We start from the raw sequence: 288,358 nt of genomic DNA on the forward strand, positions 1-288,358 counted from the left end.
CAAATCTTACGGATTTCAGAGATTCAAAATAGTTCTAGCACTCTATAGAAGTCTTATGAAAACCAATAAATTCCTACAAAAATCCTAATCAATTTGGGGGAATTCTCAAGACAATGCTACAAAATTCAAAGCAACTGTACGAGGCCAAGGAAATGTTTTCACACTCCATTTTCAAACATCCTGGTTGATGGAAACCATTTCATTCTATGATTAAGTACTTGGTGATAGCGCATTTTGTCACTAATGGGGTGATGGATTGAAAGCTAAGTATTACTTTTGTAAAGTTTCATTCAATATTAAGCATAAAAGGTAATATTTTCTATTTTAGCTTTATGTAGTACGATAGTACGTACGTTAAACGAAGCGAAGGTGTACATTAGACCGGCAACAATTTTGATTTTTTTTTCGGAACACTGCTAATTCGAATGGTAATTGGTAATGCTAATCATATGCAAAATATGAGCTTTTTCCGAAAGCTGTAGTTCACCCACAAGAGGTTTCAAGTTTCTATAGTAATATATATATGGAAAATCGGAAATAAAAACCTAAATTCCAATAAAAAATTCACCGTAACACAGTAGTTTATTTTATAACGAATAGCTTTGTTGAATATTGCATATTGATTGGAGGTTCCCCTAAAAAGTTATTTAACTTTGAAGACCAACCATTTTATTTGAAATTTCCTATTCTAAGCATGTGCGACAAAGAGAGGCAACATATAACTATATATGAGAATATCTTTTTACTGGAAAATCGGATCAATTCGCAGCCTTCGGCAATGTTAATCCTTAGACCTTAAGCTATATATCTGCAGATTTTGGGATGCACAAGATGATACTGGCATTTTGTACTGAATTTATTGTTTTAATTGCCTATTTTTTAAAGGGTAAAGACACGACAAATTTGTCCTTCGTGTCGTTTAAGATTGGCCTTGATCCAGTACTGAAACAGATAGCACTTACTCCGTCTACTTGGCCCGAGGGCCTGCTGTTTCGAGAATTCATTGACATGTCAATAAAACCCAATCGTGAACCCGGACTAAACCAACTCCAAACTCCAAGCGGATGTAATCATACTGAGAATTTGGAAAGCCCAATGGTAACTAAGTAGCTGATGGAAAATAGTACACGTTACATCGCCGATTTCCGAATTCCTTTCTTGCACAACTTGCCACCGTTACGAAGAAGCATTGTTCCGCCGTCATCGCCGAGACTGCACCAACGAATTCACGCTGCGCTGCCATCACCGGGACAGTCGTGCTACCAGCCAGGGACCAGCTTAGTCGTCCCGGCCCTGCGTTCGGAGGTCGTCAGGGGGTCTTCCCAACTCCCTTCTCATGCGAGTATTTTGCTTTAAATGACGATCCGTTTCCTGAAAACCTTCTGGTTACCAGCTTGCCAACGGGTACATCACGTCCTTGCAATTTGTCGGGACGTTTTGCACATGGCGTCGATGGTTTGCGGTTGTATTACCAAAACGTCAGAGGGCTCAGGACGAAAATCGAGGATTTGTACTTGGCTGCTCTTGACGGCAACTACGATATTTTCGTTCTAACGGAAACTTGGCTTGATGATCGTATTACATCGATGCAGCTCTTCGGGGATTCTTACGCGGTTTATCGTGCGGATCGAGGTGTTCGTAACAGTATCCATGGTCGCGGCGGGGGAGTTTTAATTGCTGTTTCTTCCGCAATTGCCTCCTGTGAGTTTGGTGTGGATAGTTCATCAAGCATTGAAGCAGTTTGGGCGAAGATTACTACGCAAACGAAGAACTACTTTATTGGAGCTGTTTACATTCCTCCAGAAAAACGACTTGATTGTTCTATTACGCAGTTCCACCTAGACTCCATAGAGCGCGCTTCTTCTCAGGCAGATACAAACGATGTGATGATAGTCCTTGGCGATTTCAACCAACTAGGACTCATGTGGGTTTCTTCTGGACGAGGGTACGCTTACCCTAACCCGTTATCCTCGGCAACAAATCCTGCCAGCCGCTTACTTCTGGACGGGATGGCTTTCATGGACTAAGTCAAGTAAGCACGGTTTCCAACCATCAATCTCGTTTTCTTGACCTTGTCTTCGTTAATGAGAATGCTTTGCCTGAGTGTTCTGTGAGTGAAGCTTCCAGTGTGATCATTCCTTTGGATAACTATCATCCCGCTTTGGAAATATCCATTTCCACCATTAGTTCACCACTATATGAAGAAGCTTTAGCTGTGAATCGTCGTAATTTTCGCAAAACTGATCTAGTAGCTCTACGCCGCTCACTGTTGCTGATTGACTGGAGTGTACTACTTGATCAAGTGGATGTAGATGTTGCAGTTGATCTCTATAATCGGTTACTCCTTGATTGTGTTGAAAAATCTGTTCCAAATTATCAACCTCCCAGGAAGCCTCCCTGGTCGAATGCAATGCTTCGGAATCTGAAACGCATCCGTGCCAAAGCTCTACGTGCGTACACAAATCGACGATGCCCTATTCTCAAGCGCTTTTTCGCAATAGCCAGTAATGAGTACTGCTGTTATAATAAATTGTTGTTCAAAGGATATGTGAACCACATCCAAAAAAACTTACGACGAAATCCGAAGGGCTTCTGGACTTTTGTTAATACGAAGAGGAAGGAAATGGGTCTTCCGTCTAGGATGGTCTACAATGGCGAAGTAGCGACTACGACGGCGACAAAGTGTTCCCTATTTGCCAGTTACTTCTCGAGTGTCTTCACTACTGATGCGCCAACTGCCATCGAGCTCGACAACGCGTCCCGTGATGTTCCCGTTGGTGCGGTGGATATGGATGTATTCACCATTTCAGAACAATCGGTTCTCTGTGCAATGCAAAAAACGAAATCGTCGTATGCTCCAGGACTAAGTGCAATGCCTTCAGCTGTTCTGAAAAAATGTTCGGATATTTTAGCGATTCCACTGACGCACCTTTTCAATGTGTCACTTCAGCAGCAAAAATTCCCCGATGATTGGAAGTGTTCAGTCATGTTTCCGGTACACAAGAAAGGTGACAAAAGCAACATCGAGAACTGCCGGGGAATCACTTTGCTGAGAGTCGAGCCAAAAAATTTCGAATCGCTTATCAACGAGGTGCTGCTCTCTGCTAGTAAACATTACATAAGCACTTGTCAGCACGGATTCTTTCCCGGTCGATCGGTGGAGGGAACCTGGTCTCCTTCACATCCTTTTGTACGGAACAAATGTCCAAACAACTGCAGGTGGACACGATCTACACAGATCTTAAGGCTGCTTTTCACTGTTAACCATGAGATACTGCTAACGAAGCTTGATAAACTTGGATGCACTGGCCGATTCTGCCGTTGGCTTCGATCATACCTTGTTCACCGTAAAGTCGTTGTGCAAATTGGTGACAATGAATCTGAGTCCTTTTCCAACTATTCTGGAGTTCCTCAAGGTAGTACACTTGGTCCGCTACTGTTTTCACTGTTCGTGAATGATGTGGCTTTCGTCTTAATGCGTGGAGGGAAACTGTTCTTCGCCGACGACTTGAAAATATTTCTAATTATAAGGAAAGAAGCCGATTGCCGTGAGCTACAGTATCTCGTTGATACCTTTTATAGTTGGTGTAAAAGAAACATGATGGTTCTTAGTGTTGCTAAATGCTTTGTTATCAGCTTTCATCGAACGAGGAACATGTTTACTTTCAACTACAACATCGCTGGAACTCAGCTGCAACGCGTTGATCATGTAAAAGATTTGGGCGTCATCCTTGATGAAAGGCTAACGTACACCCATCACTTCTCAGCGATCATTGACAAAGCTAATCGTCTACTAGGTTTTATATTCAAAATATCCAACGAATTCCGGGACACTTTGTGCTTCAAAGCGTTGTATTGTTCGCTGGTGCGCTCACAGTTGGAATTCGCAAACGTCGTCTGGTGCCCCTACCATGCAACTTGGAGCCAAAGAATTGAAGCCGTCCAGCGTAGATTCATAAGATATGCGTTACGTCAATTGCCTTGGAATGATCCGCTGAACTTGCCGCCATACGAAGACCGTTGTCGATTACTAGGACTGCACACTTTAGAAGAACGTAGACACGCGTCGCAAGCTACCTTCGTATCTAAGCTTCTTCTCGCCGAATATGATGTTCCCGATCTCCTATCACAAATTAACCTCTACGCACCAACCCGTGTCCTTCGCCCTCGAACACTGCTGCAGACTGAAATACGTAACACTAATTACGCTGCCAACAGCCCGATACTAGCAATGGTCCGTCGCTTCAGCCATTTTAACGACATCTTCGACTTCGTTATTAGTTCTGCACAGTTTAGAAATCGTTTGTTATCATTTTAAGTTAATTATTTGTAATTTAGTTCATTAAGACTCATTGTCAGATGAGCGTAAATTGTTAAATACATACATTTTTCATATATTTTCACATACAAACTTGAAAACTCTTGTGAGTGAATTATAGTTTTCGAAAAAAGCTCATATTTGACAAGTAGTATGTGAAGCCAATTTCCGTTTGATTTAACAGTGTTCCGAAAAAAGTCAAAATTGTTGCCGGTCTAGTGTACATACTATCGAGGTATAGGGTAAAGACTTAATTTTCGCCCCATTAGGGAGGGTGCCACACTATTCTATTAATTACGCAGTCTACAGTCGATGAAATGCACATAAATTGGCATCAGTATCCTTGCTTCGTTCCCAAGAACCAATTTAATTTCAAAAATGTCCTGAGAATGGGGAAATATTTATGTTTGAGCGCCACGAAAACTCGAATCGAATGCTTCTATTTTCGCACTACCATATGGGCCAAAGCGTTGAACAAAGATGGCAGACGCTGCTCTAACTAACGGCTTCAAATGGGTAGGGCGATAATAGAAATAGGGCGAAAATAGTCTCCACACCCTATCTGTACATGGTTGCAATTTTTTCCGCTAAAATAATATATAAAAAATCAAATACTTCAAAATTGTATTATCCTAGTTTTAAGATATTAAAATGCAAACAAACAATAAAAAAATTGGTACCTAAAACTAACGCATTCGTGCCTACCAAATAAACAAACAAATTTAAAAAATCATTTTCATCCATCATGAAATCAACTATATAACTGCTAACTGCTGTTCAAGAAGGGATTTTTGTGACGTTATAATTATCCTCTACATGTCAATTTTTGCACAACCTCCAGAAGACCTGTAGTACTGGCCAGATACATATTTACAATCAAATTTTTGGGATAAGATCCAAATATAAAATCTGCTCGATTCATAAACAACATAATACAACAAATATACATATGACTTTGAACGATTTATCAGATACAACTAAATTACGGAATATTGTTGTGAAATTCCTTTCGTAACGGATGTGGTAATACTGTCGGTCGTATTACACCACGCAGGATTTTTTTTTCATTAAATTAGAAAAATCTTCGTAGAAATGGAACGGAAAAAATTGAACAGTTTAAAACCATGAAAACAGTAAGAGTAAGAACCAAAGAACAATAGATCTGGCATATTTCATTTATACCAAATCACTTTATAAGCGTTAACATGAACTAGATATATCTTTACAAAGTATGATAAAAATATATCATTTAACGCAAAATCCTCAATTACTGAATATTTTTTATGATAGAAGGATTATGCATTCCAAACATTGAAAATTACATTAAGGGATATAAAAATATTTTTATGACGCGATTTTACTATATAATTATAGAATCGTGCGCTTGTCCAAGTCTCCCCAGGTTACCCTATACTTCGATCCTTATCTCTGCCAATTTTAAACCACCGTGAAATTCTTGTACAAGAACCCAAAAACTAAAATTAAGTAAACCTGAAGCACAACCCTTCGAAATGGCCACCAGCAGTTGTCAGGTACAGCTATTAAAAGCGAATTACGATTTCACTAAGTACTTATCGGCTGCAGCTGCCAACGTGTACCTAACCAAGCACGAAAGTGCTTCCATTCTTGAAGCCGCCATCATCATCTGGCCGCTTTTGTATCATGCCGAACTAGAGCAAATTACTAATGAATTTCATCAGCTTGAGAGGGATCTTGAGGCCGACCGGAGGAGAAAGTTATGACTTCTAGACGCCATTGGCATTGCCGCAGACCCCTCAATATTTCGGTAAAAAGTGCCGCCTTTCCGCAAGTACTTGATAGCGAGGTTCGTCGGCGCACCACCCGGAATGGCGACCGGCCGCCGCGCGCGTGAGTTTCTCTAATGTTGTAATCATTACATATGTAAAACTTCTCGACCAGATACTTATGAGCGATTTGTTCGTAAGATTAGCCACTTGAGACACCGCCCGCGGTATATTTGTTGAACATAAATCCTTTTCAAGCTCCTCCTGCGGAGGTACATGAGTGCTTGCTGCTACGGCAATGCTATCAATTTTGAAGATAGCCAAGTTGTGCAGGTGGTCTCTGACTAATGGGCAGATGGGTACGCACACTCGCGATGGCAGTTTCGGTGGCTTCTTTTGCCTACAAAAAAGTGGTTTCTCTTGAACAGGGGGAAATTTATTGGCTAATTTCTATTATCTGGTCGTTTGATTTTATGGGTGCGTTTTAAGGAGCCAAAACGGGTGCCTTTTCTTCCGACAGTGCCAGGGACAAAACGTTTTAATCAATTAACCACTCTACGTGTAGGGCATATGCTGGCCTCTGGGTTTCGTGGGTGAAAAGAGAATCGAGACAATTTAGGTATCATTGTGAAAAGAGGCGCTTCGGGGACAGTTTACAGCGATCTAGATTAACAAAAAACAAACACAGACCGCTTCTCAGTAGCAGCAGCAGAAACAGGTGCAAGTTGCGAGTGGCTTGTTTTCATAACGACTGTGTTCGATGCGAGACGGAGGTCGGGTAACCTTCAATAGGTATGATTTATGATTTTAAAAGATGGTGAAGCTGATTTGATGTTGCTCAACTGATTTTTGTCAAATTCTCAAAACTGCACAAAATCACATGTATTCTGCCAGTTTTCCGTTGAATCTGTAATCCTCATCTCGATAAATCGACACTTTACAGAAGGAATTCTACAGCTGAATTTTAGAATTTTATGACCCGCTATATATTTATCTATGCAATATAGCGACGCATGGGCCGTCACTCGAACAGAAATATGGTGCAGTGGGGTTGAGTGACGAAGATCGAAGAGAATTGATAAAATTGAACGAAAACTGCGCACAACAATCAAGTGGCGGTGGTATCAAGAGGCGCCTTCGTGCGCGTTGACAACCATTTATAATCCTACCGCAGAGCAGTAGTTTGTACTCCTGTCGTCCTCTTGGAGAAGTAGCTTTGTTTTATGGTTATGATTGCGGGCCCTTGAAAAGTTTCAGCTGCTTTGTATATCTTAATTAAAGTTACATCCGAGAAGATGGTTGTAAACGCTTACGATTGTACGGGCATGTGGCTTTTTGGGAGCTGCCACAACTAATTGGCATGGTTTGACGAGGGAAAAGCCAGCGGTTTTATATTAGGTGTTATCCACGGGAGACTGATTCGATGCCTCCTAGGGTGAGAGCATCTGAGCTCTCTACGAGGACCAGTTGTCGCTATCCAATCGTTTACATTTATTTTACAAGTTCAAGCTTGTAAAATTAATGTAAACGAAGACTGGTCGTATCGGAGTTTGTTTCAAACCAGCTTTATTAAAAATCATTGCTAGGCTATCCAAATCTTTTCTTACATGTGAGACAATTGGTGTTTAGATAGGTTTCAAAGTATTTGTATTTACAAAGCAAATTCATGATGCGTTCAGAACCATAGTCGTTAACGGATTTTTAATTTCGAATTTTTGACGTCGGACTTTTTTGATGTCGAATTCCAACGTCAAAATTTCGAGACGTCTTCACAAGCGTGTGTATATTTTTCAAATTGGTTTCTTGGATCCTTACGGCGTATAACTTCATCAACTAACATTTTTCATCTGAATAGCTTGATCGTGTTTTGCGAAATGCTCAAAAATAAAACAATTTTTTTAATCTCGACGTCGAATCCATATATCGAATTCCAAAGTCAAAATCCAATGTCAAAACCTGACATCAAAATTCCTACAACGGTTTTCCAACGTCGAAATTTTTCAATTGAAATTTCGACGTCAAATTTTCGACTCGATGTCGAATTCACTACGTCGGATTTTCGATATCGGAAATCCGACCTCGGATTTCCAACTTCCGAATTATCGGATTTACCACGGATATTTGACGTCGGATTTCCGACGTCGGATTTTCAATGTCAGAATTTCGATGTTCGATACGCGGGGTTCTCAATGTAGGATTTTCATTGTTGTTGTCCGACGTCGTATTTCTGTCATTAGAATTTGGAATTCCGACGGAAATCTGAAGTTGGATTTCCGACATTAGAATGCCGACATCGGAATTTCGACATCGGATTCTCGAATCTTCGCGGGTTTCCGAATTAGAAATTCCGACAGTTGATTTCCGACATTAGAACCCGATCAAAATTAAATAACAAGATTATAACACAATAAAATTTTCGTAACAGATTGTGTTATACATTTGGTCTCGTTAGTAGTTAAAATAACAGAAAATTATAACAAGTAACACTGCGAGATATAGTTTGGAAATCTTTTTGTTTTGTGTTTCTGATCGGGAATGTCGTCGTCGAATTTTCAACATCACTTTTTCGTCGGATTTGTGACCTCGATGTTGGATTTTTGACACCGGATTGTCGACATCGGATTTACGGCATCGGCATCGAATTTACGACGTCGGATATTCGAAACCGATGTTCTCAATCCCTGAATCCCGACGTTTATTTTGGATTTTGGAGTCGGATTCTGGCGAGAGATCTTCGACGTGAGATTTCCGGATATGCGATGCCAACTGACGTCGGATTTCCGACGTCGGTTTTGCGACGTCGGTTTTGCGACGTCGGATTTCAATATCAATTTTACGATGTCAAATTTCTGATGTCGGATTTTCAACGTCCGAATTCCGAACATCGATCTTTGATTTCGGATTTCTGATGTCGGATTAGAGACAACGTATTTTTGACGTCGGATTTACGATGTCGGATTTTCTAAGTCAAATTTCCGTCGTTGGAATTCTGACAATGGAATTGCGATATAGGAATTCCGACATCGGTATTTCTCGTTAGATTTTAAAGTCGGATTTTCGACACCGGATTGACGACGTCCGATTTTTGAATTCGGATTTCGAACACCGGATGTTTGACATCAGATGTACGACGTTGGATTTTCAATGTCGGCTTTCCATCCTCGACTTTGGGTTTGAGATGTTGGATTTTCGAAGTCGGATTTTCGATGTCGAATTTTCACTGACGGTTTTCCGGCGTAAGAATTTCGAAGTTGGATGTTCGACGTCGGTTTTTCCACGTCGGGTTTTCGACGTCAGATTTGCGACATCGGCTTTTCGCTTCTGGGATTCTGACGTCGGTATTTCGAAGTTTCAATGACGGAATTCTGACGTTGGATTTTCGACTTCGGATTTCAGATGTCTTCAAGGTCAGATTTTCGACGTCAAATTTCCGGATTTTCGAAGTCAAATTTCGGACATCAGATTTTAGACGTCGAGCTAACTACGTCGGAATTTCGAATTCGGATTTCCGTTGTCGGAATTCTGACATCGAACTTGTGATATAGGAATTCCGACATGGGAATTGCGGTGGCGGAAATTCGATTTTCGCTTTTTAACTTCGAATTTCCGACGTTGGAATTTTGACGTCGGTTTTCCACACCGGATTTCCAATAACGGATTCTCGTCGCCTTTTTTCGTTTGTCGGAATCCAGCAAGGTTGCCTACAACGGAATTCTGACGTCGGATTTTCGACATCGTATTTACAATGTCAGATTTCTGATGCCGGATTTCCGACATTGCACAGTGTTCCAGAATGCAAATTTAGCAGGAATTTTGAGATTTTACTAAGACTGTACAACTTACCCTTAATAATACTATGTTCATACTACAGAGTTAAAACACGTTATAATAATTAGCAACAAGAAAAATGTCATCAAAATAGCGTTAAAACACGTTTTAACTCGTAGTGTGAACGTAGTATAAGTCTTTGGAGATGTTTTCGTAGTTTGTGATCCTCTTCTTTTTGTTAAAACAACAGTTTGAGTGGTTCTAATTTTATCAAGATCAAAAAATTAACTTTTTAGTCATTCTAGCTAGAGCCAAATGACCTTAAACGAAGTTGTAGAACGACAAATTTTGGAAAAATTTGCTGAAGCTCTATTTGGCATACTTTTATTATGCAGGAAAATTTAAAATCGAAAGTTAGGGTGTTTCTTAGTGATTCTTAGAAAAACTGTTTTATTCAAATAACTTTTGCAGTATTCATTTAAAACCGAAGTAGTCTTCGGACAACTTTAGGATTGTTTTAACGCAAATAATTTGTTTCATTACAACACATATCTAACTATTTTAGTTGAAAAGTTATGAGCACTTTTTCGACAAAAATGGGGTTTTTCGGCATAACAATATCATTCATTGGGGCAAACAAAAGATAACTCAACCATAAACCATAAAAAAGGTTTTTCAACCATAAAAACGATTTTAATCCACCTAACAGTGTGAAATCTCAAAGGTCAAGTTAATGGAAAAGCGGAATGTTCCATAAAATAGGCATACAAACAAATTATTACTAATGCTCTGTTAGTAAAATATCTAAATTCTTCAATCAATGCATTGTGTAGGGAAAACTGAATTTTCCTAAAGGGGTTATATATGTTGTGCTGAGGCAAAAATTCGAAAAATAAATGTTTGAATGGATTTGAAGTTCATACTCTCAATAGCGTTTACTCAAATTTCCAACGCGGCTGAGAATTAAGCACCGAAATTTCAGCTCTTGATATCTCGCTACGTCTGAAGTGCATGCGTGCATAGTTCAAACTTTACTTCGATATCGAAATTTTTTTTAAAATGACTTTCCAGTAGTATCTTTGATCTGAATTATTAACCCTAATCCCAATGCGAAAGAACAATTAAAAACTCTCGAAACCCGTTAGGGAAAATCATCATCATTACTAGAATTTTCTTTATCACGAAACTTTACGATAACCTTTGGTCACTTATATTAAAAATTTTCAAGTGCTTTATAATTTTCACAATCTTATTAGGGAAAGTTTTTTAACCTTCCGGCAGTCGCGCTAGTGCACTGAGTGCACGCTGCTCTGAAAATCTAGCTAATCTAGAAATCGTCGTAGGACGCCATAAGTGCGAATTCCAGAGGGTTAAGCAGCTTTTGTAATATTGTGTAGGAGAAGCTGAAAATTTCTGAATTTTCTCTATCAGCAACATATAAACCCTTAAATATACCAATTAATTTAGGATACCCTTTTAACATAAACTATCGCACATATGGGAATAGGTTCACCGAATTTTTGAAGAAGTCGATAAAATAACCCCTTTAAAACTATCTAAAAATTGGTGTAGTTCGATGCAATTGAAAGAAAATATTCTCAGAAAATTGGATGTACTGTGAATAATAAATACAATAAAGACCCGTTTTTATCATCTGCATAGTGTATTTTAGGCTGACAATATGGAGACAGTGACTAAATCGCGACATTTTTTTCTTCTTCATAATACACTGAAGCTGTTAAAATATTCTTCCTTCCCTTGATGTGGTCTAATAACTATTTCTGATTATTTAATATAGCGCAAAGATTAAAAAAAAATATTTTTTTATTTTGGTATATTTGCATCTTTAAGATAAGGAAAACATGGTCAAGAAAGGATTAACTCAAATTCAGCCTTGTTTGTCTGCTAGAGCCCATCAAACATATTTTCATATGAGGCTGGTAAAATTGGGGGCTGATCAAATCGGGTCTTCAATGTATTATAATAGATAGGCAGTATTCGAAGAAGTCTCTTGTGGACGAGTGTAGAACGACTTTGTTTCTACTTACTTGGAGTCAGCGTCGTAGTCAGAAATTCGGTTTGGTGGGGATTTGGTGAAAATCAAACTTACTGTTCAAATGGCATTATTACTAAACCGCCATCTTTGAAGTTTTAAAATTATGGAGAATCAGTTTTGAGGATAAAAAAGTCAATGTTTGAAATTCATTGGAGTTCACAGATATTATGTATGATACACTGAAATTTTATGTTTATGTACCATTTTTTTGCTCTAGTTGTTTGTAGTGCCAATGAAGGGCAAAACGTAGAGTTTTTTTATACTTTGAGAGTTTTTAATACCTCTTCGACAGCTTTGGTGACTTTGAAAAGCGCCATTTTTTAATAGTATTTAAAAAAGTAAGGAAATGGCAAGATTAAAAATGTAGTAATTACAAAAATTAAAAATATCTAAACGGCGATCAACGACAAAAAAGCAATAGGAAAACTAAATATTAAAAGAATGTACAAAAGAGCTAAAAGCAACAAAATCAACCAAATAAACAAATTAATGTCAATTGTCAAAAAATGTTTAATCGGAAAAACCAAAACAAAACTTATAAAAAATTGATAAAGGAAACAGGAAACTAGAAAAACATATGGCGAAGATTAAAAAAGTCGAACATTATTGAACAAATGGTGAAAATAATGAAAAATCGATAGGAAAGTAGGAAATTTTTTTAGAATCAATGAAAATGAAAAAAAACTACTAAAAAGAATTCAAACAGGATATATAAAAAATGCATAGAACTGAAAATCTCGATAAATCAAGAATAATAAAATTTATTTAACATTAAAAACAAGACATATTTAAAGCAATAGAAAAAAATAAAAAAACATTAAGAATGCATAAAACTTGAGGAGTATAACGTATAGGAAAATGATCAACAGAAAAAGTACTTTCTAAATAGGTTAAATTGAAAATATGAAGAAATAACAATAACGAATTAAATCTTAAGAAAAAGGCATGACAAAAAAAATATTAAATGAACAATGGGAAAAAATATCACTACGATGAACGGAAAGCTAAAAACTAGAAAATGAGGAAGAAAATAGGAGAAAGGTAAAACATTAAACAATAATACAAATTGGAATGAATTTGAATAAGTAAAATTGCTTTTAGAAATGCAAAAAATATGAAAAAAAGGAAATAGAAAAAGGCTATGAAAAGATTAAATGCAGTAAATAGACAAATTTTAAAAATTAGATGGAATGACAAATGAAACAAATAAAAAAGCAGGGTATTATAATATGAAACAATAAGAAAAAAAGAATGCAGAATTTTCTCGAAAAATTGCGAATAAAATTCAATAACAAAGAAAAAACTATAAATTAAAGTAAGTGATAGTGATGGCAATAGAAAAAAAAGCAAAAGTAAGGAACGTAAAAAGATGGATAAAATAAAAGTATGCAAATAGATAAAAAAGGCAGAATCTTACAATTGTAGAAATACAAATAGAATCCACAACTTGTAAAAATAAATTTTAACAAAATATAAAAAAAAATCCATGTAGGAATAAAAAAATGAGAAACATGGATCAAATTTCAAATAATGGTTTTGGTTGGATTTTACGCTATGCTGGATTCGAAAACATTCATAATCCTATAAAAACATGAATTATTCTTTTATTTTTGTTGGTGTGTTAGCATACCTTAAAGTATTTTACAAGAATGTTGTAACTGATTTCTAGGAAATAGTTCAAAAATAAAAATAAAATCGTTACGTTTCAGGAAGCGACGTTCAAAATCTCACGCTCACTCCTCCAAAACGAAAAGATTTTGTATGCGGATTTAACTTGCAACATTAGTTAGCTAATCTTGCTAACTAGTTGATTTAGTTTGGTAGCAGAGTTAAATTTTCTCTTCGAAATCAATCAAACACAATTTAGTAATTTAGTTGAACAAACTATTAATACTGTACGTGTCACGAAAGAGGTTTGTTGTGTACGCAATTTGCTGTTATAATGAAAATGTTGATAAAAGACCGTATTTGAAAAAAATGTAAAACATACATATTTTTTTCCATCCCTGGTCTCTTTGCTAGAGGGAATTGGTAGTCTAAAATCGCCGAAAAAAGTTACGTCATTTGAGTATGACTCCTTTACAAAAATGTTTTTATGTATCATCTCGTATCTGAATATGATTTTTTAAAAATTTTGTATCAATGAATTGTCGTTCATTGATACAAACAAATATATTAAATTTCAAATTTAAATTTTTGGATTAATTTAGAATTCTTTTGGTATATCGAGAGTTTTTGATGACTCATTTGGCCAATGGAGCTCTCAAATAGAGGTAGGGTTACCGCCTTTAGTGGTAGTTTTACCAGCCGAATTTTACTGAGCAGGGGATAGAATTCAAGAGACACATGGGTATGCGTTGAAATCAATTAGAATTTAGAATTAAAGTGATCTCAACTCGACAGAATTTTGGAGCGCTTTCATTGCTTTTTATTGTATAAAACGCTTAAAAACAAATAAATATGCACTGTTTTATTTCCTTTGTAGCTCGTAGCACTAGGAGGAAAAATATCTTATTTTCTTCACATTCACCGCAGAGTGTAATGTTTTGGTAAAGCACACCACCTTTTTGTGCCGTTCACATTTAGTTGTATGTTTTACATTTCTTATAAAAGAAATGTATAGAATTCGCTCAAACCTTCAAGATTTTTTCCGAGGCCCGGAGGGCCGAGTCTTATATACCAATCGACTCAGCTCGACGAATTGGGACAATGTCTGTGTGTGTGTGTGTGTCTGTGTGTGTGTATGTAACGGACAAATTCTCATTCGTGTTTCTCAGCAATGGCTGAACCGATCTTATCCAAACCAATTTTAAATGAAAGAACTAAAAAACAGTATGAACGCTATTAATTTGTTTTTGATTCTGATATTTAGTTTCCAAGATATGAATGTTTAAATGCGTAAAAATGGCGTTTTTTGCAGTTTTTTTAAATTATCTGCCGAAATTGACAATATAGATTAACAATTTATATGTTTTTAGACAGCTTTAACGAATACCTTTCGAACAAGCTATAGATTGTTGAAATCGGACTATTATCAAAAGAGATATTTAACATTAAATGCGGACGAAAGATTTTTATCATTTCCCATTGCCAGAAATATGACCAAAAACATGTAATCTATTATTAACGCCAAAACGGCTTATTTTAGGTCAATAGTATCTTCGGAGAATATAATGGAGGCAATATGCCCTTTCTTTTGGTATTGTGCTTTTGCTGATTAATCCCCCTATGAGTGAGATATTTTCACAAATTTTCTTGGAAGTGATTATATCGAAATGATGTCTTCAGCAAATTTGTAGCTCTTACTTTTTCGAATAACTTTACTGAAGACTTCAAATATCTATTTTGAATACTTTAAAAGTTATGGCCTATTTATTGTTCAATATAGTAATAATCCATTGAAATAAGCCAAACATTATTACGATAAAACGTATTTTGTATTTCATTTTACTATCTACAACCGCTAGAAATAATCACCGAACACTTCCAAGTTGTCTGTAAAGAACTTGATAACTTATCAGTGCAAAAATGTTCATTTGTGCGAACCTTCTGACTACAATTTTTCTAACTTATGACCATCGGATCGATCTGAAACATATCGGAAAATGAAAAGCGAAATAAATAACTCCATGCAACTGCGTAGCCAAGAGAAGGTTTTGGGGTTTAACACCATGCAACTCCCCCCACACAAAAAATGGATTGAAGTTGAAAATTTATTGATGCAGACTGATTTAATTCAATGTAACAATAACAATTATCTGATCCGTACATTGATAACCTGTTGTTGTAAACATCATGAGGACTTTTGATAAATTGTCGGAATGGGGTCCTGATATGTAACTGATCTCTTGGTCTTGATTTCACAGTTGTCTAATAGCATCAATATCAAATTCCTGTCTGAAAACATTCCAATAGAAAATTCCAGAGTTCTGTAATCAATCATAATCCTCAGATTTCTTTTCAAATTGAGCTCGCTTTTGTAGAGATGTACTGTAATAAGGGTCTTTATTTAATAGGAAGCGAAGTTAAAATTGATTTAATGTCTATGAAACATTTGCTAAAAATGTTTTTGCCTTTCTCATTCACTCTAAAATTCGTCAATCTAATCCCGACCGGGAGGGCCGAGTGTCATATGCTAATCGGCTCAGTTCGTCGAGATAGGAAAATGTATGTGTGTGTACGTGTGTATGTGGAAAAAATATGACCTCTGTTAATCAGAGATGGCTGGATCGATTTGCACAAAGTTAGTCTCAAATGAAAGGTACAACCTTCCCATCGGCTGCAATTGATTTTTTTTATTGATTGGACTTCCGGTTCCGGAGTTAGGAGTTGAAGAGTGCAATCACACAGCAAATTCCCATATAAACTGAAATGAAAAATTTTCAAAATCAAATTTGTATTTTTGATGCCAAATGACTTTATAATGCATGAACCATTGAGATTTGATATAAACTGGAAAAAAAATGTTTGAACAAAATTGATTTTTTTAGACTTTTTTGCCTTTCTCGTATAGAAAGGTTATGCAATCACTCTAAAAATCGTCAATCATACCGGCCCGGAGGGAGTATGCAGTGAGGGGTTGCTGTTTTAAAATTAAAACTAGTTTAAAATTTCTTAACAAGTTGAAAATTTTCGGCAGGACCCGGACCTCCCGGATCTTACTATGTGATACTGAAACATCGCTTGAAACCAGCGGCGGTCAAGCGATGTTTCAGTATCACATAGTATCTCAAGATCGTGGCTGTCGATCCGTTGTACGTATGTGCAAATCGTACTGAACATGTAATATTCATTTCCACCATTGTATTGAACATAACCAGCCATGGAATCGTAGTCTGGACAAATGAGAAAAGCACAATTGCACCACTAGGTGGATTAAAACAGGTTTTTATTTTGGGAATGCGTCGAGTTGAGACGAAAACGTAATATGATTAATAACGAGGATAACACTTTCCGAATGTAGAGAGAAATTTATGAAAAATGACGATTTCCATTCGACTCTAGCAGGTCCTGGTCGATTTTGATGAGAATTTGATTTTTGTTGTATGACCAATTATATGTTTAGGTCAAATGTTCCAAAACAATAATTTAAGGTCAAGATAGCATCATTTTGAAACCGCCAATTTCGGAGGTTTAGTATCTTCGAAGAGTTTTACAAACGAACAGCGCATCATTTGATAAAGTAATTTTGACGGTATATCGTCCAAGAAGTATTTATGGTGAATTTTCTCAGGTTAATATTCATGACTACAATAAAGTCTCAACAAATTTGCTAAAGACACATAATTTTAAAACATCAAAAATTACGGTTTCGGAATTATGTCGTTTGGACAGTAAGATCGATTTTCACCAAACTCCCACAAATTGTAAAATTGGTATTGTAAAAAAACGTAAGGGCGATACTTCAATGCTGATAGGTGGGACCGAAAAATTAACCAACGCCAAAGGGACTATATTCTATATATACTATCATTTTGTCAATTTCAATAGCAAACACAAATTTTAATTTAATAATTTCAAATACTTTATGAAGTTTTGGGTTTCGATCATTGAATCATGCAATCTAGGATGTAAAAAACACAATAGTTCTTAAATAGGAAATAAAACCAAGTCTGGAAATATTCACTGTTGATTTTCTTTGAATGGTATCACTGCTACTATCGCTTTTTTCAAGAAAAAGCGTTGATTTCTTAGTTCTCAGTCGCGTTGTAAATTTGAGTAAAGTATAAACTTCAAATCGATTGAAAAAATCGATTTTTTTGGCTCAGTACAATATACATAACCCCTTTAGGAAAATTCAGTTTTCCCACCACAATGCATTTATTGAGGAATTTAGATATTTTATTAACAGAGCATTAGCAATAATTCGTTTGTATGTCTATTTTATGGCCCATTTTTTCGCTTTCCCATTGCTTTGGTTTGCAATTTCTAGCACTGATGTTGTCCTATGCTGATTTGAGCGATTCTCTGAGTCCTGCCACTATCCCATGTTGTATGTGTTATCAAAAACATCGCGAAGCATCAACTTCTAAATGTTCTCAAACGATATAATATCCGAAGAGAGTGATAAGAGTTATAAGAAATGTCTCATCACACTGTTAGGTGGATTAAAAGCGTTTTTTCATTTGTTAACAGTTTTGTTGGTTTAGTTGGATGTTGTAACTGATGTTGCTTTCTCGGATATTCACAAAGAATCCAAAAGCACCAACCACTCTCGCTGTGAAGGACAACCCGAGCGAGCTTTGCTCTGCTCCTCAGTAAACAAACACGGGGTGTGAAATCACACTTCAGTTTCTTTCGAGAATCTTTGTGAAGCGATGGTTCAATGGGGTAAAGTAAACCCAAATGGCACTTTTAAAATAATATTTGTCAACGCCAAGAGGGGCCCTCCTTAACAATTAAGGCCTGCAACCCGAGGATGATGTTTATGAGGACTGGGTGCTGAGCGATTCCTGGTAAAAAAGGGCAACGGAAAATTGCAAAATAATCCAATGGATTCTTCCGGGCGAATTCGGATTTACCTGAACGAAGGCACGGAATTCGCCCCCAAAACCGGTGTGGCAACCCTTCTTTCAGTAATTACTTTTGATATTAATCCAGCGCTTTCGAAGATTGGAAAATAAATAAAAAAAAACGATTTCAAATTGGCGAAATTTGAAGACAACCTCATGACTTCTAATCAAACCATTTAATTGTTTAACCCTTAAAAGTCTGATCATATTTTTGTTTCGATTATAGACATTTCACTCTTAAGGTCATTCGCTTCTTCATTCAGGTTAGGAATTTTCCTATAGCAAATCTCTATTCCTGTGTGCGGGGTTGGGATTCGAACCCAGGTGAGCTGCGTACATGACATTCAATGTACAAATTCCGCTATGTCCGCTCGAGTCTGATCTTGCTTTGATGCGAGAATTAGGTTGGTATAAACAAAGTTGATATCAAATATGCAGTAGTTTAGAATTTTCGCTATTCTAGTCACCTCATACACAAGATGTTGAATTTTTAATTGTATTCTCAAATAAATTTTTGTCGACAAAGTATTTGTCAAAATTTTAGTTTCTGTTAAAAATCCGGGCCCCCTTCAAAACTCCGGGCCCGGTGGGAAACACCCCGGTCCCCCCCTCTCGGCGGCCCTGGACATAATACTAACTGTTCAATTAAGATTGAATAAAATTCACAATACTAGATAGGCGTGTTGTCCAATCAGAATCTTTCTTGTACGAATTAAACCCAATTAGTTGTCAGAATGGAATGCTTTAGCCTAATATGACTTACGTCTTTACAGCTGGCCCATTCAAGTAAATTAGAATATTTTTACTAAAGCGATCAACTTTACAACATTTTAACTCCTAAACTAATCAAAATCCAATTAAATTAACGCACGATTTCATCATCAATCCGGAGGCGCCATATTGCTAGCGCTGCGTAAGTTTTTTTTCTTCTTCTCTGTAGAAGCCCGTCTAGGTGCAGCAGGCGCAGTTGACGAACGCAGGCGCATCCAATACCTATATATGCGCAATGCGCATATTGCAGAGCGTTTCAAATTTCACGCCATTTCGATTCCTGCCCGAAGCGACCGACGTGATGAAACAAAACACGCAACAAAAAGGGTTCCATGGCACGTTGGCCGGTCCAGTGGATCAGAGGCGGCACTATGTCAGAGTGTAGGTTAAAATATATCTCTCGTGAATGGTGTGTGAAACGGAAAGCGGTGGAAAAGTAGGCGTCACTCAGCTGGACCAATCAGCGGCGGCGAACGAAGCAGTGGCGATACAGCGGACTTACTTCGTGTCGTGTTTTGCACCCGGGTGTACGATTGCGCTGGCGGTGGGTGTGTGGGTGAAAGCGATCTTGTTTTCTCTATTCTGCTTTCCACAGGTTTCATTTGACGATACGTTTTGATCCGTCCCTTCGTCAGGCGGTTTCGGTCACTGGAACCTGTACGGCCGCAGGCTGTATGTTGACCAGGTTGTTTGTACCTTTTCACGTTGCTCCTTGCGCTTTCTATCATCGGGTTTTCTACCTCTTTTTTGCAGTTTTCGCGAGCGTCGTGTCGTCGTGGTGGTTCAGCACAGAGCGCGAGTATGGTTTTGTACAGGGATGGCCAGTGAGTGAGGCTATTTTATTGGCGCAGCAGTTGTGAGGCGGTTTTTTCACTGGTTAGACGCGTGTTTGCAAAAGGGTGAATAAATTCGCGAGCGAAATAAACAAACAATAAAAAAACACACATCGTAGCTCGGGCGGGTGGTCTCGCGACGGCAATCACGGCGGCGTGGGTGTGTGAGAACAACAACAACAGCAGCGGCAACGGCGGCAGAAGCAAAACCGGCAACGGCAATTGTAGCAATGCAATCGATGGTGTGAATAATAGCGATTGCATGTGAGCTGTTAACATGACAAATGAATATTTCTGAATTTTTAAATGAATCAAGATTCCTTTATGTCGTGAGGCGAATGAATTATCCCCATGCATGGTTGGGCGTGTGCTTATAGTAAAATCGGTACGACCTGTATGGCGTTAATTGGTGATATAGATAAGAATAAAGTGGAGTTGACTTACGTCAAGTGTGCGATACTATCGTGGATTATTTGTACGGACCGTAGCTGCTGGGATAACAATGACTGACATGATTGACCTGAGAATGCATCAGCACATTGCGCATGAGATCTACCGGCAGCAGATGATGCAAAGGATTCCAGGTAATGTAACTGATTTGGGGTGGTAAAAGTTGTGAAAAGTTTGGAGATCTGCCGAGATTTTTTTTTAAAGACTGAAGCGTTTTTTGTTATAGGAACGCTGAATAATCAACGAACATAAACAAACCTTATTTTAATTTTACTGTACACATTCGCTAACAAATATTCATGAAATTTTGTCAGAAAATCCATTTTTATTCAATGCGGTCTTATACTACCCATTACAAATAGAATTGACATGCTTCTGACCTATTTTCCTCTGTCTAGGACAACTTGTAATGTACATCTAGCAAGATGCAAATGAATGCAAAGTTTTTCAAATTTCTTTATGGGTCCAAAATATTCAATTTAAAATTCACTAGCGATCACTACTACAAGGCGTATACTGCCTGAAGTAAAAACTGGGAAGAACATGGAAACCCGAAATATCAGAACATCGAAATTTCAATAAATGAGTTCATTGTTTTCTGTTCGCGGGAAAATATTGAAGAAAATTTTTCCGAATAAAAGATATCTAAAATTTTTAATCTCGAGTGCAGTGAAGTTTTGGAAATCGTTTGAGATCACTTGATAATTTCTAAAATTTACTAATCATGAGTAGAACAATTTATTGATGTCAAAGTTTGAATTAAAGCCAATTGATATCAAAATAGTTTGAAAAGATGAGCTTATGGTCCAAGTGATTGGTGCCATGACACAAAGTTTTAAAGCCCTTTTGCCTATGATTGAAAATCAGTCCTATATGGATAGCAAATCCCATATAAAATGGGACAAATATGTGACCATGGGCAGTTTTACCATTACCAAGACTACTATTCAGAGATGCCAGATTTGTCTTCATTTTGAAGGCATTTGAAATGTTGTGAAGACGTATTTTTCATTTTGAAGACAAATTTATTCGAATGTCTGACTGATTTCTGGCAGAGTTCTGGCTCAAAATCAATAATCGATTCAGAATCCTGGCCGTTGAAGACAAATGAAGACATTTATTGTAAATGTGAAGGCATTAGTAAAAGATACCTGGTATCCCTGCTACTATTTTAAAGAATATAAGAAATCATTCTGATTGCCCGTTTTTGGCATCCAAATCATAACACCAGTTTACAAATTTCAAAAAAGTGTAGTTTATTCAACATGCTTTCTATCATGTTTTCGTAATTTTCTTATGAAACGTAGGATGTGGAGCTTTTTTGGCCCTGTTATTATTATCGCCCTACCCATTTGAAGCCATTAGTTAGAGAAGCGACTGCCATCTTTGTTCAACGCATTAGCTCAAATGGTAGTGCGACAATTCCCGATCAGAATGAAATAACAAGATAATAACATGCAATTTTCGTAACATATTGTGTTATAAATAAGGTCTCGTTAGTAGTTAAAATAACGGAAATTTATAACTAGTAACAACGCGAATTAGAGTTTTGAAATCTTTTTGTTATGAGTTTCTGATCGGGTTGGAGCATTCGATTGTTGTGCTCAAACTGAAGTACAGTAGGATTCCGTTTTTGGCAACAATTTTATCTGTTTCAGTTGTCAAAACCGGAACCGTGCCAAAAATAGAACCTTAATTTTAAACTTTGGATTTTCAATTTACGATTTCAAAAATGTTTCAAATGTTTGTAGAATGGAATGAGATGAAAGAAAAAATAAGAAAATTTCTATTTTATTCATATTTTTATCAAATTCATTCGTCGTCCAGTAGAATTCTCGCAATCTTAGCGCCCTTCTCGAGTGCAATGCCCCTCATTACGGAAGTGTAAAGTCTCAAACAATTCACTGCATGGTAATAATAAATAAGTTTATTAATTCTCCATAAGTAACCAATCGTTGATATTTCAAATGGAATTGGTAGATTGAAAATCGAATTGTAATGCTTGAAGATATTTAGGTTTGAAGAAAATCATTTTTGTTGTAAAAATCACTTGCAACTGTCCAAACAAAAGGAATTGAAACATCAATGCTACGGTAAAACTGTGCTCCAAGGAAAGTTCCAAAAATCCAAATGTATTTGCGAGAAATTAACACATCAAAAGATAACTATACCGTTTATTCAAAACGTAATATCTAACAAATGTAAACAAACTGAGTTTATTATGCCAAATAAAAGTTAAGCATTGACTCTTTATCGTCCACAAATAATAGAGAAAAATGATAACTCTTTGTATGTTAATTTAATCTCAAGTCAAAATGTCACATAGCTTTGCTAATATATTGTAGATGTGATGTTTTGCGTTGTGATGTTTCTCCAAGTCGACTGCAGTTAGCATGTTTTTCCAATGCCAAACCTCATATCTACACTCTCGGTTGCAATACAGCACATGAAATATATCACAACTACAAGCCCGTCTCTCTAAACGTCACAGTAAAATGTACCATCTACAAACGGTGTTGCCAAGACCACATATGTAAAAGAGCATAATAGCAAAAGTGATCGGTATAATGTAATAAAATAATAGTTATCAATTATCTCCCTATTATCTTCGCGAAAAACATGTAATATGCTTATACGATCCTGCAATGAGTAAATGCAGAGGTGATAGTAGAATTAATAGCCTTCTGTGTGCTTTAATGCAAGGAAATTTTTGCACGCAATTTTCTCCGTTTGACGTTTCTGTTAGATATGCTGTAATGAAAAAACGCTCTAGATAAAATAAGCAACCCGATGTCTCAAGAGCCACCCTATCACAAATCTTTAAAAAATCACAGAAAATTAACCATTATAAATAGCCGTGTTTATCCACCAAACTTGCTTCAATTTATTTGTGTTATTATACATATTGTAGGGCTTTGCGCAGAAATGTCAAACATCTAAACAGTCGATATTTTGAACAACCTAACCACAAGCACCACCCTAATTCCATTTATTTGAAAAAAATCGCCAAAAAACTAACAAATTGGCCGAAGACATAAGGGAACGAGTAAAGGCGTTGTAACCTAGGCTCATTAGCCAGAACAGGTTTAAATTGCTCTGTCCCATCTCAGGAAGTTAGGATCAAAGGAGTGACATTAACCTTCTTAGCCAAGTAACGATTTATCAAACCCCCTTTCAACTGAAACGGTTGGTATGGTTGCATGTAGGGTTTCAAAACTATTTTTCCTTGAAAACGGTGAGATCAAGAAACACGAAAAGTCTTTTTTCATAAAGATAGGTGTTTCCCTTGCAGTGCTAGAAGTTGCTCAATTTTCACCTTCCAGTGCTCAATACATTTCACCCAAAAATACTTACAATAGTCCAATTGCATGGAAAACGTCACCAAAGACAGTCTGAATTGATAAGTTTTATCACTTTTCAAAAATAATTGCACCATAACGAAGATATATGAAAAATTAATTTTCCGGAGTCGACTTAAACTGTCCCTGGCAGCACTGTTCCATCGGAATTCTATCAGACTAATTGCAATAACTTCACTTGTTGAGCTGATCCTTGTAATTGTTAATGCTCAAATGAAAGGCAATAGTCACATTTATTAGCCTATTATGTTTTTGCGAGTAAATCTTGCCTCAATCAAAAGTTATAGCTGTTTAAAAACGTTGTTGTCCACAAACAACATGGGCATGAATGGGTTAATATTAACAAGAAAAAAATGTAGACGAACGTCTGGAATTTTCCAGGATCCCTACATGTATTGGTTGTGTATGTGTAGACTAGACTAAACTATACAAATTTGCCAAAAACAAATAACTCTCAAAGTTACTAAGATTCTTTTGAAAATTTTCTCCAGAACTAGTCTTATTATGCAGTGTAGCGCATTCCTCTGTACTTGACTCTTAGAATTTACTTTTTTATGAAAATTGATTCCGTCAGACACTAGTTACACTGTTACCAATTATATTGTCCATAAATAATACATTTCTATACTCATTGTTATCTTTAAATACAACACGTATAGTGTAAATTATAGTTAACCCTTAAATGCAACTGTTTTAAAACAACATTACGAAAAACATCTCAAAATTATCCTAGTAATGTATTGAAACTATGAGACAATTTTCACAAAATTTGAAAACAAAAAGATTTGCGCCGTTGAGGGTTAACATGACTCCCCCGTTTGGAAATAAAGTCAAATGTGATATCAATTGGTACAAAAATATCTATTGCAGATTTTTAAAAGACTTATTATGTACAACAAGAATGCTGCCAAAAACGGAACCCGCATTTATTACCAAAATCAGAGTGTGCCAAAAAGTGAACATGCCAAAATCGGAACGTACCAAAAACGCAATCTTTCTGTATTTTATCTTTCTCAGGACATTCTTGTTATTATATTTGTTGTTTGGAACGAAGCAAGGATACTGATGCCACTTTATGCGCATTCCGTTGATCGTAGGCTACGTAATTAATAGAATTGTTCGGTTACCTCCCTATTGGGGCCAAAATTAGGTCTTTACCCCCCCCCCCCCCCCCAAATATATGGCAAAAAATATTTTCCCACTTCGTTACACATATCATTACTTACGCTTTGCCGATTTTGATCAAGCAGAATTTATGGAAACATTTTCCTTTGCAACTTTCCCGGAGACACACAGGCGATATTTCTTTTCATTTAAAAGTTGGATTTGTATAGCCTACTGTCTTCAAATTCTTAAAAAAGGAATATAACCAAAAGATGGCGCTTTTTTGAACACTTAAATATTGTAGAACATGTCAATTCGCAAATACCGATACTTTCAGCTCCATCTAATTAAGTTCCTCGAAATCATGTTTTGAACCTCTGTGCGCTGCCATCTTGGCTATAGCTAACGAGCATGATGATACAGTCCAAGAAACCAGTATGTATTATAACGTAGCTTTATAACCCTTTAGATCTGCATAAAGGGTAGTCTTTAAGAACCGTTGATCTCTATATATACCGATGTAATGATAGAACATGCAAAATATTATGCAATTGAAGTGCAGGGATTGACAGCCCGTTTTCTGCACTACTATCGCTACTTGTAGAGCACCAATGTGGAACCGGCCAAATTGAAAGCCTGTTGTCGGTATTAGTCATGCTTTCAGTAAGCTTGCATTGGCTGTCATTTCTCGCTATGATTTTGCAATGCATTTTTATTGTTTCCTTTTCAGTGGATAAAAACGGTAGAAAATTAACGCTTCGAACTGTAATTGATACTCTTCTAATAATAAAAAATGAATATTTTAATCATAATGGAATTTGGTTTTCATACGATATCAGTAATGTGTTTTGAAAATTACCTTTGGCGAGTCTCTAACCAAGGCACTTTGCATCGTCATTTACAGTATGTACGCTCCTAGGCTATATTGGATATGTTCGGACGCAATAAAATATGTCGAATATTATTCTAAAGAAGAGATACATATCGTATAAATCCACAGCATTATATTGGGACAGTATTTGCTCGTTACGATTATTTAAAGCATATATGCTTTAAAGTGCCACAAGACGTTTGTCCTTTATATCAGCGTTTCATACGTAGGGGAACTGGGGGTAAGACGGACATATTAAGGATAGATTGAAAAATAACATAGTAAGAGAATGTTTATGTCATCATTTAATTCTCTATGTTGTAGCTCCATATGTTGGCTTTCGAGTGCCCAGAGGGATTGTGTTACAAAAATCAACAAGTATCATTTTTTAAAGAACTGAAAAACGAAGAAATATCTTCACTTTTTCCAGACTGCGGGTGAAACGGACATATGGTGGGGGTAAGACGGACATGTTGCAGAAAGGATGATCACAATACAAAATATTAAAATTTACTGTTTCTAGCGAAGGTTTTGAATGGATTGTAGTTCTTTTTAATATATACGTTCAACTCGAAGTGAAATTAACGTTTTGGGGTTCGATTTAGAGTTGAAGCAAGTGGTGTATTTTCTAATATCGTTTATGCCGTTGTCATAAAGAGAGCTATATAATCAGTTCAAATGATCAGTCAGAATCAGAATACGAAACTGAAAGGATATATATTAAATGCGTAATTGGAAACATCAGTTTCTCGATTATACACAGCCATAGTATGGGACCTGCACAAAATCATGTACCATTTCCAGGTTCTAGGAATTCGGTACTTAGTCTCGGTCACATTAACGCACATCCTGCAGTCTACTGCATGTGAGACTTCAGTTAGATGGTTCTCCACGTTTGATTGCTAGAATTTCGTTTTTACACGCGAGACATTCATATAAGGACGAATCAATAGAATCAATCAAGAATGTTCATCTTGCCCCACCAGTACACATATTTTTTCAACGTTTGTACTCATTCACGCATAAATAAACTTACCTGTTATTTTCCATGAAGATGACACTTAAGAGTTACTTTATCGAAATAATGGAAAAAATCAGCGAATGAATTGATTTTTTCGTCGATAAACCTTAAAATCGGAAACTTGAAAATTACATCCGCACGAAACTGCACTACTGATTATCAATATTTGCTTAAATTGTGCATGTTTAGCAGTATTCAAGGCCTACTAAGTGTTTCATAATTCAAGGTTACTCATAATGATAGGGTACACATACAATACAATTGAAGTTTTAATGTTATATCCCTAAAATAACCATGTGTCCGTCTTACCCCACCTGTCCGTCATACCCACAGTTCCCCTATATACAGTAGGGTGTCCCAAAATAACATCATGTTAAAAAGTCATCGGGCTCACTTTTTAAATGAAAGGAAAAGGTATTAGGACCTTTTTTCTTCTTCGGAGTGAATTTACTAAAACGCTCCCGAATGGCCACCATTTGAATTTTGATTTTTTGAAAAATGGAGCGATTTTGGGTAAAATTTCAAATTTAGTGTTGAAGTGCTTCTGAACTGTCTTATATGTATTCAGTATTTTTTTAATTTTTCTGGAGACCCAAATGGAGAAGTTTCATTAGTTAGTTTGCACAAATTTTGGATTTTCTTCAAAACTGGGTATGCACAAAATTTAAAAAGTATAGAAAACATTTCAGATAGTTGAGCCGAATATAGCTACGGCAAATGAGGTATGAGTTATTAAAGTTTTTGTTGGATAACCATTTGACATTTTGTGCTATTTATCAAAAATAACACTGTTCTATGAAATAAAACAATTTAAGTGAGCTTAGTCCGCATTTCGTTTTTTTGGAAAATTGAGGAAAAATTATGAAAAAATATTGTTTTTTTTTTCATTTGCCTCTAGTACAGAATCAGAATCCATTTTTATGAGCATTTGACAAGTATTTTTTTAAAAAACATTTAGTATATTAGTATATTAATAACCTAGCGAGGTTGAAAATCAAACAAGTATGTCGAGTTAGCGGTAAGTTATGGTGTATATTTGAATGCTGAGTTGTTTGGCATATTCAGATTTTGTATATAAGGTCTCATTTCTATGTTAGGTATCTTAGAGTGAAGAAAAATAGAGAAGAGTGAGGTAACCTTTACGGTTTAGATCACACAATTCCGATATAGTCAATTTCGAATTCCAAAAGAATACAGCGAATCTTCTGATACAGTAGTTTGTGTGAATAACCCTCCTAGCAGTAATTATGACGAATTAACTCTTTAAAAAAGAATTAGAGACTTGGCGTCAGTAGCAAAGTTATCATTATTTTTATATTTGATGGCACAAAAAATCATCTATTGCTCACGATCCTAACGTACTGAAAACATACGGTAAACGCCATTTTTCATCTTTGTCCTTTTATTTTCCGAAAAGCAATATGTGTTCTGAGCACATTTGAATTATTTTATTTTTTGGAACAGTATTATTTTTTATTAAGGGACCCTTCATAAATTAAGTAACGCGTTTGGGGGGGGGCGGTGGTTGGTCCAAGAAGTTGTGACATGTTGTGACATATGGGGGAGGGGAGTAAGCTAGACCGTTACGTAACATGTTTTTACTGAACAAAAAAAAAATTTCGTATAATTTGTTACGTAATAGGGGAGAGGGGATAGAGAAATTTGTGACAATTTGTTACATGGGGGACGGGGGGAGTCAATTTTGGACCATTTTTGCGTTACGTAATTTATGAATCGTCCCTAATTGCTAAAAATGTCAAAGGTTGTATAACAAAAACTTAAATAACTCATACCCCATTTGCCGTAGCTATACACTTTTTTCAACAAAATTACGCCCCTGTATTTGGCTCAACCATTTGAAGTGTTTTTTATACTTTTAAAAAAATTTAGATGCCTAGTTTTGAAGAAAAACTAATGGAAAACACCAAAAATTGCACTTTTTACAAAGTTTCAATGGCTCTGCTGCTCTTATAATCCAAAATTTATACAAACTAACTCACCGAACTTCTCCATTTAGATCTCCAAAAAAATAAAAAATAAATGCTGAAAAAAATCCATGACAATTCAGGAGCCCTTCAGCTGGCATAAATATGAAATTTTACCCAAAATCGGCCCATTTAAAAAAATCAAAATTCTCCACCAGTAGGGAGCGTTTTAGCAAATTCACTCCGAAGAAGAAAGTGGTCCTAATACCGGAACCTTTCGCTTAAGAAGTGAGCCCGATGACTTTTTTAAGATGATGTTATTTTGGGACACCCTAATATACAGGGTGTTTGATTCATGGTTGGGAATTTCCTGAGGGCAACAGTGGAGAGCATTCAATACACCAAATAGTGCCACGAAATTTACCAGTTACCTATTTCAGCTTGTATTTACCGAAACCAACAATCAGATTCACCGTCTCTCTCATGCATTAACTTTCCAACTGACTCATGCAGAATCGAATGCTTGAGTGCAGAGGAAATATGAATTCCTTCAGGCATCAGGTTTAATGGCATAAGTAGGCATCTTTTACATTTTCGAGCATAAGTGAACTGCGTAATCTATATCTGGTGCATTTTATCTCAATATTCCCTCTCAGAGCTAGCATAGAAACAAAATTCAGTTTGCTTCTGCAACCGAACATGTCCGAGCCTGAATGCGCTGTGTCTGTAGAACGTATCACGAGGGAAACGAAGCAAACATTTCTTTCATCGAGGTGGGCATGAATTGAATTCCGTTTCTCTTCAAGTTCACGCAGGGATGTCAATTTTTTAAAGCTCTTACACTTAACCTGATCAAAATTATTTTGAAGGATTTTTTTTACAAACATTCATATTGGATCAATTTTGTCAACAAAAACCTAAAGAAAAAATCAACATTTTGAATTTGATTGCATGATGGAGCACTTATCAATAAAAAAAAATTTCCAACGATAATTTTATATGTACATGTTTTGCCTTTCTCATACAGAAAGGTTATGCAATCACTCTAAAAATCGCCATTCTAATCATATGTCATATGCCATTCGACTCAGTTCGTCGAGATCGGAAAATGTATGTGTGTGTATGTGAAAAAATGTCACCTATGTTTCTCAGAGATGGCTGGACCGATTTACACAAACTTAGTTCCAAATGAAAGGTACAACCTTCCCATCGGCTGCTTATGATTTTTGTTGTTGATTGGACTTTTCGTTCCGGAGTTACGGGTTGAAGAGTGCGACAACACAGCAAACTCCAATATAAACTGAAATGAAAAATTCTCAAAGGGGGGAGTAAGGAAAAAATTCAAAATCGAATTGGTATTTTTGATGTCAAATGACTTGAAATGCATGAAATGTTGAGATTCGATGTAACATCGAAAAAATTTTTTTTGACGAAAATTGACTTTTTTGACTTAGGCACATTTTTGCCTTTCTCATATAGAAAGGTTATGCAATCACTCTAAAAATCGTCATCCTAATCTCGGCCATTTTTTTGGCTTACATAGGCTTAGGTAGGAGTATGCAGTGAGGGGTTGCTACTTTAAAATTATAACTAGTTTAAAATTTCTTAACAAGTTGAAAATTGGCGGCAGGGTCCGGACCCCTCGGATTTTCTTCCTTGATTCGCCGCTGGTTTTAAGCGATGTTTCAGTGTTGACACATAGTATCTCAAAATCGTGGCTGTCGATCCATTGTATGTACTATGTGCAAATCGTACTGAATATGTAATATACATTTCCATCATTGTATTGAACATAATGAATCGTAGTATAGACAAATGAGAAAGGCACAATTGCACCACTAGGTGGATTAAAACAGGTTTTTAAATATCATAATAATTGATAGATATAACTAGGGGGAACTGGGCCAATTCGGACCTAGTAAGGGTTTTTGAGCTATAGAAGTGGAATGTGTCCAGCGATTCACAAATAAATATTTTCCTGATAGCCTGAATTGCGCACATGAAAGGTTCGAATTATCCCAACCCTGTTCCGATTCTGACCACCCATTTCTTATCGATTTTTTGCAATAGAATTGAATTCCTATTTTGGCCTAAATTACTCCTGTTTGATTTTCACTAAATTATGAATTGTAAAATGAAAAGTTCTATTTGATATATAAAACTTTGTAGTAAATATACAATAAAAAGTAAGAGCTGGGCCAAATTACCTAAAAATGGGATAGGAGCTATTACGTCCAAATTTGTCAACCGATTTGCAAAAATTTATGTTTTCCTGAAAGCTGGACCGACTGCGCGCACTTTTCTCTCAAACGGTTGTTCACGATATCGTGTATCCGATACTATATGCCGCAAAAGATCCGATTTAGACCAACCCATATTCTGTTATTCACACACCGATTAAACGAACACAGTTGATAGTCTCGCCCAAAACAAGATATTAAATAAATGATATTATCCGGCAGATTCAAAATCACGATAATGCACTTGATTTAATTGTTGTTGTCAATAAAAATTCTGTTTTTCGGCTTACACATTTTCAAAAAAGCGCTCCGAAACAACATTCGCCCCTAGCATTTTCGCACACGAAAACTGAGAACCGCAAAATTTTGTGAGATAGAATAGAGCTACATGACAGCCATGAAAATGATATATACGCTTTTCATAATATTACCAGAGCTGAGAAACATCCGGGGGTCCGAATTGGCCAGCGCACTACAGCGGTCCGAATTGGCCCACTTCCCCCTATAGAATGTAATTTTAAAAGCTATTTTAAATCAAAATGCATTTAACAAAAATTTTCCATAATGCGATAGAAGTCGAGAGATTTGGAATTTTGCTCCATCAAAAACAATTATTTGGTGAAATAATGCTCTTTCACAAAGTTATTCGCGTTTCTCCTTCATAAACTATCAACAATCAAATGTTTATCGTTTTAAACACGTTAAAAAAACTTGTTTAGAGTATTTGGATCATGGAGAAGCTTTTATTAGAAATGGACGGCGCCGGTGGTAAGCGTGACAGCCACTCATTCACTCCAGTTGGCCTGGATTCAATTCCAGCCGAGGTCGTTGAGATTTTTCTGAGGTGACAAAATCTCTGGTCACGTCTTCTTTCAGAAGGGAAGTAAAGCCGTTGGTCCCCTGTCCATAAGATGATGGATCGATATTCTAGTCCAGATAGTAGAGTCACCTCTCTGACGTCGGTAAAGAAGAAGTAATATCCAATTTCTATACTTAGGGGAGACTGAGGAGACTTGATCCCCGGGGAGACTTGATCCCATCATTGTAACTCAAAGGCGGATCAGAATACTTTAATCGAATATACTATAAAGTTGCGTAGTTTTATCTAAACATAAATTTCATTAACACAGAAAAAAGAAATTGGACTTTTGTGTAACCGAATTTTTACCGATTTAAAAAAAAGTCTCAGAAGAACTGAAGAAGATTTATTTTTCAAATTTTCAAACTTTTATAAAGTTGATAAAATCACCCACTACATACTCTACTTTTGCCTACAGAATTACAGGAGAATGTCAATTATATGAATACGTTATGATTGAGCTGATTCTTTTGTTCAACTATATTTTTACTAAAGTTTGCTGAAATAGATGCTATGGGTTCACTTGATCCCTTTAAATTCGTGGAGATTTGATCCCCTTCGCCATACTTCATACACACCACTGAAAATAACCAAATTCACACCAGAACAATTGAAGTCATTGTTGTCATAAAAAAATGTCAAAAAAACGCTTCATCGTAAAGAAACATAACTGTAATTGTTTACTACAGTATACGTAGCAACCATTCATCCCACATTTGACGTTCCTCAACCGTAATAAAGACAGCTTTCAAATAATTGCACGGAGATTTGGGGAATTCGTAAAAAAAATCAGGTGAGAGATGCGTAATATGTAGTAACAAAAATAACAATATCTAATCATAACAATTTAATCAATACTACAATCCATTTATAAAATTGAATGGGGTAATGTACCCGTTTTTGCCCTATTAAGAAGGGTACCACATTATTACGACAATAATTTTATTATTTCAGCTTCTTTGATTTGTTATTAAGGTCCATTTTTTATTTCGATTATAGAGGTTTTAACGTTAAGGTCATTCGCCTCTTATTAAGAGCCAATATAATAACAAAATGGTCTTGAGAATGGTGAAAATCTTCTGTTTGAGCGCAGCAAAATCTCTAATCGAGTACCCCCATTATCGCAATACCATTTGAGTCAATGCGTTGAGCAAAGATGGCAGACGCTGCTCTAACCAAAGGCTTCAGATGGGTAGGATGATAGTAGAAACAGGGCAAAAATAGGCTTATTACCCTACATGCTCTTTTAAACACGTTTTCATATAGGAATCAAGTGTCCCCAAATTAGGAATCGAGTCTCCACTAATCTAAGAATTTTCCATTTTTTTGTTGTTTTCCAGAAATGCTCATAGCTCATGTCCAGTATAATATTTCCATGTAATTTTTGTATGATTATTAGTCATCCGTAGAAACAATATAAAACTACAAAAAAATACATAGTTTTTTATCATTACACGGAGTTGGACTGAAAAATAAAAAAGGGGATCAAGTCTCCTCAGTCTCCCCTACTAATAAATATCCTCCTCCTTGTGGAATGCGCAGTAGTATATACGGCCTCTAGCAAAAGCAAGTATCGGGATAAACATTCCTTCCCTTTCCTTCCGCGATCTACGTTTGGGCCTGGACGGCGCCGGTATTGATCAATAAACACGTAAACACGCTGCTCCCTAGCATAATTATCTACTGATTCACTGTGCAACTTCAGCTAGTCCAGATCGATAACGGAGTAGCAGTCAGGGGTGGTCGCACCAGCTCAAGCTCAAGCTCATGGAGAAACTTTTATTAGAAATGTTATTCTAACAACAAATGTTAACATATTATCGTAATTTATACTTTTTGGAGTCAAAAATAAATAATTTCTCGTTGAATATGATTTTAAATACTATTTCAAATCAAAATGCCCACAACAAAAAAATAAAAAATGTAGTTGTTTTCTAGATATTTTTATTATCTGTTTTAACAAAAAAACAATTATTTTTGTGTTTTATTACGATCTTTTCATAAGTTATTCGCGTTTTTCTTATAACAACGATAGGTTTTTCAAAATGCTCATGATATTTTCTGTAGCTTTTCCTTTGACATCAAGTCGATAATTTAAACCATTTAGAACAACCCAAATATAATTGAATCATTGAGTCTGATGTTTTAACTAAATTGTTGAATCATATTTTTTACTTGTTTTCGTGTAGCTTTTAAATGGTTTAAACAATATCGCCTTAATGTCAAAAGGTTAGAGATTTTTCCAAAAGAAATCTCTCTAGCCCGAAAAGAGGCGAATGACCCTAAGATTAAAACCTCTATAATCAAAATAAAAAAATAATGTCAAAAACAATTTTTATGAGCATTTTGAAAAACCTTTTCTTGTTGATAGAGAAATGCTATTAACTTGTTACTAATTGCTTTGTTAAAACAAGAATTTAGATATCTCGAAAACTACTACATTTTTTAATTTTTTTGTTATGATAATTTCGATATGAAATGGTACATAAAATCATATTTAGTAAGAAAATTGTATTTTGGACTGTAAATAGTATGAATTATAAACATATGTTAAAAGTTGTTTGGAATTTTTTTTCTCCGTGCTCGAAATTCACCAAAAAGTTTCACTATGCTATATTTGTATTTTGTTTATTTGTATTTTAACCATTAGGTCATTCGCCCAAATTATGCTATATTTCTCTTTAGTGGAGGACAATTTTGGTAAAAAAATCCATAAACAATTTACTTATAGGTTTTGTGGTAAAGATGGGTTCAAACAATTTTTTCCTAATGGAGGAAAATAGTCTTTACCAACATTGTCCTCCATATAGCCTGCTAAGGCAAACCAAATGTTTCGATTTCATTTTTTCTCATCAGCTTAACCCTCAAAAAGGCAAGCTAAAATTGTGACTTCCAGAAGCATCGCTCCTAAGACCCAATGACGTAAAACACCTCTTTTTTGTCGAAGAAGAGAATCGAAAGCCCGAAAACGCCTGATCATTTGTATTACAAGTTCATTGAAACTAGAGAACTGTAACTAGCTGGGCCTGTGAAACCCCTTACCTTTTTGAGGGTTAAAGGGTTTTCTTGCGGGGTATTACGCTTGACTAGGGATTTGCTCAGGAACACAAATTGTGTCTCCGTTTTTTTTTTGAGCTAGCGTCAATCCGTTAACTAAGTTAGTGTCGGATTCTAATGAGACGAAGTCGAAACGCTAGTTCCATAACTAACTAAAACGTTTTCTTACGTCTTTAAAACGATAAATATTTGATTGTTGATAGTTTTCGATTAAATCTACACAGAAAAAATATTTTGTGATTTTAAATTTATTTTCATGCACATATTTGGAGCATGAATATAAATTTAAAATTAAGTTCTAACACAAATACACACAACTTGTCGTGCTTTTTTCAGCGATATTTATTGTAATTTTACACGTTGATTAGAAATTACAGTTTTATTAACCGGCAAACCAATGCTCTTAAATGTATTTTTAATCCCATATTGCTGTAAAATAAATGACATCTAATATTACACGCACGAAAATTTAAAATCATATGCTTTCTGATGGTCTCATTGAGTGCATCGAATTCCACTTAATTTTCAATCAAATTTTTGTTTTGCATGTTTACATTCGTATTGATTTACATGTCGTTTGAATTTCATTATTTTTTGGTGTGCATATATCACGAATACTATCGCTGTTAGGAAAAAATGAATATATTTTGATTTGAAATGGCGCTTTAAATTATATTTTGTATTAATATTACAAATTGATCTGTCAATTAATATTAAATTTAAAGAATCATGTATAAAGTTATCGTTAGAGAAACTTTTTTACTGATAAGTTCTCCATCATGAAATTACATTCAAAAGATAACTTTTCTCTTTAGATTCTTGTTGACAAAGTTTAACATATTATTAAAAAAGGATTTCTTAGCAATTTAAACTTTTAACATATTTTTTTTTGTTTTTGTGATAAATGACACAGAATTTTTTCCAGTGAATATTTTTATTCGTGCAGGAGTGTTATTTCCCTGTAACTCGTTCTCAGATAGTTTTGCTGTAAAAAACAGTAATCGAACAATTTTTCTTCGAAAATTTGACATGTCCATACATCCTTTTAAAAAATTGCTCTTGAGTCAAAATGATTTCGTTGACTATATTTATTAAGTAGACATATGAATGTAAATTTTTATCAATAACAAAAAGAATGAGCAAATGAACTCCGCTAGCAGATTGGAAATTGTTTATTTTATGATTTCATTAGAGAGGTTCAAATTTCAACTTAGAAAAATCTGTTTCAACTTGCCCTGGTATAACTTTATGCAAGGTATCACTGTCTTGGGTGCCTACGTCTTTGCAGTAATGTAGAATTGGGTTGTTGTCGTTACAAATCACACCAATGAAAAAGCTAATGTGGGATTTTGAATAGCTTAATATTGGCCAAAGTATGCGTATGCTATTGTAATAACAAAACATACCTGCAAGCGGTAAAATCTAGTGTTTGTGATTGTTATTCATTCCAGGTAATTTTTAATAGATTGTCGGCATGACACTGATTTTAGGTTTACAGACCAACATCAATCGGAAATAGTTGGTTCGGTCTCTATGACGGTACGATGGGAGTATCTCTAGCCAGGTAATTTGACGTTAGCTAACGGAAAGCAATGATATTCCCGTTCAAAATCATCAACTTCTTGTGTGGTTTTGTCAGCTTTTCGCCGCAATCAATGACGAACGAAACGACAGATGAGCAACGCATCCTCAATCGACGGACGAAGAAGAGGAGCTTCCCACATCATCACTGAACGAGCATGGGATCCTGTTTGTTTTAGGAAATTAGTTCCACCTCAATCTTTCATCTGTTGGTTTTTCGATGTTGGGCCCCTTTTTTGACGATGATGATCCTCGCCGCAGGGGATGATTAATGGCTGATGGGTTCGGTAAAAATTTGGAAATTGGTTCTCTATGCGCATACTGCATATGGTTGATCTATTCCTTGTACCATAAGGGATGATTTGGTGGGATGAGGACGGTCAGGGATCAGTAGATTAAACAAACAGCCATGGGGTGTGGAATAATTAATTTTGTTTTTCGAAAGGAATGCGGGACGAAAGGTGATGATCATGGGAGCGTTGGGTGTCTAGAGAGAATTTTAACAGGTTGAAATGTCAATTCTGATGTGTCTGAACAAATTTTCCCGGCTGAAGATCTTGATCAAATTGACTGAGTGACGCCAAGATTCGTATTGATGCGGGTTTCAGTTTGATTTTCCTTGTTTTATGATTAATTTCACATGTTCTGATGTGATTGATGAGATTTTTATTCAGATTTAGCATGAAATGCATACACAGAAAAACAATGGTCAGTCAGCCGTTACGTAACTGCTAATAGCGCCAATGGACCAAACAATTTGGCACATTAACATCAGGTCGACGATTTTCTCCTCTCGTGTCGTGAGTCGGGGCGACGTTCGCAACCATGTGCCAAAAACTAACAAACCATTAGAGGTACATTTTGGCACTTCATTACTCTCATCACACTGCCCACACCGCAGGAACAACAAACCCAACAACTCGCAGCTAGAATGTCAAGCGTGGCTTTCAATTTCCCGTAGATAATTAAAAGAAACATCTCATTTCCTCCCGTCACTCATTACGGCGAGAAAAGAGTTGACGAAATGTGTTACACACTTACGCTCGGGAAGAAAGATGCCAGGCAGCGAAACAATTGGCAAAAGCATGACGACAACAAAAAAGCTCCAAAAAACACGTTCAGCTAATGTTGCAAACGTGAGTAATTACAGCAGAAAAAGCGGTTTTTAAAACTATGGTCGCATAATTAACAACCCAAGCTGACCGGGGTCGTCTCGTGTTGGGGCAGTCCACGTTTTCTTTCTCCCGTTTGTGTGTTCGGTTGACGATACCGTTGTTGACCGATTGTAACGCTACCGGTTGGTCGCCGTAATCGCTTCAGCATTTACTTCGAGTGTAATCTTCTGAGAAATGGGTCAGTATTTGACCGTCTTTGCCACGTGCACGTGAGCGAAAAATTACATGGTTTGCCTGTTTGGGATTGGTGTTTGATGATTTTTAGTAGGTATTTGAAAATCTGCGCGGTAGACTAAAACTTCATTGGCTATAAAGACAAATCGTCGCTGTTGTGCTATCTCAGAACAAGCGCCATTTTGCACATTTCGAGAAAAACAATTTTAAAAGTTTGAGATTGAATATACCATAGATTAAAGATCTTATAAATGGTATAAACAATCCATAGAAGACAATTGATGCTTCTATCTATTCTGTATTAATATCTCAAATATTTCGAAGATCGGTTGACTATGTTGTGAGTTTTTACTATAAATGTAAACAAAAAGCGCACTCTCACGTGTCATAGGTGTGCATTGATGACAAAATTTGTATGACGTGTCATAATCGTGCATAGAAAATTTTCCATGGAAAAAAATCATCAATCATTACCTTTTATTCATATCTTCATTTAGTCTATAAGTAATCAGTGAGATGCATTTGGAAGGAAATGAGTTAGGGAATCTAGAAAAAATATTTATTTTTGCTTAGAGTGTTGCCAAATATGCTATATTTTCAGTTAAAAACTAAATTTGCATTTTTCTTACAATTCGAGCATTTTTGTTTTGAAAATGATTATGCCATTGTGTTTCTCAGATAGTTTTACATATAAAAATATCTTATACATCAAGATAATTTGAGCCAATCTCCAGACACAGTCATTTGAAGCAAAAAATTAAAAATTTCTCAGCACGTTTCTCGCTATATCTCTGCAACCAAGCAGAATGTCGAAATTCTGTAAACACAACTTTGTTGAGATTTTTTAAACAAGTAATGTGGCATATCTAACTCAGTTTACCCCAAATGTCGTTTGTCATAAGATAGCACAACAGTAACGAAATACTGCTGGTCGGCGTTATTTAAGAATGGTTGTCAATTTTACTCTTTTTTAGATCAAACAACTTGAGCATGTCAAAGCTGATCCGAGCAAATATGTGTATGTCTGGATCATTTATGTATAAATAACTGAATGTATCTCAGGGGACATACACAAATTGCATAGCCAATAATCGACGATGATTTTTGCAACCCGTTCCCGTCGTAGCCTTTTGTTACAAAATTCGAACTACCCCTTTGAAAATAGTAAATTTGTACACTCTATTGATAATAAAATTAAACCTTTTGTATACTATTCTCAAATATGTGTTCTTATTTTTGTATGACGCTTGAAAAAATCAATGTTAGCAATCGGGCGGTGTATAAAAATCATCCTTTTCATTGAAAAAACATCTTTTTGGAAAGTTTGTTTTGCATTTGTTAGTTCGTGGTACATGGTGAGAAGGTCCTTTTAGTTCACTACCGATGATTCTAACAAATTGAATTCAACTTGCAAGCGTTTTCGATTTTTTCTTGGGGCTACACCGGTGTAGTGCAAAAAAAGAGATAGTACTGATTATACCCAAGTTTGAATGAGTGTAGCACCGACTTCACCAGTGTAGTGTACTGTCTAAAACGAAAACGACATAAGGTAAACAACCTATAGGTTAAGTATTTCATTATGGCCGAACAAATGAAATTATTTAATACCCTCCTCAAGGTTGAGGGGTTTGACGGTATTGCAAACATCATCAGGCATATTGCGTGCATCAGCGCTAAAGAACAACTGCTTTAAGATGGTTATTGCATTACAAAAAATACTACTGATTTCTCTACAAAGCATTAATAAGAACTATAGCTGTATTTACCTAGAATAAGCAAATATTATATTTGAGCACACGAAGCTTACAGGTTTTATTTTGGAATTCATGGATTTTGGACAATACAAAAAAGAGATGTTTCAATAAATTAATTTTTTCTAAACTAGCCGGAATTTTATCTACTATAGGACTGTTCACTACTCGAAAGGAAATCCCCTGATTACTGTTGCAATTTACGTAAATTTTGTTAAATATAACCAGAGATGAAAAAATTGACATCCCTGCGTGAACTTGAAAGAGAACCGAAATTCAATTCCTGCCCGCCGCGATGAATGAAATGTTTGGTTCGTTTCCCTCATCATTTATTCTCCCGACATAATGCATTCGGGTTCGCATATGTTCGGTTTCAGAAGCAAACTGAATTTTGTTTCTATGCTAGCTCTGAGAGGGATTATTGAGCGAAAATGGACTAGACATAGATTACGCAGCTCACTAATGCTCGAACTGTCCACATAATGACAAGCTTTGGTTGGTGAAGGAATTTGTATTTCCTCAAACATTCGATTCTGCATGAACTCAAACATTCGATTCTGCATGAAATTTAGAATTTGGAAAGTTAATGAATGAACGAGACGTTGAATCTGAATGTCAGTTTCGATAATCAGAAATAGTTAACCGATTTTGAAATTTCGAAGCACTGAATGTAACATTGATGACACTACTAGAATTACTCGAAACTATAAATATGGGTGAGCTAAATATTTTTAGCATCACGCTTGCTTCTGACAAATCAAAGAAAACACTTCGCACTTGCTTCTCCTGTACCGAAGAGACTTTCTTTCAGATTTCTATGTTTTGCAAAATTTTTTGTCAGCGGCAGTTTTCGTGATGCGAAGATGCTTGCAGTTACACTTTCTAAGTCAATTCAAACAATCTGTTCAGTAATTGGTTCGTTTTTAATTAGCTCAAGTTTTTCAAAATCATAATCAAGATTGGAAGAGATGCATGACTTCTTGAAGAAAGCTGTAATGCTTTTTGATTACAGGTTTGTTTTACCAAAATTTAGGAAACAATTTCAATCAACATTGTTCCACCTAACGTTGAATGTTGTGCGGATAACGAAGACGTAATGTGTTTTCGAAAATGCCGTTTTATTCAAACCGAATTGAGAGGATCAGAGCGAAATGCCGAAAGTGCTCGTTCTGATTGCACAGAAAAAATAGAAGAGGTGCTCTTGAGGCTTCTTAGATTAGCTGATTCTTTTTTCCTCCTCCGTGATTTCTGATTATCTCTCATTTTAGTCCAAAACGAATAAAAAACAGATCGTGAGACTGCTATATACTGAAGACATAATATCGAAATTGTTGGACTAATAGATTCAACCAGTCACAACATTTTAGTCGCAACAGTGTAGCGAACTCGCATGAACGGAACGAATTCCTCGCATGAAAGTGAAATTAAGTAAGAAAATGATGATGCGTTAAAATGACGCGAAAGCAAAAACTGTCGCCTCAGCTATATCGTTCTCAGTAAATTATTTTTTTTGCATAGTACGCTTGAATGTGATGGCTAGTATTTATGCTAAGAGTACAGAGTGCCCAGATCTAACACAGTAATTCAAATTGGGTACAATTCAAAAACCTGTCATTTAAATTTAAAATAGAGTTGCCAATATCGAGTATTACATCTGAGTTTTGTTAAACGGGACAATCACTTGCGATGATGCGTTCACTTTTGGAGCGTTTTAGTACTCAGCCGTCCATTAAACTTCTTATACTATTTTTTTAAATAATTCATAAGTGAACTCGGTTCAATGCTTTAGCCAATCGAAACAGTGGTTCTGTTATCTAGTTATCTCTATTTCCAACAATAAAAATAATAAAATGAATTTTACTGGTTGTCCAACAGATCTCTCGCAAGCTCTTAACAATTGCACGTAGATACCTGTTTACGAAGCAGGGAAATATTTTTTCCTCACCAACTGCGTATAGGGGGTCGTTCATATCTATCTCGCTATTGAACACTTCCGTGTCATAATCGTGATTGCTGCCTTTATGTTCGCAAACATGCTTGCTTGTTGCCTTTATGATTGTGAATCTCCTCAATGATTGTGCTGGCTGTAGATTTTGAGATATTGACGAACCTTTTTCCGTTGTCAATATTACCTGAACATGTGCCACATATTTGGTAATTGTTTGTGTTCAGCGGTAAATAAATCGTAGTGGTACGTTCTTTCACAGAACTGGAACGTACTAATTTGCCTTTGATATGTGCAAAGACTACTATGTGTAATTGTACTATCGCATTATGTTTTGTACTGCATTTCTCCCATATGTGATATGCATTTGCAAGTAAGCGGTATCCTATCTTGTAACCGAACATTGATTCTCTCACCGTCTATTTATATGAAGATCTTAATTACAGCATTATCACACACAACCATTAAAATTTAATGGCTTTAAATCATTTAAAATCAATGATTTCGCCTGATCTAATATGTTGAACGCTATGAGCGCAGAATACCTGAGGTGGTAGAACTCAATAAAGGTGGATATCGTAAGTGTAGCCTCCATTTTCACCTTCAGAAAATATTCCTCATCACAAATACTCGGTCTTATGCGAATCACCACTAATCACAGCATTTGGCCGGTGCACCACTTCTTGCTTCTGCGACTCACTCATCTCCATAGATTACTAGGGCATAGTATAGTAGAAGTTTCCTTTGTTCTTCGGACAAGGGACACAATATAAAAGCAACTTTATTTGTCGTTCGCTTCACAATTTTACAATAATCGGATGAAAAATGAATTTTTAACATGTTGAAGCAAGTGATGCCGAGGATTTCTGTTCAATTCAATTCATTAAATTTGTTAGTACCATATAACTTCAAATGGCGATATCTCAAGAAGTACACGGCCGATTGCAATTATTTGAAGTTCTTTGGAAAGTATAATGAATATGCTAAACTATAGATGTGATTTTTTTGCGTAGAAATGATTAACGTCTGTTCTGCACCAAGAAAATTGAATTAAGAAATTCAATTTATTTATAGCGTAGTTTCAAGATATACAGGACTCATCTTGCGCATTTTTGCGCCGAAGTTACTATATCTATGTTTTTGAAAATATCCATATGGAGACGCCCTGTAGCTCATAAGTCTCCTTACAAACTGGTTGCCTAAACAACATAATATTACTGAAAAATTGGTGATTTTTACTAGTTTCGTCAACCATTTCTGCTATTCGATGTGATTGGCTACTGTAATTAACGTATATATTAACCCTTTAACGAACAAAACACTTTCAAATGTGTTTACATCAAAGAAGTCGAAAAATAGAAATATGAATTTTCAAAACTGATAGCAGAAATGGATTCAGCGACCCATAATTAGTTAAAACCCCAATTTTTAGGCACATAGACCAATTTTTATAATTTTGTCACAACTTTGTATGAACTGGTGCCACTGTGCGGCTGGGACAGAAGCATAAACCACTCTGAATTTCGTGACCATTGATTTTGGTTGTTGGAAACAGAAATCTTCTAACTTTATCTCAAACCAAACGAGCTACAAGCTAAAGTCGCTGATAATAATGTTTTTGAAATTTATTTTAAAAACTTTTCGGGGGGGAGGGCTTTAGCCCCCTAGCCCTCCTCTAGCTATGTGCCTGGGTTATGCAATCATTCTGAAAACCGTCAACGGAGGGCCGAGTGTCATATCCCATTCGACTCAGTTCGTCGAGATCGGAAAAACGTCTGTATGTATGTGCGTATGTGTCAAAAATGTCACTCATTTTTCTCAGAGATGGCTGGACCGATTTGCTCAAACTTAGTCTCAAATGAAAGGTGAAACCTTCCCATCGGCTGCTATTGAATTTCGTATCGATCGGAATTCTTGTTCCGGAATTATGGGTTTAAGAGTGCGGCCACGCAGAAATTTCCTATATAAAAATTAAAAATAGATTTTTTATTTTTGATATCAAATGTAGTTAAGATGCATGAAACTCGAAAAAAAATGACGAAAATTCACTTTTTTTGGATTTTGGCACATTTTTGCCTTTCTCATATATCACTCTGAAAACTGTCAACCTAATCCCGACCTAATTTTTTTGACTGGGATAAGGTTTCTTGATTTTAACAGGGGCGTAGTTGAGGGTATACGGATAATGGTTACACCCCTCTACTGTTTACTCCCATCTCTTAAAATTCCCCTTAAATCACCCCTCAGACCACTACTCCATCCAGCCCTCTCTCAACTCCATCATCCCTAAACCACCACTATATCACAAAGCATACCAAATTAAGCTGCGGAGTCGTTCGTTCGTGGGATTTTCGCACTCCTTACACATCCACCTCCACTGCTTATGCAACTAGAAAAACAAATGTGTTCACAAAGATCTCCTCGATATTACTAGTATTCGAGAGGATATAGAAAATTGACCTTTGCACTGGTAGGGGGATAGATGTCAAATTCTTCCAAAAACCTTTCTTTTATCTAATTTTAGTTCATATTAAGGGATAATTGCAGCAATAGCAGCAGTAAATAATTTTGGCCAGTATTCGGCCCCAGTTACTCCTCTGTGCATCGTTAAAAGTTTTATGAATTCTCCGGGTAATCTGATGTCGATCAGCAGTTTTCGATTAGGTTGCAAGCAGTAGAATATTATTTCTAGTGGCGTTCAGTTTCCTAGAGGGGCACCTAGTAGTAAAATGTGGACATTTGGACATATTGTCGAAAAATCCCTTACAAATTTCAAGGGCGTTGGTCTGGTATCTAGACTTGCTCGATTTGGCACAAAGGTGGACCAGACACTCCTGGTGGGACTACGAATCGGTGGGCCATTCAAATTTTTAAACCTAATTTTTTTCGGTAGTATAATCATAATTTTTTTAATCAATCATATACTTAATAATTATTCTACATTTTTAGGAAACAGCTATAATTGAAAAGGGTTTCAAAAGGCATACATTTTTGAATGTTCAAATTTTCAAATCAAAATTTAACAACAAAATCCAACATTTTGGAAAAGCGGAGATCTTAAGAATCTTGAATCGTCCTTTAAATTCCATTCAGTTAAGGGGTTATATACAAAGTTGGAAATTTCAGCCCGATCCGAGCACTAGATTTCAAATTACAGTTGTTTGCAGCGCGCTGGTTCTTCCACGAACTAAGTTGCGTTGCGTTGCGTTGCGTTGCGTTGTGACGATGATTTTGGCGGATTGCACACTGACTTCATCATGTTTGACTGCTGATTATCTAATAAGAGTTGCTTAGGAAGTGGTAAGTAGGAATTCATACCAATCCGACCCATATTAAAACCTCAACAGCATGATAGCCATCATTGCCGGCCGCCCCCATCTCCATCGTTCACGGGGAAGGATAAAGGATAAGGTAGACAGGAAGTGTTGATGCTCCACCTACTTAACGGAAGGACGACGATTCATCAGACTCTTCCATAGGTGTCGCGGAGTTGGTGGTTTGGAAGGGTATCAGGTCTAGGATTCGCTCCAAGCAAACGATGCGACCTGTAAAGCATATTTTATTAGGTAGTTGTTTAGTTAGTCTTCGAGTGCACGATCACTCGAAAAAGAGATGATCTTGTTTAGTTTTTGGTTATTTTTAAACTCTGGGCAGCCGGCTACCGAGAGTATACTATGTTCCCTAAACAAAAACAATTTGAACTCCACACAGCCGATCGTGGGAGTATTGCCTGGAAAAGCTAATCTTATCTGCGTAATGGGCCGGATCACTATTTATTGCAACAGTATTTGGACAGAACTCGCTACTTCTTCTCTACGATATATTTATTGGCTTGAAAACTACCAAGTGACAGCATATTATACTGGCAAAAATAGCGCGAGATGTTATAAATCAAGGAAAGTATTTCTTATTTTCCATATCGGATTGTTTGTGGAATACAAGTATACGAGCGATAATACCGAACACTGAAGGGAAATATAAAGGATTGTTAATCTGATGCACGGGCTTGTTAGCAATAACGGAGCTTTAAATTAGGTTCATAAAAACAGACGCGGCGAATTTTCAATACGTATTGAGCCGTGTTCATAGATACTAGTCAGATTAGTCGTATTGGGGCTAATTTCCGATCAACTATTCATTTTTACGGCAATGTTTTCTCGACTAGATCTGTTCGCACCCTCTCATTCTGTTCGCACCCTCTCATTCTGCGGTCTAAGGACCAAATGTCATCAATAGACTTAAACTTGTAAGAATTTTGCTATCCCACCGTTTGACTACCAGAATGGATGGGAGAACAGTAATACTAGCAAATACCGACTACCATAAGAGCGGTGCAAATTTGAACGAGTGACGTAGAGTACTGCACTGAAAAAAGGACCAGGAGTGCGATTTTACGAAGTTTTAGCTTCCGATGGCCCTACATTTTCTGACAAAGTGAAGTTCTTGAATGTTGAGATTTTTATTACTGTTTAGAAAAGCAAAAGTATCATAAAGCTAGTGTCGGGCCTTCATGAGACCTCAAGAAGTCACTTTTGGAGGTATTCGTAAATGTAGATTTGTCGGTAGACGGTTCCAAATATAATAGAAAAATACCTAATTTAACACAACTACAGATCACTTGCAACATAAAAAGCTTTTTGTGAAATTCGACAGCTCCATCTTAGGCCAATTCAATAAATTTCTTAAAAACGGTTTTTAAGCCAAAGCTTTGGAAGTTAAACCTTGGCGTGGAAGTGCCGGTATATTAATATATTCTGTTACTTAGTGTAGAATTAGATTTCGTCATTTACGGCTAATATACAACCGCCAGAAGAAACTTAAAACGTTGGTACACAATCAAGAAAGGCGAATCAGAAAAGGTATATGTCAGTGATTCACTAAATACAGACTGGAAAGAGGGTAATATGGAAAACCTTAAGGTCCGTCCAGATTAAGTCTTCGGTACGGAACAAAACCTCGGCCTAGGAACTCCTAGCATGTTGTTAGTCGCCTCTTACGACATGGGAGCAGTTCCCAGAGGTTCTATTCTTGGTTGAAATAGTGCAAAAAGATTTCAGCCCGCCGGACACCACACGGCTTCTGGTTCTTCCACGAACTAAGTTGACAAAAAACTTTAAACGCAATTATCTCGGAATGAAGTTTTTTGAAAAGTACCGTTGTGGCGAACGTGATATCTCAAAAACTATTCATCCGATTTCTATAATTTTTTTGACTGTTTGTATTTACATACTCGGTTACTTGAATGGTTCCTTTTTCATCAAAATTTTTTTGATTCTTTACAATGGATTTTTGTTTAAAATTTTGTACATCACAAAACTCATTTTTTTTTGTTTCTTGTAAGAATTTTTTTTATCGGGAAACCGTTCAAGTACACCACGATATGCTTGGGGTCATAACTCAGACAACCTTGAATATTTTTTTTAATTCAGCTTGTTTTTTTATCTTCGATAGTGCTACCAACGAACTGTCTATCGCCTTTTCAATTAAAATTTGATTTAAACTTTAAAAAAAATCACTAACTTAGCGCACATTTTCGCCACAGCTATGTATATAACCCCTTAATTCAAATTTAACATCAATTCAGATACTAACACTGCGACTATATTCATCGCTTGTGATTTAATTTTCCGTTGGAGGCCGTCATACAGTGGAAAAACCACCTATAGTTATTTATAGGGTGCTAATTTCAATCAGCATCGTATCAGGACGGGATCCCATTTTCCAGGGCCACCTCTAACTCCTGGCACTGGGGAGACCACCAAGGTGAACCAACGAGATCCAAATCGGAACACTGATGCTTCGGGGAGCGATGTTGCTGATGATGATGATGATGGCACGTTCTTTTGTTTCATTGTTTGTACAAGCTTACCTCGTTGACTGACAAACAACCGCGCATGACACTCTTCACGCTGGACCCCCGTGTCTACAGTTACAGGGCAGGAGGAACGGTACAGCGGACGGCGCGTTTTTTCGGACCCGCAACCGATGTGTCGTCCCGAAATGGGGTCTGTTTGCGTGTGGCAGCTGCCATTGGTTGTGCGCCCCGGCCGCGTTCGGAGTCAGCGATGAGGATGATGATTTTGTGTTTTCAATTATGTTTATTTTTTTACATTTCAACAAATTATGCTTTTTTGAGCTTGTTGGCGTTTTGTTTCTTTGTTTCAGATGTTTTTCTGATCGTTTCGTTTTCGTCTCGACTTTTCTATGTGAGGTTTTGTGATACAAAATAACAAGATCGTTAGAGCGATAGGGATATTTGACAAGTTGATGAACTTTAGAGTGAAGCCTTCGTGAGCCTCTGGGTTCTTCTTGGGTGGCTTTCTACATTTAATATTGACTAAAAAACAACCTGCAATATCAAGATATATTTTTGATGATACGAGAAATGCCCAACCAGCGACTCTTACTTTTCACTCCTCCCGATCGAGCACCCATTCATACCTTTGTAAGGTTGTTTTCAATCAATCTGACGATAATGCGAACATGTTCGCGGACGACCAAATTTCGGCCTCATCGCTGTCGCCGCTTTTCTGACCCATCACCTCTTTACTAAGGAGTTTCGCGGGTCCCGACTACCCGTTCGACCAGAAGATGAATGATTAATGAGATTAGGGCGTGCCAAGACGACCAAGTATCTCAGCATTCGGGTTTTTTATCATTGCTGGTCGGATCTGTTGCCTTTTTTCGTCAAAATTCACGACTCCAGTCGTGACGGCTTTTCGTAAGCGATATCACTCTCTCTCTCTTCTTACTACGGGAGGCAGAACTATATCACTCACTCATGCGCCAAATCCCTCCGAAGTGTTTCTTATGATACAAGCTTGATTCCGAAGAAGTGTAGAACTTCTTTTTCGCACGTTATTTTAGAACTTTCCACAACGAAAACGGTAAAATCTCTTGCTTCTATGAACGAGCCACCAAATAAACGAGAAGCCCATCACAAGAATCTGAATATGAATGTGGCGCCAGTGCCGAGCGTCCTATAACGAGAACGAATTAATGATATAGTTTTCGGTTTTGCTTTTATCCCCCAAAGCGTTCACGTTTGATTCCGCAGTCCTGGGATGCCAGTTTTTTTTTATTTGCGCCATGTGATGAGAAAAGTAGGTCTTCAGTTGTTTTTGGTTATACATTTACATACATACATCGTTTATCCCTTAAATGCATGAATTTCGTTTTTCTTTGGTACTCAATTTTTCTGAATGGATACGATGTATACCTCTTGTTGAGGCTTTATATAATAAAATTCGGTATGATGCTAAATGGCATACCGTTTAAGGGTTATTATGTGAAATTGTGAAATCGGCATAAACAAAACTTTTGCTCGAACGAGACATCACGTTTGATGACTCGTTCGATTGAAACACAAAGTGTGTTCCCAGTTTAGAGATTTAGCGTCAAGCCGATGATAAGTTAGTGTCTGTTTCTGATGAGACGAAGTCGAAACGCACCCATGACTTTGCTAACTTTTAGTATTTAGATTTTCAGTGTTAATGCTCTGGAATTGTCATGTATATACGATATTACTTGAGTCTGTTGAAGCAGAAGTCCAAAATTCCGCAATGAAATTGTAATAATTCAATGTAAAGGGCGAACACGAAATTATTGCGACACATTCAACAGGGCATAACTTTTTTACCATTGGATAAAAATCAACCAAATTTTGCACACTTTCTCATTGATGTGTATTGTTTACATGCTGTCAAACTCGAAGTCGTGTTTTTCGATTCAACGAAAATGGAGGTGAACCAACGCGAGTCGAGAGAACAAATTCTTTCCAAACACCTGGAATTTCCTAACCTGTTGCACCGGCAGTTCGGAAAAATGTTGAACATTCACCATTCAACCGTCTCCAGAGTGTTGAAGCGGTTCCTGGAGCGGTTGATGTTGGACCACGGCAAAGGAGCTGGAAGAAAACCGGGACCGGAAAACAAAAAGACGGAGGGAAAGGTGAAGCGGATGATTAAAGCAAATCCCAACGTCTCAAGCCGTGATTTGGCTAAAAAGATCGGCATGTCGCAGAGCTACGTCCAGAATGCAAAGAAGAGCGATGGACTACATACATACAAGGTACAGATCTTCCCAAACCGCGATGAGCGGCAACAATCGACGGCTAAAACTCGGGCACGAAAGCTCTACGAGAAGATGCTGACAAAATATGGCTGCTGTGTGATGGACGACGAAACGTGTATAAAAGCCGATTTTGTTTTTCACCGGCAAGAGCAAGTTCTATGTGGACGACAAATTTAAGAAGAAGAAAATGTCGAAGTTCGCCTCCAAATATCTCATTTGGCAGGCCATCTGCTCTTGTGGACTGAGGAGTGAGCCTTTCGTGACAAAGGGCACAGTAAATGGCGAGATCTACAAATCTCAGTGCCTCGAGAAGCGCCTTTTGCCGTTCTTGCTGCAGCACGACGAAGCTCCGCTATTTTGGCTAGATTTGGCATCATGTCACTATTCTAAAAGTGTCCTGGAGTGGTATGAGGCCAATTCTGTCCATTTTGTTCCAAAGGACATGAATCCGCCAAACTGTTCGGAGCTGCGCCCGGTGGAGCAGTACTGGGAAATGATGAAGCGGGAACTTCGGAAGAGCAAGAAGACAGTCAAAGACGAGAAGGACATGTTAAGAAAATGGAAAAAACTGAGAAACTGGTACCGGATGACACTGTAAAGACTTTGATGGAGGGCATCAAGCGAAAACTGCGTTCAATTTTACACTCAAGGCTCCATCGATTAACTTTTCTTTTGATTTTTGAAGTAAATATATGTATAAAACTACCCTAAAATTTTGGCTTAATTTTAAACATTATAAGAAAATTGGCATGACATTTTCGGTGTCGCAATAATTTCGTGTTCGCCCTTTAATGACAACATTTTTGAATTAGAATATTTCTAACATTTCAATACTGGGGTCCCGTTTCAAAAATTTCTGCTGAGAAATTTTTCCAGTTTTTAAATGCGAGTAACTTTTTTTCTACTGAACGAAACCGCAATATTTTCACACTATTTGATCGTAAATATATGCACATGTTTTTTATTCAGTTTCACAAGAACTACTATAAATAAAGCAAAAACGGATTCTTAGAGAATCTTTCGAAAACGACTTAGGAAAATTCGCAAGCCTTTTTCAGGCAGAGCCGTCGAAAAAGAGCATCTAAGCGTTTCATCACATACGGAAATGTTATTTATACAGGTTACGCGTGCTCGTTTGGTGTCAGTCAGGCATAGTAATTCTCTCTCACTCACGCGAGAAGCGTCTTACCCGATGTCCAACTTTTCCGAGATAAGATGAGTCGAAAAATTTTCCGTCTTCACAAATAGCGTGAGAATAATTTTCCGGATAATATTTTAATCTCGTGAAAATCAATGAAAGTGTCAAAATATATACTTAATTTCAAAGAAAAGCGGCAAAGAAGTACGTTTTTTCGTGTTTTAGAATAGCGATAGCAAGGCAGCGAGCGCAAAAAGGATACCGTGATAAACTCATTCGCTCATTTTCCGGTGGTTTTATTTATTCGGAGAAATAACACGTTGTATCCGGAAAAGTTGTGTGAGTGCCAACAACTTTTCGTGTGAAAATGTGAGTTTTTACTGTCGAAGTAGCAAATTATCCGGACGCATTTACTCATATAAGCGATAAATGCAATGCCTGGTGTCAGTCGATGCTCACTCTTCAAACGAACAACATATTCACTGTACTGTCCAGACGGTACAATAAGCTCAAGGCGCTATTTGTTTCTTGGTAACGTTGGAATAAGCACAAACTCGCACCGAAGTGACTCAATCAAAATAGGTAATTTGCAAATGGAGGTGCCGCGTATCCGTTTTAAGGGGGGCGTCTGGGGTAGCGGATAAAAAAATCGATGTTTTTTGTTCGCTTATTTGTTACACACCAAAAAATACTGAAATTTAAACGACGTGTAAATCAATACGAATGTAAACATACAACGATTGAATCAAAAATTTGATTGAAAATTACGTTAAAATCAATTGGAGCATCTAACAGCATACAATTTTATACTTTCGTTCGTGTAATATTACATGTCATTCATTTTACAGCAGTATTCGAGTAAAAATACATAAGAAGCGCATTGGTTTTCCGTTTAATTGTCAATAATGAAAATGCATGATATGTGCAGACAGTCGATCAACCACGTAGAACTGAATAAAAAGAATTTTCTCCCAGTATTTTGAAGAAAAGTGAGAAAATTTTACTTCGAATTATGGTCACGGTTTTTTGCTATGTCGGTTTTTATGCTATGCCATTGTCATTTTTCGAAATTCAAACTGTTTTATATTTTGTTGGTTGATTGGGTAAATACAACCCAAGTTTCAAAAATCTCATAACATTTCCTATTTCGGACAATTTCATCAAGAGTTATCATGTTCGCTGTGGCGCTCCTCGACGTGGAAATGTTTGGACATCTATTTTTGGGACGCTGGTATATGTGGTTCTACGTGACTGAAAATATTTTTTTTCGTGCATAATGCATGTATAATCTTAACATTACACAAGGGGTCCATTGTTTCCATGTCTTCATGAAACAAAATTACTTTCGGTTTGAGCACTTTACGCCAGACGCCCCCCTTAATCCTTCGTTGCTCGCATATTAAACGAGCAACATAATGGCTATATCGTTCGTGTACATGCATGGTTTCGATTCGCACGGCGTGGTGGGGAGCGCACGATAAATTGCACACGGTTTAACTGTGTGCGAGGTAACGCTGCCGCTACCGAAATACATAGCGTTTTCATCTACGGGTGGCATTGACTCGCACATGGATAAAAAATTGTTCCCCAAAGTAGTGAAGAAAGTGCCATGAATTCTGGAACAATAACTTTCTACGGTACGAAAACAGGACAATTAGCAAAAATCATGCGTTTTATAATTATGTTCAATTTCTCTTCAGTAACACACACATAACACTTTTATTAGTAGAAATATTTGTGGAATATTTGTGAACTTCAATTCCGCCAAGTCATTACGAATATTACCAATTTTCTGTACAAGAACTAGTTCACAACATTATGAACATTATTCATAAAACCAAAAATTCAATCACGAAGTTGTTCATAGATTTAGGAATCAAAATATTCTGAATATTCGGAATTTCTTTCGCGAATTCATTCAATCCTCGTGAACTAATTCATGATTTCTAATAAATTGTACTCGTGAAATAGTTCACAAAATCATGAAATAATATCCCTGTATTCGTGAACTGGTTCATGATTCCCACTATAATAGTTACGACTGGCCATGCGTGCCCGGAAAATAAATCACAAAATTATAAAATATTCATGTATACGTGAACTGGTTCATGAATCCTAGCATAATGGTCACAACTTACCATTCGTGCTCGTGAAATAGTTCACAAAATCATGAAATATTTTTGATGCATTGGTGAACTGGTTCATGACACCTAGTATAATAGTCACGGCTAATAATTTGCAATCGTGAAATAATTCACGAGTTCATAAAATATTAATTATTATTAGTGAACTGCTTTATGATTCCTAGTACAATAGTCACGTCTGACCATTCGTGCTCGTCAATGGTTCACAAAAGCATGGAATATTATTCATGGATTCGTGAACTAGTTCATTCCAAGTACATGATTTACGATCTATTTTGTGTGTTGTGAACTTCAGTCATGGTGTCCACCAAGTTAATTACTTAATTAATTCTCAGTACGGGAACTAGTTCACAACTTTATGAACATTATTCATAAAACCATAGGTTGACTCGTGATTTTTTCATAGATATAGAAACATTAGTTCACAAAATCAAAATATTCTGGCTATTTTTTCGTGAACTGTTTCACGAAATTTGGAATTTTCTTCATGAATTCATTAAATCCTCGGGTACTAATTCATGATCCCCAATATATTATTCACGATCCAATATTCGTGCTCGTGAAATGGTTCACAAATCATCAAATATAGTCCATATATTCGTGAACTGGTTCATGATTCCTAATATGTTACCTACGCTCCAATATCCGTGCTCGTGAAATAGTTCACGAAATCATGAGATATTATTCATGTATTCGTGAACCGGTTTATGGTACCTAATATAATAGTCACAAAATACCATTTGAAATAGGTCACGAAATCATAAAATATTGTTCATGTAATATCCGTGCTCATGAAATAGTTCACGAATGCATGAATAATATTTCATGATTTGATGAAACTATTTCACAAGCACGGATATTGGAGCGTAACTAATATTCATGGTTCATTATCCCTAATATATTAGGTACGATCTAATATCCGTGCAGGTGAAATAGTTCACGAAATCATGAAATATTCATATATTCGTGAACTGGTTCATGATACCTAGTATAATAGTTACAACTTATCATTTATTTACTATAAAATATAATTTTTCATGGTTCATATTCTGAATGAATAGCTTACCACTGGCATACTTCACACGAACTGATTGGTGACTCCAAAAACAGTACCGTCACTGTAGCCGAGCTGGGAGGAAAGTTAATTGAATAAAGCAAATTACGTTTATTAATTTTTTCTAATCATCCGACTCACCTGTGCTTACCCAATTTTTCTATTTTTCTATCATTTCGACTAATTTCCATGATTACCTCTGGACGGCTGCTGCTGATGTCGGTGCTGCTGCGATTTCATTGGATTGGCTTCGTACTGATTGTGCGCTGATTGATGTTCTTCGACTTCAACGTTTGAATTGATGTCGATTGCATGGCTAATGCTCGCGCATTATTTCGATAATCACCACGATGATGATGATGATGATGATGATGCTGCAGATCCTTTCCCATCGATGCTGCCGGTTCCGGTGCCGCCGATGCATGCGATGGCCCTACCGCCAAGGTACTCGCTGCCTGGCGTGGAAATCAAGCTGCAGAACAAGGACCTTTGGCGGGAGTTTCACAAGATCGGCACCGAAATGATCATCACCAAGTGTGGAAGGTAAGTGTTGCAATTTATGTATTAGCTACGTCGTCATTCATACACTCTTCAAATGAGCATCTGTGAGCATTGAATCGACAAGCAAACCGACAGGTATATCCATATGTTCCGAAAAAATAACTAAACAGAACTCGGCGTTTTCAACCTGAGACACCGGGAAGGGAGAAAACTTATGTCCATCACTTTCCCGATAAAAATGACCACCTCCGGTTGCTGCACTAAAAAGATCCTTTTCTTACACATATAAAAAGCCAGCGTAGTACGACAGCATCCGTAAGATCCTAGGAAAACATAAGTCGTGTGTTTACGATCCCGAATAAACACCTCGCGCTTCTCTGTATGTGCGGTTACTTGAAAAATCGCTCTGGCGCCAGCCTGAGACCGCATGCTGTTCCGGGGTTTTTGAAATTCTAGTCGGGATGTTTACTCTCATGCTTTGTTTAGTCGTTTGCGGAGATTATTCTTGTTTTGTGTTTTTGTGCGCTCGAAAGTCACATCAAAGCCATCAGCTCGAGAGTACCAGCAGTTAACCCTGATCTTATCATTTTGCAGTCACAAAGTCAAGTGCCTTAATTCATTGGGAAGCATGATTCAGCTGATTTTCGATCACATTAAGTTTGCCGGCTGACCATTTTCTGTGATTCGAACCAACAACAACAACTCACAAAAAATTGACGTGACTCCTGAAGGTATCAGCATGATCGCCAAAAAACATTCATAAAATTTGATTTATTCATTTATCGCTTGAACCGTAAACAATAAGCATTTATTCACGAACAAAAAGTAGAATCGCTCTGTATGTTTAGAATTTTATCGAACTTTATACGTCAAGTAGTTGGGTAATACTATGTTTGACTGGATGAAAAAACAATATTATTTAGAAGGAGTTTTTGCGGCCTTGGTTTGACGGTTCAGAGGGTAAGCCGTTGGCCTCATAAGCCAAACATTGTATGTTTAAGTACCAGCCAGGATGGATTCTGAGTTGCTAATAGGATTGTAGTAGAAGCCTTGTACAAGTTCCGCAATGCAACGTAGCACCAAGGCTTTGCTATACTTTAAGGATTTTTCCTAGGACATTTCCAAGAAACAGTTCAAATTTATAGTTAAAATAAGTCAATGGCATCGGTTACACTTTGTATGCACGATAAAGGTTTTTTGCTCATAAGCCAGTTTATAACAATATTTACTTAAAAATCAGTGTTATTATTCGATTGCTTTGTACTGCTTTGCTCATTATAACGTTATCCCCGTTATGATTACTTGTGAAAACTTCTCACCCAAAATGTGCATTTGATCGGTTACGTAATTCACATTGTAAAGTAAAAAAGTGGTTCAACGGCATGTAAAATTAAAAACCACTGTGCCACTACATTATTTTGGATGCTCGTACATGTCAGGATAAGGAGACCAAAATTTACATGAGTTTTTTAAAGTGTCTGTAACTCTGGATAGTTACATGCTGAAATTGTATAATAGTATAATAGTATAATAGTATAATTGATAAAAGAAAATAAACCAGGGGAGCATAGAACAACAGTTTGGTTACTGGCCAGTTAGACAAGTATCGCGGGTAGTTACATGTTTGATATATAGTAATTTCGGGAAAGATTCCGCGTCAGGAGATATGCCGAACTCTCTATATCTCGTATATGGGGTCACTTTTGTAGAGTAATATATTATTATGAAATTGTCTTTCGAAGAAATACAACACTGGAGATGTAAAATAATTCTTATTATTAACTCACGAAGATTTTATTAATGATTATGTGCGTCCAGTTGCATCACGGAGCGCCGAAAATTTTTCAGTATCACATTAAAATTTCGTTTTTTTTAAATTATTCGATTTTTTTGGTAAATCATGTTTCGGTTGAATAGCTGGGACTTTTAGACAGCATTCTGATCATGAGTTCAGTCATCCATAATTTCAGAGGAAAATGTCGTCGTGCGGCATCTCTCCCCTACAATTGGGATAGATGCTGCATCAAAATTGCGGGTAAGATGCCGCACATGATGGCGGAGATTCCATAGCTAAAATATATTTTTTCAACTCGAAATGTGATTAAATGATCATTAGGTTCTTAATAAAGAAAATTTTTGAGCTATGGATTCTGCAATGCATTGCAATGGATCGACAGCCACGATTTTAAGATACTATGTGTCGACACTGAAACATCGCTTGAAACCAGCGGCTAATCAAGGAGGGCGATCCGTTAAGAAATTTTAAACCAGCTATAGTTTAAAGTAGCAACCCCTTACTGCATACTTGACTTTGGATTAGGTTGACGATTTTTAGAGCGATTGCATAACCTTTCTATATGAGAAACGCAAAAATGTGCCAAAGTCAAAAAAGTTAATTTTCGTCAAAAAGTTTTTTTCGAGTTTACATCAAATCTCAACGTTTCATGAATTTTAAAGTCATTTGGCATCCAAAATACAAATTCGATTTTGAAATTTTCCCTTACTCCCCCCTTTGAGAATTTTCCATTTCAGTGTATATGAAAATTTGCTGTGTGGTCGCACTCTTCAACCCATAACTCCGGAACCAGAAGTCAAATCAACAAAAAATTCAGTAGCAGGATGGGAAGGTTGTGCCTTTCATTTGAGACTAGGTTTGTGCAAATCGGTCTAGCCATCTCTGAGAAACAGTGGTGACATTTTTTTCACTTACTCACATACATACACACAGACATTTTTCGATCTCGACGAACTGAGTCGAATGGCATATGAAATTCGATCCTCCGGGCCGGGATTAGGTTGACGATTTTTAGCGCGATTGCATAACCTTTCTATATGAGAAAGGCAAAAATGTTTCTAGGAACCCCCTTAAGAAAAGTGAATGTGCTAGCCGATTGATAGGTGTAATTAAACTTCATGAAACTCAGATGAAGACACCTAATCACAAAAAGATCAACGTGAGCTAAAAATACTTTTGTGTACCATTTTTCAGTTTGTGACCACGGTGCGGCGTCTCACCCGCACATACGGCATCTCTACCGCAATGACCTTTCTTTTTAAACATGTTCGTGAAAATTTGATGAATTTTTTTCATGACAAAAACTATTTCACAGTATTTTAGAAACTTGTTGCAATTGATAAAAATGATTTCATCAATATTGTTTAATGGTTTACTTTGATGCAGGATCGATTTTTAGAAATGAGCGGCATCTCTCTCTCCAAATTACCCTACATCGGAGGGATCCTGATTATATTTTTTTTATTAAAGGGTGTCCCATATCAAATTGCATTACAGAATAAACGTTGTAGAAAACAACCCATTGGGTATTTTCTCTTGAATATTTGGGGAGAAGTGGTTTATAGTGTATTGTTTACACTGTATTTTACGAAAATTGGAAAAAATGGCGTCACCCGCCCGAAAATCAACGTCGCGAAATAATTTTGCGCAAGTATATATTTTTCTCTCTCAACTCTCTCATCGGGACATCGGAAAAGAACTCGAAGTCGTGCAGTCAACGGTGAGTCGTCTGATTAAACGTTACTACCAAACTCTGAGCATCGAACGGAAGGAGAAATGCGGTCAGAATGGATGTTATGTTAGTGATCACGATCACAAACGTGTATTGAAAGCTTTTAATCAGAATCCCAATGCTTCGTTCAAGGATGTGGCCAAAAAGTTGAGTCTGTCCAAAGCTTTCGTTCAGAGAGTCAAGGACCGGGAGCACAAAGTGCAGAAGACACTAAATCGTACGGTGGGAAAGTTACGAGCCCGGAAACTACACACTCAGATGCTGAAGAAGCCTCATTGTCTCATCATGGATGATGAGACTTGCATCAAGGCGGACTTCCGGCAGCTTCTGGGGCTACTGTTCTTCACCGCCTAGCACAAGTTTGATGTCTCGGAGGAGTTGTGGCAATAAATACACGATTCGGCAAGCGATCTGCTGATGTGATAAACGCCGTTCGTGACTACCGAAACTAAACAGGGAGATCTACCTCAATGCGTGTCTACAGAACCGTCTGTTTTCTATGTTAAAGCAATACGAGGGTCCTACGATCTTCTGGCTGGATCTAGTTTCGTGCCACTATTCAAATGCTGGAGTGGTACGAAGCCAACGGAGTCACTTTCGTATCGAAGATGTTGTACAGAACCTAATAAGTGGAGTTAAGCGTAAGGTGCGAGCGTACGGTTATGGTATTGAAGTTGAATGAAATAAATGCCAAAGGCGTACCAATTGGTTATATTTTGTCTGAAAGTTTGAAAAGGATCGGTCCACTGATGTAATTTGATATAGGACACCTTTTATTTCAACTATCAACGAGATCTAAATTTGAACAAAATTTATTACGAAAAATTATCACAACAAAACTATTACGATGGGTGCATTTAATTCCATTTCTTTAAATTTTGTTCAATACGACCGAGTTTTTGTGATGAGGAATACCTTCTAAAAGTAAAAATGCGGAAGTCTTGTGGTTGAGCGTGACAACGTGGAAATTTAGATTCCCGTATATATTGAAAATGATTGTATAGATGTACGGCTACATGACCTATCACCTCGTACCCCTTCTGAGCCAATCGCAAAATACATGTACGGAGAAGTTGAATCCGTTATACCTGATACTTGGAGAAACTTCTTCCCGGGCTGTGCTGCTCCTGTTCTGCTGCTGCTGCTATAGACGACTGCTAAACTAATGATGAAAGTTTGAACAGGCCTTATGTATTATAATCGTTGCAAGGTTTAATGTCGTATAAAAGGTGTGGCTAACAATGAAATGAAATGCTAGCATGTGCGGGTCGAATAGTACTGGCCAATTATGGCACAGATCATGATTGATTTCTGAAAATCATTTTTTTATTTATGTAAGTTATAGGACGAACTGGGCCAATTCGGACCTAGTAAGAGTTATTGATCTATGGAATGGAACCTTGTCAACCGATTTGCGAAAACTTTTACTCTTTTCTCACCGATTAAGCGAACACTATTAAAAGCTCTACCAAAAACAAAATATCAGATCATAACTCTCCGAGCTCTCGATCGAAGCAGTTCGTTTTCTGGTGCCGTGCATAAAGTGAATAAGAATAAATATTGTCAGTGAAGGTCAACCATTGTTTGAGGCAATTTTAGTTCGCCGGTGCCCTGGCTGGTGAAGTGAATACCAGAATAGCCGGAAGTATTTTTTTCTCTTTCATTTCCCTTTCCCCGATCGGTCTCTACTTCTTCCCTTTCCCATGAATATAAGTTTCATCTCTCGTTTACACCACGTGTTATCCTCGTGCCTAAATGGCCGAGAGCGAAGTAACATTGGATGGGAATGATATTCCCATGGATTTACCGGATAAACCCGAAATGACTCCCTACCCTGATTCCCCCAGTCCTCTCCGTATTAAAACATACCCAGCCAGTTTAAATGGACCCTGGGTGGTGTATTTCCGGCCCAACACGAAATCGCCCAATATTCTAGAAATCTCACGGGAGCTGACTGCTAACTACCCGTCCGTAGCTCAGATAACACGTGTTCGAGCTAATAAGATACGCGTTATAGTAAATGACCTCGACCAGGCAAACCAGATTGCTCGCAGCGAGCGTTTTACGAAGCAATTCAGGGTGTATGTGCCTTGTAGGGCAGTGGAGATCGATGGGGTCGTCGCCGAACCGGGTCTGAAGTGCGAAGACCTGTTGAAGTACGGGGTTGGCTGCTTTAAGGACCCTTTACTTCAACAGCTGAAGATTCTGGAATGCAAGCAATTGTATTCCGCAAAAACTGAAGATGATAAGACAACTTATTCTCCGTCAGTCTCGATTCGGGTGACTTTCTCCGGGTCTGCTCTTCCCAACTATGTCCTCCTGGATAAGTTTCGCCTACCTGTTCGCATGTTTGTACCGCGGGTAATGAACTGAAGCAATTGCAAGCAACTGGGACACACAGCCACTTATTGTGGCAATAAAAAACGGTGCGGCAAATGCGAGGGAGAGCATGAGGATGACGCTTGCGGTGGAGAAACTGAAAAGTGTATTTACTGCGGGGGCCTTCCGCATGATCTTAAATCATGCCCCGCGTACAAACAGCGCGGGGATAAAATTAAGCGCTCCCTTAAGGAACGCTCGAAGCGCTCTTTGCAGAAATTCTTAAGAATGCTTCGCCATCTGTCCCTTCCGAAAATTCCTTTGCTCTTTTGGCTGCCGTTGAGGAAGAATCTGACGACCCACAAGAGGGAACATCATTGGTTAAGCCAGGGGAATCCAGGAAGAGGAGAAATCTAGCCTCCCCTAGATTGCCTCGTTAGGGTGCCAAGGTGTCGTCCACTCAGAGTGCGCCAACTACAATCAATAAATCCAACGGAAGTGATGCACTAAAACCGAAGCAATTTGCTCCAGAACTTGGAAATTTTAATTCTAACAAGGAGTATCCACCACTTCCAGGGACACCAAAAATCCCAAGTGTCCCCTTTTTTCAAACAGATACTCAGTCCAGTAGCGGACTAATGAAATTTTCTGACATAGTGGACTTAATTTTCACAGCTTTCAATGTTACTGATCCTCTTAAAAGCCTTCTGATACGTTTTCTCCCTATAGTGCAAACATTTTTGAAGCAGTTGACTACTAAATGGCCCCTCCTTGCAACGATCGTATCCTTCGATGGCTAAGTCACCGAACGAGGTCACTGTTCTACAGTGGAACAGCAGAATTATCCTCCCGAAAATCGATTCCTTTAAATTTTTACTAAATAGTTTAAAATGAGATGCTTTCGCATTATGTGAAACTTGGTTAACTTCCGATATAAATCTCAACTTCCACGACTTTAATATAATTCATCTGGTTCGAGAAAACCCCTATAGAGGAGTACTTTTGGGGATTAAAAAGTGCTATTCTTTCAACCGAATTAACCTCCCTTCGACACCAGGCATTGAAATTGTCACTTGTCAAGTTATAATCAAAGACCTTTGAATTGCTTCCATCTACATTCCTCCTAGAGCCTCGGTAGGGCATCGAACGCTTTGTAATATCACGGAATCTCTACCGGCACCGCGGCTAGTTCTGGGAGACTTTAACTCGCACGGTACGGTATGGGGCTGTCTTTATGATGATAATAGATTAACATTAATCCAAGATATTTGCGACAATTTCAACTTGACCATCTTAAACACGGGAGAAATGACGATTTATCGCATTGCTCGACATCGCTACAGTTAGATTGCAGGTGGAAGGTGATCCCTGATCCCCACGGTAGCGATCATTCGCCTATCGTGATTTCAATTGTTAACGGTTCAAGACCATCGGAAACAATCAATGTCTCGTATGACCTCACACGGAACATTGATTGGAAGAGTTACGCGACCGCGATATCCGTTAAAATCGAATCCACTCAAGAACTTCCTCCGGAGGAAGAGTACAGGTTTTTGGCTGGCTTGATTCTCGACAGTGCGAATCAAGCTCAGACTAAACCAGTATCCAGCGCGAATACCCATGGACGGTCTCCCACCCTGTGGTAGGATAAAGAGTGCTCAGAGCTGTACGCGGAAAAGTCCACTGCATATAAGGCCTTCCGGGAAGACGGGTTACCAGTAGCTATCAACAGTACGCGTCGTTAGAAAGGCGAATGAAGAGTCTAATGAAAGCCAAAAAACGAAGTTATTGGCGCCGATTCGTCGACGGGTTAACGAGAGAAACAGCGATGAGCACTTTTTGGGGTACGGCTCGACGTTAGCGTAACCGAAACAGTACCCACGAGAACGTGGAATATTCAAACCGTTGGATATTTGCTTTCGCCAAGAAGATCTGTCCGGACTCTGTCCCGGTACAGAAAACGTACCGCGCCACGTCTCCTTACGATACCGCGAACGAAACACCGTTTTCGATGGTGAAGTTCTCACTTGCTTTCTTGTCATGCAACAATAACGCCCCAGGGTTAGACAGAATCAAATTCAACTTGCTGAAGAATCTGCCTGACACTGCAAAAAGGCGCTTGCTGAACTTATTTAACAAGTTTCTTGAGGGTAACATTGTCCCTCATGACTGGAGGCAAGTGAAGGTCATCGCCATTCAAAAACCAGGAAAACCAGCCTGCGACCACAACTCGTATCGACCGATTGCAATGCTGTCCTGTATTCGGAAGTTGTTCGAGAAAATGATCTTGTTTCGCCGCGACAATTGGGTTGAAGCAAATGGCTTACTGTCAGATACACAATTTGGCTTCCGCAAAGGCAAAGGGACGAACGATTGCCTTGCGTTGCTTTCTACAGAAATCCAAATGGCCTATGCTAAAAAAGAGTAGATGGCATCAGTCTTCTTGGATATTAAGGGGGCTTTTGACTCAGTGTCTATCAACATTACGTCAGAGAAGCTGCACCAGCATGGTCTTTCACCAATTTTAAATAACTTTTGCTAAACCTGTTGTCTGAAAAGCACATGCACTTTTCGCATGGCAATTTAACAACATCGCTATTTAGCTACATGGGTCTTCCCCAGGGCTCATGTCTAAGTCCCCTACTCTACAATTTTTACGTGAATGACATTGACGATTGTCTTGCCAATTCATGCACGCTAAGGCAACTTGCAGACGACGGGGTGGTCTCTGTTACAGGGCCCAAAGCTGCCGACTTGCAAGGACCATTACAAAATACCTTGGACAATTTGTCTGCTTGGGCTCTTCAGCTGGGTATTGAGTTCTCCACGGAGAAAACTGAGTTGGTTGTCTTTTCTGGGAAGCGTGAGTCGGCGCAACTCCAGCTTCTATTAATAGGTGCAACGATCAATCAGGTTTTCACATTTAAATATCTCGGGGTCTGGTTCGACTCTAAAGGTACCTGGGGATGTCACATTAGGTATCTGAAACAGAAATGCCAACAAAGGATCATTTTCTCCGAACAATAACTGAAACATGGTGGGGTGCTCACCCAGGAGACCTGATCAGGTTATACCAAACAACGATATTGTCGGTGATGGAGTACGGGTGTTTCTGTTTCCGCTCCGCTGCGAACATACACTTCATCAAACTGGAGAGAATCCAATATCGTTGCTTGCGCATTGCCTTGGGTTGCATGCACTCGACCCATACGATGAGTCTCGAAGTGCTGGTGGGCGTTCTTCCGCTAAAAATCGATTTTGGGAACTCTCTTATCGATTGCTCATCCGATGCGACATTCTGAACCCGTTGGTGATTGAAAACTTCGAGAGGCTCGTCGAGCCTAATTCTCAAACCCGATTTATGGCCTTGTACTTCGACTACATGGCACAGAGCATTAATCCTTCTCCATATACTCCCAACCGTGTTCGTTTCCTAGATACTTCTGATTCTACTGTATTCTTCGACACATCCATTAAGGAAGAGATTCGTGGAATCCCGGACCATATACGCCCGCAAGTGATCCCCAATATATTTTATAATAAATTCCGAGAAGTCGACTGTGACAAAATGTTCTACACTGACGGATCAAATCTCGATGGGTCCACTGGCTTCGGTATCTTCAACAATACTATCACCGCTTCATTCAAGCTCAATGATCCCGTTTCAGTTTACGTCGCAGAGTTAGCTGCAATTCAGTACACCCTTGGGATCATCGACACTCTGCCCACAGATCACTACTTCATCATTTCGGACAGCCTCAGCTCTATCGAGGCTCTGTGTTCGATGAAGCCCAAAAAGCAATTCCCATATTTCCTGGGGAAGATACGGGAGTCCTTGTGTACGTTATCTGAAAAATCTTATCAGATTACCTTTGTTTCGGTCCCCTCTCATTGCTCTATCCCGGGCAATGAAAATGCCGACTCATTAGCAAAGGTGGGCGCATTAAATGGTGACATATACGAAAGACCAATCTGTTTCAACGAATTTTTTTGTATTTGTCGTCACAGGACACTCAACAGTTGGCAAACCTCATGGAGCAATGGTGAACTTGGACGATGGCTACATTCCATTATCCCAAAGGTATCAACGAAGCCTTGGTTCAGGGGGATGGATGTGGCTCGATATTTTATTCGTGTAATGTCCCGACTTATGTCCAACCACTACACCTTAGACGCGCATTTGCGGCGTATTGGGCTTGCAGAGAGTACCCAGCCAGCCTTTTGATGGTATATCCAAGTTGCAGCTGAATAATACGTATTTATATCCCACTAAAAAAAGTCGCACAAAATGCAGAAAATCGGCATATGCATACCAAACTGGAGGCGATATGCGTAAATAGCAATTGAAATTGACGATTTATAATAATAATATACACGTTAGGCGCGATAATTTCTAGTATGAAAGCGATTCTAGAGAATGTATTTACGATTGGATATGCGAAACAATCTCACATTATATGCGATAGCCATAACTAGTATACGATTCCGGAACACGATATACGATTAACTCTCATTCGTCGGTAAAGGAGATCAAAAAGGAACAGGCATTCATCTCAAAAAAACGAATATCGGTTGTGAACCGGAGCCAAAAACCCAACCCCTAGAGGTCTCTCTTCCCCCTCTCATGTTAAGGTGGGATTCGAACTTACGACATTTGGATTGTAGGACAGGACTTACTACACAGAACTATTTTAATTGTTATAAGTGCGACAATATTTCGTAATCATATCTTATCTTCAAGTGGAGAAGCCCTATTCCGATAAACCTTCGCCACATATGCAGCAATCTCATTTTAAAGATATGAGAAAAGTCGTAAGTAATTTCGCGAAATCGGGTTTCTTATATGTTGTGATATATTAAGTCGTATCTAACTTTTTGAAGTCATTGTGATGTATATCGAAGTCGTAGATATGTTTATGTTGCTTATTGATTATTCCTACACATAGGAACGACCACAATGACTTTATAAAATTATTAATCCGACATTGGTCGAAGTAAAATACGATCAAATGTGAGCAAAAATACGATTTTTACTGATTTAAATATTTGTAGCTATATGAATATAAGTTGTCAGTGCTCTACGACCAACTTCAATCGAACACGATTTAACTAGAACATCAATACGATTTTGAATAAAATTTCTGCAGACTAAAATCGACTGTCATAACGATTTTGACTCTTTGTAGACATCTTTACGAGTCTTTTTCTACATTGTTATACGATTGATGGTTTGCTGGGTAGTCTGTGCGCTTGTGACGAGGGCTATCACGACATCGAGCACGTTGTCTGGGTATGCGCCGGGTACTTGGACGCCAGGTCTCAGTTAAAGGATTCCCTTCGGGCCCGAGGTAGACCACCCAAAGTCCCAGTCCGAGATATGCTGGCAAATCGTGATTTTCCCTATATGTCCCTTATTTATACTTTCATAAAAACGATAAATATCCCAATTTAGCCCCTCTCTTTTTATTTCTCGTTTTTGGAAGTTTCCTCCTGCCTTGTGGAACCGATCAGCTCCAGACTGCCACTATGTAACCGCCGTCGCCCTTACCACTACGGAAACTGAAGCGAGAGCGACTCGAGGTCCGATGACTTTTGAAGGATTCTCCGCGGGTCCGAAGAATACCATCCGCCAATCCGACCTACTAGACTGAGGCGCTAATTTGTTTCACTGATCTCCCGTTTGTCCGAAAGTTGCAAGTTTTGCTCTTTTCTCCCGGTCACCATCTACGCCTCCTCTCCCCTGTCCTTGATACAACTGCTTCTACACCGATTTTGGAAATAAGCCCCCCCTCTGAATATCTTGACCAAGCATAAGTCTCCGCTAAAAAAACAAATTTGAATTCCTTTTTCCTAGTTTTAAGATAGTTGTAATTTTACCTCTTTGTTAAAATTATTGTCCCCCATCTTGTAAATAGAATTGTATCCCTTGTTTAAAAACACCGGTGAAATTTTTCATAAATATTTGTTTCCCCTTTGTGTACCAAACTATATTGTTAGTTTTAAGATAAATGTAAATTTTTCGTAAAAAAATATTACTATTGAATTCCTTGTTTTAAAATTTTTCATAAAAAAAAAATCTTTTGCCCCCTCTCTTGTATATAGAATCTTATTTCTAGCCTTTAGATAGCTGTAAAATTTTTCTCTTTTATAAAAAAAAATATATCAACATTGTAACCTCCTAGTTTTAAAATATCCAAAATGTAAAAACAAAGGAATTTGGCACCGCCAAGTTAACGCATTTGTGCCTATCAAATAAACGAAATGAATAAAAAAAATATCAGATGAAAAATTCAAAAGTTGGAATCAATTTAATACTGACGCAAATAAAATCTTAGCTAAACTAAAGACTAAAGACTAAACCAGTATCCAGCGCGAATACCCATGGACGGTCTCCCACCCTGTGGTAGGATAAAGAGTGCTCAGAGCTGTACGCGGAAAAGTCCACTGCATATAAGGCCTTCCGGGAAGACGGGTTACCAGTAGCTATCAACAGTACGCGTCGTTAGAAAGGCGAATGAAGAGTCTAATGAAAGCCAAAAAACGAAGTTATTGGCGCCGATTCGTCGACGGGTTAACGAGAGAAACAGCGATGAGCACTTTTTGGGGTACGGCTCGACGTTAGCGTAACCGAAACAGTACCCACGAGAACGTGGAATATTCAAACCGTTGGATATTTGCTTTCGCCAAGAAGATCTGTCCGGACTCTGTCCCGGTACAGAAAACGTACCGCGCCACGTCTCCTTACGATACCGCGAACGAAACACCGTTTTCGATGGTGAAGTTCTCACTTGCTTTCTTGTCATGCAACAATAACGCCCCAGGGTTAGACAGAATCAAATTCAACTTGCTGAAGAATCTGCCTGACACTGCAAAAAGGCGCTTGCTGAACTTATTTAACAAGTTTCTTGAGGGTAACATTGTCCCTCATGACTGGAGGCAAGTGAAGGTCATCGCCATTCAAAAACCAGGAAAACCAGCCTGCGACCACAACTCGTATCGACCGATTGCAATGCTGTCCTGTATTCGGAAGTTGTTCGAGAAAATGATCTTGTTTCGCCGCGACAATTGGGTTGAAGCAAATGGCTTACTGTCAGATACACAATTTGGCTTCCGCAAAGGCAAAGGGACGAACGATTGCCTTGCGTTGCTTTCTACAGAAATCCAAATGGCCTATGCTAAAAAAGAGTAGATGGCATCAGTCTTCTTGGATATTAAGGGGGCTTTTGACTCAGTGTCTATCAACATTACGTCAGAGAAGCTGCACCAGCATGGTCTTTCACCAATTTTAAATAACTTTTGCTAAACCTGTTGTCTGAAAAGCACATGCACTTTTCGCATGGCAATTTAACAACATCGCTATTTAGCTACATGGGTCTTCCCCAGGGCTCATGTCTAAGTCCCCTACTCTACAATTTTTACGTGAATGACATTGACGATTGTCTTGCCAATTCATGCACGCTAAGGCAACTTGCAGACGACGGGGTGGTCTCTGTTACAGGGCCCAAAGCTACCGACTTGCAAGGACCATTACAAAATACCTTGGACAATTTGTCTGCTTGGGCTCTTCAGCTATATCAACATTGTAACCTCCTAGTTTTAAAATATCCAAAATGTAAAAACAAAGGAATTTGGCACCGCCAAGTTAACGCATTTGTGCCTATCAAATAAACGAAATGAATAAAAAAAATATCAGATGAAAAATTCAAAAGTTGGAATCAATTTAATACTGACGCAAATAAAATCTTAGCTACATAGCTAATAAACTTTACGTTAGGCCGCTCCAAAACATCATGTTTCTTTGGTTCACAAACGTGATGACGGATAAATTCTGTGAATTATCAGAAATTAAAGTGTCGATATTTTCGGGAAAATCGTCAATTTATCGAAAAAGTCAACAGAATCGATAGAGTTGACAACTGAAATATTGATTCAATATATACGAAACGTTGCGAAGTGTAGCCCCTGTCAAACTTGACATCTTCACTAGCATTTGTCAAATTATACACAAATTATACACAAATACCTAACTTGCAAAGGGAGAAAACAGTACAGTGAAATATACACCTCAAGTCACGGAGTAAATCTACTGATATATTTTAATTAGTTTTGGAAAAGCCCTACTCCCTTGGATACGCCATCGACTTAGGTATGATGTTTCTTTTGAAAAATCTGGTTTACCGGTACAGTTTGGAAGCATCATCTCCCTCTAGCTTTTATCTCTACATCGAAGCTTCTTGTTTCCATCCAGGTGGCTCCTCTGCATATACGCAAAGATCGAATTTAGTTTCTTGTTATTTGGTAGCCTTCAGCCGATTGACTTCCTGGCCGACCCGTAGTGACGCAGAGCCCCAGTCTTAGGCACCCATTAAACCCAGCAGCAGCTTATTTGTATCTCACCGAGGCTATCAAAACATTTAATGCATAGCACATTATAAATGGAAATATTTCTTCCAATAATTACAGGTTTTCAAGTTATAAATAATCTCATCACACGCCGTCTAGTGTTTCTCCGGCTGGTTTATGAAAAGCCAATAATGCTGGGTTATTTTCATGCTTGTTTTTGTTGGGAATGGATATGCACTCACGGTACCACACACACTCTGCTCGGCCCGGGGCTTTTGACTTCGAGAGTTTATTCCCAATAGCTTTAAAGCCTTTACAAATATTCATTCAATCGTGGTCCATTATGTAGTTTTCAGCATTTCGCGCGCGCTGTACTCGAAACTCTTTTACATTGTCCGAATCTCCGCTGCAGATCATTGGCCACCGTTTTTCCAACACATACGGTTCAACTGTTAGGCTTCAACAGCCCTCAATTAATCCAATTTCAATTGATCCTAAACGCGCGCCTGCCCGCCCCATGCTGCAGCAACACGCAGAAGCGGCTGGAGAAGATGAGCCAACTGCTGTACCGTGCTCTCGTAATTGATCCATTATGAATTTATAGCCACAGTACGGTAAGTGCGCTCAATGACTGGCAAGTCGGATTGGAACGTGTTTTTTGGTCAACTACTCAGGGTCTCTAGCGGTCTTGAGATGCGCAGGCGAAAATTGTTGATTGTTGTTGTTTCTGGGTCTAGGTCTAACAGTTTTAGATCCTTGGTGTAATTGATACGCGACCCCTTGCATTTCCCCTTAGCGAAGACTGCCAAGCTAGTGCTAGATATGATGGTGGGAAATACGAAATTGCCAGTCGGATTCGGCTCACCGATATCAGGAAATCAAAAACCCGGAAAAATAAACACGAGCCTCAAGGGATGATGGAGTGGAAAACAAAAAACCAAAACTCATTCGCAAATAAACACATCCCGGAGCGATAGGGAGGGAAAAATAAACCACATTTTTGGATTTTAGAGGAAACCGTTGATTTATTCTTCGCGCTGGCAAACTGCTTGACAGCTTGCGCAGGGACCCGTGAAAAAGGGAAGAGAAAATATGACAATGACAAACAAACAAGCTAACATGTAAACAGACTGTTTGCGTTCGTCAAGAAAAATCGGATATTTTTCGGTGCGGTTCGCCAAATCTGTGTGGAACAACGCATTCCGACGGAGTGTGACTGAAGGCAAATACAGTTGGCGCCTTATGGCGTTAGTGGAAATAACGTCGCCGTTTCGATGGCGGATTTCTTTCGCGCCAAAACGATACTGCTTTATCGGGTTCCAATTCCGTTCATATTTTGGCGTTTTTGTAAGTAACTATACGTGGTCAACAAGTGCGAGATTGAGATAAATGACAGAATCAATTAAAAAAGCTTAACTTTGATGTAACGGAATATATCAATCGACCCTGTGAAAAATTTTCGCATTCCAGCAGGTTCCAGAACACTATACCGCCAGTCGACCCGCAGTAACCTGGCTGTATTACTAGAACCTTGATTTTTACATTTGCCGAAACCACAGCACGTTAACTGTGAGTCTTTCTTTCCAAAGAAATCCGATATTGCTTTTTAATGCTACATCCATAAATGTTCCGTTACTAGCGACTGACGAGCATTGGTGCTGAACGCAGCTACTTGCTAACCAACAAGGCGTTTCACATTACCAGCCACTTGTCACTTTGCTACAATTTCACTCGAGTCCCAAAACCTGTCCGCTGTGCGACCCATCCCATCCATCTTCCGTCCCGAATCTGTGCAGTGTACCCATCAGCAGACCCATGTCACTTTTAAATTGGTGCGATGGATGCTGCGAGTGTCACTTGAAATTCGACAAACAAAACAGGGAAAACACATGTCCAAGATCCAGTCCATTCAGTGGCGCCAGTTGTCAATTTTCCTGTCGATGTCTGCTCGTCTTAAAATGCAGTGTTGCAGCGGTTCCCCGGCTATACGCCAACGTAGAACAATGTTGGGAAAATTGAAAAACTAACCTCCGGTGGCCTTACCGGGTACAAGTTGCTACTGTAAGTCTCGCAACGTTAGCTGTGCGGCGATGACAACGACGACGGCGCACAACGACGATGGTGAAATTGATACCTCCAATTTGGCCACAATCCCGTACATGGCTCGAGAACGTGACTAACAGAAGGGACTATGGCATATCAGGTGGCCAAAAAAAATCGACATGCTTTGATCTTCGTTTCTAGGTGATTAGTTCATAGTTAACAATGGAGCTTTAGCTGCTGTAGTTACTGATACAAAGTCCAATTTTATGGGAAACTTTTTTTCCATACTTATGAAATATTGCAATTGATGATTACGTAAAAATATAAAAAAGACAGTGCAGCGAGCTTGTTTGCAAAGTGTTAGAATCCAAAAGCTATTCGTACCCAGTTTCTCGCACGGCGGCAATTTTTTTCGAAGTTAAATTAAATAAGTTCTCTGAACTATCAAAAAAAGTGAGAAAAAAATAAAAAAAATCGTGTGAAGTCGTGCCCCAAATGGGTTCCGAGCCACTTCATATTATACAATACTTACAACAATATAATGAAACCCTTCAACAAACACGAAAGATCGGAGCAAACATTTATGACCGACGGCAGGTACGAAAACCGGCCATAGTGAAATGTGTGGTGCCCCTGTCTGTGTCGATCGATAGGTTCAACCGGGAGCCAGCCAACCGATCAAGTTGATGATGGTCAGCCGGTCAGATCTCGAAACTGGACGTAGGCAGTTACTTATCTCGATAGCCGAGGATTTCCACATCAAAAAACACATCGGGTTTGGATGATGATGAATAAGTTACACCGCGGTGCGGGGTTGTCTCTGATTTCCTCGGGACATCTGGACAATTGAGAGAAGTTGTTTGTAACAAAAAAATGTGACTCGATGTAAGTACTGATTGAGAGTGTGTGAAATTAAAAACAAATTTGTCATTCAATTACTGAGCGTCTACCGAGTCGGATTGCCTTTTCTGTACCTGTTTGAGTAAGAGTGGAAAAAATGAAAAATGGTAGAAAAACGGTGCTAGGAAGCTTCCCGCTGCTCAGATGCACCTCTATCAGATGAATGAATATGGAACTATAAGACGGTGAGCAATGGGTTTTGCAGTGTTTTTGCTGTTCATACCACCAGCAATTTATTAGCTTGTAAATATGAAATAACTGCTATCGATTAGACTGTCTTTTTGTTTTGAAAATGTTGTTTTTCAGAACAGAATGATTTAAGCGATAATTCGAAGGATAATTTTAAATTACTTTTAGAAAACTTTAAGAAGTTGTTTTGCTGTTGCAGCCGTACAAAACATAACTTTGGCAGTAAAAAAAACCTGTTTTAATCCATCTAGTGGTGCAATTGTGCCTTTCTCATTTGTCCAAACTACGACTCCATAGCTGGTTATATTCAGTACAATGGTGGAAATGTATATTATATTGTCATTCCACGCGAAGTGATCAAAAAAAGATGCAAACTTGAAATCGACCTTCACGGATTTGAACAAAATTTGGAGGAATTGTTCATCTAGGGCCAATATATAAAAACCCAAATTTTTGTGTCAATTGAACCAACCCTCGGGTCATGGGAGCACCCCCCGTTTTGGCAAATTGCCAACACCCTTGATTTTCTTTTGATCATATCTCCGGTTCTATTTAATCTAGAATCAAACCACAAGATGGCTTTTAAAGAAAATTGTTCAAGGAGACTATAAAAAATATTATTTTTTGCCGACAGTGTTGCCAAGTATGCAATTTTTTCAGTTAAATATTAAAAGTTAATTTTTCTCAAAATACGTAAAGAAAATCTTCAAACTGTCATAAAAATCGACCCTGATCTGCTAGAAGCAAACCAAATACGTAGTTTTTCATCATTTCTCGTCTACTTCACGAAAAATTATGTTTGAACTCAGAATACTCAAGTTGGTTTTTTAGTGTTGTGCGCTTGCGATTTGATATGGGAAATTGCGGTTTTTTCTCTTCAAAACGGTGTATCTCAGGATGCGCTCATATTATATTGAGATGAGAAGTGTTTTTTATGTAAAAATGTCTGAGGAACGCGATGGCATTAAAATTTTCAAAATTAAAATATACGTATTTTGAGAAAAATTAACTTTTAATATTTAACTGAAAAAATTGCATACTTGGCAACACTGTCGGCAAAAAATAATATTTTTTATAGACTCCTTGAACAATTTTCTTCAAAAGCCATCCTGTGGTTTGATTCTAGAGTAAATAGAACCGGAGATATGATCAAAAGAAAAAATCAAGGGTTTTGACAATTTGCCAAAACGGGGGGTGCTCCCATGACCCGAGGGGTGGTTCAATTGTCACAAAAATTTGGGTTTTTATATATTGGCCCTAGATGAACAATTCCTCTAAATTTTGTTCAAATCCGTGGAGGTCGATTACACGTGCCTTGATCACTTCGCATGGAATGGCCCATATTCAGTACGATTTGCACATAGTACATACAATGGATCGACAGCCACGATTTTTAGATACTATGTGTCGACACTGAAACATCGCTCGAAACCTGCGGATCAAGGAGGAAGATCTGTTAGGAAATTTTAAATTAGTTTTAATTTTAAACTAGCAACCCCCTTGCTGCATACTCCTTGACGATTTTTAGAGCGATTGTATAACCTTTCTATAGGAGAAAGGCAAAACTATTCCCCAAGAAACAATTAACAGTGGCATGACAAACTGCGAAAACTGCATTAAGGGGTTGCATACTTTTTTTGCGAGAAAAAATTGAAGAAAATTAGAATTTTTTGAAGGTGATGATTTTACTGCATCAAAGTTTCAGATTTTTGATAGTACGTTTAACAGAGACAAAACCAAGCATAAGTTTATAATAATATATTGACAATTAGCGCAGTTATGGCTTTTTTCCCGAAGACCTTTTTCAGGATGCTTGCTGTGATCACGATGGAATCCAGCAGATCAGCTGAAATCTTAAAACTCAAAAAAAAATCTCATTAGTATAATATTTTATCATGCTGAAACGTTCTTCCTAAATATTGTTTTGAGTTCAAAAAGTTGTATTAAACAATTTTTTCTTCCAATAAAAAATGCAAAGGCGACTCACAGCGGGTCTTCGAACAAATATGCGGCCAAAACCAAAAATGTTGTTGGGGTCACATATAAGGAAAAATAGAAAAAAAAATATTACTTTAACCACCTATCAGACATGACAATCGAGATCACCAAAGTGTTTAATTTAACGGGCTTTTCAAACGTTTGATTACCATTTTTAAAACTTTCCGTGCTCACCACAAGTAGCGCGCACCGTATGATATGATTGACAAAAATACCCAAACGAACACCATTCAGCGTCCGCGTTATTGTTATTGTGCCAAATGAACTATGTTAGAAACAAACAGGAATAAACTGGTGCTCTATAATTGATTTCAGGAACCGTTCGTCTTGTAATGAAGATTTTAATGTGCTTTCTGTATGAGAAAAAAACGAGGGTACACTTTAGAGGAGCAAGGTGTGCAGGAAGCAGTGGTCATCAAAATGTACCGCAAAGACAATGATTTTGGCAGAGTTCATACGTTTCAAATGGAATTGTGTGGAAACCTTCTCTTCAATTTCAATTAATTAAAAAAGTACTTTCCACTATCTTCAGCAACTAACTTGTAAGGAACAGTCCACATTACTGCACGGATCGTATTGTCATAATAGCTTTCTGTGTTAAAGATAATCCTCTTTAGACAATATGAACCACCCATTGCTCAGTTTCTTCATATAGTGCATTTGTTCGTAAAGAAGCCTCTACATTTCCTTGAATTAATTCATTTCGGAATATAAATTTAACCCTAGAACGGTTTTGTGGGGTACATTTGTACCCTACAGCTATTTGCAATCCCTATTATTCAGTTACGGTTTATTTTGACTGCAAGCAATCTTTATCATAAATCAATTTGATTATTAAACTTCCATTAAAGCAGGCGGAACCTATTTGTTTCATTTGACCAACTTAACAGTGCCCGCTTAAGGTTATCTGGGGTATAAATGTACCCCACAAAACCGTTTACGTTAGTGTTTTGTCATGTGTAAATAATTCGGGAAATTTATTATATCTTTTTTAAAAGCAAAATATCGATACATATTGAGCGAGAAACTTGTGTAAAATTGTATAAGCTTCAACATTGCTGAACGATAGAATCTGTTATTTTATATAATAAAGCTACTATAGCAAAGCAATTAGAAAATGCGCTCGGATCGTTATCGTAATTTTTGCTTTTGCGAATGAATGAGGAAAAACACATTCGTGAATATGACTTGTAAGTAAAATGCACCATGCACCAATCGATTCGTCGTCTTCTGTAGCCCAGGCTCCGGAACATATTTCCCTTGTATACACGTACAATGTACCGGCTCTATCAGTCCTTTCAATGCCTTGCTGTGTTATCTCCGTTACTGCATATTGCTGTATTGTTACTGTTTTTGCCTTTCTCATATAGAAAGGTTATGCAATCACGCTGAAAAACGTCAACCTAATCCCGGCCCGGAGGGCCGAGTGTCATATCCCATTCGATTCAGTTCGTCGAGATCGGAAAAAGTCTGTATGTGTGTGTGTGTGTATGTATGTGTGTGTATGTGTGTGTATGTGTGTGTGTATGTATGTATGTATGTGTGTATGTAGTAGCATTTTTCTCAGAGATGGCTGGACCGATTTGCCCAAACTTAGTCTCAAATGAAAGGTGCAACCTTCCCATCGGCTGCTATTGAATTTTGGATCGATCGGAATTCTGGTTCCGGAATTAAGGGTTTCAGATTGCGGCCACACAGAAATTTCTCATATAAACTATAGGAAAAATTAAAAATAGAATTTTTATTTTTGATGCTAAATGTGTTCAAGGTGCATGAAACGTCGAGATTTGATGCAAACTCGAAAAAAAATTTGACGACGATTCACTTTTTTGGATTTTGGCACATTTTTGCCTTTCTCATATAGAAAGGTTATGCAATCACTCTGAAAAACGTCAACCTAATCCCGGCCTAATTTTTTTTTTTTCGACTCGCATAAGGTTTCTGGATTTTAATAGGGGCATAGTTGATAGTTTACGGAGAGAGGTTACCCCCCCCCCCTCTACTGTTCACTCCCCTTCTTTAAAAATCTCTTTAAATCACCCCTCAGACCACCACCCCTTCCAGCCCTCATACCCCTCCCTTTCAACCCCGTCATCTTTAAACCACCACTATATCACAAACCATACCAATTTAAGCTGGGGAGTCGTTCGTTCATGGGACTTTCGCCCTCCTCACATACCCACCCCCGCATGACAAAATGAGTTAGCAAGCAGATAACATTGAACTAATGCTGATTAGGCTAATGGAGTATGATATTTTTTTGTTTCAAGTGTTCCAACGTCGACACGTAGCTCATCAAGTTCGTGGCTGGCATGCCATTGTGTATAAGTGCAAAGTGTACTAAGAATGTAATGGACATTTCCACAATTATGTTGAACATAAAAAGCTTCCGTGCCATAGTTTAGAGAAATGAGAAAGGCACAATTGCACCGCTAGGTGGATTAAAACAGGTTTTTTATTGGCATTTGGTGTTCACAAGAGCATCGAAATAAATACACTTTTTAACTGGTTTTTGAATAATTTACTACTTGTTCGAAAGGAAATTTAACAATTTTACCAACGCCGCATAAATGGTCAAAATCGGTTCGAAACCGGAGTTATAGCAGTATTAGGGAAAAAAGGGAATCTTGACGTATTGTAAAGATTCGTTCTATAAAAACCTGTATTAATCCACCTAGCGGTGCAATTGTGCCTTTCTCAACCATAAACACGAGAATTTATTAGTTGCTTATATTTATAAAAAGCTTTCAAATGCATACATTACAATTTTATTATACATGACTTGACAACTACATACAAGAAAAGAAATCATTTTTTGAGTTCTAAAATTTTGCAAAAGAAAAAACAGTCACGGTAATATTGAATTGAAAAAAGGTGGGAAATCGGTTAAGTCCCAAAAAGTCGATTTTCATAAAAAAAATGTTTTTGAGATAACATAAAATCTCGACGTTTCATGCATTTTAAAGATGTTTGGCATCATAAATTTCGATTTCTGAAATTCTTTGAAAAAAATTGTGAGTTCCGGCTTATATGGGAATTTCATATGTGACCGGACGGTTAAGTCTATATTTCCGGAAACATATAAGCGATCCGTGCGAAATTTTAAAGACATCTGTGGGGACAATATAGCTATCAATTTGGGTTTAAGTTTGAGAAAATCGGCCTAACCATTTCCGAGAAACTGATATGAGTTTGCTAGTTTTGAAAGATGGCCGCTTTTCCCGGGCACTTCCGGAACCGTCTATGGTGGTCAATGTAGTCAACGAAAGTTTGGTTGGCCGTCGGTGACCTAGAACTGCAAATTTAAGTTGTTTGAGAGACATTTTAGCGAAATTTTTACCTTTTTTGCTTTCATCGGAGTATCGGTTTGAATCACAATTTGCTATGTGATCACACGCCACAATCCGTAACTCCGGAACCGGAAGTCGGTTCGGGATAAAATTTAATAGCCATTTACGGGGACGCAACATCTTTCATTTGAGACTAAGTTTAGTTGATTCTGTCTAGCCATCTCCGAGAAACCGATGTGACTGTTATTCTGAATTTGGATACTTCCGCCAGGGCTTTCGCCGGGGCCTCCGGAACCGATGATGGTGGCCAATGTGAGCAAAAAGACTTAGAATGGGTGTTAGTGACCTAGTATTACAAATCGAAGTAGTTGTGGTCACATTTTGGAAAAATTTTCACCATTATACATTTATTGCAGAATTTATTAAAATCGACATTTTCTGCGTAATCGTGCTCACCACCCTGTAATTCCGGAACCGGAAGTCGGATCCATCAGAAATTATATGGCAGCCTATGGGAACGTTGTATCTTTCATTTGAAACTAAGTTTGTCAAAATCGGTTCCGCCATCTCTGAGAAAAATGAGTGACATTTTTGGTCACATACACACACAGACACACATACATACATATACACATACATACATACATACATACATACACACGCACAGACATTTGCCGAACTCGACGAACTGAATCGAATGGTATATGTCACTCGGCCTTCCGGGCCTCCGTTAAAAAGTCGGTTTTCAGAGCAATTGCAATACTTTTCTATTGAGAAAGGCAAAGATGCAATATTACGTGATAAAACACGAAAAAACCAATTGTTACTAGGGCAGTGTTGTCTGGTAGGTCTGGACTTTAACTGAAACTACGACTCATTGAGATCGAGAGTTATAGCGCTTAGAAGCGCGCTACATCTACCAAGAGCAGATGCAACTTGAAATTTTAAATTCGATTATCTCGAAATATTTTTTTTTTATTTTTTTTTGCGAAGATGGCTTTTCCGTAATCACGATTGCCAAAAAACTACTCAACTGCTTATCTCCCTTTATTTTGACTTGTTCGTAAATATTTTTTTTGTACCTCAACGATTCCTTTTTTATGCACAAATTTTTGCGTCATTGATACATTTTTTAATACAATTTTTAGAGCTTAAAACATCGGTTTATTTAAGAAAAACGTTCCTGTATGCAAGAAAAAACTACTATTTATTCAACTAATCCTTAAGGAACGAGAAATACTTCTATACTAATGGATTTTTTTTAATTTCGGGATTTTAGTTGAACTGTTGAACATCGTGATCACCGCAAGCCTTTTAAAATAATAAAGGTTTCGGGGAAAAGCCGTAATTCCGCCAATTATCAATATATTTTTATAGACTAATGTAACACAGGAACCAGAACTCCGATTCAATGGAAATTTAATAGCATTCGATAGGGATGTTCTAGCTTTCATTTGAGACTAATTTTGTGAAAATCGAGTCATACATTTCTGAGAAGCAGATGTTAATTCAATTCAGGAACTTAGCCACATTTCCGAAGCTTCTGCTTCCGCCCAAGATGTCGAATGTGGTCAACGTGGATTTGATTAAGCATCCGTGAGCTGAAACATTAAATCAAAACATTTTCTAACACATTTTATGAAGTTTTGCATCTTTTAGATACCATGCTGATTCCGTTCTATATGGGAATTTCATGCGTGACCCCACTCTTCAATCTGTAACTCTGGAACCGGAAGTGGGAATTAATTGAAATGCAACAGCAGCCTACGGGAATTGCACCTTTCATTTGAGACTAAGTTTGAAAAAATCGGTTCAGCCATCTCTGAGTAACCAATGTGCTTATTTTTGGTCACATACATACAAACACATGCGCACACACATACGCATAGACAGACATTTGCGTAACTCGACGAACTGAGTCGAATGGTATAAGAGACTCAGCCCTCCAGGTCTCGGTTAAAAAGTCGGTTTTCAGAGTGATTACATAGCCTTTCTATAGGAGAAAGGCAAAAAAGGTATTTTTTATCAGACCACCTTATATTTAAACAAAAACTGACTTAAGGAATTATACAAACTTGTAGCGAAAAAGTGAGCTAAAGGATTAATCGGTGTTAAAAAGTTATAAATTAACGAAAAAAGATAAATTCCGTCAAATTAATAATTTGGATGAAATCAATAAAATGAATAACTGATAAAAATAGTCAGATGATTATAATGAACAAAACTGAATAAAATGTATGAACTGGAAAAAATGAATAGAATGCATAAAATTAAAACAACCAATAGAATAACTATGCTATATTTCACCTTAACGAGGAAAATTGGGTAAACACCAAAATTTCTCACCAGGGCGATTTTTTTTGTAAAACCAGTCTTTGTACTTGAAGTGCAATAGAATAAGTTAAATGAATGATATGAATAAAATGTTGTCGTTTTTTAGTTGATATTTTTCGGTGAAATCTATTTAAAAAACACAGTTTACCGTTAACGTTTCAGCCTACTTTTTTATTTCCTTTCAGCCATCCTCAGAACTTTACAATAAGAAAAACAAAATAAAAATAGCGATAAAATTTAAAAAAATACATTTGAATTTGAAATTATCTTACTTCTTGCCCAAGCGCGTCTTGCCACCGCTGGGGGAAAATCAAATTTAAACTAATTCTACATGTACTTCTCTCACTGTTGGCGTCTCTCTTCTTTCTCACCAGTGCCATTGCGCGTCGATCGTAGCTTATTAAGAAGACCGTTGTATGTGCAGGCGAAGCTGGCGGCGTCCCGTTGAAGGTTTACCGCTCTTTGCTCTCTCAGCTTAATATGAAGAACCTCCGCTGTTAACCTGTTGGACTCGTGGTTAATTCTCTCCAATATTCTCGTTTCGTTGAAGTTAAAGTGGTGTCCACATCAGTGCAGTAAAATTTCATTTCATTCAATCGAAACTGAATGAACGCAGTCAATCAGTCGTCTACGGTAGCATTCATATTCATTTAACGCATCAGATGCTGTTGATCTGAAGGTCGGTTCATAGCTCTTCACTCACCGTCGCTTTCAAATGAGTCGCAATTCATAGTCAACCTCCTTCGTTTGATCCTCTCAAATGAATAGATCCGCTTTCAATTTACCCAGTGAGCACCAGTCAAATGAGATCCAGGTAAGCCTAAGACAAGAAGAGACAACTGGCTTCGTGTTTTTGGTTATCTTGCCTTTCTTGTGCCAGATGACAGATGAGTGTAAGCAGCTATCGAGGTTGGCAGTGCAGCCAATTTCTTTGTCATATTTAGATATGTTACTATAATACACATAATAATGACCGTTTTATTAACACACATTTCGCCAACATTTATCTGGAACTAATCAATCCAACATTTTTATCACATACTTCTTGTTTCTAGCAAATTTGGCCAGCATAACAGCCTATTCATCAGAATCAAATTTGCAACAAAAATATAATAGAGATGAACGTACTACCAAATACGTTTTTCATTGCAACCAGTTCCAACAAGCTGTTATTACTAGATTCATTATATTCTGTCTGAAATCTGCGAATTTAAGAAATTTTGAAAAATAATTATGCAATATGCTATAATTATTGTACGAAGCTGTCAAAGTCATTGCTAAAATCAAATATGTAATTCAGCAATTTTCTTTGCACCTCTACCAATATTTTCCTGTTCCGATGACAAGGTGAAGGGGTAAAACACTTCCACACTGGTTCTATAGGAACACATTACGAGCACAGTCTACAGACACGAGAATAGTCGATGTTCTCTATCAGAAAAAATTCGAAAAGATTTTGCTCGACATGAATGCTATAAACAAGTCATATCGATGGTGGGTTTATTGAAGTAACCAAAAGTCGCCATATTGGATCGATTGCAAAATGTCCTCAATCATCAGTTTACGTCAACTACTGACCAGGACTACTTGTACTTGCAAAAGCGATGTAGACATATATTGATTATGGTTTCGCTTTAGTGGTTACCGAAAAACCGCCATCTTTGTTTTCATGATGGTCTAAATTCATAAATTCCGGTGTTTTATGACTATTTTAAATGATACCCATATTGATAGTTGTTTTCACTGTTTCTTGGTAACCAAAGGCCGTCATCTTGGATTTCAAATAGGCCTCACCTCTTTTTAAATGGTATCCATGTTGCCCTCATCTCTGATTTTAAAATGACTTTAACCATCGAGCTTGAACTTGAGCTTGACTTTATACGACCACCCCTGGCTGCCACCCGTTATCGATCTGGACTAGCTGAAGTTGCACAGGGAATCAGAAGGTAATTATGCTTGGGATTAGGAAAACATCTTTCAATGTGCAACTCTTGGTAATCCTAAAGTGTTTATTGATCAAAACCGGCATCGGCCAGGCCCGAAAGTAGATCGCAGAAGGAACGTTCGTCCGGCCTACAGCAAGTGCTTTTGCTAGAGGCCGTATATACTACTGCGTACTCCACAAGTATCACGGAAGGAGGACATTTGTTAGTAACTAGATATCGACCCATCAACTCATGGACCGCAAACCAACGGCCTTACATCCCTTCCGAAGGAAGAATTTTCAGAAAAATCTCTACGACCTCGGCTGGGATTGAACCCAGACCAACTGGGATGGGTGGCTGTCACGCTTACCACTCAACCAACTGCGCTTTCGTTTAAAATGACTTTAACCATCGATTTCCGTTATCTATCATCTTGGACCTTTAACGAGTTCGACCTTTTACTCTTAAGACAAGACAAGGCAACTAGTAATACGATTTCTGTATATTTCTGTATTTTGATAGTACGGCCATCTCTATATAAATTTTAGTGGCAAATTTGATTCTGATAAATAGGCTGTTATGCTGGCCAAATTTGCTAGAAACATGTAGTATGTGATAAAAATGTTGGATTGATTAGTTCCATTTTGGAAAATTAAGAGTTAATAAAACGGTCATTATTATGTGCTATAATAAGCAATATATCTAAATATGACAAAGAAATTGGCTGCACTGCCAACCTCGCTAGCTGCATACAGTCATCTGTCAACAATCATTCAGCAGGATAAAAGAAAGGTGAGAAACTAAAAATACAGAGACAACTGCTCCAAGATAAGGAGAAAGAAAGGGTCGGTACATTTGTCATTTTTGAGTGAATTTGTTTAAACTTGTAAAATTAAGCATGCCCACCGGGCCGCTGGTAGTAAACATAATCATCCGGACGAGCCTCCCGGTTCTTTGGCGAGCGGTGAAAAGAGAGAAAAGGCCGGGTTTTACATTTTTATCTCGAAACTACTGATAAAAAATAGTTATTACCAAATCAAAACAATACTCGAAAAAATGACAACCTCACTCATACAGAGAAAAAATGTTCCTACCTGTATCCGTCTTGAGTTGTCTCGTCTTATCATAGCCTTTACCCTATATGTATTTATTATCTTGGTCGGAGTTATTTTCATCTCAGTGAGTGTTCATTCATATTCATTTGTGAGTGGTTCATTGGAATGGTTCACTTCCATTAACTGAGACCATGCTAATGTGAGGTAGGTTTTCAATAGAAACTAAACAGGCAAAAACGTCAAATGACCAGAACCTGTTATTCAATTGACAGTGAACTCTGAGCGACTCAAACGAAGACGGCAGCAGAACTCAACTGATATAGTGGTGGTATGCTTACAGTGAAAGGCTCGCAGTTTCAATTGAAACGAATATTTTCGTTTGAAATTGATATTTTACCGCACTGGTCCACATTCTCTTGTGTGTTGTGTTAGGCCGGTTATCGATGTGCTAGTGCGTATAGAGTTTTTATGCTGGCTAATGCGTGGAGTGCCCATGGGATCCCCCCTCTCTCCCGTCGTTGCTAACATTGTTATGGAAAAATTAGAGGGAGAGGCCCTCGAGGGATTGAAGCAAAAGGGAATATCGCTGATAGTGTACCGACGGTATGTAGATGATTGCTTTCTTGTGGGTAAAGAAAATGAGATAGAAACTGTCATCGAAGAATTTAACGAGCAACATACTAGCATTAAATTCACGGTAGAAAAAGAAAGCAACGAATCGATTCGCTTTTTAGATCTACTATTATCCAGAAACGGGGAAAAAATCGACAAAAAATGGCTCCCGAAACAGAAAACAGGACGGTATTTGGACTACACATCGGAGAGCCCATACACCCACAAGAAGAACACCGCAATTGCACTTATGGACCGAGCACTAAAACTCACGGATGCGAACAAAAGGGAAGAGAGCATAACAGAGGCATCTAACATACTACGCGCCAACAACTATCCGGAACACATCATAAAAAGTGTGCTTAAACAGCGGGTAGACATACTCTACAACACCCTACAAACCAGGAGCGCAGACGAGCAAACAGCAAAATATATATCCATTCCATATATCCCCTGCTTGAGCGAGAAAATCGGCAAGGTATTGCGCAAGAATGACTTAAATGCAGCATACAAACCAAATGACAAAATAAAAAACACGATCTTCACGATGCTGAAAGATAAAATACCAAAAATGCAGCAAACAAATGTAGTCTACAGCATTCCATGCGGCGGATGCACCAATAAAGAGTACATCGGGCAAACTTCCCAAACCCTAGAGAAACGCATTAGCCAGCATAAAAACTCTATACGCACTAGCACATCGATAACCGGCCTAACACAACACACAAGAGAATGTGGACACCACTTTAACTTCAACGAAACGAGAATATTGGAGAGAATTAACCACGAGTCCAACAGGTTAACAGCGGAGGTTCTTCATATTAAGCTGAGAGAGCAAAGAGCGGTAAACCTTCAACGGGACGCCGCCAGCTTCGCCTGCACATACAACGGTCTTCTTAATAAGCTACGATCGACGCGCAATGGCACTGGTGAGAAAGAAGAGAGACGCCAACAGTGAGAGAAGTACATGTAGAATTAGTTTAAATTTGATTTTCCCCCAGCGGTGGCAAGACGCGCTTGGGCAAGAAGTAAGATAATTTCAAATTCAAATGTATTTTTTTAAATTTTATCGCTATTTTTATTTTGTTTTTCTTATTGTAAAGTTCTGAGGATGGCTGAAAGGAAATAAAAAAGTAGGCTGAAACGTTAACGGTAAACTGTGTTTTTTAAATAGATTTCACCGAAAAATATCAACTAAAAAACGACAACATTCATGAACGGTGACTGAAACCTTGAAACATATGAATAAAATGCATGGAAAGAATAAACTGATCAGGGTGAGCTCAAAGAATGAAACGAATGAAATAAATAAAATGAACTCAAATGAACAAAATTAATAAAAGAAAGCTGAACTAAATAATAATTTAAATGCAATAATCATATATTTAAAGTTAGTCAAATAGTCAAAATTAATAAAATAAACAAGACAAATAAAATCCATAAAATGAAGAAATTTAAAAAAAATTAAAAAAAATATTTGTATAAAGTAAATGAATAAAACAAATTGTATGAATATGAGAACCACTCTTTCAGAAAGTTTTGAAATGTTTGTTAAACTCCCATCATTTGAAAAATGGCTTATTAATGTACAATTGACTTTCTGACGTTTCCATTCTTTTTGTTTTCACTTTTTCGATTTCGTTCTTTTCTTGACGGCGTCGTTTGAGATTATCTGGTGTTCTTACTTTATTGATGGACCTTAGTTAGTTATTAGGAACCTGGAATATCCAATTTGTTTTGGAATTCAAAGATGACTAATTGATCACCGATTTCTGAAAACAAGATTTTCGCGCAAAATAGAATTCTTCCAGTATTTTAAGGGAGGGCTCCTTAAAATTCGACTAGTTTCGCCAAATTTTAGAAAAATGTTGTTAAATTAAAATTAAAATATTAAACTCCCTATAAAGGTACTAAAAGTTTGGTGTAGTTCTATATAATAGAATTTTTTTTCAAAGAATAGGAAGTACTTGGAATGTACGATACAGAGAATAATAAATATTATAATAAATAGGAAAATTCGAAGAAGCTTCTTATGAATGAGTGCAGAACGACTTTGTTTCTACTTACTTAAAATCAGTGGCGTAGCTGTCAAAATGACAAAATTCCGAATCCGTCATCTTAGAAGTTTTAAAGCTTGGAAGAAGTTGTCCAGCATAAAACAGTGCATGTTCTGACATAATAATTTTATTATTTAATTCTTCTTAAAGTAACTGTGGAGAATTAATTAATGTATTCAAAAATATAGTAACAGACGACGTGCCTTCAGCAATTTATTTAAATTGGTATTAAAAACAACTTTGTTGAGTTGAAATTAGATACTATAGTTTTTTTATTTGTTTATTTGTATAAGTTTTGATAGTTCAAATTTGTTGAAAATGATTATTGTTCTGTGTTTGTTATGTAGTTGGTAGAATTGTGTAAAATAGTTGAATTACTTCAATAAGATCCTAGAGGTCCGTTGGAAGAAAATATCATAAATAAATAAATATGTAGGGAGCATATCGAGCTATAATCTAGTTTTTTTGAATAATTTTTATTGTGAGCTTCACAAACTCAAGCTTTGCATAAAATGAGAATTTTATTGAGCATGAACATGACCGTATAATTCGTAGTTGCTCCGTGATTGACCAGAACAAGCGAAATTGCACAGAGAATGTGGGAGTAGCCTGAAAGTAGCCAGTAACGGTGCCGTTCACGTCCTTACAGTCATAGGGGAAGGAAAGGAGTGTTTGTGTAACAGAAGTTGTTATGGACACCGTGTATACCTGAGCATCTTCACGTTAGCCACGGGAAAGAGTTTTTCTTAGTAGGATGGGGTAAAGAGTTACACAAATCTGGATTTTGAGTGATACGATTTATGCAACTCTGTTATCATGTGTTTATTGCTCTGGGCAGCCGGCTGCCGAGGATTCATGATAGATTTATCGTTTGTTGAATTAATTTTGAAATGCTCGGTTTGTAAAAAAGGCAACTTCAGCTCCGGATAGTTGACAGTTTGGAGTGTTACGTATGTTTAATTGAATCCAACGGCAGGTGGACGATTTTATTATTCCTTGTTCCTTCATTCCGGCGAAGCACGGTATGCCAAAAACAATAGAATATAATGAAAAGAGATTACTTTTAGTGTCTCGAGACATTTGTCGATAAAACTATGTAATTAGAGGTTTCCTAATACACGCATTATTATCGTTTATAAATTATTATTAATGACAATTACGTATTGGCTTCTTTCTCGGCGGACGATCGATTCTTAAGTTATAATTATTCGCCCGCATTGTTGTGCTATCTAAGGCACACTTTAAACGGTATAAAATAAGCTATACTGAAATACCTGAAGCGACTAACTTTGTATGTCGGATATATAACCGATGACACGTGCGCGATTCTTTTTTACGCTAATTACTAGAACAAGATTGAAAACATGAAGAATGGAAAGAAACAAACTTGCGTCAATAATCAAGCTACAATATTTTTATACTCATGAAGAGATATGGTTAACATGATAATAATGTAGTGCATGTACTAATCCGAAGCATATACAATTACCCTATACAATAAACATAATACCCTGATTTAATGGACTAAAAGTAAACAAATGAACATTTGTTCTTTGTGCTGGTAAAAACTGCCGAGAATTGATAACTGGTTTTGAATTCTTCTTGCGAATTGTCAATTCTCAATCCTCATACATAATTCAAAAGTCATCATTCACTCAGACAAGAGCATGCGTATTCTCCACGCGCATTAAACACCCAGTGAATTGGTTTCCTAGTTGGTCAAATAAGCGCTAAACAAACAAAGAAATTAATTTGCTCAGTCTAATGAAATGTCAGCTCGATTGGCATCAACCGGCGGATACGTGTTCCCTTGCAATGCCATAAAATCAAAGAACATTTAAAATTACATGCGACAAAATATGTGCAATTCAGAATATAGGGGGAAGTGAGCCAATTCGGACCGCTGGCCAATTCGGACCCGCAACTGTTTCTCAACTATGGTAATATTATTAAAAGAGTTCATATCATTTTCATGGCTGCCATGAAGCTCTGTTCTATCTCACAAAATTTTGCGGTTCTCAATTTTCGTGTGCGTGCGCTAGGGGCAAAACCGGGGAAAATCGTTTGAGAGGAAAGTGTGCGCAGTCGGTCGAGCTTTCAGGAAAACAAAAGTTTTCGTAAATCGGCTGACAGATTTCGACGTTATAGCTCATAACCTATCTTTAGGTAATTTGGCCCAGCTTTTACTTTTTATTGTATATTTACTATAAAGTTTTATATATCAAAGAGAACTTTTCATTTCACAATTCGAATTTTAGTGAAAATTAAATTGGGGTAACTTAGGCCAACATAGGAATTCATTTCTATTGCAGACAATCGATAAGTGGTCCGAATTGGAACAGGATTGTGGTAATTCGGACCTTTCATGTGCTTTTGCGCAGAACCGTTTATACACAATACGGTAAAAGATCGGAAAAAAGTCACCTTAGAAAGAAATGTGCGCGATTGATCAGAAGAAAAGAAAAATATGTATTTGTGAATTGGTTGACACGGTTCCAGTTCTATAGCTCATAAACCATGCCACCCTAAGACTCTTCCTACTTTGAGCCGAGTAAGCTTATAATTAAGTTTACATGAGAAAAATCATCAAAATATAGGAAGAAAAAACATGGTTCTAGATTCTGCCACCAGGCGGAATTGTACACGTAAGATGATCTTAGTAGATCCAGAAAAGTTTTTGGTAAGTGATTCCATCTTACGCAAAACTCCTAAAAAATCAAAATCCTGGGCATCCAAAGTTAGAGTTACTAGCGATGAAAATAATAAACCATCACTTCACAGAGAAGATTCGCGTTTCATTCTAAGATTTCCATAAAGAGACAAATTGTAATGGTAATTGGAAAGATTGCAGGACATTTAAAGGCAAGAAATAAAGATATGGTGTAGAGCTTGCAAAATATGACTCGTACTGTAAACGTTAATATGGGGTAATCTGACATTCATAGTTGCATGGCGTTGTTTGAGGATGAAGAGTGCTTTAGCTATGGAGCAATAATGAAGTATAGCAGCTTTACCGATCACCATTTACACGTTGTTTAGACCAGAAAAATCTTCGTACTCCGTGATATGTCAAGGCGGTTTTCGTAATCTAACCGAGGCGTTTCTTGTGTCTTAAATTTTTTTTAATGGTTTGAACTGTACTTTTTTCATATGTTCAAACTGCACTTGTTGACACCGAGGCATTCTATTTCAATATTTGCTATTTTAGAGGGCTATCAGTAAAGCTTCATATTTTTTTTTCAACGGAATCTAAGCATTTTGTACAACTTTTGCCGAGATTTGAACAGCAGAGTACTCGGTAAATTCATTGTTCGCTGAGATTACAATTATTTGCTGAGATTCGAGAAATATTTTGCTGAAGATCATCAAACAAATGGCACTTTTTCGAGATATCAGTATAAACATTTACTGATTACTCAGGTGTGCGGGAAATGTCCGAGTTCAACTAAGAATGTACAATGCGAACTAAATATATTTATTGTTGATTTTGACCGTTGTTCGCTTGTATTACCATTAAATTTTAAGTAGGGGAGTGTGGCGAGTTATGAACATAGTTTTGTTTTCGGGGCATAACTACCATAAACATTAGTCGATTTTCTAAATTTGACCTGGTATTTGTAAATGACACCTTAATGCAGGCTGAAGCAATTTAAAGTAATCGTCATATTCTTTGAGATATGGCAGAATGCGTGAAATGCGTGGAGTCGGCATTTTTTAGTTTGGTGGGGAGTTGTGAACCCTATCGCAAAAAGAAAATCGCGAGAAGAAATTAAATATTTTTGTGGTTTATATTTTTAGGGCTACAGAAGATAAATTTGAAAATATTTCTAAAACAATGATGGGAAAAGTGATATAATTCGCTATGCGCAAGCCACCTGAATTCGCGGTTGCGGCACGGGGATTGTAGAAACAGCGAGAACTACTCTCCACCGTCCCCTACTTTTCTTAAAAGCCTAAAACTAAAATATGTCAAAAACGATGTGATGTACAGCATTCCCTATGTGACGAAGCTGGACAGAGTCGACATCCATCTTCAAAAACGCTTTTAATCCACCTAACAGTGTGATGAGACATTTCTTATAACTCTTATCACTCTCTTCGGATATTATATCGTTTGATAACATTTAGAACTTGATGCTTCGCGATGTTTTTGATAACACATACTACATGGGATAGTGGCAGGACTCAGAGAATCGCTCAAATCAGCATAGGACAACATCAGTGCTAGAAATCTCAAATCAAATCAATGGGAAGCGAAAAAATGGCCCATAAAATAGACATAGCTACGAATTATTGTTAATGCTCTGTTAATAAAATATCTAAATTGTGGTGGGAAAACTGAATTTTCTTAAAGGGGTTATATATTGTACTGAGCCAAAAAAATCGCATTTTTTTAATCGATTTGAAGTTTATACTTTACTCAAATCACCAACGCGACTGAGAACTAAGAAATCAAGGCTTTTTCTTGAAAAGGGCGATACTAGCAGTGACACCATTCAAAGAAAATCAACAGTGAATATTTCCAGACTTTTATTTCCTATTTAAGAACTATTGTGTTTTTTACATCCTAGATTGCATGATTCAGTGATCGAAACCCCAAACTTCATAAAGTATTTGAAATTATTAAATTAAAATTTGTTTTTGCTATTGAAATTTACAAAATGATGGTATCGCCCCTTTGGCGATTGTTTACTTTTTCGGTCCCACCTATCAGCATTGAAGTATCGTTCTTACGTTTTTTTACAATAACTACCGTTATACACCACCGATTTCGTCCGGGTTTTTTTTTCAATAGCGATCATTGTTACTATTTACAGCTGGTATCAGCTTAATAATCCTAAAAAAATACGAAAATGACAGTTTCGCTTATAAACTGCTAGCAAAAAAAGTATCGCCCTGTTTGTTTGCATGGAGCGTGGAGGGCGAAACTTTAAATAAACAAACAAAAATACAGTTTCGCCCGTTGTATTTTTTGCTGTAGTTTAAGAAAGCTATATCGTAGAATCAAAATTTTAGGTTAATTGGTTGCGTTTCAAAGCCCTCATTCGCATGTATGAAAAAAGCCTTATGTTTACATTTGTAAGTATCGCCATTTTCACAAAAAAGGGTTGAAATGAAATCGCAGCTCCGGATATCACGCTATCTCTGAAGTGCATGCGTGCATAGTTCCAAATTTTACTTCGACATCGACTTTTTCTAAAGGTGACTTCCCAGTAGTATCCTTGATTTGAATTATTATCGCTAATCCTAATGCCAAAGAACAAATAAAAACCTCTCGAAAACGAACCGTTTGGGAAAATCATCATCATTACTGGAATTTTCATTTTCACGAAACTTTTCGATAACTTTCCGTCACTTGCGTTAATGCACTGGGTGCACAGTGCTCTGAAAATCTAGCGAAATCGTCTTAGGGCACCAGCGGGTCTAATTCAGAGCTATCTGCGCAGCGAGTAAAGTAAAGAATACCAAAAATTAATTTCTATTCCATAATTTTCAGTTCAGCAATTCGAGAGATCGTGCTCACCGCAAGCCATGAAAAATAGACTACGTTGTGAAGCGATGGTCACTATTTATTAAAAAATCACGGTTAAATAAAAAATAAAATTATTAAAAAATTTTCAAATAGTTTATAATTTTCACAAACTTATTAAGAAAAATTGTTTAATAATCTTTCGTAATATTGTGTAAGAAAAAAGCTGAAAATTTCAGTATTTTCTCTATCTGCAACATATTAACCCTTAAGTATACCAATTAATTGGTATACGAATTGGAATAGGTTCGCCAAATTTTGGAAGAAGTTTTAAAAAAACCCCTTGAAAATTACCTAAAAATTGTTGTAGTTCGATACAATAAAAAATCCCCATAAATGAAATGTACCTATTAATGTGAAACACAGTGAATAATACATACAATAAAGACCCATTTTTATCAGTCTCATGGCGTATTTTAGGCTGACAAAATGGGGACATTGACTAAAGCGGGCAATTTTTTTTTTCTTTATAATAAACTAAAGCTGTTAAAATATTCTTCCCGTCCCTTGATGTAGTCTGATAACTATTTCTGATTATGATGAACTTTTTATTTTTGCATATTTCCATCTTCATGATAAGGAAAACATGCTCAAGAAAGGATTTATTCGAATTCAGTTTTGTTCGTCCGCTAGAGCCCATCAAACATATGTTCATATTTGGCTGATAAAATCAGGGTTGCAATGTATTATAATAGATATTCAGCATTCGAAGAAGTTTCTTGTGAACGAGTGTAGAACGACTTTGTTTCTACTTACTTGAAGTCAGCGGCGTAGCCAGAAATTCGGTTTGGTGGGGGTTTGGTGAAAATCGATCATACTGTCCAAACGGCATAATTCCGAAACCGTAATTTTTGAAGTTTTAAAATTATGCAGAATTAATTTTTCAGAAAATAGTAACAGAGTTCGTGTCTAGCGAATTTGTTGAGACTTTATTGTAGTCATGAATATTAACCTGAGAAAAATCACCATAAATACTTCTTGGACGATATACCGTCAAAATTATTTTATCAAATGATGCGCTGTTTAACGTTTGTAAAACTCATCGAAGATACTAAACCTCCGAAGTTGGCGGTTTCAAAATAATGCTATCTTGACCTTAAATTACTGATTTTAAACATTTGACCTATACATATAATTGGTCATACAACAAAAATCAAATGCTCATCAAAATCGATCAGAACCTGCTAGAATCGAATGGACATCGTTATTTTTCATAAATTTCTCTCTACATTCGGAAAGTGTTATCCTCGTTATTAATCATATTACGTTTTCGTCTCAACTCGGCGCATTCCCAAAAAAACCTGTCTTAATCCACCTAGTGGTGCAATTGTGCTTGTCTCATTTGTCCAGACTACGATTCCATGGCTGGTTATGTTCAATACAATGGTGGAAATGAATATTACATGTTCAGTACGATTTGCACATACATACAATGGATCGACAGCCACGATCTTGAGATACTATGTGACACTGAAACATCGCTTGAAACCAGCGGCGGATCATGGAGAAAGGTCCGGGAGGTCCAGATCCGGCCGAAAATTTTCAACTTGTTAAGAAATTTTAAACTAGTTTTAATTTTAAAGTAGCAACCCCTCACTGCATACTCCCTCCGGGCCGGTATTGACGATTTTTAGAGTGATTGCATAACCTTTCTATATGAGAAAGACAAAAATGTACCAAAGTCCAAAAAAAGTCAATTTTTGTCAAACATCTCAATGTTTCATGCATTTTAAAGTCATTTGGTATCAAAAATACAAATTTGATTTTGAAAATTTTTCATTTCAGTTTATATGGGAATTTGCTGTGTGATTGCACTCTTCAACTCGTAACTCCGGAACCGGAAGTCCAATCAATAAAAAATTCAATAGCAGCCGATGGGAAGGTTGTTCATTTGAGACTAACTTTGTGCAAATCGGTCCAGCCATCTCTGAGAAACAGAGGTCACATTTTTTTCACATACACACATACATACACACACAGACATTTTCCGATCTCGACGAACTCAGTCGATTGGCATATGACACTCGGCCCTCCGGGTCTGGATTAGATTGACGAATTTTAGAGTGAATGAGAAAGGCAAGAACATTTTTAGCAAATGTTGAAAGTTATGCATTTTTTTTGGTGAGCAGTTCTATGTTTCATATACATTAAATCAATTTTAACTTCTCTTCCTATTAAATAAAGACCCTTATTACAGTACATCTCTACAAAAACGAGATCAATTTGAAAATAAATCTGAGGACTATGATTGATTGCAGAACTCTGTAATTTTCTATTGGAATGTTTTCAGGCAGGAATTTGATATTGATGCTATTAGACGACTGTGAAATCAAGATCAGTTACATATCAGGACCCCATTTCGACAATTTATCAAAAGTCCTCATGATGTTTACAACAACAGGCTATCAATCTACGGATCAGATAATTGTTATTGTAATATTGAATTAAATCAGTCTGCATCAATAAATTTTCAACTTCAATCCAATATTTTTTTTGGGTGTGGTGGGGGGGGAGGGTGGGGTGCGTTGTATGGTGTTAAACCCCAAAACCTTCTCTGGGCTACGCCATTGCTTGGAGTTATTTATTTCGCTTTTCATTTTCCGATATGTTTCAGATCGATCCGATGGTCATGAATTAGAAAAATTGCAGTCAGAAGGTTCGCACAAATGAACATTTTTGCACTGATAAGTTATCAAGTTCCTTCCAGACAACTTGGAAGTGTTCGGTGATTATTTCTAGCGGTTGTAGATAGAAAAATGAAATACAAAATTCGTTTTATCGAAATAATGTTTGGCTTATTTCAATGGATTATTACTATATTGAACAATAAATAGGCGACAAAGAGTAATCCACAAACAACAAGCCATAACTTTTAAAGTATTCAAAATAGATATTTAAAGTTTTCAGTAAAGTTATTCGCAAAAGTAGGAGCTACAAATTTGTAGAAGGCATCATTTCGATATAATCACTTCCAAGAAAATTTGTGAAAATATCTCACTCATAGGGGAATCAATCAGCAAAAGCACAATACCAAAAGAAAGGGCATATTTCCTCCATTAAATTCTCCGAAGATACTATTGACCTAAAATAAGCCGTTTTGGCGTTAATAATAGATTACATGTTTTTGGTCATATTTCTGGCAATGGGAAATGATAAAAATCTTTCGTCCGCATTTAATGTTAAATATCTCTTTTGATAATAGTCCGATTTCAACAATCTATAGCTTGTTCGAAAGGTATTCGTTAAAGCTGTCTAAAAACATATAAATTGTAAATCTATATTGTCAATTTCGGTAGATAATTCAAAAAAACTGCAAAAAACGCCATTTTTACACATTCAAACATTCATATCTTGGAAACTAAACATCAGAATCAAAAACAAATTAATAGCGTTCATACTATTTTTTAGTTCTTTCATTTAAAATTGGTTTGGATAAGATCGGTTCAGCCATTGCTGAGAAACACGAATGAGAATTTGTCCGTTACATACACACACACACACACAGACACACACACACACAGACATTGTCCCAAATCGTCGAGCTGAGTCGATTGGTATATAAGACTCGGCCCTCCGGGCCTCGGAAAAAATCTTGAAAGTTTGAGCGAATTCTATACATTTCTTTTATAAGAAATGTAAAAAGGTAGATATTCACTTCCAACGAACATTCCACTTCAGTCTCTACGCATCGCTCGATCGAGATAGAAGTGTTTTGTTTTCGGTCTGTTGGAAAAAGAACAGTGCAGTAATCCGCGTTCAAGGTTATTTTGCCATTCTCTGCCTCTTCGAGGTTTGGACTTTTATTCTTTTGTGCGTGTGTTAACCGTTAGGCCACATTCCTCAACCTTTTGTTCGTAAAGCGAGGATTGAACAATAACCAGCTATTTAAGCTGGACTGGTGCGTCGTGGGAAACGAGTATACAGATAAGTGAAATCTACCTTTTTGATACATTTACGACTTTTTCCCGTCTGCGCGGGTGCTGACCCCGTGCATTGACGGTGTCGATGGCTTCCTCCCCGGATGGCCAAATGGAGATCGAGTCGACTCCTAAGGCTCTCCCCCGACCCAAACAATATCCAGAGCTCTCGACCGGTCCCTTTGTGGTCTTCTTTCGGCCCAAAACAAAATCGCTGAATCTATTACAGATTTCAAAAGACCTGACGGAACGGTTCTCGGCTGTGATCGAAATAAAAAAGGTCCGCTCAGACAGGCTGAGGGTCGTGCTGACTAACTCAAAGCAGGCAAACGATATTGCTTGCTGCGAGCACTTTACGAAGGACTATCACGTGTATATTCCAGTTGTGAAAGTACAGTCTGAAGGCGTTGTCACCGATGACAGTTTGACATGCGAGGATCTGCTGCAGTACGGGGTTGGCCGTTTCAGAGACCGCTTACTTCAGCCAGTGAAAATACTCGAGTGCAAGCGTTTGCACTCAGTAGTAGTTGCGGGGGATGGTTCAAAAACGTACCCCCAATCAAACTCTTATCGGTTGACCTTCGCTGGTACCGCTTTGCCAAATTACGTCCTCTTGCACAAGGTTCGTCTGCCTGTGCGTCTGTTTGTGCCGCGGGTCATGAATTGCACAAAGTGTAAACAATTGGGTCACACAGCCACCCATTGTAGCAATAAGGCCCGCTGTGGAAAATGCGGGGAGAATCATCTAGATGATTCGTGCAGTAAGAATGCTGAGAAGTGTCCTTACTGTGCAGAGAATCTGCATGATATCTCGGCATGTCCCGCGTACAAACTACGCGGGGATAAACTAAAACGTTCCCTTGCTGGACGATCCGAACGTTCTTTTGCAGAAATGCTAAAGAAAGCTACACCACCAACCTCAACAAACATCTATGCTCACTTGCCTCCTAACGAGGGCGAGGCTGATGACCCACAAGAGGGAACATCTACTAGGGCGCCTAGAAGTTATAGGAAGAGGAGGAACATTTCCTCTCCTAAAGTTCGTTGTAAAGGCCAGAAGGTATCCCTTGACGGGACTCAGAAAGTCACATCTATTGGAAGTGTTGCAACCAAACCGAAGCAATTAGCTCCTGGTCTCGGAGGATTAAACTCAGAGAAGGAGTTCCCAGCACTTCCCGGAACATCAAAAATCCCAAGTGTTCCTCTGTTTCAGTTCGAGAATAATCGCGGCACTGGAATTATCAAACTCTCGGACATTGTGGACTGGATAATAAAAACTTTCAATATAACTGATCCTATTAAAAGTCTTATGTTAGCTTTTCTCCCTACAGTAAGAACATTTTTGAAGCAGTTGACTGCTAAATGGCCCCTCCTTTCAGCGATTGTATCCCTCGATGGCTAACTCATCGAACGAGGTCACGGATTTGATCACTGTTCTACAGTGGAATTGCAGAAGTATCATCCCGAAAATCGATTCCTTCAAAATTTTAATAAATAATTTGAGTTGCGATGCATTTGCATTATGTGAAACTTGGTTAACTTCCGACATAGATCTCAACTTCCACGACTTTAATATTATTCGCCTGGATCGAGACACCCCCTATGGAGGAGTGCTTTTGGGGATCAAAAAGCGCTATTCCTTCTACAGAATTAACCTTCCCTCGATAACAGGTATTGAAGTTGTCGCTTGTCAAGTAACAACCAAAGGCAAAGATCTTTGCATAGCTTCCATATATATTCCCCCCAACACCGCGATTGGGCATCGCCGGCTACATGACATCATAGAATCCCTGCCTGCACCGCGACTAGTTTTAGGCGACTTTAACTCTCACGGTACGGAATGGGGTTGCCTTTATGATGATAACCGTTCCTCTTTAATTCACAATATTTGCGACAGCTTCAACATGACAATTCTAAACACGGGTGAAATGACACGGATTCCTCCCCCACCAGCGCGCCCAAGCGCGTTAGATTTATCCCTTTGCTCGACCTCGCTAAAGTTAGAATGCGCGTGGAAGGTAATCCCTGATCCCCACGGTAGCGACCATCTGCCGATCGTAGTCTCAATCAATAACGGCTCAAGGCCATTGGAAACAATCAATATTTCGTATGACCTCACACGAAATATCGATTGGAAGAGCTATGCTGCCGCGATATCCGACAACATCGAATCTACTCAAGAACTTTCTCCGGAGGAAGAGTACAGCTTTTTGGCTGGCTTGATTCTCGACAGCGCGAATCAAGCTCAGACTAAGCCAGTACCCGGCGCGAACATACAAAAACGTTCTCCCAATCCCTGGTGGGATAAAGAGTGCTCAGACGTGTACGCAGAGAAGGCCGCCGCGTTTAAGACCTTCCGGAACGACGGGTTACCCTCTAGTTTTCGACAGTACGCGACGTTAGACAAGCGAATGAAGAGTTTGATGAAAGCCAAAAAACGCGGTTATTGGCGCCGGTTCGTCAACGGATTAACGAGAGAAACATCGATGAGCACTCTTTGGGGAACAGCCCGACGTATGCGAAATGCGCCAAGAAGGTTTGTCCGGATTCCGCCCCGGCACAGAAGATCTACCGCGCCGCGTCCCGTCACGATAACGCGAACGAAACACCTTTTTCGATGGTGGAGTTCTCACTTGCTCTCTTGTCGTGTAACAATAAAGCTCCAGGGCCAGACAGAATCAAATTCAACTTGTTGAAGAATCTGCCAGACTCTGCCAAGAGACGCTTGTTGAACTTATTTAATAAGTTTCTTGAGGCTAACATTGTCCCACACGATTGGAGGCAAGTGAAGGTCATCGCCATCCAAAAACCAGGAAAACCAGCCTCCGACCACAATTCGTATCGACCGATCGCAATGCTATCTTGTATCCGGAAGTTGTTCGAGAAAATGATCCTATCCCGCCTCGACAATTGGGTCGAAGCAAATGGCTTACTGTCAGATACACAATTTGGCTTTCGCAAAGGCAAAGGGACGAATGATTGTCTTGCATTGCTCTCAACCGAAATTCAAATGGCCTATGCTAGTAAAGAGCAGATGGCATCAGTGTTCCTAGATATAAAGGGGGCTTTTGATTCAGTTTCTATCAACATTCTTTCAGAGAAGCTGCACCAGCATGGTCTTTCAGCGACTTTAAACAACTTTTTACTAAACTTGTTGTCGGAAAAGCACATGCATTTCTCGCATGGTGACTTATCGACATCACGATTTAGCTACATGGGCCTTCCCCAGGGCTCATGTCTAAGCCCCCTGTTATACAATTTCTACGTCAACGACATTGATGAATGTCTTGACAATTCCTGCACGTTAAGACAACTTGCAGATGATGGCGTGGTGTCTGTTACGGGACCCAAAGCTGTCGATCTACAAGGACCATTACAGAATACCTTGGACAATTTGTCTGCATGGGCTATTAAGCTGGGTATCGAATTCTCCACGGAGAAAACTGAGCTAGTTGTATTTTCAAGGAAGCGTGAACCAGCACAACTCCAGCTTCTATTAATGGGTCAAACTATCGCTCAGGTCTTCACAGTAAAATATCTAGGGGTCTGGTTCGACTCGAAAGGTACTTGGGGATGCCATATTCGGTATCTGAAACAGAAATGCCAGCAAAGGATCAACTTTCTTCGTACAATAACCGGAACGTGGTGGGGTGCCCACCCAGGAGACCTAATTAGGTTGTATCAAACAACGATACTGTCGGTACTGGAATACGGATGCTTCTGCTTTCGATCCGCCGCGAACATACATTTCATCAAACTCGAAAGAATTCAGTATCGTTGTTTGCGTATCGCCTTAGGGTGCATGCAGTCGACCCATACGATGAGTCTCGAAGTCCTGTCGGGCGTTCTCCCGCTGAAAAATCGATTTTGGGAACTCTCATATCGATTGCTCATTCGATGCGATATCTTGAACCCGTTGGTGATTGAAAATTTCGAAAGGCTTGTTGAGCTCAATTCTCAGACCCGTTTTATGTCCCTGTACTTTGACTACATGGCGCAAAATATTAATCCTTCTTCTTACAATCCCAACCGTGTGCATTTCATAAATACTTCTGAATCTACTGTTTTCTTCGACACATCCATGAAAGATGAGATTATTGGAATTCCGGACCATATACGCCCACAAGTGGTTCCAAATATTTTTTATAATAAATTCCGAGAAGTCGACTGTTCTAAGATGTTTTATACTGACGGATCAAACCTCGAAGGGTCCACTGGCTTCGGTATTTTCAATCAAAAGTTCACCGCCTCCTACAAACTCAGTGACCCTGCTTCAGTTTACGCCGCAGAACTAGCTGCTATTCAGTATACCCTTGGAGTCATTGACACATTACCCGCAGACCATTACTTCATCGTCTCGGATAGTCTGAGTTCTATTGACGCTATTCGCTCGATGAAACATGGAAAGCATTCCTCGTATTTTTTGGGGAAAATACGGGAGCTACTGAGTGCTTTATCTGATAAATCTTTCCAGATTACCTTGGTGTGGGTCCCTTCTCATTGCTCCATTCCGGGCAATGAGAAGGCGGACTCCTTAGCTAAGGTGGGTGCCATTGAAGGTGACGTTTTTGAAAGACCAATTTGCTTCCACGAATTTTTCAGTATTACTCATCAGAGAACCCTCGAAAGTTGGCAAACCTCGTGGAGCAATGGGGAGCTAGGAAGGTGGCTACATTCGATAGTCCCTAAGGTATCGACGAAACCTTGGTTCAAGGGGATGGATGTGGGTCGTGACTTCATTCGTGTGATGTCCCGACTCATGGCGAACCATTACACGCTGGATGCACATCTCCGACGTATTGGGCTCGTGGAGAGTGGTATCTGCGCTTGTGGCGACGATTATCACGATATAGAGCACATAGTCTGGGCGTGCACCGAGTACAGTTCCGCCAGGTCTCGGCTTATGGACACCCTCCGGGCCCGAGGAAGACCACCCAACGTCCCGGTTCGAGATGTGTTGGCAAGCCGCGATGTCCTCTATATGTCCCTTATATACACCTTCATAAAAACCATCAATATCCAACTTTAACTGCCCCTTTTTCCTTATCATTCTCAGAAGCGCTCTCTTCCACCTGTACCATACACCCACGATGGTTTGATGCGACTCCAAGGCGACACAAAACATCCCTGTCGAATGAGCCAACAAACACGGGACCTAAAGCACGAACATCACACGCACAACTCGAAATGTAGCCGATCAACATCTGAGCCGCACTACGAAATCGTCTGGAGAAACCCCTGCCATCTCGAGAACGACCACCCGACGTCCCAGTACATGATTCTTCCTGATGAAGACCACCCTGATTCTGTAATCCATCCGTTGATCTCCCGAAGTCTGAAACTGAAATAATGTTCTCCCCCTGCCATGTTTGTCCACCCTACTTCCCCTGACTCTTATACACAGAAGTAACACCCCTTCCCCACCCCCCCAAATATCTTCATGAAGCATTTAGCTCTTCTTGCCTTTTCTAGTTTTAACTATTATATTATATGATCTCGTTGAAAATGCCCAACTCTACTACCACATAAAATAACTCTAATTAATGTCTCCGAATCTTTACAAAATTTAATCACGCCCTCTAATTATTTCTACTTTTAAGATAGTCGTAAAAATTTTCCCCCTTAGTTAAACATTATTTGCTCCAATAATCTCATTGCTAAAAATGTCAAACCGTATTGCCATAAAAACTAAATGACCCCTCTAATCTTACGAAAATTATACTACCCCCTTGTGTATATGTATAGCTATAAATTAGCCTTAGTTTAATTTCAAAAATCAATATGTAAGCCCCTAGTTTTAAGTAATTTATAATGTAAAACAAAACAAAATTGGCACCTTTAAGCTAACGCAAACCTGCCTTATCAAATAAACGAATTGAAAAAAAAAAAAACATTCCACTTTGCGGAATATTGCATCTCCGCTGTAGTATTTGATATAACTGCTCCTTGCAGGCCCGTGCGCAAGGGGAGGGTTTTAGGGGTTCCCATGAGGATTTTGAATTACTTTTAAAAATTTATTAACTTCCTGTTCAGGGATAAAATTATCAGCGAACCATGTCATTCGAGTTCGGTCACTCTACTCGTCAAAAAAACCAAGGAAGAAACCTCGCGAAGGTGGCTGGAAAGAGATGTAAGTTATATTGATCGGCATCTCTGGGCTGGCTCACGTTTCGGCCTGTTTCGATATTAGGGTTAGTTGTGAGTAGATCAGTTACACAGCAAAGGTGTGTGGTGGTCATGGGGCTAGCAACCGGATCAAAGGGAAAAGCATAATGTCAGTGAAATACTGTCGCTGAGAAATTCTCAGCAGCAGCTAGCAAATAAATAGGAACGAGTAGCGCCAAGAAGGATACGAAATCATGCGAAAGTGATGTAAATCATTATGGTCGACACTTCCCGATCGCTATTTCGTGAATTGAACGCTTTACGAAAACCGTGACCAAGTTCCTGAAATTGTGAATATGAAGCCTCTTATCCATGAAACTATTTATGTTCCCACAAAACTTGTTTGCCCCGACTATATACATGCCGTTACCTTCGAATGTTTGGTTGAATTACTGTTGTTCGCTAGACATGTTTAGTTTTGGTTATGAGTCTTGTTCGTAATTTGGTAATACACAGCTGACAGTTAAGCGATTTTGATGGTTTCAGGAGTTGATCCCCGGGTTTTGTGATTTCTTATCACGTTACCGTGCTATTTTTTCATTAGTTTACTATCCGATTTTTATGTCAGTGTAGCGGTATCTACGTTCATGATTTCAGGATCTTAGTCGCGATTTTCGTAATTTATATTCTCGTTATCGTGATGTTTCAGTGATAAGTAAAAAGATTCATGTTCATAATTTGATTATTTTAATCACGAGTAATGTGATTTATGTCAATGATTGCAGGAATTTTGTCATGGTTTTCATAATTTCTGCTCATGGTGTCGTGATATTTTAGTTACGAGTAGGGATTCATGTCTTATTTATGTTCATGATTTCAGAATTCAGATTACTTCAATCATATTTGAGAGCTTTGTGAACTATTTCACAAGCACAAATGGTAACTTGTGACTATTATACTAGATAAAATGAATCAGCTCACGACATGAATAACATTTTATAATTTTGTGATTTATTTCATGGGTACGCATGGATAGTCGTAACTATTATATTAGGAACGAGTTCACGAATACATGAAAAATATTCCTTGATTTTGTAAATTATATCAGGAGCTATTCGTGCTTTGAATCGTCACTAATATTAAGCATCATGAATTAGTTCACAAGGATTGAGTGTATTCATGAATAAAATTCCGAGTTTCGCGAAATAGATAACGAGAAAATATCCACAATGTATCGATTTTGCGAACTAATGTACCTAAATCTATGAATAACATCATGAGTCAACTGAGATTAATGATCATAAATAGTTCACGTATAGAAAATCGATTTGGTAATGACATGGAAGATCACAAAACAAAAACAAATATTTCCACTAATAAAAGTGTTATGAGGGTGTTACTGAAGCGAAATTGAACATAATCATAAAACACATGATTTTTGTTCATAGCCCTGTTTTCGTAACGTAACAAGGATGGCAAGATACAAGAGGTTTAAGTTTAGTCGGTAGGATTAACTACTTCAAACCAATCAGACACTACCACTAGGCAATTCCATTCCTTCTTGATAATAGACATTTACCCAATTTGTTGATCTAAGCCGATTGGTACACAATACCCGGCCTTCGAGGTCTCATAAAAAATCTTCAAAGTTTAACCTTTCTTTTATAAGAAACGTAGAAAAATCAAAACCCTCCCCATGAGCATTTTCTGCGCACGGGCCTGGCTCCTAGAAAATGAATCCGTAGAAAATGAACGAAATACTACATTTTAAACAATAATAATAATAATCTTCCTACTACACGTTGCGTGTCCAGGGGTGGCATTACGCATCTCGATTCGATCAAAATTCTATCGACTCGACCTTGTTTCGCATTATGTATTTCGAACAGAGCTCGAAAGTGAATTTTCGTTCGAGTTAGCTCGAAGAAGTACTAGATTATCGAGAAGTGTTGGCATTATGGAACCATAACAATCGAACTCGAAAGCGACTCGAGTCGAACGTATTTGCTCGATAGTTTTATTGCTGTCGACTGTCGTTCGAGATTATGATTTGTGTTTTTATTTCGGAATACTCAGAGGATATAAAATTACCAAAATGTGTAAAAAGCTCCCACGTACTTTGAGTTTCTTTATGTTATATCTATTTTCACCATCAAGAAAAAGTAATACTAATTATTGATAATAAATTATATTACATCAAGTAATAATAAAAAGTGTTGGAACAAAGTGAAGACATCTTGACTTGTCTAATCGCTATTTAATAGATGTATAGAATCACAATCATTCTTGATTTCAAAGTGGTGATTTAAACAATTTTATATTCTAATTGTTTCTGCCTAAGCTCGACCCTCTTTAACAGAAGACAAAGGTTAAGCCCGTACGATATTAAGCCTGTTCTAATGACCCTGCCACTTCTAGTTTTCCGATCTGTTTACTTCACATCCTTGCTCTCACTTGAGTACTATGGCTCTAAGTTTCAGTAATCTCTAGCTAATTGAATGTCGTTAAAATGTAAAAAACTAATTGATGCATTTGTTTCCGACTATACCTCAATTGTTTTCAATATCACAATATAGCCTTGAATTCAATGCCATAATGTACGTTTTATACACCAACAGAATTAGTTGTTATATCGTCATTTGTATTAAATGCATGAAAATGCAGAATATTATCTTATATAGCAAAGAAATTTGAATAAAATTGAATTACTAACAAATTTGAATGCATCAACTGATTGAAATTATGCCATCTGCAATTTCTGGAAAAACTTCATTTTGATTGTGTTCTCCCTATCCAATATCGTATATACAGGTCTGGCGAAGATAGCACTTTGGTATTCGTAAGATGAATCTTACATGAGTGGTGTGAGTGATCACAGTATAAATCGACTTGTTTTCGTCATAGCGGTCGTTCCGCTCCCATTGAATCGTGTGACCGCTATGACGTCGACCCGTTGTGCTTCTGGATTGTTTACATATTTTTGGTTGCCAACACTAGCAAACCTTGTGTTCTGCCACACCTATATATACCTCATTGCTCCCTATCTCTGTGTGCTATAACAGAATAATTAACTTACAAGTACACTAACAACCCCGCAAACACGAAAACGCATTTTTGTCTTGACTATTTCAACTAAAAATGGCTATTTTAACGAATTTTAAGCTTTTAAATTTTTGCGTCATCAATTGCTGAAAAAAATTGTTACTTTTGAAAGCTATCAGTTTCCTGAAAAAAACCCAGAAAACCAAAATTTCAATGCAATGCTCGCTATGATTATTTTCTAAAAGATTTGAGAAAAAACGGTTCCGAAGTTGTGTTGTTTTAAACAATTATTTAGATATTAAATATGGTCTTTAATCTAAGAATAATTGTGAATAACTCATTCTGCAGATAATACATTCCACCATGTGACTGAGGTCCGAATAAGACACACTACCAGCTAGGCATTTTGATGTTTCTGTGCATCAACTTAAACAGCGAGATATATTAAAAATTTGTGGTAAGAAGTTCAAGAATACAGTTATATCAAACTGAAATAATGCCCAAGCATTGAAAAAGGTGGTGAGGGAGAATGACGTGAACAAATTATGAACATACTTAGGTCAATTTATTTACCACTATCACTATTTATATTCTGTGAATTTGACGCTCATCGAAAAAAAACAAAACAAACAGCAATTTTGTTTACACTGAAAAAAATTCTTAGGTGGAATTAAAATTATCATACGATATGAAGAAAATCATTACACGTTTTTGTAATCGCAAATTTGCATTGTAAATAGTTCGTGTCGTCTAATGGCATCTTGATGAACGAAAAGTTGAGTAGTTTTACATATTTAATGTACGGGTTATTCCAAGTCAAATTTACAACCACAATTTTAATTCCTACCAAATTTTTTTCTTGCATTCTTAGCACAAAATAATTCACATCTATTTTTTGTTTTGGCTGAATACGATAGATTTTTTTCAAGTTATGAGTTTGGACCATTTTTCAACCACTGATAACTCGGAAACTCTTAGTTGTACGAAAAATTTATGAATAATAAAAAGAATGAATGAATTCACCAATAAAAATCTGATATAGTTTTTTTGTTATTTATGTTATGAATTCTGTAAATGATAGAAACATATCGAAAAAACAAGCTTGGACTAATAAGTTTTTTATTCAATGAAAATATTTATAATTATATTGAGAACCTTATTACTTTACGAGATATTTCAATTAAAGCTGGCCCATAACATGGCGTTTGATGTAAAATTGCCCTTTTTAACGATATATTTGTAATTTCTCGCAAAACATTTTGAGATCCACTGCAAAAATTTTACACAATATTGATGATGATACATGATTTTTATTATTTGAAGAAAAAATAAGCAAAAAATTTGATCCAACTTTTAAAAAAAATCTCAATTTTTCCGGCAAGCTCATGCGAAACTGCAACTTTTTATATTTAATATTTTTTCCATGCATCAAATACTTTACGAGCTATCAGCGATTGAAAATTGTTCAATTTTTCTAACTTCAAAAGTTGAAAGCTCATACCTTGAAGTAAATATTATATTCAGCCATAACAAAAATACCTGTCAAATATTTTTAGCTGAAGAATGCAAGAAAGAAATTCGGAATGAACTAAAATTTTATTTGTAAATATGACGTTGATTGGCCCGTACGGTGCATAAAAGTTATCATCGATGTCTAAAACATTTTTCGTCAATGAAACGAAATGATTCGTACTTTTATCAATTGTTTTATATAGTATAAATATTTTTGGAAAGGGTAAATTTATTTTTCGCACATAAAAGGAAAAAAAATCGTATTTCCGTATTACATCGGATCTTTTTGGATCTATGTTTGACAATATCTATTCTATTTCAAAGAGCTCACCCCTATTGTGTACTAGAAAAAAATGTTAGATTTGCGAAACTTATCCAAATATATTTCGATAACAAGCAACCAAAAACAAATTAAAACAATTCCTATATTTTACCAAAGTTGGTTTTATGAAACTTATTCGTAGCAGAATTAAAAATATTTTTTCTCAGTGTATACTCTTATTTGACAGTTTGCGCTCGAACAGGCAGTCGAAATCTAGTACCGCAATCTAACAAGCTCGAACGCTTGGTCGAATGTGATACGTAATGCCGCAAATTAATCGAAACGACTTCAAAACGTTTCGAATCGAGTCACTCGAATCGAGATGCGGAATGCTACCCCAGGTTTATTCCCATTCGAGGTCATTGGATTTTTTAAGATGACTTGACTTTGATCTCTTGATTTTAACTGGGGTTTTGATTTTAACATCGGGGAACCTGGGGCTATTAAGAACGTTGGTGTAATTCAGACCTCTCAATTTCTCAGAAAATTGCAAGACTTTTTGACTATCGTACATATTCGTGGAAGCGCCATTCTGAAATATAAATTCTGACAGATGAATCTCATTCTGCAGTTTTACATTTCTTATAAAAGAAATGTATAGAATTCGCTCAAACTTTCAAGATTTTTTCCGAGGCCCGGAGGGCCGAGTCTTATATACCAATCGACTCAGCTCGACGATTTGGGACAATGTCTGTGTGTGTGTGTGTGTGTCTGTGTGTGTGTGTATGTAACGGACAAATTCTCATTCGTGTTTCTCAGCAATGGCTGAACCGATCGTATCCAAACCAATTTTAAATGAAAGAACTAAAAAACAGTATGAACGCTATTAATTTGTTTTTGATTCTGATGTTTAGTTTCTAAGATATGAATGTTTGAATGTGTAAAAATGGCGTTTTTTGCAGTTTTTTTGAATTATCTGCCGAAATTGACAACATAGTTTAACAATTTATAGGTTTTTAGACAGCGTTAACGAATACCTTTCGAACAAGCTATAGATTGTTGAAATCGGACTATTATCAAAAGAGATATTTAACATTAAAGGCGGACGAAAGATTTTTATCATTTCCCATTGCCAGAAATATGACCAAAAACATGTAATCTATTATTAACGCCAAAACGGCTTATTTTAGGTCAATAGTATCTTCGGAGAATTTAATGGAGGTAATATGCCCTTTCTTTCGGTATTGTGCTTTTGCTGATTAATCCCCCTATGAGTGAGATATTTTCACAAATTTTCTTGGAAGTGATTATATCGAAATGATGTCTTCAGCAAATTTGTAGCTCTTACTTTTGTGAATAACTATACTGAAGACCTTAAATATCTATTTTGAATACTTTAAAAGTTATGGCTTGTTGTTTGTTGAATACTCTTTGTTGCCTATTTATTGTTCAATATAGTAATAATCCATTGAAATAAGCTAAACATTATTTCGATAAAACGAATTTTGTATTTCATTTTACTATCTACAACCGTTAGAGATAATCACTGAACACTTCCAAGTTGTCTGAAAGGAACTTGATAACTTATCAGTACAAAAATGTTCATTTGTGCAAACCTTCTGACTACAATTTTTCTAACTTATAACCATCGGATCGATCTGAAACATATCGGAAAATGAAACGCGAAATAAATAGCTCCAAGCAACGGCTTAGCCAAGAGAAGGTTTTGGGGTTTAACACCATATAACCCCCCCCCCCCCCATCACACCCAAAAAAAATATTGGATTGAAGTTGAAAATTTATTGATGCAGACTGATTTAATTAAATATTACAATAACAATTATCTGATCCGTAGATTGATAACCTGTTGTTGTAAACGTCATGAGGACTTTTGATAAATTGTCGGAATGGGGTCCTGATATGTAACTGATCTATTGGTCTTGATTTCACAGTTGTCTAATTGCATCAATATCAAATTCCTGCCTGAAAACATTGGAAAATTCCAGAGTTCTGTAATCAATCATTATCCTCAGATTTATTTTCAAATTGAGCTCGTTTTTGTAGAAATGTACTGTAATAAGGGTCTTTATTTAATAGGAAGCGAAGTTAAAATTGATTTAATGTCTATGAAACATAGAACTGCTCACCAAAAAAATGCATAACTTTCAACATTTGCTAAAAATGTTTTTGCCTTTCTCATTCACTCTAAAATTCGTCAATCTAATCCCGACCCGGAGGGCCGAGTGTCATATGCCAAGCGACTGAGTTCGTCGAGATCGGAAAATGTCTGTGTGTGTATGTATGTGTGTATGTGGAAAAAAATGTGACCTCTGTTAATCAGAGATGGCTGGATCGATTTGCACAAAGTTAGTCTCAAATGAAAGGTACAACCTTCCCATCGGCTGCAATTGATTTTTTTATTGATTGGACTTCCGGAGTTGCGAGTTAAAGAATGCAATCACACAGCAAATTCCCATATAAACTAAAATGAAAAAAAATCAAAATCAAATTTGTATTTTTGATGCCAAATGACTTTATAATGCATGAAACATCGAGATTTGATGTAAACTCGAAAAAAACAATGTTTGACAAAAATTGATTTTTTTGGACTTTGGTACATTTTTGCCTTTCTCATATAGAAAGGTTATGCAATCACTCTAAAAATCGTCAATCATACCGGCCCGGAGGGAGTATGCAGTGAGGGGTTGCTACACCCAAAACGTACCCGGTAAGATTCGCTTACATTAATGCAATAAATACGAGCGAAAATTGCAAGCGTTCTGGTAATGTGCGAAAATTGCAAGAAGCTTTCTTGCATGTAATGCAAGAAACCGAAAAAAACGAATTTTGCCTATGTATTAGCGATGTATGTGTATTGGTGACCAATATGCGTTAGAAAAAAAGACTGTTGGAATTGAAAAATGAACCCCGCACAAACAGATCGCTAAGCAATCCTTTATTCACCCAACCATACTGCCAGATAGTAAAAAGTGGTTAAAAGTCATATATAAACACTTGGATGATTTCACAATTAATGAAAAAAGTAAAACAAGCAGCCAGATTTGAACTCAGGCCTTTCCGCATCATAGCGCTAACTATAAGCACTGATCTGTCCTTACACATAAGAACAGGACGTTAAAACTCTTACAGTTGTCACATTCGAAATTTGATGCCGTCTCGTGTGTAATGAATAAACCACAAAACTGCGTTTGATGATGTTGGTGAGGAATGAATAAAAAGTAGACGGAAAATAAAAACTCGCCGTGCGTTGCTATACCAACCAGCATAGGCATGTAAATGTGGTGGTAATCCTTTGACAGTGTGTTGAAGAAACGTATGTCCGTATAGCGAGAGATGAAGTGATTTTATATGCTTGCAACAATTGCAAGCGGCTTTAACTGCAAAATTGCAAGCGATGCTAACATTATTTGCAAGTGATTGTCGCTTGCAATAATTGCAAGAGATTTTTGTTTTGGGTGTACTTTAAAATTAAAACTGGTTTAAAATTTCTTAACAAGTTGAAAATTTTCGGCAGGACCCGGACCTCCCGGATCTTACTATGTGATACTGAAACATCGCTTGAAACCAGCGGCGGTCAAGCGATGTTTCAGTATCACATAGTATCTCAAGGTCGTGGCTGTCGATCCATTGTATGTATGTGCATATCGTACTGAACATGTAATATTCATTTCCACCATTGTATTGAACATAACCAGCCATGGAATCGTAGTCTGGACAAATGAGAAAAGCACAATTGCACCACTAGGTGGATTAAGACAGGTTTTTTGGGGAATGCGTCGAGTTGAGACGAAAACGTAATATGATTAATAACGAGGATAACACTTTCCTAATGTAGAGAGAAATTTATGAAAAATGACGATTTCCATTCTATTCTAGCAGGTTCTGATCGATTTTGATGAGCATTTGATTTTTGTTGTATGACCAATTATATGTATAGGTCAAATGTTCAAAAACAGTAATTTAAGGTCAAGATAACATCATTTTGAAACCGCCAATTTCGGAGGTTTAGTATCTTCGATGAGTTTTACAAACGTTAAACAGCGCATCATTTGATAAAATAATTTTGACGGCATATCGTCCAAGAAATATTTATGGTGAATTTTCTCAGGTTAATATTCATGACTACAATAAAGTCTCAACAAATTCGCTAAAGACACGAACTCTGTTACTATTTTCTGAAAAATTAATTCTGCATAATTTTAAAAACGTAAGGGCGATATTTCAATGCTGATAGGTGGGACCGAAAAAGTAAACAATCGCCAAAGGGGCGATACTATCATTTTGTCAATTTCAATAGCAAACACAAATTTTAATTTAATAATTTCAAATACTTCATGAAGTTTTGGGTTTCGATAGGATGTAAAAAACACAATAGTTCTTAAATAGGAAATAAAATCAAGTCTGGAAATATTCACTGTTGATTTTCTTTGAATGGTGTCACTGCTAGTATCGCTTTTTTAAGAAAAAGCGTTGATTTCTTAGTTCTCGGTCGCGTTGGAAATTTGAGTAAAGTATAAACTTCAAATCGATTAAAAAAAAATTCGATTTTTTTGGCTCAGTACAATATAGGAAAATTCAGTTTTCCCACCACAATGCATTGATTGAGGAATTTAGATATTTTATTAACAGAGCATTAGCAATAATTCGTTTGTATGTCTATTTTATGGGCCATTTTTTCGCTTTCCCATTGATTTGGTTTGAGATTTCTAGCACTGATGTTGTCCTATGCTGATTTGAGCGATTCTCTAAGTCCTGCCACTATCCCATGTAGTATGTGTTATCAAAAACATCGCGAAGCATCAATTTCTAAATGTTCTCAAATGATATAATATCCGAAGAGAGTGATAAGAGTTATAAGAAATGTCTCATCACACTGTTAGGTGGATTAAAAGCGTTTTTTAGAAAGGAGATACAACGTGTTTTGGAACGTTGGAGGTTCCTGGTTGAAGGTTGCGGCTGCGCACATGATTGCACACACCGCAGCAAAGAAAATGCATGATGCGCTAATCGAGAGCTGTGACTACCCAGACTAATTTTTTAACACTATTTATTTTTTGTTTGTTTCTTGATGGGTTACATACCTTTTTGTGAGAAAAAAAAATGTCATGAAAGTTTGAATTTACTTAAAGGCACAAAGCAATGATTTCATTACATCAAACTTATAGTATTTTGGTAGTACATTTTTTAGTGAAAAAACAAGTATATGTTTATAAAAATATAATGATGTTATGGAATTATGGCTTTTTCCTCCAAACCCTTTTTGATTTGAGAGGTTTGTGGTGGTCACGATTGAAGACCAATAGATCAACTAAAATCCCAAAGCTCAGAAAATTACATTAGTATATGAGCTGTCCTCGTACCTTAACGATTTGTTGAATAAATCATATTGTTAGCTGGATTTTTATATAGAAAAGAATATCAAAACCAAGAAAAATACTACTAATTTTCCTTGGTTTTGACATTCTTTTCTATATAAAAATCCAGATAACAAATTTTCTATTGTCATTAGAACCTGTTATAACATGTTAAGATACGTGTAAAGAACAACCTTTGATGATATGTGGACATGTCGTCGCTGTTGTGCTATCTTATGACAAACGCCATTTTGGGGTAAACTGAGTTAGATATGCCACATTACTTGTCTGAAAAATCTCTACAAAGTGGCGTTTACAGAATTTTGACAATCTACTTGGTTACTTAGATATAGCGAGAAACGCGCTGTGAAATTTTTAATTTTGTACTTCAAATGACTGTGTCTAGGGGTTGGCTCAAATTATCTTGATGTAAAAGATGTTTTTATATGTAAAACTATCTGAGAAACACAATGGCATAATTATTTTCAAAACAAAAATGCACGAATTGTGAGAAAAATGCAATTTAAGTTTTAAAGTGGAAATGTAGCATATTTGGCAACACTGTAACCAAAAATAACTATTTTTTCTAGATTCCCTCACTCATTTCCTTTAAAATGCATCTCATCGATTGGTCATAGACCAAATGAAGCCAAAGATATGAATAAAAGTTAATAATTGCTGATTTTTTCTATGGAAAATTTTCCATGCACGATTATGACACGCTATACAAATTTTGTCATCAATACACATCTATGACACGTGTGAGTGCGACTTTTGTTTACATTTATAGTGAAAACTCGCAACATAGTCAACCGATCTTCGTAACGTTTGAGAGATTAATACAGAATAGATAGAAGGATCAATTGCCTTCTTTGAATTGTTTGTACAATTTATAAGTTTCAAGTTATTCAATCTCAAACTTTAAAAATCGTTTTTCTCGAAATGTGCTAAATGGCGCTTGTCATAAGATAGCACAACAGCGACGATGTAGGGCCTATAAAATCAGAGTGTAAGTGATCCCATGGAAACATAGGAAAAACACGATTTTTGTTTGGAGACACCTCTAAATCATGTCCAAATTAAGTCATTTTTGGCGAAAGTTCTTAAATTCACTCCTAGATCAAAAAACTGAGCTGACCCATGTATATTTCAAAACTTTTTCAAAATGTGGAGAGGTATACTGGTTATGCTCAAAATAAGTTAAAACTTGTTAAGAGGTACTGGCATATTGATGGAACAATTCCAAAATAAAATTGGAACAATAAACGACACTCATTTCAAATTTCGGACATTTTTTTCGAATACAGGCTTCAGGATGGATTGATATCCAGCTTCAGTACGGGGCCTCCAAAACTCTGGGTCCTCTGACCCAGTGTGCTCATGCGTAAAGACGGCACTCCCTGTTTCCCTCGAATATGATCATCGATCACCTCTCGAAAAATTCTTAACCATGAACCAAACACCCTGTATGGTGAGAATAGGCTCTGCTGCACCTTTCGACACTCATTGAGGAGTACTATATCCCCTTCTAGTCATCCCTTGCGCACCCCAGTACATATTCATTAGGATTGCAATTCTTATTACTAGCTCAGTTGAGTTTGAAAATTATGTCTTCCACGTGAAATAGGAACGTGCACGCTACGTCAATGCTAGGCAGCCCATGGTGAGCGGAGTAAACTGATATGATGAAGCATTTTCCGGTTGATGTGCAATATACATTGTGTGGTGTGAAAGTACTCGTCGCACAAACTCGTTCTGCTTGAAACGAATCGTTTGTTCTATAGTAGTGATTAGAAGCGCTTCGGTTCGTCACAACTGTTGCCTTCAGTCGGGAAACTTCCGCTGGAAAATCAATAAAAACGAACAAGACTTTGCCGGCATGGAATTATATTCTCAGGTGTCTCGACGCTAGCGACCAGGTCGTATATCGTCAGATTGCAAACAGTGTTGAGCTTTTTCACATTCATTAATATTGTTAATGGGAGATCGCAAGATGACTTCATGCGAGTAAAAATGCTAAAAAAATGACAGTCCAGCGAGCTTGTTTGCATTGTGCTAAAATTCGAACCAAGTTTCTTGTACTGGGTGGTTTCAAAGATTTTCTAAATCCATGTAAACAAGCTCTCTGAACTGTCAGAAAGGTGAGATTATACACATTCATGTAATGTTCTATATAAACCAAAAAAAAGGAAGTTTTTAGTACAACTGAACTCATGTCAAAATAGTTCATTAATATCAAAAAATCTTCTGTTCTCACGGCTCTTTCAATCCAAATCATTTGGCCCGCAAAAAACTCGTTCTCAAAGCAATCATCAAGAATAGATAAACTGGCCGAATAACAAGCATCAATCAGCGCCAATCGGCACTCGTTCTCAGGCAAACACAAGCTTCCCAAATTTTGGGAAACGGGGAAGTTTTATACCGCAAATTGGCCGATAAGGGACCGTAATTGGAAAATAGCAGAAATAAGTGAATGATAAATAGAACAATCTACCCTGATTTTCCTGCTTATCCTATCCTACCTCATTTATACCACCCCACCCTCCACGGCGGAATGCCGACCATTTCCTTCTAGCTGAGATGGGAACAAACGACGGCGGCCGCGATCAAGTTCCGCTTCCCCCTCGCTTTCTGAACGGTGCCGACAGATTCGGAGAGGTAAAATAGACTCGAACAGATTAACTAGTTGCTGCTAGTTAATCCGTAACCGCTTCCAGACTGGTTGCTGGCTGAGTTTAATATGACGGGGAAGCATACTTTTGTAAATTTTGTTTTGGTTTGACTGCCTTGTTGGCGAATAATTGGACAGCTGGTACTCCGAAAACATAACTGCAAAGTTTCAATTGATTCATTTCGGAGTGTTCGGGGGTGGCATGCCCACTAGTACAAACAGTCAACTATCTCTGGTACTGGCCTGCTTTTGTTCTATGCCATACCTCTGTGGCATGCCGCAACGGTAGCATTATGCAATGTCGACCAGCTTGACCGGCACCCGGCTTAGCACGGGGAAATACGTTGAGCATTGTTACGAACTTTTCGCTCCGCTTGGGGACCCGATAGGCCCCTCGAACAAATTGGCCTCGGAGAGTGGTGGCAAGGAGGTAATAATTTGGGGTAGGCCACAAGGCCCAAATCTTCACGGGTAGCGTAGGCAGATTGAGACTTGAACGGCTGTTCGCAACAGTCTGTGGCTTGGAGAAACAACCAAACGTATTATCTACATTATTTCGAAGATATAATTGCTCATTAAAAAGTGTTGAAAATTACATACAATCAACACATTCGAATTACAATTACCGGTGATGATTTGATTAGAAGTAAATAATTTTCAGCTTAAAGCTGCTGGGGAAAACAACGGTGCTGCGGGATGGGATGGGATGAGATTGGGTGGGAAGGACCCCTTCATTGATCATTGCCACGGCGAAGAGAGGCAAACGCAATGATTCGGGCTAATACGTGGTAAAACAATCAACTCAATCAGAGATCTGGTATTAACTTAACTGATTTGTGGAATGTCTATTACGCCTCGCAGCTCAAATGAGTACGTGTTTGCCATACTGCTGTCGATCCGATGGATGGATACAGAGTCGAAGGCAAACAAATCAGTCGAAATTATTGGATATTTTGTTTTATTCTCACTTTTTTCCACCTCTGAACAGACACAGGCGTTTCTTACGCGTACACATTATTCGGCTAACAAGCTCCGATTTGGTATTGTTGCTCGTTTGTTTTCCCTGCTCGTTGTCCGATTTGGGTGATTTTTGACAATCATCTATTATTTTACAGGATAATTACCGAGCAGCGGTGATGTGCACGGGGCAGAGCAGAACGAGGCAATAATTCTGAAAATTGAAAAATTAAAAATAAACTCTTCCATTGCCTTCGGCATACCACACGGACCGTGGTGAGTTCGAGCTTCTCGAGCGAGCGTGAAGCACCGCAGGGACAAGGGGAAGGTCCGGCCAAAACCTTGGAGTTCCTTCCATCGTGCGAGGCAGTACGGACAGGCCTCGGTGGGCATCCGGTAGGCGCCAGCTCAGTAATAATATTTCGTCTTCGAGTCGCATCGTACTTCTCCATCATCACCCTCATCACCCAACCACACCCGGTTAGACAGCAAGTCCAAGGTGGAACGCGTTTTCATTGATATTTATCGTTTCACAGTTTGGTTTCTTTTGTTTTAACTGCGGTTGGTTCCCGCGGGTACCACCACCCGTGATTCCTCGTGGAACTTTTCGGCGGGCTGGACGTGGGATTCCGGTGGGTTCGGATGAGGATTGAAATAAATCAAATGAATAAAATATTAATTTTCTACGTTCGCTTCTGGAGTGACGGGGATGATCGCGTGATTGGTGAAGCAAGGCGTGCAGGTTCGTCATCGAGTAGAAGTCTCCGGTGCTAACGATTGACGCCAGCTTGTTGATGCTGTCTGATTATCGGTTTCTACTGCTAGACGAGGGCGTGTAATATTTTTCGTTGATATGTGGAGGCATTTTTTCAGCTTAAATATGCAGTTCATGTGAAATGCTTTGTCCTCCTGTAAAATTTCGATTCACTGCAACTCAACTTTAGAAGTGATTTTTAGATTTTACTACTACTGAATGTTTCTAAAACACCTGTAACGGAAAACGTGTTCTATTCTCAAGGAGCCAACCGGATCTCAAAAGTTCAATCAGCTAATACCACAATTAGTAGCGACTGGTTTAAATGACACGTTATCACGTTGATCGGAGATTTGTGTCTTGCCGTGATTTATTCGTTCGTTATTTCCCCGATAGGAAGGGGAAGTGGTGAGGGATAAGTAAAATCACGACACAGAGGACATAAATAATATGAAAGTATACTTCACTCCCAAGGAAATAAAAGACACTTATCGATGAGAGGATATATCAACACCCGTGAGGGGATATTGCGATAACAGAACGATAACATCTCCGAAGAGATATTGTCATTCAAACTCGGCTTAAACCGATTTAGGTTCATAAACTTTCGCCGTGACTTTTTGGAAGCGATAGCTCAGTTTATAACCCTTTTTCGACAGAAATTCCAGAGACCGAGAAAATACGACCTCTGTAATCGGTTCTCAGGACTTCCCAGCAAACTGTCTGCGAACAAGGATTATAGAAATCTAGCCTCATCAAAACATCAGATCTCTTCATACCTTGGTATTCCACGGAATATAAAGGAGTATCTTATTCTGGTGAAGGCTATGTGGTTCGACAATAAAACGGAAGTCCCCTGCCCTCCCACCTATCTCCTCCAATTTCTATTTCAGCCAGGTACAACTTTGTTCGTTATTTGGAGAGAACTAAACAATACCATACCTTAAAACAAACCCACTGAAACTGGGGATGATAGAGTTAGGAGCGATTTAAAACAGACATGCGTGAAGATCTTTCAACAGACCATCCTTCAGCCCAATCGAAATGTGACCTTCCTCCAACCTTGCTTGTACTGGATTGAAACTCGAAGACTATACAATGCGTCGAAGCATTGTTCGAAAGTGCACTTCTGCCACAGTCAGTATTCACACCTGATGTTGGAGGAAGAAACTCAATTTTCGATTCACCGAAAATCTGAAAAGAAATGGAACTGTTCTGCCCGCCGCAACGGAAGGGGAATTTACATTCTAGACGAATTTCGCGCCAACTCGCACAAATGTTAAAAGCACCCTCCCAGATTTTAATGAAACTTTCTGTACATGAGAACTTTGTCGCAAAAAGCCACATTCCATACTTCGTTTTTCCAAAAATGATCTAGACTGTCTTTTGAACAGGGTCAACCTTTTTTTATCAATTTTTTTTCAAATGGCTATAGTCTAAAAATGACAAATCCTACAAAAAAAATGTTCTAGGAGTGATTTTCAAAAAATTAGTAAAATTTTTGAATAAAAATATTAAAAAAATTCTTCATCGACTCCTACACTGAAAAAAATCGATTTAAAAAATTTAATGTCGATTTACGATAAAACTCCGTCTTTGATTAGGATAAAATTTCGTTCAAAGATAGGTAATTAAGTTCCCTACCTACCGTTAAAAATTCCAGTTGGGCCCTTTCAAGGAAAAAAGTTATTTGAAAAAACTTTCCCTCGTCCAATCAAATTTTTTTCAGTGTATTTTTATCGATAACAATGAAAGTCACAATCATCTCAGAATCCAATTTCCCAACTGCTAGTGACAAAAAGTATCAGTAACAAATTTAGTATAGCATCTCGGACTGGACTGTAACAAGGCCGAAGGGATTCGTTTAGGGGAGACTTGTTACTAGAACACTTAGCGCACGACCAGACAACATGTTTAATATCACGATAACCGCCACCACAAGCGCAGAGACCACTCTCCACGACCCCAATACACCGGAGATGAGCATTCTACGTATAATAATTGTACATGACCCAAAATATCACCCGAATGAAGTCATGACCCGCATCCGTTCTCTTGGAGCAAGGTTTGTTGATTCCTTTGAGATTCCTGAACTTCCATCGCTCCTCGAAATTTTCCAATTTTCGAGCGTCCTCTGAAAAGAAATATTTAAAAACTCGTTGAAGCTACGCGATCTTTCACAAATATCACCTTCTAATGCCTAAATGTCCACCTTCTCATTATCATTTTATTCCAAGTGTCCGCCTTCTCATTACCCGGAATGGAGCACTGCGAAAAAACTCAAGCTCAGTTTTTGCAACCTGCCGAGACGGTTGTGCCTCCAGGTGGAAGGTTTTGTTCTCGAGAGAGCGACGGAGTGCGAGATGCTGTATGCGTTTTTGTGGGAGAGAGAGACCAGTTTGTTAAGTGTGAGTCGACAGTTGATACGTCGGAGGCGTGGTCAACGGCATCCTCGACAAGTGGTGTTTTGACAGCAAACCGCGGGTAGACGAATTTGCCTACCGCGGTGGCAGAAATCGACAGTGATCGTGCCTGTACACACAGAAAAAATATATTGTATTGGTGTCGTCGGGCAATTCTAATCGACGAGAGGGGAAGCGTCACAGGTAGACCCTTTTGCTCTATTTCTCTACCGCAGAAGTGGTACGACGAATAAGGAAAACAAGTGGCACCGAAAAGTGCCGCATAGACAGTGGGATTTTCGCAGCAAGCCACAGGTAGCCACATTTGTCTACCGCGGTGGTGGAAACGGAGAGAGCGCGCTTGTGGTGGTGATACCGACGAGCAGCTTAACCGGAGAGAGTTTTGAAGTGTTGCAGGTAGGCTTACTTCTCTACTGAAGAAGCAACGCGACGAAGAAGGACGGCAAGTGTCACATTGTCAAACAACGGGCACCGAGTTTACAACGTAACACATGAGGTGTGTTCTACCGGTGTCTTCGTCACCTAAGAGATAGCAGATAACAGGTATATTTTTCATTCCTTTTTGTGATAGTTTTTCTTGCTAGGTAAAATGGATGACGAGATGGGAGAACGAGTAACAGACCCTCCCCCTAAGCCTTCTGCTGAAAATGTAAACCCGATTAGAATTAAAATTTACCCAGAGTCGTCAACGGGACCATGGATTGTATTTATTAGGCTATTATTAGGCGCTAAATGTCATTCAAATTTTGAAAGATTTGACTTCGCGATTCTCGGATGTAAAAGAGATCGTCAAAGTTAATAAAGATAAAATACGCATTGTCGTTGGTAGTCTCAAACAAGCCAATGCAATTGCTTCTTGCGAGCTTTTTACGCGTGAATATAGAGCGTATATTCCTTCAAAGGAAATTGAAATTGATGGGGTCATCACAGAATCGAGTTTGACTGTTGATGACTTAATTAAGCATGGGGTTGGTCGTTTCAAAGACACCATACTTAAAGACGTAAAGATACTTGAATGCAAGCAATTGCATTCAGTATCACACGAACGAGATAAAAAAGTTTATCGACTGTCTGACTCGTTTCGAGTGACTTTCGCCGGGTCTGCGCTGCCCAACTATGTCATTATCGATATGATTCGTCTCCCTGTTCGCCTTTTTATCCCTCGTGTAATGAATTGCCTTAATTGTAAACAGCTTGGCCACACAGCCACTTACTGTTCCAATAAGACACGGTATGGCAAATGTGGGGGTTCTCATCAAGAGGATACATGCAATGAAAATTCAGAAAAATGTGTAATGTGCGGAGAAAACTCGCATGAGCTCCCTGCATGCCCCATTTATAAATTGCGCGAGGATAAAATTAAACGATCCTTGAAGGAGAGGTCTTTTTTCGAATCGTTGGATATTTAATTTTGCTAAGAAAATTTGTCCAGATTCTGCTCCTGTGCAGAAAATCATTCGCGATGCTCCCACAAGTAACGATTTCATAGATTCGCCTTTGACAATGATGGAATTTTCAATTGCACTCCTCTCATGCAACAATAATGCTCCGGGACTAGACAGGATTAAATTCAACTTGGTGAAGAATCTGCCTGACCTAGCAAAAATACGCTTGTTGAATTTATTCAACAAGTTTCTTGAGCAGAATATTGTCCCGCGTGACTGGAGACAAGTGAGAGTTATCGCCATTCCAAAACCGGGAAAACCAGCCTCCGATCATAACTCGTATCGACCGATTGCAATGCTATCCTGCATCAGGAAATTGTTGGAAAAAAATATCCTACGACGTCTCGCCAACTGGTTTGAGGCGAACGGCTTGCTCTCAGATACCCAGTTTGGTTTTCGGAGAGGAAAGGGAACGAATGATTGTCTGGCGCTACTTTATCAGAAATCCAACTCGCTTACGCAAAAAAGAACAAATGGCGTATGTGTTCTTAGACATTAAAGGAGCATTCGACTCTGTTTCCATTGATGTTCTCTCAGAGAAACTACATCAATGTGGTCTTTCTTTTATTTATTTATTAACAGATTAAGGCCGAAGTGGTCTGTGCCGTATACAAAAGATTCCTCCATTCCACTCGGGCCATGGCCGCGCGTCGCCAGCCACGCAGTCTGCGAAGGGTCCGCAAATCGTCTTCCACCTGGTCGATCCATCGTGCTGCGCCACGTCTTCTTGTACCGGTCGGATTGCAATTGAGAACCGTTTTCACCGGGCTATTGTCCGACATTCTGGCTACGTGCCCGGCCCACCGTAGTCGTCCGATTTTCGCGGTATGACAGATGGGCGGCTCCCCCAACAGCTGATGCAACTCATGGTTCATTCGCCGTCTCCATGTGCCGTCTTCCATCTGCACTCCACCGTAGATGGTACGCAGCACTTTCCGTTCGAAGACACCAAGTGCGCGTTGGTCCTCCGCGAGCATGGTCCAGGTCTCGTGCCCGTAGAGAACTACCGGTCTAATCAGCGTCTTGTAGATGGTGCACTTCGTACGACGTCGAACTCTGTTCGACCGAAGTGTCTTGCGGAGGCCAAAGTAAGCACGATTTCCTGCCACGATGCGTCTACGAATCTCTCTGCTGGTATCATTGTCGGCGGTCACCAGTGAGCCCAAGTACACGAACTCTTCAACCACCTCGATTTCGTCGCCACCGATGCAAACTCGAAGCGGGCGGTTCTCATTCTCTTCTCGTGAACCTCTTCCTATCATGTACTTTGTCTTCGACGTGTTGATGGCAAGTCCGACGCGCTTGGCTTCTCTTTTCAGTCTGATGTAGGCTTCCTCCATCTTCTCAAAGTTTCGTGCAATAATATCAACGTCATCGGCGAAGCCAAGTAGCTGAACGGACTTTGTGAAAATCGTACCACTCGTGTCGATCCCTGCTCTTCTTATTACACCTTCCAGCGCGATGTTGAATAACAGACACGAGAGACCACGTGGTCTTTCACCGATATTAAATAATTATTTATACAATTTATTGTCAGAAAAGCACATGCATTTTTCATATGGCGAATTGGCGACACTCAGAATAAGTTACATGGGCCTCCCAAAAGGCTCTTGTCTAAGCCCCCTTCTCTATAATTTTTACGTGAATGACATTGATAATTGTATTGTCAGCCCATGCATTCTAAGACAACTTGCAGATGATGGTGTGGTTTCTGCCACAGGACCAAATACTATAAATTTACAACAACCATTGCAAGATAGCTTGGATAATTTATCAAGTTGGGCTTTAAAGCTGGGCATCGATTTCTCTACGGAGAAAACAGAGTTGGTCGTTTTCTCAAGGAAGCGTGATCCAGCTCAGCCTCAGCTTCAGTTGGTTGGTAGAATGATAGCCCAAGTCCTGACTTTTAAATACCTTGGAATTTGGTTCGATTCTAAAGGCACATGGGGAGGCCACATTAGGTATCTAGTAACAAAATGCCAACAAAGGATAAATTTTCTGCGAACAATAACTGGATCATGATGGGGTTCTCATCCAAGTGACATGATAAGATTGTATCAAACAACAATACTTCCAGCAATGGAATATGGGTGCATCTGTTTCCGTTCAGCTGCGAACACTCACATTATTAAACTGGAACGGATACCAGTATCGTTGTTTACAAATCGCCTTAGGTTGCATGCAGTCGACCCATACGATGAGTCTTGAAGTACTAGCGGGAGTTCTTCCTTTAAAAGACCGATTCTGGGATCTCTCCTCTCGTTTACTTATTCGATGTGAGGTTATGAACCCACTGCTAATTGAAAATTTTGAAAGACTTGTCGAGCTTCAACCCCAAACCAGATTCATGACAGTGTATTTGAATCACATGTCACAAGAAATAACGCCTGCTAGGTATGTTCCCACATACGTCAATATACTAGATACTCCTGAATCCACTTTATTCTTCGACACGTCCATGCAAGCAGAGATTCGTGGAATTTCGGATCATCTACGCTCGCGGGAGATCCCTAAAATATTCACAAGTAAATATCAACACATAGACTGTCTTAAAAAAATTTTTCACTGATGTGTCACAAATCAGTGGGACCATTGGTTTCGGTATTTTCAACAATAATTTTTCAATTTCTCTCAAACTTGCAGAACCCGCCTCTGTTTATATAGCGGAACTAGCAGCAGTTCACTATAGTTTGCAAATAATTAATACTTTACCCCCGAACCATTACTTTATCCTCACTGATATTCTCAGCACAATTGCAGCTCTACGCTCAAAGAGGATCACGATCCATTCTTTTTGGGGAAGATACGAGAATCTCTGAGTAACCTAACAAGAAAATGTTATAAATTTACCCTAGTGTGGCTCCCCGCCCATTGCTCTATTGCGGGCAATGAGAAAGCTGATAATTTAGCCAAGATTGGTGCACTAGATGGTGAAATATATGAAAGATCCCCCACTTGCTAGTTGGCAAACATCTTGGGACAATGGAGATATGGGACGATGGCTACACTCAATTATCCCTAAAGTATCAACGAAGGCATGGTTCAAAGGATTGGATGTGAGTCGGGACTTCATACGTGTGATGTCTAGGCTCATGTCCAATCATTATACTTTAGAAGCGCATCTCCGTCGTATTGGGCTCGCTGAGGGTAATCATTGTGCTTGTGGAGAGGGTTACCACGACATTGAGCATGTTGTTTGGTCCTGCACTGAATATCGTGAAGCCAGACCACAATTAGTAGATTCTTTACAAGTCCGAGGAAGACCAATCCATGTTCCTGTTAGAGACATCCTGGCGTATCGCGATCCTCTATACATAGAACTTATCTATCATTTTCTAAAAACAGCGTCTGTCAAAATTTAATTAAATTCATCTCCTCATACTCTTTAATTATGAGGATTAATTTAAATTTAATTAAATTCATCTCCGCATACTCTCATCTAAGGCTAATCATTCACCAATTAAAGTGTCCTAGAATATTCAGTTTTTAAGTTTAGACAGTAACAGAAAAAAAGTTAATAAATACACCCGAAAATACTAGATCATTATGAAATACAACAATGTAAGGAAAAAAGCAAACAATAAAGTGATTTCAGTGTTAGTTTTAGACAAATTACTAGTATAGTTAAGATTAGTCTTAAGGATTTTTGTAACGTGCTATGTAAAAAAAGAAACTGGCGTAAAAAGCTTTTGCAAATGCCGTGTCAAATAAACGTATGAAAAAAAAATCTTCTGCAACGCCTGTGCTATCAGAATATATTAGCTTAAATGGCACGTTCCCCTTATGTAGTCGGGGATTTGTGCCTTGCTACTCTACTGAGTATACATAAGTAGCTTTAAAAGTTACTTTGATATGTTTCTTTTAAAAGAAGGATTAACATATTAACAATTATTTTTTTTAGTGGTGCAGCGATGCTATACATCGACCTTACCCCCACTCCGCACACCAGTCCTTTTGCTACTAATTCATCAATCGCTCTTGAGCTCGAAGTTGTTAGAACGCAGGTATATCTTTCTCCGCAGTCATCGATACGTTTTCTAGCTCACCTTCCCACTCCAAATCGCGGTCGGCGCCACCGTTCCTGACCACATAAATCAACAAAAGCCCTACGCTAACAAGCCGCGATACGGGGATCGGATAATATGATTCGAGACGGTTATTTTCCGGATCAGCCTCTGAGGGGGATCGTCTCGTGGTAAAACAGTAGATACGTACAACAAAGTATAGCTGCTGGTGTAGTTGGCTGCCTTTAGCGTTCCAGCAATCCGATCACCTCGGTTCTCCTTATAATATCCCACACGTGTTCTCCGATGCAATAACCGTGAAATTGATCATTTTTCTGGTCGGTTTGCTTCCCTCGGTCGCTTCGGCTTGGTGTTGGGTAGCCAGATATTCGATGCCTAACGATCCGTCTCAGATTAGATGCGCGGTTGTAATCGCACCATGCTGATTGTCGAATTTTGTGCCGGTCAGCTACCCAAAAACTGGTCACCGTTTTGCGGGCCTTAAATATGTGCTAATGAAGCACTCGCCACTGATTTCGTGATACATTTTTTTCGCACCGCGACCGAGCTCAATCTTGTCCGAAACTAATATAATCACGACGGAATTGATGACTCAGGAATTACAAGTTTGGGATTCAGGCCCCGGCAGAATGGTTAGCGGCTCAATTCCGAGCGGGTTGTTAACGTTCGAAGAGAGGGTAGGCAAGGGGAAGCAGTAGTGTGGTTGGATCCAACAAAGAGCCAAATCATCATAATCATCATCGTTGGCAGCTCGAGCTCGAGCGGAAAGGAAAAAACTTCCTCTACAAAAGGCGAATGAGAAAATGTGATTTTAACACCTCGCGGGTAATTAAATTTTTTGATATATGAAGACTCGCCACTTTTTATGGGAGCGTTGAGAGCTGTCCGCACGGTGGAGGTGATTTAGTTCGGTAGACCGCAGACAAAATTTATGAATACATGGCTGGTGTGTGACGGGTGCCATCAATGCTGTTATGGTCCATTGTGTTGGGGTGCTAATTGCGAAATGAATTATTTATATCGCGTGTAGTTTTTCGAAGCGAAGGCTCAATTATATGATTATTATGTGTTTATTGTTGTGTAGATGTTTGAAATGTGTAAAACGCTGAAAGAACTTTAATCCCACAGATAGACTGGCAGGCAGATTTGCAATCCTATCGTCTTTATCATTAATGGTTCTGTTTCTCAATAAAAGTACCTGTTTTTTAAACGACAACATATTCAAACACATTAACGAGAAAAATCGTTCCAAGTTAACGCACTGAGAGCTCGTTGTGACTGTGAGTTACCTACTAGGCTTTCAATAAATAGTGACCATTTCATGCTTTCATCAGCGACTCCGTACACATTCAATACCATTGGAATAGCACAAAATAAACCACCATAATATTGGGGGCAGTTTCAGTCTAAATTGAATACAGCAGGTAAACCATGCTCGCAAAAAATATCCGTTCATAATTTACTGTTCACAATAGCTATGAAATTTATACTGAAAATCACGATGTTGTCATAGAAAAATTGATTAAATCATGAAACCTTCTACTTTCTCATCTTGTCCAAACCGGAAGCTAAAATTCGCTATAATCTGTACAAACAACACAGTGGCTTTTTAGGGCTGTGTCCAATGGAAAATAGACAGAGAATTAATTTTTTAAACATAGACGAATTTCGCGCCAACTCGAACAAATGTTGGTGGCACCCTCTCAGATTTTAATGAAACTTTCTGTACATGAGAACTTTGTCACAAAAAGCCACTTTACATACTTTGTTTTCGATAAAAATACACTGAACAAAAAAATTCAGTTTGGACAAGGAAAAGTTTTTTCAAATAACTTTTTTTCCTTGAAAGTGCCCAACTTGAATTTTTGACGGTAGGTAGTGAACATAATTACCTATCTTGCAACAAAATTTCATCCAAATCAAAAATGATGTTTTTAGTCAATCGACTTTAAATTTTTAAAATCGATTTTTTGAGTGTAGGAGTCAATGAAGAATTTTTTCAATATTTTTATTCGAAAAATTTTGTGAAAACCACTCCTACAACATTTTTTGTAGGATTTTTTTTAATTTTATTTTTTTATTTCGATTATAGAGGTTTTAACCTTGAGGTCATTCGCCTCTTCGGGTTAGAAAAATCTCTTATGAAAAATTTCTAACCCTATGTGTGGGGTCGGGACTCGAACACAGGTGCGCTGCGTACAAGGCAATCGATTTACCAATTACGCTACGCTCACCCCCTTTTTTGTAGGATTTGTCATTTTTAGACTATAGCCATTTGAAAAAAAAAATTGGTAGAAAACGGTTTGGCCCTTTTCAAAAGACAGTCTAGATCATTTTTGGAAAAACAAAATATGCAAAGTGGCTTTTTGTGACAAAGTCTTCATGTACAGAAAGTTTCATTAGAATCTGAGAGGGTGATGCCAACTCTGAATACGATTTGGCGCGAAATATGTCCATACTGAGAAAGTAAGCAGGAATCAAACTGCGATCTCCCAGTCTTTAGTTTCTGAATATCCTTGTAATAAGAGAAGAAAAATCCTTGGCTTTTCAAATTTATAGGAGACCTACCAATACAGAAAGAGTTATACCAAATTCTTCAAACCATTCTTATCAGTATAAAATGGCAGCGTTCCATCACATGGTTCATAGAATACTTAGCTTACTACTCAGCGAAGAAGCAAAAATTTCTATGCTATATTTCACCCTAAGGAGGAAAATTTGGTAAAAACCAAAATTTCTCACTAGGGTGAAAATTTGTTGGTAAAAACCAGTCTTTGTACAGGAGGGCACAAATCCTTATTTCATACTATGTTGCGTTTCGGCTTCGCCTCATCAGAAACCGACACTAACACATTGTCGGAATAGATTAGCGCCGGCTTGACGCAAATCCCTTAAAACTAAAACACACTATGTGTTTCAATCAAACGACTGATCAAACGTGATGTCCCGTTCGAGCAGAAGTTCTGTTTATGCCGATGAGACACAAGTGAAGCCGAAACTTGTCTTGGCTTAGCAGGCCTATGCGAAAGCACTATGCTATATTTCACCCTAAGGAGGAAAATTTGGTAAAAACCAAAATTTCTCACTAGGGTGAAAATTTGTTGGTAAAAACCAGTCTTTGTACAGGAGGGCACAAATCCTTATTTCATACTATGTTGCGTTTCGGCCGGCGCCAATCTATTCCGACAATGTGTTAGTGTCGGTTTCTGATGAGGCGAAGCCGAAACGCAACATAGTATGAGCAAAAATTTATTTTCAAAATTGGCAGGCTCAACGGGTATCCGGAATTAACTATCCAATCAATAACACTGCGAATCAAAATAAACAAAAAAATTGGAAGCAGAGCGAAAAAAAATAAATAGCAAAAGTTTGGGGTCCAAGGAAACCCCTGGTGAAGAAATTTTTGAAAAAAAATGGAACGGGGCTTCACAGATTAAAACTAACGTTTGTATGGAGCCGTAGGTTGGTTCTACAGGGCAGATATCAATGAAAATGGTCATCTAGAATTATCGCATAAAATTTTTTTACATCGAAAAAGGAATCTATGCAATCTTTTAGCCCAATCGGGCATCATTAAGGGGATGCGGCGTTTGAATATTGATTTCATAATATTGGAAAAAATCCAAAGGGGGAATGAAACGTTGAAAATCGAAATTTTTGCGAAATATGCCTAAAAATAACATGAAACATCACCATCTAGTATCAAAACAGACGAAAACTGCGAAAAACAAATTAAATTTTTTTTAGTTCCAAGGACTTCAAAAAATTTCCCAACGAACTGGACTTGGGAGCAGAACAAATAAAAAGATGGCAGAGATTTAGGGTTCCAACTAAATCAATGTGAAAAGATTTTTGAAAAAAATTGAAACGGGACTTTGGTTTAAACTGTAAAGTCACGCTCCAATTTTAATCCAATTGGAATCCTAAATCGCCGCCATCTTTTTATTTGCTCTGCTCCCAAGCTTAGTTCGTTAGGAAAATTTTTGGAAATCATAAGGCGTTACAATTAAACTTTTGATTCTCGCATATTTTTTCAAATATTTCAAATAGTTCTTGGAATTAAATTTGGTTTTTACCGGTTTTCGTTTATTTTGACACTGAATGCTGATGTTTCATGCTATTTTAGACATATTTCGACAAAAATTTCGATTTTCAACATTTCCCTTTGGATTTTTTTTCAATATTATGAAATCAATATTCAAACGCCGCACCACTTTAATGATGTCTGGTTGAGCTAAAAATTGCATAGATTCATTTTATGTAAGACATTATGCGAAAGTTTAAGATGACCATTTTCATTGATATCATCCCTCTTGAACACCCCTAGTTCTCCATACAAACTTTAGTTTTAAACTGTGAAGCCCCGTTCCAATTTTTTTCAAAAATTTCTTTACCAGGGCTTTCCTGGAAACCCAAAGTTTTGTCTTTTTTTTCGTTCTGCTCTCCGATCTTGTGTCGAACAGTGCAATCGATGACATGCACGTGGGGTTCTTTACGCTAATTACTAGAACAAAATTAGAGACAATAAGAACAAAAAAAAAACGAATTTGATTGCAGCAAATACAAGAAATAAAGAAAGAACTTCTGGTTTTTTTTATCTTCTACATCAATAGTCAAGCTCAGGAAAAAATATGGCTAACATGACAATCAATAACATAGAGTGCATGTACTACTCCAAAGTATATGGAAGTGCTGAACACAATGAGAGCAATTAATATTATTGATAGATAATTTAATGTACTAATAGCAAACCTATGAATATGACAATTTTTATTCTTCGTGCTGATATGACTACCAAAAATTGGTAACTTGTTTTCGATTCTTTTTGTGAATTGTTAATTCCCAACCCTCATACATGGTTCAACAGTCATCATTCCACTCAGACAAGACCATGCGTGTTTCCCAGGCACATTAAATTCACAGTGTATTAGTTCTCTAGTTAGCTGACCATCGCCTAGGTCGGATTTGACATTTTACCATTGCGAAAAAGACCATGGGGTGATATGTCGCAAAGAACGTCCAGGTGGTGCCCAAGTACATGAACCCCAGTAGAAAAATATTGGGTAATCTTCTAGCGGAATAGATGCGCTCTGTAGCGAGAAAAGTGAGGCTGTATCAAACTTGATGCAAGGAGTCAAACGAAAGACTCGATGATAAAAAGAAAGCTCGAGTGAATGTTTTTGCCTTTCTCATATAGAAAGGTCATGCAATCACTCTAAAAATAGTCAGACTAATCCCGGCCCGGAAGGCCATGTGTCATATCTCATTCGATTCAGTTCGTCGAGATAGGAAAATGTCTGTGTGTGTATGTATGTATATGTGTGTGTGCGTATGTGTATATGTGGAAAAAATGTCACCTCTGTTTCTCAGAAATGGCTGGACCGATTTGCACAAACTTAGTCTCAAATGAAAGGTACAACCTTCCCATCGCTGCTATTGAATTTTTTATTGATTGGACTTCCGGTTCCAGAGTTACGGGTTGAAGAGTGCGTTTACACAGCAAATTCCCATACAAACTAAAATGAAAAATTCTCAAAGAGGAGTAAGGGAAAATTACAAAATCGAATTTGTATTTTTGATGCCAAATGACTTCAAAATGCATAAAACGTTGAGATTTGATGAAATTTGTTTGACAAAAATTGACTTTTTTGGACTTTGGCACAATTTTGCCTTTTTCATATAGAAAGGTTATGCAATCACTCTAAAAATCGTGAACCTAATCCCGGCCAAGGGCCAATTTTTTTTGACCTACAAAGGCTTAGGTAGAAGTATGCAATAAGGGATTGCTACTTTAAAATAAAAACTAGTTTAAAATTTCTTAGCAAGTTGAAAATTTTCGGCAGGGTCCGGACCCTCCGGGTCTTTCGCCTTGAACCGCCGCTGGTTTCAAGCGATGTTTCAGTGTCGACAGTTAGTATCTCAAGATCTTGGCTGTCGATCCATTGTATGTATGTGCAAATTGTACTGAATATATAATATAAATTTCCATTATTGTATTGAACATAACCAGCCATGGAATCATAGTTTGGACCAATGGGAAAGGCACAATTGCACCACTAGGTGGATTAAAACATGTTTTTTCGTTATTCTGTATGAATTTAGTTTGCAAAACAAATATGATTTGATTTTTTAACAAAAAGTTTGACCAATTTACACACATTCTTGTTCGACAATTTTTTATCTTAACACCTTTTAGCTTGACGCCGTTTTTAGGGGCACTCACTTGTATAAATATCACCGTTCATGGAGTTTGGTCACGAATGATTCACTACGTTCACCACAAGTGCATATAGCCTACCAACTCAGGTACTTCAAAGCAAATTTTGGCAGTTTCTTCTCATTGAAACGGTCATCCAAAGTAAGGTTGTCCTTACCCGTGAAATATTACAGTCCCGGCAGCTTCCCGGTACCGGCAACTGATCGTTTTTTGCCCCTGTGGACGAAACTTAGCGAAGTATCAATTTTTTTTGGTACAGTCCGGCATTGAAATGTTCACATTCCGCTCGGAATGAACAATCAGCACACTGTCGTTGATGTACGCGTTGTTCCCGGTTTTCGTCCAGTTCCAGATTTGTGGTTCACTATTATCCGTTTTTGAAATCTTTGGAGGACCTTTGAGACCGTCGAATGATGTATATCCATCAGTTTTCTTTTGACACGATGCGACAACCCAAGATTTTACATGCAAGTCAACAAAATGCTTTCACGAACCGATTGCTGATTTTACTTCATCTTGACTAGAGTCTGTATACAATATAGAATCCCGTACAGAGGAATGCGCAACACTGCGTAGAATACAGACTATTTATTTTTTTCTGGCAACCGGAGTATTTGCTGTAACTTTGAATGACTTTGATCAAATCACAAAATAAATTCATACTAAATGACAAATTAAGCAACTTTATCGTGGCAAACGGAACATCCCAGCGAAAACCATCTCAAGCATTACTTCATCTGATTTATTTATTGAATGCTATTTAATCAATGAATAACGTGTTTCAATTTATTCCAAGAATTTGAGTCAACGCAGGACTAAGGTTATTTTTTTCAGTTTATTTCAAGAATAACGTACAACTGTTCTTCAATTTAAAGATAACTTGCTTTCTTTATCATAGTTCATATCTAAAATTCCTTCATCTTATAAGTTGGACGATATAAAATGGTTAATGAACTTAACCGAAGGCATCCGTAAATCAAATAAATCAAATCAGATCAGATCAAAAAGAGTATAATGAACAGATGGAAGAAAAAGTAAACCAGGTGGTACCAGATATAGTCTTGGTCTAAAATGTCTTTCTTTTTCAGGTGGATCTTGTGGAGTTGGAGTATTCTAAACATTTTTGACGATAGCGTGTTCGATAACTCAGAACGTAATCTAGTGTACCATATTGCAGGATACATTCTTAAGAGAGCTGGATGTTGCTGGCTCGAATCAAAACTTTTCGAAAGTAAACAAAGTTCATTTCATATCGTCAAACTGGCGCCCAGGTCGTGAAATCGTTAGAATTCATCGGGGTGCTGGAGCGACTAGTTAGAGTCGGTTGTGTTACTGGTGCCGAAAAACGAATTAGAACCAGCTAGAATTCCGGCTCCTTTACGGTTGAACTTTACTGGGTTCCGATAACCATCCGATACCCCTCAGTAACCTCTGTTTAAGGGGTACCATTTTGACGCATAACCGAGGCCTAGGAACCGAAGCGGCGCAAAGCCGCCGGGCGATGTAGTCATCGACCCGCCGTCGGAAGCAAGCGAACCTGTGATCCACTCGTTTGCCCGGCTTACTCAAACATAGGAGCTATCCCTAGTTTAAGTCCGACTAAACGGTAGCGAAGTCGGACAGCACGTACAAAAGCGATGTGAGATAGCGACATTAGGTGGTGGAAACAAAATAAAATTGGCAACTCTAGCAAAATGTAAACACAAATGAACACTTTGGATGAACCTATCATCAATTGACATTTCGACGAGTTTTGATTCGAGCCAATAATATAGGCCCCTTCAAAGTGTCCCGAAAAACTATACTGTTTGTAAGGCATGCTTTACATCATGTATTAGTACGACCCCATTTTAAAATAATTTACAAAGTATATTACAGTCTTGATTCGCTGGTTGGGCCACAGCTTCTGTCCAACTAACGAAATTGATTCGATAATTGGACCGGCTGACAAATGTCAAAAACTCTCCAAGGAAGACATTAGTAGTATAAAAGATTGTCAGATGGATTGTCAAAGTAAATTTGACATGAGATTTTGGCGTTCAGATGCTTTTTAGTTGGACAATGGTTAACTAGCGGAGGTCCAACTAAAAAGCGGTCCAGTTAAAGAGTGTCCAACCAGCGAATCACGACTGTATATTTAAAGATTTTAGTGGGGATGCCCCTAGGTGCTCTAGGATCACTCTAAGTATGTAAAACAAATTTGCATCACATTAAAGAAATGCATTAATTTCCATTTTTGCAACAACTTTGCACTCCCTCACAGAAAAGTTTGTTTAACAAACGTCCTACGCTGATCCACTTTGTTCGACGTTTTGCTGAAAGTAGGGAAAGTTTTTTGTAGGGTTTTGACGTCTTACACGCAAAGCAAAACACATTATGAATTTCTATTTTGATGGAAAGAAATGCATTTAATTTCGCTGATCTGCCCCTAGGGAAGGACTTTTGTATGTAACAGAAGTTGTTTATTTGTTTTTTATCGCGCTGGAGAGAATATTTCGAGACGTCACGAGTCTCGTCACTTGTAATGACAACGTTTCATCAAACCTGACAACACTCATGAAATCACTTACCATAAATAGGGTTCGTCGCGGTTGCGGTAATTACCGCAAAAGCGCGGTATTTACCGCACCCGCACCGCAAAATCTGCGGTGCGGTAAGACACTTTTTCCCGCAGATGCGGTGCGGAAAAGAACTTTTACCGCGCGGTTTTACCGCAACCGCACCGCAAAAAAATAATTGATAAAGTGATAATTTTGGTTATTCTAAAATGATAAACATACTGCTATTACTATTAGCTATTAAGAAAATCTAGCTGCGTACGAATTTTTTTGACGCCATTATTTTTACGTCATATTTTGGATACTAGTTATGTTATACTTCTAAGTAAAACTTCACAAACTAACCATTTCAAATACATAAAATGCAAGATCCAAATTGAGACAAAATTTTTAGATCATTTAAAAACATTAAATTTTTACTCTTAAATCCAATTCACTTCTCCCGATTTCTGTGGGAAATCGTTGAAAAATGAATAAAATCCGATATCAATTTTTCAACTGTGAATTTTGATTAATTTAAAGAAATTAAAGATAAACTAATTATGCTGGGACTTAAACACAACCCAAAGAATATAATTATCTTCATCAAACCAAAAGAATTTGGAGTAATTGGCAATAAAGGATACAAATGTATGAAAGCGTCCAAAATAAGTAGAGGTCCAAATTAGGATGATTATTCTATCATTCGTTCATCAACATCGTATTTCTATCTTCTTTGATTGCTGTGTAAATTCAATGTGAATTTTTCTGCAGTCAATTTTATTGGACTCTTTCTCAAAAAGTATGCTACATAACATTTTTTCGCGTACTTCCATTCAAATTTACGATAGTTTTCTACCAAATTAAGTCCTAATATTTTTCAGTTAACCCTCCAGCACTCGCGCGAATGGTTCCCCGAATGAGCAGCCGCTGGTGCTGAAAGAAGATTTCGCTAGAGTTTCGGAAGGTGTTTCACAAAATACAACGGCGCCTGTGCTGGAGGGTTAAGACTATTTTGTAGCTTTTTTGAAACTATTTTTGCCAAATACCACATCGTCTGACTCCCGTCCACTTTAATTGAAGTTTTTGCCATTGGCTCTTTGGAAAAATATTATAGGAAAATACATTAAATGCTAGAACTTTCTAGAACTAGCCTTTAGAAAATTACACTTCATATATTTTTAAAGGGAGAAAATATATGTTTCTTAAAAAATGCGGAAGTTAGAGTTTTGGGTTATTTGGCCATAAAACCCCCTATTTTTAATAACGTTTCTGCTGTATGTTACAAATCATACATTTTTTGCAGTTTTTCTAATGTTCAATAATTCTGTACCGGTTGAGACCGGACTCCTGACTAGATGTAATGTATAGAGCAATTTTTTTTGTCAGATGTGGCGTCGTTCTTATTGATGAAATATAATGTTTTTATTTCACTGTATTGGAATATATGCGCTACTATATAGAAGTACTGGTATTTCGACTTTAACTTTTTTTGTTTAAATTCCTTTCAGAATGAAAGGTAGTTTTTACTACGTAAATGCGAAAATCACCCATTTAATTTTCATATGTCAAATACATTGAAAATATGACAATTTAAAGAAAAAAATACTTCATTTCTTATTACATTTTTAATACATTTTTATTACATTTTTTCAATTAACTGAAGGGTTGCTAAAATAAAAGTTTTCCTATTACTGCAGTAGAACGTTTTTGAATGTATACACGGTGTCTTTTTTAACAACTTTATGCAAAATATTCAGCATCTCTGAAACTTCAGGATATGAAAGATGGGCTTTCCCCTTTCATTTGAAACCAACATCAAAATAATCTGTCGGGGGTTTAGAGCAACTTTTTTTTGAAGTTTTTTTCGTGAAAACATAGATTTTACAATAGAACTAGTTCATATTTCTATCCCTAGATGGTGCTTTAGACATTCGAACAACACTAAAAGTGAGAATATGATAGATATTTTAATTGTTTACAACCTTGTTAACAACTAAAAACCGATTTGAAATTATCCGGAAAAGTTGTTTAAGATTTTAACGAAGTCTAAGTCTAAGTTAGTTTCACAGAAACCCTAGTGGTTTGTAAGTCAATTCTCATGCACTTTTTTTCATTTGCCAAATACCTGTGTTTAATTGAACAGTGCATTCAGCGGAATTTGAGAGCTTGGAAAGTCTCATCTTTTAGCTGTAAATTGTAATTCCAGATTCCACCTGATATAGGGCACCATTAATATTGTTGGGATGAAAAGTCGTAGATAAGTGTTGACCAAACTAGTATGATATTAATATTCTTTTCCAAGATGGTGAGTGATTCCTCCCGCAGAAACAACTTTTTCAACTTTTTGTATGCCTTCTTTTTTATTTTTTCGATTGTTCTCGGGGATGACTGATAACTATTCTTGCATGAACCTCCTACTTTGTTAGCATCTTCGTATAAAATTCAATTGTCCTGAACTTCAACCTTTATATTTGAACAAACTCAATGAAACTTTTAACACCATTGCAATATTTCGCGAATTTCATTGAAATGCTTGGTTAAAAACGCTGATTATCCCTTTCAAAATTAACTCAATGTGACAAACAGTGAACAAAAAACTTTTAGTTTTTGGATCAAGATAATTTTTTTTTTGGGATATATTCGTGGATTTGTATGTATATAAGGTTTTTCTTGTACTCAAATCATATTTTGTTTTCAAAAGTAATACATTTCGCATAATCTAGGATCATTTGATTAACGATTTCTCGCATAATTGATAGGAAATGGTCGTAAAATCCAACTGCAACAATATACTTTGCGGAAAAAATTTGAATGAATCGTTTCACGCTAACCACTAATTTGGACAGTTACTTCTGTGGTTTGCGTTCAATTATAAACTGTGTGTCCCAACATTTCGTCTTGAACAGAATTATAATAGCTGACTTAAACGATCATAACCTAAATTATGCGATGTATGGTCCTTTCTAAAACATAAATGTAAGCAAACCCTTGTAACCAAGCAATACCTTCCGATGAATGGTAGTTCCTTCGAACCTATCGGGAAAGATTACAAACTTGAACCAAAAGCATAAATAGTTTTCTGTCTGTCAAACATACTAATTTTCAGAAGGTCAATAGGAATTGTCAACGAAGAAGTTGTAATGAATCCCGTCAAATATTTTCATGTCACTAAACCCAATTATTTTTTGGTAGTGAAATAAGTGCAAGAAAATATATTTCCAAACCACTAGGTCTCATGTTAAACTATCTTAGATATAACTTCGTTAAAATCTTAAACAATTTTTACGGGTGATTTCAGATTAATTTTTAGTTGTCAGCAAACTTGTAGATAATTAAATTTTCTATCAAATTCTCACATTTAGTGTTTTTCGAATGTCTACAGCACCATCTAGGGACAGAAATATGAACTAGTTCGAGTAGTAAAACCAATATTGTTACGAAAAAAACTTCAAAAAAAAGTTGCTCTGGACCCCCCGACGGATAATTTTGATCTTAGTTTCAAATGAAAGGGGAAAGTCCATTCTTTCATATTCCGAAGTTACAGAGATGCTGAATTTTTTTGCATAAAGTTGTTCTAATAAATACACCGTGTATAATGCTTGCCTTAAAATGTACGGAATTTTATTAATAAAAATGCAAAAGTTGATTTTTTCTTAAACATTACATTCTGAGGAGTCTCTTAAAGTTAAATTTCGTGTAAATAAGAATAACATTTTATTATATATGGTTATACAAATGAACAATTTTCAACACAATTTTTAAAAATATAAAAAATTTACCGCATTACCGCGCGGTGCGGTGCGGTAAATAAAGTGCGGTTGCAGTTAGCGGTGCGGTTTTGATATTTTTTTGCGGTTGCGGTGCGGACAATCCATTTACCGCCCACATCCGCACCGCGACGAACCCTTACCATAAATATCTTTGAAGAAGAATGTCATAATATTCGCAATTAGATAATAGAGCGTTTTGTAACGTTCCGTTTGTGAATTTATCAACTATACAAAAAGGGAAAATAAGCCTGATAGTCGTTCAATGGCACTGTAGAGGTTCGGTGAATCAATTGCTACCAGTTATACATTATAATCATTCATCACGTTCTTGTTAACTTGCTGATTTTTGTAAGCAATATTAGAAATAAGAAAAGGTAAATATATAAACCAATAGTTTTTCACTCCTATTATTGCAACATTTTTCCTGCCAATAACAATACTCACCTTGCGAGCACGCATGAGGGCATAGCTAAAGAAGTATGTTTGTTTACTTTGCACGATAGGTAGCCGGTGACATGTTCGATTGGTAGATTTGGCTTCATTCTGTGCGAGCCTTTATATAAGTAAACAACGCCTTTGATCTTGATCGAAATGAAATCTCACTGACAAGTGTAAACAGACTTAGCGGATATAAACAATACACTCTTAAGAGAAACTGGTCAACATTTGGTTAATTTCGGTCCAGTATGAAAAAAATTTACGCAGATTTCAAATGGGGTTTTCGATTGATTGACACCGGTGTAGTGGAGTGCACTGGAACTGCATCATTTTTGCACTTTCTAGCAGAAGTGCAGAAAACTGGATATGTCTCATTGACACTTCTGCTAGAAAGTGCAAAACCAGTTCACTCCAATACACCGGTGCACATCAATCGAAAATCCCAAAAGTGTCGCAATAATTATCGACTCACCCCTTATTATTATTTTTTATTTTGATAATAGAGGATTTCTTAAGAAAAATCTCTAACCCTATGTGCGGTGTTGAGAATCGAACCCAGGTGAGCTGCGTACAAGGCAGTCGATTTACCAACTACGCTATGCCCGCCCCACCCCTTATTATTTTTATGCAAACATAGTTTTCAAACTGAAAATTTCTCAGTTACTGGGTAGTGGTTAGTAGCAGTTCGGTTACGTAGGCCTTTTTAATTTTGTCAGAGTTCTTTCCCATATTGTAATACTTTCTTTGAGAACAGAAAAAATAGTTGGATAACATAACGAATAAATAAGAGGTCTGCAAATTTAATGGCTTTCTAAACCGGTTTCTGAAAACATTGCACCTTTCGACAGGGTACGGTTTTTATTAAGTTCTAAACATACAAAATGCACATAGACACAAAATCAATTTCACGGTTCGTGAAGCATCTAACAACCACTCGCCATCATTGTAAACGCCATTAAAATGCTGAAGCGCCACCTTAAATCGAATGTATGCATGTATAACAAGTACCCGTGCGTGCCGTTAATATCGATATGCAGCGTGTTGGTATGTGTACCGAACATGATGCAATTTTATGCTGATCGAGCGAGCGAGCCAGCGACCGACCACATAATGAGCCACCTCACACATGGTGTCCGAAAATTTGCCCATCTTTCGGTCCCTCACATTGACGACTGGCTGCTGGCAGAAGGGGAAAATTGGCCAACCCAAAAGTTCAAGTGAACAAACAGAAAGCAATGGAAAAGGTTGCGAATGGGCCCAGAAAATGGAGAGAAAACACCAATGTACTACATCACTGAAAATTTGTGAAAACGTATCATTAAAATTGATTTGTAGCGATGAAATAATAATTTAGGAAAGGCCCCAGAAATTATACACGGGCTCGGTGAGGTCCGTTTCGTCTTTCTCTCTCTCTGCCCTGTGAATGGCGAGCATTGAGCCGGGAAGGATTTTTTTCCTCTGTCCACATGGTGTCCGTCGGCTTCACAGGCAGGCGTCCAGTCTGTCCGTCAGTGGTGGTTTTGTTGGTTTTTCTCCTGATTCTGCGGGGTTCGGAGATGTTCACAAATTATGTTGCGTTTTATTGGCATTTTAAGCTTACGGCTTGTTGGTTAAAACTGTCTTCCAGCGCTAATTTCAGTGTGTTACCTTACGATTGCCGAGACTATGGAGTGACGTGGAAAGTATTGTGATATGACAAAGTATGAAAATTTGACACCGACATTCCCAAGCTCTTCAAATTCGACGCTAACTAGTTTAGTAATTAGTACCTTTCAAGACAGTCTCTCTAAAAAGACACGGGACAGGAAGTGGGCTGAAACAGCTTCGAAAATGTTCGAGTGGGAGAAAGAGATGATTATTATTGACAGATGACGGTGGACCCGAACCAGAGTGCGTGGTCATCGATTTACTTCCGCCTTAATTTCATCAGTTTTTTTGTTTGGTTTTCTCTCTCCCTTTGCAGGCGAATGTTCCCCTCGATGCGCCTCACTGTGGACGGACTGGACGCGGACACCAATTATTGCGTGCTGCTGGAGATGATGCCCATTAGCGACTGTCGGTTCAAATTTAGTGGTTCCCAGTGGGTTCCGGCGGGTGGTGCCGAGCCGCAAAGCCCGCAGCGCTTTTGCCTCCATCCGGACAGTCCCGCCCTCGGCACCCACTGGGCATCCCAGCCGATCGTGTTCAACAAGGTGAAGCTGACCAACAACACGCTGGACAACAACGGACATGTGAGTATGGGGGATGGAAGGGCTAATGGGGCTTATGATGTGATAAAAAGCAAACCCAATTTGTGGCATGCAAAGGGGTTGATTATCACGGTGAAAAAATTGGTTAATATACTTTGTGTTCAATGTTTTCATTTTACCTCACAGGTGGTGCTGACCAGTATGCACAAGTACCAACCAAGGATACACGTCATTCGGACAGCGGATCCCTCGCAAATTCCCTGGGCCGCTCAGCAAGCGTTCGTCTTTCCCGAGTCCGAATTCGTCGCCGTTACAGCCTATCAGGTAAGGAAGATTTTTGGAACAAGATTAAACTTACAAATACATGGTTGCTTATGCCATTGGTCAATTCAATGATTGTGTAAGAACACCTTGAAAATATTTATTCTAGAGAATTCATATGGGATTAATATTATCCATATTTGTTTAATGACAATGCACAGTGCACTGCAGTGGTCCGAATCCACAATTTAGAAAGATAAAAATGTTTGTAGCTAAACGTTATATTTTAGAGCTACGATGTCTTCAGGACAAATAATCAATATCAATGAGCCATCTCCAGCTGTAGATGGTATTAGGGTAGCTCTTATTGTTAGGGTGTTTCAAAAATTATTTTCTGAATGTGGTGAGATAGAATATTACAGTCTTCAGAAATATTGTGGAAGAACTTATACCAAACAACTTTGCCGAAGACGTCATGGTTGTATCTCAAAAGGTTTTCATTTTATAGCTATTTTAATTGAACAACTTAGGGTGTTCCTAACAACAACTGTTTTTTGCTGTAACTTTTTCATTTTTTCCCATAAACGGTGTCAACTTTTAAAACTCATCATTTTTTTAACATAATAAATGAATCCAGATATCGTTTCTAGAACCGAGGTTATGAGCAATGTTAAATCAAAAATAGGTCCTTTTGAAGTATTAATATCTAAAATAAGGGCAAACGAAAAATAATTCTTCTTCTTGTATTTCAAATAAAATACTTTCAGGCATGCTTAGAAAAAAAAACGAATTCGGTGATATTTCTGAAAAAAATTTAAATCGAGTTTGTTGTTATTTTGTTATTTTGCGACTAAAAAAGGTTGTCCTTATTACCATTCCCCAGTGGTCCGAATCCAGGATTTAGGATGACAAAAACATTCCAGGGTTTAGGATGACAAAAACTACCAAAACTCAAAGTTTCAAATGAAAGGTATATAAGCCGTTGTCGAATTTCATTTGGATCGGAGTTCTGATTCCTGAGTTATGAGATAAAGAGTGCGATGACACATAAAATTTGCTAAAGCTTTTTGCTTTTGTCATAGAGAGTCACTTTTGTCTCAGATACTATTAATATATTATTATATCAAATGAATAGACTAACATGATAGGATTTTTGTCTTTCTCATATTGAAAGGTCCGGTGGGCCGAATGTCACATGCCATTCGACTCAGTTCGTCGAGATAAGAAAAAATATGTACGTGTATATATGTATGTCATATGTTAAAATGTCACTGAATTTTCTCTGAGATGGCTGGACCGATTTGTACAAACTTAGCCTCAAATGAATCCCATCGGCTGCTATTGACTTTTGAATCAATCGAAATTCCAGTTCCGAAGTGAACGACCAACACAGACAGACAGTTGAGGCAGACATCAACATGCCCTCTCCATAATTTCTACCCACTGGCCAAAGTCTGGCGGCGATTGAGTTAGGTAGGGGGCAAACAGTGATAATAAATATCTCAAGCCTTGAGCGTAGTCCACTGAACATAAAAATAGATAACGAGAGAGATTTGGCCCGATCGATGAGAGGGAGAGGTGACGATCTGCTTATAGGAGACATTGGGGGTCGATAAGTCAATTAGGAGGAATTGGAGACTGCAGCGGAGATCACGATACTATTGGGGATATGTGATGACATAATCACAGTTCCTTGATGGCGGAGTGGCTAACGCATCTAACTAGAGACTGGAAGATCGCAGGTTCGATTCCTGCTTGAAGACATATCTTTTCTCGGTGTTTCCAATAAAAAGGTTCATTCTCACCGTTGCGGTCATTCTTTCTCTGTCTGTTTTCCAGTGGACACGTTCATAAAATTCCTAAATTTTTTTGTGTCAACTGTTTCGACGCAGTCGTGCTACCAGCCAGTGACCAGCTTAGTCGTCCCGGCCCTGCGTTCGGAGGTCGTGAGGGGGTCTTCCCAACTCCCTTCTCTGGCGAGTATTTTGCTTTAAATGACGATCCGCTTCCTGAAAACCTTCTGGTTTCCAGCTTGTCATCGGGTACATCACGTCCTTGCAATTTGTCGGGACGCTATTACCAAAACGTCAGAGGGCTCAGGACGAAAATCGAGGACTTGTACTTGGCTGCTCTTGACGACGACTACGATATTTTCGTTCTAACGGAAACTTGGCTTGATGATGCAGTTCTTCGGGGATTCTTACACGGTTTATCGTGCGGATCGAGGTGCTCGTAACAATATCCATGGTAGCGGCATTAGAGTTTTAATTGCTGTTTCTTCCGCACTTGCCTCCTGTGAGTTTGGTGTGGATAGTTCATCAAGCATTGAAGCAGTTTGGACGAAGATTACTACGCAAACGAAGAACTACTTTATTGGAGCTGTTTACATTCCTCCAGAAAAACGACTTGATTGTTCTATTACGCAGTTCCACCTAGACTCCATAGAGCGCGCTTCTTCCCAGGCAGATACAAACGATGTGATGATAGTCCTTGGCGATTTCAACCAACCAGGACTCATGTGGGTACGCTTACCCTAACCCGTTATCCTCGACAACAAATCCTGCCAGCCGCTTACTTCTGGACGGGATGGCTTTTCACGGACTAAGTCTAGTAAGCACGGCTTCCAATCATCAATCTCGATTTCTTGACCTTGTCTTCGTTAATGAGAATGGTTTGCCTGAGTGTTCTGTGAGTGAAGCTTCCAGCGTTCCTTTGGATAACTATCATCCCGCTTTAGAAATATCCATTTCCACCATTAGTTCACCACTATATGAAGAAGCTTTAGCTGTGAATCGTCGAAATTTTCGCAAAACTGATCTAGTAGCTCTACGCCGCACCAGGGGCGGCGAAACACTTTACGCCCGAGTGGGTAGAAAGCATAGGGTGAGGGGTTCATTTGTAAGGATTTTTTCCCTTTTCGCAATGTATACGCTTACATGCAAGTGGAATTGTGGTACATCGATGTTTTCAAATGTGTGTAGTGCGAGATACATGCGTTGCACATCAAATTTTTTTGAAATGGTTCAAAATTTCGAGTGGGTAATTACCCACCCGGTTATTTTCGAGTGGATAGTACTACCCACGCTTTCCGCCGGCCCTGCGCTGCACAATGTTGCTGATTGACTGGAGTGTACTACTTGATCAAGTGGATGTAGATGTTGCAGTTGATCTCTATAATCGGTTACTCCTTGACTGTGTTGAAAAAACTGTTCCAAATTATCAACCTCCCAGGAAGCCTCCCCGGTCGAACGCAATGCTTCGGAATGTGAAACGCATCCGTGCCAAAGCTCTACGTGCGTACACAAATCGACGATGCCCTATTCTCAAGCGCTTTTTCGCAATAGCCAGTAATGAGTACCGCTGTTATAATAAATTGCTGTACAAAGGATATGTGAACCGCATCCAACAAAACTTACAACGAAATCCGAAGGGCTTCTGGACTTTTGTTAATACGAAGAGGAAGGAAACGGGTCTTCCGTCTAGGATGGTCTACAATGGCGAAGTAGCGACTACGACGGCGACAAAGTGTTCTCTATTTGCCAGTTACTTCTCGAGTGTCTTCACTACTGATGCGCCAACGGCCATCGAGCTCGACAACGCGTCCCGTGATGTTCCCGTTGGTGCGGTGGATATGGATGTATTGAGATACTGCTAACGAAGCTTGATAAACTTGGATGCACTGCCCGAATCTGCCGTTGGCTTCGATCATACCTTGTTCACCGTAAAGTCGTTGTTCAAATTGGTGACAATGAATCTGAGTCCTTTTCCAACCATTCTGGTGTTCCTCAAGGTGTACACTTGGTCCGCTACTGCTTTCACTGTTCGTATCGCGTTGATACCTTTTATAGTTGGTGTAAAAGAAACATGATGGTTCTTAGTGTTGCTAAATGCTTTGTTATCAGCTTTCATCGAACGAGGAACATGTTTACTTTCAACTTTCATGTAAAAGATTTGGGCGCCATCCTTGATGAAAGGCTAACGTACACCCATCTCTTCTCAGCGATCATTGACAAAGCTAATCGTCTACTAGGTTTTATGTTCAAAATATCCAACGAATTCCGGGACCCTTTGTGCTTCAAAGCGTTGTATTGTTCGCTGGTGCGCTCACAGTTGGAATTCGCAAACGTCGTCTGGTGCCACTACCATGCAACTTGAAGCCAAAGAATTGAAGCCGTCCAGCGCAGATTCATAAGATATGCGTTACGCCAATTGTCTTGGAATGATCCGCTGAACTTGCCGCCATACGAAGACCGTTGTTGATTACTAGGACTGCACACTTTAGAAGATCGTAGACACGCGTCGCAAGCTACCTTCGTATCTAAGCTTCTTCTCGCCGAATATGATGTTCCCGATCTCCTATCACAAATTAACCTCTACGCACCAACCCGTGTCTTTCGTCCTCGAGCACTGCTGCAGACTGAAATGCGTAGCACTAACTACGCTGCCAACAGCCCGATACTAGCAATGGTCCGTCGCTTCAACCATTTTAACGACATCTTCGACTTCGTCATTAGTTCTGCACAGTTTAGAAATCGTTTGTTGTCACTTTAGGTTAATTATTTGTAATTTAGTTCATTAAGACTCATTGTCAGATGGACGTAAATTGTTAAATACATAAATCTGTTTCACCGTCGACACGTAGCTCATTGAGTTCGCGGCTGGCGAGCCATTGTGTATAGGTACAAAGCGTAGCAAGAATCTAATAAATATTTTTACAATTATATTGAATATACCCAGCCAATTACACCACTAGGTGGATTGGAACTATTGTCATTGGTCTGTTTTATTGCTTAATTCCCGTTTCTAGTATTTTTGGGGGAATTCTATATATTTTATATTCATCTATATTTTTCACTTTTTGAATTATTCTGAATTTTCTTTTATTCCTTTGTCCATTTTCCCTGTATTTATTTCTATTCTACCTTATTTATATTTTCTATATTTCTCCACTTTATGTGCTTTACTTTTTGCCATTTTTCTCATTATTTTAATTCACGTCATTTTCTTCTTTCTGTTACATTATTGCGTGTTTTTGATTTTGTTCTCAGATTTTTGGTTTTAAACATTTTCAACTGTTTTTGTCATTTTATTCATTTCTGTTTGTTTTATTTATTCCATTTTGTTTTGTTTTTTATTCTTTCTCTGAAATTTCTCTTTTTTCGTTATTTTTAATCCTGCATTTTTCTAGTTTCTTTTCGTCATTTTTCTATATATTTCAATTTATTTTTTTATTCTATTCCTAAGAATTTACAATTTGTTGCTATTTTCTTTCTTTTTCCTATCCCTATTTTTTCCATTCGGCTTTATGTTTCATTTTTCATTTTGTCCGATTTAAAATTTTTTAAATCTTTTGATTTTTTCGATGTCCTGACATTTTATCTGCACTTTTTCCATATACTGATTTTCCCAAATCTCTTTATTTGTCATGCTTTCTTTTTCCATTTTATTCTTCATTTCTTTTTTTATTAAATCAATTCCTTGCAAATTTTTTCATTTATTATTCTTTTTTCGGTTTTTTTTTCTTTTCCCCACTCATTCCATTTAAATCTTTCTCAATTTATCATAATTTTAAAATTTACTAAAATTTTCAATTTCTCAAACATATTCTACTTTTATTCATTTTTGTCCATTGCGCAATTTAGCATATTTGTAACATTAATTCTATTTTTTCTCCCGTCCTAAAATTTTTTTTCTCTTATTCATGGCACATTGCTCTTTTTATAGATGTTCTTCAGTTTTTATTGTTTTATTTGTTTTGTGCTCTTCACGCGCAAAGATGATTTTAAACATTTTTCTCTTAAATGGAGAAAACTTAGTTTTCACCAAAATTGTTCTCCACTAAGGAGAAATATAGCATAGAGAAATAACTGTTAGAATTATTCCCAAAGGAGGGCGCGCAAGCTGTGAAGAAGTCAAGAGGAATGGATAATTCATCATGACATCAGAAACGTTATTTTGGTTAAATATACATTGCACAAAATGTAGTATGCGTGCCGGCATGAGAAATCCAACGTTGAAAGGGTCTTCTCGCTTAAGCAATCTAGTTAGGGTTTATTTCTAGATATTGAGGACGCTTTTGACTTGTGTCCTTCCAGTCTATACTGTAAGTGGCGCGTGTTTATAGAGAATTTGCATGTGTATCGGGTTGGGTAAATGCAATACTTAGTAATCGCATTCTTTGCTCGTCACTGAGACTGGTAGATATAATGAAGTTGAGGATTTGCAGTTGTCCTGAGGTTGGCGATTTGTCACCCTTGCTATGAAATGTGGTGGCTGACGGCTTGTCGAGGAAACTCAATGAGCTTGGACGGATTTGCGGATGATTACCAAATACTAATTACTGGACGTTGCATAGGAACAATCCTTGTCTTGATGTAACAACCATTCAACGCTGTCGAACAGCGGGGTCGTCAAGTAAATTAATTAGATAATACAAACAAAACTTCAATGGTTGTATTCACGATGAAGCAAGTGACAACCACGATTCGTCTCTTGCAGTTCATTTATTCTGAGGTACTGTGTGCGGATCAAGTCAAGTAATTTGTAGATATATTGGATCCCAAACTGGACTGGTCTGCTCACATTGAGTTCAGTGTCAACAACATGTGAATGACCTTCGGGGAGTGCAGACGATCTTATGGAAAGTACTTGGGTCTCAAACCTAAGTACATCTATTGGATTTACACGGCAGTTGTACGTCCAATACAGTCATAAGAATGCCTTGTGTGGTGGCAGATGAGAGAGGTGGTGACGGTGGTGCTTTCTCGGCAGTTCCTACTGCTGCCTTTGAGCCTCTTTAAAATATCAAACCATTACACACTATCATGTGCATACAGGCTGCAGGTTACTGGTCTTTAAAACAGTAAACACAACAAGTAGCCTGTTACACTGACTCCTCTTTAATGGAGGAACGTGCTGGTGTTGGTATCTACTGTCGTGAAATGAGATTGGAACAGTCTCATTCAGTAGGTAGATACTGGACTGTATTCCAAACAGACATCTTCGCGATTATGTACGGGGTAGTATCGGTTTCTCAACAGAGCTTCTCCGGCAAAGTTATAACCTTCTACTCCGATATTCAGGCTGCAATCAAGACCATTAGCACCGACAAATCACGGTTCATTGCATGCCAATTGGGTCACTAAGCCATATGCTGTTCTTGATTTTTTCCGATTCAGCTGACGTTAAAGATAAGTAATCGAGCTTTCTTTCAGTTTTTACGCAAAACGCAAAATAACAAATAAAATTCCATTGAACTACCTTGATCGCTATCCTTTTGCTGGGATAACTGTCAAAAATGCTACCCCATGTGGCTAAATTCACTGTCAAGGAAGACCGATGGTGTCAAACGAAGACGTGTTTACATATTTTTTCGAAAATCGATTGAAAATCATTCTGAACTTTTAAAGGTTTAACATATGAGACTATTTCCGCCATGTTTCTATTGTCACCCTACCCATTTGAAGCCGTTGGTTAGAGCAGTGTCTGCCATCTTTGTTCTACGCATTGAGTCAAATGGTAGCGCAACAATAGGGGCACTCGATTCATGTTTTCGTTGCGCTCAAACACGAGAATTTCACCGTTTTCAATGCATTTGTAATTATATTACAGTTCTTAACAACGAAGCAAAGCTGTTCATGCCAATTTGTACGCATTCCATTGATTGTAGACAGAGTAATTAATGAATAGGTGAGACACCCTCCGAAGCATTGTTTGGGTGACTGAAACTTACTCTGCATACGACTTCGACTGATTGTCAGTTTAACTTACCAACTGTTTGTTTTTGTGCTGTATTCTGATTATTGATTCCTGTCAGAACACAAACCGAACATTCATAGAAATAACAAAACTGATATTATGAATCGACGGCGCCGATGGTTGGGTGGTAAGCGTGACCGCCACCCATCCCAGTTGGTCTGGGTTCAATCCCAGTCGAGGTCGTTGAGATTTTTCAGAGGTGGGAAAAATCTGAGGTCACGCCTTCCTTCGGAAGGGAAGTAAAACCGTTGGTCCCCGGTCCATGAGTTGATGGGTCGATATCCAATCCAGATAGTGGGAGTGTCACCTCTCTGGCGTCGGTATTTGGCCTCGTAGCGGAAATAGGCCGATGGAAAATAAACAGAATTGGAAGAAGAAGAAGAAGAAGATATTATGAATCTATGCCCTTTATAATCAAGTGAATTAAAAATGAAACGAGCCGCTGCGAATCTGTTGCATGTACGAGCATTAATTTATATATTCAAAACAACAATTACAAAACTACATTGAACACATTATTTTCTGCACATTTACCTAGTTATCTAGCGAAGCAAATATCAAATTTAAAAATCTTAATCTCTTGAACTTCAAACCGCCTAAATTGATAGAAAATGCCGCCACCGCCAGTGACTGCCTCTTTGAGCAAACAAAAAGATCAGGATCAACCGGCGATAATCTTGCCTCAAACGCAAGAGAACCGCCGACTACCGCCCGGATCTCCGTTACATAATCTTCAAAGTGGTCATCAGATCAGTTTATCATTATGCTTTCCTCTATCTCTCTTCCATACGATCGAAGCAAAATTCCTCCTTTTATTCATCATGTTCCGCCTTTGTCAACCATCCTCTCGCCCGACCATGGGTATGTAGGTACCGACTGGGCTTCGAGAGTCTGTGTCACATTATGAAAACAGCGGCCATTTCCGCCCCGCTCGCTCAATCAATTCGATTCCTAAGCCGCAACTGGTTAACGAAGAAGAAGCAACAGAAATAAAAGCGCGAAAGACCGCTTTCGGGATCCGCTCTGATAGTAATGCTCACTCACCGTGTTCGATCGGATTTATTTTGGCGGAATGGAAAATCATTTTAGATGTACGATCATATCAAAGCTGAAAGGTGATAAAAGAACATGATACATAACGACATTTTTTTCGATTCGACGATTTTTTTTTCACGTTCTCCTTGGTATCTTTTAATATACGAAGAGCAGTTCGGCGGCAGTGCTTTTGAAAGACTGGCTTTGCCGCAAACACCGCGCCGTCCATTGGTTGCCGGACTCGATTGGATGGCTGCCGATGGTTGGTTAGCATTTGTTGGTAAATAACTCTTTTAAAGCTCTTAATTATGATTGAGAATGAACTTTCAACGCCGGATCGTGTTGTTGGCGCTTTTTGGGAAAACTGGTTGGCGAACTGGTTATGACAGGTCGATGGTAGAAGTGTTGCCAGTTTGCAACATTTTTGCAAAGCTCAGTTCAAATTCCGATGTTTATAAGCATGAACTTCATTTCCTGCATTTGGCAACCGACAGTACTGTCCGATCTTGATCCGCCCGGCGCAGAATGTTTCGATCTTATCGATCATTTCTTCCGCTTATTTCTCTTTCTCTCTCTCTTTGTACTTGCAGAATGATCGAATAACCAAGCTGAAGATCGATAACAACCCATTCGCCAAGGGATTCCGCGAGACGGGCCAGTCCCGCTGCAAGAGGAAGCTGGGTAGCGGTGGAAGCGGCACCAGCAGCAATACATCAACGTCATCCTCGTCGTCGTCTTTGTCGTCCTCGGGAACATGTGGCCAGATGACAGATGACGAGGATCGTAACGATCTGCAACAGCTCCACGAGGCCAAGCGGGTCAGATCAAACGAGCCGGACCCATTGGATGGCCGACTATTGGATTCCCGGCTACTGGGAGGATTAGATGACGGCTCCGGGGCTGGATCCGAAGCAGCATTGCGACTGCAGATGCACCATATGCAGCGACGATTTCCTCCCGGGTCTTCGGCGGCCGCCGCCGCCGCCAACGAACTACTGATGCGTCAGTACAATCAAATGTTTAACCCCAGCTGGATGGATCTGATGATACCGTACTTTGCACGACATCCCTACCATCCATCGTTGGGTCCTCAACCGCCACCTCAGATGAACCATCCGTTTCTGCCGATGGTGAGCCATCGTGAAACGCTACTTCCGGTGCCAACCAGATCTCCACTTGTAGCGCCACAGATCTCACCGTCGGAATCGGATCGGTCGTCGGCGTTTAGCGTGACTTTTCCACCGTCGGATGATCAATCGACGGTGCAACTGTCACCTGTTCAGTCGGCTGTGGCGACAGGGTCACCTCTGAGATCGCCTCCTTCCGGTGGGTTCGCCGGCAATGACTCCAGGGAAGAGAACAACGAGGATAACAAAAAGGTGAATTTCAGTATTGCTTCCATTTTGCTGCTGTAGTGATGTGTGATATTTGACAAATGTAAGATACAACCTCGTGTTAGTGTATTTATGAAGTCTTTAGGGCAACTAATAGACATGTGCCTGTGGAGGTTACGTCCAAGTATTTAGATTTTGTATAGATATTCCGGTAATAAATGATATTGAAATATTTTAATTATTCGGAGTTTTCCTTTGGGATTGAGCAGTACTCCTTTATGGTAAGTATATTATCCTTACAGGTGATTGCAGACTTCGAACACATAACTGTGAAGTTGTGGTGTCGGATTTCTTCGGGTAGCATCGGATTTCACTGCCGCCGATGATAATGTGTAAGAGTCTAGAGATTTGCAACATTGTATAATGTTCCTCGCAAGGCTGATCGGATAATTTAGCTTAACATTTTAACCTATAAGGCCTGAGGACCCACAAATAAAAGTCTGGATACGTTGAGTTTGATGTATCCAAACGAGCTAAGCATCTTGAATAATTTGAAACTTCATTAGCTGACTGCACTTTTGATTTTTAGGTACTTAGGCATAGGTCGCTCCAGTTCGCTAACAAGGGCCGGGGAGCGGGAAGGAGTGCCATTCTGATGAAAAATATCATGTTAATGATTTAGAAACCTAAATTTTTACTCAGTTGATAGCCGTCGTTAATCGGTATTCACGAAAATTTACCACAAATAAAGTATTTAGAACTTTTTGATTGTTCGGATGAGCATCCCCATCAACGTTCTAAGAAGCATCGGGAATTCGGTAAAGGCTAGTCTAAACTTGTTGTGAGGAGAAATTTATGTAATCCTGCATATTCATGACATTGTTTACAAATAATGGCATTTATTTGGAACCTCGTTCGATAATTTAGCCATCAAAGGATACAATCGCTGAAAGGAGGGGCCATTTCGTAGTGAACTACATCAAAAATGTTTTTACTGTGGGGAGAAAGCGTATCAAGATGCTTTTAAGAGGGTCAGAAATATTTAGTACTGTAAAAATTCGGTCCACAATGTTGGAGAAATGTGTTAAACCAGCGCTGGTTTTTTTCTCTGGCTGAGATATGGGAACACTTGGTGGTTTTGATGTTTCTGTGGTGGGCACTCCTTTTCTGAGCTCAGGTTTCTGAGACCGGGAGCGACATGCTTCGGTTTTACACCAGTACTTCCTTGAGTGATTATTTTAGGAGGGCCATGACGAAGAAGTTTGGGAGAGGAAATCTCTATTTCTTTTTCTATTGCTTCTAGGCACAGCAGAAGATGTCCCCTCCTGGGGCTCATCACAGTCGCTTTCGTCAGTAAACAAATTGGTATAGATGTTCGTAGAGGCCGGTGGTATAGCTATCGTAGACATTCCTGCAAAATATAGCTAATAGCGTCCCTGAAGGGAACGCTTAAAATCCTCCTCGCGCTACAGACGTACGCGGGACATGCCGGGCGATCATTCGGGCTTCCCCCACAGTTGAGACACTTTTCGACATCTCTTCCACAGGAATCATCCGCATGATTCCCACCGCATTTCCCACAACGGGTCTTATTGCTACAATGGTAGGCTGTGTGTCCCAATTGTTCGCAATTAGTACAGCTCATGACCCGCGGTACAACTTTGCCAAAGAAGAGGTAGTTGGGTAGAGCAGAACCGGCGAAGGTCACCCAATATGTTTTCTTCCCGTCAGCTGCGACTAATGCTGAATTCAAACGTTTACACTCCAATATCTTCACTGGCTTAAGCATGGAGTCTTTGAAACAGCTAGTTCCATGTTTCAACAGGTTCTCGCAACTCAGACTCGAATTGCAAACGACCCCATATACTTCAACTCTGTTAGTTGGATATACACTCTGTACTCCTTCATAAAAGGCTCGTAGCCAGCAAAACCGTTTGCCTGATTTAAACTGTTTACAACCACTCGAAGCTAATCGGGATGAATTTTCGATATTTCTGTCAGGGCCGAATACCGAATTCCCCACCCCACTATGCGAATCGAAACCCTGCATGTACCCGAACTATTCTACCGTCCGGAAAATATAGCCATGATGTTGCTCGTTTAATATTCGAGCGACGAATGAATAAACTAATAGAGGTGCCCTCCATTTGTAAACTAGCAGTATTTGATTGAGCCACTTAGGTGCGAGTGTGTGCATATTCAAACGTTGCCGAAAATCCATAGCGTCTACTGCTTATTGTATCGTCTGGACAATACAGTCAACATGTTGCTCGTTTGACAGTTCAGCATTGACTGATACACAACGAACACGCGTGACCTGTATAATCTTCCGACTCTCGCGCTAGTACACTGAGTGCACGTCGCTCTGAAAATTCAGCGAAATTGTCTTTAAGCACTAGCGGCTGTTAGTTCGGTGAGCCATTTACGCGGCCTCCCATGTCTGATGAAACACTTTGAAGCACTTTTTTGACGGCTCTGCCTGTAGTAAGCTAGCAAATTCCACATTTTCTCCGTCGTTTTCGAAAGATTTTCTAAAAAAATCGTTCTTGCTTTATTTATAGTTGTCGTACTTTTTTCAGATAGTGCGAAAATATTACGATTTTGTTCAGTAGAACGAAAGTTACACGGATTTTAAAACTGGGAAAATTCATCAGCAGAAATTTTTGAAGTGGGACCACAGTATTGATACGTTAAAAGTATGCTACTCCAATACAGCTGCAATGGAAAAAAACACGAACGATTAATACAAAATATAAAGAGCCAGAGCATAATCCCTTCTACAGTAATAGCTTTTTTGTTTGTTTATTAAGGTTTTAACCACAAGGGCCATTTGCCTTTTTTGATTTAATATACAATTAAAAAATAATAAATTACAATTCATAAAATAATAAAAAAATCAAAAACAAGTCGTCGTTGTTAGATTCTTGGAGCTTTATGTGTTTTCGTGTGACTTTGGTATAATCGTTTTCTTACTTGTTAATTTCTTCCTTAGCTATGTTAACTATTGGCTTTGGGATACCGTGAAATATTGTTTGTCCGGCATTTATTTTTTGGCCGGCTGTCTGTGGGGTATCAGCAGATTTCGAAGGTTGTTTGGTGGTGTTGCTTGTAGTACTTGAATTTTCTTTGTTTGTATGGCACATGACTTTCCGTAGTGTGCCGTTTGGTTGCAGAACTGGCACGTGGGCATCTGCCCAGGGTATGTGCATAGGGTTCTTTGTATGTAATTAACACCTTGCTACGATCTAGCCTCGAAAGTCCAATAAGACAGTACAGGTTGGTTCAGCCGCATTCGCACAACCTGAACACCGTTAAGAATGCCAGGGAAAAAGTTTCTCCATATGTCGTTAGAGACGGATTCCTCTTCTCCATACATCGACATGAATCTTTTAATATGATCTGTGCTAGTACGAGGTGCCAGATCGTGGAGGCGTATTTCCGTTAGATCAAGATCTATATACACGGGGATCTTTGTTTTGAGGTTTTGATATTCGACGTCATGTTGCAGGTTGTTCTTTGATGCGAAACTTTCTGCCTCAGCTAAGGAGTTGAACGTTATTAGTACAACTTGCCTCCTATGGTGAAGCTGGACGTGTGAAACTTGTGCAAGATTAAATTCTATTTTCACCTTGATCAACTGTTCCATCTCGCGCACTGAAAATCTAAGACGGATTCGCGAAAAGTCAATCGCGATTGTGTTCTCCTGTAATGGGCGAAATTTACTATGTGGTTCACTCATTTCGTAGTTAGGTGTTTATGATTATTACCTTCACCACTATTCCCTTGGCCCCAATGGTGGTTGCTTAAACTAATCACATTTTAAAATTGCCAATATTTTCGCTTTTGTCGCATTCTGCGTCCGGTTGAAGTCAAAGGCCGTCGCCACACTGTTAAAAATTCGCTGGAGTCCGGTAACAGCGCTCTGGCAACTATAGTTGGTTCTCCTGAACGGAACTCACAGAAGAGAGTTATTACGTAGAGCTCGAACACGGGCTTGAAGATCCAGACGTCCGAGGATTGTAGGGCAATCCACTCTGGCAGAGAGTAAGTCCGAGACGAACAGGGCTCGAGAGCAGTCCCTCCGAATGCTGAGTGTATCGAGGTGTATTAGCTGGCAACGGTTTTCATAGCTCGGCAGTAGAAATCTGTTTCGCCATGGGAGATGCCGAAGGGCGAAGCGTATGAACCGGCGATGGACAGCCTTGATTCTGTCAATCCCGTTCTGGTAGTACGGATTCCAAACAGCAGAACAATAATCTAACGTTGACCGGACCAACGCGCAGTAAAGCGATTTAAGACAGTACACGTCCCTGAAGTTTTTCGCAATTCGGAAGATAAACCCAAGCTGTCGTGACGCCTGATCCAAGATGTATGTAGTGTGTGGGTTGAACGTTTGTTCCGAATCACTGATGACTCCGAGATCCTTGATGTGAGAGTGTCTTGGAATGCTCGAACCAAAGAAATGGTAGTTAAAATTGGGCGACATTATGGAACGATTTCGAATCGACTTTTTCATACAAGCTTGCATACAATAAACCTTTCGTTTCGAGATGCGCAATGCCACCCCTGAGTCGGATGGTGTTTCCGCGTGAACGTAACGATTAAGCATTTGCTCGAGTTTATAACCATTCTGTTTAGATCACACCACGTACTAAAGCTGTCCAGTTCTCTCTGTTGAAGCTCGACATCAGTTTTATCCCGTATTTGTCGAAAAAATTTCATGTCGTTAGCGAAAGAAAGGCGGGGTCCTTGTAATGTGATATTGACGTCATTAGAAGAGGAATATTACTGGACCGAGATGGCTACCTTGTGGTAAGCGAAGAATGGTGCAGATAGACAGTCCTTAATGCTGATTTGGAGTTGCCTTCCATCGAGGTAGGAACGAAAACAGCGCAGAAGTTGTCCATGAATGCCGAGTTTGTCCAGCTTCGCTATTGCGATATCATGGTTGATATTGTCGAAGGCCGCAGATAGATCCATGTATATAGCATCAGTTTACAATCCGTCAGCGAATCCATCCATTACATATGTTGTGAACGAGAGCAGGTTTGTCGTTGTCTATCGTTTTGGCATAAAACCGTGTTGGTCATCTGCAATGTAACGTTTGCAGTGAAAGAAAACAGAGTGTAAAACAACCAGCTCGAATAGTTTTGATACGGCACTTAAACACGAGATTCCCCGATAATTGTCAATGTTCGATTTGTTTCCTTTTTTATGAACTGGAAACATGTGCGCTGCTTTCCAGCAGGAAGGGAATGTTCCAGTAGGGAGTGATAGCTCAAAGACTCGCCGAAGTGGTCCAAGAAACCCGATGATGCACTTTTTGACAAAAATCGAGGGAACGCCATCTGGACCCGGGGAACAAGATGCCTTCTGTTTGGCATTTGCTGCAAGAATTGCAGAATTATCGACACAAATTCGGTTGATGGTTCGTCCTAGAGAAGTAGTTAAATTGGCGGTGGCAGCGTCTTGTTGTGGTGGAAGGCGCTCGTTGGAAAAAAAAAACGGTTGAAAATTTGTCGGAGAACAGTTCGCAAATTTCCTTAGTATCGGTGCCTAAAACTCCATTAAACGACATACAAGATAGTAAATCGGATTCTTTTCGTTGCTCATTAACATACTTCCAGAACGACTTGGGCTTGGATTTCAGTTGACGCTCGACGTTTCACTGGTGTCTAAAAAATGCCCGTCTGCTTTGCTGTTTGTATTCGTGGATGAGTTGAAAGTAGTGGTTTCGTAATGCAAGTGTCTTATGTTTCGAGAATTTTTTAAATGCAGCTCGTTTGGAAGATTTCAATCGTCTAAGGACAGTTGATTGCCACGGAGGGTGATGATCGGTACCGATTTTCGTTTTGGCACATGGCGGTTGATAAGGTAGTTAAGAATACTAAAAAACGTCATCGCTGCTTCGTTCGCGTCGTCATTGTTAAAATTTGCGTCCCAGTTTATATCCAACAGCGTACTAACGATGCTGTCGTAGTCAGAGTTTTTAAAATCGTAGACAATAGAGCTTAAGACGTCTTCAAAATTCACTCCTAGGTTACCAGCGAATACAAGATGTAGTGGAGGATGATGACGCACCTGCTTGACTAAAGGAGTCGGTGCAGTGCAGCAGTACGGAGCGTCGTCCCGGGCACTTACAGAGCAGAGTTCCAATATACGTCCATTCTCGTTGGTGACATCATTAATTTGCCGAAGAGTTGCGCTGCTTTAGTTGTCCAAAATACAACTGGCATTGTTAATAAGCGCAGATTTTTCGATATCCAATCGTAGAAAACTATTACTTGCCTGGCACCACGTCAAGCCAGGTAAGTTGAAATCGCCCAGTATAACAATATCATCAGATGGGGCGGCGATCGAGGCGATAATAGAAACGGAGGAAAGACGGACATCTATCAGGCTAAAATCACGAATTCTGTCTGGAAAATACACAACACACAGAAACAGATTGCGTTCGACAAGTTTCACTGATATCCACACTTGCTCGGAGCTCGCCCACCAGTCATCGTTGATCACTCGGGCTTTTATACCATGGGGAACGGCGATAAGCACACCACCGCCTGATGTCTTGTGGCTGTTGAGGGCATTGCGGTCACAGCGGTAGACATCGAATGTTGAACCAAAGACCTGGCGAGACAGAGTACGGCCAGGTCTCGGTCAAGGCGATAACGTCGTAACAGCAACCCGTGGTCGCGGGCAAAAAGCTGTCCGTTGATGAATTTAAGCCACCAACATTCTGGTAGTTAACCTCGATGTTGTTGGTGGACGGATCAAAAACCGGTGTAGCTTGGTATAGTGGTTGGTTTTTGGCGCGAATTTTGCTGGTTATTTTTGGATAACTCGGCCTTAAATTCAGCACAGACGCCTTCCGTTTTCCCAGCGATAGCAGCGATGACACATTCAAGCGAAGAAACGGTGTCGCGAAAGCGAGCAAACTTCATCAGCTTGACACATTCATTGCATATCCAAAATAAATTTGGGTTTTCTGCAAGTTTTTTTCAAAAGCGGCTTGTTAAGTTGTTTCCCACATTGCATATGTACCACATTTTTGCAAAAACCCATACATTCGATAAAGTCGTCATCCGATTTGACGGTTTTCGCGCAGTGATCACATGCACTTGGCATAATGCGTGCCGATCTGAGAATGCGAACAATGAAATATAGATGGCGCTGCGTTCGGTGGAAAGTTTTGGTGGTTAGGTCACAGAAGTTCACTCAATTGCGTTCTTCGCTGGTTTTTTCGCAACACAAAAGCAAACAGGAGACACTTTCACACTGCACAATAACAATGTTAAAAACAAAATTCTCGATCGATTAACACGATAAACAACGATAAAAACTTCACAGATATCACCAAAAAGTAAAAATAGTTGGAGCGATTTATGTAAACAACTAATCGGTAGGAATACACTGATCCAAAAAAAAAGCAACGAGCAACGAAACTTTGCTGTGTTACATGTACAGGTTAGAGGGGTGCGGTGCGGGTAGTATATTTTGTTTGTATGCTGTTCGCAAGCGGTGTGCTTTTTAATCAGTACGAGATGAGAAAGCAGACTGAGCAGTAATACCTAATGGTAGCCCCGGAATAATGAGGATTGGGAAGAACAAGAGGTTTGGATTTAGTCAGGAAGCTTACTACAAACCACTGCACTAAGAATCCAACACCACCACGAGCCGGAAGGCAGTGCTGATTTTTGAAGATTCCTCCTCTATAACTAATTTGTTTGAACTGAGTCGATTGATACACATGACTCGGTCCTCCAGGTTTTGGAAAAAATCTCCAAATTTGAGGATTTCTATAGCTTTTCTTTTATAAGAAACGAGATGTAACAAATCAACCGCCAACCCCCCCTCCCCTGTAGTATTTTTAAATTTAAGAAACAAGTGCAGAAGTACGGAGTTTGTTTAAAACATAAATAAATGAATAAAAAAGGGATAGTTGGCTGCATTTCCCGTTGGATTGTTGGCTATTCGCGGGGAGCGTAAAACATCATTGGAAGAAAGTGACTAATAAAATAGACTAGCGGTTCTCCACCTTTTTCGTCCCGCGGACCACTTCGTAATCACCCAGGCTTGTGGCAGACCCCCACGGCTTAACATCCATTTTGTGTACTATATAAATATTATGAATAAAAAAGTTCCTTCCAAAACAAATTATCTTATTCGCGGACCCCTGGTAACTCCACGGCCCCTTAAGAATACGCTGGCCCCAGGTTGAGAATCGCTGAAATAGACGATTGAAAAGTTTCCTTATCTCGGAATAAACTTGACCTGAACTATTTCAAGTATGCCAATGACTAAAATCACAGAGAATAGACCTCCATGCTTACCCGTTAAAACACAAACGCTGCCATACCGGTTTATCCCAACAAGAAGTAGGGGAACTGGGGGTAAGACGGACATATTAAGGATAGATTGAAAAATAACATAGTAAGAGAATGTTTATGTCAACATGTAATACTCTATGTTGTAGCTCCATATGTTGGCTTTCGAGTGCCCAGAGGGATTGTGTTACAAAAATCAACAAGTATCATTTTTTAAAGAACTGAAAAACGAAGAAATATCTGCACTTTTTCCAGACTGCGGGTGAAACGGACATATGGTGGAGGTAAGACGGACATGTTGCAGAAAGGATGATCACAATACAAAATATTAAAATTTACTGTTTCTAGCGAAGGTTTTGAATGGATTGTAGTTCTTTTTAATATATACGTTCAACTCGAAGTGAAAAATAACGTTTTGGGGTTCGATTTAGAGTTGAAGCAAGTGGTGTATTTTCTAATATCGTTTATGCCGTTGTCATAAAGAGAGCTATATAATCAGTTCAAATGATCAGTCAGAATCATTTATACGAAACTGAAAGGATATATATTAAATGCGTAATTGGAAACATCAGTTTCTCGATTACACACAGCCATAGTATGGGACCTGCACAAAATCGTGTACCATTTCCAGGTTCTAGGAATTCGGTACTTAGTCTCGGTCACATTAGCGCACATCCTGCAGTCTACTGCATGTGAGACTTCAGTTAGCTGGATTGTTTCTTCACGTTTGATTGCTAGCATTTGGTTTTTACACGCGAAACATTCATATAAGGACGAATCAATAGAATCAGTCAAGAATGTCCATCTTGCCCCACCAGTACACATATTTTTTCAACGTTTGTACTCATTCACGCATAAATAAACTTACCTGTTATTTTCCATGAAGATGTCAATTAAGAGTTACTTTATCGAAATAAAGGAAAAAATCAGCGAATGAATTGATTTTTTCGTCGATAAACCTTAAAATCGGAAACTTGAAAATTCCATCCGCACGAAACTGCACTACTGATTATCAATATTTGCTTAAATTGTGCATGTTTAGCAGTATTCAAGGCCTACTAAGTGTTTCATAATTCAAGGTTACTCATAATGATAGGGTACACATACAATACAATTGAAGTTTTAATGTTATATCCCTAAAATAACCATGTGTCCGTCTTACCCCACCTGTCCGTCTTACCCACAGTTCCCCTACAACTATGTCGGCCATTTTGAAATCTCTGCCAATTCCACCAAACTCTTTTTTACCTCTGGTGGTGATATCCCAGTTACCTTTTAATAATTCGCTCATTTTTACACAACTTTTACGGTTAAAATGAACGTTTGTTCTCTCTACCAAAATGAAGGACATTTGAAGTAAAATAATGGACACCTCTAAAAACGTTTAAATAAGGACAAAAATATGAAAAAATGGTAACTCTTATATGGCTATGGGACATTCTCGTACATTGTAAGTTTAAAACTTGTCGTAAATATTGAGTTCAAAGCGTTATCTTTTAATACTTTGATTAGCGATTAATAAAATTCGGTCGCAACAAATTACTCCCTCGAGTTTTCCTAACAATGACATTGGAATTAGAAAACATATTACTGTTCATGCTAATGTTGCTACAATTCACTGGCCTAATCGTCGAATTCATTTAAAAAAATAAAACAACTATCGGAATGCTTGTGCGCATTAAATGCAGATACGAAATACACGCATTTCATTACAGTCCATGCATTTCACTCTAATCTTCTGCATTGAGTTCCTCAAGAAACTTACAGTTATTTCTCAAGAAAGTACCCAACAATACAGCATTCTTTCTAAAACAATTCCCGAGCGAACCATGATCCACCGGACAATCATTCGAGTGGACTTAAATTTTACAATTCTTATCGGATTGTCCTGGAGTACAAAATGAACCATCCTTTCCTTGTTCTTCCAGGGATCAGCCCTCTCCAGAGACCGTATTCATCGATTCTTTCGTTCAAGTACTGGCTGCATTGTGAACTATTCTGCTGTAAAATTAAATTATCCGGTAGCCGGAGCTGCTCGGCCAAATATTTGTACCCACTAACAAAGAACAGACACTCGAACCGAACTAAAGAAATGGTTTCTTTCGGGACGCTCAGAGAAAGATCTTCCGAAGAGCCACTCAAATAATAAGTCTTAAAATTGGCAGATAATTGTCATCCAGTTTAAGTAGTTGAAACCGAGCTTAAGTAACCGATATTGCGAATGGGCTGAGGCCCGTACATTTCGAAAGACAGAAGACGGTCGACTGTGTTGAGACAAAGGCTGCGCTGAAAAGATCTCGACCATAAAGACAATGTGATCGCCCTTTCGTCGGGTCCACTCAAGGAGGTCTTGTCTCGAAATAATGAAATCCACTCGAAAACTGAGCCAGATTTCATTATTATGTTAATTCGAGAATTTAATCCATTTTAATGCAGATTAGAACTGCAAGCCAAAGGAGATTACCGAAAAAGGGTCTCGTGTCGTGGCCCCGGTCGGCTTCTGTGGCGGCGATCAACAATCAGTAGGAAGAGAGAGAGAGAGGGATTGGAAAACGTCCAACGAATCCCGAAAAGGGACTTACGAGATGATACCTATTTTTCAAATTTCTTAAGCTCTTGAGTTCTTCTAGAGATCTTCAGCAGCTCACATCAGCCGGTGATTAGAGGCAGTGAAGCGTGTGCCGATATAGGGTGCGCTCGCTCACCATGTTTCGACTTGACCAAAAAAGGGCCGCATCCAGCGGGAGAGCTGCTCACGTGGTCATCGGTGCTAGGTACGGCCTTTCATTTGACAATTCATTAAGGATAATGATGCCAAAGAAATGAAGAAAAAAAGCGTAAATATTGTACAGCAAACGACCCAACAGGGTGTCAGCAGAAGTTCGATTGGGAATGTGAGGATTCGTGAGCAGCATTTAGAATAATATACTCACTCTGTAAATGGGACAATTTTTTTTCAATGTGATTTTGTTTCGATTGCTTATTTTATCGAAACTAATGCAATACCCTAAGCCGCGAAGAACAAGCTTGAATATAGTAGCACCCTACGACCAGGTCGTGTGTCTTATATTTGAACAACATGTTTATATCACAGCTATTGTCTAATCGATTGCAAATCTTTCTTAACCACTGGAAATGTGTATCTTTTGTGAGAAAGTCGTATTAAAAAATTAGATAAGTGTTGTCTACCGCAAGTTAGGGGCCATGCATAAATGACGTAGCATTTTGGGGGGTAGGGAGAGTATACCAAATTTGTGACGAAGTGTGACGAGGGGGAGGGTAGGGTCAGAAGTTGTGCGACGTAGCATTAAGTTTAAAACCCATTGTTTAGAGAAAACAATTTTATGATCCTCCGTTCCCAAGAGAAATAAATTTAAATTCAAACAAGTTACTTTTGATTCGGTTTTTCATGAGGTAAATTTTACGATTCACGGAATTGCAAGTTCACGAAAATACAAAAAGATTTTGTATGCGGATTTAACTTGCTACATTAGTTAGCTAATGTTGCTAACTAGTAGACTTAGTTTGAAAGCTGAATTAAATTTTCACTTCGGATTCAACCAAACAAAATTTAGTAATTTAGATGAACGTATGTTTCTTACATTCATTGGCAGCTGCACGATTGTGAATTAAGAGAACTTCTCTTCATGCTCCCTTTGACATATAAAATTCAAAACAAAACTATCAACAATATATTTGTCATGAAATGGGCGTATTTTGCACGCAATTTGCTGTTATAATGAAAATGTTGATAAAAGTCGTCAAATTTTTTGAAAGGACATGTATTTAAAATAATTGAAAAACATATGAAATTTTTTTTTCATCCACCGGGCGCTTTGCATGAAAAGAGGGGGAGGGGTAGGTAAATGCTACGTTATTTACGAGGGGGAGGTCAGAATTTTGTGACCAAATGCTACGAGGGGGGAGGAAGGGGTCAAAAATCGCCGAAAAAAGCTACGTCATTTGTGTACGGCCCCTTTTGCAAAAATCATAAAAAATGTCAGCGAAAAAAGAGGCTTCCTTCGACTTACCATATCTGAAATGTTTGTTAGTCGATTTCAAGCCTTTCTTCACCTTCTTTGCACTATCGCTGGATGGATGCCTCCCTTAAACGTGAAATATATTTTTCCGATACTTTACGAGCAGTAGATTTTGTACGGTAGCTTCTTGAAGTTGACATGGTAGTGCACCTCGTCAAGTATGGGGCATTTCTAATAATGCGCGATTATGTATAAGGTGTTTAAGTTATAAGGTTCAAAGGCAGTAGTGATAAAAGCTGAACTCGATCCCATCTACAGTGAAGGCTCGTCGCCATGCGCCCCTGTAAAATATTGGGTGGCTGAATTCAAACGTACTGACGTTTTTGAAGAACATTCTGCGCGATCCAAAAGTGGATCTACGAACAATAACATTGTCAAAGAATCCTGGATCACCTGCGCTCACTAAATCCCTAAAATATTCATAAGTAAATACCAACACATTGACTGCCATAAAATGTTCTACACTTCTACACACATTAATGAGGCCACTGGCTTCGGTATTTACAACAATAGCGGGTCGATATCGCTCAAGCTTGCAGAATCTGCCTCTGTTTACACAGCCGAACTAGCAGCAGTTCACCATAGTCAGGAAATCTTTGACAATTTGCTCCCGAACCATTATTTCATCCTCACAGATAGCCTCAGCACAATTAAGACACTACGCTCATTGAAGCTTGATAATCACGCTCCGTTCGTTTTGAAGAAGATACGAGCATACTTAACTAAGTTAACAAACAAATCTTTTCAATTTACCTTGGTGTGGATCCCCGCTCATTGCTCCGCTCCGGGTAACGAGAGGGTAGGGGCACTGAATGGAGATGTCTATGAAAGACCTATTACCTTCAACGAATTTTATAGTGCTTCTCGTCAGAGGACGCTTTCTAGTTGGTAAACATCATGGGACAATCAAGATCTGGGACGGTAGTTGCACTTAATTATCCCTAAAGTATCAACGAAGGCATGTTTCAAAGAGTTGGATGTAAGTCGAAACTTAATTCGAGTGATGTCTACCCGATCAGAATGAAATAGCAAGATTATAACAGAGCACAATTATTGTAATATATTGTGTTATAAATTAGGTCTCGTTAGTAATTAAAATAACAGAAATTTATAACAAGTAACAATGCGAGATATAGTTTTGAAATCTTTCTGTTATGTGTTTCTAATCGGGTAGGCTCATGTCCAACCATTATACGTTGAATGCGCATCTCCGCCGTATTGGGCTCGCAGAAGATAATCAATGTGCTTGCGGAGGGGGTTAGCAAGACATTGAACATGTTGTTTGGTCTTGCACTAAATATCGTGCAGCCAGATCCCAATTAATAGACTCCTTACGAGCCCGAAGAAAACTGCCATATGTTCCTGTTCGTAATATCCTCGCTTTACGAGATCTTACATGCATGGACCATATTTATCATTTCCTGAAAACAATATATATTCAAATGTAATTATCCCCACTAAATTCCTAGTTTTTTATCCCTTGCTACCCACAAATAATTTAGCAATTAGTTAAGTTAGGTCAAACAATATAAATACAGGAAAGAAGATAAACAAAGACTACAGAAAAACTATCAATAGGTTTACTATAAAATTCAAGAAAATAGAATATAAATAAAAATATTTAAAATGATGATTATCCTCAGGGTTTGTATTAGGAAGTGAATTTTTATTATAGCGTGATAGTCTTAAGAAATTTTGTAACATGTTATGTAAAAAAGAAACCCTAGCATAAAAAAGCTTTTGTAAATGCCATGTTTTATGAAAAACCCTGATTTAATCCACCTAGTGGTGCAATTGTGCCTTTCTCATTTCTCTTCTTGTCTTCCTGCTAACTAATTTTGTCATGCGTCATTGGTGTGTGAGGAGGGTGAAAAACCTACGAACGAACCACTCCCCAGCTTAATTTGGGATGCCTTGGGTGGTATAAAGATGATGGGGTTGAGAAGGAGAGGGGTATGAGTCATGGATGGGGTGCAATGAGGGCTGATTTTCATGGGTGGTGCCCAGTGAGGAGAGGGGGGTTTAACCCCTCTTCGTACAGACCCAGCTACGCCCCAGCTAAAATCTAGAAACCTTATGTCAGTAAAAAATTAGCCGGGATTAGGTTGATGATTTTTAGAGTGATTGCATATCCTTTCTATATGAGAAAGTCAAAAACATTGTTAAAGGTTATGTAAAGTTTTATTGAGTTACTGTAGACTAGGGGCAGTTATTTTACGATGTTGCAATCTTGTCCATCGCCAGTCAAAAAATGAATCAAGGCATCAAGAAACAAAATTGGGGCGAAATTTGAGCGAAACCGGGCCAATTAACACGTGCTTCAAGCGAGTGAAGTTTTATGCAGAAAATACATGTATTTTTGCATACGTTTTATTTGAAAATTCGTGGCTTTTTTGAAAGTGATCGAACAAATTTGTAACTTGGTAAAATTCGAGCACATTATGAAAGGTTTAATAAAAGTTATATAAATTTAAGAAAATAAAAACAATTTTCTTTAAAAAAAGCAAAATCTGAAGTTTTGTTTTCGAACGACTGGAATTATAATTCTTGGAGTTTTTTGGACGGATGTCTCAGTTTTGTTACAAGCAAAACGAAAATTTGTTTATTGCCCGATGTTTCGGCCTTTGGTTTGGGCCTTTTTCAAGGGATACTACATTTATTGAAAGAAAGAGGTCGTTAACAAACTAGACATAAAACATAAAAGCATTTTGACGGATGACATTGTGAACACAAACTTACTAAGGTCTATCGTTTTTTTTGTTATAGTGTCGCTGTCCGACAATGCGGTGTCTGGTTGTGGTTTCTACGTAAGCATTCTCTCTATGGTTGATTTTAAATATTTTTAAACGGGAGAATTACATTATTTGCTAGTCCGACTTACTGTTCAGTGTAAAACAATAATTCAATTCGTTTTCGATATTATTGCATGTCACTACTGCACTGAATGATGACTTGAATACAAAATGGTTATCGACGTAGGAAAAGCTCGCAATATTTATATTGGCCCAGAAGTATCCGGTAGGGAAGCTTTTGTGGTTGTAGTATTTGTATGGTTGGAATGACTTTTTCGTCTACATCTACTACTATTGCTATTGGATTTGATGGTATGCAAAATACCAGCGTATGCGGTGTTTAGGTTCTGGACATCGGTGTGATAGTTGACGGTGTTGGGTGTGTTGGTGATGTGGCACATCTCTAACTGTGGTAAAGCTGAAGTCCGAAAGGTGCGATCAATGATCGTAGTTTTGTCTAGGGCAAAGCTTTGGCCCTTACTGATGGTGTGATGGATTAGTGCTGATTTTTCTCCTAGTCTGGTTACTTCTTCTTCGGCGTATTGGGGTGGGTTATCAATCAAATTGGAATATTTTTGATATTGGATCTGTGACCGCTTAGTCGTATTTGTAGTTTGTTCTTCGTCATCCCTATATACGTCATGTTACACTCCGAACATGGGATGCTGTATATGTAACCAATATTCGTAACACCATCAAACAATTTCTACAATGGACCCCGTTGGCCAAGTTAACGGGTCATATTGTGTCGTATTAATGTTGCAATCCCACATCAGTGAGCGATCAAATAACCTAAACTTTTTGTTCAAATTATTCAGTCTTCAATATCGATTTCCGAGGGCACCATCGAACCGGGAACGGATCTCAGATTACCATGCGTGGGAAAGACTGCTTCGTTTACGGAAGGTGTCAAAAGGTGCTTTCACACATTATTCACCGATTTTTATTGGGAATTGGACAACCTTGAACTAAACCATGATGACGATGTTCGCCTCGAAACAAAGACGCCCAGAGGAAAAGAAACACATACTAAACGATCTAGGCTAGGTCTGTCTTCTTCGGCTGGGCATGATCGGAGGCAACGAAAGACAAGTTTTATTTTAATAATTTATTGATCAACCATCCACCGGAGCTAATGGTGCTCCAGAGTCCCATTCGGTGTTCCTGGAACGGGTTTCCAGCGGCGGTCGTTTCCAACCAAACGAGAAAAAAACGTAATTAATATTCGTATGGCTTTTAGATATCACGGAATCCACCAGTTGCTGCCGAGTATATGCTGTGGGATCCCACAGAAAGAAACGTAATTTTGAATGAAAACGAGCTGGTGATGATGATGGTGATTCAACTGGAACCTTTTGGGCGAGAGGAAATTACCAAACCGATAATGAGCATCGAACTGGTCGCTGATGAACCACCTCGCAGTCAGTGAGGTGGTGGCGAGGGAAAGTGGAAAGGTTATTTTTGGAAAGCGCCACCACCAACCACCAACAGTTCAGCGGCGGCACCGTGACTCGAAGACGTTCCATAAGCTGACCGCGAACATTCCTAATTAAACTTATCACGTTCGAGCAAAACATAGCACCTAAATGATTTTCAATTTCCGGTCAATTTGTTGAACCGCTACAACAAGCGTCACGGCGTGTGACGCGGGACTAATGTTTCTCGCATTTTATTGGTGCTTGGGTTTCGGGTCGGGGTTCCATAAAACGGTCGAATGCGGCGGGTAATTGGGAGAATATGAGCTGGACGGAAATTAAATCGTTTCAGCTATAGGGGGAAAATTTGTTGCTTAATTACAAATTTATCAAAAGGAGCGGTTCAAAAATCATACACTCACGAGAGTTGATGAAGAGGTCTAGGCGAAGCATACGTTTGTCTACGAAGGAGGAGAGTGGTTATGTCAACGGTTTGCGGAGACTTCATTGCGATTTTTTTTGCAATTCACGAATTACTTTTGAATGCCATGATATGGACCAGTTCGAATGATCTTGATGAACTGAATCTCAGTCACCTTCCCGCGGAAATACACACATAATGTTTTATGCCATCAATTTTTTTTTGTCATTGTGCTGCTAGCCAGCAAATATTTCTTTGGTGGAGACCTCGGTAAAAGTTGCGTTAGTGCGCTAAGTCTCGGTAAATATGTCACTGAACATCAGTAAACAAATGTCTTGTTGCTGAGATATTAACATATAAATATGCGGATACCCAAGCTAAAATAAGTGAATATATCTTACTCTCAGTGTGAACCAACATAACCACCTAACAACAAAAAGTAACAATGCATTATTACTAGATGAACGAAAAATTAAATAATCTAATTGAGGGCCTCCGTATTCGTTGGTGAACTGATCAGAAGCGTATGATGCGGCAAGATGCACAACTTTCAACTGCTGGCTCCAGGGGGTGGCACGCGGCAGGGAGCACGTGCTCCTTTTTTCAAATTGAGAGTGTTCCAGTAGAAAATCGTGTGTATACAACCCGTTCGTGAACACTGGCTATTGTGTTATGGAGAATTCCCCGGCGAGAGAAGTTCTCCCGAAACCGAGCCAACTAACCAGGTGTCGAGGTCAGTTCGGCGATTCTGATCGAGCAGGGCGTCCGGTTCGCTGGTGCCCCGACAACCCGCGACTGGTTGTGACTCGTCGTGGTCTACACAGTCACACAGTCCCCGGCGATGAATCTAGCTTACGCCGACAGATAGTTCCCCGGCGAAGGAAGTTCTCCCGATACCAATTCTTCTTTGGTTTCAGCACCAGAACTTCTTCAGCCCTATGGCTCCCTGTCCGGTACCATTTGACACCGAAACTCTTTGGGATCATCCATAAATGACGTAGCATTATATGGGGGAGGGGGGAGTTTTGTATTTTGTGATGATGTGTGACGACAGGGGGGCAGGGGGTCATGTCATGCTACGTAGCTTTTTAAAGGGGAATAGCATATATTTTTTAAAAAAATTTGCGGTGACAAGGGTTACCGTCAAGCTACGTAATTACCAGAGGGGGGGGGGGTTTGTGACGAAATGTTACGATGGGGGTGGGGGGTGTACAAAATCACTCAAAAAATGCTACGTCATTTATGGATGGTCCCTTTTAAGCCCTTTAGTTCCCCTCTCGTTCCATTTCGCCCAACTTCCTCAATGAGCCATTCAGTTCCTTACTTTACTAGAATCTTGTTCGCGGACTACTCGGTTTAGTCCCCGACGATGGATCTAACCTAATCCGACGGAGAATTTCCCTGTGAGAAAGGTTTTTCTCGAAATCGAACGGTAGATTTCTATCTATTCCGATGTTCGTTTCCGCTTCGTCCCGATCTACTCGACCTAGTCCCCGGCGGTGGACCTGGCCTTCTCAACGGGCCAGCCAGTAGGTGCTGAGGTCCATCCAGCGATTCCGGGTGGAGCGTAGCTTCCGGTTCACTGGCGCCCCAACGATCCACTGCTAGCTATTCGACGCAGTCTACTCGGTCTAATCCCCGGCGGTGGATCTAGCCTATTCACGAGCTACCCGGTAGGGTATCGAGGTCGGTCCAGCGATTCCGGTGAAGCCTGACGCCTACTCAACTGGTCCCCAGCGGTGGACTTAGTCTACACCGACGGAGAATTCCCCGGCGGCGATTTGTGGTTTCACGGCGACTTTCTAATCAATGGCGATACTTTGTTGGTCCCTTCGCCGCTTCCTCTGCAGCTTGGAGAGCATACTCGTAACTACTCTGTTGACAGCGTCTAAGGTTGCTCTTCGTGGCACATCTCTTCGACGATATTGTCAACTGTCACGCCAGGCATACCCCTAAGAAACTTCATTCGAAGACCACGTATTTCAGTGTCTCTTGCACGTTCACACACTTCGGGCAAAGGGGTGACGAAGCATGTTCAAACCGATCCACTTTGATTTTGTCCGTGCCCGGACAAAAATTGCGTCAAATGGAAGTTCACCTCACCATCCAATTGCTGACCAACGACACCTCCATCTTGTGGCCAACTATTTACAGCTTTACAGCTTGACCCATCACCGTTGGAGACACGTCGTCCGCGAAACCCAAGATTTTCACTTTCCTGGTCAGCCACAGTTCTAAGACCCCATCGTACATCTCGTTCCGAAGAGTTGGACCGAGAATGTAGCCCTGAGGAACGCCCGCTGTGACTGGCATTTACTTCTGCTCTTCGCTCGTCTCGTAAAGCAGAATTCTGCTCTGGAAGTAACTCTTCAATATCTGGCACAGATAGTCGAGAACCCTCGTTCTGTGCATCGCTGCAGCGATGGCTTCCGACCTGGCACTGTTAAATGCGTTCTTCTCATCTATCGTGAACACAGCGCATTATCAATCTCCTCTTCGCTGCTGTTTAAAGGCCTTCTCAGCACTATCAAGCATTGTCCGCATGGTATCCACTGTCGATGCTCCTTTGCGGAATCTGAACTGCATCTTGAACAGTCCGCGCTCACCTTCCGTGAATTTCGTCAACCTGTTTAGGATGATCCAATCTAGAAATTGTTCGAGTGTATCCCGCAGACATATGGGCCTGTGTAAGGCCGGATCTCCCGGTAGTTTTCCTGACTTCGGCAGCAACACCAGCATCTGGGCCTTCCACATTTCAGGAAAGTTGCCTTCATTTAGATACTTCTGCAGCAGCATCCTGAACATGTCCGGATATGTCAGGATCGCAGCTTTCAGCACCCCATCTGGACCGGGGTCTTTCTTTGATTTCAGACACTTCGATGTTTCTGAGAGCTCGTCATTGGTCACTTGCCAATCGTCCGTGTATGGTCCTTCTTCTTTGCCGTACTGTGTTGGTAGCCAGATAGTTGGATCGTGCTTCGGGAAAAGACCCTCGACGATTATCTTCAGCTTAATCGGGCACATTACGGCTGGAGTCGTCGAGCCCTTCATTTTCGCTAGTATGCCTCGGTATGCATCGCCCTAGGAATTTGCGTCTACTTCTCAGCACAGCGTCTTGTGGCAATCTGACTTACTAAGTCTGATCTCCCGTTTTAAAGAGGCCCTAGCTTCCCGAAACGCTGCCTTGTGCTCTTCTCTATCTCGTTCCGACCCAAGTAACAATTGAAGTTTTATAGTACGCTACAAGCGCAATCTAAATTTTGTGAGAGGCTAGAAAACTGCCATAAAACCTCATTTATTACTAAAGGATATCGCTCTCTGAGCCTGCCTTCTGGATCTGAGACAAGAAGCGCGTAACGTGCTAAGCGTCTCATTCCACCAGTAAGCTGGACGTTGCGTGGTTCCAGCATTGTGGCGTCACAAGCCGCTACAATCCTTCTTGTTAGGTCAGCCGCATCCACGTTCTCGGTCCCGCCGTTCGACCAAAGTTCCTCAACGCTGAGGGCTTTCTTGTGTTGGTTACTCTACTGCCCCACTCCAAAGCCCAGGCTTTGAAGTCACCACCAATAACAACCGGCTGCCGTCCAACTTGGAGGAGCGTAGCAGCTGCACATGAAATCGCCGTTGATTTTGGCAATCACGAGGCGCTCGTATGAGCGTTCTACCACTTCTTGAATGGAGAATCTGCCCATAACTTGTATCACAGCCGTTTCCGATCTATCCGCCACTCAGTTACCGTTAACAGGGGACTTGATACGGCTCTGCGATCATAGCGACATCGCACATAGTTTCTGTCGTAGACTGCCACAACAGTTGCTGTGTGGCATCACAGTGATCCAGATTTATTTGGGTTATCTCCATTACCGTTGGTCTGCAGTCGCTCTCTTGTAGGCAGGGCATTTAAAGCCAACCATCTGTTGGTCGTTTCCGTCCTCTGGCATACAATGCAAGCACTTCGGTCTCTGCGTGTAGTTTCTCGCACGATGGCCTGTCTCTCCGCATTTCCAGCACATCCCGGATCTATCCGGGCCTTTGCAAGCCTCTGCTAAATGTCCTAAGCTCAAACACTCGAAGCACTTCTCCGCTTGTTTATTTTCTCATTGAGCGGCTCTCAATGGGTATCTCGACCATACAACCGTAACTTTGTCTATCTCCAGCGTCTTGTCTGTAGCGGTTACCAGTAAACGAATCGTCGCTGTCTAAGTTCCTCCGTATCCCTTCTTTAACCGGATCGTCATGTATTCGTCTTCCGTCAAGATTTCATCAAGATCCTTTCACACAATCACCATCTCCGGGTTTTAGGCTTTAACTTTTGCCATTTCCACCCATTGATTTGGTAGTAGTCTCCTGCAAGGTCGATCTGCTAGTCGTGGGATCCTTGTTCAACTCGAAGAGCATCTCGCCTTTTTGGGTACGCGTGATTCCGACCACGTTTTCCCCCAAACCCCTCAGCTCCAGGTTCTCTCTGACCCTCTTTAGCATACGCCGTGGCGTCATAGTCTTTGACGAGCACAGCTTCTCCCTTTGGCGCTTTCTGACGAGCCAGAGGTTTTTCTTTTCTCTTCTGCTCCACTTTTCGCTCTTCCTTCTGTTTTTGCTGTTTTCTTCTTGTTGGGTGACGTCCTTTCCTTTGGCAAAAACAGCGTCCTCGAGCACCTGCCTCTTGGGCCCGCCTGATCTTCCGTCTCCTGGTGATATTCTTATCCTCTTTGGAGCCACAGAAACTGGCGTGTTCTCCACTCCAATCTGCTTCTTCTTCTCCTGCTTGGAGCTGGGGAGCTGGGAAAATAGTAGCCTTAGCCGACGTCAATGCTCGCTCGGCTAAATCAGCCCTCCATGTTGCTGTGTCATAATCCTCCACGACAGACAATAAAGTCTTTCAGATTCTGAGGACCATCGCCTTAATGCCCTTATGGATACTGTTTTCGCGTCCACAAATTTGTAGAGCTCCTCCACCAAGTACTTCACTGTCATTACTTTTGGTATCTGTTGGACGTAATTAATTACGCTCTGCTCTAACTGTTATTGCTGCTGCTGCGTTGCTGCTGCTTCCCCCTTTCCTGCTCTTGCTGAATGACTTCAGCGGCTACTGGTGATGGCAAACGGATTTGTCGCGCTTGCTCCATATGTGTGAGTTTCTTTGTTTTTCTCCATTTTTTTGCGTCCCTACTCCGGGCCGCTATCTCCACTCGTTGTACGTAGTCGCCTCTTGTGATCCCATGATTATCTATGCAGCATGCTAGGGTTGACACTATCCTTCATGGAGAGTAGTGTTCGGAGCCAGATCGGCGTAAAATCCATAGTTCATCCGAACCTAGTACCACCAACTAAATGATGACGAGTTTCGAACGTACCCGGAGACCTGCTAAGATTTTGACGGGATGGAGGCAGCCGTGCTGTTAGCACACTCGCCATTTCAAGACGGTGTCATTCTTCCTTAGTCAGGGAGAAGAACAGCATGCCTGTCAGCCCAAAATCGCCGTCTGATTCGTGATCCCTGTCCTGTCCGTTGTCATTCGCCATGGCCAGTATACCGTAATCAGAATGTTACTGGCGTCGATCCTAATGTGCCGGTTGGGCTAGAGTGCTGTTATTGATAAGATCTTTGATTACCGAAATCTTAGGATCTTAGAAGAAGCGGCATAGACTTACTTCGTCGGAGCTGCTTTCTGAATTATATATTTTTTAGAAGTTTTTTCCTTTTTTATTTCGACTATGTTAGTCACATTTTCTTTTTTACATTTTAACGACATTCAATTAGCTAGAGATTACTGGGTAGGGAAAGTTATGAAACTTAGAGCCATAGTACTCAAGTGAGAGCAAGGATGTGAAGTAAACAGATCGGAAAAGTGAACAGAAGTGGCAGTCCGGTCGGTTGTCACGGTAAAGATAGATACGTCTACCTTTATCAGGACACATGTTAGTGAACTCGGGTGATTCGTAGTTATTTTGCCTAAGCTAAACCCTCATTAACAGAAGACAAAGATTAAGCCCGTACGATATTGGGCCTGTTCTAATGACCATGCCACTTCTAGTTTTCCGATCTGTTTACTTCACATCCTTGCTCTCACTTGAGTACTATGGCTCTAAGTTTCATAACTTTCCCTACCCAGTAATCTCTAGCTAATTGAATGTCGTTAAAATATTTTTTAGAAGTTTAGCAGAGCCAAATCCGAACCCCACCATATTCTAGCACGTGGATATGAATTCCCAAAAAGTTAACGAAAAAGTGCTCGTAACTTTTCAACTAGAATAGTTAAATATGTGGTTACACGAAACAAATTATCCACCCTAAAACAATCTTAAAGTCTCTCAGTTTTTCTTTTTTCTAAAAAAACTCTAAAAGCACTCCAAAACTTGATATTAAATTTAACAATGAATGAAAAGTATAACAGCCGATCAGAAACACATAACAGAAATATTTCAATACAATATCTCGCAATGTTACTTGTTATAAATTTCTGTCATTTTAATTATTAACGAGACCTAATTTATAACACAATATATTACAAAAATTGTGTTCCTTTATAATCTTATTTCATTCTGATCGGGAGATGAAGCTTACATGCCTTCAGCAAACTTTTCTAAACATAGTCGTTCTGAAACTTCACTGAAAGTAGGACTGCTTTATCTAAAATGATTTTTAGGTTTATTTTTTGATTTTGGTAAAATTGGAACCACCCTAACTGTTGTTTAAATAAAAAAAATTGTTCACCAACTACGAAAACTTTCCCAAAGGCATAATAAGGCTAACTTGTTTCCTGCTAAATTTTCATTTTTAACTACAGTGTAAATAACCATGATTAATATTCCATATTTTGTGAAATAGTCCCGTAAATATTTCAAGATTATGATCAAGGTTGCGAAGGTAATAATGATTAGGAGTATTTCTTGTAACCGTCGGTTACCATTTCAAATTGTTGGTCTGTCACAATGAAACAAGCCTTAGACTTGCCGAAGGTACTCACAGTCGCATTCCAGTAAGAGCGGAATTTGTTTACAGCGGGTTAGGGTATCGGCCGCCTAGGACAATCCACGGGTGGTGTGACCAAATAACGGCTGCTGAGCGGAAACACATTACTTGTCAAAGTTCGGGCAATGTTATTTTTCCGAATCAGACTCACTGATCGCGCTTTAATACGCTCAGCCAAGTCACTGGACCTTCTTTCTGTCCGTGAGTTTCAACCAGCCCGGGGACAACTTGACAGCTCCCATATATTGCACTCATAAGCAAATTTTGTGGTGATTTGGTGGTGTCATGGCGGCTCGAATGAAGAAAAATTTGAAAAAGACGCATCCCATTTATTATTTGAAAATGTTCATTCCACCATACCTAAACAGAAACATAGATTCCACTGCATCGATTTTGTTGGTTCTTTTCGGCTAATTTAAGACTAAGAGAAACGAAACAATGAAAATAGCCAACAAAATTGATACAGTAGAACCTTGCGACAATAAAAACATAGAAACATAGATTCCGTTTTGAATTTAAAAAATCCAAAATAAAATAAATCGATTTTCGGAAATACAAGATGATGATTTTCAAAATCAAGCCACTTCCACCTATATTGGAATTTCCGAAAATCTTCCGGTTCGAATCAACATCTCCCCAGACATGAAAACCTCCGGTAGATGCCGTTCCGTTAGGTTTCTATTGGACCGGAGCCGAGTAAAATGCCAGAATAATTCTGAAGGGATCCGTACCAAAACCATCGCAATATCTTCCGGACAGAATTATTGCAAAAGTCGAACAAAACTCTGGCAGGAGTCGAACAAAATTGTACATTCCTGGCAGCATTCTTGCTGAAGCTGAGCACTACCGGTTTGCTGCCAGAATTCTGATAAAAGCACACATATTCTATTCAAAACCCATTGTGCTAAATGTGTAGTAAATCATACATATATTGTTTATTTTCCTGATCATAATACTAGAATTCTTAACGTTCTCAATGAACTTGAAAAAAAAAGATGGCGTAGGTTCACGAAATGTTAAGCTTGGTAATTAACTTTCATTGGCCAATATGTTTCAATTATATTTCCCGAAGAAAAAGAACCAATGCTTTACTGATTATAAACTTTACGCAACAAGAAAACCAAAAAATTTTAGGAAGGTAAAGAGCCGGTTGCTAAAAACAACTTCCAGCTAAATTTATAATAAGATTTATGTAACTTCGCTGACGGTTTCCAGTTATGGATAAATTTATTCTCTATTAATAGTTTTCTTTATCCACATTTTGGAATACGCTTTTTCTAAATGTCGTTCTAGCCGCATTGACGGCGTTCATAACACACGTAACGAAACACGCTTTTCTCTTGAAACTTTTTCGTTTCGTTGTTCGTGGTACCCGTACAGAGAAGGCATACTAGCGCCACAATAAAATCGGTGGTACATATATGAAACAAGTACTATCTGTCAAGTTGTCCCCGGGCTGGTTTCAACGAAGTAGGAAGTGTGCGACGGTTATAAATTTAATATAGGTTATGTTTTTTAACCTATATAACCTAAGTGATATACGGTGTTACTAATGTTCATTCTAATTGGGGAGCATTCATAAATTACGTAACGTTTTTAGGGGGGGGAGGGGGTTCGACAAGTTGTTACATATTGTGACATAGGGGGGAGGGGGAGTAAGCTGGATCGTTACGTAACATGTTTTCACCGAAGAAAAAAATTTTTTTCAAGGAATTTGTTACGTAATAGGGGAGGGGGGGATAAAGAAATTTGTGACAATTTGTTACATGGGGGGAGGGGGGAGTCAATTTTGGGCAATTTTTGCGTTACGTAATTTATGAATGGTCCCTTGTAGCTGAAACAGAGTCTAGAAACAAAATAAAGGTGTATTCTACATACGGTGTTAAACTAGTAAAATTGTTGGGTTAGTATTAAAATACAGTTAAAATACAGTACAGTTGTTGATTAAAATTAATATATAGTTAAAATTTCTATTCTATAGTGTCAAGGTGTAAAATGAAACGGTACAATTTGTAAAAAGCTAGTTAACTACTTAAAAGCGATAAGAAGGTAATTGATGTAAATTATATAAAATGCTGCTAAAGGCTTTGATGGAATATAATGGTGGCATAATTGCTAATACCGTTGGGTAGGTTGCCAGTGAACCTTTTTATCTTGAGCTTAGGACCACGACCGCATGCCATTCTATCCACAGCGAATATAACCCAAGAAGCTTCCTGATATCGTTCTCTACCACGGCGAATTAGATTCAACTCGGACAGAAAATTCACGACTCTCAGGACGCTACAAATACGAGAGCATCGGCGCGTGGAATCAGACCCATCTCCACGTGGTCAATCCCATCTCGGCGAGGCTACAGCAACCCGCCTGCTGAACGTTTTGCATCACCGTCGCTGTGATTACACTCGACAAACCCAACTTGAATGAAGTTCCACTACGGTACGCCAAGATTCAGCACGAGCATCAATCGCCACGAGCAGTCGACATTCGTCCGGGAACCCTCTCCGGAGAGCAGCATAGAACGGCCACATAAATCAAAGAAACTTAGTGACATCACTAGAATAAGAAATGATAGATGTAGTTGATAGGAATAAACCTATTATCATACTTAGTTGCGTTTTAGCTTCGCCTCATCAGAAACCGACACTAACTTATTGTCGGAATAGATTAGCGTCGGCTTAAAGGGATTTGCGTCAGCCGAGCTTCTGCTCGAATGGGACATCACGTTTGATCAGTCGTTCGATTGAAACACAAAGTGTGTTTTAGTTTTAAGGGATTTGCGTCAAGCCGACGCTAATCTATTCCGACAATAAGTTAGTGTCGGTTTCTGATGAGGCGAAGCCGAAACGCAACTAAGTATGAAATAAGGATTTGTGCCATCCTGTACAAAGACTGGTTTTTACCAACAAATTTTCACCCTAGTGAGAAATTTTGGTTTTTACCAAATTTTCCCCCTTAGGGTGAAATATAGCATAGTCCTATTATCATGTTAACAAAGTGCACCTGGAGTTAGTTATGGTAGAGTTGGTCATTATTGGCAACGTACATTCCAAGTTTTGATATTCGGTTTCGAACTCTAAAGGAGTTACCAGCCCTCGTCGTTGTTTGTCCGATAGAGTTTTGGTTCAGTGCAGGGCTTGTGAGCAACCTACAGTGAGAGTTTTAACTTCGCCCGCCTAAAATTGAGTTGCAACATCGGGGCTTGCATGTTTGTTGGTTGACCCCCCCCCCGTATATGCGACGGCTACCAATTTCTCCACCCAATCATAATTTAACCACCCTGAGCACGTCGAGGGGCTACATTTTCAATTCGTAAAATTATTCACGAGCACGCATGGGATATCATAAATAATGTACACTGAAACCTCCATCTACGAACTCTTATTTTAAGTAATATTCGATTTACATAACATTTTTACGAACTAAATTGAAAAGAACGTAATTAAAAATATTCTTAGCTAACTATTACTAATAAAAGTTGGGTATTTTCGAAATAGGGTGGACGAGTAGATGACAAAAATCAATGTTTTAAGCCAATTTGAAGTCCAAGATGGCGACTTCCGGTGTGGAAAACTTTCTATGAACTCAACAATATGAGTATTTTCAGGATGAAATTGACGAGGAGATGACGAAAATCGATGTGTTAAGCCATTTTGAAATCTAAGATGGCGACTTCCGGTAGTCCCTAGACACAGCCTTATAACCCTTTTGATTATTAATCATTAATTTCCAGTGCAAATTAATAAAAATGATATTTTTAATTTTGGATCTTTGAGGTAAGAAAAATATGCCTAAGAAAGTTGATACGTCTAGTGCCTAGGCCCTACGTTGTGTTCACTTTGTAGTCCAAAATTGGCAGGAATCTAAGAATTCATCCACAGGTAAGTACTTCCAAAGTGTCAAATGGAATGGCGGCGGACGATGACGGAAAGGTAGGTAGCAGAGTTTGAAAGAAAATTGAAACTAAAACTTGCTTGTACAACTACAAGACCGATCGCTCACGGCAGTGGTTGGATATGAAAAGAGAATGATTTATACATTTATTTTCCACGTATTAATATTGCACGAAACATAATACATATCAACTAAAACACTATTCTGGCAACATTGTTACTTGCGCAACGCACTGCGCTGTGACGCTCGTAAGATGATGACTGCCACGCGTCGCTTGTATGCTGATTCATGACGGGCGGCAGTGGTAACGACGGTCGTAAATGATGCTGCGCTGCAACAAAAGTATTTAAGTACTCCAATTTCATTTAGTTTGTTTGCCAGAGCCCATCGGGAGTAGATAAATCGGGTCTCTGCTGTATGCCATAAATTGTCTATAAAACGCACAAAATCCGAAAGAAAGTTACCGAATGGCAGAAAGTGATGCATTACATACATTTTGGAGTATGAGATGGCGGCTTCCGGTTGAGCAAAATTATTGATGAGCATAATATTACTAGTATTTTCAGAATTGGGTGCAAGAATTATTGTCAGAAAACGATTTTCGATGCCATCTTACAATCTTGGCACCATCTTGCAAAGCAAAATTTTCTATGGCCCTAACAATATTTTTAAACTAGCTGAGTAGATTCCGGAATGTGAAAGTCAATATATCACTCATCTTGAAGATTTAAAATAGTGACTTTCAATTGCTATCTACTCGACAAACCTGTTCCAAACATACCTTATTGTAAGGGTTTCAGCAAATTTTGCACGACTGAAAGTCGCTATCATGGATTCCGAAATGACTTCACTCGTCGATTTCTGTCAATACTTGTCACTTCAATTCCAAAAATACCCATATTGTTAGGTGCTATCCATATACCACGTTGACAATTTAGGAGAGGGTAGGGGTCACGAGAAATCTTCTCTAGCTTGGTCAAAGCCAACTAATCATGGATTTGAAAGCTTGCGATTGAAATTACGAGCCAATTGAAGAATCCATAGGTTACTTCAATTTTATGTTATTATGATGATACTGCAAAACGTAAATATAAAAGATCAGAAATTTCACAAATGACTAAAGAAGTGTATGACATTCTGTGGTTGAAGTATGAACGATTTCCATAATTTCTTCAACATCATAGTAGTCTAACACATTGGAAACCCAATTTTTATGAAACCACGCCATTTTTAGAAAGTCCACTTGTACATCGTAGGGAGAGGGTAAGGGTACAGGAATGGTCCACGCTTGTCCACGGAGGGGAAAAGAGGGTAAAAAATGAATTTTTTTGTCCACATAGTATATGAACGGCCCCTCAGGGCTTTGGACATGTTTGTTCAATCAGAAATCGCCAGTTTGAATTTCAAACGGACATCACTCATCGATTTGGTTATCTACCTGTCACGCCCGTTCTAAAAATATCCATATCGTTAAGGTTTTGAAAAGTTTTGCTCAACCGGAAGTCTGGATTTCGAAATGACGTCACTCATCGATTTCTACTTGTCAAGCCCGTTCCAAAAACATCCAATATTCGTCATGTACTCATCCAGCCAGATGCTAGAATACCTAAATGCACTTCACTTGCATTTTGATCGATTCATTTTATCTGCTATTCTTCACAGTGGTTATCTTTAGACCTGTACTGAAAGACGACCTTAATTGATCTGTGACATCTGTTGAACTTCATACTATATAGAGAATTATGTCATGAACCTCAAAGAACGTACAGAGAAAAAATCATCAACGCATAACTTTTTACGCTGATACATCTTCTGCATTTCAAAAAGTTTTTCGATGACCGTAAACATCAATTGGACGCAATACCTCATTGAACATTGTATTGTGACCCTCCAGTAGTAAGTACCGCATCCATATACGACAGAAATATAACTGGATACGCTTGTAGATCGTTTGATCTTCACTCCAGGAAATTTTTAGAATATCTAGCACATGACTAAATATAAGCCTATTTGATACAGAATAGAAAATTCTATAAGGATGTGAAGAAAACTTTTTTACGAAGTAAATCCCAAATAGCGAACATCTTTTACGAACTCCCGGTTTGGTTCGTAAATGGAGGTTCGAGTGTATTGTGAATCAAGAATCAGTTCACGAACCAAAAATGGATCAAAGCATTATATTAGAACCAAACACAAAGTTACATATTTTATTAACAATATCGTGAAAAAGGAAACATTGAAAGTATTTCATGATTTTGTTTTTTCACGATCACTAACGGCGAATCATGACCAACATACTACGAATCATGAACCAGTTCACAAGGCGTGAATGGAATAATAATAGGTGAACTAAATCATGAAGGTGGAATCGATCGGCGATGTCATGGTTGTATGATCTTGACATACATCCAAGACGACGGAGAAACATTATATTGTGAGAGCTTTAAGACAGCTATGAAAAGGGCCAGGTCCCCTTTTGCACTGGTTTGAAAAATATTTACAATTATAAATTTTTCACATGAATTGCTTGCTCTTATTGTACTATCGACCTCCACCTCAGTAGCCCATTTACACACCGGTAATAGGAAACAATTATGATGTTCAACACAATAGAACAATGATGGAGTCATTCTTTTGATGTTTAATCTTTCAACTTTGAGCTATAAATGAGGTTGCTACTTCGCACTGACCGCAGCACGTAAAAGCCTCCACATCAGCAAATCGATCGATCGATCCGCAATAGGAATAAAACAATAACCGCAGCTCAAGAATACCGGTACCTACCGCCGAAAGTGGTACTTAAAAGTGTTCTGATCGGCATTCAACATGTTCGATGGGTGGCAAGGTAGTTAGTGGGCGAGAGCCACAGCCCATTACATAAAGCACACCCATTAGCAAACCCAACGCCCCAGAAATGAATAGTGTGTTACAATGCGGTCAAAATCGGCCTCCATCGAGAGAGCGAAGCATATAAAAAAATGAAAGAAAAATGTATACCACCAAATTGATCGTTTCCGGCTAACTGTGTCTGCTCGGTATTCGCACAGTTGTGCCGGGAGCAACGCGGCAGCCGGGATTACTCCGATAAAAGTGTCTTTGAAACACTGCGAGTTCAGAACCCTAAATGCTAACGCACGTGTTATAATTTTCCTATCGATTAGCGCTCTTGAAAGGTTTCCTCGACCAGCTCGGTCGGTACTCGTGGCTGCTGTTTTTTTCTGGGCTGCCCCAAAACTTCAGCGGCCTGCCAGAGGAAATCAGTCCGCATGCACACCACCACCACTGATGGCGAATAGGCTTTTGGAACCAATCGTCGGGGTGGAACGGTCTCGGTGAGAGCGGGGTTCGGATCATTACCGAAGTGCCGAGGAAAATATTGAGATCCATTAGCACTTTGCCGAGATCTTGCCTCGAAAATTAAGTGTTGAATTGTATCGTTCGCTAATAGGAAAATTGTTACCATTTAGAAAACCGTTCGAAAACTTCCTTGCATTTAGGCAAATTTGCCTTAAATAGTTATTTTGAAAGCCTCGCCGAGGCGATGCCAGCCGTTCTGGGGCCTTCCGTTCGCGGCCGCGGTCAGTGCGATTTTCGGCAGCAGCAGCAGCAGGAATCAGCACGTGTTGCAATCGGACCGTAAACAAGGGGCCAAATACTAGGTTCCATGAATGAATTACAGTACACCAATGCTCGCCTGTTTAAACCTATAATATTCTTCAGTTTTTCTCTGGAGCTTACTTCCTTCCATTAGAAGGTTAGGTATTGTATTATAAATGCAGGTATTTAGAATACTCCTACTTACGGGAAAGCAGGTGTTTACCGAAATGTTTTTATTTAGGAAAGCCTCTACTTTTCTTACTTTTGAACCGAAATTAATTCTCAGATTGTTAAGATTGTGCCTCAAATAATTGCACAGGTTGGCAAAGCTGTATTGTTGTGCAATATGAGGCCAAACTATGTCGCCACTCACCTCTGGTATATATCTCTGTTTTACCTCCCCACGGTACCAAGGGGTCCGAGCCAGCTTATGCCGTTTTTACATAACCGCTGTCAGTTTATACATTTTAACAGCGGTTGGGGTTAGAGTCTGTTTCAGTTTCGCTTTATTCTTTATTAGTCTTATACACCAACAGGCATTCCAAAGCCCCAATGGTGTTGGTCTTAATAATAAACTTATTACTAATATTGAAGTCATATACAAAAATAGTGGTCATACAATAATTCACAAAAACGGTAAAAAAGTCAAATGTGGTTAAAAGATCGATTAAAAAGTCTAGAAAATCGCTGACGCAGAGTTTGTCTAGATACGTTGAAATCGAAAGCTGAAGCAACCTGGTTGAAAATCCTTTGTAGACCAGTGATGGCTCCATGCATACTAAAATTAGTGCGTCTGAACGGTAATCGAAGCATAATGTTGTTGCGTAATGTTCGTGGTGCGACGTTTATATTGATTTTGTTCTAATATAGCTGGGGCATCTACATGACCTTGCAAAGTGTCGGCGATGAACGAAGCTCTTGCTGTATTCCTTCGTACATAAAGGGGTTCCAGTTGAATCAGCTGACACCGGTTTTCATAGCTAGGTAATCGGACAGGATCTCTCCACGGCAATCTACGGAGCGCGAAACGTAAAAAGCGACGCTGTACGCTTTCAATTCTCCCAACGCCGTTATTGTAGTTTGGGCTCCACACTTCAGGGCAATGTTCTAGGATTGATCGGGATAAAGCGCAGTACAGCGATTAGAGATAATAAACGTCTGTAAAATTTTTGGCTATTCTGAAGATGAATCCTAGCGCTCGAGAGTCGAGACGCTTTACCGACTGCACAGGAGACGTGTTGTTTGAACGTAATTTGAGAATCCAGAATCACTCCCAGGTCCTTCACGTGACTGACGCGTCCGATTTCTGTTTCTAGAAGCCGGTACTTAAAATAGATCGAATCCTTTCTCCGTGAAAATAATATTACCGAGCACTTCTTCGGGTTTACATACATGCGGTTCATGGTACACTAGTCAGCAAAGGCTTGAAGCTGCTGTTGGAGAAATCTGCAATCTTCAATTGTACGAATTATGCAAAAAATCTTGAGACCATCCGCGAAGGACAATCGGGGAGTCGTCAGAATTAGATGTACATCATTGAAGTATATCAGAAACATCAACGGTCCCAAGTGGCTTCCTTCAGGTATTCCTGACGTAGAAGTGAATATAGGGCCCTGGCAATCTCCTATAACAACCGCTATCGCTCGGTCTGTCAGATAAGATCGAAACCACTGCAGAACATTTATTCCAAATCTCTCCATTTTTGCTATTGTGATATCGTGGTTCAGCTTATCGAAAGCGGCAGATAAGTCGATGTAAACGACGTCCGTTTGAGCACGACGTTCCAGTGCACATATGTCTCGAGATGTGGTAGCTTTGTTCCCATTGAAAGTCATAGACGACGGCAGGCCTGATTCGTTGCGCTGCTTGTTCACATATTTCCATAAACGTTTAGGATGCGATTTGAGATTACGCTGAATATTTTGCTGATTTCGATGGAAACATTGTTGACTGGCTCGTTTGTACGCATGGTTGAGACTGACGTAATAGTCTCTGAGTGATATTGTGCGATACTTGGTTAACCTCCGCAGGGCTTCTCTCAGCCGTCGCAGTGTACTCGTTTGCCATGGAGGGCCGGTTTGTCGATGGTGAACTTTCTTTGGAACGTGCCTGTCAATAGCGTACACCAGAACGTTTGAAAAGGTTGGAACTTCGGTTTCGACATCTTCGGGGTCCAGAATATTTTCCCAATCGATGGTGGAAAGAAGGTCTGCGATACTGCGATGATCAGTTTTACGGAAATTGTAGGAGACAGAAAGCGGTAATATCAGCTATCAATCGTGGCGATCAGTGGAGGATGATGTGCCACTGGTTTTACTAGGGGAGAGGGAGCCGTCACTATTGATGTGGCGGAAACCTGGTCGCTGACAAAACAAAGATCTAGATGGCGGCTATTCTCATTGGCAATAGGATTGATTTGTTGTAACGTGGATGAGCTATAGCTATCAAGTAGCCTCACTGCACATATGTGGATAAAGAAATCCATTACGGGAAGATTTCCATGAAATGCTAGGAAGATTAAAATCTCCTAGTACCATGATCTCATCAACAGCGTTAGCATCTTCGAGGATAGTAAAAACTGAGCTGCAGTGTGCTTCAACGTATTCGGTATCACGAGCGCGGTCGGGTGGAACATACAAAGCACACAAGTACAACTTGCGGTCGCCAAGCTCGATAATCGTCCAAACCTGCTCTAGACAAACCCAAGAAGTGTTCTCGACGATTCTTGCCTTCAAGCTGGTTTTAACCGCTACTAATACGCCACCTCCGGTGGATTTTCGGCTGTTGCTAGGGGTCCGGTCACAGCAAAACACCTCGTATTCAGTACCGAACACCTGACTGGAAAGCGTGTCATCGTTCAACCATGTTTCGACGAAGACAATGATGTCAAAACTCTTATCGGAGACTGCAAGACGATATTGCTCAACGATTGAGTTAATACCACCAACATTTTGGTAGTATAGCAGCAGTTTAGCCCATCGTTGACCAATGCTGGAAATCTAAGAGCTTTGAGGCAAGGAAGAGTTCACAGATGCATTGTACTTACCTGAGGTAGGTTTACGGAAGACCCCTCGTCCCATCTCCACCACAGGACCGGGACGGCTGCTGGTCGCTGGCAGGAAGGGCTCGACTGTGGTGGGGGGACTAAGGGCTTCCTCACGGCTGGCGGGAAGTGTGCGTACCGGTGACCGAAGAGACGACATTACGCGGGATGTATGCAATGCAGCTGGACTAGGTGTCTCTCGTAAACAGCTGCGGTTCGCAGGCAGGAAGAACGGCATCTGGTGCTGATACGGTACAATTAACGGAGAACTGGAATCGGGGAACATTTCAGCGCTTGAATTATTCAGAAAGGATGGGTACTTGAAGCAGAGGGAAGTTTGGAAGACCCTTTCTCCACTCCCGCACACAGGACCGGGACGACTGGTGAACGTCGGCTGCAGTAGCTGGACTGTGGCGAGGGGATCGAGGGCTTCCATAATACAAGCTGCGGTGCATCCCGGTATTCCATTAGCGAAATCTATCCTGCTTTGGCTGGTCGAAATTAAATTCCCAAACGAGTACTCCAGTCGGCCAAGTAGACGCTTTGTGTGCAGCGTCCTTTAGTTCGTTCGGAAGTTCAACTCGGAAAGAAACGAAGTTGAGTTTCGTGAGATCGGTATCCTTCTTGACGAACAAAATTGCTTTGGGTGCATCGCTTATTCCAAGGCATTCTTGGGTCATGGCAACCATTTCCTCCACTGTCTGGCTCGGGTCAAGACGGCTCAAATAGACCCAAAACTGCTCCCGCTCATCCGCATTTGTTCTGATTTCCCGCTGAATGGCTCTAGTACCAAAGACAGCTTCTGCAATGGCACGAATTTTAGCATTATTCTCGCGACGTCGTTTCGGAGTGGGCAGATCCTCCGGAAGTCGCTTGACAAACAGCCCCTTTTGAGTTACAGAACCATAATTGACCAGAAAATGATTTTCAATACGGCTCGAGAGATTTGAGACGACCGTGTTCAAATTATCTACAGCCTCACATAATTTTTTATGTCCACAATGGGAGCAGCGGAAACGGATTGCTGCACCCACTCGTTGAAACAGCGAGCACAATCGTCACAGGGCTAGTACAGGTTGTTGTTGAAACTAGACAACAGGTCTAGTGCGGATCGTTGCATACCGGGAATACAGGTGCGGTGGAAAATCGATCCGCAATGGCCGCGATATGCAATTTTCTCAATCCCATTAACGGGAGAGTCGCATGACTTGCAACTTAAACTCATGGCTGATTTCAACTGCCTTTTGTCGCTTACGACCTTTTCAAAACCCACCCGAGATTTCGTCTCACTGCGCGCAAAGTTGAAGTGTGGGGAACGCTTTCCACTAGTCGCTTGCAGATGGCGAAGTGAGCGCGTAAATTTTTTTGTGGGGAATTACCAGCCCGGGCCCCGGGGACAACTTGACAGATAGTGCTTGTTTCATATATGTACCACTAATTTGATGGTGGCGCTAGTATGCCTTCTCCGTACGAGTACCACGAACAACGAAACGAAATAGTTTCAAGAGAAAAGCGTGTTTCGTTACGTGTGTTATGAACGCCGTCAATGCAGCAAGAACAAAATTTAGAAAAAGCGTATTCCAAAATGTGGATAAAGAAAACAATTATTAGAGAATAAATTTATCCCTAACTGGAAACTGTCAGCAAGGTACATAAATCTTATTATAAATTTAACTGGAAGTCGTTGTTTTTTTTGTTTTATTGTTGTGTGAAGTGTGTAATCGGTAAATCATTTGTGCTTTTGGCCCGAGAAATATGAATGAAAATCATTTTGGCCAATGAAAGTAAATCACCAAGCCTAACAATTCGTGAACATATGACATCTTGTTTCAAATTAATTAAGAACGTCAAGAATTCTAGAATTTTGTTTGGGAATATAAACGAAATATGTAGGATTTTCTACACAGTTAGCAAAATTGGTTTTGGATAGAATTTGTGCGCTTTTACCAGAATTCTGGCAGCAAACCGGTTGTGCCCGGTTTTAGAATGCTGCCAGGAATAGGGGCCATGCATAAATAACGTAGCATTTTGGGGGGGTAGGGAGGGTCTACCAAATTTGGGACGAAGTGTGACGAGGGGGAGGGTAGGGCCAGAAGTTGTGCGACGTAGCATTAAGTTTAAAACCCATTGTTTAGAGAAAACAATTTAATGATCCTCCATTATTCCCAAGAGAAATAAATTTAAATTCAAACAAGTTACTTTTGATGCGGTTTTACGATTCGCGGAATTACAAGTTCACAAAAATACGAAAAGATTTGGTATGCGGATTTAACTTGCTAAATTAGTTAGTTAATGTTGCTAACTATTAGACTTAGTTTGGAAGCTGAATTAAATTTTCACTTCAGATTCAACCAAACAAAATTTAGTAATTTAGATGAACGTATGCTTCTTAGAATCATTGGCAGCTGCAGGATAGTGAACTGAGAGAACTTCTCTTTATGCTCCCCTTGACATATAAAATTCCAAACAAAACAATCAACACTATATTTGTGATAAAATGGGCTTATTTTGCACGAAATTTGCTGTTATAATGAAAATGTTGATACATTTTGAAAGGACATGTATTTAAAATAATTGAAAAACATGTAATTTTTTTTTCATCACCCGGTCGCTTTGCATGGGACGAGGGGGAGGGGGTAGGTAAATGCTACGTTATTTACGAAGGGAAGGTTAAAATTTTGTGACCAAATGCTACGAGGGGGGAGGGAGGGGTCAAAAGTCGCCGAAAAAAGCTACGTCATTTGTGTACGGCCCCATATACAATTATGTTCGACTCTTGCCAGAGTTTTATTCGACTTTTGCAATAATTCTGTCCAAAAGATTTTGCGATAATTTTGGTACGAATTCCTTCAGAATTCATTTCGCATATTGCTCAGCTCTTGCCCGACAGAAAACTAATTTAACGGCGTCCACCGGAGGATTGCATGTTGGTTCGATCTCGTAGATTTTCGGAAATTTCAATATAAGTGGAAGTGGCTCGATTTTGAAAGCCATCTTCTTGTATTTCTGAAAATCGATTTATTTTTCTTGGATTTTTTAGATCCAAAATGGAATCTATGTTTCTGTTAAGGTATGGACAGTTTTTAATTTGAACAGCAAAATAAATTTGGCGATAGAAATGCTTAAATTGTTCATTTTTTACAGCTAAAGAAAATAATAGATGAGATGCGCCTTTTTTAAATTTTGTTCCATTCGAGCCGCCATGACATCACCAAATCACCACAAAATTTGCTTATGAGTTCAATATATGGGAGCTGTCAAGTTGTCCCCGGGCTGGGAATTACACACAGGTTGCAGTTGCAGTCTCACTATTTCACCGTAGACTCACAAAGTTTTCACACGGCGAAATAAAGCACTTTAGCACAAGGATTTCACTGGTGAGCAGTACACGAAACAAAACAGAATGTCCGTCAAGCGACTGGAAACTTTTTCGCCGAAAAACGGTAAGTAAAACACAGATAAAATGGAACTATCTCCAGAGCAAAAAAACGTAAACACGATGTAAACAAACTTCATTACATTCAACCGCTTCGACGACAGCTGCATTAATGTATATCTATGGGTCGTATGCTAACAGGGAATAGAACGTAAAGCTTTTGGTACAGTTAATGCTAATTTTGGGCCGCTCAAAATTATTTCATACTATCTTCACAAATCAATTCAAGTTTACTGTTGTAACTTCAGTTAGTTTACTACCCGCGAATAATTTTATTGTGATGCATTTCATTCTTTTCTTTTGCTAATATTTGAAAAAATATCTCTTGAGTAGACTTGAAAACATTTTCTCGCTATTTAAAACTTAAAAAATCCAGAAATGATCATTGAAGTATAAGTTGCTCTTTTAAAATTCTCGGATAATGATTGCGAGTGACTTTAGTAAGTATTGCTATGATTATATTGTCTATCAAGATCTTTTCCTATTCCTACTAGTAAAATTCCTTTCCCGTGATACATCTTGGAGATGCAGAGGTAATTTCGGTCTCAATCAACAGCGAGTGTCGAACTAACATTCCCTTCCTTCCTCGGCAGAACAACGTTGGATGTGGCCAGCATCGTTATTAACCATTTTATGAAAATATTGGGTCGTTGAAACATACACTGTGAGAATGATATGCTCCTCCCAAGCATCATTTTTTGGTTCATTGTGCTATTTCACTCATTCGGTCAATCACGAAGTCAGCGGCGGGTCTAAGGGGAGGGTCCTAGGGGTTCGGACTTGTAATGAAATTTTAAATTAGTTTCATTTTTATATTAGTTTTAAACTCAAAATCTTTCAAAGCCAAAGTTGACCAACAAATCTGATACTCATTACATAAGGTTGTAATATGTAATATATTACGAACTGTACAATCTTCATTCTAAAATCGATATTTCAGATTCCTCTCGAATTTTTTTCTGGATCCGCTCCAGAAAAAAATTTTGCAGTTGACAGTCTCCCTAAACTAAGCGAAGCTAATCTGGGTGTGCCTTAAATAATTGCGCACACAATTCATCGAGTTCGCCGCTATTTATAATATCACTTGAAACTCCAATATCAAAATGATTCGCAAAAGCAGACAATTTTTGAAATTCTTGCAGCCAGGAGTCGTGTGAACAAAAGAGAAATTTTCCCTTACAAAACTCCATTTTGCAACACACACAAACACTTTAGATCGATCCGTAGCTTTTCCAATCACATCTGCTGAACCGGAACGATTTCTTACTCCATCATGCACCAGTGCAGCGTTCACAGATTCCACAGAGTGCCGATTCTCTCACTCGCCGGCTAACCAAAGGATCAAGTTTCACATACCGGAACGGATTATCTGGCACGGATGCCAATAGAGCCGACCTGCCATCTTCAACGTGAAGTACTTTTATGTTGAGGTAGAGAGAAAAAAAAACATACCCCACCAGACTCTAGTGCTTTGATGCTACCGAGTTTGGTACGAGAACTTGACCTACCTCGGGTGGGCACTCACTTCATCAACGCGATAAGCCTCCCATCAGCAGTCAGTCCCAGACAGGACCGGTATCATCGTCGCCCAGCTCAAGTAAAACCCCTCGTTCCGCATCGGCGACAAAACTCCGGACTCTCGGTTGGACAAATTTCCGCTGTACCTCTGTGATGACAGTGTCGGAACTGTCGGAATCTTCAAAGGTCTTGCGACAGAAGCCGCTTAGCCACGCATCAATAATTTGTTTTACTGGCGCATCTTCAGTGATCGGCGAAGGATTGGCGCGGAGATTCGCACTCGCATTGTCCATTCATGGTCCAGCAGCATCCCGCACCAACGGCCGCCACCGAGACTCTGTGATCGTGCGGCGGGAACCAAATCGATTATGGATTCTACGTTTTCATCTGTCGGCAGCGACACAGATATAGTGGGAAACATTCAAAGTTGGACGGCGGATTAACTGAAGTGAGCAGAACGGGGAGTGAGGCTGTGGTGGGATGAAGCTCAAATATTGTAAAGTGTGATACTGGAATAAGACGAGAGTAAAACAAAAAGAACGACACAGAGTAGATGAAATGAAAAGGTGATTGAATAATTTAACACGCGGCTTCTCAAGTTCTCTTTGATCTACTCGGTGGGAGCTGGTCTCGTTTTTTTTTTGATGCCGCTGCCACGATCAAGGATCGCCGTGGGGTTGGTGGAAGAAAAACGCTTTATTTCACCATTGATATGTTATATATTATATTGAAATTTGTCAGTATTGTCATCATGTATTTGACACATAAGCTCAAACTTATTTTTTACTTTAATTATAGAGGTTTTAATCTTAGACTCATTCGCCTCTTTTTTCGGCTTTGAAAAATCTTTTTGGAAAAATGTCTAACCCTATGTGCGAGGTTGGGAATCGAACCCGGATGAGGTGCGTACAAGGCAATCTATTTACCAACTACGCAAGGCCCACTCCTTACCTCAAATCTAAATAACAATAAGTTAAAACTTTGTTCAGAGACGTTCCAAATGAAACATAGAACTAGAATTGTCAATATACTGTAAAAAACTTAAAATGAATTACTCGAATAATTTATGCACCTTGAGCAAGAAGTATGGACGTCTTGTTATTACCAGAGTAGAAATTATATAAGCACATGAAAGAGCAAATTTTTCTAAACTGCCAACCCCTGTGTTCTGTGAAGAACGGTTCGTCCAACATTTTCAATCAAAGCAGTTGGCTTTTACGCCTTAATCGCGCGCTAGTCAAGATTATTCTTTTATTTATTACATCATCTCGCAGTAACATTGCAATCTACAATAACAAGACCCACCGCGACTCAATTGTTTTTGTACCAGATACACCTGACAGCCGAGAGATGCGTAATCTTTAGCAACAAATATCTCTGCCTGAAGCCGCCACTCAACCACTCGACGGATGTCGTAAGTTGTCAAGGTGAAAAATCAATTATCACACGCAGTACGCTGCAATAAACAGCTCAGACAAATTACTGCTTTTCGATCAGAGAGAAGTGGTTTTTTTGCTCACTTTTTAACTCCTTGAATAAACAAGAGTATTTTTTCGCATAACGTAGGGTGCAAAGTTTGATGAGTGGTAGATAGAGATGGTTAGGTACGAGTTTCTGAATTCGACCCAAAAGCTTTCGGTTTATCAAATTTTGAATCTTGGGGCTCAGTGCTTTCACTTTTTAAATTACCGGGATCAGGTCAGGTTCAGGTAATCCTATGTATGTAGGTAGCCACCATCCTAGCTTGAGTCTTGCTCTGCATGCGGCTCCACTTAAACAGTACGCTTAAAGTTCGTTACCATTCTGAATTCAGCATATATATGAAGGGCCAAAAGGGGGGTGGCGGACCCGTAGGCAATTACACCTACTCAGTATCCGCGGGAATCAAAGAGTCTCCTTCCAACAATATGATCCAACAGATTGAATAACGAAATTCGCGATACTTGTCGAGCTTTCCACGGGATGGTTTGTTTGAAGAAGGACGCGTCAAATTGTTTACAACTGTTGGAGAGAACTGTGGCCGTCGCGTGCGACAACCACCTTTCCTCCTTGACTCCGATTGGCTGCCACTTCATTGTCCAGTTGTAACTTCAATGATGTCCTGATGCACCCTCCTCGTCCCGTAAATGATATACATATATATATAATACCAAAATTATAATATTATATGGATAAATTAAATAAACAGTTCAATAAATAATTAGTAATCATTAAAGAAATAATAATTATATGAATAAATAAATAAATAAATGGAAAAGAGAGAAAATAATAAAAAAGAAAAAAAATGAATGAATAAATAAATAGTTGAATTAATAATTTAATTATTCAATAATTAAATAACTAATCAACGAATTGTTATAAGGATAATTAACAGAATTCAAGATGTCTTACAGGAATAGGGAATTCGGAATTTAGTTGCTGTTCTGATGTCCTGATGTACCCTCCTCACCCTGTAAACGATACACATATGATGTCAATATTATAATATTATATGGATAGATTAAATAAACTATTATATGAGTAAATAGTAGGGTAAGTAGTAGGGTAAGGTGGGGCAAATCCGAACTAGTAAATGGTTTTGGCTGTAAAATGTTCATTTTACACCGGATCAAGTCATTTTATATACCAAATTAAAGGTTAGACTTCTAAGCAACTTTCTATTTATAGTTTTGTATTTGCATCCAGAGGAAACTTTGAGATTCAAGCGTTTTACGAAAACGTTCATTTTTGCTGTTTTCAAAAATGGTTGGGTAAACCCGACCGCCTATATTTGTGGTTGATTTAGTACAGATATTATCTAAATTTTATGATTTTTCAATCATAAAACAATGAATGTTATGTTATTGAATTGTAACATGAAAATGGAATTCAGTGTCAATTTTTGAACGTTAAAATCTTGAGCAGTAGCACGTAAAGATATTCCCATGGGCATCGGAGCAAATGAACCACGGTCGGATTTGCCCCACCTTACCCTATTGAAGCTTATAAATAATTAGATAATTAAATAATTATGTGAATAAATAAATAAATAAATACATGAATAATAACGAAAAAAATACATAGGTGGATTGAAAAATAAATACATAAATACTTAAAGAAATAAATATCTGAATAAATAAATAATTAAATGATTAAATAAATAAATAATCAACGGATTGTCAAGATATCACAACGGGCATACAGGAATATGGAATTCGGAATTTATTTGCTTTTATGATGTCCTCATGTACCCTCCTCATCCTGTAAATGATATACATATCATATAAATATTATAATATTATATGGATATGTTATATAAACTATTAAATAAGTAAATAATATAATAAACTAACAAATGATTAAATAGATAAATAAATATGTGAATAAAAATAGATAACTATATGAATAAATAAAAAATACATAGAAAGATTGAAAAATAAACAAATGATAAACAGTTAGATGAATAAATGACTAAATAAATGAATAATTAAGTAATTAAATACATGAATAATCACCTAATTGTTATATGGATAATTCACAGATATCAATACGGTCATACTCGAATAGATAATTGAAAATTTAATTACTTTTGATGAATAAATGTGAGTATTATATTGAGTTCAATATAAACACTAGAATTGATGAATAGACGCACATACTGAAATAAATATCGAGTAAAAAGATTGTACAAAATGCGATAAATGAATTGTGATATAATAGGAAAATATGATTTTATGGAAAAATTATGTGACACTGTAAATTTATCTTTTGCTATGGTAATATGTAAATATTATTTGATAATACAATAATACTATAATATGATGGATACAATAGTGCTATAATATGATAGTCTTATACAATGATACAAGGATATGATAGTATTATAGTGCAATGTATGATAAAAGATATGATACTATTATATGCTAATGCAATATAGTAGTATGACACGATAATATTATTAAATACATAATTTGACATTATATTATACTATGATTGTGACATGATATGGTAGAATAATAATTGGGTAATATGGTACGGTCGTGATTCTCTGGTTGGGCCACAGCCTCTGTCCAGCTAACGAATTTGATTCGCTAGTTGGACCGACTTACAAATATCAAATAAGACAGATTGGTAGATAGATTGTCAAAGTAAATTTGACATGAGAATTTGGTGTTCAGATGCTTTTTAGTTGGACAATGGTCATACTAGCAGAAGTCCAACTAAAAAGCGGCCCAATTAAAGAGTGTTCAACCAGCGAATCACGACTGTATACGACAATCTTATATAGTATATTTATTGCATCCAATCTGGCGTCATATAAAAAAAAATTAACGAATTAATGAATAAACTTAATACAATGTATACAATCATATTATACAGGTACAACAACCATGGTGTGCACGATGTAAACCATGCAATTTGACGATCAATATGGAACTAACAAACATAACATTAACCACAGGGAACAAAGCCAAAACAACATCTACAATCAATGAATAAAAATGTAATAATTACTGTGAATTCATTGATATATTGGATTAAACACCGTTACGAAAATATAACACATCTACACCGCAATACCTTCCTGGAACATTTCATGTTGCTGACATAAGAGAGCACAAAATTACTACTCTGCACATCTGCCTACAACATTTCAACGCGAGTCGTGCCAAACCGAAATTGTGTGCGCCAAAAACTCTTAATATATATACTGTTATAGGGTGATGAGCCTATTTTGGCACCATTATGGAGAGGGTCGCACTATTTTTTGAACAACTTAAAAAGAAGCCATATTACCTATAACCTTTTTCAGAATAAAGTATCAGTGTACTGTTTCTTAAACATCTGTATAATGCTTATTTGGCAGAATTGGCTCAATTTTCAGCATAAATGAAAATAAATGTTCTATTCTGTGCATCTATTCCCACCTGAACGTTCCAATTATCGCCTCATGTGTGTGCCGATTTCCACCTCATCGAAAAACAATCTAGTTGAAACGCAATGCCTCATATTTCATTTGCGTCGATTCTCACTAGGTATCCAGATCATGGACGCCAACGCGTGATTTGTAAAACGAATTATTCTGCTTTTTTCAGCCGATCAAAACAAACGTAAACATCACGCACACGAAACAAACTCATCAGCTGTTAGTAGAAGAGCGCCCAGAACTGCGCATGCAGGAAATAACCATGCGAAAGTTAACAACTGGAATATAAAGTTCACATCACACATTACTTCCTTCCGATCCAAATTGTATGTGCAGATGAAAATAAAATATCTGCAATCAACAATTAGTTGAATAACTTGAAATAATTGATTACTTATACCTGAAATTGCATAACATTATGTTTTCAAGTTCATGTTTTGGTTTGGCCGCACTGGTGATTCTTTTCTGTATGATGGATGCAAAAAGTTGGTTTTGATTGTGGTAGTGTATCAGCAAAACATGCCAATAATAGGAACCCCCGTATTTAGTTTTATCCTATTATAACACTAGGCCTATTCTAGTATTTGACGAGTGCTTTTAAAGCGAAATAATCGTAAAAAGGTTCTCCAGCTAAAATAAAGGTATGTATCAGTGCAATATTTAATATATTTGCGTCGGAATAACGAGATATGAGGCGGTAAATGCTGGCTCGAAAGTGTTTATTTTGCTAAGCGCCGTTGCGTCCTGTTTCGGTTCACTACGCGAGTGAGGCGGATCAGCAGATATTTCAATAAGGTGATTTTGTTTTAATTAAAAGTTGGATTTAGTGGATAGTTCTAAATACGTATGTGCACAACAAATAAAGAATATAACTTGAGCTTTTTTTGCACACCTGTTTTAGCCAAATCGATATTGTCATTATCTCATATGCTTGGTTCGAAACCAAGGGGTACGAAATAGGGTCACAATAGGCTCTACTGCCATAATAGGCACATCACCCTATACCTATTATATATTATTCTAGCATGCTTAAAAACGAAAACTGCCTCTGTGCACGTATGCGTAACAGTTTCTTCAGCGTTTGGTATCGTCTACGTCATCAATACCACGTTTTATAGGCCTTCTGCTCAGCATCACTAACTATCTGGACGCAAGCTAGGACCGTGCTAAGAGAGACTTTGTTCCGAACCCATCTAAATAAGCTCTCCGATCTGTCAACAAATTGAAACTAAACACCTTCATATAATGCTCCATCATGTGCCGTGAAAGACAAGGCAACACACACAATCACATAGACTATACCAGGATGTATTGATGCATCCTGGTACAGTCCCCACGACTGTGCATGTATTGCCTTGTCTTTCAACATTCAACATTCGTGCGGGATTTGCTGGCTGCTGTTCAAGCTAATAGAGTTATAGAAAATGTTTGTTAGCATTATTCAAGAAGATGAAGCAACCATCCAACACCATCAATTCAAAGTTCTTCTCTTCTTTCTCACGCAACACATACTTTGCTGTACTTCTCTGTATCTAAAAAATACTCTCTCTATGCAAAAAATTGTTTTGACTTCTTGCATTTTTTTAATATAACTTGTTGAATTTTTAAATAAAACTTGTTGAATATCACATAAAATTCTTTGCTTAAAATTCTGTATATACTATGACTTTTGAAACATTTATGATTTCTTGGTCAGGTTCAGGTAATCCTGGCTAAAAACCCGACTTAACCCACTTAGCAGTGAGATGAGACATTTCTTACATATATCACACATTAGTTTGCCGAACACAACTAAATAATGGCGTGACAAACACGGTTTCATATTTGGGCGTGAAGAGCACAAAACCTATAAGTAAATCGGTTATGGAATTTGCGTTTCGATTTCGTCTCATCAACATCCGACACTAAGTTTAGTGACAGGACTATGCTAGCGTCGGATTAACGCTAGCTTCAAACAATACAATGCAATTGTACATTTTTTATTTATCAAAGCTATGGTTTAATAACTGCTTACGTTAAATATAACAAGGTGGAAATGTATATAGTGCACGACTGCCACGAACCTGATGAGCAACATGTCGACGCTGATACACTTGAAACAAAACAAAAATATAATATTTAATTAGCTTAATCAGCGTGAGCTCAATGTTGTCTTCATGTTAACATATTTTGAAATACCGGGTAGTGTGGGTGGGTAGGGTGATAATTAGTGGGAGGGGAGGATGCGTTGGGCCCAACCTAACATGTTTTGGTATACGGGTAGGTGATAGGCATGCGGATGTAAGATTGATCGAAGAGATGGTGAAAGGGGTGAGAGTTTGGGAGGGGTGTGAGAGGAAGGATAGAGAGCACAGTGGTCGGAAACGCGAACTTAATTCTCTATAGGCCAAACCATTGAATATATTCACAGGGTGTCTTTGGAGGAATTGTTCGTATGAATAACATTTTTTACACCAACTTCAACTACGTATATGAAAGAAAGATACAAACCAAAATGCACGAACAGGCACTTTTTTCACTGTTTAAACTATGCACAATACAGCTAAGAAGGTTTGGTGCGGGCATTCTAGAACCCTACGAATAGAGTAAGCTTACTTTATCACGTCTTTTTACTTTTTCCATACAAAAATAAGCAAAAAAAATGTTTTTCGATTTTTTCTGTGAAATTTAGTAATTAATGGTATGACATCCTTTTGTAAGCATTTAATTCATTGTGACATGTCTATTCGAGTATGTATTAGTTCGTGATCTCCAATGATATTAAAAACTTTACATTTTTGCTCCCACGTTTATAAAATCTGAAATATTCGGGTATAAGTAAAAATAATACTTGTAATTGAATATCAAAACAAGAATTTTAAAAGTTGGAGCAAAACAACTTAAAATTTTTTTTTGCTGATTTTTGTATGGAAAAGGCAAAAAAACATGATAAAGTAAGCTTACCCTATTCATAGGGTTCTAGAGTGCCACGCACCAAACCTTCTTAGTTTTATTGTGCATAGTTTAGGCAGTCAAAAAAGTTCACACGCCTGTTCGTGCAATTTGGTTTGCACCTTTCTTTCTTATACGTAGATGAAGTTGGTGTAAAAAAATGTAAGAATCTTCCATAACTTTGAAACAAATGAGTATTTTTACATACAGTCTTCGACAATATTATGTAGTTTTGATACCATTTGTTTTGAACATAGTTTGTTTTGAACATAGTTTGCACGAAAAGTCACAATGAATAAAGTTATATTAAAAAAACTAGATTTAAGGGGGTTGCCATAGAAAACGCCTTATAAATCGATAACCTTTAGTCCTACAAGCTCAAGTTCTTCAACAAAATTCTTCACTATGAGCATTTCTAAAACTTCGTCGAAGACACTAACTTTCTACCTCGTCAGTATAAAAAGTTAATTTTTTTAGTAGTAAGCCATGCCTAATTTCAATTGTTATCAGATTGTGGGGAATATTCATACGAATAATTCCTCCAAAGACACCCTGTGATTATATTCGATGGTTTGGCCTCTAGTGAATTAAGTTCACGTTTTAGGCGTTTCGAACCACTGTGGAGAGGGGTGGATGGGGGTGCAACAACCAACTTCATTTTATACCTTCCATTTAAGACTTAGTTCTTATTATTAGTTCAGTCATCACCGAAGTAGCTTTAGTTCTGGAATATGCCGGGAATTCGGGACTTCCGGAATTATCGATAGTGGACAATAAATTCAAAGAATCTTTGATTCACCATCAGTGATCTAGGCTAGCGAATCGAAGTTATTTGATGTTCATTCCGATAGTTTTTTAATCTATGAAGTATTACAACTGTACCGGTTTATATGAGAAATTCCTGGCCAACCTGTAACTCCGAAACCAACCGTCAGTAGTGAATGAAATTCAATAGCAGTCAATGGAAGAATCTTTCATTTGAAACCAACTGGTGCTACCAGTTTATAAAAGAATTTGCTGTTTGACCGTACTCTTCAACACGTAACTCCGGAACCGGAAGTCTGATCAACTAAAAATTCAATAGCAGCTTATAAAATTCTATATTTCCTAACCATATAATTTCTCATTTGAAACTAAGTTTGTGCAAATCGGTTCAGCCATCTCTGAGAAAAATTGGTGGGATTGCTTGACACATACATACATACATACATACATACATACATACATACATATATCTCCGACTGTGTAGATTAGGACCAGTTGAGTAGTACGTGACGTAGCACCGAGTTTGGGTCATCGGGGCGCCTGTGAACCGGACGTCAAGCTTCACCGGAATCGCTGAACAGATCTCGACACCCTACCGGGTAGCTCGTGAGTATGCTAGATCCACTGCCGGGGATTAGACCGAGTAGACCGCGTCGCACAGCTAGCAGTGGGTCATTGGGGCGCTGGTGAACCGGAAGTTACGCTCCGCCCGGAATCGCCGGATAGACCTCAGCACAGTGGCGTAGCCAGAAATTTGGTTTGGAGGGGGTTTTGATGAAAATCTTAGATTTTTCAAAAATGTTTGCGGGTCTATTTATGATATTTAATCTGTAGGCCGCGATCGACTGGGTACTACCGAGTTCTGCAGTAATAGCGAAATGGGATGGTGTGAGCGGGTAAGGGCGCTATAACCCTACCGTAGGCAGACCCAAATACCTGTCGCAGGTGTCAGTTATTTTGGGTGGCGGACTACGAGACAGGTTAGGTCAAGTTCAACGAGTGGCCCAAAAATACCACTTTACTCACAATCAAGCAGGAAAGGATGAGCTGAAAACTCGCAACTTCTAAACCGTAGCATTGGATGAGCTTGGATAGACGGGGCAGAAGGTGTGGAAATGCGGGGATCGAGCGACGGCACAAGAGCTGGGCAATATGCGCCAACGCGTGATCAAGTGGCAGACGATCAGCGAAAGGATGTGTTGTGGATATAGGGCCATTTCTTCGACTAGAGCATTATCAATGTGCACTGACCTCACGAAGCCGAGAAAGATGCATTTTATGCGCAGACATAGACATATGGCGGAATGTTAAGCTCGTCATCGGTGACATAAACATCCTGATAGGCCGGGGCATTGTATAAACTGGTTATCGCACAGGATAGTCTGTACAGTGTACACCTTATAAATAATGTGCAGAAATTCTCACTATTGATAAGTATATTATGACGAACACCTAAATGGCGAAGCAGTAGACGACAAGAGTATTGCAAGAATCAGCTTGAAGACGCGCGAAGTCGACGACAGATACCGGGTCTACCTAAGATTCATGAAAAATAGGACGGTTGAACCGCTAGCAATGACGCTGTCATGTGAGCTACTCAAACACAGAGTAGAGGAATTGGCTAGAGCACTCCACTGAGTGCTTTTGAAGATCTGGAAGGAGGAGATTTTACCGAAGTATAGGACGTAGGGAGTAGTATGTCCCATCTATAAAAATAAATATAAAGCGGGATTTTTGCAACTAATTACCGATTAATCACATTACTGAACTGCCCTTGTATACAAAGGTGACGTAAATGCCATCGAGTATATTTTTCAGGAAATCAATTTACAAATCTTGCATGATGCGGGTAAAAGCATGCTTTCGCCACTTTGCTTTTCGCATTTCAACAGGTTATTTTTTATTTTTATTTGAAGTCGTTTGCACTGAAAGATGCGAATTTTCGCAGTGAACTTAAAAATACGAAAAAATTAAATTTAACCAAGGTGGCGTTGAAGTCACTTCTGCATACTAGGATAGTAAACGTCATCTACAAGGTGTTCTCCCAAATTCTTTGTTGCCATCTATAACCGTTAGTAAGGGAATTCGTAGTGCAATATGGCCTATAATGCACAAATACGGGCTGCACTGCATTCATATCTTCAACCAAGCTATTTGCCATAACATTCTTGAAAACTTTGCTGAAGGCACTAAGTCTCGACAAAATTTGATTGCAATTAGTAATGCATCCAACTGGAAAAATTAATCAACAAAACTATGCTGCTAAATACTAAACCTCCAAAAGCTGATGGTTTCCAAATTATGGAATCTTGGTGCCATTCTACTCTATACCCAAATGTACATCATAAATAGCGAAAAACGTGAAAAATTTTCAATATTTTTTTATTACCAATTTTAGCTAGTGGCACTTTATATAAGTAATAACCCAAAAAAAATCAAATGCGCATAAAAACCGATTCTGACATGTTAAAAACAAGCGTAAAATGCCATTTTTCATCAGTTTCTATGTAGGCGTTTTCATTGAGCTATTTTGTTTGATATTTACATGATTTATCAACTATAGGATCCTCACTAAAATATTAGTTACAGGTATGTGAGAATGGGCACAATTTACAAAAAGTCCCCAAAACGTTTAAAACATTAGGTTCTCAATGTAATGAACAGATAATAAACTTCCAAAATTATTATTTAAATATTTAATAAACTAGTCAGCATCAAACCTTTTTTTTCTTCAATTCAAATATTTTGGTTTGGAGGGGGTTTTAACCCCCAAAACTCCCCCTTGGCTACGCCACTGCCTCAGCACCTACTGGATGGCCTGTAGATCCACCACCGGGGACTAGATCGAGTAGATCGGGACGACGCGGAGAGCTAAATGGCTCACAGAAACGAACATCGGTATCAGGAGAAATCTACCGCTCGATTTCAGGAGAATAAGCTAGATCCATTGTTGGGGACTAGACCGAGTAGTTCGCTAACAAGTAAGGGTGGGAGCTGAATGGCTAATCGGGAAATTAGAGCGAAATGGAACGAGAGGGAGCCAAAGGGCTCAAGAAATTGTGGTACAAAAACCAAAGAAGAATCGGTATCGGGAGAACTTCTTTCGCCGGGGAACTCTGTCGGCGTAAGCTAGATTCACCGCCGGGGACTAGACTGAATACCCGAGCAGAAGAAAATAACTTCAGAATACCAAGCTCAAGTATACTGTACCCAATACTGAATACCACAATAAGTTATTGAGGAGCCTTATATAAGAGGTAAAATACTTGAAATAATAACTGAAACATGTACTACGACTAACTAATTGATAATGAAACGAGTTATTATAATACCTCAATAATAACAAAACCTTTTCAACCTTCCAATAACAAAACTCACTGTATGGAGGTATTTATTAAGGTATTGATTTGGTATTTGTAAAAATAAATGGAATACATAAATAATACTAAAATAAAGTATTATACCTCATTCAGGTATTAAGCAGGTATTGAAGAATGTTTCTTCAATACCAGCTTAATACCTCAATGAGGTATTAATAATCAATTAATACCAGGTTTTGGTATGATACCAGCAAATAGTATGCTCGGGTTATTGACCAGGTATTTTCTCCTGGTCGGGTAGGCACCACCAGTCGCGGGTCGTCGGGGCACCAGCGAACCGGACGTCCTGCTCCACCGGAATCGCCGAACTGACCTCGACACCTGGTTGGTTGGCTCGGTTTCGGGAGAACTTCTCTCGCCGGGGAGTTCTCCATAGAAGTAGGCGAGATCCATCGGGACCTAGACCGAGTAGTTCGCGAACAGCGAACAAGTCGGGAGCTCAACGAGTAAGCGGTGCTAAATGGAATTGCGGTGCTGAATAGCACAAGAGAGCCGAGTCGTGGTGCTGAATGACACAAGTGGGCCGCAGAGCTCGGTAAATTACACAATCTGAAGTTTGCCGCCCAGATTGTCTTCATAGGGGAAGAGGACTAAGTCTCGATTCACAGCCAGCGTTCCGACTGTCCTGCAGAAATCGCCAGTCTGTGTGGATGGTAGATAATTGATGATGTGTCGAAGAGTGGTGCTGTTACCCTACTGAAGGAACTAGCTACAAAGCAGTAGAATTAGAGTGGGTGTTATGCACATAAAAAACTCCTCCCCGAAGTAATGGCGTAAGGTAGTGCTGGTTTTTAGCAGGTCGGGTGATGGCAGCCCAAACCCGTTCCCCGAGACATTTGGGTTTTGTACATTTTTTCCTGCAGTCTCAGGGCTTTTATGAAAGTTTTTGCTGCTCTCTAAAAAAATCACGCACACACACGTACAGACATTGTCCCAATTTGTCGGGCTGAATCGACTGGTAAATTGATGGTATATGAGACTCGGCCGTCCGGGCCTAGGAAAATGTATTTAAACTTGGAACGAGTCCTATACATTTCTATTGTAAGAAATGTAAAAATGTACGTAACTCTGCAATTACGTAAAAAGTGCGTAAATGGAGCATACAGTATACACTAAAATAGGCTCCTGAGAGGTTATCCAGAAACAACAAACAACCTTGAAAACATTGAAGATAAAGACTTGAGATCATCAGTTAGGTTGTTTGCAAAAGTATTCTCAACAACATTGTAGAATACAGCATCTTATTAAGATAGGAACAAGGAAAAAGAAGAAAATCTTCCAACAATCAAGAAAAGGGGGACGTAACGTCCATAAACACCTTCGATGACGTCATTGGCCTAAACTTATTGCTTTGTTTTCTTCACTGCTAGCAAATTTGGTATGGATGGTTATCAATTTTTTCGGCGAACCTAAACCTGACAATCCTCTTTGCCTTTCTCCTATAGAGAGGTAATGCAATCACTCTGAACATCGTCAACCTAATCCCGGCCCGGAGAGCCGTCTGTCATATACCATTCGACTCAGTTCGTCGAATTCGGCAAATGTCTGTGCGTGTGTGCGTATGTGTATGTGAGTGTGTATGTGGGGCATTGTTATATGGAAAAACGTAATCATAACCACATCAACCGAGCACAGCACTTTTTTGGTTCTTTTGGGGTCCCAAATAACTGCAAAATTTGGAGTCGATTGGTTTTGACCAGGCGTAGCGTATTGCGTTTGAAATTTGTATGGGAAAACCTACTTTTTGGTATTTTTAATTCTACAGATTACAATTCTTCCTGCAGTATTCCAACAAATAGATAGAAGTGTACTCCAGGTTATGCTGAACAACTTTGCAGAAGGATGTATGGTGTTAGAATATCTCTGAACCAAGTTATAGCTGTTCAAAGTTCAATACATCGAATTAAATGCCAAAAATCATTTTTATTGCCAACACTGCGAGCAATAGGGCGTAGTGAGGGGTGAGGGGGGGACTTTAACATGTAGAAATTCGAACTGAAATATTGGAATGTTCAGATGAATTATTTCAAAACATTTCCACACTGTCCTACGCATAATAGTAACGATGAAATAAGCCATAATGTATCCCTTTTTCCTGACTTTTATCAATAGAAGTTAACGTTACAGACTGAATCAACTGAGGTCGAGTTGATATGTCAGAGGATCGCATTAATTTTATTTTGGTTTGATACTCATTATGATTTGTGTTTATTTCTTGTTCTTGTTCTCTTTAAAAATCAAAAAATGGAATTTTTACTTATCTCGTTCTATCGAAGCTTTTGCTATTTCTGCAAAAAGCTCATCAAACCGAATTTCTAGTGTTCTCTTGGTTTGTCATAGACGAACTTTATCACAATGAGACAATGATCTTATGTATACCCCAGTAGATCGTTGATCTATCTTCTCTTACAAAATAAAATGACACTGAAGGTTGCAATGATGTGCGTAAGGATTATTTGGAAATACCCATATCCAGAAATAATCCTATAGAATACAATACTCTTATTTATAGCACTACGCTTTCGAACTTTCTTCTCCTCACTACATGATGAAGCTATAAAAAGCACATATTTGCATCATTCATACTCACACTTTATTAATCACGCATATATCTCATTTTTAAAAAAAGATAAAGTTTTCAATAAAGTGGAGAGAAAATAAATTAAAGGGGGTGTCGATCTTATCCCTATGGGGTGTCCGTTTTACCCGCAGTGACTACAAAGCGTCATTTTGTTTTCCATGTTTTACAACCAATAACTTTTAATGAAATTATTTTTTTGAAGCGCTGAAAAAGGTTAAGCCTTGTTTAGAATTTTCTGAAGAAGAATTCTGCACAAAAAATATAATTTTATTGGTTTTGTAGCAACTCAGAAAAAGTGTTAAGCTTAAGGTGTCGGTTTTAACCATAATTCCCCTATGTATGTGACCAAAAATAAGCACATCGGTTACTCAGGAATGGCTGAATCGATATTTTCAAACTTAGTCTCAAATGAAAGGTACAACGTTCCCATAGGCTGCTATTGAATTTCATTAAATTCCGAGTTCCGATTCCGGAGTTACGGGCTTAAGAGTGCGGACACACAGCAAATTCACATTTTTGCCTTTCTCCTATAGAAAGGTTATGCAATTATTTTTTTGTACTTGTATAGGTTTTCTGTATTTTAACAGGGGCGTAATTAGGGAAATACGGAGAGGGGCACCCCTTCTTCCCCACATCACTCACCACTTTTTCCTAAACCGCCCTTCACTCATCATGTACCTCCCTACCCGAATAAAATTTTCTAGTTCCTCCAGAATAAATTTTCCTAGTGGGTCTGAAAAACCAGTGAAAAATTTGGTTTGAAATGTTTTTGAGTTGAGAAACTAATTTAAAATTTCTGAACAAGTTGAAAATTTTTGGTGGGATCCAAATTCCCGAACCCTCCTCCTGGATCCGCCGCTGATTTCAAGTGTTTCAGCGTCGACACATAGCAACTCAAGTTTGAAGCTGTCGATTCATTGTATGTATGTGCGATTTACAGCACTGAATATGTAGGTAATAGACATTTCCATCATTATATTAAACATACCCAGCCATGGAATCGTAGTTTGGATAAATGAGAAAGGCACAATTGCACCACCAGGTGGATTAAAACGGGTTTTTATGTAGTAACGACATTTAATTAGCAAGGGACTGGAAGGTGTGAAATATTTTTCAATATTAAGGAGTTGAAGGAAGAAAGTTTAGAAAAGCGTGGAATACGGTCATATTAGCAAGCTTAGAGTTTCCCTGCTACTTAACTAGTCGTCTTCTGCAACGCAGGAGTCAGCATCTTTTGGCATTAAATGCGAATCACCTGAGTCTGCGGCATGTCCGGACAAGCGTAAAGTGACTTATGCTGTCAAAACCGACGGAGCTGACAATTCTGACAAAAAATGCACTGTGCAATGGTTGAAAGGGTGAAATGAAAATTTGGGGTGTTTCAATTCAAGGAATGGGTAATGTCGATTTTTGTTTCGAAACATCGATTTTTTGCATCCGATCTTTTCGGCCCAATCTTTGATAACATTGATTTTGTTACCCGAAAAAATTGTTTTTTTTTTTCAAAATACCCATTGAAAAAGATATGATTTTCTTACAATCGATCATTCCCGGTCCGATGTTTGACATCATCGATTTTTATTATTTAAAAATCGATGTAGCAAAACCGATTTTATTTTTAAAAATACCCATCACCATTCGATTCACATTTTTAACGCAAGTTTTGTTTTTCGATAAGTTACTTTACCGAACTTCCCATGAATTTACCTTAAGTTTGATATGATTTTCCTGGAAATAGCAGTTGACACCAGCTAATCGCTTTGGTAGAAGAGTGATAGTTGGATTTGCTTAAGATTATGCCATGTACCTAAAAGTTTTCCCAACCAGTAGCATTTTCGAATTATCAGCAAACAGGAGCTGTCACATTTCGCATCCAGCCGTACAAACAAACAAATAACGATAATTCAGATAACGGTTTCATTTGACACAAAATCATGTTCCTACCTAAGCTTTCATTATTTACTAAACATTTTAGCAAACTTAACAAGATTCTTTCGACGACCTATCGCTGTTCACACTATCTAAAACAGACAATCTTTTAAGCCGATGGAACGTAAATATTAGCCCAGACACCCTAAGCAACATCCCGAGTCGCACTACTATCGGATCCGAACGAAAGTGGGATTCGCTCGAGCTTATCACCTAGAAAAGTAAACTTGGACTTTGGTCTGTTCACCGTCATTAGCTGTAAATGATTCATTTCCGTCGCATGCTAACAGAAGATCCCACGAAACAGTAAACATTTACTCAAATATTCAAATTTGATAAAGCTCCAAGATTTATTACTCGCTGCCAGAAGCTGATCACTTCAGTCACTTGGCAAACAATCTCAATAGTATACAAACCTCCCTTCCGACAACAAACGCCTGGTTGAAAAAATAATTCCTTTTCTACCTTCCTACACTATCTGCTGGTTTTGAATTGAGAGTAAGATCATAAAGTCGCTGGGTGGGGAAACTCCAAATGCAATCAAAACACACACACACATACACACACACACACTCACACCGACTGAGCGCCACTGGGTCATTCCATTTTCCACCCGCCAAGTTGCATCAAGTGGCCGCATGCGGTAGAAGAAAACGATGCAAACCGCGGTTCGGATCTTCCACAAGTTTTCCGCTATTGTTTAGATTGTCCTCCACCTTCTCCAAACCTTCGGAAGCCTGCTGCGGGGCGGTATCAAATTATGTTCTTCCATTGTATGTATACTGAACCTGCCAACCACCCCCGCCCTTTCTACGTCGACCGATTCTGCACAAGCGACTAAGATGTACTCGAATGGAACCATGTATATTGCTCCACGAGAGGAAAACAACTTCAACACAGGAAAAAAAAGGTGAAGACAGAAAATGTATTATTTTAGAGGGTTCTCGACTCGACAGCACAACAAAAGCCCCCTCGAACCGGGGACCGCATCTTCATCGCCTTTCAAGAGACTGCGCGAACGGACCACCAAGAAGCTACTGGCTCTCTGTGTGCTCATATCGGGGATGTGTAGGCAGCCTGTCGGCCGGTTGGTATTCGGCGACGGGTGGCGCGGTCATGTTACCAAATCCCACACGTATGCTTCCTCGTCTCGTACTACGGCGGACTTGATGATTGCGCTACCGGCTCTGGCCGAACGCTTGGTGAACGGAGAAGAGATGGTTTTTTTTGCTGCCGGCCGTTGTTTAAAGATATGTTAGATTATTGCTTCATTTCTGCTTCCTTCCGTCCAATGGGCTGTAACAATAAAAGTATAAGCTGATCGCAGGTCCTGCTAAAGGGTATGATTTATTGTAGTGGTTATTGGTCTTCCCCGCAGGGTATTGCTGATTTTAGTATATACAGATTTCTCCGGCCGCTCCTGGTTCGCTGAATGTTTGGCAATCGCGATTATCATCACCGGTTACATGGCCTGTTTAGAGCTTCGAGCTTGGCAAGCCTCCAGCTTAATAATACACGCTTGACTTCACATGGATTAGATCAAGATTTTATACCAACTTATTGTAGTTTCAAAGTGAAAGTGAAATTGTTGAAAGGGAAAATTTTAAATGAGGTTTGTAGGCTAAGTCTACGGACTAAAGAGCTAAATTTAACAGCTTCTGTTATTAAAAAGGGAAAAATATGTCCCCATTTTGTCAGCCCAAAATACACCAGGATGCTGATAAAAACGAATCTTCTGTATATTATGCTCTTATGGGCATCATACATCTGCATGTAAAAGTAATCATTTTCTATTAGGCCAATACGGTAACGCCACAGTCGACCAACTGACAAACCATTAACAGAACAGCTCCGTTTCATACCAGAAAAAAGTGGAAACAGAACAGAAATTTAATCCCAGAAGATTTTGCACCGAATGTGCAAAAACAGGTTACTTTTATTCACCTGGGACCCTCTGATGTATGTGGGAAAATTTACACCGATCCACACCCGTGACTGTGCAATCACTTCAACTCGAAAGGCTACCTGTTTTGCCAAACTGGGCTACATAAGCCGAGAACCATTAGCGGAAGGTAGATCAACGGTTTATTGTTTTCCCAAGTGCACAGTTTTATGGCAGACCCTATCGGTTTATGGCAGTGCTCGATCGGCTCGTAAAAGGTACTTGAGAAGACACAAATTTTCCTCCCCCGAAAAACACCCTCTCGGCGGCACTGACTGTAGGTACCGATACCGATGCAAGCAGGGAATTGGTTTTATTACACCACTTGAGCCGATGCCAGTACCACCGCCACGTCCGCCGCCGCCGCCAGTCAAGGATCATCTTCTGTTCACGCAGGTTCTCTGGGTCGGTCAGCCCTTCCACAAATCGGGTAATCGCCTTAAATAATTTCATTAACGTGTGTTTGTCGAGAGCACTTCAGCTTGCGAGGGTCGTAAAATGCGAAAAGAGCCTAAACTAATAAGCACTGGCGACAGACGAATTATGCAAATTATCGAACCGCACACCCCAGCAGCTTGAGACTTGGAACGGGGCATGGTCCGTCTGGAGGTACATGCAATGATAAATTTGGCGATAGGAATGAAAGGATAATGGCTGCATAGGCTACCACCATCTTCTCTCATCATGCGAGGGTGGAAAATCGCACAGGTCGGGTCTGTCTGGGAAGTGGCTAATCCATGTTGGATGTATTATCGGGAGCCGAGCCAAACACGACCTTGTTTGCTTTGTTGATCATCTTAAGATGCAGTAATTCGGCATTGTCTCGGATTAGGTAGGTCGAAGCTGGGAGTGTAAATACCACAGGCCTGCGCAGCGTTCTCCATAACGGATAGGGTGGGGTAAGATTAGACCAATTATTTATACTACACACTAAAAAAGAATTAGTATTACATTCAACTTAAATAACATCTCGACGCACTGTAAACATATTGATGTCCAATAAACATGTTCTGATAAGTAAAAATCAATATTGTGTCTCATTTAATGTAAAACTTTGTTACATAAACTAGAGAATTGTGAATGATTCGTCCTTCTATTGGTTCTTATATGCAAATTCATATTTTTTTAATCAATTCGTTTGCTTTAGCTTAAAGGTGCCAATTTTGTTGTGTTTTACATTTTAAATTACTAAAAACTAGGGGATTACACATTGATTTTTTTTTAAATGAAACTAAGAAGATTTTATAGCTATCTTATACATATACACAAGGGGGTAATATAATTTTCGTAAGATTAGGGGGTCATTTAGTTTTTACGGCAATATGGTTTGACATTTTCAGCAGGGAGATTATTAGAGTAAATAATTTTTAACTAAGGGGGATAGTTTGTCTTCACATCTCGCCCTGAACAGAAGCAAAAAATCGTCCCGCGCAAGTGCAACAGCCAATTCTACCTAAAAATCAATCGGTGCCTATCGCACAAGCATTCCATATAACAATAGCCTATATCTACTGTGCGATTTAGTGATGAGTGTCGGTGCCCAGCAAACAGCAACCCAGCTGCGTACAATGGCGTAACTATATCAAATCCATGGCCAAAATTATTTCACATGTTTTTAAGCTTTTTTATACGATAACAAGTGATGAAAAATGGTTTTTCATGGTTTTAGAAATTTATGACCAAAATATGAAAATATTAAACCTCCTTGCAGTGTGATGCAAAGCCGAAAATAAACGAATTCCACGAGCATTATTTTTTTCAATGTAAACGTGTTTGAGAGTAATCTATCAGTTTGAGAAAACCTCGCATTGAGATTTAGTCTGTTTCAACTGTTTTCATAAATTAAAACATTTTATTTCAAGTTCATATGTTAATTTTGCTTTTCTGGTTTTCTTATAGTAGAAAAAATATTCAAGTTTTTGTAAATTCGGTAATAGAAATCTATGCAAGTGATTATCGTATTCAATCTGGATTATTCACGTTAACACTTGCAATCCGGAGACAAAGAACTAGAATGAGAAGATTGCATAATTTGTTTGATGCTTCGCTTACGTTTCCAAGGTAAGACTTGTGTACGTTACGTTTCATATAGCAAGGTTGGTAGAAGTCATATTTCACACTCTTTTATATGGCTATCGTGGTCATAATAGCTCAATTTGGTTAATGGACGCACTCTAACAAAAAATAATACGGGGGACACAATCAAATCATTCTTGTCATATGAGCTTGAGCTTGTGCGACCACCCCTGGCCGCTACTCCGTTATCGTTCTGGACTAGCTGAAGTTGCACAGGGAATAAGTAGATAATAATGCTTGGAGTAACGAAACATCTTTCAATGTGCAACTCCTGATAATCTCAAACTGTTTATTGATCAATACCTGCGCCGACCAGGTCCTAACGTAGATCGCGGTAGGAAAGTTAAGCAATGGTTAGTCCGATACTTGCTTTTGCTAGAGGCCGCACTACTGCGCACTCCACAAGTATCACGGGAGGAGGATATTTGTTAGTAAGTATAGAAGTTGGATACCACTTCTTCTTTATCGACGCCAGAGAGGTGACTTCACTTCTGGACTAGGTATAGATCCATCAACTCATGGACCGGGGACCAACGGCTTTACATCCCTTCCGAAGGAAGACGTCACCACAGACTTTTTCACCTCAGAAAAATCTCCATGACCTTGGCTGGAATTGAACCTAGGCCAACTGCAATGAGTGGCGGTCACGCTTACCACTCAACCACCGGCGCCGTCTAAAATTATTATTTTCATATAAGATCTTTTAGGGAAATATTCACGCTAATAAATTGGAAGATATTACCACCGACAATAGACCGCATAGAAAAGCGACGGACAAGAACAATACAAATAATTTCCACTGATGAAGACCGAAAACAACGGTCGAAACGTTTGGACGTTATAAAACGTTATGTTCAATTTTATTCTGACTGTAGAGCCGTAAATATTTCCATAGAACAAAGACAGTCACCAAATAAGATCTTTTATGTAGCCACAATATTGATTTTTTAAATTGCATTCTCTTAAATTGGAACAAAAGACACATTTTCATTTTCATACAGCTGTAAAAAACCGAATGGGATTAACTGGGAACATTTTCTTAGTGGAACAGTGAGAGGACACTCCAAATAATCTTCTCTTTTTAACAGATTTACCCGACATTACCCGACAAGGTACTTTTTTACTAACAAATGTGTGGAAAATTGAAATGTGAGCACTTTTATAAAACCTACCCAAAAATGACAAAGAAAAACTAAAATTGACCCCAATTGATTGTAGTTACTGAAGTTTGCTATGAAAAGCACGATTTTGAATTATATATTAATTTTGGTTAATTAATTTTTGAGCAATCTGAAAAATTTAGGGATAATGGCTTTCAAGCTAATAAAATGTGTAGAAAAATCACTGATTTCAAATAATTGCATACAAAAATTATCAAACGAAAACGCTTTTCTTTCTAATCAAAACGTTAGAGTATGTTTCGAAGAACAATTTAAGCTGAAAATATGGACAAATAAACAAAAACAATGTTTTTTTCTATTTTGGTCAGGATTTGAAGTTAGTTACGCCTCTGTGCTGCGGTCGAACTATGTTGCTGTTGATTTTTCGAAATGCCCCGTAAGACCAGCCATTCGGGAAGTGGAACAGTTATTAAAAGTGCAGATGGAACTCAATCTGGCTGAAGTGAAAACCCTACAAATGCATCATATCAAACATTGCGTGCTGATTTCGCTCAAGAACATTAACCAAGCTGAGTCATTCGCCTCGCGAAACAACATACAGCACACCGCCGAATGTGGCAATGTTAAATACACTGAAACCTCCATTTACGAACCCTTTTTACATTTCTTATAAAAGAAATGTATAGAATTCGCTCAAACTTTCAAGATTTTTTCCGAGGCCCGGAGGGCCGAGTCTTATATACCAATCGACTCAGCTCGACTCATCCGTGTTTCTCAGCAATGGCTGAACCGATCTTATCCAAACCAATTTTAAATGAAAGAACTAAAAAACAGTATGAACGCTATTAATTTGTTTTTGATTCTGATGTTTAGTTTTTAAGATATGAATGTTTGAATGCGTAAAAATGGCGCTTTTTGCAGTTTTTTTAAATTATCTGCCGGTATTGACAATGTAGTTTAACAATTTATATGTTTTTAGACAGCTTTAACGAATACCTTTCGAACATGCTATAGATTGTTGAAATCGGACTATTATCAAAAGAGATATTTAACATTAAATGCGGACGAAAGATTTTTATCATTTCCCATTGCCAGAAATATGACCAAAACATGTAATCTATTATTAACGCCAAAACGGCTTATTTTAGGTCAATAGTATCTTCGGAGAATTTAATGGAGGAAATATGCTCTTTCTTCCGGTATTGTGCTTTTGCTGATTAATCCCCCTGTGAGTGAGATATTTTCACAAATTTTCTTGGAAGTGATTATAATGAAATGATGCCTTCAGCAAATTTGTAGCTCTTACTGTTGCGAATAACTTTACTGAAGACTTCAAATATCTATTTTGAATACTTTAAAAGTTATGGCTTGTTGTTTGTGGATTACTCTTCGTCGCCTATTTATTGTTCAATATAGTAATAATCCATTGAAATAAGCTAAACATTATTTCGATAAATAGAATTTTGTATTTCATTTTTCTATCTACAACCGCTAGAAATAATCACCGAACACTTCCAAGTTGTCTGGAAGGAACTTGATAACTTATCAGTGCAAAAATGTTCATTTGTGCGAACCTTCTGACTGCAATGTTTCTAACTTATGACCATCGGATCGATCTGAAACCTTTCGGAAAATGAAAAGCGAAATAAATAACTCCAAGCAACGGCGTAGCCAAGAGAAGGTTTTGGGGTTTAACACCATACAGCCCCCCCCCCCACCACACAAAAAAATATTGGATTGGAGTTGAAAATTTATTGATGCAAACTGATTTAATTCAATATTACAATAACATTATCTGATCCGTAGATTGATAACCTGTTGTTGTAAACATCATGAAGACTTGTGATAAATTGTCGGAATGGGGTCCTGATATGTAACTGATCTATTGGTATTGATTTCACAGTTGTCTAATAGCATCAATATCAAATTCCTGCCTGAAAACATTCCAATAGAAAATCCCAGAGTTCTGTAATCAATCATAATCCTCAGATTTATTTTCAAATTTTCAGCTTTTTTCCTACACAATATTACGAAAGCTTATTAAACAATTTTTCCTAATAAGTTTGTGAACATTTTAAACTATTTGAAATTTTTTAATAGTTTCATTTTTTATTTAACCGAGATTTTTTAATAAATAGTGACCATCGCTTCACAACGTAGTCTATTTTTCATGGCTTGCGGTGAGCACGATCTCTCGAATTGCTGAACTGAAAATTATGGAATAGAAATTAATTTTTAGTATTCTTTACAGACCCGCTGGTGCCCTAAGACGATTTCGCTAGATTTTTAGAGCACTGTGCACTAGACTGCCCAGAAAAGTGATGAATTTTTGAAAACTCAATCGGCCCACCCCTGAGTCGATTCCTAGTCCCACCAGAAGTACTTGTACCAAATTTGAAGCAAATCGGACAAGTCTAACTACCGGACCAACGTGCCTGAAATTTATATTGGATTTTTCAACAATTTACATGGAGCAAACTCACTTGCTCGTATTTTCGCCGCTAGGTGGCACTGTATACATCGTATTATCACTGTAAGTGAAAATAAGAAAGATATTTTAATTATCTACAACTTTGTCGAAGACTGCTAGTAAATCCGGCTATGTTAAAAGAAGTTATTAAACTTTTAACGAAGGGATGTCTGAGTCAGATTTGCATGGGGCCTAGCAGTGCATGGTTGTGTATCAGTACTCGAGTCCCGCGAACTATATATTTTTGTGAAATAATGGTTAGATTTAGCCGAATAGTATGTTTACAAGAATTATAGTAAATAATACGAGTTATGTTTTGGTTAGAAAATTTTAGTTCCACCTGTGACCGCATAGAGGGCGCCACTACTAACTTTTCATAGAAGAGAGATAAAGTATCAAGATGTTCAGAAGAAATACTGAAAAATGCCTGTTCTATAACTTTGTAGAAGACACCAAATTTCTATCTCTCTCCTATGAAAAGTTAGTAGTGGTGCCCTCTATGCGGTCACAGGTGGAACTAAAATTTTCTAATCAAAGCATGACTCGTACTATTTACTATAATTCTTCTGAACATACCATTGAGCTAAACCTAACGATTATTTCACAAAAATGTTTAGTTCGTGTGAATCGAGTACTGATACACAACCATGCACTATTAGGCCCCATGCAAAACTGACTCAGACATCACTTCGTTAAAAGTTTAATAACTTCTTTTAACAAAGTCGGATTTACTTGCAGTCTTCGACTAAGTTGTAGACAATTCAATTATCCTTCTTATTTTCACTTACAGTGATAATACGATGCATACAGTGCCACCTAGCGGCGAAAATGCGTGCTGGTACAAACTTCAGGCCCGTTGGTCCGGTAGTTAGACTTGTCCGATTTGCTTCAAATTTGGTGCAAGTACTCCTGGTGGGACTAGGAATCGACGCAGAGGTGGACCGATAGGGGTCATTTTTTTCCTGTCACCCTACTGTGCACCCAGTTCATTAACGCAAGTGACGGAAGGTTATCGAAAAGTTTCGTGAAAATGAAAATTCCAGTAATGATGATGATTTTCCCAAACGGTTCGTTTTCGTGAGGTTTTTATTTGTTCTTTGGCATTAGGATTAGCGATAATAATTCAAATCATGAATACTACTGGGAAGTCACCTTTAGAAAAAGTCGATGTCGAAGTAAAATTTGAAACTATGCACACATGCACTTCAGAGATAGCGTGATATCAGGAGCTGCGATTTCATTTCAACGCTTTTTTTGTGAAAAGGGCGATACTTACAAATGTAAACATAGGGTTTTTTTTCTTACATGCGAATGAGGGCTTTGAAACGCAACAAATTTACCTAATTGATTCTACGATATTGCTTTCTTAAACTACAGCAAAAAATACAACGGGCGAAACTGTATTTTAGTTTGTTTATTTAAAGTTTCGCCCTCCACGCTCCATGCAAACACACAGGGCGATACTTTTTTGCTAGCAGTTTAGAGGCGAAACTGTTATTTTCGTATTTTCTAGGATTATCAAACTGATACCAGCTGTAAATAGTAACAATGATCTCTATTGAAAAAACACGGACGAAATCGGTGGTGCAGAACGGTAGTTATTGTAAAAAAACGTAAGGGCGATACTTCAATGCTGATAGAAGGGACCGAAAAAGTAAACAATCGCCAAAGGGGCGATACTATCATTTTGTCAATTTCAATAGCAAAAACAAATTTTAATTTAATAGTTTCAAATACTTTATGAAGTTTTGGGTTTCGATCACTGAATCATGCAATCTTGGATTCAAAAAACACAATAGTTCTTAAATAGGTAATAAAACCAAGTCTGGAAATATTCACTGTTGATTTTCTTTGAATGGTATCACTGCTAGTATCGCCCTTTTCAAGAAAAAGCGTTGATTTCTTAGTTTTCAGTCGCGTTGGAAATTTGAGTAAAATATAAACTTCAAATCGATTCAAAAAAAAAAATTCGTTTTTTTTGTTTCAGTACAATATATAACCCCTTTAGGAAAATTCAGTTTTCCCACCACAATATAGATATTTTATTAACAGAGCATTAACAATAATTCGTTGGTACGTCTATTTTATGGGCCATTTTTTCGCTTTCCCATTGATTTGGTTTGATATTTCTAGCACTGATGTTGTCCTATGCTGATTTGAGCGATTCTCTGAGTCCTGCCACTATCCCATGTAGTATGTGTTATCAAAAACATCGCGAAGCATCAAGTTCTAAATGCTCTCAAACGATATAATATCCGAAGAGTGATAAGAGTTATAAGAAATGTCTCATCACACTGTTAGGTGGATTAAACACGTTTTTTACGTAATATTCGATTTACGTAACTTTTTTTACGAACCAAATTCGAAATAACGAACTTGACACTAATATGAATTGGATATTTTCGGAATGGGGTTGACGAGTGCATGACGGAAATCGACGTCTTGAGCCATTTTGGAATCCAAAATGGCGACTTCCGGTTTAGATAAATTCTCTATAACCTCAACAATATATGTATTTTCGGAATGGGGTTGACGAGTGTATGACGGAAATCGATGTCTTGAACCATTTTGGAATCCAATATGGCGACTTCCGGTTTAGATAAATTCTCTATAATCACAACAATATGTGTATTTTCGGAATGGGGTAGACGAGTGCATGACGGAAATCGATGTCTTGAGCCATTTTGAAATCCAAGATGGCGACTTCCGGTTTAGATAAATTCTCTATAACCTCAACAATATGGGTATTTTCGGAATGGGGTTGACGAGTGCATGACGGAAATCGATGTCTTGAGCCATTTTGGAATCCAATATGGCGACTACCGGTTTCGATAAATTCTCTATAACCTCAACAATATGGGTATTTTCGGAATGGGGTTGACGAGTGTATGACGGAAATCGATGTCTTGAGCCATTTTGGAATCCAAGATGGCGACTTCCGGTTTAGATAAATTCTCTATAACCACAACAATATGTGTATTTTCGGAATGGGGTAGACGAGTGCATGACGGAAATCGATGTCTTGCGCCATTTTGGAATCCAATATGGCGACTTCCGGTTTAGATAAATTCTCTATAACCACAACAATGTGGGTATTTTCGGAATGGGGTTGACGAGTGCATGACGGAATTCGCCGTCTTGAGCCATTTTGGAATCCAAAATGGCTACTTCCGGTTTAGATAAATTCTCTATAACCTCAACAATATGGGTATTTTCGGAATGGGGTTGACGAGTGCATGACGGAAATCGATGTCTTGAGCCATTTTGAAATCCAAGATGGCGACTTCCGGTTTAGATAAATTCTCTATAACCTCAACAATATGGGTATTTTCGGAATGGGGTTGACGAGTGCATGACGGAAATCGATGTCTTGAGCCATTTTGGAATCCAATATGGCGACTTCCGGTTTCGATAAATTCTCTATAACCTCAACAATATGGGTATTTTCGGAATGGGGTTGACGAGTGCATGACGGAAATCGATGTCTTGAGCCATTTTGGAATCCAAGATGGCAACTTCCGATTTAGATAAATTTTCTATAACCTCAACAATATGGGTATTTTCGGAATGGGGTTGACGAGTGCATGACGGAAAACGAAGTATTGAACTATTTTGGAATCCAATTCTCTATAACCTCAACAATATGGGTATTTTCTGGATAGGGTTGACGAGTGCATGACGGGAATAGAACCCATATTGTTCGTTATCAAGAATAATGCTCAACCGGCAATCGTCATATCGAACTTGGAAAAGTTTCCAATTATCCATTTTCAGTATCTACTTGGCCAGCCCGTTCCAAAAATACCCATATTGTTAGGGTTATCGAGAATATTGCTCAACCGGAAGTCGCTATCTTGGATTTGGAAAGGGTTCCAATTGTTCATTTTCAGTATCTACTTGTCAAGCCCGTTCCAAAAATACCCTTATTGTTAGGGTTGTCGAGAATATTGCTCAACCGGAAGTCGCCATCTTCAATTTCAAAACGGTGCCAATTGTCCATTTACAGCATCTACTTATTAAGCCCGTTCAAAAAATACCCATATTGTTAGGGTTATCGAGAATATTGCTCAACCGGAAGTCGCCATCTTGAATTTCAAAACGGTTCCGATTGTTCATTTTCAGCATCTACTTGTCAAGCCAGTTCCAAAAATACCCTTATTGTTAGGGTTATCAAGAATATTGTTCAACCGGAAGTCGCCATCTTGGATTTAAAAACGGTCTCAATTGTCCATTTTCAGCATCTACTTGCCAAGCCCGTTCCAAAAATATATTGTTAGGGATATCGAGAATATTGCTCAACCGGAAGTCGCCATCTTGGATTTCGAAAAGGTTCCAATTGTCCATTTTCAATATCTACTTGTCAAGACCGTTCCAAAAATACCCTTATTGTTAGGGTTATCGAGAATATTGCTAAACCGGAAGTAGCCATCTTGGATTTCAAAACGGTTCCAATTGTCCATTTTCAACATCTACAACTACAATCTACAACAACATATTGTCAGGGTTATCGAGAATATTGCTCAACCAACGAATATTAATAAGAATGTGAAGCAAACTTTTTTACGAACTAAATCCCAAATAACGAACACTTTTTTTACGAGCTAATTCAATTTACGAGCCCCCGGTTTGGTTCGTAAATGGAGGTTTCAGTGTATAGCATTCCCATATACATCGTGAAAGGCGCTGTAGAAGTTCGCGTCCATGATTTGGCTACGCGTACCCCTGACAGCGTGATTAAAAAATGCTTGCAAAAATACGGAGAAGTAGACTCCGTTACACACGATACATGGAGGAATATTTTTCCGGGTATCCCTAACGGTGTTCGTGTGGTGAGAATGCGTGTGACCAAGCCAATTCCCTCATACATAACCGTCACAGTGTTAAGAAGTGACGATGTTCCCATTCATCAGACATCACTAGTTACGTACCCAGGGCAAATTCCTACGTGCCAGTTCTGCACGAAGACGCTGCATTCCGGAAAACCTTGCGCAGAAAATGTTAAGGAAAATTCAAGAAATCTAACTGAAATCAGCACACAGCACATCTTGCGCTAAACAACTAACTGCTGCAAAACCAACATCTCCGGATCAAGCACCATGAACCAGCAACAACAAAAACGAAACGAATGCCGAAAAATACGAACATACTATAACGACCCTTAAGAGTAAAACACAAACTGGAACATCCGACCGCGAGTAGCGGGAAAGTAGTACGGATGAGGACATGGACGTGAACGATAACGCGAAAGAAGACAAACGAATCGAACCTCAACTTGCAGTGGATAACACTGGTAATTTATTCTTGCCGTCATGAGCAAGGATGCAAAATGCCTACCTTTTCTGCGGCTGTAATTTTTCTGCCTACATTCTCATTTCTCTCTCGATGCTGCTGTCATTCGCTAGTGCAGGACGCCCAGCGCTGTACGGCTGCCTGTGTGCAAAGCATTAACATGACAAAAAACGACTGTCCCCCGTACAGCCACCAGACGCGAGCGGTACAGCTTCTCTTTCCTTATTTTACATTTTTTAATAATTTCAATCTTTTTAATATTTTTATTCAAAAATGACTACAATGAATGCGGCTCATTTACGCCACGGCCGGCATCAACGCTTTCGTGTGCGGGCTTCTCCCTTTGACTATGCAGAGAAAAATGTACAAAGCGAGAGAACAAACTTTACTACGCCACACTCTCACCGAGCAGTCGGAGTACAGCAGCAAAACAAAAATGTATTCTACTGCTGTACGGGAAAATGTACTCGGTTTGGCTACCGTTCTGGCAAGAGCTGTAGTGATGCGTCGCTGTAGCGGGCTGTACGGCTTTTGCAAATGTAAATATACCGAAAAAAATGTAGTTTATCGGTACCGTTGGCATCCCTGGTCATGAGTAAAGTTGACGAAAAAACTCTGCTCCGGCCCAACACAGCGGTCGTTGACTTTAAATTCTGTTCAATACGATTGAGTTTTAGTGAAGTGGAATACCTGCTGAAGGTGACCTTGGTTTAGACTCAAGGAGGTTATGTATCTTCAGTATCATCATCTTCGCAATGTAGTGCTCATAACATTCAATACGTTAACCAAAGCTGAACATTTCGTTTTGCAGAACAACTTGAGGCACATGGCTGAAAGTGATAAAGTTGGAATTAAGATTCCCGTGTATATAGACGTGTAAGACTATGTAGATGTGACGCTACCTGACCTGTCACCACGTACCTCTCCTGATCTAGTTGCAGAATACATATCGCAATAAAGAAGTAGAATCCGTTACACCTGATACGTGGAGAAATTTCTTCCCGGGTACACCTAACGGTGTTCTTGTGGTGAGAATGCGGATCGAAAGACCTAACCCCTCCCACTATAAAACTTAAAACCCACGAAGCTACTATTAATCAAACCACGTTATGCACCCATGAGAGGCAAACTCCTACGTGCAAGTATTGTAATCAGACAGCACACCACGAAAACCTTGGGTGGAAGATACAGAGGAGAATGCATGTCTAGCGATTGTCAACGAATCCACGGAAAACAAATGAGGGTATTACATTTTATGTATTGTACAACGAACATTTCAAAATCGAAATTTCGGAACCCCTTTGAAATTTTTTCTGGATCCGCTCCTGTGTCGTAGGCCAAGAAGTGGAATATTTAACAGTGATCAATAAATGAAGTCGAAGCGTATCCCGCCGTGCTTTCGGGGATTCTTGATTATTATTTGCTTTTCGTGCTTCTTAATTATTTGCTTATAGACTTCCCAAGTAACAATTAAAATGCCTCGGAGATTTATCATTATTTTATCCTGGTTTTATGATGGAATCCTTGAAACCGGTGATTTTATTATGGTTTTGTGCAGCTGTCATTTCATTTGTTCCTAAATTTCACTATAAAACTATGTTATGTCTTTCACGACAAAGCTTTAGGTTTCAAGTTTATATAGTGGTGGTGAAACGGTTCTATATACTTCACACCAAAAAATAATGAAATTTAAACGACATGTAAATCAATACGAATGTAAACATACAACAATTCAATCCAAAATTTGATTGAAAATTACGTTAAAATCAATTGGAGCATCGAACAGCATGCAATTTTACACTTTTATTCGTGTAATATTACATGTCATTCATTTTACAACAATATTCGAGTAAAAATACATTGAAGTGCTTTGGTTTTCCGTTTAAAGAAACTGTAATTTTCAATCCACGTGTAAAATTATAATAAAATTCGTTGAAGAAAGCACGACAAGTCATGTGTATTTGTGGTGGAACTTAATTTTTCATTTATATTCATGCTCCAAATATGTGCATGAATATAAACTTAAAATTACAAAATATTTTTATCTGTGTTTGTTAAAACTGGAATAAAACTAACATACAACAAGAAATTAAGTTTTAAGACAGTTTTATCGGAGATTATTGCACGTATTCAGGTTTTGGAATTTGTACATTAAAACCTCTTTTAAATAATTACTCTTATGAAAGGCATGAACTTTACTAAGGAATTATAAAATTGTCATCAGAAGCTCGAAGCTTTGTTTACTTGCATGTAATATAGTAACTGTAGTGCAAATAAGTTACTTAGAAAATACCATTTGGAAATGGAATTCTTCTCAATTTCTTTCGACCCAAAGCAGAAGACAAACCAAGTCAGGATTATTACGTTTTTGCAGGTTAATAACTCTTAAGAATTTCTGAACAAACGCTGACAGGAGGATTAGTTTGTTTTTCTCGTTTCTCCAGGATGATTATCAAGATGGTAAATAAAGGTGAGAGTTTTTTGTGCGTGCTGATGCAGTTGTCAATCACGAGAACCTCATTAATTTTTAATTGTTTCATTTTTAAAACGATTTACGATTTGGTGACTTATGTTGATGCTAGAAAACACATTTAACAAAATAACATTCATTTGAAAAATAAGTAAATATTAAAATTAGATCATTTGTGAAAATTATGTCATTATTGATAATTAAATAAATTTTTATATTGAAAGCAGCAATGTAATAAATGGACTTTCATTATTTCTAGGTGTGATGAAGAATACATCACTTACAGTGGCTAAATTACCTGGGAGGGTTGCAATGATTTGTTTTTTGACTTTTTACAAAAATTGACTTTGCCGACAAAAACAGCCGTTACAACAATTTTAAGAACCACTTATCGCATTATATTACTTTTGGGTGGGGGTCGACTGTAATAATTATAAGGTTATGGCAGCCCTAAGTTTGCGCCGCTAAAACAACAAAAATGATCCATAAAAAATTGAAAAACGATCCATAAAAAAGTTGTCCATGTTCCATAAAATAAAACTGAAAATCCATAAAACAGTGTGAATGATCCATAAAAAAGGGGTGATTTGATCCATAGATTATGTAAAATTGAACCATAAAATGGTCGTAAAAGAGCACTAAAATAGTAATAAAAGAGCAATTAAAATCAACTAATGCCCCATAAAAATATTGGAAATGTTCCATAAAATGATACATTTTACGCCATAAATTTACTGATATTGATCCATAGAATATTAACAATGTACATTAAAACACGTCGATATGTTCCATAATATCGACCAAAATGTTCCACGGTTTTACAAAATGGAGCAATAAAATGTCAGAAAGTCTTTTTTTTAATAGCCCGCCTCTCACCCCCACTCCAAAAGGCTCGCAAAGAGAGCCCCCTGGTAGTGGACACATCGGTTCTCAGCGTACAAAAAAAAGGTCAGCACAAAAATGAAAAAAAAGGTATTCGCGAAGACGCTGAGAACGAAAAAAATAGACAAAATTAACACGTGAAAGTAACCGGCACAAACATTACAGTATAATGTACAAATAATAGCTACAAAGAGCACCCAGTGGAACGATAATTCCTTTTAAGGGGCCCGCTGTAGTATTAATATTAAATAGATTCGGATTTTAAACTAAACTATTTAAACTAAATTTAAATTTAATATTAACATTCTAAGAAAATGGAAAAGGAAAAGAAAGAAAGCTTTTTGGGGGAACATCAAGTTTATGCAGTTCATGTTAAGTTTATATTAAAAACACACTAATTTTATTTTTCAAATAACGTTTTAAGCTTGTTTCAAAATGGATGCGATTTGTTATCTGTCTTAACTCAGTAGGAAGCTGATTGACAATCGTTGGCCCGGCAAAGGAAATGCGTTTCTGACCAAGGTTGCTGAAAGCCCTGGTGCGTTGTAAATTATTGGCTTGCCTAGTGGTATACATACGAATGCCTGTAGTAAACCGTATGTTATTCTGTGCTAGAGGGTTGTACTGTGCATTAAAAACATACAATATTGTTTGTAATTCAGTCAATCCAAGCAAGGGCAATATGTTATGAGAATTATTACTATAAAGCAGGATAGTTGGATACATGATTGGCTTCTTGAATATAATTTTAAGGCATCTATTCTGAAGTGTTTGAAGCTTTTTAAATTGGATATGCTGGCATGCCCCCACAGTGATACAAGGTAATTTAAAAGGGAATGGATATGCGCATAGTAGAACTTCAATAGCACGTGCTGTGGGATAAAAGAACAAACCCGGCGCATAGCCCCACATAATGAAGCGATCTTTTTTTCAAGTGATTTTATATGGTCGTTCCAAGAAAGTGTGGAATCAAAACAAAGACCCAGGTATTTGAAGACTTTCGTCTCCTCGATCATGTAGTTTTCAGTACACGGGTCAGGGTGTTGGGCTATAGATCTTCTAAATGAATGGAAAATCATATATTTGGTTTTGGATAAATTTAAGGAGAGAAGGTTAGCGTTGAAATATTTTATAAGCAATTTTAAATCATCTTCCATATCTCGCACAATACCACTACAGCTGGTGTTTGGATAAAACAAGGCGGTATCATCTGCAAAAAGACTGCCTGCTGCCCTGTGGAACTCCTATTTCGATGCTTCTATACGAGCTAGATACATTTCCAATAGACACGCATTGAATCCTATTCGTCAAATAGCTACGAATTAGATCATTGGCTAAACCCCTTATACCATAACATTCTAACTTTCCTAACAAAATAGAGTGATCTAGTGTATCAAACGCTTTTTTTAAATCCAGGAAAAGGGCACCAACAACTTTTTTTTCGTCAATTTCTTTTGCAATAGAATCGATTAATTCAGTTAATGCAATCAAAGTACTACAACCCTGTCTAAAGCCGTACTGGAAGTTATATATTATCTTGTGTTTGTTTAAAAATTCTAGTAATCGAGAGATCAACAGTTTTTCAAGAACTTTGTTGAAAACTGAGACTGTTGATATCGGACGATAGTTGCACGAGTCGCAAGGGTCTCCAGATTTGAAAATGGGGATTACTTTAGCTAATTTTAAACAGTTTGGATAACAGCCGGTTTCAAGTATTGTATTGAAAATTTGGGTGAGGATGTTGGCAAACGCGGTACAATTAGTTTTCAGAATACTGGGGGGAACATTATCGGGACCACAGCTATGGATTTTCTTGAGACCGTTGATTAATAAAATTACTTCATTGACGGTAGCAGGACGCATGTAGATCGTTTGACGTATGCGTAGCATATTGGCAAGCGGATCGGCTCTAGGAGTGGAGGGTATACTATCAGCCAGTTTTTTTTCCTACGGTGGAGAAGTAGTTGTTCATGACTTCGCATACCGCGCTAGGTTCGTCTATTCTAACACCATTGCATATCAAGCTGATGGAGTTCTCAACTTTAGAGCGACCGAAAATATTATTTATGTTTTTCCAGAGCTTCGAATGAGGTGTGTTAGTGAGAATATTTTCAAAATACGTTTTTTTACAGCGTTTCTTCAAAACATCAACTTTTTTTGTGACATGACGCAGTAGAGCTTTGAGGTGTTCGTCATTAGGATTGTTTTTGACCCTTCTTAGATAATTACTCTTAATTTAAATCATTGTCCACAGGTCAAAATTCATTCATGGGCAGTAGGCACCTTTACACTTAATAGTTTTGGAGACTGTCTTCGAGCACTGTGTTAGTAGAGAATTGTACATAGAAATAATACTATTAAAACACGCGTCCACATCATCAGTTACCAGAAAGCCATTTATAAAATTTGTGAAATCGTTATTAAGTTTTTCATGGTTGACAATAGTTTTTGTCAATTTTACAGGTTCTTTTTCTACTGCTAGTTTGTAGGAAGAAAATATTTGAAGATGGTCACTAACTGTCGTAAAAACAGTGTCATTCCGCAAACGTGGAACATCCTCAAGTCTACAAGCAACATGATCTAAAATGTTAGAACTGGCTGGGCGCGTCATAAATGTGTTCGTACACGCGAATCCATATGACTTAAGGAGAGTTAAATATCTAGTAACAACATTATTGTTCGGGAGATTTACTGGTATGTTAACATCTCCTACAATAAAACATGGATGTGTATTTGAAGTTGTGGACAAGACATTTTCAAGTTTGTTTAGAAAGTTTCCAATGTCATACGAAGGGGGGCGAAACTGTGGATATCGTAGTAAATTCGGCTGATACATAACTCGATATGAATATGATGAAAGCCGTCAGTGACTGCGCTACTTACTACTCTATGTGGCATATTATTCCTTATATAGATTGCCAGTCCACCGTTTGATTGATCTCTGCATGAAAAAACGCTATTATATCCACGAACTTTGAAAATATCCTCATTTCCAGATTTAACCCACGTTTCACCGATGACAACCACATCAATCATGTTATTACAGTGATCGAGGGTTTGTAAGATATTGTCAAACTTGTTAAGATCGTTCATACCTCGTATGTTCCATTGCAAAATATTTAAGAATTTGTTTTTGCTACTTGAAGCATTTTTATTGTAACTATCGATATCATCATGCAAGAAGTTGTTAATGTAACCCATTGGCATAAAATATAGGTTTATATGACATAACAAATGTATTTATATTATATTATTATTTATTTGATGAAAAGCTGCCTCGTATATTCGATAAAACATTATTACGCTTTCTTTTTGGGGATGGGGAAATTTTCGATGCTCTATTTAAATGATCTCCTGAATCCAAGTTCTCCATGTGATAGCTAATAATGCGAATAAGGTAATTCCGATTCCTAATGAGTAAAGGTTTTGCCCTTTCATCCTTCTTTACAAGGACAACTCCACCTCTACCTGACCACACATACTTAATATCAAGTTTTTCCTGACACTTGCGCATCTCATTCAAAAGTTCTAAACAAAGCGGTGTTAACTCATCTCTTATTGCAACGTATGTAGGTTTTCCATTCATGAGTAAAGATTTATCGATCGTAGTAGATAATAGCCTACCAAACTCTTTCTTGTTTGCAAACAACTTTTCCTTATCTCCATTGTCTTTAAAAATCACTCTGATGGGAACCAGGCTATTAGTAACTTTATTCCCTGGCGACAACCTTGAAGCAGACATCACTGCATCGCGGCCTAAGGGCACACCAATGCAATTTGCAATTTTTATAACTAGACCGACTAAATCTTCGTTAGAAAGGAAAGGCACTCCCAAGATAATTGCGTTGTCAGAAACGTTTCCCCTTATGGTTTTATCTAAATTCGCTTCCAGTTTGTTCACATTGGTGGAGAGGCATGCCTGTGTTTGTTTTAAAGATTTTATCTCACGTTTTAGGGCCTCGTTTTCAGATCTCAAATCACCAAAATCTGATACAATTGCATCAAATTTTGATGAAAGGAAATCTTATCGTACTTCGGTGGGTGACAGATGGGTAATGAACTAAAAATTAGACATCAGGCGATTATAAAAACCTGGGCCTTGGTATCTAGCGGGGAAATTGAATAGATCAAATGTGTTGGGGTGATCAGCTGCCGTTGTGTGTGATTCTCGCTTTGCAGGCAGGGTACGATCACCGTCGCCAGTGGGATAATCATATGTTCTTTCTGGGATGTCACCATACCCAGGGATAGCATAAGCGTTAAGACATGTGGTCCGATGATGAACACACATTATCGAATCCTTGAAAAAGGTCCCAAACGGACCGAAACGTCGGATGAATACAAAATAGTGTTTTTGTAAACCGCAAACTGCATAGCCGAAACACATAACCTTAGCATTATATTACAAAAAAAGAAAGTCCATCTGCGTTTTAGTACTATAAACAATAAGCTCATACAAATGCATTTCGATCTAGGGTCAGATCACTCTAGAAATGCATAACAAATTTGAATTCAATTTGAAACAACGCATTTCATTTCCATTATTGCATCAACTTTCACTCTTTTGCCGAAACATTTGTTCAACAAGCGTCTTACGCTGATCTACTTCGTTCGAAACTTTGTTGGAGTAGAGTTAGTTTGTGGCAGGGCTTTGACGTCTTACACGCAACGCAAAATGTATTTCAAATTTCAATTTTGATGGAAAGTAAATATTTAATTTCGTTGATTTTTAAAAATACATCTCAGGAGATCTGTCCCTAGATTTCGATACACAATTTGAAAAAAAATATCTGCGAATCTTTATCGAACGAGGACTATTGACAAATCTCGTGCTCGATTGGTGAACACACTATAGAGATGGCGAGTATTCAGTGTGTTTATTTTAATCTATTGCGCTACTCAAATTTGACAACCGCACCGTTACATAGTAAAAACCCCCACCTTTCATTTACCATCCTGGACAAAGTCACTGTCAAAATAATCAGAACCAGCAAGCTGTGATTTATGCTGATTTCGTTTTTAAATCAGAGCTGCTCTAGGTTCGCTCGGAGCTGTCACTTTTGTATGGAAACTGTAAACATTAGAGCGAACCTAGGGCGACTCGATTCTAAAACCGAAAACAGCATTAGTTTAGTATAAAACTTGTCACTCTCAACATAGATGCAGAAGTGCCATGATAAACACGCTTGCTATATGAATTGCTCAGCTATGACCATTTTAGGAGGAATTGTCTTATGAAAGAATTATTCAAGTATACCAAGTTTTATTAAAAAAATGTCAGCTTGAAGCAAAAATAGCAAATTGCGAAGTAAAATTTCTGAAATATACGCCTTCTTGTTCGTATGAAGGGTGGAATCAATCGTTTTGAGATATTGTTTGAAAGAATCTGCACTTTTTAACAAAACATTTAACATTTTTTACTAAAACTTGGTTAAGTGTTGTTTCAATATTTGCAGAAAAATATTACCGAATGCTCTTTTTCATTAGAATTCACGGGGCGCATTTATTTTACGTTGCTCTTTCATGATGTTTCACCATACAGCGATGTGGTGTAGCCACATTTGGCGACAACTTTGTTCATTTATTCCATTACGCCTGTAACACAAATTTTTAAAGAATAATAAACTAATTTGTTTTGGTTTCCTTGCCGCCTAAATATAAATATATATTAATGGAGAACAATCTATTTGTTATATTTTAATATGTAGCTAAATGGATCGAATCGCAAAAAAATCGCGCTGCATTTTAAGCTGATCATTGCTTTAAATCTTGTGTTCAGTTTCAACTAATCTATTTGGTTCTGTCTTTGGTTTATTCGGCTCATTAGCCATTCGGCCCAATGTCCTTCGGCCGAATGACCATCAACGTAGCGGCCTTCGGCCAAATGACCCATCATCGTAGCAAGCTATGTTTGCCTAAAATTTTCAATAGATATTAAATATATAGCAGAAAATCAAACTTTTCCGCAAACGGGGGATGAATAAGGGAGCGTCAACCCTATTTCCGTTTAGGACAAAATGCTATAATTTGAGGTTCTGCGTAATTCCTTCAACGATATCACCGTTCTTATTTATTGTTTATGGAAACCTCAAAACTAAATAAAAACAGTTTGAATATCAACAAAATCCGGAAAATTTAGGTCAAATCCAGCTTATTTTACGATTTCTGCAGTTCGTTTTTCAAACAGAGAATATCATTTACCTAAGTCAATAATAGCCTTTGCAACCAGCGAAAATGCCCTCAAAAAGTATGATCACCTCTTCCGAGAACTGATCATTTACCGATCGAAATGGACAAATTATGCATCACAGTAACGCGACAAACTTCCAATGAAATTGTGTACGAGTTAATGAGAATTTCGACGAGGTTTTTTGTCGTATCCGCCGAAATCGATCGCATTCATTGGATTAATTTGGCGACAACTTTTTGCCTGTCTGCCTCCGAACTCGGTTCCGTACTAGTGTTTCGAATGCGTACGCGTCGCGAAAAATTTCCCAGGAAATTCGTCTGGGGAATTCAATTTGTCGAGTTTTTACTGCATGAAAACGAATCAGAATTGCTTGAACGAGTAATGATTTTAAACCAAAAGACTCTCGGTTTACCTGATTCTCAGAATTTTAATTGGCGCTAAAAATGGAGCTTTGGAATTGCTGATGTCTGATTACGCTCCATCAAAACCGTCGTTCGAGGTTAGGTGTTTGGTCCAGTCAGCTGCGGCAGAGAGCGTCTGAGCTCAGGATTTCAACGAAACAAAGCCAAACATTACGCCTCATTGTAATTTTCGACTGCCTAATATTTGTTTTGCTGTTGTGCGCGTAAACACTTGGCTACCGGGTACTCGAGCGAACCCGTCGAGAGGGTGCTCGTGGGGCTAAGAAAAACAAACTTGACAAGAGCAAACCAACACTTCAGTTCGAACCGAATGCTGATCAATCTCGTGAGCTACAGCAACCGCAGTTACGCACTTCAGCGGAATGGGCGGCAGAGAAGGCGCGCACTTGTTTGATGGGATTCGCTTCAAAAGCAATTGGTGTGTGCCTACGGTATGGTATGGCATGGATGGTAATCATGCAAATTTTGCATTCCAGAAACAATTACAACAATGAGTGGATCTGTCCTAAAATCAAAAAGGACATTGAAGATTTTTATTCTGTTTTGATGGAAATGTATAATTATAATTTTTGGTTCCCAGTTTCTCGATCAAACATCACCAACAATAAGAATAGGCCATTTTGAAATTTTGCAAGCCAGCTCCCATTGCTGTATCGAGCCGATCACGAAAGGTGGGGCTAGCCGATTCCTTAGAATTGCACCTTGAAAGCCCAAACTTGCTCGTGGCTCCCCACTGTTAAATGTGCCATCAATAAAAAAAAACCCACTCCATTCACCGTGAAACAGGTTCACACACACAGCACAGCAGTGCCGCCAACATTAACGTGCTTATCAAATTCCACTCAAATTTACACAACAATAAAATCGTTGCTTCCTCAATCGGTATCTTCGCTCGTTCGAACATCACAATCTTATCAGCGATTGCATGCGAGATGTCGGCACGGTGTGGAGCTCATCATGTGGCACCCGGTTTGGTTACGATCTTGGAGTTACGATCTGCCGAACAGCACCACACTTCATTCACCCTGGACCGTTTCCGGTGTTGGTCAATTGGTCGTCTGGCTGTTATGTTTCTATTTTCTTCTATTTCAATTAAAATTCATTCGAGCGGGAAGTCGGTTTTTCTAGTTTCAGATGACCCCGTTCCCGCTGTCTTCCTGGCGATGGTCTGTAGGGCTCCACCGAATCGGGCAACTTGCTTGTTATGACGATGATTAGCTGAAATAAGGCAAAATACAAATACCATACCGAGCGAGATTGGAGGAAAGCAGCCACGAAATCTTGGTTCGTTTATTAGCGTATAAAAGTTGGACCACCATGAACTTCATTGGCGTTTCTAGACGGACGGATTGTACTCGAGTTGTTTTTTTTTTCTATACAGTTGTGTTCGTCCATTCATTCAAGAGTGCGGCTACAGATTGGAATTGGTGCCGCCAGCCACTCGTCGTGTGTAGGTATTGTACTTTTTCCTCTGTTACTTCATAGTGCTTCGTAATTATTGCCGGTTTCCCGGTGAGACTAGAATATAGTTATTATCACCTCATTTGGGATGTACACATTGAAATGGTTCCATTCTACCACTATTGAGAAAAATGAAAAATGAATTGACCTACCGTCATCGGTGGCTACTTTACGCGAAAAATAGGATTTTTTGTACATTTCACTCAAAAACTACAGTCACGCAACTTCAAACAAACTATATTATGTTTTACTTATGGCAGAAGTACCTCCAAAGACAGTGATTTGTTTTTGTTAAGGATCGAGATTGAAATATAATAATAAAGAATTAATTTTTTTTTCCGAAATAATGTAAACTTCTTGATTTGTTATTAAGGAATGTGGTCGTTATTTATGTGTGTATGTAAATAAATGTCGTGCTTGTAAAAATAAAAAAGTATGTTCAAAATCTGCGTAATACGCATCCAGTAACCTTATTTTGGAGAGTCAAAAAGTCCTTTAATGAAAAACAGCAAGCCGGCATATGGACCCTGCAACGTAAAATAGCAATCCGAGAAAAACACTGTTGAAGATATACTTTTTCGTTGAACCTTATGATTTAGACAACCTTGTTTTGGTATTTTTCTCAACGTATTTTTGGTGTCCTGGTTAATGCTTTTTCTTATAATTCATATTCATATTTCAGCCATGCTTCATCTACCTTCATTGCACAAACATGTTTTGATGGAGGCGAGACTTGGCTCTCTGAGAGTGCTAAAGGGTAAACCACTATTTGATGGGGATTTAAATGGTCACCTTAGTATAATAAAGGAACTCAAACTAAACCCTGTCTTGACAACAGTTCAAGATAAAATGGAGGCTAAACCGAACTTCGATATCTCATATGAGGTCCACATAGTGGATCGTCAGATGTGGGATGTAGGGGGTCCTATACTGTCTCAAGGTACAATATCATTCTATACGGATGGTTCTAAAATGGGTGAGCTGACTGGCTCGGGAGTCTACGGACCAATTAAAGAAGCGATATCAATGGGAAAGTGGCCTACAGTTTTCCAGGCAGAGGTATATGCAATATACACCTGCTCGGAGACCGTCTTTTGAAAAGGGTCAAACTTTTTTTACCAATTTTTTTTCAAATGGCTATAGTCCAAAAAATGACAAATCCTACAAAAAAATTGTGGAAGTGATTTTCACAAAATTAGTCAAATTGTTGAAAAAATCCTTCATTGACTTCTACACTGAAAAAAAAACGATTTTAAAAATTAAAAGTGGATTTACAAAATACCCCATCTTTGATTTGGATGAAATTTTGTTCCAAGATAGGTAATTATGTTCCCTACCTACCGTCAAACTTAATTTATTTTTTCAGTGTATTTTTATCGACAACTGAATCAATGAAAGTCATAATCATCTCAGAATCCAATTTCCCAACTGCTAGGTGCCTGATACATGCAAAAAGTATCAGCAACGAATTTAGTATAGCATCTCGGACTGGAGTGAAACAAGGGCGAAGGGATTCATTTAACGGAGATCTGTTACTAGAATACTTAGCACACAACCAGATAACCTGTTTCATATTGCGATAACCGCCATCACAAACGCAGAGACCGCTCTCCACGACCTCAATACGCCGGAGATGGGTCTTCTACTTTTAATGATTGTACATGACCCGAGATATCACCCGAATGAAGTCATGACCCTCATCCATTCTCATAGACTAAGGTTTGTTGATACCTTTGGGATTCCAAAACTTCCATCGCTCCACGAAATTTGCCACTTTTCGAGCGTCCTCTGAGAAGAAATATTTAAAAACTTCTAATGCCAATATTTCCACCTTCTCATTATCATTCTAATCCAAGTGTCCGCCTTCTCATTGCACGGAATGGAGCACTGCGAACAAATTCAAACTAAGGTAATCTGCTATAATTTTTCAGATAAATTACTCGAAAACTCCCATGTTTTCTCCAAGAAATACAAAGAGTTCTTTCCATGCTCCATCAAACGGAGAGCCTCCAGTAACTGTAACGATGTGGGCATGGTCGTTGATAGGAAAATATAAAACCATAAATTTTGTGGGGAGAATGTTTTTTAATCTAAATATTTATTTGAAACGGCTCAATGCGTTAGCACAACTGAGCCGTGGGTCTTTTTTTACAATAAGTAAAAATAAAAATGAATTAAGAATGTCTATCTGCCAGCTCTTGTTGACGCAGTTTGCTGCTGTGTGTTGAGATCCTTTTCCTTGGCGGTGAAGCCGCTTGGGGGTCATTCAGTCTGCCTTCTCTCGCGTTATCGTTCCCGTCCATATCATCATTGGTACTGCTTTCTTGTTGTTCACGATCAGAGTTTCTTATTTGTTTCTTGTTCTTACGGGTCGCTGTTATAAATCCATCTTCATCGGTTTTTGCTTCTTTATTGGCGATGCTAGTTGTTGGTTTGGGAGCGGTCGTCGTGGTTGCATTATTGATTAATTGGATCGTTGTTTTTGGTTTATCTGAAGGTGTCGGTGGCTGCTTGTTAGAGTTGTTTGAGATGAGTTTTAACTAGTTGCTTCGGCGCATGTTACAGTGTGCTGTATGGTTACAGAATTGGCATGTTGGGGTCTGCCCGGGATATGTGATTAGCGTTGTTTGCTTATAGGTTCGGTGATTTGCGTTCGATAGTCATGTAAGAAGGTATTTAGTCATTGGCATCCTCACAATACGAACGCCGCTGAGAATGCCGGTGAAAAAAATTCTCCAGATGTCATTCGTAATAGAATCTACTTCTCCATATTGCGACATGATTCGTTTGATGTAATCTTCCCTAGTGCGCGGGGCCAAATCATTGATACGCACGTCCACCATGTCGTTTTCCATATGCACGCGGACCTTGATTCTGGTGTTATTAAATTCGACCTCGTGTTGTATGTTGTTTTTTGCATTGAAGTTCTCTACCTGTACTAAATTTTTAAACGTGATCAAAACACAGTTTTTAACGTGGTGCAGCTGAATGTACGTAACTTCAGCTACATTAAGCTCCATTTTAACCTTAACTGTTCCACTTCCTGAACTGTGGGTCTAACACGAGTTTTATTAAAGTCGATGGAAATCTTGTTATCCTGTAGCACAGGCTTTTTTGTTTCATTTGGCAAACTCATTTCACTCCGCAGCCGGGGGCAACGATACAATTTGAGCACTGATATAGAACAAAAGCTGGCTTGATTCACTGGTGCCTATAACCGGCTATAGCGTAGCGTTTTTTTACTTCTGCTTTGTGCGAGGTCAGAAGATAGATCTGTGGGGAGAATGTTGGCAGCATATCCTCTTTAATGATTGCACTCACCACTACTCATAATAATTAGCATAAAAGCGATGCATAGCTGTCACTATACAACGTGCGTTCCGTGTATTACAATCACAGGATGAATCGAATACACAACGTAGGCCCTAGCCACCAGACGAAACATTGTTTCTCTGATGATCTGTCCGTTAATCCGTCGACGGACCGGTGCCAATAATCGCGTTTTTCAGCTTTCATCAAGTTTTTCATTTGCATTTGTAGCGTCGCGTATATTGGGAAAAATTCGGCCGATCCGACGTTCATAAGTCCCTTTCGCGTATAATTCTAAGCAATTTCTGCCCATCACGAGGTAGGAGACTGTTCACGGTTGTTCGTGTCGGGTACTCGTTTCGTCTGACCTTTGTTCGTAGTGAAAATGCATTGTGTAAAACCCGGGGAATATGTAGGGACTGAAATATAAGGACACTTGGGATTTTTGATGTCCCATGTGGAAATTCCTGCTAGTTTCTAAGATTACCGAGACCAGGAACTACTTACTTCGGTTTTGTAACAGCACCCTTCAAAAGACACTCTCAGCCCTCTTTTGTATTATCGGAGCCTTCCGTAAAAGAATGTTTCATTTTGTCCCCACATAATTTTTATGCATTTTCCACAGCGTGCCTTGTGTCGCTATAGGCCCAATTATTTGCAACAACGGAAGTTCATGCCTCGCAGCACAAAAAAGTAAACAGGTAGACTAGCCCGCCCAAAAGATCAAAGTTTGGAAGAGCAGTTTCGGCGAAAAGGGTTCTTGAATGAGCGAACCCCATACTTCGCAATTAAGGGCCCTGTTGGAGACTATAATATCAATCTCTACTTCTTGGGCGGGTACATAGACAAAATACTTCTTCGTACACGGCCAAGTGGTACTTAGTTAAATCTCGCATATATCGATGATGTTAAATAGCTCATCTATGCCCTCATTCAAGTTTGTTATAATATATACCAAATTCGTTACTGATACTTTTTGCATGTATAAGGCAACTAGCAATTGGAAATTGTATTCAGAGATGATTATGCCTTTCATTGGTTTAGTTTTCGATCAAAATACACTGAAAAAATAAATTCAGTTTGGACAAAGAAAAGTTTTTTTTAATTTACTTTTTACATTTCTTATAAAAGAAATGTATAGAATTCGCTCAAACTTTCAAGATTTTTTCCGAGGCCCGGAGGGCCGAGTCTTATATACCAATCGACTCAGCTCGACGATTTGGGACAATGTCTGTGTGTGTGTGTGTGTGTGTGTGTGTGTGTGTCTGTGTGTGTGTATGTAACGGACAAATTCTCATTCGTGTTTCTCAGCAATGGCTGAACCGATCTTGTCCAAACCAATTTTAAATTAAAGAACTAAAAAACAGTATGAACGCTATTAATTTGTTTTTGATTCTGATGTTTAGTTTCCAAGATATGAATGTTTGAATGCGTCAAAATAGCGTTTTTTGAAGTTTTTTTAAATTTTCTGCCGAAATTGACAATATAGAATAACAATTTATATGTTTTTAGACAGTTTTAACGAATGCCTTTCGAACAAGCTATAGATTGTTGAAATCGGACTATTATCGAAAGAGATATTTAACATTAAATGCGGACGAAAGATTTTTATCATTTCCCATTGCCAGAAATATGACCAAAAACATGTAATCTATTATTAACGCCAAAACGGCTTATTTTAGGTCAATAGTATCTTCGGAGAATATAATGGAGGCAATATGCCCTTTCTTTTGGTATTACACTTTTGCTGATTAATCCCCCTATGAGTGAGATATTTTCACAAATTTTTGTGAAAGTGATTATATCGAAATGATGTTTTCAGCAAATTTGTAGCTCGCACTTTTGCGAATAACATTACTGAAGACTTTAAATATCTATTATGAATACTTTAAAAGTTATGGCTTGTTGTTTGTGGGTTACTCTTTGTCGCCTATTTATTGTTCAATATAGTAATAATCCATTGAAATAAGCCAAACATTATTTCGATAAAACGAATTTTGTATTTCATTTTTCTCTCTACAACCGCTAGAAATAATCACCGAATACTTCCAAGTTGTCTAGAAGGAACTTGATAATTTATCAGTGCAAAAATATTCATTTGTACGAACCTTCTGACTGCATTTTTTCTAACTTATAACCATCGGATTGATCTGAAACATATCGGAAAATGAAAGCGAAGTAAATAACTCCAAGCAACGGCGTAGCCAAGAGAAGGTTTTGGGGTTTAACACCATACAACCCCCCCCACCACAATCAAAAAAAATTGGATTGAAGTTGAAAATTTATTGATGCAGACTGATTTAATTCAATATTACAATACTAATTATCTGATTCGTATATTGATAACCTGTTGTTGTAAACATCATGAGGACTTTTGATAAATTGTCGGAATGGGGTCCTGATATGTAACTGATCTATTGGTCTTGATTTCACAGTTGTCTAATAGCATCAATATCAAATTCCTGCCTGAAAACATTCCAATAGAAAATTCCAGAGTTCTGTAATCATTCATAATCCTCAGATTTCTTTTCAAATTGAGCTCGCTTTTGTAGAGATGTACTGTAATAAGGGTCTTTATTTAATAGGAAGCGAAGTTAAAATTGACTTAATGTCTATGAAACATAGAACTGCTCACCAAAAAAATGCATAACTTTCAACATTTGCTAAAAATGTTTTTGCCCTTCTCGTTCACTCTAAAATTCGTCAATCTAATCCCGACCCGGAGGGCCTAGTGTCATATGCCAATCGACTGAGTTCGTCGAGATCGGAAAATGTCTGTGTGTGTATGTATGTGTGTGTATGTGTGTATGTGGAAAAAATGTGACCTCTGTTTCTCATTGATGGCTGGCCCGATTTGTACAAAGTTAGTCTCAAATGTAAGGTACAACCTTCCCATGGGCTGCTATTGATTTTTTTATTGATTGGACTCCCAGTTCCGGAGTTACGAGTTGAAGAGTGCAATCACACAGCAAATTCCCATATAACCTTAAATGAAAAATTTTCAAAATCAAATTTGTATTTTTGATGCCAAATGACTTTAAAATGCATGAAACATTGAGATGTTTGACAAAAATTGACTTTTTTGGACTTTGGTACATTTTTGCCTTTCTCATATAGAAAGGTTATGCAATCACTCTTAAAATCGTCAATCATACCGGCCTAAACTAAAATTTCTTAACAAGTTGAAAATTTTCGGCAGGACCTGGACCTCCCGGATCTTTCTCCATGATCCGCCGCTGGTTTCAAGCGATGTTTCAGTATCACATAGTATCTCAAGATCGTGGCTGTCGATCCATTGTATGTATGTGCAAATCGTACTGAACATGTAATATTCATTTCCACCATTGTATTGAACATAACCAGCCATGGAATCGTAGTGGATTAAAATAGGTTTTTATTTTGGGAATGCGTCGAGTTGAGACGAAAACGTAATATGATTAATAACTAGGATAACACTTTCCGAATGTACAGAGAAATTTATGAAAAATGACGATTTCCATTCGATTCTAGCAGGTTCTGATCGATTTTGATGAGCATTTGATTTTTGTTGTATGACCAATTATATGTATAGGTCAAATGTTTAAAAACAGTAATTTAAGGTCAAGATAGCATCATTTTGAAACCGCGAATTTCGGAGGTTTAGTATCTTCGATGAGTTTTACAAACGTTAAACAGCGCATCATTTGATAAAATAATTTTGACGGTTTATCGTCCAAGAAGTATTTATGGTGAATTTTCTCAGGTTAATATTCATGACTACAATAAAGTCTCAACAAATTCGCTAAAGACACGAACTCTGTTACTATTTTCTGAAAAATTAATTCTGCATAATTTTAAAACTTCAAAAATTACAGTTTCGGAATTATGCCGTTTGGACAGTATGATCGATTTTCACCAAACCCCCACCAAACCGAATTTCTGGCTACGCCGCTGACTTCAAGTAAGTAGAAACAAAGTCGTTCTGCACTCGTTCACAAGAAACTTCTTCGAATGCTGAATATCTATTATAAAACATTGAAACCCCGATTTTATCAGCTAAATATGAACATATGTTTGACGGGTTCTAGCACACGAACAAGACTGAATTCGAGTAAATCCTTTCTTGAGAATGTTTTCCTTATCATGAAGATGGAAATACGCAAAAATGAAAAGTTCATCATAATCAGAAATAGTTATCAGACTACATCAAGGGACGGGAAGAATATTTTAACAGCTTCAGTTTATTATAAAGAAAAAAATTGCCCGATTTAGTCAATGTCCCCATTTTGTCAGCCTAAAACACACCATGAGACTGATAAAAATGGGTCTTTATTGTATGTATTATGCACTGTGTTTCACATTAATAGGTACATTTCATTTTTGGGGATTTTTTATTGCATCGAACTACAATTTTTAGGTAGTTTTCAAGGGGTTATTTTATAGATTTGTTCCAAAATTTGGCGAACCTATTCCAATTCGTATACCAATTAATTGGTATACTTAAGGGTTTATATGTTGCAGATAGAGAAAATACTGAAATTTTCAGCTTTTTTCCTACACAATATTACGAAAGCTTATTAAACAATTTTTCCTAATAAGTTTGTGAAAATTATAAACTATTTGAATTGTTTTAATAGTTTAATTTTTTATTTAATCGTGATTTTTTAATAAATAGTGACCATCGCTTCACAACGTAGTCTATTTTTCATGGCTTGCGGTGAGCACGATCTCTCGAATTGCTGAACTGAAAATTATGGAATAGAAATTAATTTTGAGTATTCTTTACAGATTTAACTCGCCGCGCAGATAGCTCTGAATTAGACCCGCTGGTGCCCTAAGACGATTTCGCTAGATTTTCAGAGCACTGTGCACCCAGTGCATTAACGCAAGTGACGGAAGGTTATCGAAAAGTTTCGTGAAAATGAAAATTCCAGTAATGATGATGATTTTCCCAAACGGTTCGTTTTCGTTAGGTTTTTATTTGTTCTTTGGCATTATGATTAGCGATAATAATTCAAATCAAGGATACTACTGGGAAGTCACCTTTAGAAAAAGTCGATGTCGAAGTAAAATTTGAAACTATGCGCGCATGCACTTCAGAGATAGCGTGATATCAGGAGCTGCGATTTCATTTCAACGCTTTTTTTGTGAAAAGGGCGATACTTACAAATGTAAACATAAGGCTTTTTTCGTACATGCGAATGAGGGCTTTAAACGCAACAAATTAACCTAAAAATTTGGATTCTACGATATTGCTTTCTTAAACTATAGCAAAAAATACAACGGGCGAAACTGTATTTTTGTTTGTTTATTTAAAGTTTCGCCCTCCACGCTCCATGCAAACAAGCAGGGCGATACTTTTTTTGCTAGCAGTTTAGAGGCTAAACTGTTATTTTCGTATTTTTTTAGGATTATCAAGCTGATACTAGCTGCAAATAGTAACAATCATCTCTATTAAAAAAACACGGACGAAATCGGTGGTGTAGAACGGTAGTTATTGTAAAAAACCGTAAGGGCGATACTTCAATGCTGATAGGTGGGACCGAAAAAGTAAACAATCGCCAAAGGGGCGATACCATCATTTTGTCAATTTCAATAGCAAAAACAAATTTTAACTTAATAATTTCAAATACTTTTTGAAGTTTTGGGTTTCGATCACTGAATCATGCAATCTAGGATGTAAAAAAACACAATTGTTCTTAAGTAGGAAATAAAACCAAGTCTGGAAATATTCACTGTTGATTTTCTTTGAATGGTACCACTGCTAGTATCGCCCTTTTCAAGAAAAAGCGTTGATTTCTTAGTTCTCAGTCGCGTTGGAAATTTGAGTAAAGTATAAACTTCAAATCGATTCAAAAAAAAATTCGATTTTTTTGGCTCAGTACAATATATAACCCCTTTAGGAAAATTCAGTTTTACCACCACAATTTAGATATTTTATTAACAGAGCATTAACAATAATTCGTTGGTATGTCTATTTTATGGGGCATTTTTTCGCTTTCCCATTGATTTGGTTTGAGATTTCTAGCACTGATGTTGTCCTATACTGATTTGAGCGATTCTCTGAGTCCTGCCACTATCCCATGTATTATGTGTTATCAAAAACATCGCGAAGCATCAAGTTCTAAATGTTCTCAAACGATATAATATCCGAAGCGAGTGATAAGAGTTATAAGAAATGTCTCATCACACTGTTAGGTGGATTAAAAACGTTTTTTCTTAAAAGTGCCCAACTTGAATTTTTGACGGTAGGTAGCGAACATAATTACCTATCTTGGAACAAAATTTCGTCCAAATTAAAGATGGGGTTTTTTGTAAATCAAATTTAAATTTTTAAAATCGATTTTTTTCAGTGTAGATGAAGAATTTTTTCAATATTTTTATTCAAATTTTTTAACTAATTTTGTGAAAATCACCTCTAAAACATTTTTTGTAGGATTTGTCATTTTTGGACTAAAGCTATTTGAAAAAAAAATTGGTTAAAAAAGTTTGACCCTTTTCAAAAGACAGTGTAGATCATTTTTGAAAATACGAAGTGTGCAAAATGGCTTTTTGCGATAAAGTTCTCACGTACAGATAGTTTCATTAAAATATGAGAGGGTGCTGCCAATCCTGAATACGATTGAGCGCGAAATTCATCTATTTTTCTTATTCTCACCTGCAGTGATAATGTGCTGCACACAGTGCCAGTGGGTTTTCTCCAGGTAAATTGCCAAAAAAATCCATATAAATTTCAAGCACATTGCTTGGGTATCTACTATCCCATCAGCCAATCAGAGTTTTTTCTTTGCTTCCCAGGACATCGCTCGAGACTAGAAAATTAATTTAGATATTCGCATGGATCAAGTGATTGTTTGGCTTTAGTGTCTAACTACAGCCATCGTTTAACTTGGTTCCAAGTTGATGCTCCATACTGATCCATATTATTCGAAACACAAAAACCCAATACGTAAAACAACCAATATAAAAATTACATTATAAATGTAACCTAAATTTCGGACAATGGGTAATTTGATCGGATATTATTATAGAGCAAACTTGGTTTCATACAAAATTGTATCATAAATCCCGCAACGACAATTTCTTCCTGTCGTCAGTAATCGTATCCAACCAGTCACGATGCAACCCTAAACTTGTCAAATAAAAATAACTAACAGAATTGAGAAAAAAACATCCACTTCAAGTGTTATTATTTATGTTTGTTCGATGTAAATGGGTTTCTGTTTGATATTTCTTTCTCCCACTGACTGTATACCTACGAAAAATATATTGACCCTGCAGCCATCAGCCTCGCGGGTGCTGTTGGATTAAAAAGAAAAGCTCTCAAAGCATTTCATTACCAGCGATGGGCATGAGTTGTACTGCACTGCTAGAAGGTAAGGTACCTCTTTCCTCTAAATCTTGACACTAGAAACAAGTTTCAACGTAACCCAACAAACAAAAAAGTACCTCGAAGATAGGATTAAAGGTAAGCTATGGGGAGAGGGGGAGTAATGGGTGGTATTAAAGGCTTGAAATTTGACACTTTTTTCCTTCTAGTTTTCCACGCCAGTTGTTGCTGTGCGTACGAGAATGGTTACGAGCGATCAATGTTTGGGATCGCGTGATGAGAAAAGCTACCCAACCAATAGCGTGAAACTGAGATTATAGGCTATTGGATCTTTTTTTTCCTAGCTAAACCAAGGCTCTTTTTCACCAGACATAGATGGCGAAGGGGTTTCGAACAAAAAAAGGTGCGGAATTCGATACCTCGATCAAGAAGTGAGAAACTCTAATCAAAACATCAACAAAACGGGAGAAATGGGAAAACAAATATGGATTTTGTTGATGTTTGAACAGTATTTCCTTTTGACAGTTTGTTGGAAATTGAACGTTACTTACCAATGTGTGACTTTCTGGTTAAGACAGATCCATTGTACTATGTATAGAAACTAGCTTATGAGTTTTCTAACGGTAGAAACTGTGATCTGTGATTACATTGGGGTTTAAATAAATTTTCAATATAGCAAAGTGTAGAAACCGTTACTATGATACTAAGCAGATACTATTGTTAAATGACAAATTGCAACACGTTTTGCAATTGAATGTCCAATATACTTGGACATGTTTCCGACTAATTTCGTTATAAATGGTTATCCACAGAGAAAATTTTAACAATTGCGAGCAAACTATTCGAACAGCTGAGATCTGCTTTCAAACAAATTACCTCGATTCGTACCATTATTGCAAACTCGGATTTCCCACCACGATTGTCAGTGAGAGCAGGAATTTCGGAAATAATTCTATATAGAGCATAAACTGTTTGCCACACAGCTTACCATATGCGCGTATGATGATGGCCCATGGAAGCACGTGATCTGCTTCTTTCCCGAGTTGTAGTTGATTCGGTGATTACCAGCAGACGCAAATGAAAACCGTTTATGGTAATAATTTTCGCTCAATTTTGGCAGCAAAATGGTTCATTTACTTTTTTCAATCCCAAAATTTCGCAGCTCACGGAGCAATGGAACGAAGCATCGACCGAAATCAACTTGCGGAGCAGAGGTAACTTTCTTGTGCCAGGAATCTGTTCAATGAGAATCGTTTTCTTTATATATTCCGGAAGACAATTTTAAACTGTGTTAACGACTTAGGAACAAATTTGAAATCCGGATATACATAGCGAAACCGTGACAGACCCTGGAGTACCATTCGTAATTTCAAGCACTTTTCTCCAGCATGAGAAAGGTAAAAAGGTAGTACAAAAAATTATTCCATTAAGCAGATGTTTCCCCAAAGCCACCTTCCTCCTTTCCAAGTTTATTATAATATGGTGAGCTTCGAAACCACGGGCAGCTCCCGCAACAGCGGCAGTGCAGCCGCTACTTTGACTAGATAAAGTGCTGTCGGCGGATCCGGAGAGTGTTGATGGGCAGGACACCGAAGATCGGATCGCACTCAAATTGTATGTTTGTTTTTCAAATCTACCGCACGCAGCAGAGAGAGATGCTTTTTATGAACCACTTCTCACTCCATTCGACAGCGGCGACGACAGGCGGTTCATCATCTGTAGCTCTGCTAATCACGCGAGCTTTAGGATTTACAGCGGCGGCGCCGTTTTGCAAACGTATACATGTAGTTTATGAAGAAGGTAAACTTTTTGGGGCAGGTGTAAATCCGAAAGTATGAATGTTTTCCCTTTTCGCTATTGGCGAGTTTGAAGCACCGCAAACTATGAACTAGTGGAAAATGTACAAATATTCGAAAGGGGTATAATTTTGAAATCCTTCTTGCAAAATCCAGGAGTTGTTCCGAAGCATGTTTAAATGTACCACATAGTTTTAGACTGCTTGGTGTTGGTCCGCTACACTTCAGTGTAACTACGCACCCGCCACTACCTTGACTACGCATACTGAATGTCATTTCAACTGGCATGTCCCCCGAAATTCGCGCTACATGTACGATCCACTACTCATTAATTATCCTAAATTGTTTTTAGCAATTTAGTTTTTTTGTTGGAGACGGACCAATGCGACCAACATTTAGATCTATTGTGGTATGCCCATTCCTTAAGCTAAGTGTACTGTCAACTATGACTTATTGCTGTTGATGAATGATTGTCTTTATTGAGATACACACTCTTCCCAGCTAGGCATTACACTATGGATGCGTTTCATAAGTACACTGCATTCGCAGAGCAAATGCTGTTTCATTTTCCGATCCGCATGAATCGTTTGTAATTGTACCAATCTTCATAAGATGATATTTACTCGGACAGTGTCCAGTAAGTAGTCCTGTCATGCATAATTCTTTTTTTTTTATTTTAGGAAGGGGATCATCCATAAATGACGTGGCATTATATGGGGGAGGGGGGAGTTTTGTATTTTGTGATGATGTGTGACGACAGGGGGGTAGGGGGTAGCTTTTTTAAAGGGGAATAGAATAGAATTTTTAAAAAATTTTACGGGGACAAGGAGGCAGAGTTACCGTCAAGCTACGTAATTACCAGGGGGGTATTTAGAAGTTTGTGACGAAATGCTACGATGGGGGAGGGGGGTGTTAAAAATCACTCAAAAAATGCTACGTCATTTATGGATCATCTCAAGGGGGGGCGGCGGTTTTTGGAGTAAGGGTTTCAGCATGAAGAAAAAAACGCTTTTTTTGCAAATTTTTTTAAGAACTTTTCGTGAAGCGAATTGATAAAAACTTTGGTACATTATAGTGTAGCATTTCAATAACATGCTATAATTTTTGTATGCAAAATATCGACAAACGACTCGGTGACGAAGCTTTTTGTAGAACGTGTCTGGAAAAAACATGATTTGCGGTGTTACTTGCCATTCAAAAATTACGATTTCTTTCAAACACATTCTAGGTAAAGAATACCTAACCCCTACGTTGAGTGTTTAAGCTATTTTTTGATTAAGGGGGTGTTTACTCATAAAAAGGCGGAATTTTTCGTCAAAAATAGAAATTTTTATTTAAAACTAGCTAATACCCATCGCGCGTTGCTGCAACTTTTAACGAAATAGGACAAAATCACAATTTGTTCCGAAGCGCCATCTGGCAGGCAGAGAAACCCCATTCAATAGCACACAAACACGCTCCACAACAAATGCCTACTATGAATGATTTTTATGACGTTTGTTATTGTTAATGAAATGCACTCCCACACTAGTTTTAAGCGACATGTAGAGCCCTTAGGGCATTTAGTGCTGCTTGACTACGTTGATGCCATCTTTAGAGATACGAAAATATTATTGCGTTGAGACCAGCAATGAAAAACGTGATTCTAATAGATAAAATCTCCCAATTTCTTGCATATCGATATCTGGAGCAGACTGAAATTCATTGCAGTACTAGAATATTATTTTCTTATTTGCTATCATCCATAAATGACGTAGCATTTTTTGAGTGATTTTTAACACCCCCCTCCCCCATCGTAGCATTTCGTCACAAACCCCCAAATACCCCCTGGTAATTACGTAGCTTGACGGTAAACCTCTCCCCCCCCCTTACCACGCAAAAAATTAAAAAAAGAACGATGTTAGATGAAACTGGTAAAGCTACGTAGCATGACATGACCCCTTAGTCGGGCAGCAGCGGTACAAATAGCAGGGGCCAAGCGCTACTGGAGGCGCTTGCGAAACTCGACGCTGTGTTAGCCAATAATGGCTCCGCTAGCACATTCTGTAGAAACGGGGTGGAGGCATGGATTGACGTAACATTTGCCAGCCCGGATCTGGTTCCAGGCATGGAATGGAGGGTAGACGAGGGCTGCACCCATAGCGATCATTTAGCAATTCGCTTTAGGATCAACTATGGTGTGCAGCATCCGAGGGCAGGAGATCCCTGTCAGGTACGCGGGTGGAAGACCAACTTCGACATCGAAGCTTTCACCGCGGCCCTGGGACTGGAGGCCAACACCGACAGTCTAAGCGGGGATGCGTTGGTAGCCGTCCTATCACGCGCGTGCGACGCCACTATGCCGAAGAAAACCCTACCAAGAAACGGCAGACGCTCGGTATACTGGTGGAGTGCCGAGATTGCAGCTCTACGATCAGCCTGCCTCAGAGCTAGACGTAGGATGCAAAAAGCCCGCACCGAGGATGCAAGAGAGAATCGCCGTGAAGTGTTTCGAGCTGCGAAAGTGGCCCTTAACAAGGCCATTAAAAGCAGCAAGAGAGCGTGTTTTGACAAGCTGTGTGAGAGTGCCAACGTGAATCCGTGGGGTGACGCCTACAGAATCGTGATGGCCAAGACCAAAGGAGGCTCTTCACCCCCAGAACGGTCTCCGGACCGGTTGGCGACGATTATTGAAGCACTCTTCCCGTTTCAAGCCACAAGCCTCTGGCCACCTGCACCACGAGACAGTGTGGGAGCGGCCGAAATGGTGGCTCCGGTGACGAATGAAGAGTTACTCGCAGTGGATAATTCCCTAGCAACGAACAAAGCTCCAGGGCCTGCTGGAGTTCCAAATAGCGCTCTCAAGGCAGCAATCATAGCGAACCCGAACATGTTCAGGCTAGCTATGCAGAGATGCCTTGACGAATGCCGCTTCCCCGATAGATGGAAAAGGCAGAAATTGGTGCTGTTGCCGAAGCTCGGGAAGCCGCTAGGCGACCCATCGGCGTACAGACCAATCTGTCTGATCGACACGACTGGCAAATTGCTTGAGAGGATCATCCTCAACAGGCTTACCCCGTACTCAGAAGGCATGGACGGCCTGTCAAGCAACCAGTTTGGCTTTCGGAAGGGTAAGTCCACGGTGGACGCTATCAACTCAGTGATAAAGACTGCCGAGATAGCGATCCAATGAAAAAGGCGAGGCATTCGATACTGTGCGTTAGTGACACTTGACGTGAGGAACGCATTCAACAGCGCAAGCTGGGATGCCATCGCGCTCTCGTTACACCGGCTTAGCCTACCGGTGGGTCTGTACTGGATCCTGGAAAGTTATTTCCAGAACCGCGTACTGCTATACGAGACCGATGCCGGTCAGAAAAGGGTTCCGATTACCGCAGGAGTCCCGCAGGGCTCGATCCTAGGCCCGGTGCTATGGAACCTTATGTTTGACGGGTACCGCAGAACACGCGATCAACACGGTGGAGAAATGGATGAGCGCGAGAGGCCTGGAGCTCGCTCAGCATAAGACGGAGGTAGTTATCGTCAACAACCGCAAGTCGGCACAACATGCAGTTGTCCATGTGGGAGAAGTCGTGATCACCTCACAGCGGAGCCTGAAGTCTCTCGGAGTCATTATAAACGACAAGCTGACCTTCGGCAGCCATGTCGACTATACTAGCAAGAGAGCATCGACTGCTGTTGCGGCATGATCGAGGATGATGTCCAACAGCTCAAAGGTGTGCGCCAGTAGACGTAGGCTCAGGTATGGCGACCCGTCATAGTCAAGAGCACTGAGGGTAACCAGTTACCTACAGAAACTGGAGAGCACCTACCGCGTGATGTGCCTCAGAGTGATTTCTGCTTACCGCACGGTATCACACGATACATCCTGCGTGATAGCGAGCATGATGCCAGTTGGGCTGGTCATCCGGGAAGATGAGGCGTGCTTCAAGCTACGTGGAAATAGGGGAGCCCGCGAGCGCACCAGGGTGGCTTCGGTCGCCAGATGGCAGCGTGAGTGGGATAACTCCTCGAAAGGTTGGTAGACCCACCAGCTGATACCTAACATATCGAGCTGAGTGGCAGGCCCCATGGGAAAGTTCACTTCCACCTGACACAATTCCTGTCAGGCCATGGCTGCTTCCGACAGTACCTCCTCTGCCCTGACTGCCCAGGTGTCGACGAAACTGCCGAACACATACTGTTCGTACGTTCTCGTTTCGACGTCGAAAGAAGAGCAATGCTTGACGTCTGCGGCTGGGACACAACCCCTGATACCCTTATTCAGCGGATGTGTCAATTGGTGGAGAAGAGGAACGCAGTCTTTACTGCAACCACCCAGATTGCCTGCAGGCTACAGGGAATCTGGTGCACCGAGCAACGACGGGCACGACTAACTAGTGATTGGTTAGTTGGAGCGAAAAAGGCCGAGCGCAGAAAAAGTGAGTGAATGGTCTGTTCATGCTGAGGCAGGTTTGGCACAGCGTAAAGGGAAAACCCAGCCACCCCAAAGCAAGGCAGAAGAGCGAGTGTATTGGTGTATAAGTGGACTGCCTCATGCCAAGATGGGAGGGTCGTAGCGTAGTATGTTGGGACTTGGCTATCGATGCCTCGTGGCGTGGCAGAGGAGTGAAGGGTGAGCATCCAAGTCAGCCTCACATGGTGTGTTAGAGGTGAGCAAAAAAGTCAGCCTCTCAAGGTATGAAAACGGTGAGCACCCAAGTAAGCCTCGCGTGGCGTGCTAGAGGTGAGCACAAAAGTAAGCCTCATGTGGAGTGTTAGAGAGTGAATCAAGGTGTGATAGAGAGAGCACCCAAGTAAGCCTCATACAGAATGTATGAACGCGTGAGTGAGAGTGAGTGAGTACATCAAGTACAGCCATCCTCCCAGAAGTAATACCGAGAGGTAGTCCCTGGGGGGAACAATGGCGGTGCCCAATGGAGTTTAGTCGGTATTACCTAGTCATGGTGTCACTATGAGAGCCCGACATTCCAGTACACCCCGTGTGATAGCTTTGCATCTACTAATAGCACGTGTACTGGGTTAGTGCGTAAATTGCATTCTTCATTGAAAAAAAAACACCTTTCTATATGAGAAAGGCAAAACCTGTTTTAAACCACTAGTGGTGTGGTTGTGCCTTTCTCTTTTATGCAAACTATGATTTATTTTCTATCTATTATCTATATTATTTATCTATTACATTCTTATTGTACTTAGTACGACTACCACGAAAGTCGACACACTATAAACAAAAAAGTATAATTTTTAATTAGCTTAATCAGCGTGAGTTTAATGTTATCTTCATGTGATTATTTTTTTAAATGCTGGGGGAATGGGTTTGAAAGTGGACGAAATGAGGAGTTAGTAGAGTAATACTACGTCCACACTACGAGTAAAAAAGTGTTTTTGATAACATTTTTCTTGTTTCTAATTATTATAACATGTTTTAACTCTGTAGTGTGAACGTAATATAAGAGTGGACGTTGCGTCAGAAATCCTATATCTTATTTTGATATGCGGGGTGGATGAAGGGAATGCAGGTGTGAGGGTGGTCCGGGGGGACGGAGAGGTGGGTCGATGAAGGGGACAGGTGTAAGGGTAAGGGGGAGGATTGCGATGCAAAACCCAAGTACATTTTTTTTTATTCATTTCGTTTATTTGATAGACACAAATGCGTTAGCTTGGCGGTGCCAAATGATTATGTTTTTACATTTTGGATATCTTAAAACTAAAATCTTAAAAGGAAAAAAAAGTTTACAGCTATCTTAAGACTATAAGAATAAGAAATAAGATTCAATATACAAGAGAGGGCCAAAAGATTTTTTTATGAAAAAATTTAAAACAAGAGATTCACTTTGATATACAAGAGGGGGAGTAATAGTATTTTACGAAATATTTTACGGTTATTGTTGCAATTTGCAACGAATAAAGTAACTGATTTCCGATTTCTTGAAACGACGTGTATTTCAGCTATATTTCAGCGCACTCAGCGACGATAACTGCGCGACGATTAAAAAATCCCTATTCAAAAGGGGAAGAATATGTGTTTTATGTTGTACATGATAATTTTTCAGTGTGTGTGATTGTCTTATTTTATACATAAATTTTCATGAAATATATCGACTTACGTTTAGTGTCTCTTCTGTGTTTGTTCTCCTTTACGTTTAGTTCGTAGATCGGTGGTGGGTAAGCTTTTTTCGAACGCTCGCTTGATCGTTTGATTTAGTTTGCTTGTTTCCGTAGATATTAAGATAGCAACTAAGTCAATTAAGGACTTGTACGAACTGCTCTATTTAAGTTTAGGGATGAATGCAGTACCGCATGTACTAACTGAACTGTGATTCTGAAGCCAAAAATTTCCGTATTATTTATAACTACTAGTAGCTGCCTTCTACTTACAATTTCAGGCAGAGCATCCAATTTAGGTTTTTAATTAGCGTTATACAATTGTAGATTAAGAATTTTAACTAGCTCATAAGTAATTTTAGGTTTAGGTTTAGAAATGTTAACTCACGATCTGTTTACTTCTTTTATCTCTTCTTCACCCTCACTGACGTTTTATCTACCTCTCCTCGTTCATACTTGCGCCAGCGGCGTCCTAAATAAAGGGGCGATGACGTGGAAAAGATGTTTAATATAGGTGTGCCCCATCGTTGTGTTTGGATGTATGGTGCGGCGCAATGAGCAGTTGCGACACTCCCCCCCAGTACTTCGAGATCACTGATTCGATGTACTTACGGTTGCACCAACGTCCAAAACTGCGAGCTTCACTGCTGGTCTCTCCAGGACTCCAGTAGTGGTCTGCACGAGAGCTCTACGAACCTGTCCGTCCTTGGACTGGATTGCACGAACCACTCGACCTTTCGGCCAGCAGTTTCTCGGTAAGGTTTCATCCACGATGACAACAATGTCTCCTTCAGCTACAGGTTTAACACGTTGAAACCATTTCGTCCTTCGGGTCAGGGATGGTAGATATTCAGCAACCCAACGTCGCCAGAATCTGTTAGCGTAAACCTGCGACATCTTCCAACTTTGTTTCAGTGCATAGCTACTGTCGTCGAAAGCGATCGGGGGCTTAGAACCGTCTGATGACCCGAGCAGAAAATGATTCGGGGTTAGCGCAGATGACAGTTCGTCGTCTTGCGGCAATTCTAGCAGCGGTCGAGAGTTAACGATTAATTCGACCTCACTTAGCATATTCCTCAGTATCTCATCGGTGGGTGTGCGTGTGAGTTGGGTGTGTTTGAGGGCCTTTTTGACGGTTTGAACAAGGCGTTCCCAAGCTCCACCGAAGTGCGGAGATGCGGGAGGATTGAACGACCACTTTGTTTCGGTGGTGACGAAATGTTTCATCATTTGGTCCTGATTTACTTGCTGCAGCGCTTCTTTAAGTTCTCGGCTAGCACCGATAAAGTTGGTTCCGCGGTCGCTGATTATTTCTACCGGAGTGCCTCTTCTGGCAATGAAGTTTCTGATAGCGAGAATGCACGAGTCAGTTGTAAGGCTGTGAGCCACCTCTAGATGTATTGCTCGTACGGTCAGGCAGGTGATTAACACACCCCACCGTTTTTCAGTCCTCCGGCCGACAACTACGGACATTGGCCCAAAGTAATCGATGCCGACATAAGAGAACGGACGACAGAAGGCCTTCAATCGCGTAGGCGGAAGAGCAGACATTTCTGGTGCAGCCGGCTTCGCTTGACGGTTCTTGCAGAGTTGACAGTGATTTCGTACCTGACGGTACACAGAACGGAGCTGAGGTACGTAGAATCTACGGCGCACTTCGTTGAGCACGGTTTGGTGATTCATGTGGCAATATTGCTGATGGATGCTCATGATGATGAGATCTGTTATTGGGTGACGTTTCGGCAGCAGTATCGGGCGCTTGGTACACTCCTCTGCAAATTCGCAAGCGTCTATACGACCTTTCATTCGCAGCAGTCCATCTTCATCCAGCGTGGGACTGAGACCGTATAGAGTGCTACTCTTTGATATCACTCGTTTCCACGGCACAGGGTTCGGTTTCTTCAGTCGCTCTATGTCTGCAGCAAACTCAGCATCTTGCGCTTGCTTCAGAATAAACAGCTCTGCCTCCTTAAGCTCCAGTTGAGTCAGTGGACCGGTGGCAATGGGCTTTCCTGCCAGTTTCCTGATGAGATTCGCTGGATATCTTTTAACAAACGCTACGACACGCATCAACTTATTCCACTTGGAGAAATCTTCCCACCGAAATAGAGAACGCTGTACAGAGTGATGGAGCACATGTAGACGCTTTTCTTCTTCAGTTTGTCCGATTGGCGACATTGTGACAGGCCACTGATTTCTCGACATCCACAAAAATTCCAGGCCGCGGAACCATCGACTTTCAGGTGACAAATCTGGAAGTTTCTGCCACTTTGTGGCGTCATCCGCTACGTTTAATTTTGACGGAATCCAGTTCCACTCGTTCGGTTCAGTCATCTCCAATAATTCACTGACTCGCACTGCTACGAACTGGCTGTATTTTCGGTGATCAGAGTTAATCCAGCAGAGAACATCACGTGAGTCCGACCAGAAGAATCTTTGGGTGGGTTTAAGCTTGTGTGTCTCCATGACATCGTTCGCCAAACGCGCTCCAATTATCGCTGCTTGAAGTTCCAATCTTGGAATTGACACGAACCGCAATGGGGCTACCCGTGCCTTCGCTCCGATAAGCGCACACTCCACTTCACCATTCTCCTCAAACCGCAGATACGCAACAGCAGCATACCCATTCTCCGACGCGTCTACGAACACATGAAGTTGTATCACGTTCTGCTCTCCTACGCCGGTCTTTATTCGATAGCACCTCGGTACCTTGACATTTTCTACCTGCGGGAGGACTCGCAACCAGGTTTTCCACTTCTCGTGCTGCTCGGACTTAATCTGATCGTCCCAATTAACGCCACTTCGCCAGATTTCCTGAAGTAGTATTTTGAGGAACATTAGGAAGTGTGCCAATAATCCCAGGGGGTCGTAGATCATCATCAGAGTACTCAAGACCTGCCTCTTGGTTGGTATTATACGAGCTTGGAGTAAGTCGGAGCTAATTCGCGGCGATACTTTGAATGTAAACGTATCCGTAGCAGTGCACCACCACATGCCGAGAACTTTCTCCGCCTCAGCCGCCCTCGGAAACTGTTTCTGGAATCGTTGCGCATTATGATTCTTCACATACTGCGCGCAGCTCGGTGAACAGCTAGCCCCGAATGTCATCACTTTCATTGCGTAGACGTCTGGACTACGATCTTGCTCACCATCACGCCACAGAAACCTCTGACATTGTTGGTCGTTCCTGTTCACCGAAATTTGGTGGAACATTTCCCGAATATCACCTGTAACGGCAACTCGATATTCTCGGAAACGGCGTAGGACAGAGGGAAGAGAACTAAGTTGATCCGGACCAGTTAGCAGGAAAGTGTTAAGAGATACTCCTGCAACCTTTGCAGCTGCGTCCCATACTATGCGAAGTTTCCCTGGTTTGTTAGGATTCACGACGGGGAATATGGGAAGATACCAGACTCGTGGAAATTCTTTCGACAGGTGACTTTTATTCAGTTTCTCAATATATCCGCTGCACTCGTAATCTCTGATTTTTTGCTTCAACACCTCAGCTAGTTCCGGTTCGCGCTGCATTCGCTTCTCCAAACATATCAGTCGTCGCATGGCCATCATTTTACTGTCCGGTAGTCGGACATCGTCATACCGCCACAGCAGTCCTGTTTCGTATTGTTTTTCCTTCACGTGTGTCAGAGAATCTAGCAGCTGCTTCGCTCGTGCATCGTCTTTCGACAAAGGTGGTTTGATAGGATTCATTACTCCAACGCTGTCTAATGAGAAGTATGCTTTCATCGCACCATGTAGTTCGGCATCGTTCCGCTCGCAACACGGGCACACATGAAAGCTGTGGTGTGCTGTAAAGTCCGTCTCTGATTGTGGTGCCATAGAGCAGGGGCCGAATACTGTCCAGCCCAAAAGCGTTCTGGTGGCGATTGGTTCGTTGAATCCTCCTTCTCTGCTATCTAGCGCGTGACCCAACCGGCAGTTGTCCATTCCTATCAGTATCTGCGGTCGAATATTGCGGTAGGAGTCAGCCGGCAAATTTTCCAAGTGTTGATAATGTTGCTCTAGTTCCTTCATCGCGAGAGTTTGACGAGGTAAAGCGAGACTCTGTACTGTGTGCACTTTAGAAATCCGGTATCTGCTCGAATCGTTTGTTCCAGAAATCTGCAATGGCAGCACCACGGAGTTCGTTTCCTGGCGCTGATGATCTGCCGTCCAACCAAGGCACAAGGGATGCGGTTTGCCTTCAATATTAAGTTCCTTCAGTAAGCTATGTTCCATCAGCGTTACTGATGAACCCTCATCTAAAAAGGCAAAGATGCGCACAGTCTTTCCTCGCCCATGAAGAAGCACTGGGATGTATCGAAAAAGAACCTTGCTAACTTTGTTGACGTGGGTGTTGCAAATTTCGTTAGGCGTCTCTGCACCAGCTCGAGGAATCGATATTTGTGTGCTCTCATTTCGCTGGTATCTGAAATCATCGTGTAGCAGTTTGTGATGCATGTACGAACAACCGTTTCTTCCACAAGCTTCTTTCACTGAACAGGCTCCGAAATGCTTAACCAGGCACTTCCTGCAGAGTTTGTTCTGCTTTAGTGCCGTCCATCGTGCCCCGACACCTAGTTCTTGGAACTTCTTACACGAGGCTACACTGCTGCATCCCCCTAGACAAATTACACACTGCTTGTTGTATGATTTCGGAGACTCTATTGAGCTCGATGCCTGACCAGAACTGGTTTCGAGATGAACGTGGACCTCTTCCTTTCGACTACGCTTCTCTGGTTTGCCGGTGTATATACTAATTGACGACGGAACCGTAACTACACATGCTGCTTCCACAAGCGTACCCAACCAGGTACTGAAGTCTGACAGTGTGATTCCTTGTAAAGATTGTCGGTGTTTCGCCCAATCGAGCCTAATGGTTGGTGGTAATCTTTCAACAAGCTCTTGGAGAAGTGCTACATTGCACAGATGCTCGTTCAATCCGCAAGCCACTATCGTTGCACACATGTTCTGGACTGCGACACCGAAATCAATCAGAGTTTCCAATTTCTCCGTCTTCGGTGCAGGCATCTCCCGAATCTTGCACACTAGCGAGTGTACGATAATCTCTGGACGACCGAATAGCGTACGTAGCGTATGAATAACACCTTCAAGCCCAGCTGGATATAGCAATCGGCTTCTTACCACCTCGAGAGCTTTATCTTTTAAAGATAGCTGAAGTCTGAGCAGATTTTCTTCGTCACTAAAACCGCACATCTTGGTGGTGCTTTCATAAGTGGCGATAAACAGAGGCCACTCCTCAGGATTGCCAGTGAAGATGGGCAGTTCCTTTGCCACTGCATGCCTCGCTGCAAGCTGACTTCTACTTAGTTCGTGAGACGGTGCTTCTGATGGAACGTCAGAATGATGATTCTGCTCGAATGGATCCGCATCGACGTTCAAACCACTGCTATTTCTCATATGTCTGCTGCTGTTCGTCGAACCTACGTTCCATATCTGCCATTTGCTTCCGAAATTCCAAGACTAACTTCTTTTGCTGCTCTTGGGTGCCTTCCGTCTGTTGATTTGTTCCTCCTGGCACTGGAACCGTTAAAAGGGTCGGAGTGACCTGAGCTGTCCGCCTTTTTTCGCACGATGAACAATTCCAGTCGACTTCCTCGATCCCTTCGTCAACGCCCACGCACCTAAAATGGAACCATCTACCGCAGTCGTCGCAGCATACCATCCAACTGTCGTCCGGATCATCGCACACACCACAACTCACACCCGGTTTCAGCACATTTTCTCGCCCCTTCTTGGACATTGTTGAAGCCTCCCCGATCGCGAACTAAACGGATTTTTTAAAATGTTGCAATTTGCAACGAATAAAGTAACTGATTTCCGATTTCTTGAAACGACGTGTATTTCAGCTATATTTCAGCGCACTCAGCGACGATAACTGCGCGACGATTAAAAAATCCCTATTCAAAAGGGGAAGAATATGTGTTTTATGTTGTACATGATAATTTTTCAGTGTGTGTGATTGTCTTATTTTATACATAAATTTTCATGAAATATATCGACTTACGTTTAGTGTCTCTTCTGTGTTTGTTCTCCTTTACGTTTAGTTCGTAGATCGGTGGTGGGTAAGCTTTTTTCGAACGCTCGCTTGATCGTTTGATTTAGTTTGCTTGTTTCCGTAGATATTAAGATAGCAACTAAGTCAATTAAGGACTTGTACGAACTGCTCTATTTAAGTTTAGGGATGAATGCAGTACCGCATGTACTAACTGAACTGTGATTCTGAAGCCAAAAATTTCCGTATTATTTATAACTACTAGTAGCTGCCTTCTACTTACAATTTCAGGCAGAGCATCCAATTTAGGTTTTTAATTAGCGTTATACAATTGTAGATTAAGAATTTTAACTAGCTCATAAGTAATTTTAGGTTTAGGTTTAGAAATGTTAACTCACGATCTGTTTACTTCTTTTATCTCTTCTTCACCCTCACTGACGTTTTATCTACCTCTCCTCGTTCATACTTGCGCCAGCGGCGTCCTAAATAAAGGGGCGATGACGTGGAAAAGATGTTTAATATAGGTGTGCCCCATCGTTGTGTTTGGATGTATGGTGCGGCGCAATGAGCAGTTGCGACAGTTATCTTAAAACTAACAATATAGTTTAGTACACAAAAGGGGAACAAATATTTATGAGAAACTTCACAGAAATCTTAAAACTAGGGATTCAATTCTATTTACAAGATGGAGGACAAGAGTTTCAGCAAAGAGTAAAAATTATAGCTATCTTAAAACTAGGAATACAGAATACTAATTTGAATTTTTTAACTAAAACTTATGCTTGGTCAAGATATTCAGAGGGTGGCTTATTCCCGTATCAGTGTAGCAGCAGTTGTATCAAGGACAGGGGAGAGACAGGGAAAGAAGAGCAAAACTTGCAACTTTCGCTCGAACGGGGGGGGAGGGGGATCAGCGAAACAAATTTGCGCCTCAGTCTAGTAAGTCGTCGAGTACCGGATTGGCGGATGGTATTCTTCGGACCCGCGGGGAATCCTTCAAAAGTCATCGAACCTCGAGTCGCTCTCGCTTCAGTTTCCTTCTATGCAGGCGTAGTGGTAAGGGCGACGGCGGTTACATAGTGGCACTCTGGAGCTGATCGGTTCCACAAGGCAGGAGGAAACTCTAAAAACGAGAAATAAAAGAGAGGGGCTAAGTTGGGATATTTATCGTTTTTATGAAGGTATAAATAAGGGACATATAGGGGAAATCACGAGTTGCCAGCATATCTTGGACTGGTACATTGGGTGGTCTACCCCGGGCCCGAAGGGATTCCTTTAACTGAGACCTGGCGTCACAATACCCGGCGCATACCCAGACAACGTGTTCGATGTCGTGATAGCCCTCGTCACAAGTGCACAGACTACTCTCCGCAAGCCCAATACGCCGCAAATGCGCATCCATGGTGTAGTGATTGGACATAAGTCGGGACATTACGCGAATAAAATCCCGACCCACATCCATCCCCCCGAACCAAGGCTTCGTTGATACCTTTGGGATAATCGAATGTAGCCATCGTCCAAGTTCCCCGTTGCTCCACGAGGTTTGCCAACTGTTGAGCGTCCTCTGACGACAAATACTAAAAAAATTCGTTGAAGCAGATTGGTCTTTCGTATATGTCACCATTTAATGCGCCCGCCTTTGCTAATGAGTCGGCCTTTTCATTGCCCGGGATAGAACAATGAGAGGGGACCCAAACAAAGGTAATCTGATAAGATTTTTCAGATAACGTACACAAGGACTTCTGTATCATCCCCAGAAAATACGGGAGTTGCTTTTTAGGCTTCACCGCACGAAGAGCCTCGATAGAGCTGAGGCTGTCCGAAACGATGAAGTAGTGATCTGTGGGCAGAGTGTCGATGATCCCAAGAGTGTACTGAATTGCAGCTAACTCTGCGACGTAAACTGAAGCGGGACCATTGAGCTTGAATGAAGCGGTGATAGTATTGTTGAAGATACCGAAGCCAGTGGACCCATCGAGATTTGATCCGTCAGTGTAAAACATTTTGTCGCAGTCGACTTCTCGGAATTTATTATAAAATATATTGGGGATCACCTGCGGGCGTATATGGTCCGGGATTCCACGAATCTCTTCCTTCATGGATGTGTCGAAGAATACAGTAGAATCAGAAGTATCTAGGAAACGGACACGGTTGGGATTGTACGAAGAAGGATTGATGCTCTGTGCCATGTAGTCGAAGTACAAGGACATAAAACGGGTTTGAGAATTAAGCTCGACGAGCCTCTAGAAATTTTGAATTACCAACGGGTTCAGAATGTCGCATCGGATGAGCAATCGATATGAGAGTTCCCAAAATCGATTTTTTAGCGGAAGAACGCCCGCCAGCACTTCGAGACTCATCGTATGGGTCGAGTGCATGCAACCCAAGGCAATGCGCAAGCAACGATACTGGATTCTCTCCAGTTTGATGAAATGTATGTTCGCAGCGGAGCGGAAACAGAAACACCCACATCCCCAGGTACCTTTAGAGTCGAACCAGACCCCGAGATATTTAAATGTGAAAACCTGGTTGATCGTTGCACCCATTAATAAAAGCTGGAGTTGCGCCGGCTCACGCTTCCTAGAAAAAACAACCAACTCAGTTTTCTCCGTGGAGAACTCAATACCCAGCTGAAGAGCCCAAGCAGACAAATTGTCCAAGGTATTTTGTAATGGTCCTTGCAAGTCGGCAGCTTTGGGCCCTGTAACAGAGACCACCCCGTCGTCTACAAGTTGCCTTAGCGTGCATGAATTGGCAAGACAATCGTCAATGTCATTCACGTAGAAATTGTAGAGCAGGGGACTTAGACATGAGCCCTGGGGAAGACCCATGTAGCTAAATCGCGATGTTGTTAAATCGCCATGCGAAAAGTGCATGTGCTTTTCAGACAACAGGTTTAGCAAAAAGTTATTTAAAATTGGCGAAAGACCATGCTGGTGCAGCTTCTCTGACAGAATGTTGATAGAAACTGAGTCAAAAGCCCCCTTAATATCCAAGAAGACTGATGCCATCTGCTCTTTGTTAGCATAGGCCATTTGGATTTCTGTAGAAAGCAACGCAAGGCAATCGTTCGTCCCTTTGCCTTTGCGGAAGCCAAATTGTGTATCTGACAGTAAGCCATTTGCTTCAACCCAATTGTCGAGGCGAAACAAGATCATTTTCTCGAACAACTTCCGAATACAGGACAGCATTGCAGTCGGCCGATACGAGTTGTGGTCGGAGGCTGGTTTTCCTGGTTTTTGGATGGCGATGACCTTCACTTGCCTCCATTCATAAGGGACAATGTTACCCTCAAGAAACTTGTTAAATAAATTCAACAAGCGCCTTTTTGCAGAGTCAGGCAGATTCTTCAGCAAGTTGAATTTGATTCTGTCTAACCCTGGGGCGTTATTGTTGCACGATAAGAGAGCAAGTGAGAACTCCACCATCGAAAACGGTGTTTCGTTCGCGGTATCGTGAGGAGACGCGGCGCGGCACGTTTTCTGTACCGGGACAGAGTCCGGACAGATCTTCTTGGCGAAAGCGAATATCCAACGGTTTGAATATTCCACGTTCTCGTTGGTACTATTACGGTTACGCATACGTCGAGCCGTACCCCAAAGAGTGCTCATCGCTGTTTCTCTCAAAACCCAACTACATATTATATCTTCCATTTGAGACTTGGTTTCAGAAAATCGGTTCAGTCATCACCGAAGAATCGATGTGACTTTAATTGTGGTATATGCCCGGAAACCAGGACTTCCAGAATTGTCGATAGCAAACAATATATTACAAGAATGTTTGATTGGAAATCAGTGATCTAGACCTGCGAATCTATGTAATTTGGTGACCATCCCAATAGAGTTTTAGCCTCTGACGTATGGGGTATTCCAGTGTGACCTTACTAATCAACCTGTAACTTCGGAACCAAAAGTCAGAATTTAATGAAATTCAATTGCCGTTAATAGGATTATTGTATCTTTCATTTGAAATTAAGTTTGTAAAAATCGATCAGGAATTTGCTGGGAAACAAATGTGATATTAGCTCAAGAACTTGGCAAGTTCCCCGGGTCATCAAGAACCGTTATTGGTGGCCAATGTGGCCAAAGCTACTTTGATTAGTCATCAATGATCTAGACCCGCAAATCCAAGTAGGGATGAACCCATTCAAATATGTATTACATTATTCGGACGTCATAGACTTTTTAGTTTATATGGGAATTTTTTGGATGACCGCACTCTTCAACTCATAACTCAGGAACCGGAAATCGGATCATCTAAAAATTCAATAGCATCTTATGGAATCGTTATACCGTTCATTGGAAAACTAAAATTATGAAAATCGGTTTCGCCATTTCTAAGAAAATTGAGTAACATTATTTGACACACACATACACTACACACAAACATTTTGCGATCTCGACGAACTGAATCGAAGTAGATTTTTGGAGTGATTACATAGCCTTTCTAGTATCGGTTTTATATATAAGAAAAATATGCGACGCTTCGGAAAATGTGTGGTGGGGCAAAGCCCTTCCTTGCCCCCTAGGTTGCTACGGCTTTGTAACTTCATCATCGAAAAATGTTTTTCGATCGCGCAATCGTGAGGGGACGCGGCGTGGTGGATCTTCTGTTCCGTGGCGGAATCCGGACAATCCTTCTTGGAGAAATCGAATCTGTCGTTAGTACTGTTTCGATTTCGCATACGCCGGGACGTACCCCAACGAGTACTCATCGATATTTCTCTCGTTAGTCCGTTAACCAACCGGCGCCAGTAACTCAGTAGAGAGATACCTACATCTCCAATGGTGATGAAAAAGAATGAAAAATGGTTGAGCGGCTGAACTGTATCCAATGAAACATACAGAAACTGAGCTTTCTGGAAACGTACAATTAGTTCTTGGTCAGAAAGACACTAAGATTGTTTGCCCGCTACAAATAATTAGTAAGAAATCTTAAAATACGCTAGAACCAAATAATTTTGGAACATCATTAACATTAAAAGAGGAACCCAACAAACAATTTAGCTGGATAATGTTTTGAACGGTTATTGTTCAGCTTAATCCCTTGTAAGGCTTGTTCAGCTTTCGTTGTTGTATGGGAATAACAGTTTCAAAGTTACAATGTTTTGCCCGAAGTGCTGAGAACAACTCAAAACTGAAATATTCGGGATTTCAGATTTTTTTAAAATTATGTAGGTGGGCATGACCTTAAGGTTAGAACCTCTATAATCGAAATAATAAAAAAATATGTAGGTTATGGTTATTGACATCCTTTTTGAGAGAAGCCTGTGCGGAGTTTAGAAATCGAACCCAGGTGAGGCGCGTACAAGGTAACAGACTTACCACCTATGCCCGTCTTTGACTTAATTATAATGGATTAACCAAAACAACATTAACTTATTAAAAAAGTTATAGAATTGCGTTTCAATCTGAATCCGACGCTAGCTTAGCGCCTAATTGACGCTAGATCCACAATCGGAAATACCCTTGTGTTTCAAGGCAAACAAGACGTTAAGCGTGATGTTTTGCAACAGAAAAAAGCTCTGATTAAGCTGATGTGACCAGTGAAATCGAACGAGTTTCGGCTCAGGTATCTAATGCAGTATGCACCAGTTCGTATAGCTAGAATTAAGAATAATTTTATGCTCTTGAAAAGTTTTTGATATTTCTTTCAAATAACACAAATATTGTTAATCATTATAATTTTCTTTATTTTCATATACAGTCTCTTCGTATGGATAAAATAACTAATCAGTTTTCCTAGTTTCCTAAGGATAATAAATGTAATACAATAGAAACAAGATTCTTTGAGGTGATGTTTAATATAATGCTTAAACAATAGCTATAGGTAATAGGAATATTTCCTAGAAACAAGACCGGTTTTTACAAAGCAAACCCCCGAAAATGTGTCTACCTAAATATAAAGTACTCACTTGACTTTCGCTTTCTTAGGTTGTCCTACAAATAATTAACAATTGCCTTCTCATCTGCCGCTTAAAAACTTGCTACACTATACGAAAATTTCCTAATCTCTGTACATCTTTCAGCCCTCGCTACAATTGCACACTAAACAGAATGGCAGACAGGGAGAGAGCAAAATGCACACATTCATCACCCATGCTGTTGGGTTGGAACGACCGAACAAACCAAACATGCACAACACAATGGCACCGATTCTCGGCTATGGCTTGCAAACAAGATTATTCCGTCCCCTGTTGCTGTTGTCAGACTGGTTGCTGGCAGGCTGGTGTTTATTCAGCCATCAGCAAGCCAGCCAGCCGCTGGGAGACTTCCATCTCCGCGGAGGGATTTAAATTCCTCCATTCCATACCTAGAGACACGTCCGGTCCCAAATGGCGTCCGTCGGTCCCCAGCTTCGACGCACTGCTGCTTTACGGTCGCTCGCATCCAGGTGTGAATGTGTGAGGAACTAATTTACACCCGTGTCTTTTTCTTCTTCTTCGGTTGTTTAATTTTTTTTCCTATGTTCTGGTACGAACGAGGAAAGTTCCAAAAACAAGATGCAGTCTGCAGTTCTCTCTGAGGAGGCTTCTCTCTCGCCGGCATATTGGTATGGCCGTGGTGGAGCGAGGGAAGCTTCCTAGGGTTTTGTTGGGAAGGGGGGTTGATTTACCGGTCATATCCTAGAATAGCAGATATGCTAAATCCTAGCTTCTTACCGGAGCAATCGACGGATTTCTCCAGTGATTTGACGGATGTTGGTGGCATGGGCAGTGGGTTGAAGTCCCGCCTTAAATGCTGCTGAAGGTGGTGGTGGTGGTGGTGCGCGGAGATATGTGGCTGCTGGAAGTACGGGAACATCAGATCCATCCAGCTGGCGGCCGCTGCTGTGGCAGCCATTCCAGGGTTCAACATTTGGTACGGATGCGGTCGGAGCATTTCTTCGTGCGGGTTACGGTGGAGATCTTCCACATTGACCGGTGAGCTGGTTCCGCTTGATGAGTCACTGACTGAAATGTCACTATCGTCCAGGGAGGCACTACTCGTTCGCTGGCGCTTCGGTTCCGGACCCGATTCTCCACCGGATTCTTCGGAATCGTCCACCGAGCGGGAGCTGGCATTCATGAGACCGGCCTTTCGCTTGCAGCGCGACTGACCCGTTTCCCGGAATCCTTTCGCGAACGGGTTGTTGTCGATCTTCAGCTTGGTGATACGATCGTTCTGTAAACACAAAGAGAAGAAAGGAGAACAATGAGTTTTATTTCGAAGTACGGCTTTGACGATGATGGAGGGAGCGAGCCGAAAAGGATCAGACAAGATGGTTATCGGTTGAATGTGTGCTTTTTTTTCGGCGGCGGTTAATATTTGGAATGCCTCGTACGACGTAAGACGTACGATGGAGAAGAGAGAAAAAAATTGATCCTCAAATAAAGTCGTTGAAGCGTGTATAGCTTGCTCAAGATCGACAGGTTTTGATTTTGGAATCAAAGCATTAATGCCGCCCCCTTGTGCCGATCGATGTGAGTAGCGGGGTCCTCCTAATGGATCGCACGTTGAGAAGAGAAATGATAGAAGGTTGATCCTGTGATTACGGTCGGTTGCCGGTTTGGGGTGGTGTTCTGGGGGAGTAAGATAGAGTGATACCAACCTGATAAGCTGTGACGGCAACGAACTCGGTCTCCGGGAAGGTGAAGGCTGACTGCGGGGACCACGGAATCTGTGAGGGATCCGAGCTTTTGATGATGTGAATGCGAGGCTGGTATTTGTGCATACTGGTCAGAACGATCTGGAAAGAAGGCGGAGAAAAATCCGGATTAGTGATGCGTGATTTTAGGGTAATGAATCTCTTTGGGGCCGCATTTTAATAAGCGCAAAGCTGATGGTGATACTTACATGGCCATTGCTATCCAGCGTGTTGTTGGTCAGTTTGACTTTGTTGAACACGACCGGTTGGGAAGTCCAGTGAGAACCGAGTGCGGGGCTGTCCGGGTGCAGGTACATACGCTGGGGACTCTGCGGTTCGGCACCACCCGCTGGAACCCATTGGGAGCCGCTGAACTTGAAGCGGCAATCGCTGATCGGGAACATTTCAATCAGAACGCAGTAGTTTTCTTCCGCTTCAAGACCGTTGATCGAGAGGCGCATCGAGGGAAACATACGTCTGGAAGGAGGGAAGAAGAGAAAGAAAACTGGTTAATTACTGACGGAGAAGCATTGGTGTGTGAAGCTGTGAAAATGCAAGTCTCCGTTGACGCTTTCCGGCCTTGGGAGACGGGTAACTGTCGCCCGGAAGGTCGACGGAATATATTAATAGATATCTTCTGCGTGGTTTCCACGCTCGTTTACAGCAGATCTTCGCTTTCCCGGTTGTTTTGTTTAATTAAATTTTATTTGATATCAAATTATTCCGTCTTCTATGGCGACTCATTCCTGCTAGCAAGATACCGGAGGACGCTTTATTACAGCAGAGGAAGCTGGAGGTCGTAGCGAGCATCAAGCTATATAAGGTTTTATGATTTGTGAGGTCGTAAAAATTTAAATATCACCGCAGAAGGTATTCTAGTATTCTGGTCTTCAGAGACAGAGAGAGGCCTTGGGAAGACCGTTTGTATAATTACGGGATCCGCTAATGCTGATGAGTCTCGAGGGATTTGGCTGATCCAACAGAGACGAACCTCAACCTCGAAAACTGATTGATAAATCAGATCGTGTAAATTGGTTCCCCCTCGGGGATTTGAATCAGTGTACGAACCGAGAATAGCTATTGGCGCCAACAAACGGCCGAACACGCACAGACCGCTCGCTGTGCGGCAGACAATAAACACTTCGTTTCGGGTGTTACTGTTGTTGCTCTTGCGGGTGTGGGCTTTGGTCTGGGATCGACCGTCCCGCCGGAACAAGCCGTCCCGCTGCGATAATAACTTCTCGCTTCTTTTTCGGGGCACCGGGAACTTGTCGTGACCAAACTCGGGCGCACTCTGGGAAACAAGTGTTTTCGACCGATAATGGGCATAGACGCGATGGAGAAATTCGTGGAAGTTTGGCCCGAAACTATACACGCATCTATCATAACTGAGATCACAGCCACTGTCTAATATTTTCAAATCAAAAGTCAACTGACTTTCTTCACTTTAACCTACAGTGTGATCCGAAAGCAAAATAAACACTTGTTCGCCCCGTGTGTCCACTTGAGACCGGCCTGCTTGGTGCTGGACACTAAGCATTTGCCAGACAGGGTCCTGAATCACGACTTCCCAGCAGACGAGGCAAAACAGACAGAACAAAAATCATAAATTTCATTCGAGTAGTGCGGAAATTTCGGACTACGAGTTTTTACGAGGCCCATAGTCGTACCAGAAACCATTCTCGCTCACACTGAACCGGGAGGAGTGGAAGAACGACAACCGTAAACATAATTGGCGCCAAACCGAAAACTTCGAGTCTACGGAGAAGACTCGGGTAGAAGCAATTTATGATTGTGCTAAAACAAAAAGGCACCCAATAAAAAAAAGCTGTGAGGGAAATTATGATTTCTCCGATAGCCGGGGACGGTGGTGCTGGAGGTGGCAAAGGCGCAACAGCACCACGAGAAGGGTGGCGACCGGCGTCTCTTCCTCTTGAGCGACGAGCTCTAGACCGTCGTTTGAAGTGGTCGCTTCCCTGCGGGTTCCGGGACTGTGATCGGCAATTGCCTGAGCAAACACAGAAAGGAAAAGCCGGACCCCGGGTCTGGAACTGACTCCGGCTCTCTCTCTTTCTCTCTCTCTCTCTCTGCCTGCCTGCCTGCCGACGGTCGTAAACATTGGCGCCAAGGTCGGGTCAAGTGTTAAAAGTTGTGAAATCGGACTTGCTCACTGGTGTTGTTGGGATTCCAGATAAGGCAAAAGGAGCGAAGGTCTGGGTTATATGGATTTGCAGGGAAATGTACTGCAGAATGCCGTTCTGCTGAGTTACAGGAAGATAACGCGATTCTTTGATGGAAGATGATTGCGATCATATAAAGGAATAGATGTGAAGTGTGAAATTTGTAGGTGTCAAAGAGCTGTCAGTGTATGCAAATTACAGCCCTTATAAAAATCAACATGCATAATTTAAACTTTTCTCGAGCTTTCGAAGCATAAAATCAGGGGGCGCTGTTCGGCAAATGTTCTGTATTAATATCGTTTCCGATTGAGAACCTAGAAACTAACTCAGATTAGTTGCTTCAAACAAACGTTTTTAATGGAACTTAGTTGGGTTTTCGGAAAACAGCGATGGTGTGGGCGAACCCGCAATATATTTCAGGTTAGATCACAACCCGGATTTCAGTTCAGTGGCGCATAACCTAGATTCGAAACTGGCTTCAAACTAACGGTTTGACAGCAGTTCGGTCCGAAACTGGGTTATTTTCTGTCTCAAGCGAAAACGACATGAAAAATGCTGAGATTTTGGGTACGCGTAGAATATATATATAAACGTCAAAAGATTTTAAGTGAAAATGAGAGCCTCTCATTGTTTACTTTCTCTTCCGTTAATAGTTCGACCGTTTCTATCTTTGCTCATCATCTCTTTGCGTGATATACAAGTCGAAATAAAAGTCTTTCGATATATACCTACTGAAACAAAATTAAAAAGTTTAATAGACGCCATAACAATAGGAAAAATAATGTAAGCAAAGAGCAGCTGTCATTTTTTTGGGACTTTTGACATGCTTACACGCTTAATCTCAGCTACTCGTTGCAACAAAGACCCTTTTACTCAAAAATGAGTAAAACTTGATAGATAGCTCAATAATATTGATTGAATATGATATCTGATCAAAGCAGGGTCACACACAATATGCAATCAGTTCTTGACTTTTTCCTACAAGCTTGTATGCAACATAACTTTCGTATCGAGATGCGCAATGTTTCTTCGATCGACATTGGTACAACCAAATACAAATATGTTAATACGGAATTGAGTTCTATGCAAATGATTTCACTCACACTACTTGGGGGTTAGTTTTCCTCCATATGTAAAACTGTCAGTCAATTGAAATACTCTATACTCTGACGATTTTTCAAGGACACCTTTTACACTACCCTGGTACATTGAAAGGTGCAGTGTCAAAGTGACAGCAGACTTCGAGCAAATATTGCTAAAACTGGTTACACTGATACAATCTGATATTTCGCTAATGTTTTGATTTGAATTTTGATTGTTGCTTTCAAACAGACTGGCCGTCGGAGTGGGGTCTCAGTACACGGAAGGTGCTCCAGAACAAACAGGAGAAAAAACTAGTTGCTCCTTTTTACTCTGGTTTGCTATCAGAAGAAGAAAAAAGAGAAGAGAGCACAGGAACGTTTTTCTTCCTGTTTGCTCCGGAGTACTTTCAATTTCTCGTGGTATTGGAACAAAGCTAATTCCACTCCTTGCTGGTCCTGGTTTAAGTTACACTTAAATTACTCTGGAACAAAGAGGAGTAAAAAATATTACTCCTTTTTACTCCGGTTTATTGAGATTTCTGACAGCTCATTTACAACCACAGATGCAAAGTCAAACAAAAGGAGTTTGGTTTGTTTTCCTCACGGAATACCTAACCTCAACTAGTTTTTGCAGTGCAATTTTTTTTGTTTTCCTCACGAAACAATTCTGCACCGATTCTTTTTCAACGGGAATAGAACGGTCAATTACCAGAAGAAGAAAAAGAGGAGAAGAAAATACAGGAACGACAGGAACGTTCATTTCAAAAACACACATGACGGTCTCTCGCGTTTTATGAAAACATTTTTCTGCAAAATGCAAAAGATGCGTCATAAATAAAAATGAAAACAAACCGATTGCTTTGATTACAAGTGCTACCAGTTCCAATTATTTTTAACAATTGTGAATTGTCAAGAGGAAACAGATGAATTGAATAGTAAAAAATGGCTGTTTGGTGAGTCAAAAACGGAAGGCCAATTCGAATAGGATCTTGGTGTATTTAATTTGTATTTGATACTACATCATTCCCACGTGTCCCATTTACTTTTACTTAATTTTGACAAGGATCGATTTTTGTCAGAAACGTGTTGATACGTCGTTCGGCAACCACAGTAATCCCCTATTGAGGCTGTGAATTATCTGGTGAAATTTTTAACTTTTGGTTAAAATCTGACACTTCAAAATTATTTGCAAGATAACCCAGCATGGTTAAATTTGACAGCTCGATAGCTAAAATTTTTGCCCATGATGCAGAATGAAAAGGTGGAAACGTTTTCTGTACTTAACTGAGGTTGTCAATATAAAATGAAGGAAGAAAGGTGGAAACTACAGAGACTTTATACATAGACTAGCGAAGTGTTAAAAAAAATGCAGCCAAACGGACTGTCAAAAACTGCAACCAAACGAGAAAGAGGGCATTGTGAGGGGAGGCAAAGAGGAAAGCTTATGAAATCTTCCGTGATACCAGTAAATATTCAAGGTTGCTAGTTTTACTGTTTTTGTCTCCGCAAGTCTGTGTATAAAGTGTCTGTAGTTGAAACTAACGACGCTGAATCCCTCTATCCCTCTATCGCGTCTATCGTTTGTTTACCATTTATCTGTCAGTGTCATTCCATGTCATTCTTGTAAATTAGACGAGTCGGAAACTACTCCATCTATCTTCACATTGTGGGATGGAACATAAATACGGATATAACTTTGTCATGAAGTTTCTATCATATTGCTAATCTCGATCACGGCCAAGTAGTCAATTATGCAGAAGTTAACACTCTACAAATGCAACATATCAAATATAGCATTCTGATTATTTTAAAAACCATGAACCAAGTAATTGTTTTGCAGAACAACAAGCATGACTCCGCAGAATGCGGCAACGATACAGCATCTCCGTATACAAAACGAAAGACACTATAGAAGTTGAATTTGACATTTTCAATTGCTTGTAATATTACGCCGTTGTTAATTAATTGAACATTACTTATCCTAGTCTGAACGACAGTAACGGTTGAAACTCCCTTGCATAACCAAAGTCATTGCCTTAAATCAAGCACTTACCGTCCACTCTTGGTGATAATCATCTCGGTTCCAATGCGATGGAACTGACTCCACAGCTCCCGATTCTGTAGCTTCACGTCGACCTCCGACGGAAGTGGAAAGCGCGGTGGCAACATCAGAGGCCGCGGTGCCGGGACTGGTAGCATCGTCGGGTAAGGATCTGTAAAGTCAAACAGAGCAAAAGATGGAGATGTAGTGTTGGAAAATTAGTTGCTTACTTGTGGCTTGTGGATCAAGATCGAATCTGGTCTCGGGAAGTGCGGGGTAATTAACACATTCGGAATCCTACTAGCCGCACAGAACAAAACCCACGAGTGCAAGTTGGTAATTAAGTTAATTTAACACGGCGTGAAAATTGGGAAATTTCATCGTCATTTCACAGTTTGATGTGCTGTTTACCGAAACAATCGAGCGGCAGCCGGGGCGAAGGCTGTGAAGCTAAAATCAATTTACTTTTCGTCAGTTCGTCTTCCTTCGGAGCGCATGAATCAAGGTGAAGGAAACTTTTAATGATCGTGTTATTATGAACTTTGCTTTACGATTTGCTTCGCTCGTTGGAAAATCATTCCGGTCCGGTAAAATGGGTGTACCCTCACAAGATTACATTGCACAGAATCCGTCGGTTCCAGCAACAACCATTTACCCAACCGTATTCCGGGTGGTCCCGATTTTGGCGAAGCACGCTTCGGCCAACCAGCAAATACCAAATCACCACTCGTGATAGCGAACTGAAACTAAACACGCAAAACCCAACCCCCTCCAGGAAATGAGATTTATGATTATCGCATAATCATCATTCTCCTCATCGTAGTCGTTGAACTCTGGAAACCCTTCAACATCACCCCAACAGTCATCACCGGATTGGACTGAACGGAAGCACTCTTTCTCTCTCTCTCGACGAGGTGGCCCAACCTCCCACGAAACAAAACAGATACTCGTTAATGCCGCGTTCCCCATCTTCCCCATCGCTACCACGAATAACGGATTCCCAACTGCTCTACTGCTCACCCTTCCAATACGGATCACTAAACCTTCATTGATCGGCTCATTGGATTACTCAACCAACCATGATCTAAGCGGCTAATTACAGTGTTTAACGACGACTTTAGAGCTTCGATTTGTGTGCACTCTATAGTGGTTCTAGATTTCCACGAAAAGAAGGCTAATTACAGGTTCCATGAGCCATAGAAACTCCTTTAGGGCTTACATTATTGCTACCACCGACTGCAACCCTAGCTAGCTCGGACTAGGCAAAGCGAAAGATAACTAGTTGCGAACGAGTTTCCTATTAAAACATTATCCAAGCATGCCAACTATGCGGTTCAGTCGCCGGTCAAGAGTTCCGTCGGCAAATATGGATTTTCCGTCTTAGGGAAGACGTCGATGGAGGAATTTTAATTGGCAGCTGCTAACAGCAACCCTTATCCGGAATCGAACCCTCAGGGAAAACGAGGCGAAGGTGACGAAGATTGATGGCTCCGACACCTGTTCCCCGGCGGAATTGACATGTTAACCTTCATCAAAAAGTCCAAAAGAGAAGAACTCTTACCTGGTAAACGCTGCAACATTTGCTGCCGGTAGATCTCCGTCTGGAGAGCTAGGTGATGGTGCATTCTTAAATCCATTAGTTCTGTCATGGCTGCGATTTCAAATTTCGATTTTTTCTTATATTTTGGTCACTTGCACAAACTCGCTATAAAACCGGAGCTTTTCCGACAATCTGGCTCCGAAACACTTCACCGTCCTCTTTCTTCTTCAGACCGGGCACTAATAAGGCTTCAGTTCGTTTGAAGGCACACACGTCACGCAACGTTTCTGCTTTATACTGCAGCAAAGTTCTGAAATAACTTCTAAACTCGTTCGAACACTTTATATTTCGCTTGTCGTTCCCTTTTACCGTAACTATACCATTAACTTTCTGTCAACACTTTACTTAAACTTTCTCGACTAACACAGTCAGTCCGTTCACGTCTAACCACCTCCAAGTTCGCTCGACAACTGGTTTCAGCTAAAACAAACATGCGAGTACTAACTTCTTCGGCTACTCGTCTTCTTTCGTTGTTTCTTTTGTGCCATCACTTCGCGCACCGCACACGCACACAACTTCACCACACTCGAACCAGTTTTCCTTCAGCTATCTTTTCAGTCCTCTTCTCAACCGTCCTCCCTGAGGCTCGCTACCGACCCGAAGGCGAGAAAATACGCCTTGTAATCCAATACCGAAGCCGTGAAGAGAGCCAGTTCACATTTCTTCATTTTCTTTTCCATCACCCTTCGATCCGGCGAACCGGTACTGGTTCGACTGGTTTCGCTACCACTACAGGGCCCATTCATTAGCTCCACCCCCTTAGCACTACCACTACTAGGGAAGGTGACATGTCGTCAGCGAGTCGAAAACTGTTGTGCATGTGTGGTGACAAACGCTTTCCCTGTGTGCGTTAGTTTTTTATTTCATTTTTATTCGTGTTCAATTCGATTTCGTTTGATTAAATGGCGTGAAATGTAAATTTTCGAAATCTGATGTGGCTCGCCATCACATCACTGCTTCCCTGGTGTTAGCAAATAAAGCTGTTTGATTGGGGTTTATGGGAACAGTTTGAAAGCTATCACAATCAATAAAAAAATGTTCAAGACTCGGTAAACATTTGCCGAGATTTGATAAGTCGAGCACTCGGTAATACTTTCGGCAAACTTTGGATATACCGTGAATATTTAGCCAGAAAAAATATTGATAATTGGTTCAGCCATATGAGTTTGGGCCTCTCCGATGCAACTGACAATAGAGATACGCAATGTTCATTTTTACTTGTACACTCAAGTTTTTTTATGCGGTTTTTTTTGCGCGGTATTTTTTTACGCGGTTTTTTTTCACGCGGATTTTGAAATTCACGCGGTTTTTGAAATTTACGCGGTATCCATTAACGAGGTTCCCTTTATCGCGGATACTTAAATTTAAGTGGTCTTCATTTACGCGGATTTTGAAATTTACGAGGTTTTCATTTAAGCGGTTTTCATTTACGCGGCCTGTACCCCCGCGTAAAAAAACCTGAGTGTATGTATAAGTGATGGAATTTGCGTTTAGACTTAGTCTCATCAGAATTCGCAGTAGCTTAGTCCTGTCACTAAGTTGGTGTCGGATTCTGATGAAACGTTGAAGTTGAAACGAAAATTCCATAACTAATTTTGTTATAGGATTTGTGCATGAGTGATTTGAGACACTTTACCGCATATGTTGTTTTCGCCCAACTTTTTCACCTTAGTGATCATCATATTTTTCGTCATAAGATGGTAAAGCAAATTAGCCCCATCATTGGCGTAACCGCTAGATTTTTTCCTTGATTTTTTTCCAACACATAGTATGAACTAAATAGCGCATATGCATTTCTATAAAATGAGAGCATTGTTGGCAACTTCCATAGCGGAATTCCTGCGAAACAAACACCGACCAAACTGTTGCTCCCAGCAACACTTGTTTCAATCTTCTGTAACTCTGTTGAATCACACTATTTTTGTATTTGACACATTGTTGCATTTATTCATATATATTTTCAGTGCTGTTCGCACTGAGTGTCTAGCATCAGCACTAGAAAGGCAACTCCAGGCAACCCAGAAACACGTGGACACGTGGATCAACGACTATTTCACCTCAGAAAACCATTCAAGAGTTTATAGGTTTCTTTAATGTTATTATGATGAATGATTGGTAAAACGTGACTTGTAAATATATTAATTTAAAAAGTTTGGTTTTGACATTGAAAATGCCTTTCTTCACTATCTGGGGCAGGGAGTCATTCTAAAATCTAAATTCAAACGATCTCCTGTCTTTGCGTCACTATTTTGAACGATAATACCTTTATTATTTATGAACGGATTTCCGTCTGTTTACTACCAAACAATTCGGAATTAACTGAAATTATGTTTAATTTCTATATTGTTTTTATATTTTAATAACACACTATTGAAAAACAAGCAAAAATGAATAGATCTCGGACAACGTGAAAACTCCCATACATCAAATTCAATCTATTCCGGGCAGAGCCGTCAATAGGGAGCACCGTAGCAACTCAATCAGATACGGGAGGCGGGAACGGGTATAGCGTATGTAGTTGGTAAATCGATTGCCTTGTACGCAGCTCACCTGGGTTTCCAACTCCGAACATAGGGTTAGAGATTTTACTAAAAAGATATTTCTCTAACCCGAAAAGAGGCGAATGACCCTAAGATTAAAACCTCTATAATCAAAAATTAAAAAAAAAAATGATGATAGAGGTACCGCGTGTTCGTTTGCGTCAGTCGTTGCTCGATTTTTGCACGAGCAGGACCTGGACAATAATGTCCGGACGATGCGATAAGTAGGACATGGCAGTGATGGCATCTTAAACTTTGCATAAACGAACTCATTGGTGTATGAAAAGTTTCAAATCGCACAGCACGGTGAAGAGCACGCAATGCACTTTGCGCAATTGTACACAGTAAAGAAACGGATAAGTTCGAGTCGTGTACATACGATGATGTACGGTAGGGTGGCCTTTGGTTTGAACACTGTATGGTGCGACGCGTTTGTATGCCGCTTGTGAGTTTGCGTTGGGACTGGGACAAAGGGAACAAATTTCGGTTAATGAAACGACAAATGTTTTTGGTATATTTTTGTAGCAAAAAAACATTTTTCAGGACTTTCAGCACAAACAACTTTTCTACGCGGTCATTCTTCAACAGATTTTGAATTCTCTAAATGTTTAGGAAATAAGAAGAAATGACCTTTTCAACGGTATACTAGGTTATGTACTATTGTTCAAAGTATTATGCGGTTTTAGGACAACAATATGAAAGTACCCATTATTCTACGATTATTTCAACAAAAATATGAAAATTACTCTACATTTTTCTTAGAAAACGTCGTTTAATTCCACATCCAACGACCTATTTATGATCAAAATTGGTTGCAAAATGGAAGGGTTACTAACTTTTCTCCAAATTAGAAATTTGCTCACATGAACTTTTAAGGGGGCAGTCTCATATAAAATTTAAAAGAATGGATTTTGTTAGTTCGGTTACGTATCATTCAAAAGTATGTGTGTGAACTTTGAGCTTAAAATTGGAAAAAATAACGGAAAATATAATTATAGCATAGTGCGAGATAATACCTCACTAACCCTTTAAGAGTTCATGCGATCAAGTTTCTAATTTGGAAAAAAATAATAACTCTATCATTTTTCAACCAATTTTGATGTCGTTGGATGCGAAATTGAATGCTCTCTCTAAAATTTTATTGAAAAAAAACGCTTCTTTGGAAGAATATTAAGTAATTTTCATAATTTTCATGGAAAAATCGCAAAATTATGATTGTTTTCATATTGTTGACCCAAAACCGCAAAGTATCTTTGACAAAAGAACATAACATAGCATTGTCCTGTGTTTCATTTGGCGAGATCTACAACCTATACTCGGTCACTTGAAAAGTACAAAATCACTGTAGCACCGTGTTATCAATCGAAAATGGTATATACTACTTTCAACCTCTCACAAAGCCCTTTCATAAAAACGAAACAGAATTAGAATTCACCAAGTTTAGCCAGAGTTAGGGAGACTTTAAAGTTTTGACTTCTTTCTTAGGACCAATTTTCTAAACTTCTTTTACTCCAGTTTCCATTAAAATACTAAGCTGGATTTAAAAAAAAACTCCCAATTCATGGAGTGATTAATCGTGCAGTGACGGTCCACAATAGCTCAGTTTGTACGCTGAACAAATAGGAATGGAGCGAAGTAAATCTTCAAAGGACGAGGCGATTTTGCGTTCCCGAGGACTCCGGAATATTGGAAAAATTGAGGAAAAACTACAAGTTGTCAGTGCGAAGTTCTATCGCAGTTAGAACCAGTGGATTATATCAAGAAAGAAATGGAAATTCTCTAACTCAAACTGGAGGTCATCTACCTGATATCGAGGCACAATAAATAACTAGCCAATCGTTCGCCTGACAGCGCTTAAGATCCGAGGCATTATTGTCCCAACGGACAACTACAGCACTCTTAGAAAAAAATGAAACATACATTTGACGTAAACAACGTAAAGACGTATTTCTCCACCCGATATTAGGATTTTACATGATGTAAAACTTAGGCTGAATGACCTAGAAAAGGCCGAACAACTCACATTTTTACATGTAATTACATGTAAATTTATGTGAATCGGGACGCTCCTTTTATGTGCATCTGGCAAGACGTAAAGTTACACGACTTTTTTGCTATGAGGTTTTAGTTCAGCGACGTCATGTAATGCAGAATCACCTGGTACGCAGTAAGTAGTGTCTCGAATCGGTCTGAATTCACGAAGATCAAGCAACCAACAACACACGGAAGCGGCATTAAAAACAGTTGAACAGCGCAGGATACTGGACGGATTCTGCTTACTAGACACCGGTGAGATCGTTTTACAATTTTAATTACCTAAAATGTTACCTTTAATTACCTTTAAATGTTACTTAATGCTATAACCAAATGTGAATTTTTGGTCTCACCTACATTAACCGAAATACTGATCCTCCTGTTAGATTATTCTAATTATTTTCGAAAATATTAGCTTAGCTTATCTCGTCACTGTTGTGCTACCTTATGACAAACGTTCTTTAGCACATGTTGAGAAAAATGGAGATTCAATATTTTGAAACTTGTAAATGGTAGAAACAATTCAGAGAAGCCAGTTGATGCTTCTACCTATTCTGTATGATTCTCTTAATCATTACGAAGACCAGTTGTCTTCATTGAGAGTTTTTGCTAAACAAGTCATAAACGCGTATTGTTGACAGAATCTATTTGACGTGTCATAATCGTGCATAGAAAATTTTCTGGACAAATAATGCTTTAAAACCCCTTTTTATTCCGAGGTGTATACAGGTGAACACATTTTTTTTTTCTATGTGTGGATTAGCTGTCACTTTTTTTCGGGTAAACAAGGAGAAATGAAGAGGAAAACAGAAGCACGTGGTCCCATACATTTGCTCTTTTGCGATCCTGGACGCCATACTTACTTTTACCACGTTCTTACAAGCTTCGTTTCGATTGGTCGGTTTGTTGATAATGTACTTCGCGGTCCTGGGCCGCCATGATTAATTTCACTAGCAACAAACCAACACACTCAAATTTGACGAATGTGAACACCTATACTATAATGCATCTTGTTTTTAATCCACCTAGTGGTGCAATTGTGCCTTTCTCATTTGTCCAAACTACGATTCCATGGTTGATTATGCCCAATATAATGTATATTACATATTCAGTACGATTTGTACATACATACAATGGATCGACATCCACTATGTGTCGACACTGAAACATTGCTTGAAACAAGCGGCGGATCAAGAAGATCCGGGTCCGAACCCTACCGAAAATGTTCAACTTGTTAAGAATTTTTAAACTAATTTTAATTTTAAAGTAGCAACTCCTCATTGCACACTCTTACCTAAGCCTATACAAGTCAAAAAAAAAATTTGGCCGGGATTAGGTTGACGATTTTTAGAGTGTATAACCTTTCATTATGATAAAGGCAAAAATGCACCAAAATCCAAAAAAGTCAACTTTCATCAAAAATTTTTTGTAGAGATTTCATCAAATCTCAACGTATTTTAAAGTCATTTGGCATCAAAAACCAATTTACCCAAAAATGGCGTTTGTGATAAGATAGCGCGATAACGATGATGTATGATTTCCGTCGGGAGTGTCCACTTTTTTATCGTTGTTCATTTCAAAATCCTAGAAAAGTTAATTTTATCGTTCATGTTGTAGTTTTAATAGAGATACATCTGCTGCACCTGTTCGACTTTCTCATTTTTATTTTTTCATCTGATTTGAATACATCATATAATATAAATATCATACCCTGTAAGGGTTTTTTGTGACACTTTTTAGTTCCACTATTGATTACGACAGACTACTTGTGTGCATCATCACACTGATAGAATATATTCGTAAATCGCTAGGAATTAGTTTCGTACAGAAAGTTTTCATATCATATACGAATTTTTCGTTCATATTATGAATTGGTCGTAGTTCTATTGAAACACTTTTATTTTTTATTGCGAGTTTTTCGTGAAAACCACGAAACGACTTTCGTTGACCTATTATGAAACAGCTTCGTTCGGCAAACGAATTGTTCGCTGCTATATACGAATATCTTTATAATATTTACGAGCACCATTCGTCAAACCGTCAACGTCAAAAGAGCTTCAATAGAGGTAGAATATGGAGTCATTGTTGATATACGTCAGATAAATGTTGATCATCACAACGGTCTCGGTCTGACTATTTAGTAGCCGTATCCGTGTCTGCCGGTTTCAGGAAGATTTTCTGAGCCTCTTTCGCTTCCAGTTGATCCAGAAACTAGAGCAGTACGGATTCAGTTGAGCCATCGCGAACTGCTCGTTGGCTTTGTATGAATAAGTTTGAGTTTTTCTCTGCCAGTGCAATGTCAAAATAATATGCTATTAAATACGAAAACTTCTCTTAGATGAACGAAATGAATTCGTGCGACCAACGAAGTCGTTCGTAATATACTCAAACATTTACTGAAATAAATGAAACATTTCGTTTCATTCACGAAAAATCATGTCGTTATCAACGATAACATTCGTGCAATGCAAACTAAATTAAGTAAAATTTACGAAAACTTTCGTTCACCAAGCGGTCATTTCTTCTTTTTTAGCCACATCGATTTTTTGAAATTTAAAAAAAATCTATGTTGTCAAACATCGATCCCAAAAGATCGACTGATTTTTTTTTAAAATAAACGAAATATTACGGATATATGTGAATTCCGCTAAGAGCAAGCAAAGGCGCTTTAACCTAAGCTTATTAGCCAGGGCAAGGTGTAAATACCTCTATCCCATCCCAAAGGACCAATGGAGTAACATTAACCTTCTTAGCCAAGTTACTCGCAACGATTTATTATATCCCCTTCAAACTGAAACGGTCAGTACGGTTGGCCTCGTTTTTTCCTTTTTTAAGATTCAAGACAATTCGTGAATTAAATTATTCATTAAATGAATAATTTAATTGCCGTCTAATTTTGAAACATCTTCAAACCCACCTTTGCACAGTAGGCCTGGCCGTTTCAATATTTGCGACATATGAAAACATGCTTCAAATATTAATATTGACAAGAAAAGCACTACAGAGTAACTGCAGTGTTTTCTAGGATGCTTTTCAATACTGTCTGTGTAAGGGTTCGAATAGAATAGTTCCCATTAATATACTAAGCTGACTTTTGGCCTAAGTTCATCCCACATATCCACAAATAAACGCTGAAAATTTCATTCAAATCGACGCATATCGATACGAGCTCTCGAACAAAGGGGTACCCACGTTTAAAAGACTGGCTATAAGAAAGAAATTTTCAAAGATCCATTGTAGAGACCTCATGTCAAAAAAGAAAGTGTATATTTTCAATTAAAAACGTTGGGGGAAAAAGTATTCAATGTTTTCCGATATCAACATTAGTAGCTTTCTGTATGAATGCGACGAAGTTAGGGGACCTGTATACTAAACAAACAATAGGGACCGACCTTCAGGTCGGATTGCTCGGGGTTATCATGTACCTATAACATACTTCATTTTAGTATCGGAAGAATGAATGGTCTTGTGTTACGGTATCGATTCTTCCCAGGCGTCAGTGACCCCTTCTAGAGTAATATGATATCATCAATAATATGTTTTTCTGACGGACTGTACACCAAGAGAATAGAGATTGATTATTTGCTGTTGTTGAGGTATTAATTAATGTGTTTCGTGGCGTGCCGATAGCTGACGACAGCTGTAATACCAAAGGAATACAGGTTTTTCTCAAGGAATCATTTTCTTACCAGACAAGAAATGTTTCTTCAATGTCTAACGAGAGTCCAAAGACTGTTTTTTTTTGATAGTCGAAAAATGTATGAAAATTGATTGCATCAATACCAAAAAAATAAATTCCATTCAATCTTCCTGAATCACGTAAAAATTTGCTGCACTCTAACTAAAAGCCCAAAGTACAATCTAATTTTCACTCCGTTTATATACTTTTTTTTCAAGTGTCTGGACGAATAAATGCGCTCCTTTATGTAATATTCTTTGCTCCGCCATTGCAATCAGCTAGTATGATTTTATATCTATGCTAATTACAGACCCTCCCAAATCCTTTGGCACCTGGGATCATTATGCCCATGCCTAAAGACGGTACTGTAAATAACATGAATTATCTTTTTGCTACAACAGAATGTTGAAAATATTCATGGAGAATTTTAACTAGTATTAGATATTTATTAGAAGCATGGTGATCGTTGTACTGGACTAAATCATATGTTATATATTATAGGATCTTCCTGAAACCGTAAATTTCTCTGGAGAGCTCAGTATCCTTTATATTATGTAGGATTAAAATATGTACTAGAAAATCAATTAAATTTTTAGCGCACCTGGAATATGTTAACATATCAGCTTCTTTTTCTTAGATTAGTCTCACATAGACCAGTGTTTCTCAAAAGTTGAGAACCGCTGACATAGCCGATATAGATCCGAAATCCTTAATGCACCTGCCACATCGCTTTGGTTTACACAGGTTCGCAAACATCCGTTACATTAGTACACCTACTGTTTTTTCAAGTGGTTCTCATTAGGATTATTGTCTAGACAAGCCTACCCCAACGTCACAGGCAGAAACATCTCAGGCAACCACCTGATTGGATATATGTATACACACGGCTAGGATAACAGGCGGGATAACCTAGCCCATCTTTACGCTGCAATAGAAGCGATATTCGAGAAAACAAAAGAATCCTATTGGTCGGTTCCTAATTAGTGCCGTTTCCCCGGGTAGACTACCAATTGTCATCACTGGGCTCAAGCTGGGGAAAACACCCATTCAGTCAGTGGTTCCATCGGACCGAGCGAAAAATCTCAACGAACTATGGGCTGGGAATCCCCACCGGTTTGTCAATGTAATACCCTGAGCTACGATCGGTTATTTATTGTTTTAGCAGGTAGGTAGTTGCACAGGAAGAATATGTTTTTCTAACTTTTGTTTCAAATCGACGTTTGACACATCGAGGCGACAACTGCTCGTTAGTAATATGCAGCTAATTTCGTACCTGTTTCAGTCCCAATTTGCAGTACACTGGTTTTCGGCGGTACGGCACTGTACCAGCAACCAGGTTTTGGTGTATTTGTTATATTATAAGACATCCATAGGCAGGGTAAGTAATACGTCATACTCAATTATTATCTATCCATTCAATCAGAATCATCGTTCGTGAGTATGTATGTTTTCAAATATACCAGAAGTATCGCGCAAAATATTCCTGAATCTGTATTCCACAGGGTGGCAAAATTGACGAAGTAAGACAGCAAATCAATAAGCAATTAAATTAAATTCTCTGGGAAAATGAAATCATTCCAAGTACATTTTAGTTCATAATTAATTTCTGTATTCATTATCAAAATGCATTTACCAGGCCAAGACTGTAATTAATTCAAGCTGTCCTGCGTCGGTCAATGCTACTTGCAACTTCTGCTGATTCTTTCCTACCGAAAATAAACTGCACTGTGAAAATGCCTTTAAACCCTGTATAAATAGACTTTGACGTCATATAAATTTTGTTTCAATACGAATTCGATCCGGCCAAACCCATTTCCAAGCGGCATTAAACAGATCTCATGAAGTATAGGTTGTTGGCCATGCGGTGCCAACAACCTTCGTATTGGACTAATTGAAATTATACATTTAACGCAATGAAATATTACACAGGGATAATTTCCACCTAATGTGCGCCTGCATTCCGACTTTTCTCTCAGTGCTCCGCCACTCAACCGAACGATTGTTGGTTTTTTTTTGGTTAAACACCGGAAGCTCCCGAAATTGGACGCACACTTTCGGGGGCTCATTAAACGGGTGAACTGCTGCAACGTGGTGATGGCTGTTGTACAAAACGTTTAATCATTTGTAGTGGATCTTTGTCTTTCGTTTAATGACCGAAAGGGAAGCAACCAACCGCATCAGTGTGTACCCCCACACCTACCGCACAAACTGTTGGTGTGTTTTTTTATCTTCTGTAAAATAAAACTGAAAAAGACCTCATTTTCACCCTTTTTCCGGTCGGCCGCCGTGAAGATGATCTCGATTGGATTGGAAGAAAGCCGAAACATGAAAAGCCGAAACACCGCCCATCGGGGACCGTGCGTACAGAGCGAGCGGTGTGAATGGGAAAAACGTAATACCAGACACGGCCGTCGTCGATCGGCAACGATGAGGCACGTAGAGGTGGAACGGTGGGATTGGTTGGTATTATGAAGAGGATAACACACTATCAACTTTTCACTTGTTTCACATTGCATCACTTTCGGCGTCAGTTAATTGAAAAAGTATGGAAAATTGTTCGTTTAAACACACTTTTTCGTACACATAATTTCAACATTTTTTTATCAGCTTTGTCTCTCACGAAACCAGATACGTTTGACGGCCGATGGAAGGCTTTTATTCGGTGTTTATTTCAAAGGCGGTCCAAGGCGGCACTTGATTCTGAGCAGTTCATGTGGCTAGGATGCGTTTCTTTTGATAATATTGAACTTCCTGCACTCTACTTTCATGCCTCGTTTGACCAGTTGAAAGCATACCGAATGCATGGAATTTGGATTAAAAGTGCGTAACCTTGTTTGGCACAGAATTTTGAAAATCTTTCAACTGTCCCCCTGAAGGGCCGCCGAGAGGGGAGGGGGACGGGGTGGTTTCCCCCAGGCCCGAAGTTGTGGAGGGGGCCCGGAATTTGAACAGGAGGAATGATTCTGTAAAATATTAGTTCAATAACAATTTATTGGAAAATTCAATTAGAGTTTCAATATTGGTATGATTAAATGTTCTTCAATTTCTATCATAAAGTTAATCGTACATTACATTATAAAGTTTATACTTCATGAAAGACAATTCAAGAGAAAACTTTGAAGCTTAGAACTCAAAAAACAAAATTTTAACGCGCAATGGGCAAAAAGACATAAGATGTTTTTTGTAAATTGTGTGTTAAAAACTGATATTTATTTTCTATTTCACATTTTACAACAGATAATGGATTTTGGCTATTTAAAAAATTGAGCTAGTTAAAGTAGAAAGTCCTGGGCTCTCGAAAATGATTTTGATTCGTATTTTACCAATTAATGCTCAATTGTTCAAATAGGATTTGTGAAACGAATTCTGATTAACATCACAAATCAAGAAAGAATATGAAAATCCATAGTAATTTTTCTTATTCACTTGACATTTTTATTTAAATATGCCAACCCGAAAGTTTTTATCATCTTTAACTGACTTTCTCAGTTTAAAGAAACTTTTCCACTTTTCTCTAGTTTCATGTTTGCTTTTTCTGTTTGTTTTTCCATTTCATCTAGGTTTTGCATTCTTTCTATTTTCTGCGTTCAATCTTATTTAACTTTTTTTGTATATTTTGCCCCATATTTTCGTTTTTTTATTTTTACCAATCCAATCATTGTTAAAACCTGTCCCAGTTTTGCACTTGTATTTTATATTTTATTTGCCCTTTTTAATTATTTTCATCTTTTCACGTTTTTCCCATTTTATCTATTGTTTTATTCGTTTCTTTTGTATTTGTTTGTTTAACTGATTTCATTATATTTATTTAATTTATTTAAATAAACTTTTATTTTCTATTATTTCTTTGTATTTTTTCATATCTTCCAATTAAATTGTGTTGGTATTTCTCTAACCGCCTTTATTTTCATTTTGGGATTCTCTCATTGCGCAATAATTTTTTTCCTGTTTCTTTTGTTTTAATTTTTTTTGTGTTGTGAAATTTTCTGTTCTCCATTTATCAGATTTGAAATATATGCTTTTCTTTGGTCTGGAATTTTTTTCAATATTCTCCCATTTTTGTTAATTCGTATGTTCAATTTCCTTTAGTATTTTCCTTTTTTACTCATTTAAACAATTTTGAATTCCAGATTTTCTATTTTGTTACTTCTTTCATTTGAATATTTTTCTTATTATTCTGTTATGCTCTTTGTTTTTTAATGTTTTTAGTTCTACATTTCACCAATTTTCAATTTTTCCCACTTTTACTTTATATAGATTTATTTATATTTAACCCATTATTTTTTAAGTTTTCTCTTGCTTTTCTTTGTGGTAATATTCCTGTTTTTATTTCTTCTAGGATTTTCATTTTTACCCATTTAAACCATTTTGATTCTATATGTTTTCTATGATTTCACTATTGTCTGTTTTTGGGCTATTTCCACTTGTTGCTGTTTTCTATTTTTTCTTCAATGTATACCATTCAATCATCCTATTTATTTTAATTTCTTTAAAAAAAAATTACGGCCATTTTTAGATTTTTCGCAGTTGTTTTATTTTTATATTTTTATTCCATTCTTGTACATTATTATTTCTTCTATTCTAAAACATTTTTAACATTTGCCCATTTTCTTATTGTTATTCTTTTAATTTTTCTAAATTTGCTGCTATTTTTTTGCATTTCAAACATTTTGTATAGTTTTTATTTTTACGTTTAACTCAGTGGATCCATTTTGTTCATTTCAATATTTGTTTGTTGTTGTCTTGTTTTTATATTTTTTGTTGTATTCATTTTTCTTTCTTTTGCCAATTATACTGCTCTCCATGTTCATGATGTTTTATTTTTCATTTTGTTACTTACTCGCTTTTCATTATTTTTCCTATTTTGCAATATTTTTCTATTTCTTTAATATTTATCTAATTTTCATCATTTCTTTCGTTTAATTTGATTGTTTCAATTTTGCTCTTTCTTCAAATAGTTAAGCACTTTAATTTTTTAAAATTTTCCATAGTCTTAATTTTTTCCATTTTCTGTTGTTTCTCCGTTTAAGATTTTTTTCTATTCGGTAGGTTTTTGACTATTTGCATATTATTATTTTTTCCGTTATTTTATGTTTCATTTTGTTGCTTTCTTCATTTGTTCCATTTCATCTATTTATTAGTTTTTCCTCGTTTGTTACTTTTTTGTTTTCTCTCGCCATTTGTGAAAAGTTTTAATTATGACTGGTGCAATAATATTGCACCAAATATATAAATGAAAAACTCGCAAAAATCGCCTGAATTTGTTTTCCCTGAAACCAAAAAAAGTCAGTAACACTATCGAACAAATGAGAAGTTGTATTTTCAGAGACTGGCAATGTTGTAGGCACCGACTTGGCCGAATGCGGTGTTTATTTAACGATTTCTATTGCAACCAGACACAGATTGGAATAAAACCATGCAATACTGACAGCCTGATGAATATGGAAATATTGATAAATCGGCTTCTTTCAAAGACACTAAAAATTTCGTAGACATTTACAATTTGCGATCAAAATTTGGTCGACCTAAACTTAACGCATTTCTTTCCACGATGTTCTACAAATCCGCAAATCCCTCATTTGCCTTTGTACAGAAAGATGCTTTTTCTATTTGACATTTGCTCTTCAGTTATAAAAATGTCAACCAAACAAAAGGAGCAACACAGAGAAATGGCGCATAGCCTGAATCCAAATTACTTGCACGCCAAGTTAGTGAAACCGTTAAAAGTGACCAAATCAACTGTCACCAATGTAATGGCAACCGGAAGGAACAGTGGTCAACTCTTTCAAGCATATGAAGCTGTCGAAGTTCACACAGAAATATCTGGTTTGGCAGGCTTCCTGTACCTGTGGTTTGAAAGGCGACATTTTCATTGCGACTGTGCCCGTCAATAAGGAAATTTATGTGAAAGATTGCATGAAAAAACGTATGCTACCTTTCATGAAGCAATACGATTATTCTACGCTATTTTGATCGGATTTGAATACTGCCATTATGGAAAAGAGGACACGTAGTAGTATAACGCCTGTAAGATTCTATGGGGGCCCAAGAACAAGAACTCTCCTAACACGCTTGCGCTCGGCCCAATCGAGGACTATTGATCCATCGTCAAGTGGACCCTGAATAAGACCCCAGGAACTGCAGAACTTCATGGCAGTAATTAAAAGACGCTCAACCGAAAGCTTAGCTTAGCACTTTCTGTGTTTTCAGCTATATGAACTTATGATGGATGGGGCCCTACAATGATACAATTATGAAGGGGGCCCTTATGCTGGACACCCGGGCCCGTAATTTCTCTCTACAGCCCTGGTCCCCTGTGTTTGGTTCCCCTAAAAAAACTACATTCTCTTCCGATATGGTGTATTTTCCACTAAGCTTTGTACTAATCTTCATTGCTTCATGGCCTTTCTAGTCTAGTCTAGTCTAGTCTACACATACACAGCCAATACATGTAGGGATCCTGGAAAATTGCAGGCGTTCGTCCACAATTTTTCTTGTCATTATTAAGGTTTGTGGCACATATGGAATATGACACAAGCATTAAAGCGGCCAGGCCAACTGTGCAGCGTACAAAATGAAGATGATTCAAAATTATACGGCAATCAAACTATTCATTTAATGAATAATTTAATCAACGAATCATTTTGAACCTTGAATAAGGAAGAAACGTGGACAACCGTACACAACCGTTTAATTTGATAGGGGTTTGATAAATCGTTGGGAGTGACTTGGCTAAGAGGGTTAATGTCACTCCTTTGGTTCCGGGTTCCTGGGATGGGGCAGAGGTTATTAGCCCTGTCCTGGCTAATGAGCCAAGGTTATAGCGCCTTTACTCGCTCTCTGAAATAATGATAGAGAAAATTGGCCAAAACGGTTAGTTATTGCTAAACATAAAGACAAAAGGCAAAAACGCCTAAACAGCTCTGAGAGCCGAAAAAATAAAGTCCAACGAAAACATTTCCACAAAAACAAAGCTACATAGTTAGTAATTGGAACTTCTTTAAATCAATATTACTCCATTCGTTATCGAGCACTCAGTCGAGATAGAAGTCTTTTGTCATCGGTCCGTACACTCTATAGCGACAAATAGTGTTAATCCGCGTTCAAGGTTATTGGCACACTCTACGCCTAGTTGAGGTTTCATTATTTTTCCCTTCTTTTGTGATTCTGTTTCTGAGTACCGTTAGCCGGTCAGTGAAGTGAAGCAGTGTTCTTTTAGTAAGCCGTCTGGATACCGTTACATACACAAGCTAAGTATTAGTTTTCGTTTCCCCTTCTTGGTTGTCTTAATAACGTGCACTGGGCAATAGGCCCGTGCAAAAATGACTTCCCCTGACGGCGGTTCATCTCAAGGTGAGATGGACGTCGAAATAAAATCGGCTCCCCGGCTCAAGGTATATCCGAGCTCGGCCACCGGGCCATTTGTGATCTTCTTCCGGACCAAAGAAAAAAAGTGTTTGAATCTGTTGCAGATTTCTCGAGTTCTGACGGATCGGTATTCGGCCGTGACAGAAATATCGAAAATTCGCCCTGATAAGCTTCGGGTGGTGGTTAACAGTTCTACTCAGGCAAACGATATTGCTGGCTACGAGGCCTTTACGAAGGAGTACCGGGTTTATATTCCAGCTAGCAGGGTTGAAGTCAGTGGGGTCGTTTCCGATTCGAGTCTGAATTGCGAGGACCTGCTAAAATATGGGACTGGCTGTTTCAAAGACCCCATGCTTAAGCCAGTGAAGATACTGGAATGCAAACGTTTGCATTCAGCATCAGTCGCAGCTGACGGCAAGAAAATATACGTCAACTCAGACTCTTATCGGGTGACCTTCGCCGGCTCTGCCCTGCCCAATTACCTCCTCTTTGACAAGGTTCGTCTACCTGTTCGCCTCTTTGTGCCGCGGGTCATGAACTGTACTAATTGCAAACAATTGGGACACACAGCCTCCCATTGTAGCAATAAAGCCCGCTGTGGGAAATGCGGTGGGAATCATGCGGATGATTCCTGTGGTAGAGATGTCGAAAAGTGTCTCTACTGTGGGGGAAACCCACATGATCTCCCTTCATGTCCCGCGTACAAACAGCGCGAGGAAAATCTTAAGCGTTCCCTTCAGGGACGCTCTAAGCGATCTTTTGCAGAAATGCTTAAGATAGCTACGCCACCTGTCTCTACGAACATCTTTACCAACTTGTCTACTGACGAAGGCGACTGTGATGAACCCCAGGAGGGAACATCTTCTGCTGTGCCTAGAAGTAGTAGAAAAAGGAAGAACATTTCTTCTTCCAAGCTTCGTCGTAAAGGCCAGAAGGTGTCTCTTCATGGTCCCCCTAAAATAACTACTCAAGGAAGTACTGGTGCAAAACCGAAGCAAGTCGCTCCCGGTCTCAGTAACCTGAGCTCAGAAAAGGAGTTCCCAGCACTTCCAGGAACATCAAAAACCCCAAGTGTTCCCATATCTCAGCCAGAGAAAGAAAACAGTGCTGGCTTAATAAATTTCTCTGACATTGTGGACCGTATTCTTACAGCGTTAAACATTTCTGACCCCCTTAAAAGTATCTTGATAAGCTTTCTCCCCGCAGTAAAAACATTTTTGATGCAGTTCACTGCGAAATGGCCCCTTCTTTCAGCGATTGTATCCTTCGATGGCTAATTCATCGAACGAGGTCAAGGATTTAATCACTGTTCTACAGTGGAATTGCAGAAGCATTATCCCGAAAATCGATTCGTTTAAAATCTTACTAAATAATTTGAAATGCGATGCATTTGCCCTATGCGAGACATGGCTCACTTCAGAAATAACCCTACACTTCCACGATTTTAATATTATTCGCTTGGATCGAGAAGACTCTTACGGAGGAGTACTTTTGGGGATCAAGAAGTGCTATTCTTTCAATCGGATCGACCTCCCCTCGACACCAGGCATTGAAGTTGTCGCTTGCCAAACCAGAATTAAAGGCAAAGACCTTTGCATTGCTTCCACCTACATCCCCCCTAGAGCCTCAGTTAGCCACCGACGGCTTTGCGATATTGCGGAACTCCTCCCCGCACCGAGGCTAGTTTTAGGTGACTTCAACTCCCACGGCACGGCATGGGGTTGCCTTCATGACGATAATCGATCTACCCTACTCCATGAGCTTTGCGACAACTTCAATATGACTATTTTGAATACGGGTGAAATGACACGGATTCCTGCCCCGCCAGCGCGTCCGAGCGCCTTAGACCTGTCCCTCTGCTCGACATCGCTGCGGTTAGATTGCATGTGGAAGGTAGTCTCTGATCCCCACGGCAGCGACCATCTGCCAATCGTAATTAATATTGCTAACGGTTCAGGGCAACCGAATACAATCAATGTTTCGTATGACCTCACACGAAATATTGATTGGAAGAGCTACGCGTCCGTGATATCCGAAAAAGTAGAATCGACACAAGAGCTTCCTCCGGAGGAAGAGTACGGGTTCCTGGCTGGCTTGATTCTCGATACCGCGATTCAAGCTCAGACTAAACGCGTACCAGACGCGAATTCACGCGGGCGTCCTCCCAATCCATGGTGGGACAAAGAGTGCTCAGACGTGTACGCGGAGAAGGCCGCTGCGTATAAGACCTTCCGGGACGACGGGCTGCCAGCTAGCTACCGACAGTACGCGATGGCGGAAACGCGCATGAAGAGTTTGATAAAAGCCAAAAAACGTAGCTACTGGCGCCGGTTCGTCGACGGACTAACGAGAGAAACATCGATGAGCACTCTTTGGAGTACGGCCCGACGCTTGCGAAACCGAAACAGTACTAATGAGAGCGTGGAATATTCAAACCGTTGGATATTCGATTTTGCCAAGAAGGTTTGTCCGGATTCCGCCCCGGCACAGAAGATCTACCGCGCCGCGTCCCCTCACAATAACGCGAACGAAACACCGTTTTCGATGGTGGAGTTCTCACTTGCTCTCTTATCATGTAACAATAAAGCCCCAGGGCCAGACAGAATCAAATTTAACTTGTTAAAGAATCTGCCAGACTCTGCCAAGAGACGCTTGTTGAATTTATTTAATAAGTTTCTTGAGGGTAATATTGTCCCTCATGACTGGAGGCAAGTGAAGGTCATCGCCATTCAAAAACGAGGAAAACCAGCCTCCGACCACAACTCGTATCGACCGATTGCGATGCTGTCCTGTATCCGAAAGTTGTTCGAGAAAATGATCTTGTTTCGCCTCGATAATTGGGTTGAAGCAAATGGCTTACTGTCAGATACACAATTTGGTTTCCGCAAAGGCAAAGGGACGAACGATTGTCTTGCGTTGCTCTCAACAGAAATTCAAATGGCTTATGCTAGCAAAGAGCAGATGGCATCAGTTTTCCTAGATATAAAGGGAGCTTTTGATTCAGTTTCTATCAAAATTCTTTCTGAGAAGCTGCACCAGCATGGTCTTTCACCGACTCTAAACAACTTTTTGCTAAACTTGCTGTCTGAAAAACATATGCATTTTTCGCATGGTGATTTATCGACATCACGAATTAGCTACATGGGTCTTCCCCAGGGCTCATGTCTAAGCCCCCTTCTCTATAACTTTTACGTGAATGACATTGACGAATGTCTTGTCAATTCCTGCACGCTAAGGCAGCTTGCAGATGACGGTGTGGTCTCTATTACAGGTCCCAAAGCCGTCGATCTGCAAGGACCATTGCAAGATACCTTGGACAATTTGTCTGCTTGGGCCCTCCAGCTAGGTATCGAGTTCTCCACGGAGAAAACTGAGCTAGTCGTATTTTCAAGGAAGCGTGAACCAGCGCAACTACAGCTTCAATTAATGGGTCAAACTATTGCTCAGGTTTCAACTTTCAAATATCTCGGGGTCTGGTTCGACTCTAAAGGAACCTGGGGATGTCACATTAGGTATCTGAAACAGAAGTGCCAGCAAAGGATCAACTTTCTCCGTACAATAACCGGAACATGGTGGGGTGCCCACCCAGGAGACCTGATCAGGCTGTACCAAACAACAATATTGTCGGTGATGGAGTACGGGAGTTTCTGTTTCCGATCCGCTGCGAACATACATTTCATCAAACTAGAGCGAATCCAATATTGTTGTTTGCGTATTGCTTTGGGTTGCATGCACTCGACCCATACGATGAGTCTCGAAGTGCTGGCGGGCGTCCTTCCGCTGAAAAATCGATTTTGGGAACTCTCATATCGATTGCTCATCCGATGCGATATCTTGAACCCGTTAGTAATTGCAAATTTCGAAAGGCTTGTCGAGCTCAATTCTCAAACCCGATTTATGTCCTTGTACTTCGATTACATGGCACAAAATATCAATCCTTCTTCATACTATCCCAACCGTGTCAATCTCTTTCATGCTTCTGATTCAACTGTATTCTTCGACACATCCATGAAAGACGAGATTCGTGGAATCCCGGATCACATACGTCCGCAAGTGATCCCAAGCATCTTTCATAGTAAATTTCGAGAAGTCGACTGCAACAAGATGTTTTACACCGACGGGTCAAGCCTCGACGGCTCCACTGGCTTCGGTATATTCAATCAAAACCTCACCGCCTCATTCAAACTCAATGATCCTGCTTCAGTTTACGTCGCAGAACTTGCTGCTATTCAGTATACCCTTGGGATCATTGATACTTTGCCCACCGATCATTACTTTATTGTCTCAGATAGCCTCAGCTCAATCGAGGCTCTCCGTTCAATGAAACCTGGAAAGCACATTCCATATTTTCTGGGGAAAATCTGGGAGCGCCTGCGTGCTTTGTCTGTAAGATCGTACAAGATTACCTTAGTTTGGGTTCCCTCGCATTGCTCCATTCCAGGTAATGAAGAAGCGGACTCTTTAGCTAAGGCGGGCGCTCTACAAGGTGACATATATGAAAGACCAATTAGCTTCAGCGAATTTTTCAGTATCACTCATCAGAGAACCCTCGAAAGTTGGCAAACTTCATGGAGCAATGGTGAACTGGGAAGGTGGCTACATTCGATAATCCCTAAGGTATCGACGAAACCTTGGTTCAGAGAGATGGATGTGGGTCGGGATTTCATTCGCGTGATGTCTCGGCTCATGTCCAATCACTACACGCTGGACGCACATCTCCGGCGTATTGGGCTCGTGGATAGCGGTATCTGCGCTTGTGGCAACGGTTATCACGAAATCGAACATGTTGTCTGGGCATGCGCCGAGTACTGTTCTGCCAGATCTCAACTAT

At 39.1% G+C, this 288,358-nt stretch overlaps 3 protein-coding genes across 3 annotated transcripts; 1 reads left to right on the forward strand and 2 right to left on the reverse strand.

Annotated features, from left to right (window-relative positions):
- The first annotated feature begins 19,978 nt into the window (after window positions 1-19,978).
- On the forward strand, window positions 19,979-148,783 carry LOC131689565 (T-box transcription factor TBX6-like). Its single transcript, XM_058974754.1, has 5 exons — window positions 19,979-20,587; window positions 54,305-54,467; window positions 137,964-138,231; window positions 138,376-138,513; window positions 147,834-148,783. The coding sequence occupies exons 1-5, from the start codon at window positions 20,506-20,508 to the stop codon at window positions 148,656-148,658; spliced, it is 1,476 nt and encodes a 491-aa protein (XP_058830737.1). The 5' UTR covers window positions 19,979-20,505; the 3' UTR covers window positions 148,659-148,783.
- A 34,760-nt stretch (window positions 148,784-183,543) lies between these two features.
- LOC131688130 (uncharacterized) lies at window positions 183,544-252,782 on the reverse strand. Its single transcript, XM_058972283.1, has 2 exons — window positions 247,977-252,782; window positions 183,544-183,963 (listed from the first exon to the last, which is right to left on the reverse strand). The coding sequence occupies exons 1-2, from the start codon at window positions 252,780-252,782 to the stop codon at window positions 183,544-183,546; spliced, it is 5,226 nt and encodes a 1,741-aa protein (XP_058828266.1).
- A 6,263-nt stretch (window positions 252,783-259,045) lies between these two features.
- LOC131692002 (T-box-containing protein TBX6L-like) lies at window positions 259,046-268,324 on the reverse strand. The gene is made up of 5 exons (XM_058978826.1): window positions 267,868-268,324; window positions 266,319-266,478; window positions 261,213-261,480; window positions 260,968-261,105; window positions 259,046-260,540 (listed from the first exon to the last, which is right to left on the reverse strand). The coding sequence occupies exons 1-5, from the start codon at window positions 267,953-267,955 to the stop codon at window positions 259,989-259,991; spliced, it is 1,206 nt and encodes a 401-aa protein (XP_058834809.1). The 5' UTR covers window positions 267,956-268,324; the 3' UTR covers window positions 259,046-259,988.
- Between the last annotated feature and the right edge of the window lie 20,034 nt (window positions 268,325-288,358).

The sequence above is a fragment of the Topomyia yanbarensis genome, chromosome 3, assembly GCF_030247195.1.
Source record: "Topomyia yanbarensis strain Yona2022 chromosome 3, ASM3024719v1, whole genome shotgun sequence".
In the NCBI taxonomy this organism is placed as follows: Eukaryota; Metazoa; Arthropoda; class Insecta; order Diptera; family Culicidae; genus Topomyia; species Topomyia yanbarensis.

Coding starts and splice junctions, on each gene's coding strand:
- LOC131689565 (XM_058974754.1), top strand. CDS start 20,506: ATGACTGACATGATTGACCTGAGAATGCATCAGCACATTGCGCATGAG. Junction 54,468..137,963: donor ATCATCACCAAGTGTGGAAG/GTAAGTGTTGCA, acceptor CTCCCTTTGCAG/GCGAATGTTCCCCTCGATGC. Junction 138,514..147,833: donor TCGCCGTTACAGCCTATCAG/GTAAGGAAGATT, acceptor TTGTACTTGCAG/AATGATCGAATAACCAAGCT.
- LOC131688130 (XM_058972283.1), bottom strand. CDS start 252,782: ATGAGAAATAGCAGTGGTTTGAACGTCGATGCGGATCCATTCGAGCAG. Junction 183,964..247,976: donor TTTTGGACGTTGGTGCAACC/GTAAGTACATCG, acceptor GTAACTCAAAAG/GGGCTGTTTGTCAAGCGACT.
- LOC131692002 (XM_058978826.1), bottom strand. CDS start 267,955: ATGACAGAACTAATGGATTTAAGAATGCACCATCACCTAGCTCTCCAG. Junction 261,481..266,318: donor ATTATCACCAAGAGTGGACG/GTAAGTGCTTGA, acceptor CCCTCCTTCCAG/ACGTATGTTTCCCTCGATGC. Junction 261,106..261,212: donor CGCTGGATAGCAATGGCCAT/GTAAGTATCACC, acceptor CCTTCTTTCCAG/ATCGTTCTGACCAGTATGCA.